General features: G+C 50.2%; 5 protein-coding genes and 1 pseudogene across 5 annotated transcripts; 3 read left to right on the forward strand and 3 right to left on the reverse strand.

The window, feature by feature from the left end:
• Nucleotides 1-33439: 33439 nt before the first annotated feature.
• On the reverse strand, nt 33440-219545 carry LOC147119311 (uncharacterized). Its single transcript, XM_085984070.1, has 7 exons — nt 219492-219545; nt 217920-218536; nt 184101-184415; nt 98698-98808; nt 76518-77059; nt 47794-47798; nt 33440-33679 (listed from the first exon to the last, which is right to left on the reverse strand). Exons 1-7 carry the CDS (start codon nt 219543-219545, stop codon nt 33560-33562), a joined length of 1764 nt encoding a protein of 587 aa, XP_085840196.1. The 3' UTR covers nt 33440-33559.
• On the reverse strand, nt 35343-37189 carry LOC147119312 (uncharacterized). The gene is made up of 2 exons (XM_085983639.1): nt 37163-37189; nt 35343-36395 (listed from the first exon to the last, which is right to left on the reverse strand). The coding sequence occupies exons 1-2, from the start codon at nt 37187-37189 to the stop codon at nt 35343-35345; spliced, it is 1080 nt and encodes a 359-aa protein (XP_085839765.1).
• Nucleotides 103626-106562, forward strand: LOC147119313 (uncharacterized). The gene has a single exon (XM_085984953.1). It carries the CDS (start codon nt 105776-105778, stop codon nt 106553-106555), a length of 780 nt encoding a protein of 259 aa, XP_085841079.1. The 5' UTR covers nt 103626-105775; the 3' UTR covers nt 106556-106562.
• Nucleotides 166730-176851, forward strand: LOC147119314 (uncharacterized; annotated as a pseudogene).
• On the reverse strand, nt 189021-193483 carry LOC147119315 (uncharacterized). The gene is made up of 2 exons (XM_085984962.1): nt 193394-193483; nt 189021-189478 (listed from the first exon to the last, which is right to left on the reverse strand). Exon 2 carries the CDS (start codon nt 189368-189370, stop codon nt 189059-189061), a length of 312 nt encoding a protein of 103 aa, XP_085841088.1. The 5' UTR covers nt 189371-189478; nt 193394-193483; the 3' UTR covers nt 189021-189058.
• On the forward strand, nt 193225-196699 carry LOC147119316 (uncharacterized). Its single transcript, XM_085984940.1, has 2 exons — nt 193225-193304; nt 194793-196699. The coding sequence occupies exon 2, from the start codon at nt 194901-194903 to the stop codon at nt 196200-196202; it is 1302 nt and encodes a 433-aa protein (XP_085841066.1). The 5' UTR covers nt 193225-193304; nt 194793-194900; the 3' UTR covers nt 196203-196699.
• Nucleotides 219546-288358: the final 68813 nt, after the last annotated feature.

The raw sequence follows: 288358 nt of genomic DNA on the forward strand, positions 1-288358 counted from the left end.
TCAAATGCCTTTTGGAAGTCTAAATACACTACGTCCACTGGTTCCCCTTTATCCACCCTGTATGTTACTTCTTCAAAAAACTCAAGCAAATTTGTCAAACATGACTTCCCCTTCATGAAACCATGCTGAGTTTGTCCTATTAAATTATGTTTATCCAAATGTCCCGTTACTGTCTCCTTAATAATGGACTCTAACATTTTACCAACCACAGATGTTAGGCTAACAGGTCTATAGTTTCCAGCCTTCTGCCTACTACCCTTTTTAAATAAGGGTGTTACATCAGCAGTTTTCAGTCTGCTGGGACCTTTGCTGAGTCCAGGGAGTTTTGGAAGATTATTACCAATGCATCCACAATCCCTAGCGCCACTTCCCTCAAGACCCTAGGATGTAAGCCATCAGGTCCAGGCAATTTATCCGCCTTGAGTCCCATTATTTTACCGAGTACCACTTCCTTAGTGATTTTGATCATGTTTATCTCCTCCCCCCCTATAGCCCCCTGCTTGTCCAGTGTTGGGATATTCTTGGTGTCCTCTACTGTAAAGACTGATACAAAATATTCATTCAGTGTTTTTGCCATCTCCATATTTCCCACCATTAATTTCCCGGTCTCATCCTCTAAGGGACCAACATTTACTTTAGCCACCCTTTTTCTTTTTATATAACTATAAAAACTCTTACTATCTGTTTTTATATTTTTTGCTAATTTACTTTCATAATCTATCTTCCCTTTCTTAATCAATCTTTTTGTTATTTTTTGCTGTCTTTTAAAGTTTTCCCAATCCTCTATCCTACCACTAGATTTGGCTACCTTATATGCCCTTGTTTTTAGTCAAATACTATCCTTAATTTCTTTACTTAGCCACGGATAGCTGTCTTTTCTTTTACACCCTTTTTTTCTCAGTGGAATATACTTTTTATGGAAGTTGTAAAATAACTCCTTAAATGTACACTACTGATCATGTATCGTCTTACCCTTTAATCTATTTTCCCAATCCACTTTACTCAATTCCGCTCTCATACCTTCACAGTCTCCTTTATTCAAGCTTAGCACGCTTGTTTGAGATACAACCTCCTCACCCTCTAATTGAATATGGAATTCAACCATGTTATGGTCATTCATTCCAAGGGGATCCTTTACTAGGACATTTTTAATTAATCCTGTCTCGTTACACAGGACCAGATCTAAGGTTGCTTGCCCTCTGGTCGGTTCAGTTACATACTGCTCAAGAAACCCATCCATAATACACTCAATGAACTCGTCCTCAAGGTAGCCCTGCCCAATTTGATTTGTCCAAATAATATGATAGTTAAAATCCCCCATAATTATAGATGTTCCCTTATTACAAGCCTCAACTATTTCCTGATTGATACTCCGTCCAACCGAGTTGTGACTGTTCGGAGGCCTATAGACTACACCCACTAAGGTTTTTTTCCCCTTATCATTCCTTATCTCCATGTACAGTCCCAGGGTTAGAATCCCCATGCACAGTCCCAGGGTTAGACTCCACGTGTACAGTCCCAGTGTTAGAATCCCCATGTACAGTCCCAGGGTTAGAATCCCCATGTACAGTCCCAGGGTTAGAATCCCCATGTACAGTCCCAGGGTTAGACTCCCCATATACAGTTGTAGAGTTAGAATCCCCATGTACGGTCCCAGGGTTGGAATCCCCATGTACAGTCCCAGTGTTAGAATCCCCATGTACAGTCCCAGGGTTAGGATCCCCATGTACAGTCCCAGGGTTAGAATCCCCATGTACAGTCCCAGGGTTTAAAATCCCCATGTACAGTCCCAGGGTCAGAATCCCCATGTACAGTCCCAGGGTCAGAATCCCCATGTACGGTCCCAGGGTTGGAATCCCCATGTACAGTCCCATTGTTGTAATCCCCATGTACAGTCCCAGGGTTAGAAGCCCCGTGTACAGTCCCAGGGTTAGAATCCACGTGTACAGTCCCAGGGTTAGAATCCCCATGTACAGTCCCAGGGTTAGAATCCCCATGTACAGTCCCAGGGTTAGAATCCCCATGTACATTCCTAGGGTTAGAATCCCCATGTACAGTCCCAGGGTTAGAATCCCTATGTACATCCCAGGGTTGGAATCCCCATGTACAGTCCCAAGGTTAGAATCCCCATGTACAGTCCCAGGGTTAGAATCCCCATGTACATGCCAGGGTTGGAATACCCATGTACAGTCCCAGGGTTAGAATCCCCATGTACAGTCCCAGGGTTAGAATCCCCATGTACAGTCCCAGGGTTAGAATCCCCATGTACAGTCCCAGGGTTAGAATCCACATGTACAGTCCCAGGGTTAGATTCCCCATGTACAGTCCCAGGGTTAGAATCCCCATGTACAGTCCCAGGGTTAGAATACCCATGTACCGTCTCAGGGTTAGAATCCCCATGTACAGTCCCAGGGTTAGAATCCCCATGTACAGTCCCAGGATTAGAATCCCCATGTACAGTCCCAGGGTTAGAATCCCCATGTACAGTCCCTCTTTTAGAATGACCATATACAGCCCGGGTTGGAATCCCCATTTACAGTCCCAGGGTTAGGATCCCCATGTACAGTCCCAGGGTTAGAATCCCCATTTACAGTCCCAGGGTTGGAATCCCCATGTACAGTCCCAGGGTTTGAATCCCCATGTACAGTCCCTGGGTTAGAATCCCCATGTACAGTCTCACCGTTAGAATCCCCATGTACAGTCCCAGGGTTGGAATCCCCATATACAGTCCCAGGCTTAGAATTCCCATCTACAGGCCCAGGGTTAGAATCGCCATTTACAGTCCCTGGGTTAGAATCCCCATGTACAGTCCCTGGGTTAGAATCCCCATGTACAGCCCCAGGCTTAGAATTCCCATGTACAGGCCCAGGGTTAGAATCCCCATTTACAGTCCCTGGGTTAGAATCCCCATGTACAGTCCCTGGGTTAGAATCCCAAGTACAGTTCCAGGGTTAGAATCCCCATGTGCAGTCCCAGGGTTAGAATCCCCATGTACAGTCCCAGGGTTAGAATCCCCATGTACAGTCCCAAGTTTTGAATCCCCATGTAAAGTTCCAGGGTTAGAATCCCCATGTTCAGTCCCAGGGTTAGAATCCCCGTGTACAGTCCCAGGGTTAGAATCCCCATGTACAGTCCCAGGGTTAGAATCCCCATGTACAGTCCCAGCGTTGGAATCCCCATGTACAGTTCCAGGGTTAGAATCCTCATGTACAGTCCCAGGGTTAGAATCCCCATGTACACTCCCAGGGTTAGAATCCCCATGTACAGTCCCAGGGTTAGAATCCCCATGTACAGTCCCAGTTTTAGAATCCCCATGTACAGTCCCAGAGTTGGAATCCCCATGTACAGTCCCAGTGTTAGAATCCCCATGTACAGTCCCAGTTTTAGAATCCCCGTGTACAGTCTCAGGGGTAGAATCTCCATGTGCAGTCTCATGGTTCGAATCCCCATGTACAGTCCCAGGGTTAGATTTCCCATGTACAGTCCCAGTGTTAGAATCCCCATGTGCAGTCCCAGGGTAAGAAACCCCATGTACAGTCCCAGGTTTGGAATCCCCATGCACAGTCCCAGGGTTAGAATCACCATGTACAGTCCCAGGGTTAGAATCCCCATGTACAGTCCCAGGGTTGGAATCCCCATGTACAGTCCCAGGGTTAGAATCCCCATGTACAGTCCCAGGGTTAGAATCCCCATGTACAGTCCCAGGGTTAGAATTTCCTTGTACAGTCCCAGGGTTAGAATCCCCATGTACAGTCCCAGGGTTAGAATCCCCATGTACAGTCCCAGGGTTAGAATTTCCTTGTACAGTCCCAGGGTTAGAATTTCCTTGTACAGTCCCCGGGTTAGAATCCCCATGTACAGTTGTAGAGTTTGAATCCCCATGTACGATCCCAGGGTTGGAATCCCCATGTACAGTCCCAGTGTTAGAATCCCCATGTACAGTCCCAGGGTTAGAATCCCCATGTACAGTCCCAGGGTTAGAATCCCCATGTACAGTCCCAGGGTTAAAATCCCCATGTACAGTCCCAGGGTCAGAATCCCCATGTACAGTCCCAGGGTCAGAATCCCCATGTACGGTCCCAGGGTTGGAATCCCCATGTACAGTCCCATTGTTGTAATCCCCATGTACAGTCCCAGGGTTAGAAGCCCCGTGTACAGTCCCAGGGTTAGAATCCACGTGTACAGTCCCAGGGTTAGAATCCCCATGTACAGTCCCAGGGTTAGAATCCCCATGTACAGTCCCAGGGTTAGAATCCCCATGTACATTCCCAGGGTTAGAATCCCCATGTACAGTCCCAGGGTTAGAATCCCCATGTACATCCCAGGGTTGGAATCCCCATGTACAGTCCCAGGGTTAGAATCCCCATGTACAGTCCCAGGGTTAGAATCCCCATGTACATCCCAGGGTTGGAATACCCATGTACAGTCCCAGGGTTAGAATCCCCATGTGCAGTCCCAGGGTTAGAATCCCCATGTACAGTCCCAGGGTTAGATTCCCCATGTACAGTCCCAGGTTTAGAATCCCCATGTACAGTCCCAGGGTTAGAATACCCATGTACCGTCTCAGGGTTAGAATCCCCATGTACAGTCCCAGGGTTAGAATCCCCATGTACTGTCCCAGGATTAGAATCCCCATGTACAGTCCCAGGGTTAGAATCCCCATGTACAGTCACTGTTTTAGAATGCCCATATACAGTCCGGGGTTGGAATCCCCATTTACAGTCCCAGGGTTAGAATCCCCATGTACAGTCCCAGGGTTAGAATCCCCATTTACAGTCCCAGGGTTGGAATCCCCATGTACAGTCCCAGGGTTAGAATCCCCATGTACAGTCCCTGGGTTAGAATCCCCATGTACAGTCTTACGGTTAGAATCCCCATGTACAGTCCCAGGGTTGGAATCCTCATATACAGTCCCAGGCTTAGAATTCCCATGTACAGGCCCAGGGTTAGAATCGCCATTTACAGTCCCTGGGTTAGAATCCCCATGTACAGTCCCTGGTTTAGAATCCCCATGTACAGCCCCAGGCTTAGAATTCCCATGTACAGGCCCAGGGTTAGAATCCCCATTTACAGTCCCTGGGTTAGAATCCCCATGTACGGTCCCTGGGTTAGAATCCCCATGTACAGTTCCAGGGTTAGAATCCCCATGTGCAGTCCCAGGGTTAGAATCCCCATGCACAGTCCCAGGGTTAGAATCCCCATGTACAGTCCCAAGTTTAGAATCCCCATGTAAAGTTCCAGGGTTAGAATCCCCATGTACAGCCCCAGGGTTAGAATCCCCATGTACAGTCCCAGGGTTAGAATCCCCATGTACAGTCCCAGTGTTGGAATCCCCATGTACAGTCCCAGGGTTAGAATCCCCATGTACAGTCCCAGGGTTGGAATCCCCATGTGCAGTCCCAGTGTTAGAATCCCCATGTACAGTTCCAGGGTTAGAATCCTCATGTACAGTCCCAGGGTTAGAATCCCCATGTACACTCCCAGGGTTAGAATCCCCATGTACAGTCCCAGGGTTAGAATCCCCATGTACAGTCCCAGGGTTAGAATCCCCATGTACAGTCCCAGAGTTGGAATCCCCATGTACAGTCCCAGTGTTAGAATCCCCATGTACAGTCTCAGGTTTAGAAACCCCATGTACAGTCCCAGGGTTAGAATCCCCATGTACAGTCCCAGTTTTAGAATCCCCATGTACAGTCCCAGAGTTGGAATCCCCATGTACAGTCCCAGTGTTAGAATCCCCATGTACAGTCCCAGTTTTAGAATCCCCGTGTACAGTCTCAGGGGTAGAATCTCCATGTGCAGTCTCACGGTTCGAATCCCCATGTACAGTCCCAGGGTTAGATTTCCCATGTACAGTCCCAGGGTTAGTATCCCCATGTGCAGTCCCAGGGTTAGAAACCCCATGTACAGTCCCAGGTTTGGAATCCCCATGCACAGTCCCAGGGTTAGAATCCCCATGTACAGTCCCAGGGTTAGAATCCCCATGTACAGTCCCAGGGTTGGAATCCCCATGTACAGTCCCAGGGTTAGAATCCCCATGTACAGTCCCAGGGTTAGAATCCCCATGTACAGTCCCAGGGTTAGAATTTCCTTGTACAGTCCCAGGGTTAGAATCCCCATGTACAGTCCCAGGGTTAGAATCCCCATGTACAGACCCAGGGTTAGAATTTCCTTGTACAGTCCCAGGGTTAGAATTTCCTTGTACAGTCCCAGGGTTAGAATCCCCATGTAGAGTCCCAGCGTTAGAATCTCCATGTCCAGTCCCAGGGTTAGAATCCCCATGTACAGTCCCAGGGTTAGAATCCCCATGTACAGTCCCAGGGTTGGAATCCCCATGTACAGTCCCAGGGTTAGAATCCCCATGTACATTCCCAGGGTTAGAATCCCCAAGTACAGTCCCAGGGTTAGAATCCCCGTGTAGAGTCCCAGCGTTAGAATCTCCATGTCCAGTCCCAGGGTTAGAATCCCCATGTACAGTCCCAGGGTTAGAATCCCCATGTACAGTCCCAGGGTTGGAATCCCCATGTACAGTCCCAGGGTTAGAATCCCCATGTACATTCCCAGGGTTAGAATCCCCAAGTACAGTCCCAGGGTTAGAATCCCCGTGTAGAGTCCCAGCGTTAGAATCTCCATGTCCAGTCCCAGGGTTAGAATCCCCATGTACAGTCCCAGGGTTAGAATCCCCATGTACAGTCCCAGGGTTGGAATCCCCATGTACAGTCCCAGGGTTAGAATCCCCATGTACATTCCCAGGGTTAGAATCCCCAAGTACAGTCCCAGGGTTAGAATCCCCGTGTAGAGTCCCAGCGTTAGAATCTCCATGTCCAGTCCCAGGGTTAGAATCCCCATGTACAGTCCCAGGGTTAGAATCCCCATGTACAGTCCCAGGGTTGGAATCCCCATGTACAGTCCCAGGGCTGGAATCCCCATGTACAGTCCCAGGGTTAGAATCCCCGTGTGCAGTCCCAGGGCTAGAATCCCCATGTACAGTCCCAGGGTTAGAATCTCCATGTACAGTCCCAGGGTTGGAATCCCCATTTACAGTCCCAGGGTTAGAATCCCCCTGTCCAGTCCCAGGGTTAGAATCCCCATATACAGTCCCAGGGTACGAATCCACATGTACAATCCCAGGATTGGAATCCCCATATACAATCCCAGTGTTGGAATCCATGCATTGGCAATGAGCTTGGGCCCCAGCACATGCTCACCGTAAAACCCAGGTAAAGGGCAGGCCCACTATGTCCTCTCTGTATCCGGTTTGCTGCTCCCTTTGTGCCCAGCACTGCCTGCACCCTCGGCGCACGGATGTGGAATTTCAGCCTCAGTGTTACAAGTTTCATCAGTTACAAGCTGAAGAGAGGAATAATTCAAACTGACCCAGAGCTGTGTGATTGGTTCAGTCTGTATATCACTGATGGGCCTTTTTAAATTTGAGTGGTCAGGTATTCAAATTCCCGTAAACTCTAATCCCGGATATAAAAGAGGGGAGAGCTGTGTTTAAATCAAAGTCTCCTTGGAGATTCTCTGAGTGAAGGAACTGGTCAGCTTGAAATTCGAATCAGAAAAATCAGTGAGAAATTTCCAATTTGTAGTTTTTGACCAATATCGACTCCAATGGGAATGGGGAATTCTAGAATAAGGCAGGAAAAGTTCAGGATTTGAAATTTATTTACAATGAATTCGAGGGACTCTTACATTTGGGATCTTTCTTTATTTTGTCCACTCGAGCAGTTATTTATAACATAATTCCTCCTGTGAATATAGAGCTGGATTATTGGGTCATGATCTGCATCCTTGTTTGTATTTTGTTAAATCCATTTCCTGAGTGGATTTAAATTTAAAACCAGGCCTGCAGGCGTGATGCTCTATTCACATGTCAAAGGTGAGAGAGATGCTGTGGGGGACACACTTAGTCCTGTAGCTGAAAGTGATTAACAGATTGGGTTTTGTGTTCAATGATCCCAGGTGTCTTAGCGATACCTTCCCTGGATAGCAAGGCTAGGAGAGGCACTCTGGAAGGTTTGGGAAGCTGGGAATTGTCCATGAGAGTAACCGAAGGTATGAGAACTAAAATAATCTAGAGTTAGAAAAGAGAAAAGGCCCAAAAATGGAGCAGTCAGTAACAGGACATCAAATAGTCTCCTCTTATCTTGGAGACATCAAATACTCGTCACACTGTGTATTTGAAGCAAAGCTGATTTATTCAACAGATATCCAGAATGTTAATAATCCTGTAACTGGGCTGGAGTTTAACATCAGCAGAAACAAACCCCAAGTATCACAATGATCATGGTTCAGTCCTGGATGTGATTAACAGCAGCAATGACAGCAGAATCCAACCCCTGCAGTCATTTGTGAACTCGCTGGTGTCTCAGCAGGTTGGCTGAACAAGTGAATCCCTTCCCACACACGGAGCAGGTGAATTGTCTCTCTCCAGTGTGAACTCACTTTGTTTCAGCAGGCTGGCCGACTGAGTGAATCCCTTTCCAGACACAGGGCAGGTGAATGGCTTCTCCCCAGTGTGAACAACTTGGTGCATCAGTAAGTTGGATGACTGAGTAAATCCTTTCCCACACACTGAGCATGTGAACGGCCTCTTCCCAGTGTGAGTGCATTGATGGGTCACCAGTTGCTTTGTGCTGTTAAAGCTCTTCCCACAGTCACATCATTCAAAAGGTCTATCATCGGTGTGAACTTGCTGGTGTGTCAACAGAGTGGATGAGTGAGTGAAACTCTTCTCACACACGGAGCAGGTGAATGGCCTCTCCCCAGTGTGAACTCGCTGGTGTGTCAGAAGGTTGAATGATTTAGTAAATCCCTTCCCACACATGGAGCAGGTGAACGGTTTCTCCCCAGTGTGACTGCGCCGATGAGTTTCCAGCTGGGATGGGGAAATGAATCCCTTCCCACAATTCCCACATTTCCATGGTTTCTCCGTGGTGCGGGTGTCCTTGTGTCTCTCCAGGTTGGACGATCAGTTGAAGCCTCGTCCACACACAGAACACGTGTACGGTTTCTCCCCGCTATGAATGGTGTGATGTTTTTTCAGGCTGTGGAACTGGTTAAAGCTCTTTCCATAGTCAGTGCACTGGAACACTCTCACACGGGTGTGTGTGTCTCGGTGCTTTTCCAGTCACACTAAGCTTTGAAATTTTTTCCCACAGGCAGGGCAGACAAACATTTCTCCTTCCACATTCAAAGGCCAATGATATTCAGGTCCTGTTGAATTGAGTGTCTCTGTCAGATCTTGATGTGATGTTTGGTTGGTTTGAGTTTCCCGTCTGTAAAACGTGCCCTTCTAATACCCTGTAAAAGGAGTTTACAAAAGTTATCACTGTAAGTACAGGCTAGAAATTCAGAACAGACATTTCTCTTTTCTATGGAACATTTTTTTCCTCTCTTGATCCCGCAAAGCTGTAAATCCCCGTCCCACACACTCTCCCTCCTCCCTGTGCTGAAATCCAAACCCATCGCACCATCTGCAACATTTCTTTCCTCCACTCCCAGTTTTCCCCCTCCCTCTACTCTGGTTGGGTTCAGTTCTACACCCGCTGTGTGCAGAGTGAGAATAAAATCAATGAGTCAATGATTGTCTATCCTGGTCACTGGGACCCTGAAGCCCCACCCACTGTCTGTCCTGTACAAAGATGGCCATGCATGCGGCCTGCTGCAGGTGGAACCGGTCTGTCTTTCCTCTACCAAGATGGCAACGCGTAACCTGGGCCTATCACTGAGAAAAAGCCTCACAGCTGCTGTCCGGCAGAACACCGACTGGGCTGCTGGATCACATTGAGCCAGAGGCCGTTCTCTAACTTTATAAACCCTGCAGCATGGCCTACCCGCAGTTCATTAATCTCCCGACCCCGCTCCCGCTGACCTGCAGCTCCGCCCGGTGACCGCACAGAGCCTGTCCCACGCCTGCGCACTGGGATCCTGACATCCTTCCCAGAAAACCTTAAAGAGAAAGCTGGATTGTCCCCGTCACTCATTCTTAAAGTGACAGCACCCTGTGTCTGGGCGGCTGCTGTTAAAGGCACAGACACAGCTTCACCCTTCTCTATGATAAATAAAAACAGAAAATACTCAGCAGGTCAGGCAGCATCTGTGCAGAGAGAATCAGCGTTAATAGATAAATCTTGCCTAACCAACTTCGTAGATTTATTTTGGAAGAGGTGACATCCCAAATTAAATGGGGCGTATCCCAAATTAAATGGTGTCCTGTACCTGGACATCCAAAAGGGCTGTGCTGAAGTATTGCATGATAGACTTCTTTACAAACAAAGGTCAGTAGGTTTCAAGGTGAACATAAGAACATAAGAAATAAGAGCAGGAATAGGCCATACGGCCCCTCGAGCCTGCTCTGCCATTCAATAAGATCAAACTTGGAAACATTACACTCGGTCCCTTCATTTAGGTCATTAATATAGATTGTAAATAGCTGAGGCCCCAACACTGATCCTTGCGGCACCCCACTAGTTATAGCCTGCCAACCTGAAAAAGATCCATTTATCCCTACTGTCTGTTTTCTGTCCATTAACCAATCCTCTATCCATGCTACTATATTACCCCCAACCCCATGATCCCTAATCTTGTGTAATAATCTTTTATGTGGCACCTTACCGAATGCCTTTTGGAAATCCAAATATACTACATCCACTGGTTCCCCTGTATCTACTCTGCTAGTTACATCCTCAAAAAACTCGAATAAATTTGTCAAACACGATTTCCCTCTCATAAAACCATGTTGACCCTGCCTAATCATGTTATGATTTTCTAGTTGCCCTGATACCACTTCCTTAACAATGGATTCCAGCATTTTCCCGTCAACTGATGTCAGGCTAACTGGCCTGTTGTTGCGTCTGTGTGTTAATAGAGACACTGAAGGCAGGAGTTGGTTTCACAGGTGTTTACTGAACAAAGTCTGGAGGTGAACTAACTGATACAACACAATATACAGGCTTATATAGCCCGAGTGGTCATTACTGGCATTACAGTACACAGGGGGTTCTTAAAGGCACATACACTACAGTTCCTCCCCTTTTAGTCAACCAGTACATAATATTTTAAGTAATCATTAATTACATGTTACAAGAACAATAATCTACACATTGCTGCAGTTAATCAATTATAAGTCAGTCTCTCTGGAGGCTTCCTGACTCGGTCCGGATAACGCCTCGGTGGTGTAGTAGTTTCTGGTGGTGTAGTAGGTTCTTTTGGCAAGGCTGATTCGGCTTGAATGCCAGTGTCGGGTTCATCTGGTTCCAGTATCACCGGATCGGAGGTAGATACTATGGGTATCTCTACTTCATCATTAGGTGTATAGAGTTGTGGTTTAGGTTGTCCCTTTTCGGATGACTCTATGATTTGGTCAGCATGGCGCCTTATTATGCTTTCTCCAATGTCCATGGTATACATCAGTGGTCCTAGTCGTGTGCAGATAGTTCCAGGCTGCCATTTCTCGGTACGGTAGTCCCGGGCCAAAACTTGTTGACCTATCTGGAAGGTTCTAGTTGGCCTTTCATTCATGCCTTGAAATTGCCGGTTCTCCATGTCCCTTCTGATGTTTGGCTTGATCAAATCCAGCCGGCATCTTAGGCTTCTATTGAAGAACATCATGGCGGGAGTTTGGTTTGTAACCATATGTGTTGCATTCCTGTATGCAAACAAGAAGTTATCCACCTTACGCTGAAGTTTTATGTCTTCATTACCCATGGCCTTTATGGCCTTCTTGAAGGTCTGGACAAACCTTTCAGCCAATCCATTGGTGGCGGGATGGTGTGGGGCGGACGTGTAGTGCTTAACCCCATTGTTTTTTAAGAACTTCCTGAATTCTTCGGACACAAATTGCGGTCCATTATCAGAACAGATCTGTTCAGGCAGCCCATCCCTGGCAAATATGGTCCTTAATACTGTGATGGTTTTTTCCGTGGTGGTGGAGGACATCTTTATTACCTCCGGCCACTTGGAGTGTGCATCAACCGCGATTAAGAACATTGAGTCTATAAATGGACTAGCAAAGTCGATGTGTACCCTTTGCCATGGAGATGAGGGCCACTCCCATGGATGTAGAGGGGCTTGTGGTGGAGCGTTTTGGACCATCTGGCATCCTAGGCAGCTCTTCGTCATTTCTTCGATGTCTCCATCGATACCTGGCCACCATACAAACGCCCTGGCTAGGTTCTTCATTTTCACTCCACCCAGATGCCCCTCGTGAAGCTCCTTTAGAACTTTATCCTGGAGTTTGGGTGGAATCACCACTCTGGATCCACACATCAAGGTTCCTCGACACACTGACAGCTGTTCTCTTCTTTGCGAGAATGCTGGCAACAGTGGTTCACCATGTGCTGGCCATCCCTTCACTGTTAAATCATAGACTCGTGAGAGAGTCGGGTCATTTCTCGTTTCCCTTTCAATGGCAGAATTTGTCACTGGTAGACATTCGACTATGGTAGAGTGGAACATCTCCACTGGGTCTACTGTAGGTGCCTCTTCTACCGTTGGCAACGGTAGGCGCGATAAATTGTCAGCATTCCCATGTTGTTTTGATCCTTTGTATTCTATGTTATATTGGTGTGCCCCGAGAAAAAGGGACCACCTCTGTAGCCTTTGCGCTGTCATAATGGGAACACCCTTTTTAGGGTTGAATATGGAGATGAGGGGTTGATGGTCAGCCAACAAGGTAAATTTTTGTCCGTGTAGGTAATGGTTGAATTTCTTCACTCCCCATACCAGGCTGAGTGCTTCCCTGTCGATTTGGGCATAGTTACGCTCAGCTGAGTTCAATGAGCGTGACGCAAAAGCTATCGGTCGTTCCGAGCCATCAGGGAATCTATGCGATAATACCGTTCCTACACCGTAAGGGGATGCATCGCACGCCAGTCTGTTTGGCAGTGATGGGTTGTAATGAGCCAAAACTTCCTTGGACGTGATTAAATCTTTGCATTTATGGAAGGCACGTTTACAGTCTTCACTCCATTTCCAAATTACTCCTGTTTGTAGCAGTTCATTAAGAGGGTGCAGAAGAGTTGATAAGTTCGGTAAAAATTTATGATAGTAATTTATTAATCCCAGGAACGACCTTAATTGTGAAACATTTTCAGGTGCTGGGGCTTTTATGACTGCTTCAACTTTTTCAGGTGACTTATGCAACCCTTCCTTATTAATTATGTGGCCACAATATGATATTTGATTCTGGAAAAATTCACACTTGGGGCGATTTGCTCGTAGGGCTCGTTCTCTCAGCCTAGTGAGCACCTGCTACAAATTGGCAAGGTGCTCGTTGTCGTTTTCTCCTGTTACAAGGATGTCGTCTAGGTAGCATTGAGTCCCCGGAATCCCTTGGAGGACTTGCTCCATAGCTCTTTGCCAGATAGCTGGAGCTGATGCTACTCCGAAAACCAGTCGATTGTACTGGTACAGGCCTTTGTGTGTATTTATCGTGAGATATTTTTAGAGGCCTCTTCAACCTCCATCTGTAGATATGCCTGTGCCAAGTCAATTTTGGTGAAACGTTTCCCTCCAGATAGTGAGGCGAAAATATCTTCTATCCTCGGAAGAGGATACTGTACCATGTGAAGGACCAGGTTTACAGTCACCTTGAAGTCTCCACAGATGCGAATTTTTCTCTGTTCTTCAGATTTATCATTATTCAACGTTTTCTTCATGACCGGGATGATGGGTGTTGCCCACTCGCTCCAATCTATCTTGAATAATACGCCTGCCTTTTCCAAATTCTCCAGCTCTGCCTCGACTGCTGGACGAATTGCGTATGGCACCGGCCTTGCCTTAAAAAACTTGGGAATTGCCGCATCTTCCATTTTTATTGAGGCGGTGATGCCTTTCAAGCTTCCTAGTTTCTCTTGAAACACTTCCTTGGCGTTGGCCAAGATGTCTTTTAATCGTTCAGGTATGACGTCATCGTCATTTTTTTCCTTACTGGTCACCGTCAGTGCCTGAATGGAGTGCCAGTCTAAACGTATCTTCCTGATCCATTCACGTCCCAACAGCGGTGGACCACCATCTTGTAGAACGTATAAATACAATTTCTGTATTTCCTTGCCGTTGTATACAACAGGCACCCTTATTTTTCCTTTGGGGTATACTTTCTGCCCCGTATATGTTTTTAAGATAATGGATGTGTCTTTTAAAGGTATATGCGGAAATAGCCGCTCGTAATCCCGTCGATTTATGACAGTCAGAGCTGATCCTGTATCTAGTTCCATTTTAACTGGGGACCCTGCTATCGTGAGGGTAACCCAAATGGTCTGGTAATCTTCTTTGGCAATTACATTATGTAATTTGAGACAGCTTAGTCTCTTGTTTTCGGAATCGCTATCGCTCTTCTGGTCTTCGGAGCTGCTGTCCGTCATCATTTGTACCTTTCTGTACTTTTCTTTATTGATTTTTTTTTCCTGTCCGTGGATTTTTTTTGTCCAGATCGGCATACCCGTGCAATGTGTCCAATCTTTCCGCATTGCCTGCATGCTTTGTCCTTGAACCAGCAGTCCCTCTGGTCATGGGTGGATCTGCCGCAGCGATAACATCTCTCGAAACCCTGTGTCATTTCATGGGTGCTGAAGTCCTGTGTCTTTTGCTGTATTTCTGCAGCTCCTCTTGCGGCTGCTTCGTATGATACAGCCATACTGAAAGCCTTGTCCAGTGTCAAATCTTTCTCAGAAAGCAGCCTTTTCTGTGTTCCTTCACTTAGGAGACCGCAGACGAATTTGTCTCGAAGATAATCTGCCAGTCCTGCCCCGAATTGGCAGTGCTTTGATAGCTTTCTTAATTCGGTGAGGTAATCAGCATTACTTTCATTCTTGTGTTGATTCCTCTTGAAGAATTTGAATCGTTCCGCTATCAGCAGCGGTGTTGGGTTTAAGTGCTCCTGTAGGGTATCAACAATTTCCTTAAAATTCTTGTCCTTTGGTTTGGCTGGAGTGATTAAGTTTCATAAGAGCCCGTATGTCTTTGCGCCCATTAGATTTAGAAGTACTGACGCCTATTTATCATTTTCTATTCCATTTGCGGTGCAATATACCTCCACTCTTTCCATATATGTGGTCCAATCCTCTATATCGTTATCAAAAGCATCAATATTGCCAGCCTTAGGCATCCTGGGAAAAAAATGGCGCTTCCCGCGCTTTTCTTTCTTCCTGCAGAAAAGATATGGTGCTTCCCGCGATTTCCCGCCGCTGCTGCCGATGACAACGCTGTTTTCCGCGTTTTTTTTAAATTTTATTTTTTTTATTTACAGGTGGAGACTCGTTCCCGCCGGACTCTCTCTGCTAGGTCCGAACGCCGACCTGCTTGCAGCGCCAGCCGTCTCCCGAGTGCTCCCCCCCCATCTGTTTCTGCTTGCCTCCATCTTCACTGCTTGGCCTCGCTGCAGAGCCAGCCGATGGAGCCCCAGCCCGCCACCCAGGAAGGATTATTGCAGTACCTGCCACCAGCTCGGCTAGCTGGTGAAACTACAGCTTTTTTTTTTCTTGCTTTTCTTCGACTTTGGACGTCTGAGGAATTGATGTCCTTGGGGCGCTGCCGAATTGCAGGTAAGTCTGTTTCCACTTCGTCACCACTGTTGTGTCCGTGTGTTAATAGAGACACTGAAGGCAGGAGTTGGTTTCACAGGTGTTTACTGAACAAAGTCTGGAGGTGAACTAACTGATACAACACAATATACAGGCTTATATAGCCCGAGTGGCCATTACCGGCATTACAGTACACAGGGGGCTCTTAAAGGCACATACACTACACCTGCAGTTCCCTGTTTTTCCTCTCCCTCCTTTCTTGAATAGCGGTGTTACATTTGTGACCTTCCAATCCACTGGGACCATTCTAGAATCTAGGGAATTTTGGAAGATCAAAACCAATGCATCCACTATCTCTTCAGCCACCTCTTTTACAACCCTAGGATGTAGGCCATCAGGTCCAGGGGATTTGTTGGCTTTTAGTCCCATTAGTTTCTCTAGTACTTGTTCTCTACTTATATTAATTATGTTAAGTTCCTCACCCTCAATAGACCCTTGGTTCCCACCATTTTTGGTATGCTTTTTGTGTCTTCTACTGTGAAGACAGATACAAAATATTTGTTTAGCATTTCTGCCATTTCCTTGCATATTGATTAATTACTGTCGAGGTGAAGCTAGGTTGCAAAGGGAGGATACTGAGTGGGTTACCCCAGGGGTCTGTGCTGGGAATCCCTCCTGGTCTTGGTCTACAAAGGTGACCTGGAATCACAATCATAATATAAAACAGTTACATTTGGAGATGACACCAAGCTAGGAAAGAATGTGAATTCAGACAAGGCAACTAGGAAATTCCCATGTCATCACATCATTGCCAGTCACTCTCACAGCTTGCTGTTTGAAATCCTCATAACCTCGGGTTTAGTTTCCAGCCACTTTACAAGGCTGCTTATGTTGTGTCAGCGAACATGAAGGGCTGTATTTATTTAATATTTGATGTTAACATGATCATTGAACTGCTTAATGCACCTGTTCCCATTTAAAAAAAGCAAGTGTGACTTTATCTACAAAATATGGTGGCATCAATTATTAAATTATCTGCATTGCTTTGTGGAGGAAGGATCCCTTCCTGTCATTGTATGTCCCAAAAGAGCAGAGAAGTTATGCTAAAACTGTATAAAACACTAATTAGGACACAGCTAGAATACGGAGTACAGTTCTGATCACCGTATTACACGAAGATGTGATTGCACGAGAGAGGGTACAGAGGAGATTCACGAGGATGTTGCCAGGACTGGAGAATTTTAGCTATGAGGAAAGATTGGATAGGCTGGGTTCTTTTCTTTGGAAGAGAGGAGGCTGAGGGGAGATTTCATTGCAGTGCATAAAATTAGAGGGTGATGGAGGTCTGGAACTCACTGCCTGAAAGGCTGGTAGAGACAGAAACCCTCATCACATTTAAAAAGTATTTCGATATGCACTTGCAGTGCTGTAACCTACAAGGCTACGGACCAAGAGCTGGACAGTGGGATTAGGCTGGGTAGCTCTTTTATGGCTGGCACAGACACGATGGGCTGAATGGCCTCCTTCTGTGCCGTAAATTTCTAGGGTTACTATGATTCTATTAACGTTTCATGTCAATGAACATTCGTCAGAACTGGAAAAAGTTAGAGATGTAACAGGTTTTATGAAATTAGAGGCAGGGAAAGGGGAGGAAAGAACAAAACGGAAGGTCTGAGATAGGATGGAAGACGGGAGAGATTAAATGACAAAAGAGATGTTGGTGCAAGGCAAAAGGAGATGGTAAAGGACAAGTAAAGAAACAAAAGATGGGTCGAGAGGACGTGTAAATGGGAATATCGGAATCATCAGCAACAATTACCATCCGAAAAAATGGGGGCAGAGGTTATGATCTGAAATCGTTGAGGTGTTGTTCCTCGAGCTTACGTTGAGCTTCATTGGAACAGTGTAGGAGGCAGAGGACGGAGAGTTCACCATTATAGTGGGGCGGAGAGCTAACCCTTCTCTATGTTGTGTGTTTTTTTTGGTAAAGGTAGAGTGCCTCTGCTTGCCTGTGGGATTGAGGTCATTTTTTAAAGAGACAGTGTGTGGGAAGCGATTCACTCAGTCATGCCCCAATGTTTGCACATTGATAGACATAAGAACATAAGAAGTAGGAGCAGGAGTAGGCCATACGGCCCCTCGGGCCTGCTCCGCCATTCAATAGGATCATGGCTGGTTCACACTGGTGATAGACCTGTGAGAAGAGCTTCCAAAGCAAAAACAATCTGCAGACACACCAACGCACTCACACAGGGGAGAGGCCGTTCACCTGCTCCGTGTATGGGAAATAAATTACTCATTCATCCAACCTGCTGACACACCAGCGAGTTCACATGTGACAGCAGGGGTTAGAAGCTGCTGTTATTGCTGCTCTTAATCAAATCTTGGACTGAACCATGTTCATTCTGGCAGTTGAGGTATGTTTCTGCTGATAATAATAACCACTATAACTGGGCTGCAGCTTAATATTCTGGGTATATATCAAATTAATCAAAGGGTGAAGATGCAGGTAAAAATTCTGCTGACCTCCAAATGAGTTTATTTTTACTTTTTCCAAACACTTCACGTTTGAAAGGGTTTTCTTCAAATACTGACAATGACCACAATGCAGCTACTATCAGACTCACCGATAAGTGGAAAGTTTCTCCTTCTCCACGGTTTCGAACCCTGGCATAATTTTAAAGACCTCTAACAGGTCTCCTCTTAGTCTTCTCTTTACCAGAGTAAAGAGCCTCAGCTTGCTCAATCTTGCTTGCTAGTTGCATCCTCTCTGGTGACACCTTTGTAAATCTATTCTGCACTTTCTTCAGTGCTTCAATATCCTGTTATATGGAGACCAGAACGGCCCACAGTACTTCAAGTGTGGTCTAACCAAGGTTCTATATAAATCTAACATTACCTCCCTGCATTGTTATTGTATTCCTCTAGAAATGAACCACAGTATTTTCTTTCCACGCTTTATGGCCTTATCAACTTGCGTTACTACTTTTAGCAATTTATGTGTGTGTATTTCCAGATTTCTTTGCTACTTCACTCCATTTAAATTCTTACCTTCTTAGGAATAGGTGGCCTCCTTATTCCTCCCACCAAAATGAACCACCTCACATTTCACTATATTGAATTTAATTTCTCATTTATCTGCACAGTCTGCAAGCCTGTTTATGTATTCCTGTATTTCTGCGCAGTCAAAATTATTAGCTTTTTATCACCCAATTTGGCGTCATCTTCAAATTGCGACAATATACCTCCAATTTCTGAGTGCAGTTTATGGTAAACAAATATTTACAATTGGGGCTTTCCACAGTGGGGCGTTTACCCAGAATCCCCAGCGCGGCAGAATGTGGCCCATCAATGACTACAGGAGCTCAGTGCGCAGGCGCAAGACTGGCTGTACTCTGAGCATGCGCAGTGCCTGTGGTAGCGATGGTCGAATGCTTAATGGACGGTTCCGGGAGAGACGGTAGGAGATTGTGGGCTCGGGGAGGAATTGGAGCCACGGCTGGGCTGGAAAGCTTCACAAACACCCGGTGTAGGCCTCAGGTCCCAAATAAAAGCCCACAGGCCCCGTGTTTACCCCGCGGTGACAGGCTCGGCCGCCCGGGTCAGCAGGGTCACTGGCCGCCATCTTGGGCAGGGCGGGATAACGGCGCATGCGTGGCCATCTTGGTACAGGAACAGAGAGTGGGCGGGGCTTCGGGGTCCCAGTGACCAGCAGAGACAATCATTGACTCATTGATTTTATTCTCACTCTGCACACAGCGGGTGGAGAACTGAACCCAACCAGAGTAGAGGGAGGGGGGAAACTGGGAATGGAGGAAGGAAATGTTGGAGATGGTGCGATGGGTTTGGATTTCAGCACAGGGAGGAGGGAGAGTGTGTGGGACTGGGATTTACAGCTTTGGGGTTAAAATGTGTTATTTTGGTCATATTTCTAGATTTGCCATTTTCTGCCCACAGGGCAATCACAGTGCACTGACCGACACCTTCGCTTGTCAGAATAGGGCAGGTGGAACCGAGCCAGAGGCAGCTCTGGGACTTCATCTTCTGAGCATTGGGTTGGGAAAGAAGAATTCCATTGTTTATTGGGCCCTGGGGAGCACTGCCCTCCCCCCCCACAATTTTAATATTTTGATGCATCTGTCTATTTATATACTAGGAATCTTTTAATTGCTTTCACAGCAAAATGCATTGATTATTAAACCTTCACAGAAGGCAACTGTGGCAACAATTGAATAAAACTCAGAGAGTTGTCGGGATCTGGAACGCTCTATCTGGAAAGGTCATGAGCTGATTCCATCAATGATTTTAAAAGGGAGTTGGGCGGGTACTTGAGGATGAGGATCTTACAGGATTACGGACAACAAGCAGGGATGTGGGACTAAGCATGAGTGCTCATTCTAAGAGCCAGCACAGGCCCAATGGGCCAAATGGCCTCCTTGGTGCTGCACTTTTCCATGATTCTATGAAAACTAACAGAACCAAACAAAGAAATGATCTTCCTTGGTTGTCAATCATTTCACTAAATTTCAACAGAGTACTCTATACACCAACAACAATTTACATTTATATAGAGCTTTTAAAACATCTCACAGCACTTTACAGTAGCACAGTCAGACAATAATCGAAACACATACTTTGTTTGTGGTCCAGTGCACTGACACAAAGTTCCTTCACAACTGTAACAATTTTATTGCGGTTGCTGTGAAGGCTGTGCTCGCTCTGCTCGTACACCTGGTCTCCAAAGGAGGCAAAACAGGACAAATGCTGCCGAGCTCAGCTCTTTTTGATCAGAAAATATCAACTGTTTCGCCTCGCCAGGAAATGCACAGAAGAGACAGCAGTGCTGATTGGCTGCCCAGGAAAGTCCCATTTAGATTAAACTCCTTCACCCAGAGAGTGCTGAGAATGTGGAACTTGCTGCCACAGGGAGTAGTTGAGGCGAAGAGCATGGATGTATTTAAGAGGAAGCTGGATAAACACATGGGAGAAAGGAATAGAAGGAGATGCTGATAGGGTGAGATGAAGAGAGATGGGAGGACGCTCGTGTGGAGCATAAACACTGCATGGACCAGTTGGGCCGAATGGCCTGTTTCTGTGTTCTACAATCTGGGTAATTCTATGTAATAAGAGAGGAAAGAATGTTCCATAGAAACTGGAATTATCCGTTCTGCATTTTAATCCTGAACTTACAGTGATGTCTTTTGTAAACTGCTTTTACAGGGAATATCATCAGCCTTTGAATATGGAAAGAGAAATGTTTGCCTGTTCTGTCTGTGGGAAAAGATTTCAAACATCAGTGTGACTGGAAAAGCACCGAGACACCCACACCCGAGTGAGAGTGTTCCAGTGCACTGACTGTGGAATGAGCTTTAACCTGTTACACAGCCTGAAAAAACATCGCTCCATTCACAGCAGGGAGAAACCGTACACGTGTGCCGTGTGTGGACGAGGCTTCAACTGATTGTCCAACCTGGAGAGACACAAGGACATCTGCACCACAGAGAAACCCTGGAAATGTGGGGACAGTGAGAAGGGATTCAATTACCCATCCCAGCTGGAAATTCATCGACGCAGTCACACCGGGGAGAGGCCGTTCACTTGCTCCATGTGTGGGAAGGGATTCACTCTGTCATCCCACCTGCTGGCACATCAGCGAGTTCACACTGGGGAGAGGCCTTTCACCTGCTATGTGTGTGGGAAGGGATTCACTCAGTCATCCGACCTTTTGACACACCAGCGAGTTCACACCGGGGAGAGGCCGTTCACCTGCTCCGTGTGTGGGAAGGGATTCACTCAGTCATCTGACCTTTTGACACACCAGCAAGTTCACACCAGGGAGAGGCCGTTCACCTGCTCCGTGTGTGGGAAGGGATTCACTCAGTCATCCGACCTTTTGACACACCAGCGAGTTCACACCGGAGAGAGGCCGTTCACCTGCTCCGTGTGTGGGAAGGGATTCACTCAGTCATCTGACCTTTTGACAGACCAGCAAGTTCACACCAGGGAGAGGCCGTTCACCTGCTCCGTGTGTGGGAAGGGATTCACTCAGTCATCCAACCTGCTGAGACACCAGCGAGTTCACACCAGGGAGAGGCCGTTCACCTGCTCCGTGTGTGGGAATGGATTCACTCAGTCATCCCACCTGCTGACACATCAGAGAGTTCACACTGAGGAGAGGCCTTTCACCTGCTCCGTGTGTGGGAAGGGATTCACTCAGTCATCCGACCTTTTGACACACCAGCGAGTTCACACTGGGAGAAGATGTTCACCTGTTTCGTGTGTGGGAAAAGATTCACTCAGTCATCCGACCTTTTGACACACCAGTGAGTTCACACCGGGGAGAGGCCGTTCACTTGCTCAGTGTGTGGGAAGGGATTCACTCAGTCATGCCACCTGCGGACACACCAGCGAGTTCACACTGGGGAGCGGCCATTCACCTGCTCCGTGTGTGGGAAGGGATTCACTCAGCACTCCAGCCTGCGGACACACCAGCGAGTACACACTGGGGAGAGGCCGTTCATCTGCTCCATGTGCGGGAAGGGACTCACTCAGTCATCCAACCTGCTGGCACACCAGCAAGTTCACATATGACTACAGGGGTTGGATTCTGCTGTTATTGCTGCTGTTAATATAAGAACATAAGAAACAGGAGCAGGAGTGGGCCAATCAGCTCCTCGAGCCTGCTTTGCCATTCAATAAGATCATGGCTGATCCAATCTAGGCCTCAACACCACTTTCCCGCTCTCTCCCCACACCCCTTGACTCCCTTGTAGTTCAAATATCTGTCAATCTCTGCCTTAAATATATTCACTGACTCCGCCTCCACAGCTCTCGGGTAGAGAAATCCACAGATTCACGACCCTTTGAGAGAATAAATTCCCCCTCATCTCCGTCTTAAATGGGTGACCCCTTATTCTGAAACTATGCCCCCTAGTTCTTGATACCCTCACCAGGGGAAACATCCTCTCAGCATCCACCCTGTCAATCCCCCTCAGAATCTTATATGTTTCAATAAGATCACCTCTCATTCTGCTAATCTCCAATGAGTATAGGCCCAACCTGCTCAACCTTTCATAATACATCAACCCCTTCATCCCAGGAATCACCCTAGTGAACCTTCTCTGCACTGCCTCCAGGTGCGGTCTCACCAGCGCCCTGTAAAGTTGCATCAAAACTTCTCTACATTTATACTCCATTCCCTTTGCAATAAAGGCCAACATTCCATGAGCCTTCCTAATTACTTGCTGTCCCTGCATGCTCACTTTGTGTCTCATGTACTCGGACCCCCCGATCTCTGTACCGCAGCATTTTGTAGTCTCACTCCATTTAAATAATCATTTGCTTTTTCATTTTTCCTTCCAAATTGGATAACCTCACATTTTTCCACATTATACTCCATCTGCCAAATGTTTGCCCACTCATTTAACCTCTCTATACCCCTTTGCAGACTCCTTGTGTCCTCCTCACAACTTGCTAACCCACCTATCTTTGTATCATCAGCAAATTTGGCTACATTACACTCAGTCCCTTCATCCAAGTCATTAATATAGATTGTAAATAGTTGAGGCCCCAGCACTGATCCCTGTGGCACCCCACTAGTTACTGATTGCCAACCGGAAAATGACCCATTTATCCCGACTCTCTGCTTTCTGTTAGTTAGCCAATCCCCTATCCATGCCACTATATTACCCCCAACCCCATGCGTTCTTAACTTGTGCAGTAACCTTTTATGTGGCACCTTATCGATTGCCTTCTGGAAATCCAAATACACGACATCTACTGATTCCCCTTTATCCACCCTGTTTGTTACATCCTCAAAGAACTCTAGCAAATTTGTCAAACACGATTTCCCTTTCATAAAACCATGTTGACTCTGTTTAATTGCATTATGATTTTCTAAATGTCCTGCTATTACCTCCTTAATAATGGATTCCAGCATTTTCCCAATGACAGATGTTAGGTTAACTGGCCTATAGTTTCCTGCTTTCTGTCTCCCTCCTTTCTTGAATAGTGGCGTTACATTTGCGGTTTTCCAATCCGCTGGGATCTCTCCAGATTCTAGGGAATTTTGTTAGACTACAACCAACGCATCCACTATCTCTGCAACCACTTCTTTTAAGACCCTAGGATGCAGGCCATCAGGTCCAGGGGACTTGTCGGCCTTTAGTCCCATTAGTTTGCCTGGTACTTTTTCTCTAGTGATAGAGATTGTTTTAAGTTCCTCCCTCCCTGTGGCTCCTTGATTATCTATTATTATTGGGATGCTTTTCGTGTCTTCCACCATGAAGACCGATCCAAAATAATTGTTTAGAGTCTCTGCCTTTTCTCTATTTCCTATTATTAATTCCCCAGGCTCACCCTCCAAGGGACCAACATTTACTTTAGCTACTCTCTTCCTTTTTATATACCTGTAGAAGCTTACTGTCTGTTTTTATATTATTTACTCCTTTATAATTTTTTTAGTCATCCTTTGCTGGTTTCTAAAAATGTCCCAATCCTCTGGCCCACCACTAATCTTCGCAACATTGTATGCCTTTTCTTTCAATTTGATACCATCCTTAACTTTCTTAGTGATGCATCCTTCTTGTAGAGCCTTTCTTTCTCACTGGAATATAACTTTTGCCGAGATTTATGAAATATCTCCTTAAATGTCTGCCACTGCTGATCGACTGTATTACCCTTTAATCTATTTTCCCAGTCCACTTTAGCCAACTCTGTCCTCATACCCTTGCAATTGCCTTTATTTAAGTTCAGGACACTAGTTTCAGACCCAAGTTTCTCACTCTCAAACTGAATTTGAAATTCTACATCCAGGCCTGAACCATGTTCATTCTGACAGTTGGGGTTTGTTTCTGCTGATCTTAATAACCTCAATAACTGGGCTGGAGTTTAATATTCTGGATAGATGTCAAATAAATCAGCTTTGTGTTAAACACATTGTTGTAGATTTTTCTCTTTCCCACCTGAGTGTTTAGCATCACCTGGCTGGAGCTCAGAAAGGACAATCTGGGGGAGGATCGTACGGCGGGAACAGAACTTCAGCCTGGACACAGTCCTTCAGGGCCACACTGAGAGGGGCAAACGGCACTTTGGTCTCTATTGTCTTCTCAGGTGAATTTCTCGCGTGTGCTCAGGATGAATTTCTGCAACAATATGTTCTAGAACCAACAAGGGGGCAGGCCATATTAGATTTAGTAATGTACCAGATTTAGTGAACAGCCTCACGGTGAGTGAACATTTATCTAACAGTGATCATAACGTGATCGAGTTCCACATTATGTTTGAAAGGGAGAAACGCAAAACAGCTACTAAGATTCTAGTGTTAGTTCAGGGCAACATCAACAGGATGAGACAGAGACTGTCCACAGTAAACTGGGGAAATCTGTTAATGGGTAAAACAACAGATGATCAGAGGGAGATGTTCAAAAAATAATTTACGGTGATACAGAAGCAGCTTCTACCCCCGAGGGGCAAGAGCTCTACTTACCAAAAAACCCCAGCCATGGACGACTAAAGAGAGAAGGGACAACATCAAACTAAAAGAACAAGTACATAGAAATACAATAAATAGCACAAATCATGGTGATTGGGAGAAATACAAAGAACAACAAAGGGTGACAAAACAGACAGTAAGAGCTACAAAAAGGGAGTATGAAAAGAAACTTGTAAGGATTATCAAAATCAACACAATTTTTATTACAATTATATTAGGAAAAAGAGGGTCAGGAGCAATGTGGGCCCCTTGAAAACTGATAATGGTGACATTGTAAATGATAATAAAAAGGTGGACATGTTGAATAATTATTTTGTGTCAGTATTGACAGAGAGGAAGAGGATAGCAGGCCGGACATCCCAAGGAAACTAATATTGAATCAGGGACAGGGACTCACCAAAATAATAATAATGAAGAAAATAATGGCACTAAAGAGTAACAAATCCCCAGGACCAGATGGTTTCCAAGCCAGGATTTTAAAGGAAGTAGGTGAGAACATTGCAAATGCCCAAACTATAATCTTCCAAAGTTCTCTCGATTTGGTAACCATTTCATCAGATTTGAAAATTGCGCATGTCACTCCGCTATTTCAGAATGGTGAGAGAGGGAAACCAGGGAATTAGAGACCAGTTAGCCTAACATCTGTTGTCGGGAAATTACTAGAGTCTATAATTAAGGACAGGGTGACTGAACACCTTGAAAATTTTCAGTTGATTAGAGAGAGCCAGCATGGATTTGTGAAAGGTCGGTCATGTCTGCTGAACCTGATTGAATATTTTGAAGAGGTGATTGAAGTAGACAGGGGAATGTCTATGGATGTTATTTATATGGATTTCCAGAAGGCATTTAATAAAGTCCCTTATAAGAGTCTGTTAGCTAAAGTTGAAGCCCATGGAATTGGCTGAGTAGCGGGAGACAGAGAGTGGGGATAATGGGCAGGGACTCTAATTGGCCGGATGTGACTAACGCTGTCCAGCAAGGATCTGTGTTGGGGCCTCAACTATTCACCGTATTTATTAATGACTTAGATGATGGGATAGAAAGCCACATATGCAAGTTGCCGATGACACAAAGATAGGTGGAATTGTAAGCAGTGTAGATGGAAGCATAAAATTAGAGAGATATTAATACATTAAGTGAATGGGCAAAACTGTGGCAAATGGATTTCAATGTAGGCAAATGTGAGGTCATCCACTTTGGACCTAAAAAGGATAAAACAGAGTACTTTCTAAATGGTGAAAAGCTAGAAACAGTGGAGGTCCAACGAGACTTGGGGATCCAGGTACATAGATCATTAAAATGTCATGAACAGGTACAGCAAATAATCAAAAAGGCTAATGGAATGCTGGCCTTTATATCTCGAGGACTAGAATACAAGTGGGTAGAAGTTACACTACAGCTATACAAAGCCCTGGTTAGACCACACCTGGGGTACTGAGAGCAGTTCTGGGCACCACACCTTGGGAAGGATATGTTGGCCTTGGGAGGAGTGCAGCGTAGGTTTACCAGAATGATACCCGGACTACAGGGGTTAAATTACAAGGAGAGATTAAACACATTAGGGTTGTATTTCCTGGAATTTAGAAGGTTAAGAGGTGATTTGATTGAAGTTTTCAAGATATTAAGGGGAACTGACAGAGAGAATCTATTTCTGCTGGCTGGGGAGTCTAGGACTAGGGGGCAGAATGTAAAAATTAGAGCCAGACCTTTCAGGAGTGAAGTTAGGAAATACTTCTACTGTGGGAGACTACGGTCTCCTGCGTAAAGAAATAGGCAACACAGCGAGCTAAAAGAAATAGGTCTTTACTCCAACTCTCACAATACAGCGCTGAATTCGTGAAGCCCGCGAGCCTGTGATGACTCATGGATTGGTCACCTGCTGGAACCTGATTGGTTTTCCTTCTCTCAGCAGCAGGCAAGTCTGAACATGCCATATTCCTCTCAGCTTGCAACTGTCTTGCGGGGGGAGGGGAATACAGCAGTTAAAAGGGGATTATACAGGTTTATCTACATACACACAGTGTTTCCCCAATGTGGCAACGCCACATACGCCCCCCCAGAATCCTCGTTAACTGTAAAAATCAGTCTCTGCGGAGGTTTGACCAAGCGGCTGTAGCGGCTGTAGTAGCCATCTGGCGTGTGAGGAGGGCTGTCTGGGAGGTCGGCCGGTTGGTTCGTCGGCTGGTCTGGCGGCTGGTCTGCCGGTGGGCTGGCTGGACGAGCTGCCGGTGAAGGTGGGGCGGCGGCCGGGAAGTAAGGTTCTGGCGTGTCTTGGTCCTCTTGTGGGGCCGCCGCCAATGCGGGAGGTCTGCCCCGCCGTGGGGGGAAGAGCCGGCCGAAACGGGAAGCTGAGGTCCAGGTGCGCCGGTTTGAGGCGGCCTACTGAAATAAGGTCCGGCTTCCCGCCGACATCGATAAGAAAAGCTTTGTCCCCCGTCTCCAATACTGGGAAGGGGCCGGTGTATGGTGCCTGCAGCGGGCCTCTGTGTGCGTCCCGGCGCACGAAGACGAACTCCGCATGTCGTAAGTCTCGAGGCACGTAGGACGGCTGCGGGCCGTGTTGCGAAGTGGGCACTGGACGGAATTGCTGGGCCACGTCCTGGTGCAGGGAAAGCTGTCTGGCAGCCGACCACGGCTCCGTTGTCAGGGGGAGGAAGTCGCCTGGTACTCTGAGCGGTTGGCCGTAGACCATCTCGGCCGCAGAGGCGCGGAGGTCCTCTTTGGGCGCGGTACGCAATCCCAGGAGAACCCAGGGTAGTTTGTCGATCCAGCTGGTGTCGACCAGGCTGGCGCGGAGAGAGGCTTTCAAAGAACGATGATAGCACTCGCAGAGCCCATTGGCCTGCGGGTGGTAGGCTGTTGTCCTGTGCAACTTGGTGCCGAGGCCGGCGGTGATGGCATTCCACAAGTGGGAGGTGAACTGGGGGCCTCTGTCCGAGGATATGTCGGTCGGCACGCCGAACCGGGCCACCCATGTCGAGATGAATGCTCGCGCGACATCGTTCATGGTGGTGGAGGCGAGGGGAACCACCTCGGGCCATCTGGTGGTGCGGTCGACGATGGTGAGCAGGTGTGTAAAACCGTGCGACGGCGGCAAGGGGCCTACCAGATCGACGTGGACGTGGTCGAAACACCTCTCGGGCACCGGGAAACACTCCAATGGTGCCTTGGTGTGCTGCTGGACCTTAGCGCGCTGACACACCACGCATGTGTTGGTCCAGTCTCTCACATCCTTGTGGAGTCCAGGCCAGACGAACTTGGCGGACATAAGTTTCTGAGACGCACGCATCCCTGGATGTGAGAGGCCATGGATGATGTAGAAAACTCGCTTGCGCCAGGCGGATGGGACGACCGGCCTAGGCGAGAGGACTGAGATGTCGCACAGGAGAGTTGTGCCGGCTGTGTGGAAGTGGATGTCGGCCAGGGTGAGGCTGGTAGTTGACGTCCTGAGGGCCTGGATCTCCGCATCACCGGCCTGGTCTCTTGCCATGCTGGCGTAGTCGACGCCCAGGTGCACTGCGTGGAGCGAGGGTCGAGAGGCAGTCAGCCACCAAATTGTCCTTGCCAGCGACGTGGCGGATGTCCGTGGTGAACTCCGAGATGAAGTTGAGTTGGCGCGCGGACCAGGGTTCGGTTACTTTGGCCATGGCGAAAGTGAGCGGCTTGTGGTCCACGAATGCGGTGAACGGCCGGCCTTCCAGGAGGAAATGGAAGTGCCGGATTGCCAGGAACAGGGCCAGGAGCTCTCTGTCGAACGTGCTGTAGGCCTGCTCGTTCTTGCGCAGCTGTCGGCTGAAAAATGCCAGTGGCTGCCACGCGCCTTCGACCCACTGTTGCTGGACGGCGCCGACGGCATAATCCGAGGCGTCCGTGGTGAGGGCGATCTTGGCGCCCGGGATGGGGTGGGCCAGTAGTGTGGCGTTGGCCAAGGCGCTTTTGGTCTGGTGGAAGGCTGTCGCCATCTCGCTGGACCAGGTGAGTTGCTCTTTGCCCATTTTGCCCCTGGTGGCTTCATAGAGGGGGCTCATGAGTGCAGCGGCCTTGGGCATGAACCAGTGATAGAAATAGACCATCCCCAAAAATTCCTGCAGCGCCTTGACCGAGGTGGGCTGGGGAAAGTCCGCCACCGCCTGCACCTTGGAAGGTAGGGGAATGGCTCCCCTTGGCGAGATTCTGTGGCCGAGAAAGTCAATTTGGGCTGCTCCGAACTGGCATTTGGCCGGGTTGATGATTAGCCCGTGTTGGCTGAGGCGCTGGAAAAGGGAGCGCAAATGCGTGATGTGCTCGGCCTTGCTGGTGCTGGCCACGAGGATATCGTCCAGATAGACGAACAGGAAGCTCAGGTCCCGTAGGACGGAGTCCATGAGCCGTTGGAAGGCCTGTGCGGCGTTCTTAAGCCTGAAGGGCATGCGCAGGAACTCGAACAGTCTGAAGGGGGTGATGACCGCCGTCTTCTGGACGTCTGCGTGGTGGACGGGGACCTGATGGTAGCCGCGAATCAGGTCAACCTTGGAAAAGACGAACTTTCCTGCTAGGTGTGCCGAGAAGTCTTGGATGTGCAGAATGGGGTATCTATCGGGCGTGGTGGTGTCATTGAGCCATCTGTAGTCGCCGCAGGGGCGCCAGCCACCACCCGGCTTGGGCACAATGTGGAGGGGGGACGACCAAGGGCTGTTCGAGCGGCGGATGATGCCCAGTTTTTCCATCGCGGCGAATTCTTCCTTGGCACCGCCATCTTGGCTGGGTCCAGGCGTCTGGCTCGACCGAATACTGGTGGTCCCGTAGTGGCGATGTGGTGCTCGACGCTATGCTTGGCTGCCGCGGCTGAGAAGGTCGGTTGTGTGAGCCTCGGGAAATCTGCAAGTAGGCGGGCGTAGTCGTCATGCGCTGGGGCGGAGCAGGACCCGACGAGGGCCGGGCTGTTGCTCTGCTGGCAGGCCAGTGAAGCAAAAGTTGCTGCGTCGATCAGGCGCCTGTTGCGGACGTCGACCAGGAGTCCGTGGGCGCAAAGAAAATCGGCGCCCAGCAAGGGATGTGCCGAGGCTGTCACGAAATCCCACGTAAATCGCTGGCCGTTGAAACAAACCTCGGCCCGTCGCTTTCCAAAAGTAGCGATGGCTGCGCCATTTCCGCCACGAGGGGTGGGCCACTGCGGCCTGCCTGGATGTCAAGCTGGGAGGCAGGAATTATGCTGCATTGGGCTCCGGTGTCGCAAAGGAATTTGCGCCCTGAAAGAGAGTCGGTTATGTACAGCAGTTTACCTGCGGTGCCGATGGCCATCGTGGCGGCGGGGGTGCGGTTGAGCAGGCCTAGGCAGCGGCGCTGGTGCGTTGGGCTGGGCGGCCATCTTGGTTTGATCGAAAGAGCAGGGTGCTCTGCAGCGTTGGGCCTTGTGGCCGAAACGCGCGTGGTAGTAGCATAATTCTGCGGCCTAGCGTGGCGGCGCGCGCTCGGTGGTGTCGGGGAGCCTCGCGGCTGCACAGCCGAGTTGGGCGACGGTGAAGACTTTGTCCGCGGCGGCTGCCAGTTGTACGCAGTCCGTGATCGGGGACCCCGCGAGGGCAGTCTGTACCTGCTGAGGAAGCAGGCTGAGAAAAAGGGCCCGAAACAAGAAGCACTGTGGTTCAGAGCCCAGGAACGCAAGCATCTGGCTCATCAACTGGGTCGGGGTAGAATCGCCGAGGCCTGGTAGTGAGAGAAGCCTGCGGGCCCTCTCCTCCCTGGACAGGCCGTAAGCCTGCAGCAAGCGGCCCTTAATGGTTGAGTACTTGCCGGTCTGTGGTGGGTTCCCCAGCAGGTCGAGAACTTCGGCGGCGGTAGAGCTTGCTAGCGCTGAGACTACGTGGAGGTACCTTTCTTCATCGTCTTGAACCCTGCGAAGGGTGAATTGGGCCTCCGAGTGCGTGAACCAAGCTGGTGCTTGGTGTTCCCAGAAGGTGGGGAGCTTCAAGGATGCGGCGCCGGCCGACATCAGGCTGCTGCTGGTTGCCATTGGGTCGTTGCTGGCCTCTGTAGGGCTGCGTGAGTCAGGGGCTTCAGCCGCCAACATTCGGGGTCACCAATGTGGGAGACTACGGTCTCCCGCGTAAAGAAATAGGCAACACAGCGAGCTAAAAGAAATAGGTCTTTACTCCAACTCTCACAATACAGCACTGAATTCGTGAAGCCCGTGAGCCTGTGATGACTCACGGATTGGTCGCCTGCTGGAACCTGATTGGTTTTCCTTCTCTCAGCAGCAGGCAAGTCTGAACATGCCTTATTCCTCTCAGCTTGCAACTGTCTTGCGGGGGGAGGGGAATACAGCAGTTAAAAGGGGATTATACAGGTTTATCTACATACACACAGTGTTTCCCCAACTACACACAAAATGTGTTAGAAGTTTGGAACTCTCTTCCACAAACGGCAGTTGATGCTCGATCAATTGTTCATTTTAAATCTGGGATTGATAGATTTGTGTTAACCAAAGGTATTAAGGACTATGGGGTAAAGGCGGGTATATGGAGTAAGATCTCATTGAATGGTGGGCAGGCTCGAGGGGCTGAATGGCCTACTCCTGTTCCTATGTTGCCAAGCTCTGGAATTTCATTCCTAAACCTTGCTGCCTCTCTACCATTCTTTCCGATACTCCTTAAAACCTACCTCTTTGACCAAGATTTTGGTTACCTGCCCTAATATCTCTTTATATGACTCGCTGTCAAATTTTGTTTGAAAATGTTCCTGTGAAGCAACATGGGCTGTTTACTGCGTTAAAGGCACTATATAAATGCAAGTTATTGTCTGTGACCACTTACACTTTGAGACAAAATCGAGGTACCATTTACACTGAGACACCAAATCCTGTGACCACTTACACTTTGAGACCAAATCGAGGTACCATTTACACTGTGACACCAAATCCAGGGACCATTTACACTGAGACACCAAATCCTGTGACCACTTACACTTTGAGACCAAATCGAGGTACCATTTACACTGAGACACCAAATCCAGGGACCATTTACACTGAGACACCAAATCCTGTGACCATTTACACTGACACCAAATCGAGGTACCATTTACACTGTGACACCAAATCCAGGGACCATTTACACTGTGGCACCAAATCCAGGGACCACTTACACTGAGGTTATAAATGGAATCAGAGAGCCTCAGTGTGGAGAATGGTCATGGTGGTGAAACCAGCTTTAGTGAGGGTGAAAGGCGGGTAATGGATGAAGATATGATGGTGGAATCAGATGGCGACTGGTGGGGCCTGGTGACAGGTTATTGTCAGAAGCCCTTTTCAGGCAGGCTGATGACTGGATGTAATCTGCACAATACCTGGATCCGCCTGTTCTTGTCCAAAATCACAAAGTCTAATGTCCGTGATGTCTATTTCTGTGAGAATTGTAGAGATGTGAAAGAAGAGAGGAAATCAGGCTCGGGCCAGAAAGAAGGTTCCTTGAATGAACAATTCATGAGGCTGTTTTGTGACTCGTCTGCATGAGGTTCAAAAACATGAAATGGAAAAGGACGCATCTAGTGACACTGGCGTTGTTAATAGTGGTTTCTAACCTTAATCACTATTTCCTAATCCTAATATCCTATCGACTACCCCCAAGCACTGACCCCAATCCTGACCACTAACCCCAATCCTAACCAATAACCACGAGCCCCAACCACTAACCCCAATCCTAACCAATAACCACTAACCCCAATCCTCACCAATAACCACTAACCCCAATCCTCACCAATAACCACTAACCCCAATCCTCACCAATAACCACTAACCCCAACCACTAGCTCCAATCCTAACCAATAACCACTAGCCCCAACCTCTAACCCCTAAACCTACACCTTAACCCCAGCCCCTGACCAAGGATTATTGACAGGGATCAGTGGAGGAGCTAAAGACCTGATAAAGGAAGTATTTGAAACAATTATCTCGATTAAAGAAATAGTGCAAGGTATGTTAGTAACAAGAGATTAAATCAAAGAGACCATCAAAATCAGCAATGACAATTACAAAGATCAGAACATTTCTAAGGTTGTCACATGCAGTATGTGTGGAGTTTTTTTTTAAATCGGATCCAAGAGATGTTAAATGATACAGAAAATAACAGATTTCAATCAAATCTTATGCAAGGTAGTTCTGTAATGGGTTGGTTCAAAGGAATTTCAGATGAGTGTAAAGTGAGACACTGCAGTTCAGTCTATGACACCCACAAGCCGTGTACACAAATGGAACAAGTTTGGGGTTTGATGTGGTAGAAGGTGAACTAGATGAGAACTGAAATCATCCAGAGTAAGAAAAGGCCCAAAAATGGAACAGTTAATAACAGATCAATGAGTCTCCTCTTATCATGGAGAAATCAAATATTAGACACACTGTGTTCGAAACAAAGCTGATTTATTTAATATTTGTTCAGAATATTAATCTCAAGCCCAGTTATTCTAGTTATTAACATCAGCAGAAACAAAGCCCAATTGCCAGAGTGAACATGGTTCAGTCCTGGATGTGATTAACAGCAGCAATAACAGCAGAATCCAACCTCTGCAGTCACTGGTGAACTCGCTGGTGTCTCAGCAGAGTGCATGACTGAGTGAATCCCTTCCCACACACGGAGCAGGTGAATGGCCTCTCCCCAGTGTGAACTTGCTGGTGATTAAGCAAGTTAGACTTCCAAGTGAAAACCTTCCCACAATAAGAGGTGAAAGATCGCTCCTCTGTGCACTCGCTGGTGTCTCAGCAGAGTGCATGACTGAGTGAATCCCTTCCTACACACAGAGCAGGTGAATGCTCTATCCCCAGTGTGAACTCGCTGGTGTATCTGGAGATGGTATAACTGTGTGAATCCCTTCCCACATTCAATTCACGTGAACAGCCTCTTGCCAGTATGAACTCTCTGGTGTATCTGGAGCTTGGATAACTCTGCGAATCCCTTCCCACACACGGAGCAGGAGAACAGTTTCTCCCCAGTGTGAACTCGCTGGTGTCTATTTGGCTGGATGACTGAGTGAATCCCTTCCCACATTCAATACACGTGAACGGCCTCTCCCCAGTGTGAACTCACTGGTGTATATGGAGCTTGGATAACTCTGCGAATCCCTTCCCACACACGGAGCAGGTGAACGGCCTCTCCCCGGTGTGAGTGCGCCGATGAGTTTCCAGCTTGGATGGATAATTGAATCTCTTCCCACAGTCCCCACATTTCCACGGTTTCTCCGTGGTGCGGGTGTCCTTGTGTCTCTCCAGGTTGGACGATCGGTTGAAGCCTCGTCCACACACAGAACACTTGTATGGTTTCTCCCCGCTGTGAATGGTGCGATGTTTTTTCAGGTTGTGTAACTAGTTAAAGCTTTTTCCACAGTCAGTGCTCTGGAGCACTCTCACTCGGGCATGTGTGTGTCTCGGTGCTTTTCCAGTCACACTGATGTTTGAAATCTTTTCCCACAGACAGAACAGACAAACATTCCTCCTTCCACATTCAAAGGCCGATGATATTCAGGTCCTGATGAATGGAGTGACTGTCAGATCTTGATGTGATGTTTGGTTTGAGTTTCCCATCTGAAAATCCTCCCCTTCTAATACCCTGTAAAAGGAGTTTACAAAAGCCATCACTGTAAGTATAGGATAGAAATTCAGAACAGACTATTCTAGTTTCTATGGAACATTCTTTCCTCTCTTGTTCCCCCAAAGTTGTAAATCCCCGTCCCACACACTCTCCCTCCTCCCTGTGCTGAAATCCAAACCCATCGCACCATCTCCAACATTTCTTTCCTACACTCCCAGTTTTCCCCCTCTCTCTACTCTGGTTGGGTTCAGTTCTCCACCCGTTGTGTGCAGAGTGAGAATAAAATCAATGAGTCAATGATTGTCTCTCCTGGTCACTGGGAAACTAAAGCCCCACCTACTCTCTGTTCCTGTACCAAGATGGCCGCACATGCGCCGTGCTGGAGGTGGAACTGGTCCGTCTTCGCTCCACCATGATGGTGGCGCGTAAATGATGAGGGGTTTTGATCGAGCAAGTAGGGAGAAACTGTTCACTCTGGCAAGTGGGTCGGTAACCAAAGGTCACAGATTTAAAATAGTTGCTAAAAGAACTAGAGGGAAATGAGGAGAATTGTTTTCACACAGAGGGTTGTTAAGATCTGGAACGCACCATCTGAAAGGGTGCAGGAATCAGGTTCCACAGGAACTTTCAAACGGTAATTGGACATGTACTTGAAGAGGACTAGTTTGCAGAGTTCTGGGGATAAAGCTGGGGTTTGGGACTAAATTGGACAGCTCTTTCAAAGAGCCGGCACAGACACGATGGGCCGAATCACCACCTTCTGTGCTGTTAGATTCTATGATCAGTGTGAAGACGCTGGTGTGTCTTAAGGTTCTTCGAGCTTTTAAAGCTCTTCCCACAGTCAGAACATTTAAAGGGTCTCTCGTCAGTGTGAACAAGCTGGTGTGACAGGAGGGTGGATGACTCTGTGAACCCCTTCCCACACACGGAGCAGGTGAACGGCCTCTCACCAGTGTGGAGGAGCTGGTGTCTCTTCAGCTCCCCGGAGCTTTTAAAGCTTTTCCCACAGTCAGAACATTTAAAGGGTCTCTCGTCAGTGTGAACTCGCTGATGTGCGAGCAGGTTGGAGGGCTGAACGAATCCCTTCCCACACACAGAGCAGGTGAGCAGTCTCTCCCCAGTGTGTAGGTTTTGGTGTCTCTTCAGCTCCCCGGAGCTTTTAAAGCTCTTTCCACAGTCAGAACATTTAAAGGGGTTCTCTCCAGTGTGAACAAGCTGATGTGCCAGCAGGTGGGATGATTTAGTGAATCCCTTCCCACATACGGAGCAGATGAACGGCCTCTCCCCAGTGTGTAGGTGTTGGTGTCTCTTCAGCTCCCGGGAGCTTTTAAAACTCTTCCCACAGTCAGAACATTTAAAGGGTCTCTCGTCAGTGTGAGCTCGCTGGTGATGCTTCAGATACTGGGGGCTTTTAAAGCTCTTCCCACAGTCAGAACACTGAAATAGTCTCTCCCCAGTGTGAACAAGCTGGTGTCCCTTCAGTTCCCCAGGGCGTTTAAAGCTCTTCCCACAGTCAGGACACTGAAATGGTCTCTCATCAGTGTGAACTCGCTGGTGTTGCTTCAGATCTCCGACATTTTTAAAGCTCTTCCCACAGTCAGAACACTGAAATGGTCTCTCATCAGTGTGAGCTCGCTGGTGTCGCTTCAGTTCCCTGGCGCTTTTAAAGCTCTTCCCACAGTTAGGACACTGAAATGGTCTCTCATCAGTGTGAACAAGCTGGTGTTCCTTCAGATCCCTGGCGCTTTTAAAGCTCTTCCCACAGTCAGAACACTGAAATGGTCTCTCATCAGTGTGAACAAGCTGGTGTTCCTTCAGATCCTGGGGGCTTTTAAAGCTCTTCCCACAGTTAGGACACTGAAATGGTCTCTCGTCAGTGTGAACAAGCTGGTGTACCTTCAGCTCCTGGGGGCTTTTAAAGCTCTTCCCACAGTCAGAACACTGAAATGGTCTCTCATCAGTGTGAACTCGCTGGTGTGTTTGCAGGTGGGATGAACGAACAAATCCCTTTCCACACACGGAGCAGGTGAATGGACTGTCCCTGGTGCGACTGCGCCATTGAACTTCTATTGCAGACGGGGAACTGAATCCCTTCCCACCGTCCCCACCTTTACCCGGTTTCTCCCCGGTGTGACGGTGCACGTGTCTCGCCAGGTCAGGCGATCGGCTGAATCCGCGTCCACACACCGAACACGTGTGCGGTTTGTCATCGCTGCGATCGCTGCTTTCTCCTTCCATGTGCAAAGGCCGATGATATTCAGGTCCTGATGAATCGAGCAACTCTGTCAGATCTTGATGTGATGTTTGGTCAGAGCTTCCCGCCTGTAACTGCTCCACTTCTATAACCCTGTAAATTGAGATCAGAAAAGGATCAGAGACAAACTGTTGTTTAATTTTCCCCTTTCCGAACCTAGGGGCAGTGAAGCTGATTTTCAGGCCCCAGCTGCTGCGCAGGTTGGTTGAAAGGAGCAGCAGCAATGGAGGTTGTAATACCCACAAGCCCCGGTGCTCCAGAAAGCGCTCTGTTGACTCTGAGTCCCGCACATGTGCTCATGGCCCCCACGCTCTCCCTCCTGCTCCACAATCACCCGTCCCGATCGGTCCGCAACGCACATGCTCAGCGCACAGAACCCCGCGGTTGGAACATCGGGCGCGCATGCGGAGCCGCAACATCTGTTACGTGTGCGTGGCTCAGGTGGGGGCGAGTCGGTGTTTCACCTCAGCCGCCAGGGAGGTGCGCATGCGCAGGACGACCCAACATTCTTCCTGTCAGCAATCACTCCCTCGTTTCTGTAATAAAAACAGAAAATGCTGGAAATACTCAGCAGGTCAGGCAGCATCTGTGGAGAGAGAAACAGAGTTAACGTTTCAGGTCGATGACGCTTCGTCATAAACATAGAAACATAGTAGGAGCAGGAGTGGCCATTCGGCCCCTCGAGCCTGCTCCGCCATTCAATGTGATCATGGCTGATCATCCAAAATCAGTACCATGTCCCTGCTTTCTCTCCATATCCCTTGATCCCTTTAGCCTTAAGACATATATCTAATTCCTTCTTGAATATATTTAATGAATTGGCCTCTACTGTCTTCTGTGGTAGGACCAGAGCGACGGACCTGGGTGAGGATTGAGGAGTGTGGTGGCAGTTAAAAGCGGCGGCAGCGAGGCGAGGCCCGACCAGAGTGACGGACCTGGGTGAGGATTGAGGGGCGCGGCGGCAGTGAGGCGAGGCCCGACCAATTCAGCAACGGGGGAGAGAGGTGAAAAGTAATCAAAGTGTGACGTCACCAGGAAGCAGGTAAGTGATTGGTTGGTGAGTATTTCTCTTTTTTTAAACTTTAACTCTACTAAGGTCTCTCTGGTGTAGCGGGGACTGTTGGTAAACCATTTAACTGTAGTGTAATTACAGGAAACTTTGTGCTATCCGGCACCGACGGGACCGAGCTGCTGCCGTTCCCTCAAAACTGCCGGACACTCCAGAGCTAATGTTGAAACATATGGAGATTTTCATCTCCGTATGAATCAACAAACCCTGTCGGCAAGCGTCTCTGTAGTGTCTCTAGCTGAAGCTGTTGCTTAGCTGCAGAGCTTGACTGTTCAAAAAAAAGCAAACAAAAGAAACGAAAAGAATAAAAAACGGCTCCTGATTTTTGCCGGTGCTTCGAGCTTGCCAGACAGTTCGCCTCCGGATAACACAAAGTTTTTTGTAGTGGGATTGATTGATTTAATTTAAATTCAATTAATTAAAGGGTAAGTCATGGCAGGACAGCCCGGCCACGTGGTGTGCTCCTCCTGCGATATGTGGGAACTCAGGGACACTTCCTGTGTCCCTGACAACTACATGTGCAGGAAGTGCATCCAGCTGCAGCTACTGACAGACCGCATTGCGGCACTGGAGCTGTGTTTGGGTGCATACTGGAGCGTTCGCGATGCTCGGGACGTCGTGAATAGCACGTTTACGGAGTTGGACACACCACAGGTAGAGGTTGGACAGGAAGAAAGGGAATGGGTGACCAACAGGCAGAGTACTAGGCGCAGGCAGGTAGTGCAGGGGTCCCCTGTGGACATCCCCCTCTCAAACAGATACACCACTTTGAGTGCTGTTGGGGGGTGGCTTATCAGAGGAAAGCAGCAGCAGCCAACTTCCTGGCACCAGGGGTGGCTCTGCTGCACAGGACGGGAGGAAAAAGAGCGGGAGAGCTATAGTAATAGGGGATTCTATTGTAAGGGGAATAGATAGGCGATTCTGCAGCCGCAAACGAAACTCCAGGATGGTGTGTTGCCTCCCTGGTGCAAGGGTCAAGGATGTCTCAGAGCTGCTGCAGAACATCTTGGAAGGGGAGGGTGAACAGCCAGTTGTCGTGGTGTATATAGGCACCAACGATATAGGTAAAAAGCGGGATGAGGTCCTAAAAGCAGAATATAGGGAGTTAGGAGGTAAATTAAAAAATAGGACCTCAAAGGTAGTAATCTCAGGATTGCTACCAGTTGCCACGTGCTAGTCAGAGTAGAAATAGAAGAATATTTCAGCTGAATATGTGGCTAGAGGAATGGTGCAACGGGGAGGGATTCAAGTTCCTGGGACATTGGAACCGGTTCTGGGGGAGGTGGGACCAGTTCAAACCGGACAGTTTGCACCTGGGCAGGGCTGGAACCAATGTCCTAGGGGGAGTGTTTGCTAGTGCTCTGGGGGAGGGTTTAAACTAAAATGGCAGGGGCTTGGGAACCTGAGCAGGGAGACAGAGGAAAGGGAAACAAGGATAAAAGCAAAAGATAGGAAGGAGAAAAACAAATGTGGCAGTCAGAGAAATCAACGGTCTAAATCAAATGTGGCCACAGTAAATAATAATTCAAATAGGTCTAAGAGCGTTAAAAAAACAAGCCTGAAGGCTTTGTGTCTTAATGCAAGGAGCATTCGTAATAAGGTGGATGAATTGGCTGCGCAAATAGAGGTAAACGAATATGATTTGGTTGGGATTACAGAAACATGGCTCAAGGATGGCCAAGACTGGGAACTCAACATCCAGGGGTATTTGATATTCAGGAAAGATAGGCAAAAAGGAAAGGGAGGTGGGGTAGCATTACTGGTTAAAGAAGGGATTAACACAATTGTAAGGAAGGATATTAGCTCTGATGACGTGGAATCTGTATGGGTAGAATTGAGAAATACTAAGGGGCAGAAAACGTTAGTGGGAGTGGTATACAGACCTCCAAACATAAGGCGGAGGTTGGGGATGGCATTAAAAGGGAAATTAAAGAAGCGTGCAATAAGGGCACAGCAGTCATCATGGGTGACTTTAATCTACATATAGATTGGGCTAACCAAATTAGTGACAATACTGTGGAGGAGGAATTCCTGGAGTGTACACGGGATGGTTTCCTGGACCAATATGTCGAGGAACCAACCAGAGATCAGGCCATCTTAGACTGGGTATTATGTAACGAGAAAGGATTAATTAGCAATCTTGTTGTACGAGGCCCCTTGGGTCGGAGTGATCATAATATGATCGAATTCTTCATTAAGATGGAGAATGAAGTAGTTAACTCAGAGACTAGGGTCCTAAATTTAAATAAAGGAAACTACGATGGTCTGAGGAGCGAGTTGGGTAGGTTTGATTGGGGAATGTTACTCAAAGGGTTGATGGTGGATAGGCAATGGCAAACATTCAAAGACCGAATGGATGAACTACAGAATTTGTTCATCCCAGTTTGGCATAAAAATAAAACAAAAAAGGTGACTCAACCGTGGCTAACAAGGGAAATTAGGCATAGCATAATATCCAAGGAGAGGACATATAAATTGGCCAGAAAAAGCAATAATCCTGAGGATTGGGAGCAGTTTAGGATTCAACAAAGGAGGACAAAGGGATTAATTAAGAAGGGGAAAATAGAATATGAGAGTAAGCTTGCAGGGAACATAAAAACTGACTGTAAAAGCTTTTATTATAGATATGTGAAGAGAAAAAGATTGGTGAAGTCAAGTGTAGGTCCCTTGCAGTCAGAATCAGGGGAATTTATAATGGGGAACAAAGAAATGGCAGACCAACTAAATACATATTTTGGTTCTGTCTTCACAAAGGACACAAATAACCACCCAGAGATGCCGGGGAACATAGGGTCTGATGAAAGGGTGGAATTGAAAGAAATCAGTATTTGTAGGGAAATGGTGTTAGGAAAATTGATGGGACTGAAGGCCGATAAATCCCCAGGGCCTGATAATCTACATCCTAGGGTACTTAAGAAAGTGGCCCTAGAAATAGTAGATGCATTGCTGGTCATCTTCCAGAACTCGATAGACTCTGGAACAGTACCCATGGATTGGAGGGTAGCTAATGTTACTCCACTATTCAAAAAAGGTGGTAGAGAAAAAGCGGGGAATTATAGACCGGTAAGCCTGACATCGGTAGTGGGGAAAATGCTAGAGTCCATTATAAAAGATGTAATAGCAGAGCACTTGGTAAGCAGTGACGGGATCGGACAAAGTCAACATGGATTTACAAAAGCTAAATCGTGCTTGACTAACCTACTGGAATTTTTCGAGGATGTAACTGGTAAAATGGATAAGAGAGAACCAGTAGATGTGGTATATTTGGACTTTCAGAAGGCTTTCGATAAGGTCCCGCATAAGAGATTAGCGTGCAAAATTAAGGCACATGGGATTGGGGGCAAGGTATTGACTTGGATAGAGAACTGGTTGGCGGATAGAAAGCAAAGAGTTGGAATAAACGGGTCATTTTCCGAGTGGCAGACAGTGACTAGTGGGGTACCACAAGGATCGGTCCTAGGACCCCAGCTGTTCACAATATATATTAATGATCTGGACGAGGGAATTGGATGTAATATCTCCAAATTTGTAGACGACACAAAGCTGGGTCGGAGGGTATGCTGTGAGGAGGATGTCGTGAAACTCCAGTACGATTTGGACAGGTTGGGTGATTGGGCAAAAGCATGGCAGATGCAATATAACGTGGATAAATGTGAGGTTATCCACTTAGGTGGCAAAAACAGGAAGGCAGATTATTATCTGAATGGCAATAGATTGGGAGAAGGGGAAGTGCAGAGAGGCCTGGGTGTCTTTGCGCACCAGTCGCTGATGGTAAGCATGCAGATGCAGCAGGCGGTTAAGGCGGCAAATGGTATGTTGGCCTTCGTAGCGAGAGGGTTTGAGTACAGGAACAAGGATGTCTTGCTGCAGTTGTACAAGACCTTGGTGAGACCACACCTTGAGTATTGTGTGCAGTTTTGGTCGTCTTATCTGAGGAAGGATGTTCTTGCCATGGAAGGAGTTCAGCGAAGAGTCACCAGGCTGATACCTGGGATGGCAGGAATGACGTATGAGAGATTGGGACGATTGGGCTTGTACTCGCTGGAGTTTAGAAGAATGAGAGGGGATCTTATTGAAACTTATCAAATTCTGACAGGACTGGACAGACTAGATGCAGGAAGGATGTTCCCGATGGTCGGGGTGTCCAGAACCAGGGGTCACAGTCTAAGGATAAGGGGTAGGCCATTTAGGACAGAGATGAGGAGGAATTTCTTCACCCAGAGAGTGGTGAACCTGTGGAATTCTCTACCACAGAAGGCAGTAGAGGCCAATTCACTAAATATATATAAGGAGTTGGATATATTTCTTAAGGCTAAAGGGATCAAGGAGTATGGGGAGAAAGCAGGGACAGGGTACTGAATTTGGATGATCAGCCATGATCGCATTGAATGGTGGAGCAGGCTCGAGGGGCCGAATGGCCGACTCCTGCTCCTATCTTCTATGTTTCTATGTTTCAAGCGAACCGAGGATGTTACAATGTCCAGATATGAAACCTGGACCCATGAATGGACTAGTATTATTTACCAAGGGAGAACAATTATATGGTAACGGGAGACACGAAATTGTACCGGTGCTAATGAACTTAACCATGTTACAATGGCCAGGATATTGTGAAAGGTTTACTAAAACTAGAGAATTGTAAGCATATATGATGAAGAATGTAATTAACCAAGCTGCTGATGCGACAGGGGCTACTAATTTTAGGGGACATGCTGCATTCCACCAAAGGATTAAGAGGAGCTTAGGAACCGATATACTCACGGGAATAAACACAAGGACATCATTCATTAATGGCCTAGATATACAAGGAGTCCAAAGCAGTGTGGAACGACTACAAAGGGTAATACAACAGATTTTAGAGAAGGAAACTGGTTTGGTTCGACAAGGATCAGAGTTAGGAGGACACACGATAAGAAAATTACTCGAGGGAATCAAAGTTATAGAGGACCATGCCAGCATTATCAACAAACTAAACCATAGAGATGAGGAACAGGCAAAAGACGGGGTAGGGAGAGGCTTGTGTCATGCCTATGGCCAATGGATCACCGGACAGTTAAAACATAATCTGGCACAGATACAGCGAGGCGAGGTGCCAGACTGGATTAACAGCACACAGCTCTATGGCCTGAGCCAGAATCCAGGCCCTCTGAGTGCTTGTACCCTCAAAGGGATGACCAGAGTATATCCAGTGATACAAAAATGTAAAGCAGAAGTGACAGCAATGATAGGCATGGTACTCCTGATACCAGTGGTGGGACTAGACATGACTCCATACCCACAGTACCAGGTAACAAACATAGGCATAGTGAGGGGTGAGACATACCTCTAATACTATCCAATTGATACCTATGCCATCAGGAAGAATGGTACTATGAGAGGTGTCTCCCTAAACAGATGCCACGGGAAAGGCACGCTTACGATATGCCCACATCCGGTAGGAGAAGGCCCTAAGGATGAGTGCGACTATAATAAGACAGAGGGGTGTGCGTTGGAATTATCACATGTTGATCACCATCACACCCGCTCAGGATATAGAGGCGAAGGGGAGTATTGTATAACCACCACAGAGACGGAGTACCAATATAGTAACCTTATATGTGCAATCACAATGCCTAACTTTTGCTTTACGCCAAAGATCCCTGTGACAATTGGTGTATGTACATTCAAGGGAGGAGATAAAACTAAATGTGCCAGATAGTCTAAAGGACAAGTTGGTTAATTATGAAGATCCGGTAGGGGCCCCAATACCCCGCCTGCAAGAGGCTCTGCAAGAAATGAAAGAGGATTTAAGTAAGATGGTGAAACAATACATAGTGTTGCAAAGGAATCTTGGGGAATTAGAAAGGGACATAGAGGTAGAGCTACAGGAAGTCCCGTGGTATGAGAAGCTGTGGGATTGGGGAGTGAATGTCAACATACACCCATGGATCTGCATCATTTCTCATATTAGTGATAGTACAGTTAGTCATGGCTATAGGATGGGGAATAGCAGCATGCACCGCTTGTAAAAAGAAACGGACCAAACAAAGAGTTAAAGCGAGTCGGAAAACACAAGTTTGCTCTAAACATGATGGGTATGCAGGGCCACCCGAACCAGCGCCTGATCACCGCATGGGGCAGGAGGCACAGCGATGCTTATACATGTGGTTTAACTTGGGCAAGGGTCAAGTACCAAAAGGGGGGATTGCAGTGGGGAAAGAGTTAAACTGACATCACTGGCAGTTTCACTGAATGGTGTATTAAAGACAATAATCTAATGGGCCTTTTTCTAAGTTGATAACATAGTCGGATGTGGAAACCATAAGAGGCCTAAGATGATGTAAGTTCTGTTCTGGCAGGAAAGTAAAACAATGAAAGAGGCCGAGAGAGGCAGGAAAGGAGGACAATGAGTCAGAAGTACAATGTTGATGAGACCCATCTGGCATAAACAAAGGTCAGAGGTGCAACAGCAGCTTGTGGGATAACGGACATATACTTTTCAGATAATAAAGGCGGTGCTTTAATGTAACGCAGCACAGGCAACCAATCAGTGAAGATGCATGCGGGCCAAGGTCCAATCGGGTGGCAGGAATGAATTTTGACATGTGTATTGTAATGTATAAAAATGTAGTGTTTGCTGTACCAATTTGGAAAGGTCTGGCTAAGACAGAGCAGACTGTTTCCCCACCGTTGCAATAAAGACAACTTGACTATCGATCTAAAACATTGTGTCAAGTGTTGGTTTAAAATACTCCACAACAGTGCAGTCACGGACAAATTATTCTAAAGAGCTTTTAAAAGCTACAAGATACGGGACTGAAGACGTTCCTCAAACGGAGGGGGGACAATTCCCAGGGACATGATGGTTTCCATCCGAGGATTCTGAGGGAAGCCAGGGGAAGGAATAATGGAGGGTCCCCGAGTATAAATTGGCTGGCGCCTTTCCCTACATTACAACAGTGACAGCAATTCAAAATCAATGAATTGGCCACGAAGCCCTTTGGGCATCCTGGGGTCGTGAAGGGCGGTGAATAAATGCACCCTCGCCTCTGAGTCAGAGGTTGTGGGTTCAAGTCCCACTCCAGAGACTTGAGAGCAAAAATCCAGGCTGACGCTCCAGTGCAGTGCTGAGGGAGTGCTGCACTGTCGGAGGTGCCGTCTTTCAGATCAGACGTTAAACCAAGGCCTCGTCTGCTCTCTCGGGTGGACGTAAATGATCCCAGGGTACTATTTTGAAGAAGATTAGGGGAATTATCCCCCGTGTCCTGGCCAATATCTATCCCTCAATCAACACCACTAAAAAAAAGATTATCTAGTCATCATCACATTGCATAGAAACATAGAAAAATAGGAGGAGTAGGCCATTCGGCCCTTCGAGCCTGCTCCACCATTCAATGCGATCATGGCTGATCCTCCATCTCAATACCATATTCCCGCTTTCTCCCCATAGCCCTTGATGCCTTTTGTGTCTAGAAATCTATCTATCTCCTTCTGTGGTAGAGAATTCCACAGGTTCACCACCCTCTGAGTGAAGAAATTTCTTCTCATCTCAATCCTAAATGTCCTAAATATCCTGAGACTGTGACCCCTCGTTCTAGAACCCCCAGCCAGGGGAAACATCCTCCAGTCTGTCTGCCCTGTCAGAATTTTATACGTTTCAATGAGATCCCCTCTCATTCTTCTAAACTCTAGTGAATGCAGACCTAGTCGACCCAATCTCTCCTCATACAACAGTCCTGCCATCCCAGGAATCAGTCTGGTGGACCTTCGCTGCACTCCCTCTATGGCAAGTACATCCTTTCTTAGATAAGGAGACCAAAACTGCACACAGTACTCCAGGTGTGGTCTCACCAAGGCCCAGTATAACTGCAGTAAGACATCCTTGCTCCTGTACTCAAATCCTCTTGCAATGAAGGCCAACATGTCATTTGCCTTCCTAACTGCTTGCTGCACCTGCATGTTTGCTTTCAGTGACTGGTGTACAAGTACACCCAGGTCCCTTTGTACATCAACATTTCCCAATCTATCACCATTTAAATAATACAGGAAACTTTGTGCTATCCGGCACCAACAGGACCGAGCTGTTGCCGTCCCATCAAAACTGCCGGACAAACCAGCGCTAATGTTGAAACATACGGAGATTTTGAGCTCCGTATCTGGCAACAAACCCTGTTGCTTAGCAACAGCTTCTAAACAGTCGGCCGTACCTTGCAAGCGTCTCTGTAGCTTACATAAGAACATAAGAAAATAGGAGCAGGAGTAGGCCAATCGGCCCCTCGAGCCTGCTCCGCCATTCAATAAGATCATGGCTGATCTGATCCTAACCGCCAATCTACTATCACAGAACCATCTCCTGAATCTAACAGAATTAGACACACAAAATAGCAGCAGGATCAGGCTACACGGCCCCTGGGCCCGCTCCGCTACCCACAGGGCCATGTCCGATCCGAACCTGGACTCATGTCCAAATTCCTGCCCGCTCCCCGTAACCCTTAATTCCCTTTACTTCTAGGAAACTGTCTATTTCTGTTTTAAATTTATGTAATGATGTAGCTTCTACAGCTTTTTGGGGCAGCATATTCCATGGACCTACCACCCTCTGAGACCACCCTCTGAGTGAAGTAGTTCCTCCTCATCTCAGTTTTGAAAGAGCAGCCCCTTATTCTAAGACTATGCCCCCTAGTTCTAGTTTCACCCATCATCGGGAACATCCTCCCCGCATCCACCCGATCCAACCCCTTCACAATCTTATATGTTTCAATAAGATCGCCTCTCATTCTTCTGAACTCCAATGAGTAGAGAAGCAACAGCTTCAGCGAGACCTTGCAGAGCCTGACTGGTGGAAAAAAAAGCAACGAAAAGAAAAAAAACCTAACGAAACGGCTCCTGATTTTTGCCGGTGGCTCGAGCATTCCGGACAGTTAACCTCCGGATAAACCAGAGTTTCCTGTACTCTGCCTTTCCGTTTTTTCTACCGAAGTGGATAACTTCACATTTATCCACGTTATACTGCATCTGTCATGTATTTGCCCACTCACTCAACTTGTCTAAATTGCCTTGAAGCCTCTTTGCTTCCTCCTCACAACTCACAATCCCACCTAGTTCCATGTCATCAGCAAACTTGGAAATACCCCAGTCTGTCAAATTAGGTAACCACACCTCCCCCCCCGACCCTGAACACGGGGGCCCCACAAGGATGTGTGCTGAGCCCCCTCCTCTACTCCCTCGTCACCCACGACTGTGTGGCGGTTCATGGTTCCAAAACCATCATCAAGTTTGCGGATGACACCACGGTAGTAGGCCAGATCACCAACAACAATGAGTCAGCCTACAGGGAGGAGGTCCAGCATCTCGTGAAGTGGTGCGCCGATAACAACCTGGCCCTTAACATCAAGAAAACCAAAGAAATCACTGTGGACTTCAGGAAGTCTAAAGGCGGAAGTCACACCCCCATCCACATCAATGGGGCTGTGGTGGAAAGGGTGGACAGCTTTAAGTTCCTCGGAGTCCACATCACGAAAGACCTCTCCTGGTCCCTCAATACCTCCTCTCTGGTGAAGAAGGCCCAGCAGCGCCTATATTTCCTAAGGAGGCTGAAGGGATGTAACCTGTCACCCCTGATCCTCTCTAACTTTTACCGCTGCACAATAGAGAGCATCCTAAAAAACTGTATCACAGTATGGTATGGCAGCTGTAGCTACTATGACCAGAAAGCCCTGCAGCGGGTAGTCAAAACTGCCCAACGCATTACCGGCACCCGGCTACCGACCATAGAGCACATATACCAGAAACACTGTTTATGGAGGTCACGGTCCATCATCAAAGACCCTACCCACCCCAGCCACAGTCTGTTCACCCTCCTGCCATCTGGGAGACGCTACAGATGCATTCGCACCCGTACGACCAGATTTAGGAACAGCTTCTTTCCCAGGGCTGTCATCCTACTGAACTCCACAAATAAACTCTAAAGCCTGCACATCTGCCAATGCACTTTATTATGGTTATGTTTATGTTAATGTATTACAAGCCAAACGTATGTTGAATGTTTAAATGTCTTAATCTAAATGTACACTCTCAGGAGCCGCAAGCCTACATTTCATTGTACTGCACTTGTGCACTAACAATGACAATAAAAGTTGATTTGATTTGGTTCCCTCATCCAAATCGTTGATATATATTGTGAATAGCTGGGGCCCAAGTACTGATCCCTGCGGTACCCCACTAGTCACCGCCTGCCACCCAGAAAAAGACCCATTTATTCCTACTCTCTGTTTTCTGTCTGTTAACCAATTTTTAATCCATGCCAGTATATTACCCCCAATCCCATGAGCTTTAATTTTGCACACTAACCTCTGATGTGGGACTTTAATCAAAGGCCTTCTGAAAATCCAAATACACCACATCCACTGGTTCTCCCTTATCTATTCTACCAGTTACATCCTCAAAAAAATCCAGTAGGTTTGTCAAACACAATTTCCCTTTCATAAATCCATGCTGACTTTGTCTAATCCCGTTGATATTTTCTAAGTGTCCTGTTATCACATCCTTTATAATCGAGTCTAGCATTTTCCGTACAACTGATGTTAGGCGAATAGCGGGGTTACATTTGCCACCCTCCAATCTGCAGGAACTGTTCCATAATCTATAGAATTTTGGAACTGCTGTTTGTGGGAGCTTGCTGAGCGCAACTTGGCTGCTGGATTTCCTACATTACAGCAGTGACTCCACTTCATTGGCTGTAAAGCGTTTTGGGGCGTGCGATGGTGGTGAAAGGCGCTATATCAATGCAAGTCTCTCTTTTCTTTAAGTTCTTTGTTTCTCTTTTTCACTCCATTTTGACCCAGACTGTCTAGCAATGGAGGGGTTATCATAGAATCACAGAAATTTAGGACACAGAAGGAGGCCATTTGGCCCATCGTGCCAGAGCTGGCCGAAAAACAGCTTTCCAGCCTAATCTCACTTTCCAGCTCTTGGTCCGTAGCCCTGCAGGTGACAGCACTTCATGTGCATATCCAAGTACTTTTCAACTGAGATGAGGGTTTCTGCCTCCACCACCCTTTCAGGCAGAAAGTTCCAGGCCCCCACCGCCCTCTGAGTGAAAAAAGTTCTCCTCACCTCCCCTGTAATCGTTCTACCAATTATTTTAAATCGATGGACCCTGGTTATTGACCTCGCTGCTAAGGAAAATAGGTCCCTCCTATTCATTCTATCCAGGCCCCTCATAATTTTATACACCTCAATCAAGTCTCCCTCAGTCTCCTCTGTTCCAAAGAGCAGTTAGTAACAGAGATTGGAGAACTTGGGGCTTTTTTTGCACTGAAGCAGCGAAGGATGAGGGCCAGCCTGATGGAGGTCCTCAAGACCATGAGGGTTATTCATCAAAGGCAAATGACAGATTCCTCTCTGGGCACCTCAAATTCTGCATGCGCCGCTCTTGTTGGGGTTTAGAACGCGCATGCTCGGGGGCAGAGTCCCAGGACCAGCTGCTAGTGGGCATGCTCAGGGGTAGCAGAGTCCCAGGACCAGCTGCTAGTGGGCATGCTCGGGGGCAGAGTCCCAGGACCAGCTGCTAGTGCGCATGCTCGGGGCAGCAGCATCCCAGGACCAGCTGCTAGTGCGCATGCTCAGGGGCAGCAGCATCCCAGGACCAGCTGCTAGTGCGCATGCTCAGGGGCAGCATCCCAGGACCAGCTGCTAGTGGGCATGCTCAGGGGTAGCAGAGTCCCAGGACCAGCTGCTAGTGGGCATGCTCAGGGGCAGAGTCCCAGGACCAGCTGCTAGTGGGCATGCTCAGGGGCAGAGCCCCAGGACCAGCTGCTAGTGCGCATGCTCACGGGAAGCAGAGTCCCAGAACTAGCTGCTAGTGGGCATGCTCACGGGACAGACTTCCAGGACCAGCTGCCAGTGGGCATGCTCAGGGGCAGAGTCCCAGAACCAGCTGCTAGTGCGCATGCTCCGGGACAGAGTCCCAGGACCAGCTGCCAGTGGGCATGCTCAGGGGCAGAGTCCCAGAACCAGCTGCTAGTGCGCATGCTCCGGGACAGAATCCCAGGACCAGCTGCTAGTGGGCATGCTCAGGGGAAGCAGAGTCCCAGGACCAGCTGCTAGTGGGCATGCTCAGGGGCAGACTCCAAGAACCAGCTGCTAGTGGGCATGCTCAGGGGCAGAGTTGCAGGACCAGCTGCTAGTGGGCATACTCAGGGGTCGCAGAGTCACAGAACCAGCTGCTAGTGCGCATGCTCAGGGGCAGAGTCCCAGGACCAGCTGCTAGTGGGCATGCTCAGGGGATGCAGAGTCCCAGAACCAGCTGCTAGTGCGCATGCTGAGGGGAAGCAGAGTCCCAGGACCAGCTGCTAGTGCGCATGCTCAGGCGTCGCGGAGTCCCAGAACCAGCTGCTGGTGGGCATGCTCAGGAGCAGCAGAGTCCCAGGACCAGCTGCTAGTGGGCATGTTCAGGGGAAGCAGAGTCCCAGAACCAGCTGCTAGTGGGCATGCTCAGGGGCAGATTCCCAGGACCAGCTGCTAGTGGGCATGCTCAGGGGAAGCAGAGTCCCAGGACCAGCTGCTAGTGGGCATGCTCAGGGGAAGCAGAGTCCCAGGACCAGCTGCTAGTGGGCATGCTCAGGGGATGCAGAGTCCCAGAACCAGCTGCTAGGGTGCATGTTCAGGGGAAGCAGAGTCCCAGAACCAGCCGCTAATGGGCATGCTTAGGGGCAGAGTCCCAGGACCAGCTGCTAGTGGGCATGCTCGGGGGCAGAGTCCCAGAACCAGCTGCTAGTGGGCATGCTCAGGGGCAGAGTCCCAGGACCAGCTGCTAGTGCGCATGCTCAGGGGCAGAGTCCCAGGACCAGCTGCTAGTTCGCATGCTCAGGGGCAGAGTCCCAGAACCAGCTGCTAGTGGGCATGCTCAGGGGCAGAGTCGCAGGACCAGCGGCTAGTGCGCATGCTCAGGGGAAGCAGACTCCCAGAACCAGCTGCTAGTGCGCATGCTCAGGGGAAGCAGAGTCCCAGGCCCAGCTGCTAGTGGGCATGCTAGGGGGCAGAGTCCCAGGACCAGCTGCTGGTGGGCATGCTCAGGGACAGAGTCTCAGGACCAGCTGCTAGTGGGCATGTTCAGCGGCCCAGAATCCTAGGACCAGCTGCTAGTGCGCATGCTCAGGGGCAGAGTCCCAGGACCAGCTACTCTTGGGCATGTTCAGGGGAAGCAGAGTCCCAGAACCAGCTGCTAATGGGCATGCTCAGGGGCAGATTCCCAGGACCAGCTGCTAGTGGGCATGCTCAGGGGAAGCAGAGTCCCAGAACCAGCTGCTAATGGGCATGCTCAGGGGCAGAGTCCCAGGACCAGCTGCTAGTGGGCATGTTCAGGGGAAGCAGAGTCCCAGGACCAGCTGCTAGTGCGCATGCTCAGGGGCAGATTCCCAGGACCAGCTGCTAGTGCGCATGCTCAGGGGCAGAGTCCCAGGACCAGCTGCTAGTGGGCATGCTCAGGAGTAGCACAGTCCCAGGACCAGCTGCTAGTGGGCATGCTCAGGAGTAGCACAGTCCCAGGACCAGCTGCTAGTGGGCATGCTCAGGAGTAGCACAGTCCCAGGACCAGCTGCTAGTGGGCATGCTCAGGGGCTGCAGAGTCCCAGGACCAGCTGCTAGTGGGCATGCTCAGGGGCAGAGTCCCAGGACCAGCTGCTAGTGGGCATGTTCAGGGGCAGCAGAGTCCCAGGACAAGCCGCTAATGGGCATGCTTAGGGGCAGAGTCCCAGGACCAGCTGCTAGTGGGCATGCTCAGGGGCAGAGTCCCAGGACCAGCTGCTAGTGGGCATGCTCAGGGGCAGAGTCCCAGGACCAGCTGCTAGTGGGCATGCTCAGGGGCAGAGTCCCAGGACCAGCTGCTAGTGGGCATGTTCAGGGGCAGCAGAGTCCCAGGACAAGCCGCTAATGGGCATGCTTAGGGGCAGAGTCCCAGGACCAGCTGCTAGTGGGCATGCTCAGGGGCAGAGTCCCAGGACCAGCTGCTAGTGGGCATGCTCAGGGGCAGAGTCCCAGGACCAGCTGCTAGTGGGCATGTTCAGGGGCAGCAGAGTCCCAGGACAAGCCGCTAATGGGCATGCTTAGGGGCAGAGTCCCAGGACCAGCTGCTAGTGGGCATGCTCAGGGGCAGAGTCCCAGGACCAGCTGCTAGTGGGCACGCTCAGGGGCAGAGCCCCAGGACCAGCTGCTAGTGGGCATGCTCATGGGACAGAGTCCCAGGACCAGCTGCTAGTGGGCATGCTCAGGGACAGAGTCCCAGGACCAGCTGCTAGTGGGCATGTTCAGCGGCCCAGAGTCCTAGGACCAGCTGCTAGTGCGCATGCTCAGGGGCAGAGTCCCAGGACCAGCTACTAATGGGCATGTTCAGGGGCCCAGAGTCCTAGGACCAGCTGCTAGTGGGCATGCTCAGGGGCAGAGTCCCAGGACGAGCTGCTAGTGGGCATGCTCAGGGGAAGCAGAGTCCCAGAACCAGCTGCTAATGGGCATGCTCAGGGGCAGATTCCCAGGACCAGCTGCTAGTGGGCATGCTCAGGGGCAGAGTCCCAGGACCAGCTGCTAGTGGGCATGCTCAGGGGCAGAGTCGCAGGACCAGCTGCTAGTGGGCATGCTCAGGAGTGGCAGAGACCCAGAACCAGCTGCTAGTGCGCATACTCAGGGGTCGCAGAGTCACAGAACCAGCTGCTAGTGCGCATGCTCAGGGGCAGAGTCCCAGGACCAGCTGCTAGTGGGCATGCTCAGGGGCAGAGTCGCAGGACCAGCGGCTAGTGCGCATGCTCAGGGGAAGCTGAGACCCAGAACCAGCTGCTAGTGGGCATGCTAGGGGGCAGAGTACCAGGACCAGCTGCAAGTGGGCATGCTCAGGAGTAGCACAGTCCCAGGACCAGCTGCTAGTGGGCATCCTCAGGGGCTGCAGAGTCCCAGAACCAGCTGCTAGTGGGCATGCTCAGGGGCAGAGTCCCAGGGCCAGCTGCTAGTGGGCATGCTCAGGGGCCCTGAGTCCCAGGACCAGCTGCTAGTGCGCATGCTCAGGGGCAGAGTCCCAGAACCAGCTGTTAGTGGGCATGCTCAGGGGCAGAGTCCCAGGACCAGCTGCTAGTGGGCATGCTCAGGGACAGAGTCCCAGGACCAGCTGCTAGTGGGCATGTTCAGCGGCCCAGTGTCCTAGGACCAGCTGCTAGTGCGCATGCTCAGGGGCAGAGTCCCAGGACCAGCTACTAGTGGGCATGTTCAGGGGAAGCAGAGTCCCAGAACCAGCTGCTAATGGGCATGCTCAGGGGTAGCAGAGTCCCAGGACCAGCTGCTAGTGGGCATGCTCAGGGGCAGAGTCCCAGGACCAGCTGCTAGTGGGCATGCTCAGGGGCAGAGCCCCAGGACCAGCTGCTAGTGCGCATGCTCACGGGAAGCAGAGTCCCAGAACCAGCTGCTAGTGGGCATGCTCGTGGGACAGAGTCCCAGGGCCAGCTACCAGTGGGCATGCTCAGGGGCAGAGTCCCAGAACCAGCTGCTAGTGCGCATGCTCCGGGACAGAGTCCCAGGACCAGCTGCTAGTGCGCATGTTCAGGGGATGCAGAGTCCCAGGACCAGCTGCAAGTGCGCATGTTCAGGGGATGCAGAGTCCCAGGACCAGCTGTTAGTTCGCATGCTCAGGGGCAGAGTCCCAGAACCAGCTGCTAGTGGGCATGCTCAGGGGCAGAGTCGCAGGACCAGCGGCTAGTGGGCATGCTCAGGGGAAGCAGAGTCCCAGAACCAGCTGCTAGTGGGCATGCTAGCGGGCAGAGTCCCAGGACCAGCTGCTAGTGCGCATGCTCAGGGGAAGCAGAGTCCCAGAACCAGCTGCTAGTGGGCATGCTCAGGGGCAGAGTCCCAGGACCAGCTGCTAGTGGGCATGCTCAGGGGCAGAGCCCCAGGGCCAGCTGCTAGTGCGCATGCTCACGGGACAGAGTCCCAGGACCAGCTGCCAGTGGGCATGCTCAGGGGCAGAGTCCCAGAACCAGATGCTAGTGCGCATGCTCCGGGACAGAGTCCCAGGACCAGCTGCCAGTTGGCATGCTCAGGGACAGAGTCCCAGGACCAGCTGCTAGTGGGCATGTTCAGCGGCCCAGAATCCTAGGACCAGCTGCTAGTGCGCATGCTCAGGGGCAGATTCCCAGGACCAGCTGCTAGTGGGCATGCTCAGGAGTAGCACAGTCCCAGGACCAGCTGCTAGGGGGCATGGTCAGGGGCTGCAGAGTCCCAGAACCAGCTGCTAGTGGGCATGCTCAGGGGCAGAGTCCCAGGACCAGCTGCTAGTGGGCATGCTCAGGGGCAGAGTCCCAGGACCAGCTGCTAGGGTGCATGTTCAGGGGAAGCAGAGTCCCAGAACCAGCTGCTAGTGCGCCTGCTCAGGGGCAGCAGAGTCCCAGGACAAGCCGCTAATGGGCATGCTTAGGGGCAGAGTCCCAGGACCAGCTGCTAGTGGGCATGCTCAGGGGCAGAGTCCCAGGACCAGCTGCTAGTGGGCACGCTCAGGGGCAGAGCCCCAGGACCAGCTGCTAGTGGGCATGCTCAGGGGTCGCAGAGTCCCAGGACCAGCTGCCAGTGCGCATGCTCAGGGGCAGAGTCCCAGGACCAGCTGCTAGTGGGCATGCTCAGGGACAGAGTCCCAGGACCAGCTGCTAGTGGGCATGTTCAGCGGCCCAGAATCCTAGGACCAGCTGCTAGTGGGCATGCTCAGGGGCAGAGTCCCAGCACCAGCTACTAATGGGCATGTTCAGGGGAAGCAGAGTCCCAGAACCAGCTGCTAATGGGCATGCTCAGGGGCAGATTCCCAGGACCAGCTGCTAGTGGGCATGCTCAGGGGCAGAGTCCCAGGACCAGCTGCTAGTGGGCATGCTCAGGAGTAGCACAGTCCCAGGACCAGCTGCTAGTGGGCATGCTCAGGGGCAGAGTCGCAGGACCAGCTGCTAGTGGGCATGCTCAGGAGTGGCAGAGACCCAGAACCAGCTGCTAGTGCGCATACTCAGGGGTCGCAGAGTCACAGAAGCAGCTGCTAGTGCGCATGCTCAGGGGCAGAGTCCCAGGACCAGCTGTTAGTTCACATGCTCAGGGGCAGAGTCCCAGAACCAGCTGCTAGTGGGCATGCTCAGGGGCAGAGTCGCAGGACCAGCGGCTAGTGCGCATGCTCAGGGGAAGCTGAGACCCAGAACCAGCAGCTAGTGGGCATGCTAGGGGGCAGAGTCCCAGGACCAGCTGCAAGTGCGCATGCTCAGGCGTCGCGGTGTCCCAGAACCAGCTGCTGGTGGGCATGCTCAGGAGCAGCAGAGTCCCAGGACCAGCTGCTAGTGGGCATGTTCAGGGGAAGCAGAGTCCCAGAACCAGCTGCTAGTGGGCATGCTCAGGGGCAGATTCCCAGGACCAGCTGCTAGTGGGCATCCTCAGGGGCTGCAGAGTCCCAGAACCAGCTGCTAGTGGGCATGCTCAGGGGCGGCAGAGTCCCAGGACCAGCCGCTAGTGGGCATGCTCAGGGGCAGAGTCCCAGGGCCAGCTGCTAGTGGGCATGCTCAGGGGCCCTGAGTCCCAGGACCAGCTGCTAGTGCGCATGCTCAGGTGCAGAGTCCCAGAACCAGCTGTTAGTGGGCATGCTCAGGGGCAGAGTCCCAGGACCAGCTGCTAGTGGGCATGCTCAGGGACAGAGTCCCAGGACCAGCTGCTAGTGGGCATGTTCAGCGGCCCAGTGTCCTAGGACCAGCTGCTAGTGCGCATGCTCAGGGGCAGAGTCCCAGGACCAGCTGCTAGTGGGCATGCTCAGGGGCAGAGTCCCAGGACCAGCTGCTAGTGGGCATGTTCAGGGGCCCAGAGTCCTAGGACCAGCATCTAGTGGGCATGCTCAGGGGCAGAGTCCCAGGACCAGCTGCTGGTGGGCATGTTCAGGGGAAGCAGAGTCCCAGAACCAGCTGCTAATGGGCATGCTCAGGGGCAGATTCCCAGGACCAGCTGCTAGTGGGCATGCTCAGGGGCAGAGTCCCAGGACCAGCTGCTAGTGGGCATGCTCAGGGGCAGCAGAGTCCCAGGACCAGCCGCTAATGGGCATGCTCAGGGGCAGAGCCCCAGGACCAGCTGCTAGTGGGCATGCTCTGGGCCCAGAGTCCCAGGACCAGCTGCTAGTGGGCATGCTCAGGGGTAGCAGAGTCCCAGGACCAGCTGCTAGTGGGCATGCTCAGGGGCAGAGTCCCAGGACCAGATGCTAGTGGGCATGCTCAGGGGCAGAGCCCCAGGACCAGCTGCGAGTGCGCATGCTCACGGGAAGCAGAGTCCCAGAACCAGCTGCTAGTGGGCATGCTCGCGGGACAGAGTCCCAGGACCAGCTGCTAGTGCGCATGCTCAGGGGCCGAGTCCCAGAACCAGCTGCTAGTGCGCATGCTCCGGGACAGAGTCCCAGGGCCAGCTACCAGTGGGCATGCTCAGGGGAAGCAGAGTCCCAGAACCAGCTGCTAGTGGGCATGCTCAGGGGAAGCACAGTCCCAGGACCAGCTGCTAGTGGGCATGCTCAGGAGTAGCAGAGTCCCAGAACCAGCTGCTAGGGTGCATGCTCAGGGGAAGCAGAGTCCCAGGACCAGCTGCTAGTGGGCATGCTCAGGGGAAGCAGAGTCCCAGGACCAGCTGCTACTGCGCATGCTCAGGGGAAGCACAGTCCCAGGACCAGCTGCTAGTGGGCATGCTCAGGAGTAGCAGAGTCCCAGAACCAGCTGCTAGGGTGCATGCTCAGGGGCAGCAGAGTCCCAGAACCAGCTGCTAGGGTGCATGTTCAGGGGAAGCAGAGTCCCAGGACCAGCTGCTAGGGTGCATGTTCAGGGGAAGCAGAGTCCCAGGACCAGCTGCTAGGGTGCATGTTCAGGGGAAGCAGAGTCCCAGAACCAGCAGCTAGTGCACATGCTCAGGGGCAGCAGAATCCCAGGACCAGCCGCTAATGGGCATGCTTAGGGGCAGAGACCCAGGACCAGCTGATGGTGGGCATGCTCAGGGGCAGAGTCTCAGGACCAGCTGCTAGTGCGCATGCTCAGGGGCAGAGTCCCAGGACCAGCTGCTAGTGCGCATGCTCGGGGGAAGCAGAGTCCCAGGACCAGCTGCTAGTGGGCATTTTCAGGGGCAGAGTCCCAGGACCAGCTGCTAGTGCGCATGCTCGGGGGCAGAGTCCCAGGACCAGCTGCTAGTGCGCATGCTCAGGGACAGAGTCCCAGGACCAGCTGCCAGTGGGCATGCTCAGGGGCAGAGTCCCAGGACCAGCTGCTAGTGCGCATGCTCAGGGACAGAGTCCCAGGACCAGCTGCTAGTGCGCATGCTCAGGGGAAGCAGAGTCCCAGGACCAGCTGCTAGTGGGCATGCTCAGGGGCAGATTCCCAGAACCAGCTGCTAGTGGGCATGCTCAGGGGAAGCAGAGTCCCAGGACCAGCTGCTAGTGGGCATGCTCAGGGGCAGAGTCCCAGGACCAGATGCTTGTGTGCATGCTCAGGGGAAGCAGAGTCCCAGAACCAGCTGCTAGTGGGCATGCTCACGGGTAGCTGAGTGCCAGGACCAGCTGCTAGTGGGCATGCTCAGGGGCAGATTCCCAGGACCAGCTGCTAGTGGGCATGCTCAGGGGAAGCAGAGTCCCAGGACCAGCTGCTAGTGGGCATGCTCAGGGGCAGAGTCCCAGGACCAGATGCTTGTGTGCATGCTCAGGGGAAGCAGAGTCCCAGAACCAGCTGCTAGTGGGCATGCTCACGGGTAGCTGAGTGCCAGGACCAGCTGCTAGTGGGCATGCTCAGGGGCAGAGTCCCAGGACCAGCTGCTAGTGGGCATGCTCAGGGGAAGCAGAGTCCCAGAACCAGCTGCTAGTGGGCATGCTCAGGGGAAGCAGAGTCCTAGGACCAGCTGCTAGTGGGCATGCTCAGGGGGCAGCAGAGTCCCAGAACCAGCTGCTAGTGGGCATGCTCAGGGGCAGCAGAATCCCAGGACCAGCCTCTAATGGGCATGCTTAGGGGCAGAGTCCCAGGACCAGCTGATGGTGGGCATGCTCAGGGGCAGAGCCACAGGACCAGCTGCTAGTGGGCATGCTCAGGGGTCGCAGAGTCTCAGGACCAGCTGCTAGTGCGCATGCTCAGGGGCAGAGTCCCAGGACCAGCTGCTAGTGCGCATGCTCAGGGGCAGAGTCCCAGGACCAGCTGCTGGTGCGCATGCTCAGGGGAAGCAGGGTCCCAGGACCAGCTGCTAGTGGGCATGCTCAGGGGCAGCAGAATCCCAGGACCAGCCGCTAATGGGCATGCTTAGGGGCAGAGTCCCAGGACCAGCTGATGGTGGGCATGCTCAGGGGCAGAGTCTCAGGACCAGCTGCTAGTGGGCATGCTCAGGGGCAGAGTCCCAGAACCAGCTGCTACTGGGCATGCTCAGGGGCAGAGTCCCAGGACCAGCTGCTAGTTCGCATGCTCAGGGGCAGAGTCCCAGAACCAGCTGCTACTGGGCATGCTCAGGGGCAGATTCCCAGAACCAGCTGCTCGTGGGCATGCTCAGGGGGCAGCAGAGTCCCAGAACCAGCTGCTAGTGGGCATGCTCAGGGGCAGAGTCCCAGGACCAGCCGCTAATGGGCATGCTTAGGGGCAGAGTCCCAGGACCAGCTGATGGTGGGCATGCTCAGGGGCAGAGCCACAGGACCAGCTGCTAGTGCGCATGCTCAGGGGTCGCAGAGTCTCAGGACCAGCTGCCAGTGCGCATGCTCAGGGGCAGAGTCCCAGGACCAGCTGCTAGTGTGCATGCTCAGGGACAGAGTCCCAGGACCAGCTGCTAGTGCGCATGCTCAGAGGCAGAGTCCCAGAACCAGCTGCTAGTGGGCATGCTCAGGGGCAGAGTCCCAGGACCAGCTGCTAGTGGGCATGCTCAGGGACAGAGTCCCAGGACCAGCTGCTAGTGGGCATGTTCAGGGGAAGCAGAGTCCCAGAACCAGCTGCTAATGGGCATGCTCAGGGGCAGATTCCCAGGACCAGCTGCTAGTGGGCATGCTCAGGGGCAGAGTCCCAGGACCAGCTGCTAGTGGGCATGTTCAGGGGCCCAGAGTCCTAGGACCAGCATCTAGTGGGCATGCTCAGGGGCAGAGTCCCAGGACCAGCTGCTAGTGGGCATGTTCAGGGGAAGCAGAGTCCCAGAACCAGCTGCTAATGGGCATGCTCAGGGGCAGATTCCCAGGACCAGCTGCTAGTGGGCATGCTCAGGGGCAGAGCCCCAGGACCAGCTGCTAGTGGGCATGCTGAGGAGTAGCAGAGTCCCAGAACCAGCTGCTAGTGGGCATGCTCAGGGGCAGCAGAGTCCCAGGACCAGCCGCTAATGGGCATGCTCAGGGGCAGAGCCCCAGGACCAGCTGCTAGTGGGCATGCTCTGGGCCCAGAGTCCCAGGACCAGCTGCTAGTGGGCATGCTCAGGGGTAGCAGAGTCCCAGGACCAGCTGCTAGTGCGCATGCTCACGGGAAGCAGAGTCCCAGAACCAGCTGCTAGTGGGCATGCTCGCGGGACAGAGTCCCAGGACCAGCTGCCAGTGGGCATGCTCAATGGCAGAGTCCCAGGACCAGCTGCTAGTGCGCATGCTCAGGGGCCGAGTCCCAGAACCAGCTGCTAGTGCGCATGCTCAGGGGTCGCAGAGTCCCAGAACCAGCTGCTAGTGCGCATGCTCAGGGGCAGAGTCCCAGGACCAGCTGCTAGTGCGCATGTTCAGGGGAAGCAGAGTCTCAGAATCAGCTTCTAGTGCGCATGCTCAGAAGCAGCAGAGTCCCAGAACCAGCTGCTAGTGCGCATGCTCAGGGGCAGAGTCCCAGAACCAGCTACTAGTGGGCATGCTCAGTGGCAGAGTCCCAGGACCAGCTGCTAGTGGGCATGCTCAGGGGCAGAGTCCCAGAACCAGCTGCTAGTGGGCATGCTCAGGGGAAGCAGAGTCCCAGAACCAGCTGCTAGTGGGCATGCTAGGGGGCAGAGTCCCAGGACCAGCTGCTAGTGGGCATGCTCAGGGGCAGAGTCCCAGGACCAGCTGCTAGTTCGCATGCTCAGGGGCAGAGTCACAGAACCAGCTGCTAGTGCTCATACTCAGGGGTCGCAGAGTCCCAGGACCAGCTGCTAGTTCGCATGCTCAGAGGCAGAGTCCCAGGACCAGCTGCCAGTGGGCATGCTCAGGGGCAGAGTCCCAGAACCAGCTGCTAGTGGGCATGCTCAGGGGAAGCAGAGTCCCAGAACCAGCTGCTAGTGGGCATGTTCAGGGGAAGCAGAGTCCCAGAACCAGCTGCTAGGGTGCATGTTCAGGGGAAGCAGAGTCCCAGAACCAGCTGCTAGTGCACATGCTCAGGGGCAGCAGAATCCCAGGACCAGCCGCTAATGGGCATGCTTAGGGGCAGAGACCCAGGACCAGCTGATGGTGGGCATGCTCAGGGGCAGAGTCTCAGGACCAGCTGCTAGTGCGCATGCTCAGGGGCAGAGTCCCAGGACCAGCTGCTAGTGCGCATGCTCGGGGGAAGCAGAGTCCCAGGACCAGCTGCTAGTGGGCATGTTCAGGGGCAGAGTCCCAGGACCAGCTGCTAGTGCGCATGCTCGGGGGCAGAGTCCCAGGACCAGCTGCTAGTGCGCATGTTCAGGGACAGAGTCCCAGGACCAGCTGCTAGTGCGCATGCTCAGGGGAAGCAGAGTCCCAGGACCAGATGCTAGTGGGCATGTTCAGGGGCAGAGTCCCAGGACCAGCTGCTAGTTCGCATGCTCAGGGGCAGAGTCCCAGAACCAGCTGCTACTGGGCATGCTCAGGGGCAGATTCCCAGAACCAGCTGCTAGTGCGCATGCTCAGGGGAAGCAGAGTCCCAGGACCAGCTGCTAGTGGGCATGCTCAGGGGCAGAGGCCCAGGACCAGATGCTTGTGTGCATGCTCAGGGGAAGCAGAGTCCCAGAACCAGCTGCTAGTGGGCATGCTCACGGGTAGCTGAGTGCCAGGACCAGCTGCTAGTGGGCATGCTCAGGGGCAGAGTCCCAGGACCAGCTGCTAGTGGGCATGCTCAGGTGTAGCAGAGTCCCAGGACCAGCTGCTAGTGCGCATGCTCAGGGGGCAGCAGAGTCCCAGGACCAGCTGCTAGTGGGCATGCTCAGGGGCAGCAGAGTCTCAGGACCAGCTGCTAGTGGGCATGCTCAGGGGATGCAGAGTCCCAGAACCAGCTGCTAGTGGGCATGCTCAGGGGAAGCAGAGTCCCAGGACCAGCTGCTAGTGGGCATGCTCAGGGGATGCAGAGTCCCAGAACCAGCTGCTAGTGGGCATGCTCAGGGGATGCAGAGTCCCAGAACCAGCTGCTAGGGTGCATGTTCAGGGGAAGCAGAGTCCCAGAACCAGCTGCTAGTGCACATGCTCAGGGGCAGCAGAATCCCAGGACCAGCCGCTAATGGCCATGCTTAGGGGCAGAGTCCCAGGACCAGCTGATGGTGGGCATGCTCAGGGGCAGAGCCACAGGACCAGCTGCTAGTGCGCATGCTCAGGGGTCGCAGAGTCTCAGGACCAGCTGGTAGTGGGCATGCTCAGGGGAAGCAGAGTCTCAGGACCAGCTGCTAGTGGGCATGCTCAGGGGAAGCAGAGTCTCAGGACCAGCTGCTAGTGGGCATGCTCAGGGGAAGCAGAGTCTCAGGACCAGCTGCTAGTGGGCATGCTCAGGGGCAGAGTCCCAGGACCAGCTGCTAGTGCGCATGCTCAGGGACAGAGTCCCAGGACCAGCTGCCAGTGCGCATGCTCAGGGGCAGAGTCCCAGGACCAGCTGCTAGTGCGCATGCTCAGGGACAGAGTCCCAGGACCAGCTGCTAGTGCACATGCTCAGGGACAGAGTCCCAGGACCAGCTGCCAGTGCGCATGCTCAGGGGCAGAGTCCCAGGACCAGCTGCTAGTGCGCATGCTCAGGGACAGAGTCCCAGGACCAGCTGCTAGTGCGCATGCTCAGGGGAAGCAGGGTCCCAGGACCAGCTGCTAGTGGGCATGTTCAGGGGCAGAGTCCCAGGACCAGCTGCTAGTGGGCATGTTCAGGGGCAGAGTCCCAGGACCAGCTGCTAGTTCGCATGCTCAGGGGCAGAGTCCCAGAACCAGCTGCTACTGGGCATGCTCAGGGGCAGATTCCCAGAACCAGATGCTTGTGTGCATGCTCAGGGGCAGAGTCCCAGGACCAGCTGCTAGTGCGCATGCTCAGGGGCAGCAGAGTCCCAGGACCAGCTGCTAGTGGGCATGCTCAGGGGGAGCAGAGTCCCAGAACCAGCCGCTAGTGGGCATGCTCAGGGGAAGCAGGGTCCCAGGACCAGCTGCTGGTGCGCATGCTCAGGGGAAGCAGAGTCCCAGGACCAGCTGCTAGTGCGCATGCTCAGGGGGCAGCAGAGTCCCAGGACCAGCTGCTTGGGTGCATGTTCAGGGGAAGCAGAGTCCCAGAACCAGCTACTACTGCGCATGCTCAGGGGGCAGCAGAGTCCCAGGACCAGCTGCTTGGGTGCATGTTCAGGGGAAGCAGAGTCCCAGAACCAGCTGCTAGTGCACATGCTCAGGGGCAGCAGAATCCCAGGACCAGCCGCTAATGGGCATGCTTAGGGGCAGAGACCCAGGACCAGCTGCTAGTGGGCATGCTCAGGGGTCGCAGAGTCTCAGGACCAGCTGCTAGTGCGCATGCTCAGGGGCAGAGTCCCAGAACCAGCTGCTAGTGCGCATGCTCAGGGGCAGAGTCCCAGGACCAGCTGCTAGTGCGCATGCTCAGGGACAGAGTCCCAGGACCAGCTGCTAGTGCGCATGCTCAGAGGCAGAGTCCCAGAACCAGCTGCTAGTGGGCATGTTTAGGGGAAGCAGAGTCCCAGAACCAGCTGCTAGTGGGCATGTTCAGGCGAAGCAGAGTCCCAGAACCAGCTGCTAGTGGGCATGCTCAGGGGCAGAGTCGCAGGACCAGCGGCTAGTGCGCATGCTCAGGGGAAGCTGAGACCCAGAACCAGCTGCTAGTGGGCATGCTAGGGGGCAGAGTCCCAGGACCAGCTGCAAGTGCGCATGCTCAGGCGTCGCGGGGTCCCAGAACCAGCTGCTGGTGGGCATGTTCAGGGGAAGCAGAGTCCCAGGACCAGCTGCTAGTGGGCATGTTCAGGGGAAGCAGAGTCCCAGAACCAGCTGCTAGTGGGCATGCTCAGGGGCAGATTCCCAGGACCAGCTGCTAGTGGGCATGCTCAGGGGCAGAGCCCCAGGACCAGCTGCTAGTGCGCATGCTCACGGGAAGCAGAGTCCCAGAACCAGCTGCTAGTGGGCATGCTCAGGGACAGAGTCCCAGGACCAGCTGCCAGTGGGCATGCTCAGGGGCCGAGTCCCAGTACCAGCTGCTAGTGCGCATGCTCCGGGACAGAGTCCCAGGACCAGCTACCAGTGGGCATGCTCAGGGGCAGAGTCCCAGAACCAGCTGCTAGTGCGCATGCTCAGGGATCGCAGAGTCACAGAACCAGCTGCTAGTGGGCATGCTCGGGGGCAGAGTCCCAGGACCAGCTGCTAGTTCGCATGCTCAGGGGCAGAGTCCCAGAACCAGCTGCTAGTGGGCATGCTCAGGGGCAGAGTCGCAGGACCAGCGGCTAGTGGGCATGCTCAGGGGAAGCAGAGTCCCAGAACCAGCTGCTAGTGGGCATGCTAGGGGGCAGAGTCCCAGGACCAGCTGCTAGTGCGCATGCTCAGGGGCAGAGTCCCAGGACCAGCTGCTAGTGGGCATGCTCAGGAGCAGCAGAGTCCCAGAACCAGCTGCTAGTGGGCAAGCTAGGGGGCAGAGTCCCAGGACCAGCTGCTAGTGGGCATGCTCAGGGGCAGAGCCACAGGACCAGCTGCTAGTGGGCATGCTCAGGGGCACAGTCCCAGAACCAGCTGCTAGTGGGCATGCTCAGGGGCAGAGTCCCAGGACCAGCTGCTAGTTCGCATGCTCAGGGGCAGAGTCCCAGAACCAGCTGCTAGTGGGCATGCTCAGGGGCAGAGTCGCAGGACCAGCGGCTAGTGGGCATGCTCAGGGGAAGCAGAGTCCCAGAACCAGCTGCTAGTGGGCATGCTAGCGGGCAGAGTCCCAGGACCAGCTGCTAGTGCGCATGCTCAGGGGAAGCAGAGTCCCAGAACCAGCTGCTAGTGGGCATGCTCAGGGGCAGAGTCCCAGGACCAGCTGCTAGTGGGCATGCTCAGGGGCAGAGCCCCAGGACCAGCTGCTAGTGCGCATGCTCACGGGACAGAGTCCCAGGACCAGCTGCCGGTGGGCATGCTCAGGGGCAGAGTCCCAGAACCAGCTGCTAGTGGGCATGCTCAGGGGCACAGTCCCAGGACCAGCTGCTAGCGGGCATGCTCAGGGGCAGAGTCCCAGGGCCAGCTGCTAGGGTGCATGTTCAGGGGAAGCAGAGTCCCAGAACCAGCTGCTAGTGCGCCTGCTCAGGGGCAGCAGAGTCCCAGGACAAGCCGCTAATGGGCATGCTTAGGGGCAGAGTCCCAGGACCAGCTGCTAGTGGGCATGCTCAGGGGCAGACCCAGGACCAGCTGCTAGTGGGCACGCTCAGGGGCAGAGTCCCAGGACCAGCTGCTAGTGCGCATGCTCAGGGGTCGCAGAGTCCCAGGACCAGCTGCCAGTGCGCATGCTCAGGGGCAGAGTCCCAGGACCAGCTGCTAGTGGGCAGGTTCAGCGGCCCAGAGTCCTAGGACCAGCTGCTAGTGCGCATGCTCAGGGGCAGAGTCCCAGGACCAGCTACTAATGGGCATGTTCAGGGGAAGCAGAGTCCCAGAACCAGCTGCTAATGGGCATGCTCAGGGGCAGATTCCCAGGACCAGCTGCTAGTGGGCATGCTCAGGGGCAGAGTCCCAGGACCAGCTGCTAGTGGGCATGTTCAGGGGCCCAGAGTCCTAGGACCAGCTGCTAGTGGGCATGCTCAGGGGCAGAGTCCCAGGACCAGCTGCTAGTGGGCATGCTCAGGGGAAGCAGAGTCCCAGAACCAGCTGCTAATGGGCATGCTCAGGGGCAGATTCCCAGGACCAGCTGCTAGTGGGCATGCTCAGGGGCAGAGTCCCAGGACCAGCTGCTAGTGGGCATGCTCAGGGGCAGACTCCCAGAACCAGCTGCTAGAGGGCATGCTCAGGGGCAGAGTCGCAGGACCAGCTGCTAGTGGGCATGCTCAGGAGTGGCAGAGACCCAGAACCAGCTGCTAGTGCGCATACTCAGGGGTTGCAGAGTCACAGAACCAGCTGCTAGTGCGCATGCTCAGGGGCAGAGTCCCAGGACCAGCTGTTAGTTCACATGCTCAGGGGCAGAGTCCCAGAACCAGCTGCTAGTGGGCATGCTCAGGGGCAGAGTCGCAGGACCAGCGGCTAGTGGGCATGCTCAGGGGAAGCAGAGTCCCAGAACCAGCTGCTAGTGGGCATGCTAGGGGGCAGAGTCCCAGGACCAGCTGCTAGTGCGCATGCTCAGGGGCAGAGTCCCAGGACCAGCTGCTAGTGGGCATGCTCAGGAGCAGCAGAGTCCCAGAACCAGCTGCTAGTGGGCAAGCTAGGGGGCAGAGTCCCAGGACCAGCTGCTAGTGGGCATGCTCAGGGGCAGAGCCCCAGGACCAGCTGCTAGTGCGCATGCTCACGGGACAGAGTCCCAGGACCAGCTGCCGGTGGGCATGCTCAGGGGCAGAGTCCCAGAACCAGCTGCTAGTGGGCATGCTCAGGGGCACAGTCCCAGGACCAGCTGCTAGCGGGCATGCTCAGGGGCAGAGTCCCAGGACCAGCTGCTAGGGTGCATGTTCAGGGGAAGCAGAGTCCCAGAACCAGCTGCTAGTGCGCCTGCTCAGGGGCAGCAGAGTCCCAGGACAAGCCGCTAATGGGCATGCTTAGGGGCAGAGTCCCAGGACCAGCTGCTAGTGGGCATGCTCAGGGGCAGACCCAGGACCAGCTCCTAGTGGGCACGCTCAGGGGCAGAGTCCCAGGACCAGCTGCTAGTGCGCATGCTCAGGGGTCGCAGAGTCCCAGGACCAGCTGCCAGTGCGCATGCTCAGGGGCAGAGTCCCAGGACCAGCTGCTAGTGGGCATGTTCAGCGGCCCAGAGTCCTAGGACCAGCTGCTAGTGCGCATGCTCAGGGGCAGAGTCCCAGGACCAGCTACTAATGGGCATGTTCAGGGGAAGCAGAGTCCCAGAACCAGCTGCTAATGGGCATGCTCAGGGGCAGATTCCCAGGACCAGCTGCTAGTGGGCATGCTCAGGGGCAGAGTCCCAGGACCAGCTGCTAGTGGGCATGTTCAGGGGCCCAGAGTCCTAGGACCAGCTGCTAGTGGGCATGCTCAGGGGCAGAGTCCCAGGACCAGCTGCTAGTGGGCATGCTCAGGGGAAGCAGAGTCCCAGAACCAGCTGCTAATGGGCATGCTCAGGGGCAGATTCCCAGGACCAGCTGCTAGTGGGCATGCTCAGGGGCAGAGTCCCAGGACCAGCTGCTAGTGGGCATGCTCAGGGGCAGACTCCCAGAACCAGCTGCTAGAGGGCATGCTCAGGGGCAGAGTCGCAGGACCAGCTGCTAGTGGGCATGCTCAGGAGTGGCAGAGACCCAGAACCAGCTGCTAGTGCGCATACTCAGGGGTTGCAGAGTCACAGAACCAGCTGCTAGTGCGCATGCTCAGGGGCAGAGTCCCAGGACCAGCTGTTAGTTCACATGCTCAGGGGCAGAGTCCCAGAACCAGCTGCTAGTGGGCATGCTCAGGGGCAGAGTCGCAGGACCAGCGGCTAGTGCGCATGCTCAGGGGAAGCTGAGACCCAGAACCAGCTGCTAGTGGGCATGCTAGGGGGCAGAGTCCCAGGACCAGCTGCAAGTGCGCATGCTCAGGCGTCGCGGTGTCCCAGAACCAGCTGCTGGTGGGCATGTTCAGGGGAAGCAGAGTCCCAGGACCAGCTGCTAGTGGGCATGTTCAGGGGAAGCAGAGTCCCAGAACCAGCTGCTAGTGGGCATGCTCAGGGGCAGATTCCCAGGACCAGCTGCTAGTGGGCATGCTCAGGGGCAGAGCCCCAGGACCAGCTGCTAGTGCGCATGCTCACGGGAAGCAGAGTCCCAGAACCAGCTGCTAGTGGGCATGCTCGCGGGACAGAGTCCCAGGACCAGCTGCCAGTGGGCATGCTCAGGGGCCGAGTCCCAGAACCAGCTGCTAGTGCGCATGCTCCGGGACAGAGTCCCAGGGCCAGCTACCAGTGGGCATGCTCGCGGGACAGAGTCCCAGGACCAGCTGCCAGTGGGCATGCTCAGGGGCAGAGTCCCAGAACCAGCTGCTAGTGCGCATGCTCAGGGGTCGCAGAGTCACAGAACCAGCTGCTAGTGGGCATGCTCGGGGGCAGAGTCCCAGGACCAGCTGCTAGTTCGCATGCTCAGGGGCAGAGTCCCAGAACCAGCTGCTAGTGGGCATGCTCAGGGGCAGAGTCGCAGGACCAGCGGCTAGTGGGCATGCTCAGGGGAAGCAGAGTCCCAGAACCAGCTGCTAGTGGGCATGCTAGGGGGCAGAGTCCCAGGACCAGCTGCTAGTGCGCATGCTCAGGGGCAGAGTCCCAGGACCAGCTGCTAGTGGGCATGCTCAGGAGCAGCAGAGTCCCAGAACCAGCTGCTAGTGGGCATGCTCAGGGGCACAGTCCCAGAACCAGCTGCTAGTGGGCATGCTCAGGGGCAGAGTCCCAGGACCAGCTGCTAGTGGGCATGCTCAGGGGCAGAGTCCCAGAACCAGCTGCTAGTGGGCATGCTCAGGGGCAGAGTCGCAGGACCAGCGGCTAGTGGGCATGCTCAGGGGAAGCAGAGTCCCAGAGCCAGCTGCTAGTGGGCATGCTAGCGGGCAGAGTCCCAGGACCAGCTGCTAGTGCGCATGCTCGGGGAAGCAGAGTCCCCGAACCAGCTGCTAGTGGGCATGCTCAGGGGCAGAGTCCCAGGACCAGCTGCTAGTGGGCATGCTCAGGGGCAGAGCCCCAGGACCAGCTACTAGTGCGCATGCTCAGGGGCCCAGAGTCCCAGAACCAGCTGCTAGTGGGCATGCTTAGGGGTCGCAGAGTCCCAGAACCAGCTGCTAGTGGGCATGTTCAGGGGAAGCAGAGTCCCAGAGCCAGCTGCTAGTGGGCATGCTCAGGGGCAGCAGAATCCCAGGACCAGCCGCTAATGGGCATGCTTAGGGGCAGAGTCCCAGGACCAGCTGATGGTGGGCATGCTCAGGGGCAGAGCCACAGGACCAGCTGCTAGTGGGCATGCTCAGGAGCAGCAGAGTCCCAGAACCAGCTGCTAGTGGGCATGCTCAGGGGCCCAGAGTCCTAGGACCAGCTGCTAGTGGGCATGCTCAGGGGAAGCAGAGTCCCAGGACCAGCTGCTAGGGTGCATGTTCAGGGGAAGCAGAGTCCCAGAACCAGCTGCTAGTGCACATGCTCAGGGGCAGCAGAATCCCAGGACCAGCCGCTAATGGGCATGCTTAGGGGCAGAGTCCCAGGACCAGCTGATGGTGGGCATGCTCAGGGGCAGAGCCACAGGACCAGCTGCTAGTGCGCATGCTCAGGGGTCGCAGAGTCTCAGGACCAGCTGCTAGTGCGCATGCTCAGGGGCAGAGTCCCAGGACCAGCTGCTAGTGGGCATGCTCAGGGGAAGCAGAGTCCCAGGACCAGCTTCTAGTGGGCATGCTCAGGGGCAGAGTCCCAGGACCAGCTGCTAGTGCGCATGCTCAGGGACAGAGTCCCAGGACCAGCTGCTTGTGCGCATGCTCAGGGACAGAGTCCCAGGACCAGCTGCTAGTGCGCATGCTCAGGGACAGAGTCCCAGGACCAGCTGCTAGTGCGCATGCTCAGGGGAAGCAGAGTCCCAGGACCAGCTTCTAGTGGGCATGCTCAGGGCAGAGTCCCAGGACCAGCTGCTAGTGCGCATGCTCAGGGGCAGAGTCCCAGGACCAGCTGCTAGTGCGCATGCTCAGGGGAAGCAGAGTCCCAGGACCAGCTGCTAGTGGGCATGTTCAGGGGTAGAGTCCCAGGACCAGCTGCTAGTTCGCATGCTCAGGGGCAGAGTCCCAGAACCAGCTGCTACTGGGCATGCTCAGGGGCAGATTCCCAGAACCAGCTGCTAGTGCGCATGCTCAGGGGAAGCAGAGTCCCAGGACCAGCTGCTAGTGGGCATGCTCAGGGGCAGAGTCCCAGGACCAGATGCTTGTGGGCATGCTCAGGGGAAGCAGAGTCCCAGGACCAGCTGCTATTGGGCATGCTCAGGGGCAGAGTCCCAGGACCAGCTGCTAGTGCGCATGCTCAGGGGAAGCAGAGTCTCAGGACCAGCTGCTAGTGGGCATGCTCAGGGGAAGCAGGGTCCCAGGACCAGCTGATGGTGGGCATGCTCAGGGGCAGAGCCACAGGACCAGCTGCTAGTGCGCATGCTCAGGGGGCAGCAGAGTCCCAGAACCAGCTGCTAGTGGGCATGCTCAGGGGAAGCAGGGTCCCAGGACCAGCTGCTAGTGGGCATGCTCAGGGGAAGCAGGGTCCCAGGACCAGCTGCTAGTGGGCATGCTCAGGAGTAGCAGAGTCCCAGGACCAGCTGCTAGTGGGCATGCTCAGGGGATGCAGAGTCCCAGAATCAGCTGCTAGTGGGCATGCTCAGGGGAAGCAGAGTCCCAGGACCAGCTGCTAGTGGGCATGCTCAGGGGAAGCAGAGTCCCAGAACCAGCTGCTAGTGGGCATGCTCAGGGGAAGCAGAGTCCCAGGACCAGCTGCTTGGGTGCATGTTCAGGGGAAGCAGAGTCCCAGAACCAGCTGCTAGTGCACATGCTCAGGGGCAGCAGAATCCCAGGACCAGCCGCTAATGGGCATGCTTAGGGGCAGAGTCCCAGGACCAGCTGATGGTGGGCATGCTCAGGGGCAGAGCCACAGGACCAGCTGCTAGTGCGCATGCTCAGGGACAGAGTCCCAGGACCAGCTGCTAGTGCGCATGCTCAGGGACAGAGTCCCAGGACCAGCTGCTAGTGCGCATGCTCAGGGACAGAGTCCCAGGACCAGCTGCTAGTGCGCATGCTCAGGGACAGAGTCCCAGGACCAGCTGCTAGTGGGCATGCTCAGGGGCAGAGTCCCAGGACCAGCTGCTAGTGGGCATGTTCAGGGGAAGCAGAGTCCCAGGACCAGCTTCTTGTGCGCATGCTCAGGGGCCCAGAGTCCTAGGACCAGCTGCTAGTGCGCATGCTCAGGGGCAGAGTCCCAGAACCAGCTGCTAGTGGGCATGCTCAGGGGCAGAGTCCCAGAACCAGCTGCTAGTGGGCATGCTCAGGGGAAGAGTCGCAGGACCAGCTGCTAGTGGGCATGTTCAGGGGAAGCAGAGTCCCAGAACCAGCTGCTAGTGGGCATGCTCAGGAGCAGCAGATTCTCAGAACCAGCTGCTAGTGGGCATGCTCAGGAGCAGCAGAGTCCCAGGACCAGCTGCTGGTGGGCATGCTCAGGAGCAGCAGACTCCCAGAACCAGCTGCTACTGGGCATGCTCAGGGGCAGATTCCCAGAACCAGCTGCTAGTGCGCATGCTCAGGGGAAGCAGAGTCCCAGGACCAGCTGCTAGTGGGCATGCTCAGGGGCAGAGTCCCAGGACCAGATGCTTGTGGGCATGCTCAGGGGAAGCAGAGTCCCAGGACCAGCTGCTATTGGGCATGCTCAGGGGCAGAGTCCCAGGACCAGCTGCTAGTGCGCATGCTCAGGGGAAGCAGAGTCTCAGGACCAGCTGCTAGTGGGCATGCTCAGGGGAAGCAGGGTCCCAGGACCAGCTGATGGTGGGCATGCTCAGGGGCAGAGCCACAGGACCAGCTGCTAGTGCGCATGCTCAGGGGGCAGCAGAGTCCCAGAACCAGCTGCTAGTGGGCATGCTCAGGGGAAGCAGGGTCCCAGGACCAGCTGCTAGTGGGCATGCTCAGGGGAAGCAGGGTCCCAGGACCAGCTGCTAGTGGGCATGCTCAGGAGTAGCAGAGTCCCAGGACCAGCTGCTAGTGGGCATGCTCAGGGGATGCAGAGTCCCAGAATCAGCTGCTAGTGGGCATGCTCAGGGGAAGCAGAGTCCCAGGACCAGCTGCTAGTGGGCATGCTCAGGGGAAGCAGAGTCCCAGAACCAGCTGCTAGTGGGCATGCTCAGGGGAAGCAGAGTCCCAGGACCAGCTGCTTGGGTGCATGTTCAGGGGAAGCAGAGTCCCAGAACCAGCTGCTAGTGCACATGCTCAGGGGCAGCAGAATCCCAGGACCAGCCGCTAATGGGCATGCTTAGGGGCAGAGTCCCAGGACCAGCTGATGGTGGGCATGCTCAGGGGCAGAGCCACAGGACCAGCTGCTAGTGCGCATGCTCAGGGACAGAGTCCCAGGACCAGCTGCTAGTGCGCATGCTCAGGGACAGAGTCCCAGGACCAGCTGCTAGTGCGCATGCTCAGGGACAGAGTCCCAGGACCAGCTGCTAGTGGGCATGCTCAGGGGCAGAGTCCCAGGACCAGCTGCTAGTGGGCATGTTCAGGGGAAGCAGAGTCCCAGGACCAGCTTCTTGTGCGCATGCTCAGGGGCCCAGAGTCCTAGGACCAGCTGCTAGTGCGCATGCTCAGGGGCAGAGTCCCAGAACCAGCTGCTAGTGGGCATGCTCAGGGGCAGAGTCCCAGAACCAGCTGCTAGTGGGCATGCTCAGGGGCAGAGTCGCAGGACCAGCTGCTAGTGGGCATGTTCAGGGGAAGCAGAGTCCCAGAACCAGCTGCTAGTGGGCATGCTCAGGAGCAGCAGATTCTCAGAACCAGCTGCTAGTGGGCATGCTCAGGAGCAGCAGAGTCCCAGGACCAGCTGCTGGTGGGCATGCTCAGGAGCAGCAGACTCCCAGAACCAGCTGCTAGTGGGCATGCTCAGGGGCCCAGAGTCCCAGAACCAGCTGCTAGTGCGCATGCTCAGGGGCAGAGTCCCAGGACCAGCTGCTAGTGGGCATGCTCAGGGGCAGGGTCCCAGGACCAGCTGCTAGTGCGCATGCTCAGGGATAAAGTCCCAGAACCAGCTACTAGTGGGCATGCTCAGGGACAGCAGAGTCCCAGGACCAGCTGCTAGTGCGCATGCTCAGGGGCAGCAGAGTCCCAGGACCAGCTGCTAGTGGGCATGCTCAGGGGCAGCAGAGTCCCAGGACCAGCTGCTAGTGGGCATGCTCAGGGGTCGAGTCCCAGGACCAGCTGCTAGTGGGCATGCTCAGGGGTAGAGTTCCAGGACCAGCTGCTAGTGCGCATGCTCAGGGGCAGAGTGCCAGGACCAGCTGCTTGTGCGCATGCTCAGAGGGAAGCAGAGTCCCAGGACCAGCTGCTAGTGCGCATGCTCAGGGGCCCAGGGCCAGCTGCTGGTGCGCATGCTCCGGTCAGAGTCCCCGGACCAGCTGCTAGTGCGCATGCGCAGGGCGAAACACTGGGTAACGGTCGGAATTACCGGCGGAAAGCGAGTTTTCTCAGCTAGACGGACGAGCGGAGAGTGACGGGGAAATAAATGACGGTAAACACTAACCTGGGAGTCCGAGGGTCCCAGGAAGCGAACGGTGCGGATTCAGCCTAGTGGTGCGAGTCAGACTTCCTCAGCGACACGTGACCGGGGCCTGCGGCCTCAGTGACGTCACCGCCCACATGGACACGTGACCATGGTCCACAGCCTGATTGACGGGAGATTCCGACCAATAGGGAGCGAGCAGGGCAGGGCTGGAGGAGCGAGCCATCCGCGGGTCCTCCAAGCAATCGGGGAGCCCGAGGGGCGGGACTAGCGCCGGCTGATTGACTGATCCGCAGGGCAGCGAGTTTCTCCAGTCTCTTGTTCAGGGCCCGGGGCCAGGGGAGGCTGTGGGCCTTTATTCCCCTTACTGGACACAAGGCTCTTTGTCTCACAACACACTGGCTCAGGTTTTAATAGAGACTTTTTAAATTCATCAATAAAAGCAGATAAACCTCGTGCTTCTGTGGAACAAACTTTCTAATATTTGGGAGTAAAAGGACAAGTTTTTTTCCCTCTGGGGAATTTGTTATTAGTTTCAGGAAACAACAACAACCACTTGTATTTATAAAGCGCCTTTAATGTAGTAAAACGTCCCAAGGCTCTTCGCAGGATCGTTATAAAACAAAAATTTGACACCGAGCCACATAAGGAGATATTTGGGCCGACGACCAAAAGCTTGGTCAAAGAGGTAGGTTTTAAGGAGCATCTTAAAGAGGGAGAGAGAGGTAGAGAGACGGAGAGGTTTAGGGAAGGAATTCCAGAGCTTAGGGCCAAGGCAACTGAAGGCACGGCCGCCAATGGTGGAGCGATTAAAATCAGGGATGCTCAAGAGGCCGGAATTAGAGGAGCGCAGATATCTCGGGGGGTTGTAAGGGCTGGAAGAGGCCACGGAGGGATTTGAAAACAAGGATGAGATTTTAAGGATGAGACACTTGAGGAAAAGCAGGGAGTGGGGGAGGGTCGCTAATTCTGTTCTGTGACAGTTACTGGGACAGACTGTATCTCCCCTCTCCTCCACACACGGATTTGTGGTAGTTAAAGGGACAGAGATTCTCCTTGTTCTGCGAGATTGTAATTAAAGGGACACTACTCTGAGATGGCTGCGAACTTTTAGTGCCGCTAGCCTTTCTAAAACATCTTCCTGTCTTTGAGGATCTGTGTGTACTCGCTGGTAACTCAGCAGGTTGGATGAACTCTGAAACCTCTTTACACAGTCAGAACATTTAAAGGGTCTCTCATCGGTTCTGGGGCAGGAGAGATCTGGTTAACAGTGATCACAATATCATTAGGTTTAAAGTAGTTATGGAAAGGGACAAAGAAAAATCAACGGTGAAAATACCCAGCTGGAAGAGAGCCAATTTCAGTGATGTGAGAAGGGATCGAGCACAGGTGGACTGGAAACAAAGATTGTCCAGGAAAACAGTGACTGACCAATGGCAGGCCTTCAAGGCTGAGATAGTTCAGGTACAAACCAAGCATATTCCCATAAGGAGGAAAGATGGGGCATCCAAAGCTGGAGCTCCCTGGATGAGAAAGGATATCGAGGTTAGAATAAAACAGAGAAAGGAGGTTTACAACAAATGTCAGGTACAGAATACAGTCAAAAACCAGGAGAATACAGAGAGTGCGGGGGAAATGAAACAGGATATAAGGGCAAAGAGATAATATGAGAAAAGATTAGCAGGTAACATAAAAGAGAACCCAAAAATCTTCTATAAACATATGAAAAGTAAAAGGATAGTTAAAGGAATGGTGGGGCTGATTAGGGACCAAATAGGAACTCATCATACGGAGGCAGAGGGCGTGGTTGAGGTACTGAATGAGTACTTAGCATCTGTCTTCACAAAAGAAGAGGATGAAGTTAATGTCACAGTAGAGGAGGGGGGAGTAGAGAAATTGGATAAAAATGGATAGAAAGGAGGTGCTAAATAGGTTGTCATCACTCAAAGTTAACAAGTAACCCGGTCCAGATGGGATGCATCCTAGATTGCTGAGGGAAGCTACGGTGGAGATAGCAGAAGTTCTGACCACAATCTTTCAATCTCCCTCAGATATATGGGAGTGGTGCCAGAGGACTGGAGGATTACAAATGTTACACCCTGTTTAAAAAAGGGGAGAGATAAACCTGGTAACTACAGGCCAATCAGTCTAATGTCAGTGTGGGTGAACGACTAGAGACTATTGTCAAGGACAAAATTAATTCTCACTTGGAGAAGCATGGGTTAATAAGGGGCAGCCAGTATGGATTTGTTAAAGGTAAATCGTATCTGACTAACCTGATTGAGTTCTTTGATGAAGTAACAGAGGGTTGATGAAGGTAGTGCAGTAGATGTTGTATATATGGACTTTCTAAAGGCATTTGATAAAGTACCACACAAGAGACTTACTCGGAAAATAGAAGCACAGGGAATTAAAGGGCTGATGGTAATTTGGGTATATAATTGGCTAAGGGAGAGGAGGCAGTGAGCAGTGCTGAGGGATGTTTTTCTGACTGGAGGGAAGTATGCAGTGGGTTCCCCAGGGGTCGGGATTAGGACCATTGCTTTTCTTGTTATATATAACTGACCTGGACTTGGGTACAGGTGTACAAGTTTGAAGTTTACGGATGATACAAAACTTGGCAACATAGTAAATAGTGAGCATAGTAGTAGCAGACTTCAGGAGGACAGAGACAGACTGTGAAATGAGCAGACACAAGGCAGATGAAATTAAATGAGGATAAGTGTGAAGTGATGCACTTTGGGAGAAACAACAGGGAGAGGCCGTATAATCTAAATGGGACTATTTTGAGGGGGTGCAAGAGCAGAGGGACCTGGGGGTCCATATTCACAAATCTTTGAAAGTGCCACGGCAAGTTGGTGAGGCAGTTCAGAAAGCGTATGGGATACTTGGCTTTGTAAATAGGGCCATTGAATACAAAAACAAGGAAGTTACACTAAACCTTTACAAATCACTAGTTAGGAACATAGGGCAGGAGGAGGCCATTCAGCCCCTCGAGCCTGTTCCACCATTCAATGAGATCATGGCAGTTCTGCGACCTAACTCCATACACCTGCCTTTGGCCCAAATCCCTTAATACCTTTGGGTAACAAAAACCTATCAATCTCAGATTTAAAATTAACAATTGATCTCGCATCAATTGCCGTTTGCGGAAGAGAGTTCCAAACTTCTACCACCCTTTGTGTGTAGAAGTGTTTCCTAATTTCACTCCTGAAAGGTCTGGCTCTAATTTTTAGACTATGTCCCCAGTCCTAGAATCCCCAACCAGCGGAAATAGTTTCTCTCTATCTACCCTATCTGTTCCCCTTAATATCCTGAAAACCTCGATCAGATCACACCTTAACCTTCTAAATTCCAGGGAATACAACCCTAATTTATATAATCTCTCCCTGTAACTTAACCCTTGAAGTCCGGGTATCATTCTGGTAAACCTACGCTGCACTCCCTCCAAGGCCAATATATCCTTCCTAAGGTGTGGTGCCCAGAGCTGCTCACAGTGCTCCAGGTGTGGTCTAACCAGGGTTTTGTACAGCTGCAGGGTTTTGGCCTCAGCTGGAGTCTTGTGTACAATTCTGGGCACCACACTTTAGGAAGGATGTCAAGACCTTGGAGAGGGTACAGAGGAGGTTGACCAGGATGGTACCATGGATGAGGGACTTCAGTTATGTGGAGAGATTGGAGAAGCTGGGATTGTTCCCCTTAGAGCAGAGAAGGTTAAGAGGAGACATAATAGAGGTGTTCAAAATGATGAGGGGTTTTGATCGAGCAAGTAGGGAGAAACTGTTCAATCTGGCAAGTGGGTCGGTAACCAAAGGTCACAGATTTAAAATAGTTGCAAAAAGAACTAGAGGGAAATGAGGAGAATTGTTTTCACACAGAGGGTTGTTAAGATCTGGAACGCACCATCTGAAAGGATGCAGGAATCAGGTTCCACAGGAACTTTCAAACGGTAATTGGACATGTACTTGAAGAGGACTAATTTGCAGAGTTCTGGGGATAAAGCTGGGGTTTGGGACTAAATTGGACAGCTCTTTCAAAGAGCCGGCACAGACACGATGGGCCGAATCACCTCCTTCTGTGCTGTTAGATTCGATGATCAGTGTGAACACGCTGGTGTCCCTTAAGGCTCTTCAAACTTTTAAAGCTGTTCCCACAGTCAGAACATTTAAAGAGTCTCTCATCAGTGTGAACAAGCTGGTGATGCTTCAGTTCCCTGGCGCTTTTAAAGCTCTTCCCACAGTCAGAACATTTAAATGGTCTCTCATCAGTGTGAACAAACTGGTGTCGCACCAGATCCCCGAGGCTTTTAAAGCTCTTCTCACAGTCAGAACAGTTAAACGGTCTCTCAACAGTGTGAACTCGCTGGTGTACCAGCAGGGTGGATGACTGAGTGAATTCCTTCCCACACACGGAGCAGGTGAATGGTCTCTCTCCAGTGTGAACTCGCTGATGTGCCAGCAGGTTGGATGAATCAGTGAATCTCTTCCCACACACGGAGCAGGTGAACGGCCTCTCCCCAGTGTGTAGGTGTTGGTGTCTCTTCAGCTCCCGGGAGCTTTTAAATCTCTTCCCACAGTCAGAACATTTAAAGGGTCTCTCGTCAGTGTGAACTCGCTGGTGTGTCTGCAGGGTGGATGATTCAGTGAATCCCTTCCCACATTCAGAGCAGATGAACGGCCTCTCCCCAGTGTGAACTCGCTGGTGTTGCTTGAGCTCCCGGGGGCTTTTAAAACTCTTCCCACACTCAGAACATTTAAAGGGTCTCTCGTTAGTGTGAACAAGCTGGTGCCCCTTCAGCTCTCCAGAGCTTTTAAAGCTCTTACCACAGTCAGGGCAGTTAAACGGCCTCTCATCAGTGTGAACAAGCTGGTGCTGCTTCAGATCCCCGGAGCTTTTAAAGCTCTTCCCACAGTTAGGACAGTTAAATGGCCTCTCATCAGTGTGAACAAGCTGGTGCCCCTTCAGATCCCCGGAGCTTTTAAAGCTCTTACCACAGTTAGGACACTGAAATGGTCTCTCATCAGTGTGAGCTCGCTGGTGTTCCTTCAGTTCCTGGGGGCTTTTAAAGCTCTTCCCACAGTTAGGACACTGAAATGGTCTCTCATCAGTGTGAGCTCGCTGGTGTTCCTTCAGATACTGGGGGCCTTTAAAGCTCTTCCCACAGTTAGGACACTGAAATGGTCTCTCATCAGTGTGAACTCGCTGGTGTCCCTTCAGATGCCCGGGGCTTTTAAAGCTCTTCCCACAGTTAGGACACTGAAATGGTTTCTCATCGGTGTGAACAAGCTGGTGTCGCTTCAGCTTCCCGAGGCTTTTAAAGCTCTTCCCACAGTTAGGACACTGAAACGGTCTCTCCCCAGTGTGAACTTGCTGGTGTTGCTTCAGATGCCCGGGGCTTTTAAAGCTGGTACACCAGCGAGTTCACACACTGCGCGATGCTGAGAGGCTCGTGGATAGCACGTTTAGCGAGTTGTTCACGCCTCAGGGTAGGGCAGCACAGTGGGTGACCATCAGGCGGAGCAACAAAGGCAGGCAGGTAGTGCAGGGAATCCCTGCGGACATCCCCCTTTCAAACAAGTATACCGCTTTGGATGCTGTTGAGGGGGATGACTCACCAGGGGAAGGCAGCAGCAGCCAACTTCCTGGCACTGGGGGTGCTCCTGCTGCCCAGGAAGGGGGGAAAAAGAGTGGGAGAGCAATAGTGGTAGGGGATTCTATAGTAAGGGGAACAGATAGGCGTTTCTGTGGCCGTAGACGTGAATCCAGGATGGTTTGTTGCCTCCCTGGTGCCAGGGTCAAGGATGTCACTGAACGGCTGCAGGGCATTCTGGAGGGGGAGGGTGAACAGCCAGTGGTCGTGGTCCACATTGGTACCAACGACATAGGTAAAAAGAGGGATGAGGTCCTGCATCAAGAATTTAGGGAGCTAGGTAACAGATTAAAGAGCAGGACCTCAAAGGTTGTAATCTCTGGATTACTCCCAGTGCCACGTGCTAGTAAGTATAGGAATGGGAGGATAGAGCAGATGAATGCGTGGCTAAAGAGTTGGTGTAGGGGGGAGGGTTTTACTTTCCTGGATCACTGGGCCTGCTTCTGGGAAAGGTGGGACTTGTACAAGTCGGACGGGTTGCACCTGAACCAGAGCGGGACAAATATCCTTGCGGGGAGGTTTGCTAGCACTGTTGGGGGGGGCTTAAACTAACTTGGCAGGGGGATGGGATACAGAGGGGAGCTGAAATAGGGGGGGATGTGCTGCCAATTATAGAGAAAAAAACAAGTCAGCTTGGTAGACAGGGCAAATATATAAGGGCAAGGCTGGATGGCATCTATTTTAATGCAAGGAGTCTTGCAAATAAGGTGGATGAACTGAAGGTGTTGATAAACACATGGGAGTATGATATTGTTGCTATCACGGAGACATGGTTGAGGGAGGGGCAAGACTGGCAGCTCAATATTCCGGGGTACAGAATCTTCAGGCGAGACAGAGGGGGAGGTATAAGAGGAGGGGGTGTCGCAATATTAATTAAGGAGTCAATTACTGCAGTAAGGAGGGATGATATATTAGCAGGGTCCTCTAATGAGGCCATATGGGTGGAGCTTAAAAACAAAAAGGGGGCAAGCACTTTGCTGGGAGTGTACTATAGGCCTCCAAACAGTCAGGGGGAGATAGAGGAACAGATATGTAGGCAAATCTCAGAGAAATGTGCAAATAATAGGGTAATAATAATGGGGGATTTCAACTTCCCCAATATTAACTGGGATAGTCAGAGTGTGAAAGGCTCAGAGGGTGTAGAATTCTTAAAGTGCATCCAGGAGAGCTTTTTGAGCCAGCATGTAGAAAGTCCTACAAGAAAGGGAGCGGTACTGGACCTAATTCTAGGGAATGTGGCCGGCCAAGTGGAAAAAGTGCTAGTAGGTGAGCACTTTGGTGATAGTGACCATAATATGGTAAGATTTAAGGTGGTCATGGAAAAGGACAGGGATGGGCCGGAAATAAAGGTTCTAAATTGGGGGAAGGCCGATTTTAATAGGATAAGGCAGGATCTGGCCAAAATGGACTGGGATCAGCTACTTGTAGGAAAATCCTCATCGGAGCAATGGGAGGCTTTCAGAAGGGAGATTGAGATCATACAATGGCAACATGTTCCCGTAAAGGTCAAGAGTGGTTCCAAAAACCACAGGGAACCGTGGATGTCAGGGGATATACGAGAATGGATTAGGAAAAAAAGGAGGGCTTTTGGTAGATACAAAAGGCTAAAGACGGAGGAAGCCCTAGAGGAGTACAAAAAGTGCAGGGGGATACTTAAAAAAGAAATTAGGAGATCAAGGAGGGGCCATGAAATAACACTGGCGAGCAAAATAAAGGAAAATCCGAAGATGTTTTATAAGTATATTAAGGGTAAGAGGATAACTAGGGAAAAAATAGGGCCCATTAGGGACAAAAGTGGCAATCTGTGTGTGGAGCCGGAAGATGTAGGAGGGGTTCTAAATGAATTTTTTGCATCTGTTTTCACTATGGAGAAGGACGATGTAGACATAGAAATAGGGCGGGGGGACTGTGATATGCTCGAACATATTAACATCGAGAGGGAGGAGGTATTGGCGGTTTTAGCTGGCCTAAAAATGGATAAATCCCCAGGCCTGGATGAAATGTATCCCAGGCTGCTGTGTGAGGCAAAGGAGGAGATTGCGGGGGCTCTAACACATATATTCAGGACCTCTCTGGCCACAGGGGATGTGCCAGAGGACTGGAGAACCGCTAATGTAGTACCATTATTCAAGAAGGGTAGTAGGGAAAAACCGGGGAACTACAGGCCAGTGAGCCTAACATCAGTGGTAGGAAAATTATTGGAAAAAATCCTGAGGGACAAAATTTGTCTCCACTTGGAGAGGCAAGGATTAATCAGGGATAGTCAACATGGCTTTGTCAAGGGAAGATCATGTCTGACTAATTTGATTGAATTTTTTGAGGGGGTGACTAGGTGTGTGGATGAGGGTAACGCAGTGGATGTGGTATACATGGATTTCAGTAAGGACTTCGATAAAGTCCTGCACAGGAGACTGGTCAAGAAGGTAAGAGCCCATGGAATCCAGGGTGCCTTGGCACATTGGATACAAAACTGGCTTAGTGGCAGAAGGCAGAGGGTGATGGTCGAAGGTTGTTTTTGTGACTGGAAGCCTGTGGCCAGTGGGGTACCACAGGGATCGGTGCTGGGTCCTTTGCTGTTTGTGGTCTACATTAATGACTTGGATATGAATGTAAAGGGTATGATCAGTAAGTTCGTGGATGATACAAAAATTGGTAGGGTGGTAAATAGCGAGGAGGGTAGCCTCAGTCTGCAGGATGATATAGATGGGTTGGTCAGATGGGCAGAACAGTGGCAAATGGAATTTAACCCGGAAAAGTGCGAGGTGATGCACTTTGGGGGGACTAACAAGGCAAGGGAATACACAATGAATGGAAAGACCCTAGGCAAGACGGAGGGTCAGAGGGATCTGGGTGTGCAAGTACACAGATCCCTGAAGGCGGCGGAACAGGTGGATAAGGTGGTAAAAAAGGCATATGGGATACTTGCCTTCATTAGCTGAGGCATTGAATATAAGAGCAAGGAGGTTATGATGGAGCTGTATAAAACACTGGTTAGGCCACAGCTGGAATACTGTGTGCAGTTCTGGTCGCCACACTACAGGAAGGATGTGATCGCATTAGAGAGGATGCAGAGGAGGTTCACCAGGATGTTACCAGGGCTGGAGCGCTTCAGCTATGAAGAGAGACTGGGCAGATTGGGTTTGTTTTCCTTGGAGCAGAGGAGGCTGAGGGGGGACATGATTGAGGTGTACAAAATTATGAGGGGCATAGATAGGATGGATGCTGAGGAGCTTTTTCCCTTAGTAGAGGGGTCAACAACTAGGGGGCATAGATTCAAGGTAAAGGGCGGGAGGTTTAGAGGGGATTTGAGAAAGAACTTTTTCACCCAGAGGGTGGTTGGAGTCTGGAACTCACTGCCTGAAAGGGTTGTGGAGGCAGAAACCCTCACAACATTTAAGAAGCATTTGGATGAGCACTTGAAATGCCATAGCATACAAGGCTACGGGCCAAATGCTGGAATATGGGATTAGATTAGACAGGGCTTGATGGCCGGCGCGGACACGATGGGCCGAAGGGCCTCTATCCGTGCTGTATTACTCTATGACTCTATGAACTCGCTGGTGCGTTTGCAGGTGGGATGAACAAACAAATCCCTTTCCACACACGGAGCAGGTGAACGGACTGTCCCTGGTGCGACTGCGCTGTTAAACTTCCAATGCAGATGGGGAACTGAATCCCTTCCCGCTGTCCCCAACTTTACCCAGTTTCTCCCCGGTGTGACGGTGCATGTGTCTCGCCAGGTCAGGCGATCGGCTGAATCCGCGTCCACACACCGAACACGTGTGCGGTTTGTCATCGCTGCGATCGCTGCTTTCTCCTTCAATGTGCAAAGGCCGATGATATTCAGGTCCGGATGAATCGAGCAACTCTGTCAGATCTTGACGTGATGCTTGGTCTGAGCTTCCCGCCTGTAACTGCTCCACTTCTATAACCCTGTAAATTGAGATCAGAAAAGGATCAGAGGCAAACTGTTGTTTAATTTTCCTCTTTCCGAACCAAGGGACAGTGAAGCTGATTTTCAGGCTCCAGCTGCTGCACAGGTTGGTTGAAAGGATCAGCAGTAATGGCGGCTGTAATACCCACAAGCCCCAGCGCTCCAGAAAGCGCTCTGTTGACTCTGAGTCCTGCGCATGTGCTCATGGCCACCGCGCTCTCCCTCCTGCTCCACAATCGGTCTGCACGCACATGCTCAGCGCACAAAACCCCGCGGTTGGAACACCGGGTGCGCATGCGGAGCCGCAACATCTGGTACATATGCGCGGCTCAGGTGGGGGCGAGTCAGTGTTTCACCTCAGCCGCCAGGGAGGTGTGCATGCGCAGGACGACCCAACATTCTTCCTGTCAGCAATCACTCACTCGTTTCTTTAATAAAAACAGAAAATGCTGGAAATACTCAGCAGGTCAGGCAGCATCTGTGGAGAGAGAAACAGAGTTAACGTTTCAGGTCAATGACCTTTCGTCAGAACTGCTTGTTCTTTACTGTCAGCCAGTGACTTAGTTGGTAGCACTCTCACCTCTGAGTCAGAAAGTTGTGGGTTCAAGTTCCACTCCAGAAACTTGAACATAGAAATCTAGGCTGACACTCCAGTGCAGTGCTGAGGGAGTGCTGCATTGTCGGAGGTGCCGTCTTTCGGATGAGACGTTAAACTGAGGCCCTGTCTGCTCTCTCAGGTGGATGTAAAAGATGCCATGACACTATTTCGAGAAAGATAGGCTTGCATTTATACAGTGCTTTCATGACCAGCAGACGTCTTGAAGTGCTTTACAACCAACGAGGTACTTTTGGAGTGTAGTCACTGTTATAATGTGGGAAAGAGCAGGGGAGTTATCCCCATTGTCCTAGCCAATGTGTATCGCTCAATTAACATAACAAAAAGATCGATTATCTGGTCATTATCACATTGCTGTTTGTGGGAGCTTGCTGTGCGATTATTGACTTCCGCGTTTCCTACATTACAACAGTGACTACACTTCAAAAGTACTTCATTGACTGTAAAGCGCTTTGGGATCTCCGGTGGTGGTGAAAGGCGCTATATAAATGCAAATCTTTCTTTCTTCACTGGCCTCACCAGCGACCTCTTCTGGCTGTTGGTTGATTGACAGACGAGAGTCCGCGCATGCGTACGCGGGACGGCGTCCCCTCCCGGTCAGCAAGGGTAATAACTGCGCATGCCCAGAGGAGACCAACCCCACTCCCCCACTCGGAGCTGCGCCTGCGCATTCGGATCCTGTCGGACGGAGTCGGCGCGGGGCATTCCGGGAAAGGCCTTGGTGTCGGTTACACAGTCGCGATCGGTGACGGAAAGTGAGTTTTCTCCGCTCCGATTGGGTGGAGAATCGCGCGGAGTGGGGGGAAGGATGGTTCGGGAGAGAATAAAGAGAAATAGAAAAACCTCAGAGTCCGCGAGGCTCCGGATCGAGCGGCGTCAGTTGGACGGGAGATGTGATCTCCTCGGGGACACGTGACCCGGGCCCACGGCCTGATTGACGGGAGCTTCCGACCAATCGGGAGCGAGCGGGGCGGGTCTGGAGGAGCGAGCCGGCGGCGGGTCCTCCAAGCAATCGGGGAGCCCGAGGGGCGGGACTAGCGCCGGCTGATTGTCTGATCCGCAGGGCAGCGAGTTTCTCCAGTCTCTTGTTCAGGGCCCGGGGCCAGGGGAGGCTGTGGGCCTTTATTCCCCTTATTGGACACAAGGCTCTTTGTCTCACAACACACTGGCTCAGGTTTTAATAGAGACTTTTTAAATTCATCAATAAAAGCAGATAAACCCCGTGCTTCTGCGGAACAAACTTTCTAATATTTTATAGAATCATAGAATGGTTACAGCACAGAAGGAGGCCATTCGGCCCGTCGAGCCCGTGCCGGTTCTCTGCAAGATCACTTCAGCTAGTCCCACTCCCCGCCCTTTCCCTGTAACCCTGCACATTTCTTTACTTCAGACACTTATCCAATTCCCTTTGGAAAGCCGTGATTGAATCTGCCTCCACCACTCTTTCAGGCAGTGCATTCCAGATCCTAACCACTCGCTGCGTAAAAAAGTTTTTCCTCATGTTGCCTTTGGTTCTTCTGCCAATCCCCTTAAATCTGTGTCCTCTGGTTCTCGACCCTTCCGCCAATGGGAACAGTTTCTCTCTATCTACTCTGTCTAGACCCCTCATGATTTTGAACACCTCCATCAAATCTCCTCCCAACCTTCTCTGCTCTAAGGAGAACAACCCCAGCTTCTCCAGTCTATCCACGTAACTGAAGTCCCTCATCCCTTATCACTGGAACCATTCTTGTCAATCTTTTCTGCACCATCTCTAAGGCCTTCACATCTTTCATAAAGTGCGGTGCCCAGAATTGGACACAATACTCCAGTTGAGGCCGAACCAGTGTTTTATAAAGGTTCATCATAACTTCCTTGCTTTTGGACTCTATGCCTCGATTTATAAAGCCCAGGATCCCGTATGCTTTTTTAACCGCTTTCTCAACCTGCCTTGCCACCTTCAACGATTTGTGCACACATACCCCCAGGTCTCTCTGTTCATGCACCCACTTTAGAATTGTACCCTTTAGTTTATATTGCCTCTCCTCGTTCTTCCTACCAAAATGTACCACTTCGCACTTTTCTGCGTTAAATTTTATCTGCCACGTGTCCGCCCATTCCACCAGCCTGTCTATGTCCTCTTGAAGTCTATCACTATCCTCCTCACTGTTCACTATACTTCCAAGTTTTGTGTCATCTGCAAATTTTGAAATTGTGTCCTGTACACCCAAGTCTAAGTCATCATTAATATATATCAAGTAAAGCAGTGGTCCTAGTACCGACACCTGGGGAACACCACTGTGTACCTTCCTCCAGTCCGAAACACAACCGTTCACCGCTACTCTCTGTTTTCTGTCACTTAGCCAATTTCGTATCCATGCTGCCACTGTCCCTTTTATTCCATGGGCTTCAACTTTGCTGGCAAGCCTATTATGTGGCACTTTGTCAAACGCCTTTTGGAAATCCATGTATACCACATTAAGCGCATTGCCCTCATCAACCCTCTCTGTTACCTCATCAAAAAACTCAATCAGAATCAGAGCGGTTTCTGGGGCGCGGGGAATTGTGGGTGCTGCGGCCGCCATTAGTCAGAGGCTGTCGGGAAGAGTTTTATTGCAGGCTGACGGAAGTCGGTTCTTGGCCGCCTGTGTAGGTCTTTTTGTTGCTTCAGTTTGAGCTGGAGTGGAGATGGAGGAGAAGCTGCTGGGTTTAACACCCAGTACTTCTGAGCCCAGGAGGACCCAACAATTTCCAACGTGAGACTGTCAAGGGAGGTGGATTCTGGGGGAGATTAGGTTGCTAAGCAGACACTGTTCACACAGTGTAAAAGAGTATTGTTTCAGGAACAGTTATTTCTGTAAAGGCTTTTAATCCGTTTTACATGCAGATTTTAAAAATGAATTCTTGGGATATGGGCATCACTAGCAAGGCCAGCATATATTGCCAATCCCCAGTGTCCCATTGAGAAGGTGATGGTGGGCCTTCTTCTTGAACCGCTGCAGTCCGTGTGGTGAAGGTACTCCCACAATGCCAGGTGTTACCAGATTTTGACTCAGCAACGAACGGTGATATTTGTCCAAGTCAGGATGGTGAGTGACTTGGAGGGGAACTTGGTGGTGATTGTGTTCCCATATACCTGCTTCCCTTGTCCTTCTACGAGCTGGAGGTTGCAGGTTTGGGAGTTTTTGTCAAAGTTGTTCTCGAGCTGCAGATGTATAAAGTCTCTCTCCTTTGACCACTCCCACTCCCACCTCTCTCTCTCTCTCCTCCCATAGAGGCCAGAGTCGTGTGTAGGCCCAGACCAGGTGGCAGGTTCCCTTCCCTGAAGGACATCAGTGAACCAGTTGGGATTTTACGACAATCCGGCAGCTTTCATGCTCACTTTTTTCTGGTGCCGACCCCACAAATGACCAGATTCATTGAGCTCAATTTCACAGCTTGCCTTTGTGTTTTTGTGTGTTCTCTCTCACGCTCCCTTTTTCCTGTTTTAAATTAATTTTACACGTATTAGAAGGGGAGGATTTGAATACGGGAATCTCAAACAAAACATCACATCAAGATCTGACAGAGTCACTTGATTCATTGGGACCTGAATATCATCAGATTTGAGCATGGAAGCAAAAAGCACCGTTCACAGCGGGGAGAAACCGTACACGTGTTCTCAATGTGGACGAGGCTTCAGTCGATCATCTGGCCTGTCGAGACACAAGCGCAGTCACACTGGGGAGAAACCGTGTAAATGTGGAGACTGTGGGAAAGGATTCAGTTACCCGTTTGAGCTGGAAATTCATTGACGCCATCACACCGGGGAGACACTGTTCACCTGCCCCGAGTGTGGGAAGGGATGCACTCATTCCTCTGCCCTGCTGAAACACCGGCGAGTTCACACTGACAAGAGACCTTTTAAATGCCCGGACTGTGCGAAGTGCTATAAAAGTTCCAGGGAACTGACGTGTCATCAACGTGTTCACACTGACGAGAGACCGTTCAGGTGCTCTCGCTGTAGGACTGGGTTCAGGCGAACATCTGACCTCACTGTACACCAGCGCACCCGTACTGGGGAGAGGGCGTTCACCTGCTCCGTGTGTGGGAAGGGATTCACTCAGTCATCCCAGCTTACTAAACACCAGCTTGTTCACACTGATGAGAGACCTTTTAAATGTTCTGACTGTGAGAAGTGCTTTAAAAGCCAAAAGGATCTGCTGACACACCAGCGAGTTCACACTGGGGAGAGGCCGTTCACCTGCTCCATGTGTGGGAAAGGATTCGCCCATTCATCCCAACTACTGAAACACCAGCATGTTCACACTGGGGAGAGGCCGTTCACCTGCTCTGTGTGTGGGAAGAGATTCACTGATTCATCCAACCTGCTGAGACACCAGCGAGTTCACATGTGACTGCAGAGGTTGGATTCTGCTGTTATTGCTGCTGTTAATCACATCCAGGACTGAACCGTGTTCATTCTGACAGTTGGGTTTTGTTTCTGCTGATGTTAATAACCCCTATAACTGGGCTGGAATTTAATATTCTGGATAATATTCTGGAGACATTAAACTGAGGCCCCGTCTGCACTCTCAGGTGGATGTAAAATATCCCATGGCACTATTTCGAAGAAGAGCAGGGGAGTTATCCCCGGTGTCCTGATCAATATTTATCCTTCAATCAACATAACAAAAAAAATAAGATTACCTGGTCATTATCATGTTGCTGTTTGTGGGAGCTTGTTGTATGCAAATTGGCTGCCACATTACAACAGTGACTCTACTTCAAAAGTACTTCATTGCCTGTAAGTGCTTTGGGATGTCCTGAGGTCGTGAAAGGCGCTATAGAAATGCAAGTCTTTCTTTTATAAATGTCAAATAATCAGCTTTGTTTTAAACACATTGTTGTAGATTTTCTTCTTTCCCACCTGAGTGTTTAGCATCACCTGGCTGGAGCTCAGAAAGGACAATCTGGGGGAGGATCGTACGGCGGGAACAGAACTTCAGCCTGGACACAGTCCTTCAGGGCCACACTGAGAGGGGCAAACGGCACTTTGGTCTTTCTCGTCTCTCTTCACTGACAGCAAAGTCCCCATGTGAGTTCATCTTGAGGCGTGTAAGAAATGTGTCCCAGCCGCTCCCTTCCATGGTTCAGAGCTCCTAGGCATGGAACAGAAGGCTCCTTTACAAGAGTCAGGAAGAACAACGGTGAACGCTGGAAACGTGCTGTCAAATCAGAGATTGGTGTAAAACTGCGATCTGCTCCTGACTGAAAGTGACACGGCAGGTTTAAGTTTCTAGTCTAAAAATCACAGGTAATTATTCCACGAAGATTTAACATGATTGTGTGACAGTCCTGAGTCTACCATTTTAAGGCAGGCATTAACCCATTTCATATAAACCCATTTAAAATAAATTGGTTAAAGCCTACATTAAAATAGCAGACGGAGGAGTTCACAGGAGCCTGTTAACTGCTGGTACAATTATACAACAGACATTTGATCTCCAGATAAAGAAGGACCTGCAGCGTGTTTCCAGGAATTCCCTGTTTTATTGATGTGTGTGTTAGACACCAGGATAACTAAAAATACACGACCCGGAACATCCACGGGGATGCGATCCCGACAGTTACTCTGGGATCACTCCCGCTGTGGAACTCCACCACTGACCCTGCTGAAGGTTGTAGGCTCAGGGAGTGGGGCCTCCAGGAGTGGACGGTAAGAAAGCTGGGTTTTATTAGAAGATCAGATTTAATATGAAATAGAGTCATAAAAGTAAAGTCTTCCTAGTTTTATGTACATACATGTTTAATATGAGTATACTTTGTATTAAAGACCCGTGTCTAGTGAACTATTAGCTTGTAATCACCTCAGACAGAACAGGCTCTAATTATTCCTTTTAAGCTGAAACAGACCTCGTGTGGACAGAACCAGCAGAGCTGAGAACTCTGCCTGTGTGGACTGAGCCGAACCGTGAAGGCCATTTGTTTCTTGAAATGTCCCAGTAAAAGCAAACTCTGACATTGTTCTGACTCGCAGATTCCTCGTAGCTCCAATGAACAGGAAGCGGTTACTCGATGAACCCTAAACAGCCATCCAATGGAATGCTTTCTTTGATGAATGTCTTTCAGCTCAATGGTTTGATTGGCCGAGGTAACCAGGGTCACATGGGCTGTACCTGATTGGGCTTTAAATACAGGAACAGTTTGCAGCTCAGGTCAGAGAGCACCCCGGGAAGAAGAAAGCTGACGGCTACAGCCAAGGTGGAACATCCTTCGGGCTGTCCCTGGAGAGGGAGCACGCGGTGTCCGCCGGGACGCTGGACGCCTTCCGTGACCGGTGGGCACCGGAGGGACTGGAGTCAATTGTCAACATCAGCAACAGTATTCGGATCTGATTTAATTATAATTTGGAGTTGATTGTTTGTGCCCCTTTAAAAAGGGGGCCCTCTCGGTAATGTGACATCGATTGATGACAATGTCATGCTAATTGGCCATTTAAAAGAGTCGAACATCCTTTCGTGCCTCTCAGGCTTGGCAATGATCAAAGTCTGAGTTCATGGACACAGCTTGTTAGATTATGAGTCTTACTATATAACTATAATGTAAATATTACAATAAATATTCCTTTGTAGAATCTCCCATGTAAATATTTTGCACTGATTTAGCATAGGAGTTGTATCACTGTAGAATCTACATGTTAAAATAATAAAGCCTGTGCTCAGGGGGATTAAGGTGTGTGGAGTGTTTCATTGGAGATCTCGAACTCAACTAGGAATAGCGTAAAGGCTCATGAGGATTGTAAACAACTTCAGTCTGACATACACTGGAGATTGGTGTCAGTGACTGTAGGGTTGGTTTATATCAGACAGGAGGTGATTGGTGTCAGTGACTGTGGGGTCAGTTTAGGTCAGACAGGAGGAGATTGGTGTCAGTGACTGTGCGGTTGGTTTATATCAGACAGGAGGAGATTGGTGTCAGTGACTGTGGGGTTGGTATATCAGACAGGAGGAGATTGGTGTCAGTGACTGTGGGTTGGTGTTTATCAGACAGGAGGAGATTGGTGTCAGTGACTGTGGGGCTGGATTATATCAGACAAGAGGAGATTGGTGTCAGTGACTGTGGGGTTGGTTTTTATCAGACAGGAGGAGATTGGTGTCAGTGACTGTGAGGTTGGTTTATATCAGACAGGAGGAGATTGGTGTCACTGACTGGGGCTGGTTTATATCAGACAGGAGGAGATTGTTGTCAGTGACTGTGGGGTCGGTTTATATCAGACAGGAGGAGATTGGTGTCAGTGACTGTGGGGTTGGTTTTTATCAGACAGGAGGAGATTGGTGTCAGTGACTGTGGGGTTGGTTTATATCAGACAGGAGGAGATTGGTGTCAGTGACTGTGGGGTCGGTTTATATCAGACAGGAGGAGATTGGTGTCAGTGACTGTGGGGCTGGTTTATATCAGACAGGAGGAGATTGGTGTCAGTGACTGGGGCCGGTTTATATCAGACAGGAGGAGATTGGTGTCAGTGACTGGGGCTGGTTTATATCAGACAGGAGGAGATTGGTATCAGTGACTGTGGGGCTGGTTTATATCAGAGAGGAGGAGATTGGTGTCTGTAACTGTGGGGCTGGTTTATATCAGACAGGAGGAGATTGGTGTTAGTGACTGTGGGGTTGGTTTATATCAGACAGGAGGAGATTGGTGTCAGTGACTGTGGGGTTAAGAACATAAGAAATAGGAGCAGGAGTGGGCCATTGGGCCCCACAAGCCTTCAATAAGATCATGGCTGATCATCGACCTCAACTCGTGCTTGACTAATCTGGAATTTTTTGAGGATGTGTATTTGGTCTTTCAGAAAGCTTTCGATAAGGTCCCGCATAAGAGATTAGCATGTAAAGTTAAGGCACATGGGATTGGGGGCAAGGTACTGACTTGGATAGAGAACTGGTTAGCAGACAGGAAGCAAAGAGTTGGAACAAACGGGTCTTTTTCCGAGTTGCAGGCAGTGATTAGTGGGGTACCACAGGGATTGGTCCTAGGACCCCAGCTCGTCACAATATATATTAATGATCTAGACGAGGGAACTAGATGTAATATCTCCAAGTTTGCAGACGGCACAAAGCTGGGTGGGCGTGTGTGCTGTGAGGAGAATGCCGAGAAACTCCAGTATGATTTGGACAGGTTGGGTGATTGGGCAGATGCAGTATAATGTGGATAAATGCGAGGTTATCCACTTTGGTGGCAAAAACAGGAAGGCAGATTATTATCTGAACTGCAATAGATTGGGAGAAGGGAAAGTGCAATGAGACCTGGGTGTCCTTGTGCATCAGTCGCTGAAGGTAAACATGCAGGTGCAGCAGGCGGTTAAGGCGGCAAATTGTATGTTGGCCTTCCTAGCGAGGATTCGAGTACAGGAACAAGGATGTCTTGCTGCAGTTGTACAGGGCCTTGGTGAGACCACACCTTGAGTATTGTGTGCAGTTTTGGTCGCCTTATCTGAGGAAGGATGTTCTTGCCATGGAGGGAGTGCAGCGAAGATTCACCAGACTGATACCAGGGATGGCAGGAATGAAGTATGAGGAGAGATTGGGTCGATTGGGCTTATTCTCGCTGGAGTTTATAAGAATGAGAGGGGATCTCATTGAAACTTATAAAATTCTAACAGGACTAGACAGACTAGATGCAGGAAGGATGTTCCCGATGGCCGGGGAGTCCAGAACCAGGGGTCACAGTCTAAAGATAAGGGGTAAGCCATTTAGGACAGAGATGAGGAGGAATTTCTTCACCCAGAGAGTGGTGAACCTGTGGAATTCTCTACCACAGAAGCCAATTCATTAAATATATTCAAGAAGGAGTTAGATATATTGCTTAAGGCTAAAGGGATCAAGGGATATGGGGAGAAGGCAGGGACAGGGCACTGAGTTTGGATGATCAGCCATGATCTCATTGAATGGTGGAGCAGGCTCGAGGAGCCGAATGGCCTACTCCTGCTCCTATCTTCTATGTTTCTATGTTTCTAACTCCACTTTCCCGCCCAATCTCCATATCCCTTGATTCCCCATGAGTCCAACAATCTATCTATCTCAGCCTTGAATATACTCAAAGACTCAGCATTCACAGCCCTCTGGGGCAGAGAATTCCAAAGATTCATAACCCTCTGAGTGAAGAAATTCCTCCACATCTCAGTCTTAAATGGCCTACCCTTTATACTGAGACTATGACTCCTAGTTCTAGACAGTCCAGCCAGGGGAAACAACCTCTCAGCATCTACCCTGTCAATCCCCCTCAGAATCTTGTATGTTTCAATGAGATCACCTCTCATTCTTCTAAACTCCAGCGAGTATATCACACAGGAGATTAGTGTCAATGCAGTGAAGTCTCTTGCCGGGTTTAGCCCTGTGAAAATTTTGCTGGATAATCAGGAATGTGGGTACTGGGGATCTCCTGTGTAAATAATTGCAGAATCACAGAGGGATCTTTACTCGGAATGTAACCCGGGCTGTACCTGCCCTGGGAGTGTTTGATGGGACAGTGTAGAGGGAGCTTTACTCTGTATTTAAACCGTGCTGTACCTACCCCGGGAGTGTTTGATGGGTCAGTGTAGAGGGAGCTTTACTCTCTATCTAACCCGTGCTGTACCTGCCCCGGGAGTGTTTGATGGGACAGTGTAGAGGGAGCTTTACTCTGTATCTAACCCGTGTTGTACCTGCTCTGGGGGTGTTTGATGGGACAGTGAAGAGGGAGCTTTACTCTGTACCTAACCCGTGGTGTACCTGCCCTGGGAGTGTTTGATGGGACAGTGTAGAGGGAGCTTTACTCTGGATCTAACCTGTGTTGTACCTGCCCTGGGGGTGTTTGATGGGACAGTGAAGAGGGAGCTTTACTCTGTATCTAACCCGTGCTGTACCTGCCCTGGGAGTGTTTGAATCTGCAAGTTAATAAGACAAGGCATCAGCTAGAATCTTACACCCTAAGTCTCTCTGCTCCTCCACTCCTTTCAAAGTTTTACCATTTCATGTACATTTCCTATGTTTTTCTTCCTCCTAAATCTATCACCTCACACATCTCCAGTCTGAAGAACATCCATTAACCACTACTCTCTGTTTTCTGCCCTTTACCCAACTTCCTATCCACGCTGCCCCACTGCCTTTAATACCGTGAACCTTAGTTTGATCAACAAGCCTCCCGTTCGGCACCTTATCAAACACCTTTTGACAATCCATCTCCACAACACCCACTGCATTTCCTCCCTCACTGCACCGAGTGCAGCCCCAGGCCCGATTATAAAAACAGTGAACATTATCCACCCGCCTGTTCCCTCAGCAAAGGAGCCCCGCGCCAAACTCCGGGACAGACAGGAAGTCAGGGAGCGTCTGTAAATGGAGGAGAAATGGAGACTGGTCAGGGAGCGTCTGGAAATGAAAGAAAAATGGTGACTGGTCAGGGAGCGTCTGTAAATGGAGGAGAAATGGAGACTGGTCAGGGAGCATCTGTAAATGGAGGAGAAATCGTGACTGGTCAGGGAGCGTCTGTAAATGGAGGAGAAATGGTGACAGATCAGGGAGCATCTGTAAATGGAGCAGAAATGGTGACTGGTCAGGGAGTGTCTGTAAATGGAGGAGAAATGGTGACTGGTCAGGGAGTGTCTGTAAATGGAGGAGAAATGGTGACTGGTCAGGGAGCATCTGTAAATGGAGGCGAAATGGTGACTGGTCAGTGGCCTTTATTCCCCTTATTGGACACAAGGCTCTTTGTCTCACAACACACTGGCTCAGATTTTAACAATCGGTTTACAGGGAATAGTGAATTGAAAATTGCAAAACTGAGATTGTTAGAATTACACAGGATTACACTGGATATACAGCACAGAAACAGGCCATTCGGCCCAACCAGTCCATGCCGGCTTTTATGCTCCACACGAGCCTCGTACCATCTTTCCTCATCTAAATCTATCAGCATAACCTTCTAATCCCTTCTCCCTCATCTGCTTGTCCAGCCTCCCCTTAAATGCATCGATACTGTTCGCTTCAACCACTCCCTGTGGCAGCGAGTTCCATATTCTCACCACTCTGGGTAAAGAAGTTTCTTCTGAATTCCCTATTGGATTTCTTGGTGACTGTCTTATATTGATGGCCTCTAGTTATGCTCTTCCCCACAAGTGGAAACATTCTCTCTGTATCCACTCTACCTTCCATTCCACTAGGACCTTTCCAGAATCTAGTGAATTTTGGAAGATCACGACCAATGCATCCACTATCTCTGCAGCCACCTCTTTTAGAACCCTCGGATGTAGGCCGTCAGGTCCAGGGGATTTGTCGGCTTTTAGTCCCATTACTTTCTCAAGTACTTTTTCGTGACTGATATTAATTACTTTAAGTTTCTCACTCTCATTAGCCCCTTGGTTCCCCACTATTTTTGGTATCTCAATTTTCTACAGTGTAGCTCACGAGTGGTCGGGACCTCTCGCCCTGACCGAGGTGGACAAGAAGCCTGCGCAGCCCCTCCGTGTCAAGTATGACAACGTCGACAGAGATGTGCTGGGTAAAGTGCTGAGCCCGGCCCAGGTACTGACTGCAGCTGAGAGCTGAACACACAGGAACCGCTCCAGTGCCTGGAGCCAGCAACAAGAGGCAACAAAAGCAAGGAAGGCACAGAGTACAAAAGCAGAGAAGTTATGATGAACCTTCATAAAACACTGGTTCAGCCTCAGCTGGAGTATTGTGTCCAATTCTGGGCCCTGCACTTTAAGAAGGATGTGAAAGCCTCAGAGATGGTGCAGAAAAGATTTCCAAGAATGGTTCCAGGGATGAGGGATTTCAGTTACGTGGATAGACTGGAGAAGCTGGGGTTGTTCTCCTTTGAGCAGAGAAGGTTGGGAGGAGATCTGATAGAAGTGTTCAAAATCATGAGGGGTCCAGACAGAGTAGATAGAGAGAAACTGTTCCCATTGGCGGAACGGTCAAGAACCAGAGGATATATTCTAGGGATGTTGGGCTGAACGAGAACACTGACGTTGGTGCGCCTATCTTGCCAATGGATTTGCAGGATCTTGCGGAGGCAGCGTTGGTGGTACCTCTCCAGTGCTTTGAGGTGCCGGTTGTACATGGTCCATGTCTCTGAGGCATACAGGAGGGCGGGTGTTACTACTGCTCTGTAGATCATGAGCTTGGTGCCGGGTCTGAGGTCCTGGTCTTCAAACACTCTCTTCCTCAGGCGACCAAGGGCTGCACTGGCACACTGAAGGCGGTGTTGGACTTCGTCATCGACGTCTGCCCTTGTTGACAGTAGGCTCCTGAGGTATGGAAAGTGGTCCACGTTGTCCAAGGCCTTGTCATGGATTTTGATAATCGGGGGGCAGTACTGTGTGGTGGGGGCAGATTGGTAGAGGACTTTTGTCTTACGGATGTTTAGTGTAAGGCCCATGCTCTCATGCGCTTCGGTGAAGGTGTTAACGATGGTTTGGAGTTCGACCTATGAATGAGCGCACGCGCAAAATCTACAGAGAGATCAGATACACAAATCTTTAAAAGTTGGAGGATAAGTTTATAAAGTGGTTTAAAAATGTTAGCCGAGGTTTTTTATAAATGGGGCGTAGAAAACAAAACCATCGGTTCGGCTGCACTTAGAATAAGTTTTGGGAATCTTACACTGGGAAGGATGTCGGGGCCACAGAGAGGCTGCAGAATAAATTCACTGAGGTTATACCACGGATGAGAGGCTTTAGTTATCAGAGAATCATAGAATGATACAGCACAAAAGGCGGCCATTCGGCCCATCATGCTTGTGCCAGCTCTTTGGGAGAGCTATCCAATTAGTCCCACTCCCTTGCTCTTTCCCCATATCCCGGTAAATGTTTTCCCTTGAAATATTTATCCAATTCCATTTTGAAAGTTACTCTTGAATCTGCTTCCTGCACCCTTTCAGGCAGTGCATTTCAGATCATAATAACTCGCTGGGTAAAGAAATGTTTCCTCATGATGACCTGTCTGCAGTGAAGCGCCTGTTTGAGTTTCTAACTGAGGCAAACTTCTCTTTCCCAGGAGGAGAGACGAGAGAAACTGGGGCACTTCTCATTAGAACAAAGCAGGGTGAGAGGAGATGTGAGCGAGGTGTTTAAACTTGATCAACGACACCGACCAAACTATCAGAGACACTCCCTGTCCTTCAGGACCTGTGTCCAGGGGAGAAGCTGATGGGTTTATCAGATCATCCTTGGGTTAAACGTTGTGCTCGTGGAGCTGAGCCCCTAGTGTCAGCATCAAACACTCTCCAGTCGGGTACAGCACGGGTTCATCATCATCGGCGACCACTCGAATTCGAGTATGGTATGTCCTTCATCAGTCATCTACTTGTGGGTCTTCAGGTGGCTGTGGAGGCCAATCCGAGATCCACAGACTCTACTACAGTGTGGGCATGTAAGACTATTGGTAGTGACTGGAGCATGGGTCTTTTTAATTTTTTGTCTCTACTTACGGCGCTGGCGTTTATCCTCAGCGGCACGCTGGAGATTCTTTTCATGTAGTGCGGCACCGTTGTGGATGCATTTTCTCCAATTGTCTCTGTCCAGTGCGATTTCCTCCCAGTTATTAATATCGATATGGAACTTTTTAAGGATTACTTTGATGTTATCTTTGTAACGCTTCTTTTGACCACCAGGAGACCTCTGACCTTCCTTCAACTGGGAGTACAGAACCTGTTTTGGGAGACGTGAGTCTGACATGCGAATGACATGTCCAATCCATCGGAGTTGATGCTGCATGATGAGCATAGTGATGCTGTAGATATTGGCCTCTTCAAGTATACTCCAGTTGGTACGCTTGTCCTCCCAGCTGACCCTCAAGATTTTGCGTAGAGAGCGTTGGTGGTATTGCTCTAAGGCTTTGAGATGTCTACTGTACATAGTCCAGGTTTCAGCTCCATATAAACGGGTGGGAAGGATGATGGCTTTGTATACAAGAATTTTAGTTTGGACTTGGAGGTCATGATTTTCAAAGACTCTCCTCCTCAGTTTAGAAAAGGCTGCACTTGCACAACTCAGGCGGTGATGGATTTCAGAATCAATGTCAGCTTTGGAGGATAAATGGCTGCCAAGATATGGAAAGGTGTTGACATTTTCAAGGGTGTTATTATCAATCTTTATAGAGGGAGGAGTTGCAAGCTGATTAGGTGATGGCTGGTGGAGCACCTGGGTTTTCTTCATATTCATGGTGAGGCCCAGAAGTTTGTAGGCTCTGGAAAAAGCATTCAAGGTGTTTTGTAGATCATGCTCGGAAAGAGCTGTGATGGCGTTATCATCTGCATACTGTAACTCCATAATGGTAGTGATGGAGACTTTGCTCTTGGCCTTAAGCCTGTTGAGATTGAAAAGTCGGCCATCAGTACAGTAAAGGATTTGAATTCCGGTGGGCAGATCATTGCCGATGAGATGGAGGATAACTGAGATGAACACTGCAAAAAGGGTTGGAGCAATGATGCAGCCCTGTTTTACTCCTGTCTCAACTGTAAAGGGCTCTGAAATAGAACCGCTGCTGCTGAGAACTGCTGCGGACGTGTTGTCATGTAGCAGCCTCAGAACTAAGATGAATTTATTAGGGCAACCAAGCTTAGACAAGATATGCCATAAAGTCTGACGGTGGACGGTGTCAAAAGCTTAGACACGGGTTAGATACAGAGTAAACCCATCAACCGCTCCCCGACACAGATACCGAGGGACAGGGAGTGTCCGGGACAATGACATTTCTCACTCAATAAGGTATAAATTGATCCTGTACCTCTCCCCATTAATCCTGGGCTCCACACGGGGCGAATCCTGCTCCTGTTTCCCTTCCTGTAACAGCACTGAGCTAAACCCAGCCCATAATGAGCAGGGCTCAGGGAGGCTGGTTGCTAGGCACTGCAGTGATGTCATAAAGCAGGGCCATTCAGCCCAGCTGGTCGTCTCCTTGTCCCTTTAAAGGTGGAGAGCCGGGACACCCTGTCTCCAAACACATCCCACCTGTTCATACTGAGAATCCCCAGGCAAGGCCCAAGGCCCAGAGTGTGGAACACAACCAAGGGGGAAAGAGGAGGAGAGAAGGGGAGGTAAATCAAGGAGTCGGGACTGAGGGACACCAAGCTTCAGTTTTAGAGCCTGTAGACTTCAGGAGGGGAAGACTGAGTTCAGTAGTTTTAGGATCCAGGGAGAGAACAAGGAGCAGATGGGGAGACTGGTGTGGATTCCAGCACAGTGAGGATGTCGGGGGAGGGAGATTGTGTCGGGCCGTGTACTAGGGGTGTAGGAGGGACAAGAGAGGAAAGGTCAGAGGAGCAATTACTGCAGCAGTGCCCATAAATAGTGAGAGAGAGAGAAGGTGGGGGTTCAAGTGGACCAGGGACAGTCTGTTAAACTCTCTGTTTGCTGTGACCAGTTTTCCTTCAGTTAAAAATGGCCTCCTGTAGCCCAGTGACACAAACAGCCCATTAAACTCCACCAATGGCCTTTGGTCTGGTGAGGTCTCCCTTTGTGAAACATCGGCTGTTGTTAAAGCTTTTCATTCTGACACGCTCACACTGAGAAATGAGCTGCAGAACTGCCGACATCGTCAGCTTTAAGGAGATGTTTCCCTTTGGAGATCGGATTGTCCATTGAGTCTGATTAAACTGATGTTAAAGTAACAAGGCTGCTTTGCCCCGTGACAATAACAGATTATCAGAATATTTCCCATAGGTTAAAATCCAATATTACAGGGACTCACTGCCCTGGAGGGTTGAAGTGGACCCTGTGATATAATAGAATTTTCTGTCCTGTCAGACTTGGACATCTTGTAGATCCATCTTTTAACAAGTTGTGGGATCTCAGTTCTCAGATAGATTCCACTCAGTTTGTAACAAGTCCTCAATCAGCTCGTCTTATTGTCGAGACATGAAGGACTCGACACACTGCGTGTGTGTGAAACAAAGCTCATTTATTTGACATTGATACAGATTAAACTCCAGCCCAGTTATAGGCGTTACTAACATCAGCTGAAACAAACCCCAACTGTCAGAATGAACATGGTTCAGTCCTGGATGTGATTAACAGCAGAATCCAACCCCCGCAGTCACATGTGCACACGTTGGTGTGTCCGCAGGTTGGATGAATGAGTGAATCCCTTCCCACACACGGAGCAGGGGACCGGCCTCTCCCCAGTGTGAGTGCGTTGGTGTGTCAGCAGATCTTTTGTGCTTTTAAAGCTCTTCTCACAGTCAGAACATTTAAAAGGTCTCTTATCAGTGTGAACAAGCTGGTGTCTCAACAGGTTGGATGAATGAGAAAATCCTTTCCCACACACGGAGCAGGTGAACGGCCTCTTCCCAGTGTGAACTCGCTGGTGTGTCAGCAGGTTGGATGAACGAGTGAATCCCTCTCCACATAGAGCAAGTGAATGGCCTCTCCCCAGTGTGAGTGCGTTGGTGTGTCAGCAGATCCTTTGTGCTTTTAAAGCTCTTCTCACAGTCAGAACATTTATAAGGTTTCTTATCAGTGTGAACTCGTTGGTGTGTCAGCAGGTTGGATGAATGAGCAAAACTTTGCCCACACACAGAGCAGATGAACGGCCTCTCCCCAGTGTGAATTCACTGGTGTGTCAGCAGGTTGGATGAATCAATGAATCCCTTACCACACACGAAGCAGGTGAATGGCCTCTCCCCGGTGTGAAGGCGTCGATGAGTTTCCAGCTCACGGGTAATTGAATTTCTACCCACAGTCCCCACATTTCCACAGTTTCTCCATGGTGCAGGTGTCCTTGTGTCTCTCCAGGTTGGACGATCAGTTGAAGCCTCCACACAGAACACGTGTACGGTTTCTCCCCGCTGTGAATGGTGTGATGTTTTTTCAGGCTGTGTAACTGGTTAAAGCTCTTTCCACAGTCAGTGCACTGGAACACTCTCACTCGGGTGTGTGTGTCTCGGTGCTTTTCCAGTCACACTGATGTTTGAAATCTTTTCCCACAGAAAGAACAGACAAACATTTCTCCTTCCACATTCAAAGGCCGTGATAGTCAGGTCCTGATGAATCGAGTGACTCTGTCAGATCTTGACGTGATGTTTGGTTTGAGTTTCCAGTCTGCAAATCCTCCCCTTCCAATACCCTGTAAAAAGTAGTTTACAAAAGTCATCATTCTATGTAGGATAGAAATTAACAGACAATTCTAGTTTCTATGGAACATTCTTTCCTCTCTTGTTCCCCCAAAGCTGTAAATCCCCGTCCCACACACTCTCCCTCCTCCCTGTGCTGAAATCCAAACCCATCGCACCATCTCCAACATTTTTCCTTTCGGTCGACTTTTCTCCCTTCCCTGAAGGTACTGACTCTGGCTGGGTTCAGTTCTACACTCACTGGTTCCCCTCCCTCTCCTCCCCTGAAGGTACTGACTCTGGCTGGGTTCAGTTCTACACTCACTGGTTCCTCTCCCTCTCCTCCCCTGAAGGTACTGACTCTGGCTGGGTTCAGTTCTACACTCACTGGTTCCTCTCCCTCTCCACCCCTGAAGGTGCTGACTCTGGCTGGGTTCAGTTCTACACTCACTGGTTCCCCTCTCTCTCCTCCCCTGAAGGTGCTGACTCTGGCTGGGTTCAGTTCTACACTCACTGGTTCCCCTCCCTCTCCTCCCTGAAGGTGCTGACTCTGGCTGGGTTCAGTTCTACACTCACTGGTTCCCCTCCCTCTCCTCCCCTGAAGGTGCTGACTCTGGCTGGGTTGAGTTCTACACTCATTGGTTCCCTTCCCTCTCCTCCCCTGAAGGTGCTGATTCTGGCTCTAACCCTCTAATCCTTCCTTATAAGCTTTTCTTCTGTAATATCTCACAATTTTGGTGAGGGGCACTCCTTGACCTGTCACCATTTCTCCTTCATTTACAGACGCTCCCTGACCAGTCACCATTTCTCCTCCATTTACAGACGCTCCCTGACCAATCATCATTTCTCCTTCATTTACAGACGCTCCCTGACCAGTCTCCATTTCTCCTTCATTTACAGATACTCCCTGACCAGTCCCCATTTCTCCTTCATTTACAGACACTCCCTGACCAGTCTCCATTTCTCCTCCATTTGCAGACGCTCCCTGACCAGTCACCATTTCTCATAGAGTTATACAGCACAGAAAGAGGCCCCTGAGGCCCATCGTGTCCGCGCCGGCCATCAAGCCCTGTCTATTCTAATCCCATTTTCCAGCACTTGGTCCATAGCCTTGTATGTTATGGCATTTCAAGTGCTCATCTAAATGCTTCTTGAATGTTGTGAGGGTTCCTGCCTCTACCACCCTTTCAGGCAGTGAGTTCCAGATTCCAACCACCCTCTGGGTGATAAAGTTTTTCCTCAAATCCCCCTCTAAACCTCCTGCTCCTTACCTTGAAACTATGCCCCCTGGTTATTGACCCCTCTACTAAGGGGAAAAGTTCCTTTCTATCTATGCCCCTCATAATTTTGTACACCTCAATCAGGTCCCCCCTCAGCCTTCTCTGCTCCAAGGAAAACAACCCCAGCCTGTCCAGTCTCTCTTCATAGCTGAAGCGCTCCAGCCCAGGTAACATCCTGGTGAATCTTCTCTGCACCCTCTCCAAAGCAATCACATCCTTCCTACAGTGTGGCGACCAGAACTGCACACAGTATTCCAGCTGTGGCCTAACTAGGGTTTTGTACAGCTCCATCACAACCTCCCTGCTCTTATATTCTATGCCTCGGCTAATGAAGGCAAGTATCCCATATGCCTTTTAACCAGCTTATCTAACTGACCTGCTGCCTTCAGGAATCTATGTACATGCACACCAAGGTCCCTCTGATCCTCTGTCCTTCCTAGGGTCCTACCATTCATTGTGTATTCCCTTGCCTTGTTAGTCCTCCCAAAATGCATCACCTCACACTTTTCAGGGTTAAATTCCATTTGCCACTGTTCTGCCCATCTAACCAACCCGTCCATATAGTCCTGTAGTCTGAGGCTTCCCTCCTTGCTGTTTACCACTCCACCAATTTTCATGTCATCTGCGAACTTACTGATCATACCTCCTACATTCATATCTAAGTCATTAATGTACACTACAAAGAGCAAAGGACCCAGAACCGATCCCTGCAGTACACCACTGGACACAGGCTTCCAGTCACAAAAACAACCTTCGACCATCACCCTCTGCCTCCTGCCACTAAGCCAATTTCGGATCCAATGTGCCAAATTGCCCTGGATCCCATGGGCTCTTGCCTTCTTGACCAGTCTCCCATGCGAGACTTTGTCCAAAGCCTTACTGAAGTCCATGTAGACTACATCAACTGCACTACCCTCATCCACACTTTTAATTATAATCAAGGCCACTGATTACAGCTTCTATGCAAATCTGCACATGCTCATAGAATTTGAGCCCTATAATATTAACACTCCTATAATGGTGTATAATAAAATCACCATTTAACATGTTTCAATCACAGTAATCATTGACCCCCACACCAGATTGTATTCACCCTGAGCAACGCCATGAGAGATACACTAGTTACCTGAAGATTACCCTCGATTGCATTGGGAAAATAATTTGACTTGCGAGAAGATTAAGATCCCTGTATAAACCTTCATATAAACCCAGATATATTTCACATATCCTGGACTATAGCAGTTGAAATACACGAGCATTCAGTCACCTGTTTGCCAATGCAATACTTTTCAGTTGAATTTGCTGCCTGTCTGTGAGAAGGTCATTGGCGGCAGCTTGGTAAAAGGAGCCCGAGGGCAGTTTCTGATTAGACCTTTCATTGGGTCTGATATAAATGTTGTGATCGTTTCTATAGCAACGAAGCCTGTGTGTGGACCTTGTGGGCAGACTGTGTTTCACTCAATGTAACTTCAGGTGCTGCTTCTGTCAGGAGATTTCTGTTTCTCTCTGCCCTGCTTGAGCAGTCTGAGGGAAGGGCCGATCAAGTAGATCGGAATAGCAAAGATTTCACTATTTTACCATGAGCACTGGGCAGAGCCTGTCCACAGTGCGCTCCGACACTCACACTGCTTTCTTGGTGTAATAATTTAACCCGCTCCCTGAGCTCGGGGTGTGAGCGGCCCGCGTCCCCCCGGGGTTGATGAACCCGCTCCCTGAGCTCGGGGGGTGAGCGGCCCGTGTCCCCCCAGGGGTTCATGAACCCGCTCCCTGAGCTCGGGGTGTGAGCGGCCTGCGTCCCCCCGGGGTTCATGAACCCGCTCCCTGAGCTCGGGGTGTGAGTGGCCCTCGTCCCCCCGGGGTTCATGACCCCGCTCCCTGAGTTCGGGGTGTGAGCGGCCCGCGTCCCCCCGGGGTTCACGAACCCGCTCCCTGAGCTCGGGGTGTGAGCGGCCCGCGTCCCCCCGGGGTTCATGAACCTGCTCCCTGAGCTCGGGGTGTGAGCGGCCCGCGTCCCCCCGGGGTTCATGAACCCGCTCCCTGAGCTCGGGATGTGAGCGGCCCGCGTCCCCCCGGGGTTCATGAACCCGCTCCCTGAGCTCTCTCACCTGATGTGTCAGCGGCTGCTGCCAAAGTCCGCGCATGCTCAGCTCACACTGCCCGGGTGATTGACGGGAGCTCGGGCCAATAGGAAGAGTGGGATAGGGCTGGAGGACCGAGCGGGCGGCGGGTCCTCCAACCAATCGGAGTGTGAGAGGGGCGGGGCTTGACCTTTAAACCTGAACAACAGAAGGTGAGCTGAGCATGCGCGGCCCTTGGCGGCAGCAGCCGCTGACACATCAGGTGAGAGGTGAGGGAGCGGGTTGATGAACCCCGGGGGGACGCGGGCCGCTCACACCCCGAGCTCAGGGAGCGGGTTCATGAACCCCGGGGGGACGCGGGCCGCTCACACCCCGAGCTCAGGGAGCGGGTTCATGAACCCCGGGGGGACGCGGGCCGCTCACACCCCGAGCTCAGGGAGCGGGTTCATGAACCCCGGGCGGACGCGGGCCGCTCACACCCGGAGCTCAGGGAGCGGGTTCATGAACCCCGGGGGGACGCGGGCCGCTCACACCCCGAGCTCAGGAAGCGGGTTCATGAACCCCGGGGGGACGCGGGCCGCTCACACCCCGAGCTCAGGGAGCGGGTTCATGAACCCCGGGGGGACGCGGGCCGCTCACACCCCGAGCTCAGGGAGCGGGTTCATGAACCCCGGGGGGACCCGGGCCGCTCACACCCCGAGCTCAGGGAGCGGATTCATGAACCCCGGGGGGACCCGGGCTGCTCACACCCCGAGCTCAGGGAGCGGGCTCATGAACCCCAGGGGAGGCTGCGAGATTCTCAGCAGCTCAGCTCTGCTCGGTGCTGTGTGAACGGGCTGCTCCACAGCCCGGCTGCACACGGGGAATGCCAGTGCGGAGGGCCCAGTGCAGAAGGCCCAGGGTGGAAGACCCAGAGGAGACTGTCCTAGGCGGGAGGCCCAGCACGGAGGACCCCAGGCGGGGGTCCCAGGGCGAAGCGGCTGGTTGCCAGAAGCGGCGTCGGATGATGCTGTGGGTGAGCATGCTGCACGGTTTCTGAAGTTGAAGAATCGTCTCGGGCCCGAATGAGTTCCAGCGGCCCCGCCTGTGCTCCATTTGGTGGCAGCTGTGAGGCTTTTTTTTGGTGTCGGGATCGTGTTTGTGCGCCGCCATTTTGGTGGAGGAAAGACAGACTGTTGCTATCTATAGTATGGTGCTTGAACAGCCATAAGATGGGAAAAGAGAACGGGATAAAAGGAAAATAAAAGACAAAACAAGGTATATCGGCAAGGAATAGCGAATGTCTTGATGGCTGGGTCCTGTGAGTGATAACAGCAAGAAGAAGGGAATTTGAGTACTCGTTTTCATCTTTTACGGGATTTGAGAAAGTGGTCGGCTTCTTTTCTGTGGAAAGGTTGAAGACTGTGGATAAGTATTATGACATTATATGGTTGGATGACATCAAGTGAAGACGAGGAGTTATTAGAGTGCCAATAGGACTGGCGTTGAACTGGTATTACTTGTTTTTGAAGAAGTTTCGGGTTCTGGTTAAAAGTAGTTTACTTGAAGTCTTAAGTGATTTTTTGATATGGTTGTGGGATTTTCTATATTGTGGTGTTATTTAGTGTTAAAGCCTTCCTTAATCGAACGAATGAACGCTCTAGTGAACGCACGCATGCGGATACAAATATATGCACGCACGCACGCATACACAATGGAACTTGCGTTCGACCGAATGAAGGGCCCGCTCCCCAGGATGGGGGTCACTCAGTGAGCGTGAGGCCTGCCGGACGGATGAACGAACGCACGCACGCATGCACACAGGTAGACAAATGATACGCACGCATACACAATGGAACTTGCGTTCGGCTGAATGAAGGGCCCTCGCTCCCCAGATGAAAGTCAGCTTGGTGAGCGTGAAGCCTGCCGGACAGATGAACGAACACATAAGCATGCACGCAGATAGAAACGGCACACATGTACACAGTCATGCACATGGAACTTACGCTTGAGCGAACGAATGGAGGAATGAATGACTGAATGAACAATGCCAGTTGGACTGGCGTGTACGGATTCTTGGTTTATTAAATAGTTGCAGTTTGTACTGTAAACATTTTTTAAAAATGAACCCCGGGGTGACACGGGCTGCACACACCCCGAGTGCGGCCCCAGGCCCCATTATTAAAACACTCAACATTATCCACTTTACAAACACCCGGGGTGGGCCTCAGGCCCCGAACAAGAACGTCCGAGCCGGGCGTTTACCCTGAGCGGGGCGGCAGCTGCGGGACTTTCTCCCAGTGACAGGCCCGGGGTAACGGCCACCATCTTGAGAGGCTCGGGGCAGCAGGGCGCATGCGTGGCCCCCTTGGCCAGGAACCAGGAGGAGAGAATCTTGTCAATTTCTATCCTGGACTCACAGTGATGGCTTTTGTAAACTCCTTTTACAGGCTGTGAGAAGGGCAGCATTTACACACCGCAAACTCAAACCAAACATCACATCAAGATCTGACAAAGTCACTCCATTCAGCAGAACCCGAATATCATCGGCCTGTGAATGTGGAAGGAGAAATGATTGTCTGTGGGAAAAGATTTCAAACATCAGTGTGACTGGAAAAGCACTGAGATACACATACCCGAGTGAGAGTGTTCCAGTGCACTGACTGTGGAAAGAGCTTTAACCAGTTACACAGCCTAAAAAAACATCACACCATTCCCAGCGGGGAGAAACCGTACACGTGTTCTGTATGTGGGCGAGGCTTCAACTGATCGTCCAACCTGGAGAGACACAAGGACACTCGCAGCATGGAGAAACCGTGGAAATGTGGGGACTGTGGGAAGCAATTCAATTACCCATCTGAGCTGGAAACTCATCAACGCAGTCATACCGGGGAGAGGCCGTTCACCTGCTCCGTGTGGGAGAAGGGATTCACTCTGTTGTCCAGCCTCCATTTACACCAACGAGTTCACACTGATGAGAGACCTTTTAAATGCTCTGACTGTGGGAACTGCTTTAAACTCTCTGCAGATTTTATTAAACCTCAGCTTGTTCACACCGACGAGAGACCATTCAGTTGTACTCACTGCGAGAAGCGCTTCAGGCAGTCAACTCACCTCATTCAACACCAGCGAGTTCACACTGGGGAGAGGCCGTTCACCTGCTCCGTGTGTGGGAAGGGATTCACTAAATCATCGCACCTGCTGACACACCAACTTGTTCACCTTGATAGAACTTTTAAATGTGCTGACTGTGAGAAGAGCTTTAAAAGCGCAAAGGATCTGCTGACACACCAACAGGTTCACACTGGGGAGAGGCCATTCACCTGCTCAGTGTGTGGGAAACGATTCACTCTATCATCCAGTCTCAAGGCCCACCAACGCAGTCACAGCAGAGAGAGGCTGTTCACCTCTGTGTGTGGGAAGGGATTCACTACTTCATCCAACCTGCTGAGACACCAGCGAGTTCACACTAGGGAGAATCCATTCACCTGCTCCGTGTGTGGGAAGGGATTCACTCGATCATCTTACCTAGTGAGACACCTGCACATCAAATCAAATCAAATCAACTTTTATTGTCATTGTTAGTGCACAAGTGCAGTACAACAAAATGTAGGCTTGCGGCTCCCGAGAGTGTACATTTAGATTAAGACATTTAAACATTCAACATACATTTGGCTTGTAATCCAGAAGAGACTCAGACGGAGGGTGAAAATGCTCAGTCTCGGGAGAGACAAAGCCGCTGCGTCCATGCACGCCGCCATTTTTAGCATAGTTAAGTTCATAAGTGACTGTAGGGGTAGGATTCTGCTGTTAATCACATCCTGTTTGTTTCTACCAATGTTATTAACCCCTATAACTGGGCTGTGTTATGTTCGTTATTTCTCCAAGATAAGGGACTAATTGATGTCCATTTTAGGTCCTTTTCTCCTTTTGAACTCTGTGGTAAACCACTGTTTGTATTCCACCGTGTACATGCCTGTACATGTCTCGGCTGACTCCTCCCACGAGTCCAGGTATAAAGGTGACTGCTCCACAGTCCCTCTGTATTCTGGACCGGTCGACCACTCGAGGCACACCTTCATTCTCTTGTTAATAAAAGCCTGTTAATTACTCGCTTAATCTCAGTCTTTTGAGTTATTGATAGCGCATCAATTTTATTAACAAGATTTTTATAATGGAGAAGATCCTCACACCAGCATGCCTGGACTTAGATCATCGGGAGGCAGACTCATCCACCAAGTTTACTCACTGGCTTAGGTGTTTTGAAAAATTTCTGATCGCCTCCGCTGAAACGGTCAAATCGGACGAGGACAAACTGGATGTCCTGACCTCCAAAGTGAACCACCGAGTGTACTCGGTCATCCAGGACGCGACCTCGTACGCGGATGCTATCAAATTCCTCAAGGACCAGTACACGCGCCCAGTGAATGAGGTGTACGCTAGGCACCTCCTGGGGAGTCGTAAACAACAACCTGGGGAATCGACCGAGGAATACCTTCAGGCACTGTCTGTGCTTGGCCGGGCCTGTGGTTGTAAGGATGTAAAGGCCGCCGTGTACACAGAGGAACTTATCCGGGACGCTTTTGTAGCGGGCCACAGGTCCAATTACACCCGACAGCGACTGTTGGAGCAAAGTGACCTCGATCTCAACAAGGCCTCTGAACTCGCACTATCATTGGACGCAGCCTACCGGGGCATGGACGCCTACTCCTCTGCACTGTGGACGCCGCGGGGAACGATAGCCTGGGACATGGTAGGACCGTCTCATAGCGCCATGCCACCCCAGCCACATCCCAGCAACGGCCCAACTACCGCAGCAGTGTCCCAAGGCCAGACAGCAGTGCCCCAAGGCCAGAAATGCTACTTCTGTGGCCAGGCCAAACACCCCAGAGCGCGCTGCCCGGCGAAAAATGCGATCTGCTCGGGCTGCGGGAAGAAAGGACACTACGCCGGCGTCTGCAGGGCCAAAGCCACCCCGAACCCCAGCAGCGCCGCGTGCGGGCCGCCATCTTGGGCCTCCCCAGCCATGTGCGAACCACCGGAACAGCAGCCATTTTGGATGCCTCCAGCCACATGGGGATCATGGACGCCGCCATCTTGGACGACAGCCGGGACGCAGCAGGCCCCCAACACCGCCTCATCTGATACCCACAGCGACACACCGACCCCTACGCTGGCCTCCGTTACGCTGGACCAAGCGAGACCGCACCAGCTGGCCCGGTCCACAATGGACATTAAGGTAAATGGTCACGAAACAATCTGCCTTTTTGACTGTGGGAGCACGGAGAGCTTCATCCACCCCAACACGGTGCGGCGTTGCTCTCTCCCAGTCCTGCCTGCGCACCAGCGGATTTCTATGGCCTCTGAGTCCCAGTCGGCGGACATTGGCGGCTACTGCGTGGTGACACTCGTAGTAGACGGGACTGTGTACGATAATTTTAAACTTCTGGTCCTGCCCCACCTCTGCGCTGCCGTTCTACTGGGGTTAGATGTTCAGTGCCACCTTAAAAGTGTTACGATGGCGTACGGTGGACCCCTCCCCCCACTCACAGTCCGCAGCCAGCAGCTTCCAAATTGCCCGCCGCGCACTAGGTGCAACCTCTCCACACTCAGAGTCACCCCCCCCCACTGTTTGCTAACCTCACCCCCGACTGTAAGCCCATCGCCACAAAGAGCAGGCGATACAGTGCCGGGGACAGGGTTTTCATTAAAACCGAAGTGGAGCGGCTCCTGAAGGAGGGGATTATTGAGGGCAGCACCAGCCCCTGGCGAGCCCAGGTTGTGGTCGTTAAGACCGGCGAGAAGCAGCGCCTGGTCATCGACTACAGCCAGACAATAAATTGCTACACCCTGCTGGACGCTTACTCACTCCCCCGTATAGCTGATACGGTCAACCAGATCACGCAGTACCGTGTCTTCTCGACCATTGACCTGAAATCAGCGTACCACCAGCTCCCTATCTGCCCTGAGGACGGCCAGCATACTGCCTTTGAGGCAAACGGCCGCCTCTATCACTTCCTTAGGGTTCCCTTTGGCGTCACCAACGGGGTCTCCGTCTTCCAAAGGGAGATGGACCGGATGGTCGATCAAAATGCGTTGCAGGCCACCTTCCCATATCTGGACAATGTGACCATCTGCGGCCATGACTTGCAGGACCATGACGCAAACCTCAAAAAATTCCCCTGCACCGCCAAACTCCTCAACCTGACGTATAACAAGGAGAAGTGCATATTCCGCACAACCCGCCTCGCCATCCTTGTCTGTGTTGTGGAACACGGAGTCATCGGTCCCGACCCCGACCGGATGCGTCCCCTTATGGAACTCCCACTGCCTCAAGGCCCTGAAGAGGTGCCTAGGGTTTTTCTCTTATTACGCCCAGTGGGTCCCCTACTATGCGGACAAGGCCCGTCCGCTGATCAATCCACCTCTTTTCCCGTGACGGCAGAGGCCCGCTTAGCCTTCCACCGTATCAAGGAAGACATTGCCAAAGCCACCATGCACGCAGTGGACGAATCCATCCTCTTCCAGGTGGAAAGCGACGTGTCCGACTTTGCCCTGGCCGCTACCCTCAATCAGGCGGGGAGACCCGTGGCCTTCTTTTCACGAACCCTCCAGGGCCTGGAGACCAGACACTCCGCCGTTGAGAAGGAGGCCCAGGCTATTGTGGAGGCTGTGCGTCATTGGAGGCACTACCTGGCCGGAAAATGATTTACCCTGCTCACTGACCAGCGTTCAGTTGCGTTTATGTTTAACAACAAGCAGAGGGGCAAAATCAAAAACGACAAGATCTTGAGGTGGAGAATCGAACTTTCCACCTACAATTACGAGATCTTGTACCGGCCTGGGAAGCTCAATGAACCCCCGGATGCTCTATCGCGTGGCACCTGCGCCAGCACGCAGATCGATAGACTGCGGGCCCTCCACAATGACCTCTGCCACCCGGGGGTCACCAGGTTCTTCCACTTCATCAAGGCCCGCAACCTGCCTTACTCCATTGAGGAGGTCAGGACCTTGACCAGGAACTGCCAAGTCTGCGCTGAGTGCAAACCGCACTTTTATAGACCAGACAGGGCTCACCTGATAAAAGCCACTTGCCCCTTCGAGCGCCTGAGCGTTGATTTTAAAGGGCCTCTCCCCTCCTCCGACCGCAATGTGTACTTCCTCAACATTATTGATGAGTACTCCCGTTTCCCGTTCGCCATCCCCTGCCCAGACATGACCAGTGCCACGGTCATTAAATGTCTGAACGACCTCTTCACCCTGTTTGATTTCCCCAGCTATATCCATAGCGACCGGGGCTCATCGTTTATGAGCGACGAACTCCGTCAGTACCTGCTCGCTAGGGGTATTGCCACAAGCAGGACCACCAGTTACAACCCCCGGGGGAACGGACAGGTGGAAAGAGAGAATGCGACAGTTTGGAAGGCCGCCCTGCTAGCCTTAAAGTCGAGGGGCCTTCCGACCTCCCGCTGGCAGGATGTGCTCCCCGATGCGCTCCACTCTATTCGGTCACTGCACTGCCACTAACGCCACCCCTCATGAGAAAATGTTTGTCTTCCCAAGGAAGTCCACATCGGGGACATCGCTACCGCCATGGCTGACGTCCCCAGGGCCGGTCCTACTGAGAAGACACGTGAGGACCCATAAAACGGACCCCCTGGTTGAAAGGGTCGACCTCCTCCACGCCAACCCCCAGTATGCTTACATTGCGTACCCGGACGGGCGGGAGGACACAGTCTCCATACGAGACCTCGCACCCTCGGGGGCCGCAGTAACCCACTACCCACTACCACCCCCCCCCACGACCCAATATCCAGCCCCAGCAGACGGCGGGCCTGGGTCCTGCGACCCGCTCGACACCTACGAGGACTACACACCAGTGCCCCAGCCTACGCGGGACTCGACGCCGGAAGCTTCATTACCCCTGCCGTCGCCACGTCGATCACAGCGGCAGACAAGACCTCCGGAGAGACTCCAATACACTAACTTTTAATACACTTCACCCCGCCGGACTCATTTTTAAACAAGGGGTGAATGTGGTAAACCACTGTTTGCATTCCACTGTGTACATGCTTGTACATGTCTCGGCTGACTCCTCCCACGAGTCCAGGTATAAAGGTGACTGCTCCACAGTCCCTCTGTATTCTGGACCGGTCGACCACTCGAGGCACACCTTCATTCTCTTGTTAATAAAAGCCTGTTAATTACTCGCTTAATCTCAGTCTTTTGAGTTATTGATAGCGCATCAAACTCTAGATTAGTTCAGTTCTCATACCTTCGGTTACTCTCATGGACAAGTCCCAGCTCCCCATACATTCCAGAGTGCCTCTCCTAGCCTTGGTATCCAGGGAAGGTATCGGTAACACGCCCAGGATCACTAAACACAAAACCCAGTCTGTTAATCACTTTCAGCGACTGGACTTAGTGTGTGTCCCACAGCATCTCTCTCACCTTTGATGTGTGAATAGAGCATCACGCCTCAGAACCTGGTTTTAAATTTATTCAGCAAATCTATTTAACAGAAGCTTGCAGGGTGATGAGGCAGTGTTGAGGTGCTGCTGTATCAGCCTGTGGCTCAGTTGGTAGCACTCTCGCCTCTGAGTCAGAAAGTTGTGGGTTCAAGTCCCACCCCAGAGACTTGAGCACAAGAACCTAGGCTGACACTCCTGTGCAGTACTGAGGGAGTGCGGCACTGTCGGAAGTGCCATCTTTCAGATGAAACATTAAACCGAGGCCCCGTCTGCTCTCAGGTGGAAAAGATCCCATGGCACTATTGAGAAGAAGAGCATGTGAGTGATGTCTGGTGTCCTGGCCAATATTTATCACTAAAATAAAACAGATTATCTGGTCATTATCACATTGCTGTTTGTGGGAGCTTGCTGTGCACAAATTGGCTGCCACGCTTTCTACATTACAACAGTGACTATGCTTCAAAAGTACTTCATTGGCTGTAAAGTGTTTTGGGACGTCCTGAGGTCATGAAAGAGGCTGTATCAATGCAAGTCTCACCTTTACTCTGCATTGTGCCTGTAATGAAAATAACTGAAGATTTGTCCCAGTGTAACCTTTGCTGTCATGAAATGTGTGTGTCTTTGAATGAGCCTCAAGTCCTTGCTCATGTCGGCTGCAATTGTGTAGAAAGGGGGTGTGTAAAGAGATGGTCTGTGTAAGGAGATGTGAAAGAAGGAAACGGTGTGTGTGTGTGATAGTGACACAGCCTTGTGGTCACAGTCAGAACAATGACAGATATCCTTGTGGTTATGGTTTGGGCAGGGCCAGGTCAATAATGTAGTAAACAAGTTAAATATAAATATCACCAGTGTAGTCGCAGCTTGTTAGAACAGACCTGGGGAGAAGAGAGCTCTGAATCCACTGTATTATCCCTGTTCTCCGAATCAGGTAACTATACTCTGTCTGTATCTTTGCAGTGCTGTTAATAGTCAGTGAAAGACAATCTGTTGTTGTGAGCTTGATTATCTGGTGTCTGAAACCACAAGACTCAAATTTTAGAGTCAACAAGATGAACACCAAACACATCATGGCCCAATACTCCAGCTCTATATTCACATGAGAAAGTCTGTTATCACACTCATCGAGTAGGCAGAATAAAGAAAGATCCCAACTCAAAGAGCCTCTAAAATCATTTGTAAATACCTTTTCAAATCCTGACATATCAATTGTCAGTGTATGTTCCATTGAAGTCAATGGCTGATGAGAGAGGGGCTGGAGAGTAGGGGTGAAAGAGGAGTTGGGGTGAGGGGTTGGAGAGTTGGGGTGAGGTAATTGGAGAGTAGGGGTGAAAGAGGAGTTGGGGTGAGGGGTTGGAGAGTAGGGGTGAAAGAGGAGTTGGGGTGAGGGGTTGGAGAGTAGGGGTGAAAGAGGAGTTGGGGTGAGGGGGTTGGAGAGTAGGTGTGAAAGAGGAGTTGGGGTGAGGGGGTTGGAGAGTAGGGGTGAAAGGAGTTGGGGTGAAAGAGGAGTTGGGGTGAGGGGGTTGGACAGTAGGGGTGAAAGAGGAGTTGGGGTGAGGGGGTTGGAGAGTGGGGGTGAAAGAGGAGTTGGGGTGAGGGGTTGGAGAGTAGGGGTGAAAGAGGAGTTGGGGTGAGGGGTTGGAGAGTAGTGGTGAAAGAGGAGTTGGGGTGAGGGGTTGGAGAGTAGGGGTGAAAGAGGAGTTGAGGTGAGGGGTTGGAGAGTAGGGGTGAAAGAGGAGTTGGGGTGTGAGGGGTTGGAGAGGAGGGGTTGGAGAGTAGGGGTGAAAGAGGAGTTGGGGTGAGGGGGTTGGAGAGTAGGGGTGAAAGAGGAGTTGGGGTGAGGGGGTTGGAGAGTAGGGGTGAAAGAGGAGTTGGGGTGAGGGGGTTGGAGAGTAGGGGTGAAAGAGGAGTTGGGGTGAGGGGTTGGAGAGTGGGGGTGAAAGAGGAGTTGGGGTGAGGGGTTGGAGAGTTGGGGTGAGGGGGCTGGAGAGTAGGGGTGAAAGAGGAGTCGGGGTGAGGGGTTGGAGAGTAGGGGTGAAAGAGGAGTTGGGGTGAGGGGGTTGGAGAGTTGGGGTGAAAGAGGAGTTGGGGTGAGGGGTTGGAGAGTTGGGGTGAGGGGGCTGGAGAGTAGGGGTGAAAGAGGAGTCGGGGTGTGGGGTTGGAGAGTAGGGGTGAAAGAGGAGTTGGGGTGAGGGGTTGGAGAGTTGGGGTGAGGGGGTTGGAGAGTAGGGGTGAAAGAGGAGTTGGGGTGAGGGGTTGGAGAGTAGGCGTGAAAGAGGAGTTGGGGTGAGGGGGTTGGAGAGTAGGGGTGAAAGAGGAGTTGTGGTGAGGGGGTTGGAGAGTAGGGGTGAAAGAGGAGTTGGGGTGAGGGGGTTGGAGAGTAGGGGTGAAAGAGGAGTTGGGGTGAGGGGTTGGAGAGTTGGGGTGCGGGGGTTGGAGAGTAGGGGTGAAAGAGGAGTTGGGGTGAGGGGTTGGAGAATTGGGGTGAGGGGGTTGGAGAGTAGGGGTGAAAGAGGAGTTGGGGTGAGGGGTTGGAGAGTAGGGGTGAAAGAGGAGTTGGGGTGAGGGGTTGGAGAGTAGGGGTGAAAGAGGAGTTGGGGTGAGGGGTTGGAGCGTAGGGGTGAAAGGAGTTGGGGTGAGGGGTTGGAGAGTAGGGGTGAAAGAGGAGATGGGGTGAGAGGTAGGTAGGTTTTAAGGAATGTCTTAAAGGAGGAACGAGAGGGGGAGAGATTTAGGGAGGGAATTCCAGAGCTTGGGGCCTCGACAGCTGAAGGCACGGCCACCAATGGTGGAGCGATTAAAATCGGGGATGCGCAAGAGGCCAGAATTGGAGGAGGGCAGAGATCTCAGAGGTTGTAGGGCTGGAGGAGTTTAGAGATAAGGAGAGGGGAGGCCATGGAGGATTCCTCTGGTGCTGGAATCAAGCACAAGAGGCCAGAATCTTAAAATTAGAGCTCGGCCATTCAGGGGTAAAATCAGGCAGCACGTTTTCACACACAGGGTAGTAGAAACGTGGAACTCTCTCCCCCAAAAGGCTGTGGATGCTCGGGGTCAATTGGAGCTTTCAAGACTGAGATGATCGATTTTTGTGAGGTAATTGTTCCAAGGAATGTGGAATAAAGGCGGGTAAATGGAGTTAAGATACAGATCAGCCCTGATCTAATTGAATGGTGGAGCAGGCTCGAGGGGCTGAATGGCCTCCTCCTGTTCCTAATGTTCCTGTGACACCCTCAGAAATGCCCCAGAGCAGTGAAATCCCACTGGGCCCCAGTACATGCTCAATGGAAAGCCCGGGTCAAGGACAAACCCAGCGCGCACACTCTGAACCCAGTTTGCTGCTCCCTCTGTGCCCAGCACTGCCTGCACCCCCGGCACACGGCAGTGGAATTTCAGCCTCAGTGTTACAAGTTTCAAGACCTGAGCAGTGGAGCGGACCTGGGTGTGGAGCGAGCAACGAGGCGAGGCGGAGCATAAAAGCAGCGGCGAGATGAGGCTTACCAATTCAGCAGCAGGAGAGAGAGAGAGGTAAAAAGTAATTAAAGTGTGATGTCACCAGAATGCAGGTAAGTGATTGGTTGGTGAGTCTCTCTTTTTAAACTTAAACTCTGTGGTTTATAGTTACTAAGGTCCCTCTGGTGTAGCGGGGGCTGTTGGTAAACTATTTAACTGTAGTGTAATTAGTGGGATTGATTGATTTAATTTAAATTCAATTAATTAAACGGTGAGTCGTGGCAGGACAGCCCGGCCATGTGGTATGCTCCTCCTGCGATATGTGGGAACTCAGGGACACTTCCTTTGTCCCTGACAACTACGTCTGCAGGAAGTGCATCCAGCTGCAGCTACTGACAGACCGCATTGCAGCACTGGAGCTGCCATTGGATGCAGACTGGAGCATTCACGATGCTTGGGACGTCGTGAATAGCACATTTACGGAGTTGGACACACCGCAGGTAGAGGTTGGACAGGCAGAAAGGGAATGGGTGACCAACAGGCAGAGTACTAGGCGCAGGCAGGTAGTGCAGGGGTCCCCTGTGGACATCCCCCCAGATACACCACTTTGAGTGCTGTTGGGGATGGCTTATCAGAGGAAAGCAGCAGTAGCCAACTTCCTGGCACCAGGGGTGGCTCTGCTGCATAGGACGGGAGGAAAAAGAGGGGTAGAGCTATACTAATAGGGGATTCTATTGTAAGGGGAATAGATAGGCATTTCTGCGTCCGCAAACGAGACTCCAGGATGGTGTGTTGCCTCCCTGGTGCAAGGTTCAGGAATGTCTCAGAGTGGCTGCAGAACATCTTGGAAGGGGAGGGTGAACAGCCAGTTGTCGTGGTGCATATAGACACCAACGATATAGGTAAAAAGCGGGATGAGGTCCTAAAAGCGGAATATAGAGAGTTAGGATGTACTGTGAATTAAAAAATAGGACCTCAGATAGTAATCTCAGGATTGCTACCAGTGCCACATGCTAGTCAGAGTAGAAATAGAAGGATATTTCAGATGAATACGTGGCGAGAGGAATGGTGCAACGGGGTGGGATTCAAGTTCCTGGGACATCGGAACCGGTTCTGGGGGAGGTGGGACCAGTTCAAACCGGATGGTTTGCACCTGGGCAGGGCTGGAACCGATGTCCTAGGGGGAGTGTTTGCTAGTGCTCTGGGGGAGGGTTTAAACTAAAATGGCAGGGGGTTGGGAACCTGAGCAGGGAGACAGAGGAAAGGGAAACAAGGATAAAAGCAAAAGATAGGAAGGAGAAAAACAAAAGTGGCAGTCAGAGAAATCAACGGTTTAAATCAAACGTGGCCACAGTAAATAATAATTCTAATAGGTCTAAGAGCGTTAAAAAAACAAGCCTGAAGGCTTTGTGTCTTAATGCGAGGAGCATTCGCAATAAGGTGGATGAATTGGCTGCGTAAATAGAGGTAAACAAATATGATTTGGTTGGGATTACGGAAACGTGGCTCAAGGATGGCCAAGGCTGGGAACTCAACATCTAGGGGTATTCGATATTCAGGAAAGATAGGCAAAAAGGAAAGGGAGGTGGGGTAGCATTACTGGTTAAAGAAGGGATTAACACAATTGTAAGGAAGGATATTGGCTCTGATGATGTGGAATCTGTATGGGTAGAATTGAGAAATACTAAGGGGCAGAAAATGTTAGTGGGAGTGGTATATAGACCTCCAAACAGTAAGGTGGAGGTTGGGGATGGTGTTGTGTATGTACCTTTAAGGGAATAACTGGTCTTAGACTGTAGTACTGGCAGTGACCACCTCAGTATAAAAGGCCCTAGCAGGCTTCTGTAGTTTCAGTTTCAAGCTGCCTCTTGTTCAGTAAAGTACCTGTTAAACTGTTCTCCCAAAGTCCGTGTATTATTGAGGCGCGGACTTTACAGTGGCGACAAGTAAGTTCGAACTCACCTGCAGTGTGGCATCATCTCACGGGGATCTCGCCTGAAAGGAAGGTCCTGGAAGGTCGTAGTCTGAGCAACGGGCGTCGACCGAGGGCAACCGCCCAATGAATCCATCGGTGTTTGGAGAATTGCGGGAGAGACTGTGGTTCCAGCGAATCGTGCTGGTAGCAGGTAGCGCGCTGACCCTTCCGGACTGCAGCGGTCTCAAGCTCGATCGAGCGGCTCTACAAAACGGGCCGCGCAGCGTCGCCGGGAAAAGAAAATGAGAGAGAGGGTGGAGCGCACAGGGCGCGTTCGGTGCTCGAGAACAGGACAGCGGAGAGAAACTAAATGGGGGGGAAGGAAAGCGAGATGCGCCGAAGCTGCAGGTCACCGCCATTACCCCGTAGAACGCTAGGAGCAGCGTGGCAGTAAGGGGAAGAAGCAAAAGCGCGGGAGGCGCCATTTTATCCCATTGGGGAAGAAGCAAAAGCACGGGAGGCACCATTTAAAATCGCCCAAGATGCCGAAAAGTGGCAGTATCACTGCTTTCGACAACGAGGTAGAAGACTGGACCACGTATGTAGAAAGAATTGAAGTGTACTGCAAGGCAAATGAGGTGGCTGATGGAAAGAGGGCGTCGGTATTATCAAATCTGATGGGTGCGAGTACGTACGGCCTATTGCGGAATTTAATTACCCCAGCTAAACCAATGGAGAAAAGTTTTGGGGAGATTGTTCATATCTTACAGGAACACCTAAGCCCTACACCACTGCTGATAGCAGAAAGATTCACGTTCCATAAAAGAAACCAGCACAAAGATGAAAGCAATGCTGACTATCTTACGGAACTACGCAAGTTATCGAAGCACTGCCAGTTCGGAGCAGGACTGGCAGACACCTTACGGGATAAGTTTGTCTGCGGGCTCCAGAGTGAAGGAACCCAGAAACGACTACTTTCAAAAAAGGACCTGACGCTAGAACAGGCTTTCAGCGTGGCAGTTTCCTACGAAGCAGCAGCACGGGGAGCTGCGGAAATACAACAGAAACCACAAGAACACAGCACTAACGAAATGGCGTATGGAGCCGAAAAGTGCTATCGCTGCGGCTGAACAATCCATGAGCAGAAGGACTGCTGGTTTAAAGACAAAATATGCAGGCAATGCGGGAAAATGGGACATATAGCAAGAGTCTGCAGGTCGGGAAAGAAGACCAACATGACAAGAACTACTAAGGAACAGTACAGGAAAGTAAAGAAACTGACAGATAGTAGTTCCGAAGATCAGGAGAGTGGTAAGGGCTCCGGGAGCAGGCGACTAAGTTGTTTAAAATTACACAACGTGATCGCAAAAGAAGATCACCGAACCATTTGGGTCACCCTCATGATAGCAGGGTCCCCAGTGAAGATGGAATTGGACACAGGATCAGCCCTAACTGTCATGAATCGACGAGACTATGAGCGGCTATTCTCACACATACCCTTAAAGGACACGTCCATTGTATTGAAGACATACACGGGGCAAAAGGTCTACCCCAGAGGAAAAATACGGGTGCCAGTTGAATATAACGGAAAGGAAACACAGAAACTATACATGTATATACTACGAGATGGAGGACCACCATTATTGGGACGTGAATGGATCCGAAGACTACAATTGGATTGGCATTCCATTCTGGCACTAACTGTGACTGACAAAAAAGATGATGACGTTGCACCTGGACGTCTGTCACAAATTCTATCTGACGCGGAAGAGGTGTTCCAACAAGGACTTGGGACTCTAAAAGGAGTAAAGGCAACCATAAAGATTGAGGATAACGCAACGCCAAAATTTTTCAAGGCCAGACCGGTACCATACGCGATACGCCCAGCTGTGGAAGCTGAACTGGAGAGTCTGGAGCATTCGAGGGTGAACATAAGAACATAAGAAATAGGAGCAGGAGTAGGCCAATCGGCCCCTCGAGCCTGCTCTGCCATTCAATAAGATCATGGCTGATCTGATCCTAACCGCCAATCCACTATCCCAGAACCATCTCCTGAATCTAACAGAATTAGACACATGAAATAGGAGCAGGATCAGGCTACACGGCCCCTGGGCCCGCTCCGCTACCCACAGGGACATGACCGATCCGAACCTAGACTCATGTCCAATTTCCTGCCCGCTCCCCGTAACCTTTAATTCCCTTTACTTCTAGGAAACTGTCTATTTCTGTTTTAAATTTATGTAATGATGTAGCTTCTACAGCTTTTTGGGGCAGCATATTCCATGGACCTACCACCCTCTGAGTGAAGTAGTTCCTCCTCATCTCAGTTTTGAAAGAGCAGCCCCTTATTCTAAGACTATGCCCCCTAGTTCTAGTTTCACCCATCATCGGGAACATCCTCCCCGCATCCACCCAATCCAACCCCTTCACAATCTTATATGTTTCAATAAGATCGCCTCTCATTCTTCTGAACTCCAATGAGTAGAGTCCCAATCTACTCAACCTCTCCTCATATGTCCATCCCCTCATCCCCGGGATTAACCGAGTGAACCTTCTTTGTACTGACTCGAGAGCAAGTATGTCTTTTCTTAAGTATGGACACCAAAACTGTACGCAGTATTCCAGGTGCGGTCTCACCAATACCTTGTACAACTGAAGCAATACCTCCCTATTTTTTATATTCTATCCCCCTAGCAATGAAAGCCAACATTCCATTGGCCTTCTTAATCACTTGCTGCACCTGCATACTAACCTTTTGAGTTTTGTGCACCAGGACCCCCAGATCCCTTTGTACTTCAGTACTTTCCAGTTTCTTGCCATTAAGATAATAACTTGCTCTACTATTTTTCCTGCCAAAGTGCATAACCTCACACTTTCCAGTATTGTATTCCATCTGCCAAATCTCTGCCCACTTACTTAGCCTGTCTATGTCCCCTTGCAGGTTTTTTATGTCCTCCTCACTCACTACTTTCCCTCCCATCTTAGTATCATCTGTAAACTTTGATATGTTACACTCGGTCCCCTCCTCCAAATTGTTAATATAGATTGTAAAGAGTTGGGGACCCAGCACTGACCCCTGCGGAACACCACTAGTTACTGATTGCCAGTCTGAGAATGAACCATTTATCCCAACTCTCTGCCTTCTGTTAGATAGCCAATCCTCTATCCATGCCAGAATATTACCCCCAATCCCGTGATTTTTTATCTTAAGCAATAATCTTTTGTGTGGCACCTTGTCAAATGCCTTTTGGAATTCTAAATACACTACATCCACTGGTTCCCCTTTATCCACCCTATATGTTACTTCCTCAAAGAACTCCAGCAAATTTGTCAAACATGACTTCCCCTTCATAAAACCATGCTGACTTTGTCCTATTAAATTATGATTATCCAAATGTCCTGTTACTGTCTCCTTAATAATGGACTCCAAAATTTTACCTACCACAGATGTTAGGCTAACCGGTCTATAGTTTCCAGCCTTCTGTCTACTGCCCTTTTTAAATAAGGGTGTTACATTTGCAGTTTTCCAGTCTGCCGGGACCTTTGCCGAGTCCAGGGAGTTTTGGAAAATTATTACCAATGCATCCACAATCCCTACCGCCACTTCCCTCAAGACCCTAGGATGTAAGCCATCAGGTCCAGGTGATTTATCCGCCTTGAGTCCCATTATTTTACCGAGTACCACTTCCTTAGTGATTTTGATCGTGCTTAGCTCCTCCCCCCCTTTAGCCCCCTGTTTAAGGTGGACTGGAGCGAGTGGGCCACACCCATCATTCCTGTAATGAAGAAAGCATTGAGCAGCACACCTGGGGAGCCAAGGAAGGTTCGCATCTGTGGGGACTTCAAGGTGACTGTGAACCCAGTCCTGCACACAGTACAGTATCCGCTTCCGCGGATAGAAAATATTTTCGCCTCACTATCTGGAGGGAAACGTTTTACAAAGATTGACCTCGCTCAAGCGTATCTACAAATGGAGGTGGAAGAAGCATCTAGGAAATACCTCACGATAAACACTCACAAAGGCCTTTACCAGTACAATCGACTGGTATTTGGGGTAGCATCGGCCCCGGCTATGTGGCAGAGGGCAATGGAACAAGTCCTGCAAGGGATCCCGGGGACCCAGTGTTATTTGGACGACATCCTGGTTACGGGCGAAAATGACAATGAACACCTTGCCAACCTGGAACAGGTGTTCACGAGATTGTAGGGATATGGGCTACGAGCCAACCATCCCAAATGCGAGTTCTTCAGGAGACAAATCTCGTATTGTAGCCACATGATTGATGAGGAAGGGTTGCATAAGTCGCCGGACAAAATTGAGGCTGTAGTCAAGGCTCCAGCACCAGAGAATGTGTCGCAACTGAGGTCGTTCCTCGGGTTGTTGAACTACTACCATAAGTTCTTGCCGAATTTATCTACAATTCTGCACCCACTGAACGCCCTCCTTCAAACTGGTGTAACATGGAAATGGAGTGATGAGTGTAAGCGTGCCTTTCAGGAATGTAAATGCCAAATCACTTCAAAAGAAGTATTGGCCCACTACAACCCAACACTACCGATTCGGTTGGCATGTGATGCGTCACCTTACGGCATTGGAGCGGTGCTGTCACACAAATTCCGTGACGGTTCAGAGAGGCCAATAGCCTTTGCATCGCGCTCGCTAACCTCAGCCGAGGTAACTATGCCCAGATTGACAGGGAGGCCCTCAGCCTGGTGTGGGGGGTGAAGAAGTTCAATCACTATCTGCACGGGCAGAAATTCACCCTACTGACTGATCATCAACCCCTGGTCTCAATTTTTAACCCAAAGAAGGGCGTTCCGGTGATGACGGCGCAACGGCTGCAAAGATGGTCACTTTTTCTAGGGGCACATCTGTATGACATAGAGTACAAAGGTACGAAACAACATGGAAACGCTGATGGGCTGTCTCGCCTACCGTTGCCTACAGCGGAAGAAGCATCTGCAGTGGACCCTGTGGAGATATTCCACGCGATCATAGTTGAATGTTTGCCTGTTACAAACGCAAGTATTGAGAAGGAAACCTGAAATGACCCGACACTCTCTCGGGTCTATGATTTGACGGTGAAGGGATGGCCAGCATATGGCGACTCACTGTTGCCAGCATTCTCGCCAAGGAGGGAACAGCTGTCAGTGTGTCGGGGAACCTTGATGTGTGGATCCCGAGTGGTAATTCCACCCAAGTTGAGAGACAGAGTGCTCAATGAGCTTCATGAAGGTCATCTGGGAGGGGTAAAAATGAAGAGCCTAGCCAGGGCGTTTGTGTGGTGGCCGGGAATCGATAAAGAAATCAAGGATATGACCAAGAGATGCACAGGATGCCAGAAGGTCCAAAACGCTCCACCACAGGCCCCGCTACATCCATGGGAGTGGCCCTCATCTCCATGGCAACGGGTACACATTGATTTCGCTGGTCCATTTATGGACTCAATGTTTCTAATCGCTGTGGACGCCCATTTGAAATGGCCAGAGGTCATTAAAATGTCCTCCACCACCACGGAGAAAACTATTGCAGTCCTAAGGACCATCTTCACCAGGAATGGGTTACCAGAACAGATCTGTTCCGACAATGGCCCACAGTTTGTGTCTGAGGATTTCTGGAGGATCCTGAAGAATAATGGGGTGAAACATTACACATCTGCCCCATATCATCCAGCCACAAATGGATTGGCTGAGAGGTTTGTTCAGACCTTTAAAAAGGCCATAAAGGCAATGTATAATGACGACATACCACTGCAACACAAGGTGGATAACTTCCTGTTTGCTTACCGGAATGTGACACATGCAGTAACCAACCAAACTCCAGCCGTACTGTTTTTCAACCGGAGACTAAGATGTCGCTTGGATTTGTTCAAACCAAACATAAGACGAGATGTTGAGGATAAGCAGATCAATTTCAATTTCAATTTCAATTTTATTGGTCACATAACTAAATACAAGAAGTGTAATCTAGTCAGTGAAATGCTTTTTTCTTGACGAGCCGAGAGCACCAAGCAGCAAGAACACTTCGCTGCCTGGTACGCACGGAGCTCGCAAGGACGGCAGCCATCTTCATCGGCGTCATCACAAAAAAACACATACCGACATATACACGCATACATACTTTAAATATAAATAAAGCAGACATAAAATAAATAAAAGACATAAAAAGACAGCACATAAAATGAACAAGCAATAATGTAAAAGAAGTAATTTCTACAGTAATTACATTGATATTTCTACCCAGGCTTCTAGAATAATCTCTGGTTACAGGGTGGCCGCACTGGGAGAGCATCGTGAGGAACTCACAACTTATAATTAAATCAATTAAATTAATTAATTAATTAATTATTAAAATTAAATAAATAAAGTGCCCCCTCAGTCTTTCTCGATGTTTCCATCTTGGTCTCTCTCGATGTTTCCTCTGTCTTTCTCGATGTTTCCTCTCAGTTTTTCACGATGTTTCCCCTCGGTTTCTTCCACACACCTGGCCTGCACATTACCCTGGCTGTCCAACTTGGCGTCCTGGTAACCGGGTTCCGCTCCAGCTCTCATCCTTCAAACTGTCACTCCAGCTCTCGACCATCAACCTGTCACTCCAGCTCTCGACCTTCAAACTGTCACTCCAGCTCTCGACCATCAACCTGTCACTCCAGCTCTCGACCTTCAAACTGTCACTCCAGCTCTCGACCTTCAAACTGTCACTCCAGCTCTCGACCTTCAAACTGTCTCTCCAGCTCTCGAGCTTCAAACTGTCACTCCAGCTCTCGACCTTCAAACTGTCTCTCCGGCTTTCGACCTTCAAACTGTCTCTCCAGCTCTCGACCTTCAAACTGTCCTCTCCAGCTCTCGACCTTCAAACTGTCTCTCCGGCTCTCGACCTTCAAACTGTCTCTCCAGCTCTCGACCTTCAAACTGTCTCTCCGGCTCTCGACCTTCAAACTGTCTCTCCGGCTCTCGACCTTCAAACTGTCTCTCCAGCTCTCGACCTTCAAACTGCCTCTCCAGCTCTCGCTCCTTCAAACTGTCTCTCCAGCTCTCGACCTTCAAACTGTCACTCCAGCTCTCGCTCCTTCAAACTGTCTCTCCAGCTCTCGCTCCTTCAAACTGTCTCTCCAGCTCTCGACCTTCAAACTGTCTCTCCAGCTCTCGACCTTCAAACTGTCTCTCCAGCTCTCGCTCCTTCAAACTGTCTCTCCAGCTCTCGACCTTCAAACTGTCTCTCCAGCTCTCGACCTTCAAACTGTCACTCCAGCTCTCGACCTTCAAACTGTCTCTCCAGCTCTCGACCTTCAAACTGTGACTCCAGCTCTCGACCTTCAAACTGTCTCTCCAGCTCTCGACCTTCAAACTGTCTCTCCAGCTCTCGACCTTCAAACTGTCTCTCCAGCTCTCGACCTTCAAACTGTCTCTCCAGCTCTCGCTCCTTCAAACTGTCTCTCCAGCTCTCACTCCTTCAAACTGTCTCTCCAGCTCTCGCTCCTTCAAACCGTCTCTCCAGCTCTCGACCTTCAAACTGTCTCTCCAGCTGTCGACCTTCAAACTGTCTCTCCAGCTCTCGCTCCTTCAAACTGTCTCTCCAGCTCTCAACCTTCAAACTGTCTCTCCAGCTCTCGACCTTCAAACTGTCTCTCCAGCTCTCGACCTTCAAACTGTCTCTCCAGCTCTCGACCTTCAAACTGTCTCTCCAGCTCTCGCTCCTTCAAACTGTCTCTCCAGCTCTCGCTCCTTCAAACTGTCTCTCCAGCTCTCGACCTTCAAACTGTCTCTCCAGCTCTCGAACTTCAAACTGTCACTCCAGCTCTCGACCTTCAAACTGTCCTCTCTCCAGCTCTCAACCTTCAAACTGTCTCTCCAGCTCTCGACCTTCAAACTGTCTCTCCAGCTCTCGACCTTCAAACTGTCTCTCCAGCTCTCGACCTTCAAACTGTCTCTCCAGCTCTCGACCTTCAAACTGTCTCTCCGGCTCTCGACCTTCAAACTGTCTCTCCAGCTCTCGACCTTCAAACTGTCTCTCCAGCTCTCGACCTTCAAACTGTCTCTCCAGCTCTCGACCTTCAAACTGTCTCTCCAGCTCTCGACCTTCAAACTGTCACTCCAGCTCTCGACCTTCAAACTGTCACTCCAGCTCTCGACCTTCAAACTGTCACTCCAGCTCTCGACCTTCAAACTGTCTCTCCAGCTCTCGACCTTCAAACTGTCTCTCCGGCTCTCGACCTTCAAACTGTCTCTCCGGCTCTCGACCTTCAAACTGTCTCTCCGGCTCTCGACCTTCAAACTGTCTCTCCAGCTCTCGCTCCTTCAAACTGTCTCTCCAGCTCTCGACCTTCAAACTGTCACTCCAGCTCTCGCTCCTTCAAACTGTCTCTCCAGCTCTCGCTCCTTCAAACTGTCTCTCCAGCTCTCAACCTTCAAACTGTCTCTCCAGCTCTCGACCTTCAAACTGTCTCTCCAGCTCTCGACCTTCAAACGGTCTCTCCAGCTCTCGACCTTCAAACTGTCTCTCCAGCTCTCGCTCCTTCAAACTGTCTCTCCAGCTCTAGCTCCTTCAAACTGTCTCTCCAGCTCTCGACCTTCAAACTGTCTCTCCAGCTCTCGACCTTCAAACTGTCACTCCAGCTCTCGACCTTCAAACTGTCACTCCAGCTCTCGACCTTCAAACTGTCACTCCAGCTCTCGACCTTCAAACTGTCTCTCCAGCTCTCGACCTTCAAACTGTCACTCCAGCTCTCGACCTTCAAACTGTCACTCCAGCTCTCGAACTTCAAACTGTCTCTCCAGCTCTCGACCTTCAAACTGTCTCTCCGGCTCTCGACCTTCAAACTGTCTCTCCGGCTCTCGACCTTCAAACTGTCTCTCCAGCTCTCGACCTTCAAACTGCCTCTCCAGCTCTCGCTCCTTCAAACTGTCTCTCCAGCTCTCGACCTTCAAACTTTCACTCCAGCTCTCGCTCCTTCAAACTGTCTCTCCAGCTCTCGCTCCTTCAAACTGTCTCTCCAGCTCTCGACCTTCAAACTGTCTCTCCAGCTCTCGACCTTCAAACTGTCTCTCCAGCTCTCGCTCCTTCAAACCTTCTCTCCAGCTCTCAACCTTCAAACTGTCTCTCCAGCTCTCGACCTTCAAACTGTCTCTCCAGCTCTCGCTCCTTCAAACTGTCTCTCCAGCTCTTCCTCCTTCAAACTGTCTCTCCAGCTCTCGACCTTCAAACTGTCTCTCCAGCTCTCGACCTTCAAACTGTCACTCCAGCTCTCGACCTTCAAACTGTCTCTCCAGCTCTCGACCTTCAAACTGTGACTCCAGCTCTCGACCTTCAAACTGTCTCTCCAGCTCTCGACCTTCAAACTGTCTCTCAAGCTCTCGACCTTCAAACTGTCTCTCCAGCTCTCGCTCCTTCAAACTGTCTCTCCAGCTCTCGCTCCTTCAAACTGTCTCTCCAGCTCTCGCTCCTTCAAACTGTCTCTCCAGCTCTCGACCTTCAAACTGTCTCTCCCGCTGTCGAACATCAAACTGTCTCTCCAGCTCTCGCTCCTTCAAACTGTCTCTCCAGCTCTCAACCTTCAAACTGTCTCTCCAGCTCTCGACCTTCAAACTGTCTCTCCAGCTCTCGACCTTCAAACTGTCTCTCCAGCTCTCGACCTTCAAACTGTCTCTCCAGCTCTCGCTCCTTCAAACTGTCTCTCCAGCTCTCGCTCCTTCAAGCTGTCTCTCCAGCTCTCGACCTTCAAACTGTCTCTCCAGCTCTCGAACTTCAAACTGTCACTCCAGCTCTCGACCTTCAAACTGTCCTCTCTCCAGCTCTCAACCTTCAAACTGTCTCTCCAGCTCTCGACCTTCAAACTCTCTCTCCAGCTCCCGACCTTCAAACTGTCTCTCCAGCTCTCGACCTTCAAACTGTCACTCCAGCTCTCGACCTTCAAAATGTCACTCCAGCTCTCGACCTTCAAACTGTCACTCCAGCTCTCGACCTTCAAACTGTCTCTCCAGCTCTCGACCTTCAAACTGTCTCTCCGGCTCTCGACCTTCAAACTGTCTCTCCAGCTCTCGACCTTCAAACTGTCTCTCCAGCTCTCGACCTTCAAACTGTCTCTCCAGCTCTCGCTCCTTCAAAGTGTCTCTCCAGCTCTCGACCTTCAAACTGTCACTCCAGCTCTCGCTCCTTCAAACTGTCTCTCCAGCTCTCGCTCCTTCAAACTGTCTCTCCAGCTCTCAACCTTCAAACTGTCTCTCCAGCTCTCGACCTTCAAACTGTCTCTCCAGCTCTCGACCTTCAAACTGTCACTCCAGCTCTCGACCTTCAAACTGTCACTCCAGCTCTCGACCTTCAAACTGTCACTCCAGCTCTCGCTCCTTCAAACTGTCTCTCCAGCTCTCGCTCCTTCAAACTGTCTCTCCAGCTCTCAACCTTCAAACTGTCTCTCCAGCTCTCGACCTTCAAACTGTCTCTCCAGCTCTCGACCTTCAAACGGTCTCTCCAGCTCTCGACCTTCAAACTGTCTCTCCAGCTCTCGCTCCTTCAAACTGTCTCTCCAGCTCTAGCTCCTTCAAACTGTCTCTCCAGCTCTCGACCTTCAAACTGTCTCTCCAGCTCTCGACCTTCAAACTGTCACTCCAGCTCTCGACCTTCAAACTGTCACTCCAGCTCTCGACCTTCAAACTGTCACTCCAGCTCTCGACCTTCAAACTGTCTCTCCAGCTCTCGACCTTCAAACTGTCACTCCAGCTCTCGACCTTCAAACTGTCACTCCAGCTCTCGACCTTCAAACTGTCTCTCCAGCTCTCGACCTTCAAACTGTCTCTCCGGCTCTCGACCTTCAAACTGTCTCTCCGGCTCTCGACCTTCAAACTGTCTCTCCAGCTCTCGACCTTCAAACTGCCTCTCCAGCTCTCGCTCCTTCAAACTGTCTCTCCAGCTCTCGACCTTCAAACTTTCACTCCAGCTCTCGCTCCTTCAAACTGTCTCTCCAGCTCTCGCTCCTTCAAACTGTCTCTCCAGCTCTCGACCTTCAAACTGTCTCTCCAGCTCTCGACCTTCAAACTGTCTCTCCAGCTCTCGCTCCTTCAAACTTTCTCTCCAGCTCTCAACCTTCAAACTGTCTCTCCAGCTCTCGACCTTCAAACTGTCTCTCCAGCTCTCGCTCCTTCAAACTGTCTCTCCAGCTCTTCCTCCTTCAAACTGTCTCTCCAGCTCTCGACCTTCAAACTGTCTCTCCAGCTCTCGACCTTCAAACTGTCACTCCAGCTCTCGACCTTCAAACTGTCTCTCCAGCTCTCGACCTTCAAACTGTGACTCCAGCTCTCGACCTTCAAACTGTCTCTCCAGCTCTCGACCTTCAAACTGTCTCTCAAGCTCTCGACCTTCAAACTGTCTCTCCAGCTCTCGCTCCTTCAAACTGTCTCTCCAGCTCTCGCTCCTTCAAACTGTCTCTCCAGCTCTCGCTCCTTCAAACTGTCTCTCCAGCTCTCGACCTTCAAACTGTCTCTCCCGCTGTCGAACATCAAACTGTCTCTCCAGCTCTCGCTCCTTCAAACTGTCTCTCCAGCTCTCAACCTTCAAACTGTCTCTCCAGCTCTCGACCTTCAAACTGTCTCTCCAGCTCTCGACCTTCAAACTGTCTCTCCAGCTCTCGACCTTCAAACTGTCTCTCCAGCTCTCGCTCCTTCAAACTGTCTCTCCAGCTCTCGCTCCTTCAAGCTGTCTCTCCAGCTCTCGACCTTCAAACTGTCTCTCCAGCTCTCGAACTTCAAACTGTCACTCCAGCTCTCGACCTTCAAACTGTCCTCTCTCCAGCTCTCAACCTTCAAACTGTCTCTCCAGCTCTCGACCTTCAAACTCTCTCTCCAGCTCCCGACCTTCAAACTGTCTCTCCAGCTCTCGACCTTCAAACTGTCACTCCAGCTCTCGACCTTCAAAATGTCACTCCAGCTCTCGACCTTCAAACTGTCACTCCAGCTCTCGACCTTCAAACTGTCTCTCCAGCTCTCGACCTTCAAACTGTCTCTCCGGCTCTCGACCTTCAAACTGTCTCTCCAGCTCCCGACCTTCAAACTGTCTCTCCAGCTCTCGACCTTCAAACTGTCTCTCCAGCTCTCGCTCCTTCAAAGTGTCTCTCCAGCTCTCGACCTTCAAACTGTCTCTCCAGCTCTCGCTCCTTCAAACTGTCTCTCCAGCTCTCGCTCCTTCAAACTGTCTCTCCAGCTCTCGACCTTCAAACTGTCTCTCCAGCTCTCGACCTTCAAACTGTCACTCCAGCTCTCGACCTTCAAACTGTCACTCCAGCTCTCGACCTTCAAACTGTCACTCCAGCTCTCGACCTTCAAACTGTCTCTCCAGCTCTCGACCTTCAAACTGTCTCTCCAGCTCTCGACCTTCAAACTGTCTCTCCGGCTCTCGACCTTCAAACTGTCTCTCCAGCTCTCGACCTTCAAACTGTCTCTCCAGCTCTCGCTCCTTCAAACTGTCTCTCCAGCTCTCGCTCCTTCAAACTGTCTCTCCAGCTCTCGACCTTCAAACTGTCACTCCAGCTCTCGCTCCTTCAAACTGTCTCTCCAGCTCTCGCTCCTTCAAACAGTCTCTCCAGCTCTCGACCTTCAAACTGTCTCTCCAGCTCTCGACCTTCAAACTGTCTCTCCAGCTCTCGCTCCTTCAAACTGTCTCTCCAGCTCTCAAACTTCAAACTGTCTCTCCAGCTCTCGACCTTCAAACTGTCTCTCCAGCTCTCGACCTTCAAACTGTCTCTCCAGCTCTCGACCTTCAAACTGTCTCTCCAGCTCTCGCTCCTTCAAACTGTCTCTCCAGCTCTCGCTCCTTCAAACTGTCTCTCCAGCTCTCGACCTTCAAACTGTCTCTCCAGCTCTCGACCTTCAAACTGTCACTCCAGCTCTCGACCTTCAAACTGTCTCTCCAGCTCTCGACCTTCAAACTGTCACTCCAGCTCTCGACCTTCAAACTGTCTCTCCAGCTCTCGACCTTCAAACTGTCTCTCCAGCTCTCGACCTACAAACTGTCCCTCCAGCTCTCGACCTTCAAACTGTCTCTCCAGCTCTCGACCTTCAAACTGTCTCTCCAGCTCTCGCTCCTTCAAACTGTCTCTCCAGCTCTTGCTCCTTCAAACTGTCTCTCCAGCTCTCGCTCCTTCAAACTGTCTCTCCAGCTCTCGACCTTCAAACTGTCTCTCCAGCTCTCGACCTTCAAACTGTCTCTCCAGCTCTCGCTCCTTCAAACTGTCTCTCCAGCTCTCAACCTTCAAACAGTCTCTCCAGCTCTCGACCTTCAAACTGTCTCTCCAGCTCTCGACCTTCAAACTGTCTCTCCAGCTCTCGACCTTCAAACTGTCTCTCCAGCTCTCGCTCCTTCAAACTGTCTCTCCAGCTCTCGCTCCTTCAAACTGTCTCTCCAGCTCTCGACCTTCAAACTGTCTCTCCAGCTCTCGACCTTCAAACTGTCACTCCAGCTCTCGACCTTCAAACTGTCCTCTCTCCAGCTCTCAACCTTCAAACTGTCTCTCCAGCTCTCGACCTTCAAACTGTCTCTCCAGCTCTCGACCTTCAAACTGTCTCTCCAGCTCTCGACCTTCAAACTGTCACTCCAGCTCTCGACCTTCAAACTGTCACTCCAGCTCTCGACCTTCAAACTGTCACTCCAGCTCTCGACCTTCAAACTGTCTCTCCAGCTCTCGACCTTCAAACTGTCTCTCCGGCTCTCGACCTTCAAACTGTCTCTCCAGCTCTCGACCTTCAAACTGTCTCTCCAGCTCTCGACCTTCAAACTGTCTCTCCAGCTCTCGCTCCTTCAAACTGTCTCTCCATCTCTCGACCTTCAAACTGTCACTCCAGCTCTCGCTCCTTCAAACTGTCTCTCCAGCTCTCGCTCCTTCAAACTGTCTCTCCAGCTCTCAACCTTCAAACTGTCTCTCCAGCTCTCGACCTTCAAACTGTCTCTCCAGCTCTCGACCTTCAAACTGTCTCTCCAGCTCTCGACCTTCAAACTGTCTCTCCAGCTCTCGCTCCTTCAAACTGTCTCTCCAGCTCTCGCTCCTTCAAACTGTCTCTCCAGCTCTCGACCTTCAAACTGTCTCTCCAGCTCTCGACCTTCAAACTGTCACTCCAGCTCTCGACCTTCAAACTGTCACTCCAGCTCTCGACCTTCAAACTGTCTCTCCAGCTCTCGACCTTCAAACTGTCTCTCCAGCTCTCGACCTTCAAACTGTCTCTCCGGCTCTCGACCTTCAAACTGTCTCTCCGGCTCTCGACCTTCAAACTGTCTCTCCAGCTCTCGACCTTCAAACTGTCTCTCCAGCTCTCGCTCCTTCAAACTGTCTCTCCAGCTCTCGCTCCTTCAAACTGTCTCTCCAGCTCTCGCTCCTTCAAACTGTCTCTCCAGCTCTCGACCTTCAAACTGTCTCTCCAGCTCTCGACCTTCAAACTGTCACTCCAGCTCTCGACCTTCAAACTGTCTCTCCAGCTCTCGCTCCTTCAAACTGTCTCTCCAGCTCTCGCTCCTTCAAACTGTCTCTCCAGCTCTCGCTCCTTCAAACTGTCTCTCCAGCTCTCGACCTTCAAACTGTCTCTCCAGCTCTCGACCTTCAAACTGTCACTCCAGCTCTCGACCTTCAAACTGTCCTCTCCAGCTCTCAACCTTCAAACTGTCACTCCAGCTCTCAACCTTCAAACTGTCACTCCAGCTCTCGACCTTCAAACTGTCTCTCCGGCTCTCGACCTTCAAACTGTCTCTCCGGCTCTCGACCTTCAAACTGCCTCTCCGGCTCTCGACCTTCAAACTGTCACTCCGGCTCTCGACCTTCAAACTGTCACTCTGGCTCTCGACCTTCAAACTGTCCTCTCCTGCTCTCGACCTTCAAACTGTCTCTCCAGCTCTCGACCTTCAAACTGTCTCTCCAGCTCTCGACCTTCAAACTGTCCCTCCAGCTCTCGACCTTCAAACTGTCTCTCCAGCTCTCGCTCCTTCAAACTGTCTCTCCAGCTCTCGACCTTCAAACTGTCACTCCAGCTCTCGCTCCTTCAAACTGTCTCTCCAGCTCTCGCTCCTTCAAACTGTCTCTCCAGCTCTCGACCTTCAAACTGTCTCTCCAGCTCTCGACCTTCAAACTGTCTCTCCAGCTCTCGCTCCTTCAAACTGTCTCTCCAGCTCTCGCTCCTTCAAACTGTCTCTCCAGCTCTCGACCTTCAAACTGTCTCTCCAGCTCTCGACCTTCAAACTGTCTCTCCAGCTCTCGACCTTCAAACTGTCTCTCCAGCTCTCGACCTTCAAACTGTCTCTCCAGCTCTCGCTCCTTCAAACTGTCTCTCCAGCTCTCGACCTTCAAACTGTCTCTCCAGCTCTCGACCTTCAAACTGTCACTCCAGCTCTCGACCTTCAAACTGTCTCTCCAGCTCTCGACATTCAAACTGTCACTTATGCTCTCGACCTTCAAACTGTCTCTCCAGCTCTCGACCTTCAAACTGTCTCTCCGGCTCTCGACCTACAAACTGTCTCTCCAGCTCTCGACCTTCAAACTGTCTCTCCAGCTCTCGACCTTCAAACTGTCTCCCCAGCTCTCGCTCCTTCAAACTGTCTCTCCAGCTCTCGCTCCTTCAAACTGTCTCTCCAGCTCTCGCTACTTCAAACTGTCTCTCCAGCTCTCGACCTTCAAACTGTCTCTCCAGCTCTCGACCTTCAAACTGTCTCTCCAGCTCTCGCTCCTTCAAACTGTCTCTCCAGCTCTCAACCTTCAAACTGTCTCTCCAGCTCTCGACCTTCAAACTGTCTCTCCAGCTCTCGACCTTCAAACTGTCTCTCCAGCTCTCGACCTTCAAACTGTCTCTCCAGCTCTCGCTCCTTCAAACTGTCTCTCCAGCTCTCGCTCCTTCAAACTGTCTCTCCAGCTCTCGACCTTCAAACTGTCTCTCCAGCTCTCGACCTTCAAACTGTCACTCCAGCTCTCGACCTTCAAACTGTCCTCTCTCCAGCTCTCGACCTTCAAACTGTCTCTCCAGCTCTCGACCTTCAAACTGTCTCTCCAGCTCTCGACCTTCAAACTGTCTCTCCAGCTCTCGACCTTCAAACTGTCACTCCAGCTCTCGACCTTCAAACTGTCACTCCAGCTCTCGACCTTCAAACTGTCACTCCAGCTCTCGACCTTCAAACTGTCTCTCCAGCTCTCGACCTTCAAACTGTCTCTCCGGCTCTCGACCTTCAAACTGTCTCTCCAACTCTCGACCTTCAAACTGTCTCTCCAGCTCTCGACCTTCAAACTGTCTCTCCAGCTCTCGCTCCTCCAAACTGTCTCTACAGCTCTCGACCTTCAAACTGTCACTCCAGCTCTCGCTCCTTCAAACTGTCTCTCCAGCTCTCGCTCCTTCAAACTGTCTCTCCAGCTCTCGACCTTCAAACTGTCACTCCAGCTCTCGCTCCTTCAAACTGTCTCTCCAGCTCTCGCTCCTTCAAACTGTCTCTCCAGCTCTCGACCTTCAAACTGTCTCTCCAGCTCTCGACCTTCAAACTGTCTCTCCAGCTCTCGCTCCTTCAAACTGTCTCTCCAGCTCTCGCTCCTTCAAACTGTCTCTCCAGCTCTCGACCTTCAAACTGTCTCTCCAGCTCTCGACCTTCAAACTGTCTCTCCAGCTCTCGACCTTCAAACTGTCTCTCCAGCTCTCGACCTTCAAACTGTCTCTCCAGCTCTCGCTCCTTCAAACTGTCTCTCCATCTCTCGACCTTCAAACTGTCACTCCAGCTCTCGCTCCTTCAAACTGTCTCTCCAGCTCTCGCTCCTTCAAACTGTCTCTCCAGCTCTCAACCTTCAAACTGTCTCTCCAGCTCTCGACCTTCAAACTGTCTCTCCAGCTCTCGACCTTCAAACTGTCTCTCCAGCTCTCGACCTTCAAACTGTCTCTCCAGCTCTCGCTCCTTCAAACTGTCTCTCCAGCTCTCGCTCCTTCAAACTGTCTCTCCAGCTCTCGACCTTCAAACTGTCTCTCCAGCTCTCGACCTTCAAACTGTCACTCCAGCTCTCGACCTTCAAACTGTCACTCCAGCTCTCGACCTTCAAACTGTCTCTCCAGCTCTCGCTCCTTCAAACTGTCTCTCCAGCTCTCGCTCCTTCAAACTGTCTCTCCAGCTCTCGCTCCTTCAAACTGTCTCTCCAGCTCTCGACCTTCAAACTGTCTCTCCAGCTCTCGACCTTCAAACTGTCACTCCAGCTCTCGACCTTCAAACTGTCACTCCAGCTCTCGACCTTCAAACTGTCTCTCCAGCTCTCGACCTTCAAACTGTCTCTCCAGCTCTCGACCTTCAAACTGTCTCTCCGGCTCTCGACCTTCAAACTGTCTCTCCAGCTCTCGACCTTCAAACTGTCTCTCCAGCTCTCGACCTTCAAACTGTCTCTCCAGCTCTCGCTCCTTCAAACTGTCTCTCCAGCTCTCGCTCCTTCAAACTGTCTCTCCAGCTCTCGCTCCTTCAAACTGTCTCTCCAGCTCTCGACCTTCAAACTGTCTCTCCAGCTCTCGACCTTCAAACTGTCACTCCAGCTCTCGACCTTCAAACTGTCTCTCCAGCTCTCGCTCCTTCAAACTGTCTCTCCAGCTCTCGCTCCTTCAAACTGTCTCTCCAGCTCTCGCTCCTTCAAACTGTCTCTCCAGCTCTCGCTCCTTCAAACTGTCTCTCCAGCTCTCGACCTTCAAACTGTCTCTCCAGCTCTCGCTCCTTCAAACTGTCTCTCCAGCTCTCGACCTTCAAACTGTCACTCCAGCTCTCGACCTTCAAACTGTCCTCTCTCCAGCTCTCAACCTTCAAACTGTCACTCCAGCTCTCGACCTTCAAACTGTCACTCCAGCTCTCGACCTTCAAACTGTCTCTCCGGCTCTCGACCTTCAAACTGTCTCTCCGGCTCTCGACCTTCAAACTGCCTCTCCGGCTCTCGACCTTCAAACTGTCACTCCGGCTCTCGACCTTCAAACTGTCACTCTGGCTCTCGACCTTCAAACTGTCCTCTCCGGCTCTCGACCTTCAAACTGTCCTCTCCAGCTCTCGACCTTCAAACTGTCTCTCCAGCTCTCGACCTTCAAACTGTCTCTCCAGCTCTCGACCTTCAAACTGTCCCTCCAGCTCTCGACCTTCAAACTGTCTCTCCAGCTCTCGCTCCTTCAAACTGTCTCTCCAGCTCTCGACCTTCAAACTGTCACTCCAGCTCTCGCTCCTTCAAACTGTCTCTCCAGCTCTCGCTCCTTCAAACTGTCTCTCCAGCTCTCGACCTTCAAACTGTCTCTCCAGCTCTCGACCTTCAAACTGTCTCTCCAGCTCTCGCTCCTTCAAACTGTCTCTCCAGCTCTCGCTCCTTCAAACTGTCTCTCCAGCTCTCGACCTTCAAACTGTCTCTCCAGCTCTCGACCTTCAAACTGTCTCTCCAGCTCTCGACCTTCAAACTGTCTCTCCAGCTCTCGACCTTCAAACTGTCTCTCCAGCTCTCGCTCCTTCAAACTGTCTCTCCAGCTCTCGACCTTCAAACTGTCTCTCCAGCTCTCGACCTTCAAACTGTCACTCCAGCTCTCGACCTTCAAACTGTCTCTCCAGCTCTCGACATTCAAAATGTCACTTATGCTCTCGACCTTCAAACTGTCTCTCCAGCTCTCGACCTTCAAACTGTCTCTCCGGCTCTCGACCTACAAACTGTCTCTCCAGCTCTCGACCTTCAAACTGTCTCTCCAGCTCTCGACCTTCAAACTGTCTCTCCAGCTCTCGCTCCTTCAAACTGTCTCTCCAGCTCTCGCTCCTTCAAACTGTCTCTCCAGCTCTCGCTCCTTCAAACTGTCTCTCCAGCTCTCGCTCCTTCAAACTGTCTCTCCAGCTCTCGACCTTCAAACTGTCTCTCCAGCTCTCGACCTTCAAACTGTCTCTCCAGCTCTCGCTCCTTCAAACTGTCTCTCCAGCTCTCAACCTTCAAACTGTCTCTCCAGCTCTCGACCTTCAAACTGTCTCTCCAGCTCTCGACCTTCAAACTGTCTCTCCAGCTCTCGACCTTCAAACTGTCTCTCCAGCTCTCGCTCCTTCAAACTGTCTCTCCAGCTCTCGCTCCTTCAAACTGTCTCTCCAGCTCTCGACCTTCAAACTGTCTCTCCAGCTCTCGACCTTCAAACTGTCACTCCAGCTCTCGACCTTCAAACTGTCCTCTCTCCAGCTCTCAACCTTCAAACTGTCTCTCCAGCTCTCGACCTTCAAACTGTCTCTCCAGCTCTCGACCTTCAAACTGTCTCTCCAGCTCTCGGCCTTCAAACTGTCACTCCAGCTCTCGACCTTCAAACTGTCACTCCAGCTCTCGACCTTCAAACTGTCACTCCAGCTCTCGACCTTCAAACTGTCTCTCCAGCTCTCGACCTTCAAACTGTCTCTCCGGCTCTCGACCTTCAAACTGTCTCTCCAGCTCTCGACCTTCAAACTGTCTCTCCAGCTCTCGACCTTCAAACTGTCTCTCCAGCTCTCGCTCCTCCAAACTGTCTCTACAGCTCTCGACCTTCAAACTGTCACTCCAGCTCTCGCTCCTTCAAACTGTCTCTCCAGCTCTCGCTCCTTCAAACTGTCTCTCCAGCTCTCGACCTTCAAACTGTCACTCCAGCTCTCGCTCCTTCAAACTGTCTCTCCAGCTCTCGCTCCTTCAAACTGTCTCTCCAGCTCTCGACCTTCAAACTGTCTCTCCAGCTCTCGACCTTCAAACTGTCTCTCCAGCTCTCGCTCCTTCAAACTGTCTCTCCAGCTCTCGCTCCTTCAAACTGTCTCTCCAGCTCTCGACCTTCAAACTGTCTCTCCAGCTCTCGACCTTCAAACTGTCTCTCCAGCTCTCGACCTTCAAACTGTCTCTCCAGCTCTCGACCTTCAAACTGTCACTCCAGCTCTCGACCTTCAAACTGTCCTCTCTCCAGCTCTCGACCTTCAAACTGTCTCTCCAGCTCTCGACCTTCAAACTGTCTCTCCGGCTCTCGACCTTCAAACTGCCTCTCCGGCTCTCGACCTTCAAACTGTCACTCCGGCTCTCGACCTTCAAACTGTCACTCTGGCTCTCGACCTTCAAACTGTCCTCTCCGGCTCTCGACCTTCAAACTGTCCTCTCCAGCTCTCGACCTTCAAACTGTCTCTCCAGCTCTCGACCTTCAAACTGTCTCTCCAGCTCTCGACCTTCAAACTGTCCCTCCAGCTCTCGACCTTCAAACTGTCTCTCCAGCTCTCGCTCCTTCAAACTGTCTCTCCAGCTCTCGACCTTCAAACTGTCACTCCAGCTCTCGCTCCTTCAAACTGTCTCTCCAGCTCTCGCTCCTTCAAACTGTCTCTCCAGCTCTCGACCTTCAAACTGTCTCTCCAGCTCTCGACCTTCAAACTGTCTCTCCAGCTCTCGCTCCTTCAAACTGTCTCTCCAGCTCTCGCTCCTTCAAACTGTCTCTCCAGCTCTCGACCTTCAAACTGTCTCTCCAGCTCTCGACCTTCAAACTGTCTCTCCAGCTCTCGACCTTCAAACTGTCTCTCCAGCTCTCGACCTTCAAACTGTCTCTCCAGCTCTCGCTCCTTCAAACTGTCTCTCCAGCTCTCGACCTTCAAACTGTCTCTCCAGCTCTCGACCTTCAAACTGTCACTCCAGCTCTCGACCTTCAAACTGTCTCTCCAGCTCTCGACATTCAAACTGTCACTTATGCTCTCGACCTTCAAACTGTCTCTCCAGCTCTCGACCTTCAAACTGTCTCTCCGGCTCTCGACCTACAAACTGTCTCTCCAGCTCTCGACCTTCAAACTGTCTCTCCAGCTCTCGACCTTCAAACTGTCTCTCCAGCTCTCGCTCCTTCAAACTGTCTCTCCAGCTCTCGCTCCTTCAAACTGTCTCTCCAGCTCTCGCTCCTTCAAACTGTCTCTCCAGCTCTCGACCTTCAAACTGTCTCTCCAGCTCTCGACCTTCAAACTGTCTCTCCAGCTCTCGCTCCTTCAAACTGTCTCTCCAGCTCTCAACCTTCAAACTGTCTCTCCAGCTCTCGACCTTCAAACTGTCTCTCCAGCTCTCGACCTTCAAACTGTCTCTCCAGCTCTCGACCTTCAAACTGTCTCTCCAGCTCTCGCTCCTTCAAACTGTCTCTCCAGCTCTCGCTCCTTCAAACTGTCTCTCCAGCTCTCGACCTTCAAACTGTCTCTCCAGCTCTCGACCTTCAAACTGTCACTCCAGCTCTCGACCTTCAAACTGTCCTCTCTCCAGCTCTCAACCTTCAAACTGTCTCTCCAGCTCTCGACCTTCAAACTGTCTCTCCAGCTCTCGACCTTCAAACTGTCTCTCCAGCTCTCGACCTTCAAACTGTCACTCCAGCTCTCGACCTTCAAACTGTCACTCCAGCTCTCGACCTTCAAACTGTCACTCCAGCTCTCGACCTTCAAACTGTCTCTCCAGCTCTCGACCTTCAAACTGTCTCTCCGGCTCTCGACCTTCAAACTGTCTCTCCAACTCTCGACCTTCAAACTGTCTCTCCAGCTCTCGACCTTCAAACTGTCTCTCCAGCTCTCGCTCCTCCAAACTGTCTCTACAGCTCTCGACCTTCAAACTGTCACTCCAGCTCTCGCTCCTTCAAACTGTCTCTCCAGCTCTCGCTCCTTCAAACTGTCTCTCCAGCTCTCGACCTTCAAACTGTCACTCCAGCTCTCGCTCCTTCAAACTGTCTCTCCAGCTCTCGCTCCTTCAAACTGTCTCTCCAGCTCTCGACCTTCAAACTGTCTCTCCAGCTCTCGACCTTCAAACTGTCTCTCCAGCTCTCGCTCCTTCAAACTGTCTCTCCAGCTCTCGCTCCTTCAAACTGTCTCTCCAGCTCTCGACCTTCAAACTGTCTCTCCAGCTCTCGACCTTCAAACTGTCTCTCCAGCTCTCGACCTTCAAACTGTCTCTCCAGCTCTCGACCTTCAAACTGTCTCTCCAGCTCTCGCTCCTTCAAACTGTCTCTCCAGCTCTCGACCTTCAAACTGTCTCTCCAGCTCTCGACCTTCAAACTGTCACTCCAGCTCTCGAACTTCAAACTGTCTCTCCAGCTCTCGACATTCAAACTGTCACTCCAGCTCTCGACCTTCAAACTGTCCTCTCTCCAGCTCTCAACCTTCAAACTGTCTCTCCAGCTCTCGACCTTCAAACTGTCTCTCCAGCTCTCGACCTTCAAACTGTCTCTCCAGCTCTCGACCTTCAAACTGTCACTCCAGCTCTCGACCTTCAAACTGTCACTCCAGCTCTCGACCTTCAAACTGTCACTCCAGCTCTCGACCTTCAAACTGTCTCTCCAGCTCTCGACCTTCAAACTGTCTCTCCGGCTCTCGACCTTCAAACTGTCTCTCCAACTCTCGACCTTCAAACTGTCTCTCCAGCTCTCGACCTTCAAACTGTCTCTCCAGCTCTCGCTCCTTCAAACTGTCTCTACAGCTCTCGACCTTCAAACTGTCACTCCAGCTCTCGCTCCTTCAAACTGTCTCTCCAGCTCTCGACCTTCAAACTGTCTCTCCAGCTCTCGACCTTCAAACTGTCTCTCCAGCTCTCGCTCCTTCAAACTGTCTCTCCAGCTCTCGCTCCTTCAAACTGTCTCTCCAGCTCTCGACCTTCAAACTGTCTCTCCAGCTCTCGACCTTCAAACTGTCTCTCCAGCTCTCGACCTTCAAACTGTCTCTCCAGCTCTCGACCTTCAAACTGTCTCTCCAGCTCTCGCTCCTTCAAACTGTCTCTCCAGCTCTCGACCTTCAAACTGTCTCTCCAGCTCTTGACCTTCAAACTGTCACTCCAGCTCTCGACCTTCAAACTGTCTCTCCAGCTCTCGACATTCAAACTGTCACTTATGCTCTCGACCTTCAAACTGTCTCTCCAGCTCTCGACCTTCAAACTGTCTCTCCGGCTCTCGACCTACAAACTGTCTCTACAGCTCTCGACCTTCAAACTGTCTCTCCAGCTCTCGACCTTCAAACTGTCTCTCCAGCTCTCGCTCCTTCAAACTGTCTCTCCAGCTCTCGCTCCTTCAAACTGTCTCTCCAGCTCTCGCTCCTTCAAACTGTCTCTCCAGCTCTCGACCTTCAAACTGTCTCTCCAGCTCTCGACCTTCAAACTGTCTCTCCAGCTCTCGCTCCTTCAAACTGTCTCTCCAGCTCTCAACCTTCAAACTGTCTCTCCAGCTCTCGACCTTCAAACTGTCTCTCCAGCTCTCGACCTTCAAACTGTCTCTCCAGCTCTCGACCTTCAAACTGTCTCTCCAGCTCTCGACCTTCAAACTGTCACTCCAGCTCTCAACCTTCAAACTGTCTCTCCAGCTCTCGACCTTCAAACTGTCTCTCCAGCTCTCGACCTTCAAACTGTCTCTCCAGCTCTCGACCTTCAAACTGTCTCTCCAGCTCTCGACCTTCAAACTGTCACTCCAGCTCTCGACCTTCAAACTGTCACTCCAGCTCTCGACCTTCAAACTGTCACTCCAGCTCTCGACCTTCAAACTGTCTCTCCAGCTCTCGACCTTCAAACTGTCTCTCCGGCTCTCGACCTTCAAACTGTCTCTCCAACTCTCGACCTTCAAACTGTCTCTCCAGCTCTCGACCTTCAAACTGTCTCTCCAGCTCTCGCTCCTTCAAACTGTCTCTACAGCTCTCGACCTTCAAACTGTCACTCCAGCTCTCGCTCCTTCAAACTGTCTCTCCAGCTCTCGCTCCTTCAAACTGTCTCTCCAGCTCTCGATCTTCAAACTGTCTCTCCAGCTCTCGACCTTCAAACTGTCTCTCCAGCTCTCGCTCCTTCAAACTGTCTCTCCAGCTCTCAACCTTCAAACTGTCTCTCCAGCTCTCGACCTTCAAACTGTCTCTCCAGCTCTCGACCTTCAAACTGTCTCTCCAGCTCTCGACCTTCAAACTGTCTCTCCAGCTCTCGCTCCTTCAAACTGTCTCTCCAGCTCTCGCTCCTTCAAACTGTCTCTCCAGCTCTCGACCTTCAAACTGTCTCTCCAGCTCTCGACCTTCAAACTGTCACTCCAGCTCTCGACCTTCAAACTGTCACTCCAGCTCTCGACCTTCAAACTGTCACTCCAGCTCTCGACCTTCAAACTGTCTCTCCAGCTCTCGACCTTCAAACTGTCTCTCCGGCTCTCGACCTTCAAACTGTCTCTCCAGATCTCGACCTTCAAACTGTCTCTGCAGCTCTCGACCTTCATACTGTCTCTCCAGCTCTCGCTCCTTCAAACTGTCTCTCCAGCTCTCGCTCCTTCAAACTGTCTCTCCAGCTCTCGCTCCTTCAAACTGTCTCTCCAGCTCTCGACCTTCAAACTGTCTCTCCAGCTCTCGACCTTCAAACTGTCTCTCCAGCTCTCGCTCCTTCAAACTGTCTCTCCAGCTCTCAACCTTCAAACTGTCTCTCCAGCTCTCGACCTTCAAACTGTCTCTCCAGCTCTCGACCTTCAAACTGTCTCTCCAGCTCTCGACCTTCAAACTGTCTCTCCAGCTCTCGCTCCTTCAAACTGTCTCTCCAGCTCTCGCTCCTTCAAACTGTCTCTCCAGCTCTCGACCTTCAAACTGTCACTCCAGCTCTCGAACTTCAAACTGTCCTCTCTCCAGCTCTCAACCTTCAAACTGTCTCTCCAGCTCTCGACCTTCAAACTGTCTCTCCAGCTCTCGACCTTCAAACTGTCTCTCCAGCTCTCGACCTTCAAACTGTCACTCCAGCTCTCGACCTTCAAACTGTCACTCCAGCTCTCGACCTTCAAACTGTCACTCCAGCTCTCGACCTTCAAACTGTCTCTCCAGCTCTCGACCTTCAAACTGTCTCTCCGGCTCTCGACCTTCAAACTGTCTCTCCAGCTCTCGACCTTCAAACTGCCTCTCCAGCTCTCGAACTTCAAACTGTCTCTCCAGCTCTCGCTCCTTCAAACTGTCTCTCCAGCTCTCGACCTTCAAACTGTCACTCCAGCTCTCGCTCCTTCAAACTGTCTCTCCAGCTCTCGCTCCTTCAAACTGTCTCTCCAGCTCTCAACCTTCAAACTGTCTCTCCAGCTCTCGACCTTCAAACTGTCTCTCCAGCTCTCGACCTTCAAACTGTCTCTCCAGCTCTCGACCTTCAAACTGTCTCTCCAGCTCTCGCTCCTTCAAACTGTCTCTCCAGCTCTCGCTCCTTCAAACTGTCTCTCCAGCTCTCGACCTTCAAACTGTCTCTCCAGCTCTCGACCTTCAAACTGTCACTCCAGCTCTCGACCTTCAAACTGTCACTCCAGCTCTCGACCTTCAAACTGTCACTCCAGCTCTCGACCTTCAAACTGTCTCTCCAGCTCTCGACCTTCAAACTGTCTCTCCGGCTCTCGACCTTCAAACTGTCTCTCCGGCTCTCGACCTTCAAACTGTCTCTCCGGCTCTCGACCTTCAAACTGTCTCTCCGGCTCTCGACCTTCAAACTGTCTCTCCAGCTCTCGCTCCTTCAAACTGTCTCTCCAGCTCTCGCTCCTTCAAACTGTCTCTCCAGTTCTCGACCTTCAAACTGTCTCTCCAGCTCTCGACCTTCAAACTGTCTCTCCAGCTCTCGCTCCTTCAAACTGTCTCTCCAGCTCTCAACCTTCAAACTGTCTCTCCAGCTCTCGACCTTCAAACTGTCTCTCCAGCTCTCGACCTTCAAACTGTCTCTCCAGCTCTCGACCTTCAAACTGTCTCTCCAGCTCTCGCTCCTTCAAACTGTCTCTCCAGCTCTCGCTCCTTCAAACTGTCTCTCCAGCTCTCGACCTTCAAACTGTCTCTCCAGCTCTCGTCCTTCAAACTGTCACTCCAGCTCTCGACCTTCAAACTGTCCTCTCTCCAGCTCTCAACCTTCAAACTGTCACTCCAGCTCTCAACCTTCAAACTGTCACTCCAGCTCTCGACCTTCAAACTGTCTCTCCGGCTCTCGAATTTCAAGCTGTCTCTCCGGCTCTCGACCTTCAAACTGTCTCTCCGGCTCTCGACCTTCAAACTGTCACTCCGGCTCTCGACCTTCAAACTGTCACTCTGGCTCTCGACCTTCAAACTGTCCTCTCCAGCTCTCGACCTTCAAACTGTCCTCTCCAGCTCTCGACCTTCAAACTGTCTCTCCAGCTCTCGACCTTCAAAATGTCTCTCCAGCTCTCGACCTTCAAACTGTCCCTCCAGCTCTCGACCTTCAAACTGTCTCTCCAGCTCTAGCTCCTTCAAACTGTCTCTCCAGCCCTCAACCTTCAAACTGTCACTCCAGCTCTCGCTCCTTCAAACTGTCTCTCCAGCTCTCGACCTTCAAACTGTCTCTCCAGCTCTCGACCTTCAAACTGTCTCTCCAGCTCTCGCTCCTTCAAACTGTCTCTCCAGCTCTCAACCTTCAAACTGTCTCTCCAGCTCTCGACCTTCAAACTCTCTCTCCAGCTCTCGACCTTCAAACTGTCTCTCCAGCTCTCGACCTTCAAACTGTCTCTCCAGCTCTCGCTCCTTCAAACTGTCTCTCCAGCTCTCGCTCCTTCAAACTGTCTCTCCAGCTCTCGACCTTCAAGCTGTCTCTCCAGCTCTCGACCTTCAAACTGTCACTCCAGCTCTCGACCTTCAAACTGTCTCTCCAGCTCTCGACGTTCAAACTGTCACTCCAGCTCTCGACCTTCAAACTGTCTCTCCAGCTCTCGACCTTCAAACTGTCTCTCCGGCTCTCGACCTACAAACTGTCTCTCCAGCTCTCGACCTTCAAACTGTCTCTCCAGCTCTCGACCTTCAAACTGTCTCTCCAGCTCTCGCTCCTTCAAACTGTCTCTCCAGCTCTCGCTCCTTCAAACTGTCTCTCCAGCTCTCGAACCTTCAAACTGTCTCTCCAGCTCTCGACCTTCAAACTGTCTCTCCAGCTCTCGACCTTCAAACTGTCTCTCCAGCTCTCGCTCCTTCAAACTGTCTCTCCAGCTCTCGACCTTCAAACTGTCTCTCCAGCTCTCGACCTTCAAACTGTCTCTCCAGCTCTCGACCTTCAAACTGTCTCTCCAGCTCTCGACCTTCAAACTGTCTCTCCAGCTCTCGCTCCTTCAAACTGTATCTCCAGCTCTCGCTCCTTCAAACTGTCTCTCCAGCTCTCGACCTTCAAACTGTCTCTCCAGCTCTCGACCTTCAAACTGTCACTCCAGCTCTCGACCTTCAAACTGTCCTCTCTCCAGCTCTCAACCTTCAACCTGTCTCTCCAGCTCTCGACCTTCAAACTGTCTCTCCAGCTCTCGACCTTCAAACTGTCTCTCCAGCTCTCGACCTTCAAACTGTCACTCCAGCTCTCGACCTTCAAACTGTCACTCCAGCTCTCGACCTTCAAACTGTCACTCCAGCTCTCGACCTTCAAACTGTCTCTCCAGCTCTCGACCTTCAAACTGTCTCTCCGGCTCTCGACCTTCAAACTGTCTCTCCAGCTCTCGACCTTCAAACTGTCTCTCCAGCTCTCGACCTTCAAACTGTCTCTCCAGCTCTCGCTCCTTCAAACTGTCTCTCCAGCTCTCGCTCCTTCAAACTGTCTCTCCAGCTCTCGCTCCTTCAAACTGTCTCTCCAGCTATCGACCTTCAAACTGTCTCTCCAGCTCTCGACCTTCAAACTGTCTCTCCAGCTCTCGACCTTCAAACTGTCACTCCAGCTCTCGACCTTCAAACTGTCACTCCAGCTCTCAACCTTCAAACTGTCACTCCAGTTCTCGACCTTCAAACTGTCTCTCCAGCTCTCGACCTTCAAACTGTCTCTCTGGCTCTCGACCTTCAAACTGTCTCTCCAGCTCTCGACCTTCAAACTGTCTCTCCAGCTCTCGACCTTCAAACTGTCTCTCCAGCTCTCGCTCTTTCAAACTGTCTCTCCAGCTCTCGACCTTCAAACTTTCACTCCAGCTCTCGCTCCTTCAAACTGTCTCTCCAGCTCTCGCTCCTTCAAACTGTCTCTCCAGCTCTCGACCTTCAAACTGTCTCTCCAGCTCTCGACCTTCAAACTGTCTCTCCAGCTCTCGACCTTCAAACTGTCACTCCAGCTCTCGACCTTCAAACTGTCACTCCAGCTCTCGTCCTTCAAACTGTCACTCCAGCTCTCGACCTTCAAACTGTCTCTCCAGCTCTCGACCTTCAAACTGTCTCTCCGGCTCTCGACCTTCAAACTGTCTCTCCAGCTCTCGACCTTCAAACTGCCTCTCCAGCTCTCGAACTTCAAACTGTCTCTCCAGCTCTCGCTCCTTCAAACTGTCTCTCCAGCTCTCGACCTTCAAACTGTCACTCCAGCTCTCGCTCCTTCAAACTGTCTCTCCAGCTCTCGCTCCTTCAAACTGTCTCTCCAGCTCTCAACCTTCAAACTGTCTCTCCAGCTCTCGACCTTCAAACTGTCTCTCCAGCTCTCGACCTTCAAACTGTCTCTCCAGCTCTCGACCTTCAAACTGTCTCTCCAGCTCTCGCTCCTTCAAACTGTCTCTCCAGCTCTTGCTCCTTCAAACTGTCTCTCCAGCTCTCGACCTTCAAACTGTCTCTCCAGCTCTCGACCTTCAAACTGTCACTCCAGCTCTCGACCTTCAAACTGTCACTCCAGCTCTCGACCTTCAAACTGTCACTCCAGCTCTCGACCTTCAAACTGTCTCTCCAGCTCTCGACCTTCAAACTGTCTCTCTGGCTCTCGACCTTCAAACTGTCTCTTCGGCTCTCGACCTTCAAACTGTCTCTCCGGCTCTCGACCTTCAAACTGTCTCTCCAGCTCTCGCTCCTTCAAACTGTCTCTCCAGCTCTCGCTCCTTCAAACTGTCTCTCCAGCTCTCGCTCCTTCAAACTGTCTCTCCGGCTCTCGACCTTCAAACTGTCTCTCCGGCTCTCGCTCCTTCAAACTGTCTCTCCGGCTCTCGACCTTCAAACTGTCTCTCCAGGTCTCGCTCCTTCAAACTGTCTCTCCAGCTCTCGCTCCTTCAAACTGTCTCTCCAGCTCTCGCTCCTTCAAACTGTCTCTCCAGTTCTCGACCTTCAAACTGTCTCTCCAGCTCTCGACCTTCAAACTGTCTCTCCAGCTCTCGCTCCTTCAAACTGTCTCTCCAGCTCTCAAACTTCAAACTGACTCTCCAGCTCTCCACCTTCAAACTGTCTCTCCAGCTCTCGACCTTCAAACTGTCACTCCAGCTCTCGACCTTCAAACTGTCACTCCAGCTCTCGACCTTCAAACTGTCACTCCAGCTCTCGACCTTCAAACTGTCTCTCCAGCTCTCGACCTTCAAACTGTCTCTCCGGCTCTCGACCTTCAAAGTGTCTCTCCGGCTCTCGACCTTCAAACTGTCTCTCCGGCTCTCGACCTTCAAACTGTCTCTCCAGCTCTCGCTCCTTCAAACTGTCTCTCCAGCTCTCGCTCCTTCAAACTGTCTCTCCAGCTCTCGCTCCTTCAAACTGTCTCTCCAGTTCTCGACCTTCAAACTGTCTCTCCAGCTCTCGACCTTCAAACTGTCTCTCCAGCTCTCGCTCCTTCAAACTGTCTCTCCAGCTCTCAACCTTCAAACTGTCTCTCCAGCTCTCGACCTTCAAACTGTCTCTCCAGCTCTCGACCTTCAAACTGTCTCTCCAGCTCTCGACCTTCAAACTGTCTCTCCAGCTCTCGCTCCTTCAAACTGTCTCTCCAGCTCTCGCTCCTTCAAACTGTCTCTCCAGCTCTCGACCTTCAAACTGTCTCTCCAGCTCTCGACCTTCAAACTGTCACTCGAGCTCTCGACCTTCAAACTGTCCTCTCTCCAGCTCTCAACCTTCAAACTGTCACTCCAGCTCTCAACATTCAAACTGTCACTCCAGCTCTCGACCTTAAAACTGTCTCTCCGGCTCTCGAATTCCAAACTGTCTCTCCGGCTCTCGACCTTCAAACTGTCTCTCCGGCTCTCGACCTTCAAACTGTCACTCCGGCTCTCGACCTTCAAACTGTCACTCTGGCTCTCGACCTTCAAACTGTCCTCTCCAGCTCTCGACCTTCAAATTGTCCTCTCCAGCTCTCGACCTTCAAACTGTCTCTCCAGCTCTCGACCTTCAAAATGTCTATCCAGCTCTCGACCTTCAAACTGTCCCTCCAGCTCTCGACCTTCAAACTGTCTCTCCAGCTCTCGCTCCTTCAAACTGTCTCTCCAGCCCTCAACCTTCAAACTGTCACTCCAGCTCTCGCTCCTTCAAACTGTCTCTCCAGCTCTCGCTCCTTGAAACTGTCTCTCCAGCTCTCGACCTTCAAACTGTCTCTCCAGCTCTCGACCTTCAAACTGTCTCTCCCGCTCTCGCTCCTTCAAACTGTCTCTCCAGCTCTCAACCTTCAAACTGTCTCTCCAGCTCTCGACCTTCAAGCTGTCTCTCCAGCTCTCGACCTTCAAACTGTCACTCCAGCTCTCGACCTTCAAACTGTCTCTCCAGCTCTCGCTCCTTCAAACTGTCTCTCCAGCTCTCGCTCCTTCAAACTGTCTCTCCAGCTCTCGACCTTCAAACTGTCTCTCCAGCTCTCGACCTTCAAACTGTCACTCCAGCTCTCGACCTTCAAACTGTCTCTCCAGCTCTCGACCTTCAAACTGTCACTCCAGCTCTCGACCTTCAAACTGTCTCTCCAGCTCTCGACCTTCAAACTGTCTCTCCGGCTCTCGACCTACAAACTGTCTCTCCAGCTCTCGACCTTCAAACTGTCTCTCCAGCTCTCGACCTTCAAACTGTCTCTCCAGCTCTCGCTCCTTCAAACTGTCTCTCCAGCTCTCGCTCCTTCAAACTGTCTCTCCAGCTCTCGCTCCTTCAAACTGTCTCTCCAGCTCTCGACCTTCAAACTGTCTCTCCAGCTCTCGACCTTCAAACTGTCTCTCCAGCTCTCGCTCCTTCAAACTGTCTCTCCAGCTCTCAACCTTCAAACTGTCTCTCCAGCTCTCGACCTTCAAACTGTCTCTCCAGCTCTCGACCTTCAAACTGTCTCTCCAGCTCTCGACCTTCAAACTGTCTCTCCAGCTCTCGCTCCTTCAAACTGTATCTCCAGCTCTCGCTCCTTCAAACTGTCTCTCCAGCTCTCGACCTTCAAACTGTCTCTCCAGCTCTCGACCTTCAAACTGTCACTCCAGCTCTCGACCTTCAAACTGTCCTCTCTCCAGCTCTCAACCTTCAAACTGTCTCTCCAGCTCTCGACCTTCAAACTGTCTCTCCAGCTCTCGACCTTCAAACTGTCTCTCTAGCTCTCGACCTTCAAACTGTCTCTCCGGCTCTCGACCTTCAAACTGTCTCTCCAGCTCTCGACCTTCAAACTGTCTCTCCAGCTCTCGACCTTCAAACTGTCTCTCCAGCTCTCGCTCCTTCAAACTGTCTCTCCAGCTCTCGCTCCTTCAAACTGTCTCTCCAGCTCTCGCTCCTTCAAACTGTCTCTCCAGCTATCGACATTCAAACTGTCTCTCCAGCTCTCGACCTTCAAACTGTCTCTCCAGCTCTCGACCTTCAAACTGTCACTCCAGCTCTCGACCTTCAAACTGTCACTCCAGCTCTCGACCTTCAAACTGTCACTCCAGTTCTCGACCTTCAAACTGTCTCTCCAGCTCTCGACCTTCAAACTGTCTCTCTGGCTCTCGACCTTCAAACTGTCTCTCCAGCTCTCGACCTTCAAACTGTCTCTCCAGCTCTCGACCTTCAAACTGTCTCTCCAGCTCTCGCTCCTTCAAACTGTCTCTCCAGCTCTCGACCTTCAAACTGTCACTCCAGCTCTCGCTCCTTCAAACTGTCTCTCCAGCTCTCGCTCCTTCAAACAGTCTCTCCAGCTCTCGATCTTCAAACTGTCTCTCCAGCTCTCGACCTTCAAACTGTCTCTCCAGCTCTCGCTCCTTCAAACTGTCTCTCCAGCTCTCAACCTTCAAACTGTCTCTCCAGCTCTCGACCTTCAAACTGCCTCTCCAGCTCTCGACCTTCAAACTGTCTCTCCAGCTCTCGACCTTCAAACTGTCTCTCCAGCTCTCGCTCCTTCAAACTGTCTCTCCAGCTCTCGCTCCTTCAAACTGTCTCTCCAGCTCTCGACCTTCAAACTGTCTCTCCAGCTCTCGACCTTCAAACTGTCTCTCCAGCTCTCGACCTTCAAACTGTCTCTCCAGCTCTCGACCTACAAACTGTCTCTCCAGCTCTCGACCTTCAAACTGTCTCTCCAGCTCTCGACCTTCAAACTGTCTCTCCAGCTCTCGCTCCTTCAAACTGTCTCTCCAGCTCTCGCTCCTTCAAACTGTCTCCCCAGCTCTCGCTCCTTCAAACTGTCTCTCCAGCTCTCGACCTTCAAACTGTCTCTCCAGCTCTCGACCTTCAAACTGTCTCTCCAGCTCTCGCTCCTTCAAACTGTCTCTCCAGCTCTCAACCTTCAAACAGTCTCTCCAGCTCTCGACCTTCAAACTGTCTCTCCAGCTCTCGACCTTCAAACTGTCTCTCCAGCTCTCGACCTTCAAACTGTCTCTCCAGCTCTCGCTCCTTCAAACTGTCTCTCCAGCTCTCGCTCCTTCAAACTGTCTCTCCAGCTCTCGACCTTCAATCTGTCTCTCCAGCTCTCGACCTTCAAACTGTCACTCCAGCTCTCGACCTTCAAACTGTCCTCTCTCCAGCTCTCAACCTTCAAACTGTCTCTCCAGCTCTCGACCTTCAAACTGTCTCTCCAGCTCTCGACCTTCAAACTGTCTCTCCAGCTCTCGACCTTCAAACTGTCACTCCAGCTCTCGACCTTCAAACTGTCACTCCAGCTCTCGACCTTCAAACTGTCACTGCAGCTCTCGACCTTCAAACTGTCTCTCCAGCTCTCGACCTTCAAACTGTCTCTCCGGCTCTCGACCTTCAAACTGTCTCTCCAGCTCTCGACCTTCAAACTGTCTCTCCAGCTCTCGACCTTCAAACTGTCTCTCCAGCTCTCGCTCCTTCAAACTGTCTCTCCATCTCTCGACCTTCAAACTGTCACTCCAGCTCTCGCTCCTTCAAACTGTCTCTCCAGCTCTCGCTCCTTCAAACTGTCTCTCCAGCTCTCAACCTTCAAACTGTCTCTCCAGCTCTCGACCTTCAAACTGTCTCTCCAGCTCTCGACCTTCAAACTGTCTCTCCAGCTCTCGACCTTCAAACTGTCTCTCCAGCTCTCGACCTTCAAACTGTCTCTCCAGCTCTCGACCTTCAAACTCTCTCTCCAGCTCTCGCTCCTTCAAACTGTCTCTCCAGCTCTCGCTCCTTCAAGCTGTCTCTCCAGCTCTCGACCTTCAAACTGTCTCTCCAGCTCTCGACCTTCAAACTGTCACTCCAGCTCTCGACCTTCAAACTGTCACTCCAGCTCTCGACCTTCAAACTGTCACTCCAGCTCTCGACCTTCAAACTGTCTCTCCAGCTCTCGACCTTCAAACTGTCTCTCCGGCTCTCGACCTTCAAACTGTCTCTCCAGCTCTCGACCTTCAAACTGTCTCTCCAGCTCTCGACCTTCAAACTGTCTCTCCAGCTCTCGCTCCTTCAAACTGTCTCTCCAGCTCTCGCTCCTTCAAACTGTCTCTCCAGCTCTCGCTCCTTCAAACTGTCTCTCCAGCTCTCGACCTTCAAACTGTCTCTCCAGCTCTCGACCTTCAAACTGTCTCTCCAGCTCTCGCTCCTTCAAACTGTCTCTCCAGCTCTCAACCTTCAAACTGTCTCTCCAGCTCTCGACCTTCAAACTGTCTCTCCAGCTCTCGACCTCCAAACTGTCTCTCCAGCTCTCGACCTTCAAACTGTCTCTCCAGCTCTCGCTCCTTCAAACTGTCTCTCCAGCTCTCGCTCCTTCAAACTGTCTCTCCAGCTCTCGACCTTCAAACTGTCTCTCCAGCTCTCGACCTTAAACTGTCACTCCAGCTCTCGACCTTCAAATTGTCCTCTCTCCAGCTCTCAACCTTCAAACTGTCACTCCAGCTCTCAACCTTCAAACTGTCACTCCAGCTCTCGACCTTCAAACTGTCTCTCCAGCTCTCGACCTTCAAACTGTCTCTCCGGCTCTCGACCTTCAAACTGTCTCTCCAGCTCTCGCTCCTTCAAACTGTCTCTCCAGCTCTCGCTCCTTCAAACTGTCTCTCCAGCTCTCGACCTTCAAACTGTCTCTCCAGCTCTCGACCTTAAACTGTCACTCCAGCTCTCGATCTTCAAACTGTCCTCTCTCCAGCTCTCAACCTTCAAACTGTCACTCCAGCTCTCGCTCCTTCAAACTGTCTCTCCAGCTCTCGCTCCTTCAAACTGTCTCTCCAGCTCTCGACCTTCAAACTGTCTCTCCGGCTCTCGACCTTCAAACTGTCTCTCCGGCTCTCGACCTTCAAACTGTCTCTCCGGCTCTCGACCTTCAAACTGTCACTCCGGCTCTCGACCTTCAAACTGTCACTCTGGCTCTCGACCTTCAAACTGTCCTCTCCGGCTCTCGACCTTCAAACTGTCCTCTCCAGCTCTCGAACTTCAAACTGTCTCTCCAGCTCTCGACCTTCAAACTGTCTCTCCAGCTCTCGACCTTCAAACTGTCCCTCGAGCTCTCGACCTTCAAACTTTCTCTCCAGCTCTCGCTCCTTCAAACTGTCTCTCCAGCTCTCGACCTTCAAACTGTCACTCCAGCTCTCGCTCCTTCAAACTGTCTCTCCAGCTCTCGCTCCTTCAAACTGTCTCTCCAGCTCTCGACCTTCAAACTGTCTCTCCAGCTCTCGACCTTCAAACTGTCTCTCCAGCTCTCGCTCCTTCAAACTGTCTCTCCGGCTCTCGACCTTCAAACTGTCTCTCCAGCTCTCTACCTTCAAACTGTCTCTCCAGCTCTCGACCTTCAAACTGTCTCTCCAGCTCTCGCTCCTTCAAACTGTCTCTCCAGCTCTCAACCTTCAAACTGTCTCTCCAGCTCTCGACCTTCAAACTGTCTCTCCAGCTCTCGACCTTCAAACTGTCACTCCAGCTCTCGACCTTCAAACTGTCACTCCAGCTCTCGACCTTCAAACTGTCACTCCAGCTCTCGACCTTCAAACTGTCTCTCCAGCTCTCGACCTTCAAACTGTCTCTCCAGCTCTCGCTCCTTCAAACTGTCTCTCCAGCTCTCGCTCCTTCAAACTGTCTCTCCAGCTCTCGACCTTCAAACTGTCTCTCCAGCTCTCGACCTTCAAACTGTCTCTCCAGCTCTCGACCTTCAAACTGTCACTCCAGCTCTCGACCTTCAAACTGTCCTCTCTCCAGCTCTCAACCTTCAAACTGTCACTCCAGCTCTCAACCTTCAAACTGTCACTCCAGCTCTCGACCTTCAAACTGTCTCTCCGGCTCTCGAATTTCAAACTGTCTCTCCGGCTCTCGACCTTCAAACTGTCTCTCCGGCTCTCGACCTTCAAACTGTCTCTCCAGCTCTCGCTCCTTCAAACTGTCTCTCCAGCTCTCGACCTTCAAACTGTCTCTCCAGCTCTCGACCTTCAAACTGTCACTCCAGCTCTCGACCTTCAAACTGTCTCTCCAGCTCTCGACCTTCAAACTGTCACTCCAGCTCTCGACCTTCAAACTGTCTCTCCAGCTCTCGACCTTCAAACTGTCTCTCCGGCTCTCGACCTAAAAACTGTCTCTCCAGCTCTCGACCTTCAAACTGTCTCTCCAGCTCTCGACCTTCAAACTGTCTCTCCAGCTCTCGCTCCTTCAAACTGTCTCTCCAGCTCTCGCTCCTTCAAACTGTCTCTCCAGCTCTCGCTCCTTCAAACTGTCTCTCCAGCTCTCGACCTTCAAACTGTCTCTCCAGCTCTCGACCTTCAAACTGTCTCTCCAGCTCTCGCTCCTTCAAACTGTCTCTCCAGCTCTCAACCTTCAAACTGTCTCTCCAGCTCTCGACCTTCAAACTGTCTCTCCAGCTCTCGACCTTCAAACTGTCTCTCCAGCTCTCGACCTTCAAACTGTCTCTCCAGCTCTCGCTCCTTCAAACTGTATCTCCAGCTCTCGCTCCTTCAAACTGTCTCTCCAGCTCTCGACCTTCAAACTGTCTCTCCAGCTCTCGACCTTCAAACTGTCACTCCAGCTCTCGACCTTCAAACTGTCCTCTCTCCAGCTCTCAACCTTCAAACTGTCTCTCCAGCTCTCGACCTTCAAACTGTCTCTCCAGCTCTCGACCTTCAAACTGTCTCTCCAGCTCTCGACCTTCAAACTGTCTCTCCAGCTCTCGACCTTCAAACTGTCACTCCAGCTCTCGACCTTCAAACTGTCACTCCAGCTCTCGACCTTCAAACTGTCACTCCAGCTCTCGACCTTCAAACTGTCTCTCCAGCTCTCGACCTTCAAACTGTCTCTCCGGCTCTCGACCTTCAAACTGTCTCTCCAGCTCTCGACCTTCAAACTGTCTCTCCAGCTCTCGACCTTCAAACTGTCTCTCCAGCTCTCGCTCCTTCAAACTGTCTCTCCAGCTCTCGCTCCTTCAAACTGTCTCTCCAGCTCTCGCTCCTTCAAACTGTCTCTCCAGCTCTCGACCTTCAAACTGTCTCTCCAGCTCTCGACCTTCAAACTGTCACTCCAGCTCTCGACCTTCAAACTGTCACTCCAGCTCTCGACCTTCAAACTGTCACTCCAGTTCTCGACCTTCAAACTGTCTCTCCAGCTCTCGACCTTCAAACTGTCTCTCTGGCTCTCGACCTTCAAACTGTCTCTCCAGCTCTCGACCTTCAAACTGTCTCTCCAGCTCTCGACCTTCAAACTGTCTCTCCAGCTCTCGCTCCTTCAAACTGTCTCTCCAGCTCTCGACCTTCAAACTGTCACTCCAGCTCTCGCTCCTTCAAACTGTCTCTCCAGCTCTCGCTCCTTCAAACAGTCTCTCCAGCTCTCGACCTTCAAACTGTCTCTCCAGCTCTCGACCTTCAAACTGTCTCTCCAGCTCTCGCTCCTTCAAACTGTCTCTCCAGCTCTCCACCTTCAAACTGTCTCTCCAGCTCTTGACCTTCAAACTGTCTCTCCAGCTCTCGACCTTCAAACTGTCTCTCCAGCTCTCGACCTTCAAACTGTCTCTCCAGCTCTCGCTCCTTCAAACTGTCTCTCCAGCTCTCGCTCCTTCAAACTGTCTCTCCAGCTCTCGACCTTCAAACTGTCTCTCCAGCTCTCGACCTTCAAACTGTCTCTCCAGCTCTCGACCTTCAAACTGTCTCTCCAGCTCTCGACCTACAAACTGTCTCTCCAGCTCTCGACCTTCAAACTGTCTCTCCAGCTCTCGACCTTCAAACTGTCTCTCCAGCTCTCGCTCCTTCAAACTGTCTCTCCAGCTCTCGCTCCTTCAAACTGTCTCCCCAGCTCTCGCTCCTTCAAACTGTCTCTCCAGCTCTCGACCTTCAAACTGTCTCTCCAGCTCTCGACCTTCAAACTGTCTCTCCAGCTCTCGCTCCTTCAAACTGTCTCTCCAGCTCTCAACCTTCAAACAGTCTCTCCAGCTCTCGACCTTCAAACTGTCTCTCCAGCTCTCGACCTTCAAACTGTCTCTCCAGCTCTCGACCTTCAAACTGTCTCTCCAGCTCTCGCTCCTTCAAACTGTCTCTCCAGCTCTCGCTCCTTCAAACTGTCTCTCCAGCTCTCGACCTTCAAACTGTCTCTCCAGCTCTCGACCTTCAAACTGTCACTCCAGCTCTCGACCTTCAAACTGTCCTCTCTCCAGCTCTCAACCTTCAAACTGTCTCTCCAGCTCTCGACCTTCAAACTGTCTCTCCAGCTCTCGACCTTCAAACTGTCTCTCCAGCTCTCGACCTTCAAACTGTCACTCCAGCTCTCGACCTTCAAACTGTCACTCCAGCTCTCGACCTTCAAACTGTCACTCCAGCTCTCGACCTTCAAACTGTCTCTCCAGCTCTCGACCTTCAAACTGTCTCTCCGGCTCTCGACCTTCAAACTGTCTCTCCAGCTCTCGACCTTCAAACTGTCTCTCCAGCTCTCGACCTTCAAACTGTCTCTCCAGCTCTCGCTCCTTCAAACTGTCTCTCCATCTCTCGACCTTCAAACTGTCACTCCAGCTCTCGCTCCTTCAAACTGTCTCTCCAGCTCTCGCTCCTTCAAACTGTCTCTCCAGCTCTCAACCTTCAAACTGTCTCTCCAGCTCTCGACCTTCAAACTGTCTCTCCAGCTCTCGACCTTCAAACTGTCTCTCCAGCTCTCGACCTTCAAACTCTCTCTCCAGCTCTCGCTCCTTCAAACTGTCTCTCCAGCTCTCGCTCCTTCAAGCTGTCTCTCCAGCTCTCGACCTTCAAACTGTCTCTCCAGCTCTCGACCTTCAAACTGTCACTCCAGCTCTCGACCTTCAAACTGTCACTCCAGCTCTCGACCTTCAAACTGTCACTCCAGCTCTCGACCTTCAAACTGTCTCTCCAGCTCTCGACCTTCAAACTGTCTCTCCGGCTCTCGACCTTCAAACTGTCTCTCCAGCTCTCGACCTTCAAACTGTCTCTCCAGCTCTCGACCTTCAAACTGTCTCTCCAGCTCTCGCTCCTTCAAACTGTCTCTCCAGCTCTCGCTCCTTCAAACTGTCTCTCCAGCTCTCGCTCCTTCAAACTGTCTCTCCAGCTCTCGACCTTCAAACTGTCTCTCCAGCTCTCGACCTTCAAACTGTCTCTCCAGCTCTCGCTCCTTCAAACTGTCTCTCCAGCTCTCAACCTTCAAACTGTCTCTCCAGCTCTCGACCTTCAAACTGTCTCTCCAGCTCTCGACCTTCAAACTGTCTCTCCAGCTCTCGACCTTCAAACTGTCTCTCCAGCTCTCGCTCCTTCAAACTGTCTCTCCAGCTCTCGCTCCTTCAAACTGTCTCTCCAGCTCTCGACCTTCAAACTGTCTCTCCAGCTCTCGACCTTAAACTGTCACTCCAGCTCTCGACCTTCAAACTGTCCTCTCTCCAGCTCTCAACCTTCAAACTGTCACTCCAGCTCTCAACCTTCAAACTGTCACTCCAGCTCTCGACCTTCAAACTGTCTCTCCGGCTCTCGACCTTCAAACTGTCTCTCCGGCTCTCGACCTTCAAACTGTCTCTCCGGCTCTCGACCTTCAAACTGTCACTCCGGCTCTCGACCTTCAAACTGTCACTCTGGCTCTCGACCTTCAAACTGTCCTCTCCGGCTCTCGACCTTCAAACTGTCCTCTCCAGCTCTCGACCTTCAAACTGTCTCTCCAGCTCTCAACCTTCAAACTGTCTCTCCAGCTCTCGACCTTCAAACTGTCTCTCCAGCTCTCGACCTTCAAACTGTCTCTCCAGCTCTCGACCTTCAAACTGTCTCTCCAGCTCTCGCTCCTTCAAACTGTCTCTCCAGCTCTCGCTCCTTCAAAATGTCTCTCCAGCTCTCGACCTTCAAACTGTCTCTCCAGCTCTCGACCTTCAAACTGTCACTCCAGCTCTCGACCTTCAAACTGTCCTCTCTCCAGCTCTCAACCTTCAAACTGTCACTCCAGCTCTCAACCTTCAAACTGTCACTCCAGCTCTCGACCTTCAAACTGTCTCTCCGGCTCTCGACCTTCAAACTGTCTCTCCGGCTCTCGACCTTCAAACTGTCTCTCCGGCTCTCGACCTTCAAACTGTCACTCTGGCTCTCGACCTTCAAACTGTCACTCTGGCTCTCGACCTTCAAACTGTCCTCTCCGGCTCTCGACCTTCAAACTGTCCTCTCCAGCTCTCGACCTTCAAACTGTCTCTCCAGCTCTCGACCTTCAAACTGTCTCTCCAGCTCTCGACCTTCAAACTGTCGCTCGAGCTCTCGACCTTCAAACTTTCTCTCCAGCTCTCGCTCCTTCAAACTGTCTCTCCAGCTCTCGACCTTCAAACTGTCACTCCAGGTCTCGCTCCTTCAAACTGTCTCTCCAGCTCTCGCTCCTTCAAACTGTCTCTCCAGCTCTCGACCTTCAAACTGTCTCTCCAGCTCTCGACCTTCAAACTGTCTCTCCAGCTCTCGCTCCTTCAAACTGTCTCTCCAGCTCTCGCTCCTTCAAACTGTCTCTCCAGCTCTCGACCTTCAAGCTGTCTCTCCAGCTCTCGACCTTCAAACTGTCTCTCCAGCTCTCGACCTTCAAACTGTCTCTCCAGCTCTCGCTCCTTCAAACTGTCTCTCCAGCTCTCGCTCCTTCAAACTGTCTCTCCAGCTCTCGACCTTCAAACTGTCTCTCCAGCTCTCGACCTTCAAACTGTCACTCCAGCTCTCGACCTTCAAACTGTCTCTCCAGCTCTCGACCTTAAAACTGTCACTCCAGCTCTCGACCTTCAAACTGTCTCTCCAGCTCTCGACCTTCAAACTGTCTCTCCGGCTCTCGACCTACAAACTGTCTCTCCAGCTCTCGACCTTCAAACTGTCTCTCCAGCTCTCGACCTTCAAACTGTCTCTCCAGCTCTCGCTCCTTCAAACTGTCTCTCCAGCTCTCGCTCCTTCAAACTGTCTCTCCAGCTCTCGCTCCTTCAAACTGTCTCTCCAGCTCTCGACCTTCAAACTGTCTCTCCAGCTCTCGACCTTCAAACTGTCTCTCCAGCTCTCGCTCCTTCAAACTGTCTCTCCAGCTCTCAACCTTCAAACTGTCTCTCCAGCTCTCGACCTTCAAACTGTCTCTCCAGCTCTCGACCTTCAAACTGTCTCTCCAGCTCTCGACCTTCAAACTGTCTCTCCAGGTCTCGCTCCTTCAAACTGTCTCTCCAGCTCTCGCTCCTTCAAACTGTCTCTCCAGCTCTCGACCTTCAAACTGTCTCTCCAGCTCTCGACCTTCAAACTGTCACTCCAGCTCTCGACCTTCAAACTGTCCTCTCTCCAGCTCTCAACCTTCAAACTGTCTCTCCAGCTCTCGACCTTCAAACTGTCTCTCCAGCTCTCGACCTTCAAACTGTCACTCCAGCTCTCGACCTTCAAACTGTCTCTCCAGCTCTCGACCTTCAAACTGTCACTCCAGCTCTCGACCTTCAAACTGTCTCTCCAGCTCTCGACCTTCAAACTGTCTCTCCGGCTCTCGACCTACAAACTGTCTCTCCAGCTCTCGACCTTCAAACTGTCTCTCCAGCTCTCGACCTTCAAACTGTCTCTCCAGCTCTCGCTCCTTCAAACTGTCTCTCCAGCTCTCGCTCCTTCAAACTGTCTCTCCAGCTCTCGCTCCTTCAAACTGTCTCTCCAGCTCTCGACCTTCAAACTGTCTCTCCAGCTCTCGACCTTCAAACTGTCTCTCCAGCTCTCGCTCCTTCAAACTGTCTCTCCAGCTCTCAACCTTCAAACTGTCTCTCCAGCTCTCGACCTTCAAACTGTCTCTCCAGCTCTCGACCTTCAAACTGTCTCTCCAGCTCTCGACCTTCAAACTGTCTCTCCAGCTCTCGCTCCTTCAAACTGTCTCTCCAGCTCTCGCTCCTTCAAACTGTCTCTCCAGCTCTCGACCTTCAAACTGTCTCTCCAGCTCTCGACCTTCAAACTGTCTCTCCAGCTCTCGCTCCTTCAAACTGTCTCTCCAGCTCTCAACCTTCAAACTGTCTCTCCAGCTCTCGACCTTCAAACTGTCACTCCAGCTCTCGACCTTCAAACTGTCACTCCAGCTCTCGACCTTCAAACTGTCTCTCCAGCTCTCGCCCTTCAAACTGCCTCTCCGGCTCTCGACCTTCAAACTGTCTCTCCAGCTCTCGACCTTCAAACTGTCTCTCCAGCTCTCGACCTTCAAACTGTCTCTCCAGCTCTCGCTCCTTCAAACTGTCTCTCCAGCTCTCGACCTTCAAACTGTCACTCCAGCTCTCGCTCCTTCAAACTGTCTCTCCAGCTCTCGCTCCTTCAAACTGTCTCTCCAGCTCTGGATCTTCAAACTGTCTCTCCAGCTCTCGACCTTCAAACTGTCTCTCCAGCTCTCGCTCCTTCAAACTGTCTCTCCAGCTCTCAACCTTCAAACTGTCTCTCCAGCTCTCGACCTTCAAACTGTCTCTCCAGCTCTCGACCTTCAAACTGTCTCTCCAGCTCTCGACCTTCAAACTGTCTCTCCAGCTCTCGCTCCTTCAAACTGTCTCTCCAGCTCTCGCTCCTTCAAACTGTCTCTCCAGCTCTCGACCTTCAAACTGTCTCTCCAGCTCTCGACCTTCAAACTGTCACTCCAGCTCTCGACCTTCAAACTGTCACTCCAGCTCTCGACCTTCAAACTGTCACTCCAGCTCTCGACCTTCAAACTGTCTCTCCAGCTCTCGACCTTCAAACGGTCTCTCCGGCTCTCGACCTTCAAACTGTCTCTCCAGCTCTCGACCTTCAAACTGTCTCTGCAGCTCTCGACCTTCATACTGTCTCTCCAGCTCTCGCTCCTTCAAACTGTCTCTCCAGCTCTCGCTCCTTCAAACTGTCTCTCCAGCTCTCGCTCCTTCAAACTGTCTCTCCAGCTCTCGACCTTCAAACTGTCTCTCCAGCTCTCGACCTTCAAACTGTCTCTCCAGCTCTCGCTCCTTCAAACTGTCTCTCCAGCTCTCGACCTTCTAACTGTCTCTCCAGCTCCCGACCTTCAAACTGTCTCTCCAGCTCTCGACCTTCAAACTGTCTCTCCAGCTCTCGAACTTCAAACTGTCTCTCCAGCTCTCGCTCCTTCAAACTGTCTCTCCAGCTCTCGCTCCTTCAAACTGTCTCTCCAGCTCTCGACCTTCAAACTGTCTCTCCAGCTCTCGACCTTCAAACTGTCACTCCAGCTCTCGAACTTCAAACTGTCCTCTCTCCAGCTCTCAACCTTCAAACTGTCTCTCCAGCTCTCGACCTTCAAACTGTCTCTCCAGCTCTCGACCTTCAAACTGTCTCTCCAGCTCTCGACCTTCAAACTGTCACTCAAGCTCTCGACCTTCAAACTGTCACTCCAGCTCTCGACCTTCAAACTGTCACTCCAGCTCTCGACCTTCAAACTGTCTCTCCGGCTCTCGACCTTCAAACTGTCTCTCCAGCTCTCGACCTTCAAACTGTCTCTCCAGCTCTCGACCTTCAAACTGTCTCTCCAGCTCTCGCTCCTTCAAACTGTCTCTCCAGCTCTCGACCTTCAAACTGTCACTCCAGCTCTCAACCTTCAAACTGTCTCTCCAGCTCTCGACCTTCAAACTGTCTCTCCAGCTCTCGACCTTCAAACTGTCTCTCCAGCTCTCGACCTTCAAACTGTCTCTCCAGCTCTCGCTCCTTCAAACTGTCTCTCCAGCTCTCGCTCCTTCAAACTGTCTCTCCAGCTCTCGACCTTCAAACTGTCTCTCCAGCTCTCGACCTTCAAACTGTCACTCCAGCTCTCGACCTTCAAACTGTCACTCCAGCTCTCGACCTTCAAACTGTCACTCCAGCTCTCGACCTTCAAACTGTCTCTCCAGCTCTCGACCTTCAAACTGTCTCTCCGGCTCTCGACCTTCAAACTGTCTCTCCAGCTCTCGACCTTCAAACTGTCTCTCCAGCTCTCGACCTTCAAACTGTCTCTCCAGCTCTCGCTCCTTCAAACTGTCTCTCCAGCTCTCGCTCCTTCAAACTGTCTCTCCAGCTCTCGCTCCTTCAAACTGTCTCTCCAGCTCTCGACCTTCAAACTGTCTCTCCAGCTCTCGACCTTCAAACTGTCTCTCCAGCTCTCGCTCCTTCAAACTGTCTCTCCAGCTCTCAACCTTCAAACTGTCTCTCCAGCTCTCGACCTTCAAACTGTCTCTCCAGCTCTCGACCTTCAAACTGTCTCTCCAGCTCTCGACCTTCAAACTGTCTCTCCAGCTCTCGCTCCTTCAAACTGTCTCTCCAGCTCTCGCTCCTTCAAACTGTCTCTCCAGCTCTCGACCTTCAAACTGTCTCTCCAGCTCTCGACCTTCAAACTGTCACTCCAGCTCTCGACCTTCAAACTGTCCTCTCTCCAGCTCTCAACCTTCAAACTGTCACTCCAGCTCTCAACCTTCAAACTGTCACTCCAGCTCTCGACCTTCAAACTGTCTCTCCGGCTCTCGACCTTCAAACTGTCTCTCCGGCTCTCGACCTTCAAACTGTCACTCCGGCTCTCGACCTTCAAACTGTCACTCTGGCTCTCGACCTTCAAACTGTCCTCTCCAGCTCTCGACCTTCAAACTGTCCTCTCCAGCTCTCGACCTTCAAACTGTCTCTCCAGCTCTCGACCTTCAAACTGTCTCTCCAGCTCTCGACCTTCAAACTGTCCCTCCAGCTCTCGACCTTCAAACTGTCTCTCCAGCTCTCGCTCCTTCAAACTGTCTCTCCAGCCCTCAACCTTCAAACTGTCACTCCAGCTCTCGCTCCTTCAAACTGTCTCTCCAGCTCTCGCTCCTTCAAACTGTCTCTCCAGCTCTCGACCTTCAAACTGTCTCTCCAGCTCTCGACCTTCAAACTGTCTCTCCAGCTCTCGCTCCTTCAAACTGTCTCTCCAGCTCTCAACCTTCAAACTGTCTCTCCAGCTCTCGACCTTCAAACTGTCTCTCCAGCTCTCGACCTTCAAACTGTCTCTCCAGCTCTCGACCTTCAAACTGTCTCTCCAGCTCTTGCTCCTTCAAACTGTCTCTCCAGCTCTCGCTCCTTCAAACTGTCTCTCCAGCTCTCGACCTTCAAGCTGTCTCTCCAGCTCTCGACCTTCAAACTGTCACTCCAGCTCTCGACCTTCAAACTGTCTCTCCAGCTCTCGACCTTCAAACTGTCACTCCAGCTCTCGACCTTCAAACTGTCTCTCCAGCTCTCGACCTTCAAACTGTCTCTCCGGCTCTCGACCTACAAACTGTCTCTCCAGCTCTCGACCTTCAAACTGTCTCTCCAGCTCTCGACCTTCAAACTGTCTCTCCAGCTCTCGCTCCTTCAAACTGTCTCTCCAGCTCTCGCTCCTTCAAACTGTCTCTCCAGCTCTCGCTCCTTCAAACTGTCTCTCCAGCTCTCGACCTTCAAACTGTCTCTCCAGCTCTCGACCTTCAAACTGTCTCTCCAGCTCTCGCTCCTTCAAACTGTCTCTCCAGCTCTCAACCTTCAAACTGTCTCTCCAGCTCTCGACCTTCAAACTCTCTCTCCAGCTCTCGACCTTCAAACTGTCTCTCCAGCTCTCGACCTTCAAACTGTCTCTCCAGCTCTCGCTCCTTCAAACTGTCTCTCCAGCTCTCGCTCCTTCAAACTGTCTCTCCAGCTCTCGACCTTCAAACTGTCTCTCCAGCTCTCGACCTTCAAACTGTCACTCCAGCTCTCGACCTTCAAACTGTCCTCTCTCCAGCTCTCAACCTTCAAACTGTCTCTCCAGCTCTCGACCTTCAAACTGTCTCTCCAGCTCTCGACCTTCAAACTGTCTCTCCAGCTCTCGACCTTCAAACTGTCACTCCAGCTCTCGACCTTCAAACTGTCACTCCAGCTCTCGACCTTCAAACTGTCACTCCAGCTCTCGACCTTCAAACTGTCTCTCCAGCTCTCGACCTTCAAACTGTCTCTCCGGCTCTCGACCTTCAAACTGTCTCTCCGGCTCTCGACCTTCAAACTGTCTCTCCAGCTCTCGACCTTCAAACTGTCTCTCCAGCTCTCGCTCCTTCAAACTGTCTCTCCAGCTCTCGACCTTCAAACTGTCACTCCAGCTCTCGCTCCTTCAAACTGTCTCTCCAGCTCTCGCTCCTTCAAACTGTCTCTCCAGCTCTCGATCTTCAAACTGTCTCTCCAGCTCTCGACCTTCAAACTGTCTCTCCAGCTGTCGCTCCTTCAAACTGTCTCTCCAGCTCTCAACCTTCAAACTGTCTCTCCAGCTCTCGACCTTCAAACTGTCTCTCCAGCTCTCGACCTTCAAACTGTCTCTCCAGCTCTCGACCTTCAAACTGTCTCTCCAGCTCTCGCTCCTTCAAACTGTCTCTCCAGCTCTCGCTCCTTCAAACTGTCTCTCCAGCTCTCGACCTTCAAACTGTCTCTCCAGCTCTCGACCTTCAAACTGTCACTCCAGCTCTCGACCTTCAAACTGTCTCTCCAGCTCTCGCTCCTTCAAACTGTCTCTCCAGCTCTCGACCTTCAAACTGTCTCTCCAGCTCTCGCTCCTTCAAACTGTCTCTCCAGCTCTCGATCTTCAAACTGTCTCTCCAGCTCTCGACCTTCAAACTGTCTCTCCAGCTGTCGCTCCTTCAAACTGTCTCTCCAGCTCTCAACCTTCAAACTGTCTCTCCAGCTCTCGACCTTCAAACTGTCTCTCCAGCTCTCGACCTTCAAACTGTCTCTCCAGCTCTCGACCTTCAAACTGTCTCTCCAGCTCTCGCTCCTTCAAACTGTCTCTCCAGCTCTCGCTCCTTCAAACTGTCTCTCCAGCTCTCGACCTTCAAACTGTCTCTCCGGCTCTCGACGTTCAAACTGTCACTCCGGCTCTCGACCTTCAAACTGTCACTCTGGCTCTCGACCTTCAAACTGTCCTCTCCAGCTCTCGACCTTCAAACTGTCTCTCCAGCTCTCGACCTTCAAACTGTCCCTCCAGCTCTCGACCTTCAAACTGTCTCTCCAGCTCTCGACCTTCAAACTGTCTCTCCAGCTCTCGACCTTCAAACTGTCTCTCCAGCTCTCGACCTTCAAACTGTCTCTCCAGCTCTCGACCTTCAAACTGTCTCTCCAGCTCTCGACCTTCAAACTATTTCGCTCTCTTGATCTTCCGTTTCTGAGAAGGTCACAGAAAGCCCAGCGCAGTCAATTTCATCAATTGATTAATTTACTTTTTAACTTTAACCAGAAAGAAACCCGGCGGGGAGGAGATGACACTTTCCACAATACTTAGTTCAAAGGGGGAAACTTCTTTGTTGGTTCCAGCACATAAATGAGAAGTCAACCAGGAGCTTTAAGATAGGGCAACCAGTCTTGGCCTGCGACTACCGAGCAGAAAAATGGCAGCCAGACACGATATGCACACAGCAGGGACCACTAATGTACACAGTGGACATTGGAGAGAGCATCATGAGACGCCATGCTGACCAGATGCTAGAGTCACAGGAACAAGCCAAACCTGTACCACAAGCATGTGCACCTGGTAATGAGCCCGAAGTACAGATTGCGTCTACCTCAGAAGCAGGGGTATTGGAAGCTGACGAACCAACCAATGACAATGAGCCAGAATTCACTCCACCGCCAGAACAGGATACTTGAGAAAGGCGCTATCCAGTCTGGATCAGGAAGCCTCCTCAAAGACTGAACTTATAAATGACTATTTCAGTTGATGTATATATTACAGAGGAAATTGTAATTGTAATTAGTTATTATTTAGTTGTTAAATGAATGTTATGTACTGTTTATCTAAAAGGGGAGGAATTGTTGTGTATGTACCTTTAAGGGAATAACTGGTCTTAGACTGCAGTACCGGCAGTGACCACCCCTGTATAAAAGGCCCTAGCAGGCTTCTGTAGTTTCAGTTTCAAGCTGCCTCTTGTTCAGTAAAGTACCTGTTAAACTGTTCTCCCGAAGTCCGTGTATTATTGAGGCGTGGACTTTACAGATGGCATTAAAAGGGAAATTAAAGAAGCGTGCAATAAGGGCACAGCAGTCATCATGGGTGACTTTAATCTACATATAGATTGGGCTAACCAAATTAGTAACAATACTCTGGAGGAGGAATTCCTGGCGTGTTTACTGGATGGTTTTCTGGACCAATATGTCGAGGAACCAATCCAAGATCAGGCCATCTTAGACTGGGTATTACGCAACAAGAGTGGATTAATTAGCAATCTTGTTGTACGAGGCCCCTTGGGTCGGAGCGATCATATGATCGAATTCTTCATTAACATGGAGAATGAAGTAGTTGACTCAGAGACTAGGGTCCTAAATTTAAATAAAGGAAACTACGATGGTCTGAGGCACGAGTTGGGTAGGATTGATTGGGGAATGTCACTCAAATCATTGACAGTGGATAGGCAATGGCAAACATTCAAAGACCGATTGGATGAACTACAGAATTTCTTCATCCCAGTTTGGCATAAAAATAAAACAAAAAAGGTGACTCAACCGTGGCTAACAAGGGAAATTAGGGATAGCATAAGATCCAAGGAGAGGACATATAAATTGGCCAGAAAAAGCAATAATCCTTAGGATTGGGAGCAGTTTAGGATTCAACAAAGGAGGACAAAGGGATTAATTAAGAAGGGGAAAATAGAATATGAGAGTACGTTTGCAGGGAACATAAAAACTGAATAAAAGCTTTTATAGATATGTGAAGAGAAAAAGATTGGTGAAGTCAAGCGTAGGTCCCTTGCAGTCAGAATCAGGGGAATTTATATTGGGGAACAAAGAAATGGCAGACCAACTAAATACATATTTGGTTCTGTCTTCACAAAGGAGGACACAAATAACCTCCCAGAGATGCCAGGGAACATAAGGTCTGATGAAAGGGTGGAACTGAAAGAAATCAGTATTTGTAGGGAAATGGGGTTAGGAAAATTGATGGGACTGAAGGCCAATAAATCCCCAGGGCCTGATAATCTACATCCTAGGGTACTTAAGGAAGTGGCCCTAGAAGTAGTGGATGCATTGCTGATCATCTTCCAACATTCAATGGAACAGTACCCATGGATTGGAGGGTAGCTAATGTTACCCCACTATTCAAAAAAGGTGGTAGAGAGAAAGCGGGGAATTACAGACCGGTAAGCCTGACATCGGTAGTGGGGAAAATACTAGAGTCCATTATAAAAGATGTAATAGCAGAGCACTTGGAAAACAGTGACAGGATCGGACAAAGTCAACATGGATTCACAAAAGGTACATCATGCTTGACTAATCTACTGGAATTTTTTGACGATGTAACTGGTAAAATAGATAAGGGAGAGCCAGTGGATGTGGTGTATCTAGTCTTTCAGAAAGCCTTCGATAAGGTCCCGCATAAGAGATTAGCGTGTAAAGTTAAGGCACATGGGATTGGGGGCAAGGTACTGACTTGGATAGAGAACTGGTTGGCAGACAGGAAGCAAAGAGTTGGAATAAACGGGTCTTTTTCCGAGTGGCAGGCAGTGACTAGTGGGGTACCACTGGGATCGGTCCTAGGACCCCAGCTATTCACAATGTATATTAATGATCTAGACAAGGCAACTAGATGTAATATCTCCAAATTTGCAGATGACACAAAGCTGGGTGGGCGTGTGTGCTGTGAGGAGGATGTCGAGAATCTCCAGGATGATTTGGACATGTTGGGTGATTGGGCAGAAACATGGCAGATGCAATATAACGTGGATAAATGTGAGGTGGCAAAAACAGGAAGGCAGATTATTATCTAAATGGCAATAGATTGGGAGAAGGGGAAGTGCAACGAGACCTGGGCGTCCTTGTGCACCAGTCGCTGAAGTTAAGCATGCAGGTGCAGCAGATGGTTGAGAAGGCAAATGGTATGTTGGCCTTCGTAGCGAGAGGGTTTGAGTACAAGAACAAGGATGTCTTGCTGCAGTTGTACAGGGCCTTGGTGAGACCACATCTTGAGGATTGTGTGCAGTTTTGGTCGCCTTATCTGAGGAAGGATGTTCTTGCCATGGAAGGAGTTCAGCGAAGATTCACCAGGCTGATACCTGGGATGGCAGGAATGACGTATGAGGAGAGATTGGGTAGATTGGACTTGTACTCGCTGGAGTTTAGAAGAATGAGAGGTGATCTCATTGAAACTTATAAAATTCTGACAGGACTGGACAGACTAGATGCAGGAAGGATGTTCCCGATGGTCGGGAAGTCCAGAACCAGGGGACACAGTCTAAGGATAAAGGGTAGGCCATTTAGGACAGAAATGAGGAGGAATTTCTTCACCCAGAGAGTGGTGAACCTGTGGAACTCTCTACCACAGAAGGCGGTGGAGGCCAGTTCATTAAATATATTCAAGAAGGAGTTGGATGTATTTCTTAAGGATAAAGGGATCAAGGGATATGGGGAGAAGGCAGGGACAGGGTACTGAATTTGGATGATCAGCCATGATCGCATTGAATGGCGGAGCAGGCTCGAGGAGCTGAATGGCCTACTCCTGCTACTATCTTCTATGTTTCTATGTTACAGCTGGAGAGAGGAATCATTCAATCTGTCACCGAGCTGTGTGATTGGTTCAGTCGCGACTAATATTGACTGTCAGAAATGCCCAAGAAGCAGTTTTTGACTAATATCGGCTCCCACAGGGATGAGGAATTCACAGAGTTACAGAGAGTCTGCAGCACAGAAACAGGCCATTCGGCCCAACTGGTCCATGCCGGTGTTTCTGCTCCACACGAGCCTCCTCCTGCTCCTCTTCATCCAAACCTATCAGCAGATCCTTCTATTCCTTTCTCCCTCGTGTACTTATCGAGCTTCCCCTGAAATGTATCCATGCTATTCACCTCAACCACTCCATGTGGTAGTGAGTCCCAGATTCTCACCACTCTCTGGGTAAAGAATTCCACATTGGATTTACTGGTGACTGTCTGATATTTATGGCCCCTAGTTTTGGATTCCCCCACAGAAGGAAACATCTTCTCTACGTTCACCCTATCAAACCTCTTCACAGTTTTAAAGACCTCTATCAGGTCGAGAAAAAAGAGCCCCGGCCTGTCCAGTCTTTCCTGATAAGTACATCCTTTCAGTTCTGGTATCAACCCTGTGAATCTTTTTTGCACCGACTCCAGTGCCTTTATATCCTCTTTATAATATGGAGACCAGAACTGTGCAGAGTTCTCCAAGTGTGGTCTAATCAAGGTTCGATACAAGTTTAACAGAACTTCTCTACTTTCAATTCTATCCCTCTAGAAATGAAGCCCAGTGCTTGGTTTGCTATTTTTAATGGCCTTATTAACCTGCTCATCGGAAAACCCCGGGTAAGGTACACCCAGCGAGCCCACTCTGAACCCGGTTTGCTGCTCCCTCTGCTCCCCCGGTGCACGGCAGTGGAATTTCAAAAGATGGAAGGAATCTGTCAGCATTTGAAAGGCTTTTAGAAAGAATTCAAGGTGTTATCAGAGAGTTGGAAACTTTCTCTATTCTCGGGGAGTTCGATATCAGCCTTTCTCCTGTGAATATAGAGCTGCCTTATAGGGCGGTGATCATCTTTGAAAGAGCTGCCAATTAATCCCACTCCCCGGCTCTTTCCCCATAGCCCTGCAAACTTTTCCTTTAAGTAGATCCAATTCCCTTTTGAAAGTTGCTATTGAATCTGCGTCCACCCCATTCAGACAGTGCATTCCAGATCACTGTAAGAAGTCACACAACACCAGGTTATAGTTCAACAGTTTTATTTGAAATCACAAGGTTTCGGAGCGCTGCTCCTTCGTCAGGTGAAGTCCAGATCACAACAACTCACTGAGTGAAAAATGGCTCATCTCCCCTCTGGCTTTTTGTCCATTATTTGATGAGACGTGTTTACTTGTTAAATATATTTTCTGAGTGGAATTAAATTTAAAACCAGGTTCTGAGGCGTGATTCTCTATTCACACATCGAAGGTGAGAGAGATGCTGTGGGTCACACGCCAAGTCCAGTCGCTGAAAATGATTAACAGACTGGGTTTTGTGTTTAGTGATCCTGGGCGTGTTACCGATACCTTCCCTGGATACCAAGGCTGGGAGAGGCACTCTGGAAGGTATGGGGAGCTGGGACTTGTCCATGAGAGTAACCGAAGGTATGAGAACTGAAATAATCTAGAGTTAGAAAGGAGAAAAGGCCCAAAAATGGAGCAGTCAGTAACAGGACATCAATTAGTCTCTTATCTTGGAGAAATCAAATACTCGACACAATGTGTGTTTGAAACAAAGGTGATTTATTTGACAGATCAAAATATTAAACTCCAACCCAGTTATGGGGGTTATTAACATCAGCAGAAACAAACCCCAACTATCAGAATGAACATGGTTCAGTCCTGGATGTGATTAACAGCAGAATTCAACCCCTGCAGTCACTTGTGAACTCGATGTCTCTCCAGGTTGGATGATCAGTTGAAGCCTCGTCCACACACAGAACACGTGTACGGTTTCTCTCCACTGTGACCGGTGCAATGTTTTTTCAGGCTGTGTAACTGGTTAAAGCTCTTTCCACAGTCAATGCACTGAAACACTCTCACTGGGGGGCACGGTGGCATAGTGGTTAGCACTGTTGCCTCACAGCGCCAGGGACCCGGGTTCAAATCTGGCCTTGGGCAACAGTCTGTGTGGAGTTTGCACATTCTTCCTGTGTCTGCGTGGGTTTCCTCCGGGTGCTCCGGTTTCCTCCCACAGTCCAAAGATGTGCGGGTTAGGTTGATTTGGCTATGGTAAATTGACCCTTAGTGTTAGGGGATTAAATACGTGGGGTTACAGGGATAGGGTGGGATATGTGTCGGTGCAGGCTCGATGGGCCGAAATGGCCTCTATCTGCACTGTGGGGATTCTGTGATTCTGTGATTCTGTGGGGTGTGTGTGTCTCGGTGCTTTTCCAGCCACACTGATGTTTGAAATCTTTTCTCTCAGACATAACAGACAAACATTTCTCCTTCCACATTCAAAGGCTGAGGATATTCAGGTCCTGATGAATCGAGTGACTGTCAGATCTTGACGTGATATTTGGTTTGAGTTTCATAAGAACATAAGAAATAGGAGCAAGAATAGGCCATGCGGCCCCTCGAGCCTGCTCCACCATTCAATAAGATCATGGCTGATCTTCTACCTCATCTCCACTTTCCTGCACTATCCCCATATCCCTTGATTCCCTTAATATCCAAAAATCTATCGATCTCTGTGTTGAATAGACTCAATGACTGAGCCTCCACAGCCCTCTGGGGTAGAGAATTCCAAAGATTCACCACCCTCTGAGTGAAGAAATTTCTTCTCAACTCAGTCCTAAATGGCTGAGCCCTTATTCTGAGACTGTGACCCCTTGTTCTAGATTCCCCAACCAGGGGAAACATCCTCCCTGCATCTACCCTGTCAATCCCTGTGAGAGTTTTGTGTGTTTCAATAAGATCACCTCTCATTCTTCTAAACTCTAGAGAATATAGACCTAGCCTACTCAATCTTTTCTCATATGACAATATCCCCATCCCAGGAACCAGTCCTGGTGTACCTTCTTTGCACTCCCTCTATGGCAAGTATATCCTTCCTTAGGTAAGGAGACCAAAACTGTCCACAATTCTCCAAGTGTGGTCTCATATAATTGCAGTAAGACGTCTTTACTCTTATACTCCTGTAATAAAGGCTAACGTTTCCAGTTTGCACATTTTCCCTGTAAAAGGAGTTTACAAAAGTCAGCCCTGTAAGTACAGGATAGAAATTCAGAACATTCTTCCCTGTCCTGTTCCCCAGAACTGTGAATTCTCATCTCACTCACTCTACCTCCCTCTGCGCTGAAATCCAAACTCATTGCACCGTCTCCAATGTTCTTTTCCTTCTGGCTCGGCTTTCTCCCTCCCCTGAAGGTACTGACTCTGGCTGGGTTCAGTTCTACACTCACTGGTTCCTCTCTCCTCCCCTGAAGGTGCTGACTCTGGCTGGGTTCAGTTTTACACTCACTGGTTCCCCTCTCTCCCTCCCCTGAAGGTGCTGACTCTGGCTGGGTTCAGTTCTACGCTCACTGGTTCCCCTCTCTCCTCCTCTGAAGGTGCTGACTTTCACTGGGTTCAGTTCTACACTCATTGGTTCCCCTCCCACTCCTCCCCTGAAGGTGCTGACTCTGGCTGGGTTCAGTTCAACACTCACTGGTTCCCCTCCCTCTCCTCCCCTGAAGGTACTGACTCTAGCTGGGTTCAGTTCTACACTCACTGGTTCCCCTCCCTCTCCTCCCCTGAAGGTGCTGACTCTGGCTGGGTTCAGTTCAACACTCACTGGTTCCCCTCCCTCTCCTCCCCTGAAGGTGCTGACTCTCCCTGGGTTCAGTTCTACACTCACTGGTTCACAAGGGAGGAGAGTTCCCAGTGAGTGTAGAAGTCAACCCAGCCAGAGTCAGCACCTTCAGGGGAGGGAGAGAGAGGGGGACCAGTGAGTGCAGAACTGAACCCAGCCAGAGTCAGCACCTTCAGGAGATGGGGAGAAGTTGACTGAAAGGAAAAATGTTGGAGATGGTGCGATGGGTTTGGATTTCAGCACAGGGAGGAGGGAGAGTGTGTGGGATGGCGATTTACAGCTTTAGGGGAACAAGAGAGGAAAGAATGTTCCATAGAAACTAGAATTGTCTGTTCTGAATTTTTAACCTATACTTAGAGCGATGACTTTAGCACACTCCTTTTACAGGGTATTAGAAGGGGAGGATTTGCAGATGGGAAACTCAAACCAATCATCAGGTCAAAATCTGACAGAGTCACTCGATTCATCTGCACCTGAATATCATCGGCCTTTGAATGTGGAAGGACAAATATTTGCCAGTTCTGTCTGTGGGAAAAGATTTCAAACATCAGTGTGACTGGAGCACCGCGACACACACACCCCAGTGAGAGTGTTCCAGTGCACTGACTGTGGAACGAGCTTTAACCAGTTACACAGCCTGAAAAAACATTGCACCGTTCACAGCGGGGAGAAACCGTACACGTGTTCTGTGTGTGGATGAGGCTTCAACTGATCATCCAACCTGGAGAGACACAAGGACACCCGCACCACGGAGAAACCGTGGAAATGTGGGGACTGTGGGAAGGGATTCAATTACCCGTCCCAGCTGGAAACTCATCGATGCAGTCACACTGGGGAGAGGCCGTTCACCTGCTCCGTATGTGAGAAGGGCTTCACGAATTCATCTCACCTGCTGAGACACCAGCGAGTTCACACTGATGAGAAACCTTTTAGCTGCTCCCACTGTGTGAACTGTTTTAAAAGCTCTGAGGAATTGATTCAACACCATCGAGTTCGCACTGACGATAAGCTATTCAGTTGCTCTCACTGGGAAGAGATTCAAGCTGTCATTCAACCTCATTGTACACCAGCGCACTCACACTGGGGAGAGGCCGTTCACCTGCTCTTTGTGTGGGAAGGGATTCACCAAATCATCAAACCTGCTGACACACCAGCGAGTTCACACTGGGGAGAGGCCATTCACCTGCTCCGTGTGTGGGAAGGGATTCAGTCAGTCATCCCACTTGCTGACACACCAGCGAGTTCACATGTGACTGCAGGGGTTGGATTCTGCTGTTCTTGCTGCTGTTAATCACATCCAGGACTGAACCATATTTATTCTGACAGTTGGGGTTTGTTTCTGCTGATGTTAATAACCCTATAACTGGGCTGGAGTTTAATATTCTGGATATATAACTGATTGTGTTCTCCGGGCTGCAGTGTCCCTTTAAGAACCACTGTCTGTGATCTTTCCCCTTAATTCAGGGACTCTCATCAGAAATTTGTTTACAGTAAAATTAGACATTTTACTTCAACCCTTTAATAATCTTTGGTACAATTCAGTGTTTGAAAAGTTCTGCTGATTAACATCTCCAATTAGAAAGTGCTGATTAATCCTTGCTGACAATTCTTACTGACTTGCACATTACACACAGTGGCACCTCCATTATCCACCAGAAAGAAGGGGAATGGGAATTGGTGGAGAATCGAGAGTCCCCAAATGTTGCCCCTCCCGTCTGGTACAGCAATCCCCTTGGCACGGGAATGGAGACAAGTCCAATCCAAGTGACAGGCTGAGTATCATCAGCCCTTTGAATGTGGAAGGAGGAATGTTTGTCTGTTCTGTCTGTGGGAAAATATTTCAAACATCAGTGTGACTGGAAAAGCACCGAGACACACCCAAGTGAGAGTGTTCCAGTGCACTGACTGTGGAAAGAGCTTTAAACAGTTACACAGCCTGAAAAAACATTGCACCGTTCACAGCGGGGAGAAACCGTACACGTGTTGTGTGTGTGGACGAGGCTTCAACTGATCATCCAACCTGGAGAGACACAAGGACACCCGCACCATGGAGAAACCGTGTATATGTTGGGTCTGCGGGAAGGGATTCAATTACCCGTATGAGCTGGAAATTCATCGACGCATTCACACCGGGGAGATCCCGTTTACCTGCTTTGTGTGGGGGAAGGGGTTCAATGGTTCATCCCACCTGCTGACACACCAGCGAGTTCACAAGTGACTGCAGGGGTTGGATTCTGCTGTTATTGCTGCTGTTAATCACATCCAGGACTGAACCACGTTCATTCTGACAGTTGGGGTTTGTTTCAGCTGATGTTAGTAACCCCTATAACTGGGCTGGAGTTTAATCTGTATCAGTGTCAAATAAATGACCTTTGTTTCGCACACACGCAGTGTGTTGAGTCCTTGATATCTCGACAATATGATGAGCTGATTGAGGACTTGTTACAAACTGAGTGGAATCCATCTGAGAACTGAGATCCCACAACTTGTTAAAAGATGGATCTACAAGATGTCCAAGTCTGACAGGACAGAAAATTCTATTATATTGTAGGTATTCGTGTTGACCTCTGAGGATGAATGCCTACTAAATAATTAAGTTTGACTTTATGGAGGTCACGGACAATCATCAAAGACCCTACCCACCCCAGCCACAGTCTGTTCGCCCTCCTGCCATCTGGGAGACGCTACAGATGCATTCGCACCCGTACGACCAGATTTAGGAACAGCTTCTTTCCCAGGGCTGTCATCCTACTGAACTCCACAAATAAACTCTAAAGCCTGCACATCTGCCAATGCACTTTATTATGGTTATGTTTATGTTAATGTATTACAAGCCAAATGTATGTTGAATGTTTAAATGTCTTAATCTAAATGTACACTCTCGGGAGCTGCAAGCCTACATTTCGTTGTACTGCACTTGTGCACTAACAATGACAATAAAGTTGATTATTATTATTATTATTATTACATGAACAATAAATAAGTTGTTTAATTACTTGAACAGATGAAATACAACAGGTAAGCTGGCTGGATGCAGGAACACCGCGATGTAGGTCTTTCCCCGACAGGGACGCCACGAGGACTGAGTCCGCAGTCCTCGGGAGAGCGTGATGACGTCATCACGCTCAGTCGCGTTTTCCCGCGCTTCGGGTGTCACGTGACCGCGTAATGACGTTAGCGCATTGGTCCGCTCTTGGGGCGGTCACGTGACCCGTGCCAATACGTCGACGCGTTCACCCGGTGCGGAGGCTGGCCATTAAGGCCGAAGTCGCGGGAGCGGGAGCTGGAGGCCGGGCTGAGTCGGGCCGGCAGCCGCCGCGCGTACGTCACGTCAAGCGTGACGTGACGTCAGCGCGCTAGGGCACGTCTTAAAGGGGCAACGGCCCCAACAGGTAAGTTAAAGTGAATTATGTACATAGTTAGTAAGGGACAACCGGTAGTACCGCCACAATATCACAGGGTCCACTTCAACCATCCAGGGCAGTGAGCCCCTGTAACATTGGATTTTAACCTATGTGAAATATTCTGGTAATCCGTTACTGTCACGGGGCAAAGCTGCCTTGTTACTTTAACATCAATTTATTCAGACTCAATGGACAATCCGATCTCCAAAGGGAAACATCTCCTTAAAGCTGACAGTGTCGGCAGTTCTGCAGCTCATTTCTCAGTGTGAGCGTGTCAGAATGAAAAGCTTTAACAACAGCCGATGTTTCACAAAGGGAGACCTCACCAGACCAAAGGCCATTGGTGGAGTTTAATGGGCTGTTTGTGTCACTGGGCTACAGGAGGCCATTTTTAACCGAAGGAAAACTGGTCACAGCAAACAGAGAGTTTAACAGACTGTCCCTGGCCCACTCGAACCCCCATCTTCTCTCTCTCACTATTTATGGGCACTGCTGCAGTAATTGCTCCTCTGACCTCTCCTCTCTTGTCCCTCCTACACCCCTAATACACGGCCCGACACAATCTCCTTCCCCCTACATCCTCACTGTGCTGGAATCCACACCAGTCTCCCCATCTGCTCTTTGTTCTCTCCCTGGATCCTAAAACTACTGAACTCAGTCTTCCCCTCCTGAAGTCTACAGGCTCTAAAACTGAAGCTTGGTGTCCCTCAGTCCCGACTCCTTGATTTACCTCCCCTTCTCTCCTCCTCTTTGCCCCTTGGTTGTGTTCCACACTCTGGGCCTTGGGCCTTGCCTGGGGATTCTCAGTATGAACAGGTGGGATGTGTTTGGAGACAGGGTGTCCCGGCTCCCCACCTTTAAAGGGACAAGGAGACGACCAGCTGGGCTGAATGGCCCTGCTTTATGACATCACTGCAGTGCCTAGCAACCAACCTCCCTGAGCCCTGCTCATTATGGGCTGGGTTTAGCTCAGTGCTGTTACAGGAAGGGAAAGAGAAGCAGGATTTGCCCCGTGTGGAGCCCAGGATTAATGGGGAGAGGTACAGGATCAATTTATACCTTATTGAGTGAGAAATGTCATTGTCCTGGACACTCCCTGTCCCTCGGTATCTGTGTCGGGGAGCAGCTGATGGGTTTACTCTGTATCTAACCCATGCTGTACCTGACTGGAGAGTGTTTGATGCTGACACTCGGGGCTCAGCTCCACGAGCACAACATTTAACCCAAAGATGATCTGATAAACCCATCAGCTTCTCCCCTGGACACAGGTCCTGAGGGACAGGGAGTGTCTCTGATATTTTGGTCGGCGTCGTTGATCAAGTTTAAACACCTTGCTCACATCTCCTCTCACCCTGCTTTGTTCTAATGAGAAGTGCCCCAGTTTCTCTCGTCTCTCCTCCTGGGAAAGAGAAGTTCGCCTCAGTTAGAAACTCAAACAGGCACTTCACTGCAGACAGGTCATCATGAGGAAACATTTCTTTACCCAGCGAGTTATTATGATCTGAAATGCACTGCCTGAAAGGGTGGAGGAAGCAGATTCAAGAGTAACTTTCAAAATGGAATTGGATAAATATTTCAAGGGAAAACATTTACCGGGATATGGGGAAAGAGCAAGGGAGTGGGACTAATTGGATAGCTCTCCCAAAGAGCTGGCACAAGCATGATGGGCCAAATGGCCGCCTTTTGTGCTGTATCATTCTATGATTCTCTGATAACTAAAGCCTCACATCTGTGGTATAACCTCAGTTAATTTATTCTGCAGCCTCTCTGTGGCCCCGACATCCTTCCCAATGTAAGATTCCCAAAACTTATTCTAAGTGCAGCCGAACCGATGGTTTTGTTTTCTACGCCCCATTTATAAAAAAACCTCAGGTAACATTTTTAAACCACTTTATAAACTTATCCTCCAACTTTTTAAAGATTTGTGTATCTGATCTCTGTAGATTTTGCGCCTGCGCTCACTCGGAGGTCGAACTCCAAACCATCGTTAACACCTTCACCGAAGCGCATGAGAGCATGGGCCTTACACTAAACATCCGTAAGACAAAAGTCCTCTACCAATTTGCCCCCGCCACACAGTACTGCCCCCCGATTATCAAAATCCATGACAAGGCCTTGGACAATGTGGACCACTTTCCATACCTCAGGAGCCTACTGTCAACAAGGGCAGACGTCGATGATGAAGTCCAACACCACCTTCAGTGTGCCAGTGCAGCCTTTGGTCACCTGAGGAAGAGAGTGTTTGAAGACCAGGACCTCAAACCCGGCACCAAGCTCATGGTCTACAGAGCAGTAGTAATACCCACCCTCCTGTATGCCTCAGAGACATGGACCATGTACAACCGGCACCTCAAAGCACTGGAGAGGTACCACCAACGCTGCCTCCGCAACATCCTGCAAATCCATTGGCAAGATAGGCGCACCAATGCCAGTGTTCTCATTCAGGCCAAAATCCCTAGAATATATACTCTGGTTCTTGACCGTTCCGCCAATGGGAACAGTTTCTCTCTATCTACGCTGTCTTGACCCCTCATGATTTTGAACACTTCTATCAGATCTCCTCCCAACCTTCTCTGCTCAAAGGAGAACAACCCCAGCTTCTCCAGTCTATCCACGTAACTGAAATCCCTCATCCCTGGAACCATTCTTGTAAATCTTTTCTGCACCCTCTCTGAGGCTTTCACATCCTTCCTAAAGTGCGGGGCCCAGAATTGGACACAATACTCCAGCTGAGGCTGAACCAATGTTTTATGAAGGTTCATCATAACTTCTCTGCTTTTGGACTCTGTGCCTTCCTTGCTTTTGTTGCCTCTTGTTGCTGGCTCCAGGCACTGGAGCGGTTCCTGTGTGTTCAGCTCTCAGCTGCAGTCAGTACCTGGGCCGGGCTCAGCACTTTGCCCAGCACATCTCTGTCCACGTTGTCATACTTGACACGGAGGGGCTGCTCAGGCTGCTCGTCCACCTCGGTCAGGGCGAGAGGTCCCGACCACTCGTGAGCTACACTGTAGAAAGTTGAGAAACCAAAAGTTGTGGGGAACCAAGGGGCTAATGAGAGTGAGAAACTTAAAGTATTTAATATCAGTCACGAAAAAGTACTTGAGAAAGTAATGGGACTAAAAGCTGATAAATCCCCTGGACCTGACGGCCTACATCCGAGGGTTCTAAAAGAGGTGGCTGCAGAGATAGTGGATGCATTGGTCGTGATCTTTCAAAATTCACTAGATTCTGGAAAGGTCCTAGTGGAATGGAAGGTAGAGTGGATACAGAGAGAATGATTCCACTTGTGGGGAAGAGCATAACTAGAGGCCATCAATATAAGACAGTCACCAAGAAATCCAATAGGGAATTCAGAAGAAACTTCTTTACCCAGAGAGTGGTGAGAATGTGGAACTCGCTACCACAGGGAGTGGTTGAAGCCAATAGTATCGATGCATTTAAGGGGAGGCTGGACAAGCAGATGAGGGAGAAGGGAATAGAGGGTTATGCTGATAGATTTAGATGAGGAAAGACGGGAGGAGGCTCATGTGGAGCATAAAAGCCGGCATGGACTGGTTGGGCCGAATGGCCTGTTTCTGTGCCGTATATCCTGTGTAATCCTGTGTAATTCTAACAATCTCAGTTTTGCAATTTTCAATTCACTATTCCCTTTAAACCGATTGTTAAAATCTGAGCCAGTGTGTTGTGAGACAAAGAGCCTTGTGTCCAATAAGGGGAATAAAGGCCACTGACCAGTCACCATTTCTCCTCCATTTACAGATGCTCCCTGACCAGTCTCCATTTCTCCTCCATTTACAGACGCTCCCTGACCAGTCTCCATTTCTCCTCCATTTACAGACACTCTCTGACCAGTCTCCATTTCTCCTCCATTTACAGATGCTCCCTGACCAGTCACCATTTCTCCTCCACTTACAGACACTCCCTAACCAGTCTCCATTTTTCCTCCATTTACAGACGCTCCCTGACTTCCTGTCTGTCCCGGAGTTTGGTGCGGGGCTCCTTTGCTGAGGGCGCAGGTGGGTGGATAATGTTCACTGTTTTTATAATCGGGCCTGGGGCTGCACTCGGTGCAGTGAGGGAGGAAATGCAGTGGGTGTTGTGGAGATGGATTGTCAAAAGGTGTTGATAAGGTGATGGACGGGAGGCTTGTTGATCAAATTAAGGCCCACGGTATTAAAGGGAGTGGGGCAGCGTTGATAGGAAGTTGGGTAAAGGGCAGAAAACAGAGAGTAGCGGTTAATGGATGTTCTTCAGACTGGAGATGTGTGAGGTGATAGATTTAGGAGGAAGAAAAACATAGGAAATGTACATGAAATGGTAAAACTTTGAAAGGAGTGGAGGAGCAGAGAGATTTAGGGTGTAAGATTCTAGCTAATGCCTCGTCTTATTAACTTGCAGGTTCAAACACTCCCGGGGCAGGTACAGCACGGGTTAGATAGAGAGTAAAGCTCCCTCTACACTGTCCCATCAAACACCCCCAGAGCAGGTACAACACGGGTTAGATCCAGAGTAAATCTCCCTCTACACTGCCCCATCAAACACTCCCAGGGCAGGTACAGCACGGGTTACAGTCCGAGTAAAGATCCCTCTGTGATTCTGCAATTATTTACACAGGAGATCCCCAGTACCCACATCCCTGATTATCCAGCAGAATTTTCACAGGGATAAACCCTGCAAGAGACTTCACTGCATTGACACTAATCTCCTGTGTGATATACTCGCTGGAGTTTAGAAGAATGAGAACTGATCTCATTGAAACATACAAGATTCTGATGGGGATTGACAGGGTAGATGCTGAAAGGTTGTTTCCCCTGGCTGGACTGTCTAGAACTAGGAGTCATAGTCTCAGTATAAAGGGTAGGCCATTTAAGACTGAGATGTGGAGGAATTTCTTCACTCAGAGGGTTATGAATCTTTGGAATTCTCTGCCCCAGAGGGCTGTGAATGCTGAGTCTTTGAGTATATTCAAGGCTGAGATAGATAGATTGTTGGACTCTAGGGGAATCAAGGGATATGGAGATTGGGTGGGAAAGTGGAGTTAGAAACATAGAAACATAGAAGACAGGAGCAGGAGTAGGCTGAAGAAATTCCTCCTCATCTCTGTCCTAAATGGCTTACCCCTTATCTTTAGACTGTGACCCCTGATTCTGGACTCCCCCGCCATCGGGAACATCCTTCCTACATCTAGTCTGTCTAGTCCTGTTAGAATTTTATAAGTTTCAATGAGATCCCCTCTCATTCTTATAAACTCCAGCGAGCATAAGCCCAATCGACCCAATCTCTCCTCATACTTCATTCCTGCCATCCCTGGTATCAGCGTGGTGAATCTTCGCTGCACTCCCTCCATGGCAAGAACATCCTTCCTCAGATAAAGCGACCAAAACTGCACACAATACTCAAGGTGTGGTCTCACCAAGGCCCTGTACAACTGCAGCAAGACATCCTTGTTCCTGTACTCAAACCCTCTCACTACGAAGGCCAACATACCATTTGCCTTCTTAACCGCCTGCTGCAACTGCATGTTTACCTTCAGCGACTGGTGCACAAGGACACCCAGGTCTCATTGCACTTCCCCTAATCCCAATCTATTGCAGTTCAGATAATAATCTGCCTTCCTGTTTTTGCCACCAAAGTGGATAACCTCGCATTTATCCACATTATACTGCATCTGCCATGCATCTGCCCAATCACCCAACCTGTCCAAATCATCCTGGAGTTTCTCGGCATCCTCCTCACAGCACACACGCCCACCCAGCTTTGTGTCGCCTGCAAACTTGGAGATATTACATCTAGTTCCCTCGTCTAGATCATTAATATATATTGTGATTAGCTGGGGTCCTAGGACCAATCCCTGCGGTACACCACTAGTCACTGCATGCCACTCGGAAAAAGACCCGTTTATTCCAACTCTTTGCTTCCTGTCTGCCAACCAGTTCTCTATCCAAGTCAGTACCTTGCCCCCAATCCCATGTGCCTTAACTTTACACGCTGATCTCTTATGTGGGACCTTATCGAAAGCTTTCTGAAAGTCCAAATACACCACATCCACTGGTTCTCCCTTATCTAGTCTACCAGTTACATCCTCAAAAAATTCCAGATTAGTCAAGCACGAGTTGAGGTCGATGATCAGCCATGATCTTATTGAAGGCTTGAGGGGCCCAATGGCCCACTCCTGCTCCTATTTCTTATGTTCTTAACCCCACAGTCACTGACACCAATCTCCTCCTGTCTGATATAAACCAACCCCACAGACACTGACACCAATCTCCTCCTGTCTGATATAAACCAGCCCCACAGTCAGACACCAATCTCCTCCTGTCTGATATAGACCAGCCCCACAGTCACTGACACCAATCACCTCCTGTCTGATATAAACCAGCCCCAGTCACTGACACCAATCTCCTCCTGTCTGACATAAACCAACCCCACAGTCACTGACACCAATCTCCTCCTGTCTGATATAAACCAACCCCACAGTCACTGACACCAATCTCCTCCTGTCTGATATAAACCAGCCCCAGTCACTGACATCAATCTCCTCCTGTCTGATATAAACCAACCCCACAGTCACCGACACCAATCTCCTCCTGCCTGATATAAACCAGCCCCAGTCACTGACACCAATCTCCCCGTCTGATATAAACCAGCCCGTCACTGACACCAATCTCCTCCTGCCTGATATAAACCAGCCCCAGTCACTGACACCAATCTCCCCGTCTGATATAAACCAGCCCCAGTCACTGACAGCAATCTCCTCCTGTCTGATATAAACCAACCCCCCAGTCACTGACACCAATCTCCTCCTGTCTGATATAAACCAACCCCACAGTCACTGACACCAACCTCCTCCTGTCTGATGTAAACCAACCCCACAGTCACTGACACCAACCTCCTCCTGTCTGATATAAACCAACCCCACAGTCACTGACACCAATCTCCTCCTGTCTGATAAAAATCAACCCCACAGTCACTGACACCAATCTCCTCCTGTCTGATATAAACCAACCCCACAGTCACTGACACCAATCTCCTCCTGTCTGATATAAACCAACCCCAGTCACTGACACCAATCTCCTCCTGTCTGATATAAACCAACCCCACAGTCACTGACACCAATCTCCTCCTGTCTGATAAAAATCAACCCCACAGTCACTGACACCAATCTCCTCCTGTCTGATATAAACCAACCCCACAGTCACTGACACCAATCTCCTCCTGTCTGATATAAACCAGCCCCACAGTCACTGACACCAATCTCCTCCTGTCTGATATAAACCAGCCCATCACTGACACCAATCTCCTCCTGTCTGATATAAACCAGCCCCACAGTCACTGACACCAATCTCCTCCTGTCTGATATAAACCAGCCCCACAGTCACTGACACTAATCTCCTCCTGTCTGATATAAACCAACGCCACAGTCATTGACACCAATCTCCTCCTGTCTGATATAAACCAGCCCCACAGTCACTGACACCAATCTCCTCCGGTCTGATATAAACCAGCCCCACAGTCACTGACACCAATCTCCCCCTGTCTGATATAAACCAACCCCACAGTCACTGACACCAATCTCCTCCTGTCTGATATAAACCAACCCCACAGTCACCGACACCAATCTCCCCGTCTGATATAAACCAGCCCGTCACTGACACCAATCTCCTCCTGTCTGGTATAAACCAGCCCCACAGTCACTGACACCAATCTCCTCCTGTCTGATAAACACCAACCCACAGTCACTGACACCAATCTCCTCCTGTCTGATATAAACCAACCCCACAGTCACTGACACCAATCTCCTCCTGTCTGATAGAAACCAACCCCAGTCACTGACACCAATCTCCAGTGTATGTCAGACTGAAGTTGTTTACAATCCTCATGAGCTTTTACACTATTCATAGTTGAGTTCGAGATCTCCAATGAAACACTCCACACACCTTAATCCCCCTGAGCACAGGATTTATTTTTAATATGAAGATTCTACAGTAATACAACTCCTATACTAAATGAGTGCAAAATATTTACATGGGAGATTCTACAAAGGAATATTTATTGTAATATTTACAATATTATAGTTATATAGTAAGACTCATAATCTAACAAGCTGTATCCATGAACTCAGACTTTGATCATTGCCAAGCCTGGGAGGCACGAAAGGATGTTCAACTCTTTTAAAATGCCTATTAGAATGACATTGTCATCAATCAATGTCACATTACCGAGAGGGCCCCCTTTTTAAAGGGGCACAATCAACTCCAAATTATAATTAAATCAGATCCGAATACTGTTGTTGATGTTGACAATTGACTCCAGTCCCTCCGGTGCCCACCGGTCACGGAAGGCCTCCAGCGTCCCGGCGGACAACGTGTACTCCCTCTCCAGGGACAGCCCGAAGGATGTTCCACCTTGGCTGTAGCCGTCAGCTTTCTTCTTCCCGGGGTGCTCTCTGACCTGAGCTGCAAACTCTTCCTGTATTTAAAGCCCAATCAGGTACAGCCCAGGTGACCCTGGTTTCCTCGGCCAATCAAACCATTGAGCTGAAAGACATTTATCAAACAAAGCATTCCATTGGATGGCTATTTAGGGTTCATCGAGTAATCGCTTCCTGTTCATTGGAGCTACGAGGAATCTGCGAGTCAGAACAATGTCAAAGTTTGCTTTTACTGGGGCATTTCAAGAAACAAGTGGCCTTCACGGTTCGGCTCAGTCCACACAGGCAGAGTTCTCAGCTCTGCTGGTTCTGTTCACACGAGGTCTGTTTCAGCTTAAAAGGGATAATTAGAGCTTGTTCTGTCTGAGGTGATTACAAGCTAATAGTTCACTAGACACGGGTCTTTAATAAAAAGTTTACTCATATTAAACATACATGTACATAAAACTAGGAAGACTTTACTTTTATGACTCTATTTCATATTAAATCCGATCTTCTAATAAAACCCAGCTTTCTTACCGTCCACTCCTGGAGGCCCCACTCCCTGAGCCTACAACCTTCAGCAGGGTCAGTGATGGAGTTCCACAGCAGGAATGATCCCAGAGTAACTGTTGGGATCGCACCCCCGTGGATGTTTCGGTCATGTATTTTTAGTTATCCTGGTGTCTAACGCGCACACATCAATAAAACAGGGAATTCCTGGAAACACGCTGCAGGTCCTTCGTTATCTGGAGATCAAATGTCTGTTGTATAATTGTACCAGCAGTTAACAGGCTCCTGTGAACTCCTCCGTCTGCTATTTTAATGTAGGCTTTAACCAATTTATTTTAAACGGGTTTATATTAAATGGGTTAATGCCTGCCTTAAAATAGTAGACTCAGGACTGTCACACAATCATGCTAAATCTTCGTGGAATAATTACCTGTGATTTTTAGACTAGAAACTTAAACCTGCCGTGTCACTTTCAGTCAACAGCAGATCGCAGTTTTACACCAATCTCTGATTTGACAGCACGTTTCCAGCGTTCACCGTTGTTTTTCCTGACTCTTGTAAAGGGGCCTTCTGTTCCGTGCCTAGGAGCTCTGAACCATGGAAGAGAGCGGCTGGGACACATTTCTTACACGCCTCAAGATTAACTCACATGGGGACTTTGCTGTCAGTGAAGAGAGACGAGAAAGACCAAAGTGACGTTTGCTCCTCTCAGTGTGGCCCTGAAGGACTGTGTCCAGGCTGAAGTTCTGTTCCCGCCGTACGATCCTCCCCCAGATTGTCCTTTCTGAGCTCCAGCCAGGTGATGCTAAACACTCAGGTGGGAAAGAAGAAAATCTACAACAATGTGTTTTAAACAAAGCTGATTATTTGACATTTATAAAATAAAGACTTGCATTTCTATAGCGCCTTTCACGACCTCAGGACATCCCAAAGCACTTACAGGCAATGAAGTACTTTTGAAGTGGAGTCACTGTTGTAATGTGGCAGCCAATTTGCATATAACAAGCTCCCACAAACAGCAACATGATAATGACCAGGTAATCTTATTTTTTTTGTTATGTTGATTGAAGGATAAATATTGGCCAGGACACCGAGGATAACTCCCCTGCTCTTCTTCGAAATAGTGCCATGGGATATTTTACATCCACCTGAGAGTGCAGACGGGGCCTCAGTTTAACGTCTCCAGAATATTATCCAGAATATTAAATTCCAGCGCAGTTATAGGGGTTATTAACATCAGCAGAAACAAACCCCAACTGTCAGAATGAACACGGTTCAGTCCTGGATGTGATTAACAGCAGCAATAACAGCAGAATCCAACCTCGGCAGTCACATGTGAACTCGCTGGTGTCTCAGCAGGTTGGATGAATCAGTGAATCTCTTCCCACACACAGAGCAAGTGAACAGCCTCTCCCCAGTGTGAACATGCTGGTGTTTCAGTAGTTGGGATGAATGGGCGAATCTTTTCCCACACAAGGAGCAGGTGAACGGCCTCTCCCCAGTGTGAACTTGCTGGTGTGTCAGCAGATCCTTTTTGCTTTTAAAGCACTTCTCGCAGTCAGAACATTTAAAAGGTCTCTCATCAGTGTGAACAAGCTGGTGTTTAGTAAGCTGGGATGACTGAGTGAATCCCTTCCCACACACGGAGCAGGTGAACGGCCTCTCCCCAGTGTGGGTGTGCTGGTGTACAGTGAGGTCAGATGATCGCCTGAACCCAGTCCCACAGTGAGAGCACCTGAATGGTCTCTCGTCAGGTGAACACGTTGATGACACGTCAGTTCCCTGGAACTTTTATAGCACTTCGCACAGTCCGGGCATTTAAAAGGTCTCTTGTCAGTGTCAACTCGCCGGTGTTTCAGCAGGGCAGAGGAATGAATGTGGTAAACCACTGTCGTTCACTGTGTTCACTATTGTTGTTGTTGTTGTTGTTGTTGTCATTCACTGTTGTTTCACTGTTATACCTGACTATGCCTCAGCTGACTCCGCCCTTGGCTACCTGGTATAAGGACGGCTGTACGGCAGCTCTCTGCCATTCGGTCGTCCACTAGAGGCATAGTCCTGATCTGTTTGTAGTTGCATTCAGTAGTTAATAAAAGCCTGTTGTTCTGAACTCTACTCAGCCTTTTATTAGAATCGATAGCGCATCAATTTTATTAACTACTGACAAAAAAAAAATTAACGATGCTGCAGATACTTAAGATCAAGTGCCCGGAACTCGACCCGCAAGAACCGGACTCGCCTGCTAAGTTCTCACACTGGTTGAACTGTTTTGAGTCTTTTCTGGCTGCATCCGGCGAGACCGTCGCCACCGATGCCGACAAGCTCAGGGTGCTGAATTCAAAAGTAAACCACCGAGCTTTTGCCCTTATCCGGGATGCTACGAGCTACCAGGGGGCTATCGACATTTTAAAGGAACAATATGCACGCCCGGTCAACTATGTTTACGCAAGACATCTCCTGGGGTCCCGCAAACAACAGCCCGGGGAACCCACAGAAGCATACATACGGGCGCTGAAGGAACTCGGCCGAGCCTGCAAACGCAAGCAAGTATCAGCCACGGAACATACGGAGGAGCTCATCTGGGACACCCTCGTTGCGGGCCTCAGGTCCACTCACACACGGCAGCGACTGCTGGAAAGTAGCGAGCTCGACCTGAAGAAGGCGATTTCACTCACCCTTTCATTGGACGTAGCCCATCGGAACATGGAGGCCTACTCCCCGGACCGCGCGGCCGCCTCGTGGATGTCGCGGCCGCTGCCATCTTGGGACGTGGCGCCGCCCCGGGCCCCGGCCCCAACTGCTGCAGCGATGTCCCGCCCGAGCCAGAAATGTTATTTCTGTGGCCAAACCAAACACCCCAGGGCGCGCTGCCCGGCGAAAAACGCTGTCTGCTCTGCCTGCGGTAAGAAGGGACACTACGCTGGCGTCTGCAGAAGTCAGAAGACCCCTACCTTCAGCAGCGCCACTTGCGATTCGTGGGAGCGGCCATCTTGCCTTCCTCCAGCCTCGTGGGGATCGGGATCGTCATGGGCGCCGCCATTTTGTCCTTCTTCTCCGACGCCGCCATTTTGCCAACGGGCCCCCGACTCACCCACCGCTTCACCGGGGTTTTACAGCGACGCTCCCGACTCCACAGCAGCCTCCATTACGCTGGATCAATCCAGACCCCATCAGCTAGCCAGGTCCACGATGGACATCCAGGTAAATGGCCGCGCCACAACTTGCCTTTTTGATTCCGGGAGCACGGAGAGCTTCATACACCCTGATACGGTACGGCATTATTCCCTCTCGGTCCTGCCAGCGCGCCATTGGATCTCCATGGCCTCAAAATCTCACTCAGCAGACGTCGGCGGCTACTGCGTAGTGACCCTTTCGGTGAGGGGCTCCGTTTATAAAAATGTAAAGCTCTTCGTCCTGCCACATCTCTGTGCTGCCGTTCTGCTGGGGTTGGACTTTCATTGTCACTTTAAGAGTGTCACCTTGACATACGGTGGACCTTTTCCCCCACTCACTGTCTGCAACCAGCAGTTTTTAAATTGCCCACCGCGCCCCACCTGTAGTCTCTCCACCCTCAAAATCACCCCCCCCCCTGTTCGCTAACCTCACCCGCGACTGCAAGCCTATCGCCACAAAGAGCAGGCGATACAGCACCGGGGACAGATCCTTTATAAGATCTGAGGTGACGCGGCTCCTGAAGGAGGGGATTATTGAGGGTAGTACCAGCCCCTGGCGAGCTCAGGTGGTAGTCGTTAAGACCGGCAACAAGCAGCGCCTGGTCATCGACTACAGCCAGACAATCAACAAGTACACCCAGTTGGACGCATACCCTCTCCCCCGCATAGCCGACATGGTTAATAAGATAGCGCAATATCGCGTTTTCTCGACCATTGACCTCAAGGCAGCATACCACCAAATCCCTATCCGCCCTGAGGACCGCCAGTACACAGCTTTCGAGGCAAACGGCCGTCTTTTTCACTTCCTCAGGGTTCCTTTCGGCGTCACCAACGGTGTCTCCGTCTTCCAGAGGGAGATGGACCGGATGGTCGACGAGAATGCGTTACAGGCCACGTTTCCCTACCTGGACAACGTGACCATCTGCGGCCATGACCTGCAGGACCATGACGCCAACCTTGATAAGTTCCTTCGCACGGCCCAACTCCTAAACCTCACGTACAACAAGGAAAAGTGCATATTCCGCACAACCCGCCTAGCTATCCTTGGCTGCGTGGTGGAGCACGGAGTCATCGGTCCTGACCCTGACCGGATGCGCCCCCTGATGGAACTTCCCCTGCCCCACTGTCTCAAGGCCCTCAAAAGGTGCCTGGGCTTCTTTTCCTATTACGCCCAGTGGGTCCCTCATTATGCGGACAAAGCCCGTCCACTTATCAAGTCCACTTCCTTTCCCCTGACGGCGGAGGCCCGCTCAGCCTTTCACCGTATAAAGGATGACATTGCCAAGGCCACCATGCACTCGGTGGATGAGTCCATCCCCTTCCAGGTGGAGAGCAATGCATCCGACTTTGCCCTGGCCGCTACCCTTAACCAGGCGGGAAGACCCGTGGCCTTCTTTTCACGAACCCTCCAGGGCTCCGAACTCAGACACTCCTCTGTGGAAAAGGAGGCCCAGGCCATTGTGGAGGCGGTGCGCCACTGGCGGCACTACCTGGCTGGAAAACGATTTACCCTGCTTACTGACCAGCGTTCAGTCGCTTTCATGTTTAATAATAAGCAGAGGGGCAAAATCAAAAATGACAAGATTTTGAGGTGGAGAATTGAACTTTCCACCTACAATTACGACATCTTGTACCGGCCCGGGAAACTCAACGAACCCTCAGATGCTCTATCACGAGGCACATGCGCCAACGCGCAGATCGGTAGACTACGGGGCCTCCACAATGACCTCTGCCACCCGGGGGTCACCAGGTTCTTCCACTTCATCAAGGCCCGCAACCTGCCTTACTCCATCGAGGAGGTCAGGACCATGACCAGGAGCTGCCCAGTCTGTGCAGAGTGCAAGCCGCGCTTCTATATGCCTGACAGAGCAAACCTGATCAAGGCCACCCGCCCCTTTGAGCGCCTGAGTGTCGACTTTAAAGGGCCCCTCCCCTCCTCTGACCATAATGTGTACTTCCTCAACATAGTTGATGAGTACTCCCGTTTCCCTTTCGCCATCCCCTGCCCGGACATGACCACCGCTACGGTCATTAAATGCCTGCACAACCTCTTTGCTTTGTTCGGTTTTCCCAGCTATATTCATAGCGGCCGGGGCTCGTCCTTCATGAGCGACGAACTCCGTCAGTACCTGCTCATGAGAGGTATTGCCTCAAGCCGGACCACCAGCTACAACCCCCGGGGGAACGGACAGGTTGAAAGAGAGAACGCGACGGTCTGGAAGGCGGCCCTCCTAGCCTTAAAATCTAGGGGCCTTCTGACCTCCCGTTGGCAGGATGTCCTATCTGATGCGCTCCACTCCATCCGGTCACTGCTGTGTACTGCCACCAACGCCACCCACCATGAGCGAATGTTCGTTTTTCCCCGGAGGTCCACATCCGGTACCTCACTACCACACTGGCTGACGTCCCCAGGGCCCGTCCTGCTGAGGAAGCATGTAAGGTCCCACAAAACGGCTCCCCTGGTAGAGAAGGTTCACCTCCTCCATGCCAACCCCCAGTACGCCTACGTGGCATACTCGGACGGGCGGGAGGATACAGTCTCCATTAGAGATCTGGCACCCTCGGGGTCCACTGACCCGTCACCATTGCCCTCCACCACGACCCCCTTCGACACGGCCCAAAATTCAGTAGACCCAATTCTCACCCCTGTCCATTCCACCCCAGTAGACGGCATGCCGCGACCCCAGGATCCGCCGGAGTCCACTCGCCCACCCAACACCAAAGGGGACGATACGCCGGTGCTCGATCCCGTTCAAGACGCGTCGTTGGAAGCTGTACCATCTCAACCGTCGCCACGAAGATCTCGACGGCAAACGAGGCCGCCCGACAGACTCACCTACTCGAACTTTTGATACACTTCACCCCGCCGGACTTAATTTTAAACGAGGGGTGAATGTGGTAAACCACTGTCGTTCACTATTGTTGTTGTTGTTGTTGTCGTTCACTCTTGTTTCACTGTTATACCTGACTATGCCTCAGCTGACTCCGCCCTTGGCTACCTGGTATAAGGACGGCTGTACGGCAGCTCTCTGCCATTCGGTCGTCCACTAGAGGCATAGTCCTGATCTGTTTGTAGTTGCATTCAGTAGTTAATAAAAGCCTGTTGTTCTGAACTCTACGCAGCCTTTTATTAGAATCGATAGCGCATCAAAGGTCTCTTGTCAGTGTGAACTTGCCGGTGTTTCAGCAGGGCAGAGGAATGAGTGCATCCCTTCCCACACTCGGGGCAGGTGAACAGTGTCTCCCCGGTGTGACTGCGTCGATGAATTTCCAGCTCAAACGGGTAACTGAATCCTTTCCCACAGTCTCCACATTTACACGGTTTCTCCCCAGTGTGACTGCGCTTGTGTCTCGACAGGCCAGATGATCGACTGAAGCCTCGTCCACATTGAGAACACGTGTACAGTTTCTCCCCGCTGTGAACGGTGCTTTTTGCTTCCATGCTCAAATCTGATGATATTTAGGTCCCAATGAATCAAGTGACTCTGTCAGATCTTGATGTGATGTTTTGTTTGAGTTTCCCGTCTTCAAATCCTCCCCTTCTAATGCCCTGTAAAATGAATTTAAAACAGGAAAAAGGGAGCGTGAGAGAGAACACACAAAAACACAAAGGCAGGTTGTGAAATTGAGCTCAATGAATCTGGTCATTTGTGGGGTCGGCACCAGAAAAAAGTGACTATGAAAGCTGCCAGATTGTCGTAAAATCCCAACTGGTTCACTGATGTTCTTCAGGGAAGGGAACCTGCCACCTGGTCTGGGCCTACACACGACTCTGGCCTCTATGGGAGGAGAGAGAGAGAGAGGTGGGAGTGGGAGGGGTCAAAGGAGAGAGACTTTATACATCTGCAGCTCGACAACAACTTTGACAAAAACTCCCAAAACCGCAACCTCCAGCTCGTAGAAGGACAAGGGAAGCAGGTACATGGGAACACAATCACCACCAAGTTCCCCTCGAAGTCACTCACCATCCTGACTTGGACAAATATCACCGTTCGTTGCTGAGTCAAAATCTGGTAACACCTGGCATTGTGGGAGTATCTTCACCACACGGACTGCAGCGGTTCAAGAAGAAGGCCCACCATCACCTTCTCAATGGGACACTGGGGATTGGCAATATATGCTGGCCTTGCTAGCGATGCCCATATCCCAAGAATTAATTTTTTAAATCTGTATGTAAAATGGATTAAAAGCCTTTACAGAAATAATTGTTCCTGAAACAATACTCTTTTACACTGTGCGAACAGTGTCTGCTTAGCAATCTAATCTCCCCCAGAATCCACCTCCCTTGACAGTCTCACATTGGAAATTGTTGGGTCCTCCTGGGCTCAAAAGTACTGGGTGTTAAACCCAGCAGCTTCTCCTCCATCTCCACTCCAGCTCAAAGTGAAGCAACAAAAAGACCTACACGGGCGGCCAGGAACCGACTTCCGTCAGCCTGCAATAAAACTCTTCCCGACAGCCTCTGACTAATGGCGGCCGCAGCACCCACAATTCCCCGCGCCCCAGAAACCGCTCTGATTCTGATTGAGTTTTTTGATGAGGTAACAGTGAGGGATAGAGTCATAGAGTTATATAGCACAGAAAGAGGCCCTTTGGCCCATCGCGTCCGCGCCGGCCATCAAGCCCTGTCTGATCTAATCCCATTTTCCAGCATTTGGTCCATAGCCTTGTATGCCATGGCATTTCAAGTGCTCATCCAAATGCTTCTTGAATGTTGTGAGGGTTCCTGCCTCTACCACCCTTTCAGGCAGTGAGTTCCAGATTCCAACCACCCTCTGGGTGAAAAAGTTCTTCCTCAAATCCCCTCTAAACCTCCTGCCCCTTACCTTGAATCTATGCCCCCTTGTTATTGACCCCTCTACTAAGGGAAAAAGTTCCTTTCTATCTACCCTATCTATGCCCCTCATAATTTTGTACACCTCAATCAGGTCCCCCCTCAGCCTTCTCTGCTCCAAGGAAAACAACCCCAGCCTGTCCAGTCTCTCTTCATAGCTGAAACGCTCCAGCCCAGGTAACATCCTGGTGAACCTCCTCTGCACCCTCTCCAAAGCAATCACATCCTTCCTATAGTGTGGCGACCAGAACTGCACACAGTATTCCAGCTGTGGCCTAACCAGCGTTTTGTACAGCTCCATCATAACCTCCCTGCTCTTATATTCTATGCCTCGGCTAATGAAGGCAAGTATCCCATATGCCTTTTTAACCACCTTATCCACCTGTTCTGCTACCTTCAGGGATCTATGTACATGCACACCAAGGTCCCTCTGATCCTTTGTCTTTCCTAGGGTCTTACCATTCATTGTGTAGTCCCTTGCCTTATTAGTCCTCCCAAAATGCATCACCTCACACTTTTCAGGGTTAAATTCCATTTGCCACTGTTCCGCTCATCTGACCAACCCATCTATATCGTCCTGCAGACTGAGGCTACCCTCCTCGCTATTTACCACCCCACCAATTTTCGTGTCATTTGCAAACTTACTGGTCATACCTTTTACATTCACATCCAAATCATTAATGTAGACCACAAACAGCAAGGGACCCAGCACCGATCCCTGCGGTACCCCACTGGACACAGGCTTCCAGTCACAAAAGCAACCTTCGACCATCACCCTCTGCCTTCTGCCACTAAGCCAGTTTTGGATCCAATGTGCCAAGGCACCCTGGATCCCATGGGCTCTTACCTTCTTGACCAGTCTCCTATGCGGGACTTTATCGAAAGCCTTACTGAAATCCATGTATACCACATCCACTGCACTACCCTCATCCATTGATGAGGGCAATGCGCTTAATGTGGTGTACATGGATTTCCAAAAGGCGTTTGACAAAGTGCCACATAATAGGCTTGCCAGCAAAGTTGAAGCCCATGGAATAAAAGGGACAGTGGCAGCATGGATACGAAATTGGCTAAGTGACAGAAAACAGAGAATAGTGGTGAATGGTTGTGTTTCGGACTGGAGGAAGGTACACAGTGGTATTCCCCAGGGGTCGGTACTAGGACCACTGCTTTACTTGATATATATTAATGACTTAGACTTGGGTGTACAGGACACAATTTCAAAATTTGCAGATGACACAAAACTTGGAAGTATAGTGAACAGTGAGGAGGATAGTGATCGACTTCAGGAAGACATAGACAGGCTGGTGGAATGGGCGGACACGTGGCAGATAAAATTTAACGCAGAAAAGTGTGAAGTGGTACATTTTGGTAGGAAGAACGAGGCGAGGTAATATAAACTAAAGGGTACAATTCTAAAGTGGGTGCATGAACAGAGAGACCTGGGGGTATGTGTGCACAAATCGTTGAAGGTGGCAGGGCAGGTTGAGAAAGCGGTTAAAAAAGCATACGGGATCCTGGGCTTTATAAATAGAGGCATAGAGTCCAAAAGCAAGGAAGTTATGATGAACCTTTATAAAACACTGGTTCGGCCTCTGCTGGAGTATTGTGTCCAATTCTGGGCACCACACTTTATGAAGGCTGTGAAGGCCTTAGAGATGGTGCAGAAAAGATTGACAAGAATGGTTCCAGTAATAAGGGATGAGGGACTTCAGTTACGTGGATAGACTGGAGAAGCTGGGGTGGTTCTCCTTAGAGCAGAGAAGGTTGAGAGGAGATTTGATGGAGGTGTTCAAAATCATGAGGGGTCTAGACAGAGTAGAGAGAAACTGTTCCCATTGGCGGAAGGGTCAAGAACCAGAGGACACAGATTTAAGGAGATTGGCATAAGAACCAAAGGCGACATGAGGAAAAACTTTTTTACGCAGCGAGTGGTTAGGATCTGGAATGCACTGCCTGAAAGGGTGGTGGAGGCAGATTCAATCATGGCTTTCAAAAGGGAATTGGATAAGTACCTGAAGTAAAGAAATGTGCAGGGTTACGGGGAAAGGGCAGGGAGTGGGACTCGCTGAAGTGATCTTGCAGAGAGCTGGCATGGCTCGACGGGCCGAATGGCCTCCTTCTGTGCTGTAACCATTCTATAAAATATTAGAAAGTTTGTTCCACAGAAGCACGGGGTTTATCTGCTTTCATTGATTAATTTAAAAAGTCTCTATTAAAACCTGAGGCAGTGTGTTGTGAGACAAAGAGCCTTGTGTCCAATAAGGGGAATAAAGGCCCACAGCCTCCCCTGGCCCCGGGCCCTGAACAAGGGACTGGAGAAACTCGCTGCTTTGCGGATCAGACAATCAGCCGGCGCTAGTCCCGCCCCTCGGGCTCCCCGATTGGTTGGAGGACCCGCCGCCGTCTCGCTCCTCCAGCCCCGCCCCACTCGCTCCCTATTGGAAGCTCCCGTCAATCAGGCCGCGGGTCCGGGTCACGTGTCCCTGAGGAGATTACGTACTCCGTCCAACATGATGCCACTCGGTTCGCGGACTCTCAGGTTTTTCTATTTCACTTTATTCTCTCCCGATCCACCCCTCCCCCCCACCCCGCGCGATTCGCTACCCAATCGGAGCGGAGAAAACTCACTACGCGTCACTGATCGCGACTCTGGAACCGACACCAAGGCCTTTCCCCGGAATGCCCCGCGCCAATCCGTCCGACAGGTTCCGAATGCGCAGGCGCAGCTCCGAGTGGGGGAGGGGGTTAGTCTCCTCTGGGCATGCGCGGTTATTACCCTTGGTGACCGGGAGGGGTGGCTGTGCCGGACTCAGCCCAAACCGCCGTCCCGCGAACGCATGCGCGGACTCTCGGCTGTCAATCAACCAACAGCCAGAAGAGGTCGCTTGTGAGGTCAGTGAAGAAAGAAAGATTTGCATTTCTATAGCGCCTTTCACCACCACCGGACATCCGAAAGCGCTTTACAGTCAATGAAATGTAGTCACTGTTGTAATGTAGGAAACGCGGAAGTCAATAATCGCACAGCAAGCTCCCACAAACAGCAATGTGATAATGACCAGATAATCGATCTTTTTGTTATGTTAATTGAGGGATACACATTGACTAGGACACCGGGGATAATTCCCCTGCTCTTTCCCACATTATAACAGTGACTACACTCCAAAAGTACTTCATTGGTTGTAAAGCACTTCAAGACGTCTGCTGGTCATGAAAGCACTGTATAAATGCAAGCCTATCTTTCTCGAAATAGTGTCATGGGATCTTTTACATCCACCTGAGAGAGCAGACAGGGCCTCAGTTTAATGTCTCATCCGAAAGACGGCACCTCCGACAATGCAGCACTCCCTCAGCACTGCACTGGAGTGTCAGCCTAGATTTCTATGCTCAAGTTTCTGGAGTGGGACTTGAACCCACAACTCTTCTGACTCAGAGGCAAGAGTGCTACCAATTGAGTCACAGCTGACACTAAAGAACAAGCAGCTCTGACGAAAGGTCATTGACCTGAAACGTTAACTCTGTTTCTCTCTCCACAAATGCTGCCTGACCTGCTGAGTATTTCCAGCATTTTCTGTTTTTATTAAAGAAATGAGGGAGTGATTGCTGACAGGAAGAATGTTGGGTAGTCCTGCGCATGCGCACCTCCCTGGCGGCTGAGGTGGAACACCGACTCGCCCCCACCTGAGCCGCGCATATGTACCAGATGTTGGGGCTCCGCATGCGCACCCGGTGTTCCAACTGCGGGGTTTTGTGCGCTGAGCATGCGCGTTGCGGACCGATTGGGACGGGCGATTGTGGAGCAGGAGGGAGAGCGCGGGGGCCATGAGCACATGCGCGGGACTCAGAGTCAACAGATCACTTTCTGCAGCGCCGGGGGCTTGTGGGTATTACAGCCGCCATTACTGCTGATCCTTTCAACCAACCTGTGCAGCAACTGGAGCCTTAAAATCAGCTTCACTGCCCCTGGGTTCGGAAAGAGGAAAATTAAACAACAGTTTGCCTCTGATCCTTTTCTGATCTCAATTTACAGGGTTATAGAAGTGAACAGTTACAGGCGGGAAGCTCAGACCAAACATCACGACAAGATCTGACAGAGTCACTCGATTCATCAGGACCTGAATATCATCGGCCTTTGCACATGGAAGGAGAAAGCAGCGATCGCAGCGATGACAAACCGCACACGTGTTCGGTGTGTGGACGCGGATTCAGCCGATCGCCTGACCTGGCGAGACACGTGCACCGTCACACCGGGGAGAAACCTGGTAAAGGTGGGGACGGCGGGAAGGGATTCAGTTCCCCGTCTGCAATAGAAGTTCAACGGCGCAGTCACACCAGGGACAGTCCGTTCACCTGCTCCGTGTGTGGAAAGGGATTTGTTCGTTCATTCCACCTGCAAACACACCAGAGAGTTCACACTGGGGAGAGGCCATTTCAGTGTTCTGACTGTGGGAAGAGCTTTAAAAGCCCTGGGGAACTGAAGAAACACCAGCGAGCTCACACTGGGGAGAGACCATTTCAGTGTCCTGACTGTGGGAAGAGCTTTAAAAGCCCCGGGGAACTGAAGCAACACCAGCTTGTTCACACTGGGGAGAGACCATTTCAGTGTCCTAACTGTGGGAAGAGCTTTAAAAGTGCCAGGGATCTGGTGCGACACCAGCTTGTTCACACTGATGAGAGACCATTTCAGTGTTCTGACTGTGGGAAGAGCTTTAAAAGCCCCGGGGATCTGAAGCATCACCAGCGAGTTCACACTGACGAGAGACCCTTTAAATGTTCTGACTGTGGGAAGAGTTTTAAAAGCTCCCGGGAGCTGAAGAGACACCAACACCTACACACTGGGGAGATGCCGTTCACCTGCTCCGTGTGTGGGAAAGGATTCGCTGATTCATCCAACCTGCTGGCACATCAGCGAGTTCACACTGGAGAGAGACCATTCACCTGCTCCGTGTGTGGGAAAGGATTCGCTGATTCATCCAACCTGCTGGCACATCAGCGAGTTCACACTGATGAGAGACCATTTCACTGTCCTGACTGTGGGAAGAGCTTTAAAAGCTCCGGGGAGCTGAAGAGACATTGGCTCCTCCACACTGGGGAGAGACCGTTCACCTGCTCCGTGTGTGGGAAAGGATTCGCTGAATCATCGAACCTCCTGTCACACCAGCTTGTTCACACTGACGAGAGACCCTTTAAATGTTCTGACTGTGGGAAGAGATTTAAAAGCTCCGGGGATCTGATGAGACACCGGCTCCTCCACACTGGAGAGAGACCATTCACCTGCTCTGTGTGTGGGAAGGGATTCACTCATTCATCCACCCTCCTGTCACACCAGCTTGTTCACACTGACGAGAGACCCTTTAAATGTTTTGACTGTGGAAAGAGCTTTAAAAGCTCGAAGAGCCTAAAGGGACACCAGCGAGTTCACACTGATCAAAGCATCTAACAGCACAGAAGGAGGTGATTTGGCCCATCGTGTCTGTGCCGGCTCTTTGAAAGAGCTGTCCAATTTAGTCCCAAACCCCAGCTTTATCCCCAGAACTCTGCAAACTAGTCCTCTTCAAGTACATGTCCAATTACCGTTTGAAAGTTCCTGTGGAACCTGATTCCAGCATCCTTTCAGATGGTGCGTTCCAGATCTTAACAACCCTCTGTGTGAAAACAATTCTCCTCATTCCCCTCTAGTCCTTTTAGCAACTATTTTAAATCTGTGACCTTTGATTACCGACCCACTTGCCAGAGTGAACAGTTTCTCCCTACTTGCTCGATCAAAACCCCTCATCATTTTGAACACCTCTATTAGGTCTCCTCTTAACCTTCTCTGCTCTAAGGGGAACAATCCCCGCTTCTCCAATCTCTCCACATAACTGAAGTCCCTCATCCCTGGTACCATCCTGGTCAACCTCCTCTGTACCCTCTCCAAGGCCTTGACATCCTTCCTAAAGTGTGGTGCCCAGAACTGTACACAAGACTCCAGCTGAGGCCAAAACCCTGCAGCTGTACAAAACCCTGGTTAGACCACACCTGGAGTACTGTGAGCAGTTCTAGGCATCACACCTTAGGAAGGATATATTGGCCTTGGAGGGAGTGCAGCGTAGGTTTACCAGAATGATACCCGGACTTCAAGGGTTAAGTTACGAGGAGAGATTACACAAATTAGGGTTGTATTCCCTGGAATTTAGAAGGTTAAGGTGTGATCTGATCGAAGTTTTCAGGATATTAAGGGGAACAGATAGGGTAGATAGAGAGAAACTATTTCCGCTGGTTGGGGATTCTAGGACTGGGGACATAGTCTAAAAATTAGAGCCAGACCTTTCAGGAGTGAAATTAGGAAACACTTCTACACACAAAGGGTGGTAGAAGTTTGGAACTCTCTTCCGCAAACGGCAATTGATGCGAGATCAATTGTTAATTTTAAATCTGAGATTGATAGGTTTTTGTTACCCAAAGGTATTAAGGGATATGGGCCAAAGGCGGGTGTATGGAGTTAGATCACAGATCAGCCATGATCTCATTGAATGGCGGAACAGGCTCGAGGGGCTGAATGGCCTCCTCCTGTCCTATGTTCCTAACTAGTGATTTGTAAAGGTTTAGTGTAACTTCCTTGTTTTTGTATTCAATGGCCCTACTTCCAAAGCCAGGTATCCCATACGCTTTCTGAACTGCCTCACCAACTTGCCGTGGCACTTTCAAAGATTTGTGAATATGGACCCCCAGGTCCCTCTGCTCTTGCACCCCCTCAAAATAGTTCCATTTAGATTATACGGCCTCTCCCTGTTGTTTCTCCGAAAGTGCATCACTTCACACTTATCCTCATTTAATTTCATCTGCCTTGTGTCTGCTCATTTCACAGTCTGTCTCTGTCCTCCTGAAGTCTGCTACTACTATGCTCACTATTTACTACGTTGCCAAGTTTTGTATCATCCGTAAACTTTGAAATTTTACACCTATACCCAAGTCCAGGTCAGTTATATATAACAAGAAAAACAATGGTCCTAATCCCGACCCCTGGGGGAACCCACTGCATACTTCCCTCCAGTCAGAAAAACATCCCTCAGCACTGCTCACTGTCTCCTCTCCCTTAGCCAATTATATACCCAAATTACCATCAGCCCTTTAATTCCCTGTGCTTCTATTTTCCGAGTAAGTCTCTTGTGTGGTACTTTATCAAATGCCTTTAGAAAGTCCATGTATACAACATCTGCTGCACTACCTTCATCAACCCTCTGTTACTTCATCAAAGAACTCAATCAGTTTAGTCAGACACGATTTACCTTTAACAAATCCATACTGGCTGCCCCTTATTAACCCATGCTTCTCCAAGTGAGAATTAATTTTGTCCTTGACAATAGTCTCTAGTCATTCACCCACCACTGACATTAGACTGATTGGCCTGTAGTTACCAGGTTTATCTCTCCCCTTTTTTAAACAGGGTGTAACATTTGCAATCCTCCAGTCCTCTGGCACCACTCCCATATATCTGAGGGAGATTGAAAGATTGTGGTCGGAGCTTCTGCTATCTCCACCGTAGTTTCCCTCAGCAATCTAGGATGCATCCCATCTGGACCGGGTGACTTGTTAACTTTGAGTGGTGACAACCTATTGAGCACCTCATTTCTGTCCATTTTTATCCAATTTCTCTACTCCCCCCTCCTCTACTGCGGCATTAACTTCATCTTCTTTTGTGGAGTCAGATGCTAAGTACTCATTCAGTACCTCAGCCATACCCTCTGCCTCCGTATGATGAGCTCCTATTTGGTCCTTAATCGGCCCCACCATTCCTTTAACTATTCTTTTACTTTTCATGTTTATAGATTTTTGGGTTCTCTTTTATGTTACCTGCTAATCTTTTCTCATATTGTCTCTTTGCCCTTCTTATATCCTGTTTCAATTTCCCCCGCACTCTCTGTATTCTGCCTGGTTTTTGACTGCATTCTGTACCTGATATTTGTCATAAACCTCCTTTTTCTGTTTTATTCTAACCTCGATATCCTTTGTCATCGGGAGCTCGAGCTTTGGACGCTCCATCTTTCCTCCTTATGGGAATATGCTTGGTTTGTACCCGAACTATCTCAGCCTTGAAGGCCTGCCATTGGTCATTCACTGTTTTCCTGGACAATCTTTGTTTCCAGTCCACCTGTGCTCGATCCCTTCTCAAATCACAGAAATTGGCTCTCTTCCAGTTGGGTATTTTCACCGTTGATTTTATTTTGTCCCTTTCCATAACTACTTTAAACCTAATGATATTGTGATCACTGTTAACCAGATCCCTCCTGCCCCAGAACCGATGAGAGACCCTGTAGTGTATGTGCCTTTAAGAGCCCCATGTGTACTGTAATGCCGGTAATGGGCACTCGGGCTATATAAGCCTGTATATTGTGTTGTATCAGTTAGTTCCCCGCCAGACTTTGTTCAGTAAACACCTGTGAAACCAACTCCTGTCTTCAGTGTCTCTGTCAACACACAGACACAACAGTGGCGACAAATTGGAAACGGACTTACCTGCAATTCAGCAGCACCTCAAGGACATCGATTCCTCTGGCGTCCAAAGTTGAAGAAAAATCAAGAAAAAGAAAAAGCTTTGGTTTCAGCAGCTAGTCAAGCTGGTGGCAGGTACTGCAATAATCCTTCCTGGGCGTCGGGCTGGGGCTCCAGCGGCTGGCTCTACAGCTAGGCCAAGCAGCAAAAGCGGAGGCAAGCAGTAACAGACGGGGGGGGGAGCACTCGGGAGACGGCCGGCGCTGCAAGCAGGTCGGCGTTCAGACCTAGAGAGAGTCAGCGGGAACGAGTCTCCAACTGTAAATAAATAAATAAAAAGAACGAAAACCGCGGGAAACAGCGTTGTCATCGGCAGCAGCGGCGCGGGAAGCGCCATATCTTTTCTGCAGAAAAGAAAGAAAAGCGCGGGAAGCGCCATTTTTTTTCTAGGATGCCTAAGTCTGGCAATATTGATGCTTTTGATAACGAGATAGAGGATTGGACCACATATGTGGAAAGAGTGGAGGTATATTGCACCGCAAATGGAATAGAAGATGAAAAAAAAGCTTCAGTTCTGCTAAATCTAATGGGCGCAAAGACATACGGGCTGTTACAAAATTTAATCACTCCAGCCAAACCAAAGGACAAGAATTTTAAAGAAATTGTTGATACCCTACAGGAGCACTTAAACCCAACACCGCTGCTGATAGCGGAACGATTCAAATTCTTAAAGAGAAATCAACACAAGAATGAAAGTAACGCTGATTACCTCACCGAATTAAGAAAGCTATCAAAACACTGCCAATTCGGGGCAGGACTAGCAGATTATCTTCAAGACAAATTCGTCTGTGGTCTCCTAAGTGAAGGAACACAGAAAAGGCTGCTTTCTGAAAAAGATTTAACACTGGACAAGGCTTTCAGTATGGCTGCATCATACGAAGCAGCCGCAAGAGGAGCTGCAGAGATACAACAAAAGACAGGACTTCGGCACCCATGAAATGACACAGGGTTTCGAGAGATATCGCTGCGGCAGATCCACCCATGACCAGAGGGACTGCTGGTTCAAAGACAAAGCATGCAGGCAATGCGGAAAGATTGGACACATTGCATGGGTATGCCGATCTGGACAAAAAAAATTCACAGACAGGAAAAAAAAAATCAATAAAGAAAAGTACAGAAAGGTACAAATGATGACGGACAGTAGCTCCGAAGACCAGAAGAGCGATAGCGACTCCGAAAACAAGAGACTAAGCTGTCTCAAATTAAATAATGTAATTGCCAAAGATGATTACCAGACCATTTGGGTTACCCTCACGATAGCAGGGTCCCCAGTTAAAATGGAGCTAGATACAGGATCAGCTCTGACCGTCATAAATCGACGGGATTACGAGCGGCTATTTCCGCATATACCTTTAAAAGACACATCCATTATCTTGAAAACATATACGGGGCAGAAAGTATACCCCAAAGGAAAAATAAGGATGCCTGTTGTATACAACGGCAAGGAAATACAAAAGTTGTATTTATACATTCTACAGAGGTGGTCCCTTTTTCTAGGGGCACACCAATATAACATAGAATACAAAGGATCAAAACAGCATGGGAATGCTAACGGGTTATCGTGCCTACCGTTGCCAACGGTAGAAGAAGCACCTACCGTAGACCCAGTGGAGATTTTCCACTCTACCATAGTCGAATGTCTACCAGTAACAAATTCTGCCATTGAAAGGGAAACTAGAAATGACCCGACTCTCTCACGAGTCTACGATTTAACAGTGAAGGGATGGCCAGCACATGGCGAACCACTGTTGCCAGAATTCTCGCAAAGAAGAGAACAGCTGTCAGTGTGCCGAGGAACCTTGATGTGTGGATCCAGAGTGGTGATTCCACCCAAACTCCAGGATAAAGTTCTAAAGGAGCTTCATGAGGGGCATCTGGGTGGAGTGAAAATGAAGAACCTAGCCAGGGCGTTTGTATGGTGGCCAGGTATCGATGGAGACATCGAAGAAATGACCAAGAGCTGCCTAGGATGCCAGAAGGTCCAAAACGCTCCACCACAAGCCCCTCTACATCCATGGGAGTGGCCCTCATCTCCCTGGCAAAGGGTACACATCGACTTTGCTGGTCCATTTATGGACTCAATGTTCTTAATCGCGGTTGATGCACACTCCAAGTAGCCGGAGGTAATAAAGATGTCCTCCACCACCACGGAAAAAACCATCACAGTATTAAGGACCATATTTGCCAGGAATGGGCTGCCGGAACAGATCTGTTCTGATAATGGACCGCAATTTGTGTCCGAAGAATTCAGGAAGTTCTTAAAAAACAATGGGGTTAAGCACTACACGTCTGCCCCATACCATCCCGCCACCAATGGATTGGCTGAAAGGTTTGTCCAGACCTTCAAGAAGGCCATAAAGGCCATGGGTAATGAAGACATAAAACTTCAGCACAAGGTGGATAACTTCTTGTTCGCATACAGGAATGGAACACATATGGTTACAAAGCAAACTCCCGCCATGATGTTCTTCAATAGAAGCCTAAGATGCCGGCTGGATTTGGTCAAGCCAAACATCAGAAGGGACGTGGAGAACCGGCAATTTCAAGGCACGAATGAAAGGCCAACTAGAACCTTCCAGATAGGTCAACAAGTTTTGGCCCGGGACTACCGTACCGAGAAATGGCAGCCTGGAACTATCTGCACACTACTAGGACCGCTGATGTATACCGTGGACATCGGAGAAAGCATAATAAGGCACCTTGCTGACCAAATCATAGAGTCATCCGAAAAGGGACAACCTACACCACAACTCTATACGCCTAACGATGAAGTAGAGATACCCATATCTACCTCCGATCCGGTGACACTGGAACCCGATGAACCCGACACTGGCATTCAAGCCGAATCAGCATTGCCAAAAGAACCTACTACACCACCAGAAACTACTACACCACCGAGGCGTTATCCGGACCGAGTCAGGAAGCCTCCAGAGAGACTGACTTATAATTAATTAACTGCAGCAATGTGTAGATTATTTTTCTTGTAACATGTAATTAATAATTACTTAAAATATTATGTACTGGTTGGCTAAAAGGGGAGGAATTGTAGTGTATGTGCCTTTAAGAGCCCCATGTGTACTGTAATGCCAGTAATGGCCACTCGGGCTATATAAGCCTGTATATTGTGTTGTATCAGTTAGTTCCCCTCCAGACTTTGTTTAGTAAACACCTGTGAAACCAACTCCTGTCTTCAGTGTCTCTGTCAACACACGGACACAACAGACCCTTTAAATGTTCTGACTGTGCAATGAGGTTTCAGAGTTCATCCAACCTGCTGAGTCACCAGCGAGTTCACACAGATCTTCAAAGAAAGGAAGATGTTTTAGAAAGGCTGGCGACACTAAAAGTTCGCAGCCATCTCAGAGTAGTGTCCGTTTAATTACAATCTCACGGAACAAGGAGAATCACTGTCCCTTTAACTACCACAAATCCCTGTGTGGAGGAGAGGGGGAGATACAGTCTGTCCCAGTAACTGTCGCACAACAGAATTAGCAACCCTGTCCCATAAGGGCTTGACCCTCCCCCACTCCCTGCTTTTCCTTAAGTGTCTTATCCTTAAAATTCTCATCCTTGTTTTCAAATCCCTCCATCGCCTCGCCGCTCCCTATCTCTGTAATCTCTTCTAGTTCCACAACCCCCCCCCCCCACCCCCCCGAGATATCTGCGCTCCTCTAGTTCCGGCCTCTTGAGCATCCCCGATTTTAATCGCTCCAGCATTGGTGGCCGTGCCTTCAGTTGCCTGGGCCCTTAGCTCTGGAATTCCTTCCCTAAACCTCTCCATCTCTCTACCTCTCCTTCTTTAAGATGCTCCTTAGAACCTACCTCTTTCACCAAGCTTTTGGTCATCTGCCCGAATATCTCCTTATGTGGCTCGGTGTCAATTTTTGTTTTATAACGATCCTGTGAAGAGCCTTGGGACGTTTTACTACATTAAAGGCGCTTTATAAATACAAGTGGTTGTTGTTGTTTCCTGAAACTAATAATAAATTCCCCAGAGGGAAAGAAACTTGTACTTTTACTCCCAAATATTAAAAAGTTTGTTCTACAGAAGCACGGGGTTTATCTGCTTTTATTGATGAATTTAAAAAGTCTCTATTAAAACCTGAGCCAGTGTGTTGTGAGACAAAGAGCCTTGTGTCCAATAAGGGGAATAAAGGCCCACAGCCTCCCCTGGCCCCGGGCCCTGAACAAGGGACTGGAGAAACTCGCTGCCCTGCGGATCAGACAATCAGCCGGCGGCAGTCCCTCCCCTCGGGCTCCCCGATTGGTTCGAGGACCCTCCAGCCCCACCCCGCTCGCTCCCTATTGGTCAGAAGCTCCCGTCACTCAGGCCGTGGGCCCGGGTCATGTGTCCCTCACCGACTTTACAAAGAAAGCCTCGCGGGGTCGCCGGGCGGCGCTGCAGGTCGGCGGGAGCGGGGTCAGGAGATTAATAAACTGTGGGTAGGCCGCGCCGCAGGGTTTATAAAGTTGGAGAACGGCCTCAGGCCCGAATGAGATCCAGCTGCTGAATGTGTTCCGCCGGACGGCAACGGTGAGGCTTTTTCTCGGTGACAGGCCCGGGTTACGCGCCGCCATCTTGGCGGAGGAAAGACGGACCGGTTCCCCCTGCAGCACGGCGCATGTGCGGCCATCTTCTCTCCTGAGGCGGCCTCTGGGACCGAGGATGACGCGCTTCCGCTAACAATGGGTTGTCAGGTGACTGATGAGCGCGGCACCAGGAAACCCAGACAGAGAAACCACAACTGGATCGACACAGCAGAGCCGCCAATCCAGAGCCGGCTTGTATCAGGGCGGGCGCTGGATGCGGAAGTCGGTCCCTGGCCACCTGTGGAGGTCTTTTTGTTGCTTCAGTTTGAGCTGGAGTGGAGATGGAGGAGAAGCTGCTGGGTTTAACCCCCAGTACTTCTGAGCCCAGGAGGACCGAACAATTTCCAATGTGGGATTGTCAAGGGAGGTGGATTCTGGGGGAGATTAGTTTGTTAAACAGACACTGTCCCTACAATGTAAAAGAGTATTGTTTTAGGAACAAGCATTTCTGTAGAGGCTTTTAATCTATTTTACATATGCAGATTTTTTAATTCATTCTGGAGATGTGGGTGTAGCTGGATGGCCCAGCATTTATTGCCCATCCCTAGTTGCCCTTGAGAAGGTGGTGGTGAGCCACCTTCTTTAAACACTGCAGTCTGTGTGGTGAAGGTGCTCCCACAGTGCTGTTAGGGACGGAGTTCTAGGATTGTGACCCAGTGACAATGAAGGAATGACGATATATGTCTAAGTCAGGATGGTGTGTGACTTGCAGATGATGGTGTTCCCATGGAGCTGCTACTCTTTTCCTTCTAGGCGGTAGAAGTCGTGGGACAGGTAGGGTGGCAGGTTCCCTTCCATAAGAACACAAGAATTAGGAGCAGGAGTAGGCCATATGGCCCCTCGAGCCTGCTCCGCCATTCAATAAGGTCATGGCTGATCTTCGACCTCAGCTTGACTTTCCTGCCCAATCCCCATATCCCTGAGGGACATTAGTGAACCAGTTGGGATTTTACGACAATCCGGCAGCTTTGATCGTTACTTTTTTTCTAGTACCGGCCCCACAAATTCCCAGATTCATTGAGCTCAATTTCACAACCTGTCTTTGTGTTTTTGTGGGTTCTCTCATGCTCCCTTTTTCTTGTTTTATATTCATTTTACAGGGTATTAGAAGGGCAGGATTTGTAGACAGGATATTTAACTCAAACATCACATCAAGATCTGACAGAGTCACTCTATTCATCGGGACCTGAATATCATCAAACATAACATGGAAGCAAAAAGCACCATTCATAGCGGGGAGAAACCGTACACGTGTTCTGTGTGTGGACGAGGATCCAGTCGATCCTCTGGCCTGGCGAAACACAAGTGCAGTCACACCGGGGAGCAACCCTGGAAATGTGGGGACTGTGGGAAAGGATTTGATTACCCGTATCAGCTGGAAACTCATCGACGCAGTCACACCGGGGAGAGACTGTTCACCTGCTCAGTGTGTGGGAATGGATTCACTTAGTCAAGTGACCTGCTGACACACCAGCAAATTCACACTGGGGAGAGGCCTTCACCTGCTCTGTGTGTGGGAAGGGACTCACTCAGTCATCCCAGCTACTGAGACACCAACTTGTTCACACAAACATGAGACCTTTTAAATGTTCTGACTGTGAGAATAGCTTTAAAAGCAAAAGGAATCTGCTGACTCACCAGCGAATTCATTCTGGGGAGAGGCCCTTCACCTGCTCTGAGTGTGGAAAAGGATTCACAAATTCAACCACCTTTCTGACACACCAGCGAGTTCACACTGGGGAGAGGCAGTTCACCTACTCCGTGTGTGGGAAGGGATTCACAAATTCAACCACCCTTCTGACACACCAGTGAGTTCACACTGGGGAGAGGTCGTTCACCTGCTCCGTATATGGGAAGGGATTCACGAATTCATCCCACCTACTGACACACCAGCAAGTTCACACCAGGGAGAGGCTGTTCAACTGCTCAGTGTGTGGGAAGGGATTCACTCAGAACTCCAGCCTGCTGGCACACCAGCGAGTTCACACCGGGAAGAGGCTGTTCACCTGCTCAGTGTGTGGTAAGGGATTCACTCAGAGCTCCAACCTGCTGAGAACCAGCGCACTCACACTGGGGAGAGGCCATTCACCTGTTCCGAGTGTGGGAAGGGATTCACTCGGTCATACAACCTGCTGAGACACCAGCAAGTTCACAAGTGACTGCAGGGGTTGGATTCTGCTGTTATTGCTGCTGTTAATCACACCCAGGACTGAACCCTGTTCATTCTGACAGTTGGGTTCACTCCTGCTGTTGAACTCCACCACTGACCCTGCTGAAGGTTGTAGGCTCAGGGAGTGGGGCCGCCAGGAGTGGACGGTAAGAAAGCTGGGTTTCGGTATCCTGACAGATATATGGCGAGGAACCAGAGGAATCCTTACTGAGGAAATGACTGGGGTTTCACCGGCCAGCGTAGGCCTAGGGGTGAATGATGCCTGACTCCCTGAGCTATCTTACATTGAACCCAGTTGAGATCAAGATGAATTCAGTTTACAGAAGAATAGAGAGAAATATCACCCACAGTTTATGGAGACAAAAGCAGCCATTAGAGAAGCTCAGAGATCTTTGGAAAAGAAGATGGTGCTCAATTGTGGTAATAATGGCAAAATCTTTCCCAGCTCCGTCAGGAGGCAGAATCCCATTAAAGATGGTTTTGGGCAGGGGTGGGCAGTGATTTGGGCTGGAGGGCCACTTAACAAGTTGTGGTGAGCTGTTGAGGGCCGCACACCAATGTTGCCCCTAAGGTGCACGGCTGCACGGTGGCGCAGCAATGGCGAGGCCCCGCGCAGGCCGCTCACCGGCTCCTGCCGCTGGGAGAGAAACCGCGCAGCACATTTAAAGGGCCCGCGCACGTTGGTGAGAGCAAAGTGTTCAATTGGTGAATCGGAAACCGGTCGACTCATAGTGTTGAGCATCGCACCACTTCTACCCTCCCAATAATTTATCAACATAAATTCAAATAGTCCTCAGATACTATCTTAAATACACAATGTGGTGTAAGATAGTAAAATCTGCCGCTACTAAATGAATGAAATGAGTGATCGATCGATCGATCGATTATATGTTGGACTGAAAGTCCACGTGGCTGGTTGGCCGAGTGGCTCAAGTCTTTTGAAGCACAAGTATCTCTTTGTGGACACTGTTTCTGCTTCAAAAAACTGAAGGACATCAGAAGTCATTAACGGAGACAGGCACAGCATGCCAGCTCAACAAATGACACCAAAGATTGGTGAGATGTGGGTTTTTGCCCATTCTCCCTCACACTGCAAATCCTTAATCTCCACTGGACTGTCGGGAAGAAAGAGGGGGGTCAACAGAAAGTGAGCGTGTCCCCACAAGGAAGTCCATTTGGAGGGTGAGATCCCACGGGTCACAGTAGAATGGCAGGGTCAGAGCAAGCTGCCCACCTGTTCCCTCAGCTGAGAACGCTTTGGTTGTGTGCAGGGACCTAAAGAGAAAAAAACACACAACAAAAAGTAAAAGGCAAAAGAAAACTTCAAAGGATTTGCTTAAAGTAAGAAAATACTATATTTGTAAAATAATTGCAGGTAGTTCTTTGGCTAAACTCTTACTTAGTCAAACAATCATATTCCAATAAGTGATATTGCAGCTTGCTGTTGATGATAATTAGAGATGTACTTTGTAGATAAATAGTGTACGAGGTTAAAAAGCAGAAAGCTTCCCATTTGGGGATTCCTGTTGCTGCAGAACTGCTCAGGCTGTTTCCATAGTTACTTTATTGTCCTTTTGGCCATTTTTAGTAGTTGTCCTTCTAGTTCAGATATGCTGGGGGTAATTTGAACCTCCCCCACCTGACGGGATTGAATTTCCTGCCCGTTTTACACCTTCCCCAATTTTGCTCTCCAATGATTTCAGTCGAAAGTGAAATCTGGCGGGGTGTAAAACAAGCGGCTGATCTGATCGCATTAGTTTCCTGCCGGGTGCGTGAGGTTAAAATCACCCCCTGCTGTTTCCAAACACAACCCAAGCAAATTTCTCCTGACAATAGTTTGGTTCTGATCCTTAATAATGTTCCAGCTACTCTTATCACCACAATTGCTTTAATTCTGACATTTGGCCTGTGATCTGATAGCAAAGCAGTGATCTCTTCACATGCAGTGAACAAATGGGAACAAACTGGAGATCCATTGTGCAGGAAGAAACCCAGACACGCGACGACCTTTTCTCTCATTTGAAGATGTGCATTGCTGAAGAGGATAAGACAGCTTGTAATGTGAAGGACAATCTAGTGTCAGGCAGTGTGCTTGGAGATGTCCAAATATTTATCATCATCCAGTCTGGTCCTCCGCATTGAAAACTCTTGGGGCAGCACGGTGGCATAGTGGTTAGCACTGTTGCCTCACAGCACCAGGGACCCAGGTTCAAATCCGGCCTTGGGTGACTGTCTGTGTGGAGTTTGCACATTCTCCCCGTGTTTGCGTGGGTTTCCTCCGGGTGCTCCGGTTTCCTCCCACAGTCCAAAGATGTGCGGGTTAGGTTGATTGGCTGTGATAAATTGACCCTTAGTGTTAGGGGGATTAAATACGTGGGGTTACGGGGATCGGGTGGGATATGTGTCGGTGCAGGCTCGATGGGCCGAAATGGCCTCTATCTGCATTGTGGGGTTTCTGTGATTCTGTGATTCTGTGATCTCGGATTTGTGAAACATTGAGGTTGATTTTATTGGAAATATCAAATTCAGCTCTGATTTGCAAACCTTTATTATCGCAATGCTCTTGCCATTGAGATGCGTCAGTCAGCTGAATAAGGTAGATTTGCTATTTTCAATAAATTCAGTTTCATATTTCCAAATATGATTGGCTTCCCAAGTCCATTAAACACCACAGAGCAGATCATTCAGTCAGGCTCATTTTCAAAGAAAGGCTCAATTGCAACTGGCACATGGGCAAGAATGGAATGTCGATCCTTCTCTTGCAGCTGATCGGGGATCTTGAATGTGTTTGACATTGCTGAGATTGCTGAGCTTAGACTTCTTGGGGCTGATTTTCATTCTGGGTGGACATCGGGCGAGCGGTGCGATGGTGCTGCCTGTCCAATGTCCTCGGCGAGAGGACCCAGCCATTTTGATGGCCGGGCCTCATCTGTCCAACTGCTAAACCAGGGCTGTCAGGGAGCTTGCAGATTGGAGGGCGGGGGGTGGGTGAAACTGGAAATCTGGCGGCTCCTCCATGGAACAGAGCCAGACACATTGATGCAGCAAACGGCAGATTCCATTTGCCCGCCTCTGTTTGTGGTTGTGACTCCCCTGCTGCCTCGGAGACAATGACCCACCTCCTGATGTTACGTGGGGTGGGTCGCGTCCTGCAAACCTGCTTGAGTTTTTTGAAGAAATTTAACCCTTTTAGCACCGATATCATTCTGGTGAATCTGCGCCGCGACCCCTCTCCAAGGCCAATATCTTTCCTGAGGTGCGGTGCCCAGATCCGAACACAATACTCCAGATGGGTTCTAACCAGGGCTCTGCACAGCTCCCACCTGCTGAGATACCAGCGAGTTCACACTGGGGAGAGGCTGTTCTTCTGCTCCATGTGTGGGAAGAGATTCACTCAGTAATCCACCCTGCTGAGACACCAGCGAGTTCGCACTGGGGAGAGGCCGTTCACCTGCTCTGTGTGTGGGAAGGGATTCACTCGTTGATCCCACCTGCTGAGACACCAGCGAGTTTACAAGTGACTGCAGGGGTTCGATTCTGCTGTTATTTCTGCTGCTAATCACATCCAGGACTGAACCATGTTCATTCTGACAGTTGGGGTTTGTTCTGCTGATGTTAGTAACCCCTCTAATTGGGCTGGAGTTTAATATTCTGGAAATAAGTCAAATAAATCTGCTTTGTTTCAAACACACTTTGTATCGAGTCCTTGGCGTCTCTAAGATAAGAGGAGACTAATCGATGTCCTGTTACCGACTGTTCCATTTTGGGCCTTTTCTCCTTTGTTAAAGAAAGACTTGTATTCATACAGCACCTTTCACAACTTCAGGACATCCCAAAGCACTTTACAGCCAATGAAGTACTTTTGAAGAGCAGTCACTGTTGTAATGTAGGAAATGCAGCAGGCAATTTGTGCACAGCAAGGTCCCACAGACAGCAATGTGATAATGACCGGATGATCTGTTTTAGTGATGTTGGTTCAGGGAGAAATGTTGGCCAGGACTCCAGGGAGAACTCCCCTGCTCTTCGAAATAACATCATGGGATCTTTTATGTCCACTTGAGAGGGCAGATGGGGCCTCGCTTGAACATCTCGTCCGAAGACAGCAACGCTTTCAGTGCAGCGCTCCCTCAGTACTGCATTGGAATGTCGGCCCAGATTGTGTTCTCAAGTCTCTGGAGGTGGATTTGATCCCACAACCTCCTGACTCAGAGACGAGAGAGAGAGAGAGAGAGAGAGAGTGCTCCCACTGAGACACAGAGAGAGAGAGAGAGAGAGAGAGTGCTCCCACTGAGACAGAGAGAGAGAGAGAGAGAGAGAGAGAGAGAGTGCTCCCACTGAGACACAGAGAGAGAGAGAGAGAGAGAGAGAGAGAGTGCTCCCACTGAGACACAGAGAGAGAGAGAGAGAGAGAGAGAGAGAGAGAGTGCTCCCACTGAGACACAGAGAGAGAGAGAGAGCGAGAGAGAGAGAGTGCTCCCACTGAGACACAGAGAGAGAGAGAGAGAGAGAGAGAGAGTGCTCCCACTGAGACACAGAGAGAGAGAGAGAGAGAGAGAGAGTGCTCCCACTGAGACAGAGAGAGAGAGAGAGAGAGAGACTCACATACTCCTCAACTCTTGGGTCTAGTGTGGTGGACTATACAATCACTGACCTGGACCCCTGCGATATCAACTCATTCACTGTCAGGCAGCAATCCCCCCTCTCAGACCATAACCAAATAAATATGTACCTTAAACTTTCTGCCCAAACTACAGACACAAAAAAGGAACCCAGTAAGCTCCATAAAATAAACCAGACATACAGATGGGCCCCAGACAGTGGAGAAAAATTCATCACAGCACTAAAGTCACCTGATCTCACAAGTAAAATATCAAAATTTAAAGAAAACCCATACGAGATCACCAGAGATGGTGTAAACATGGCCATAGAGGATATAAATATGATCTTCCATGAGGCAGCTGTAAAAGCCGACCTTGTGAAACAGAAGAGGAAGCGTCACAAAAGACAAAATAAAAATAAGAAATGGTTTGACCACGAATGCAAAAATGCCAGAAAAGACCTGAGAAAAATATCAAACCAAAAGCATCACCAACCAAACAATCCGGACCTACGTACTAGATACAATGAAACCCTCAAAAGATATAAACACACCATTAGGAACAAAACACAAAACTATACCCACAAAATACTCGAAGAAATTGAAAACTCCACCAATCCAAAACAATTCTGGGAAATGTGGAATAACCTGAGTACAACACAATTGCAAGCATTACCAATCCAAGATGGAGACATCTGGAGAACACATTTTGAAAACCTCTACAAAGACATCCCAATAAACGAAACAAACCCAAGTCAACATCAGGTCACAGAAAAACTCCACACATTAGAAGCAACAATTAAAGACAACCAAAACCCTCTAGACTCCCCAATCACATGGAAAGAACTGGCCACAAAAACAAAATCTCTCCACCTAAAGAAAGCCTGTGGCCCAGACAACATCAAAAATGAAATGCTCAAGTTCAGCAATATGGAGATGCAGGGTGCGATACTCAAACTATTCAACATCATATTACGCTCAGGCTGTTTTCCCGATATCTGGTGCCAAGGACTAATCTCCCCCATATATAAAAGTGGAAACAAATCAGACCCAAATAACTACCGCGGCATCTGTGTCAACAGTTGTCTAGGGAAGTTATTCTGCAGTATTCTAAATAGTAGATTACTTGATTTTCTTAACAAACATAATATCCTCAGAAAAAACCAAATAGGCTTTCTTCCAAAACACCGCACAGCCGACCATATCTATACCCTTCACACCCTCATTGGAAAACATATACACCAAACAAAAAATGGGAAAATATTCGCCTGTTTCATCGACTTCAAGAAAGCCTTTGACTCTATATGGCACGAAGGGCTCTATTATAAACTTCTTCAGTGTGGAATAGGGGGCAAAGTCTATGACCTTATTAAATCAATGTATCTGAAAAACAAATGCGGGGTCAAAATTGGAGACAAACGCACCGATTTCTTCACCCAGAGAAGAGGCGTCCGGCAGGGCTGCAATTTGAGCCCGACCCTGTTCAACATATACATAAATGAATTAGCAGACATGCTGGAGCAAAGCGAGTCACCAGGTCTCCGTCTCCTGGATGGAGAAGTGAAATCCCTGTTCTATGCGGACGACCTGGTTCTGCTGTCTCCCACAGAACAGGGATTACAGCAACAACTAGACCTACTCGACAAATACTGCCAAAATTGGGCTCTAACAGTAAATCTAAAGAAAACCAACATCATGATTTTTCAAAAAAGGCCCAGATGTCAGGAAAACAAATACCAGTTTACCCTCAGTGATACCACTATAGGACACACTATGAGCTACACCTACCTTGGTCTAACTATTACAGCATCAGGGAGCTTCAGCATAGCAGTGAATGCACTAAAAGAAAAAGCCTGAAGAGCCCTATATGCAATAAAAAGAAAATTCTACAACATCCAAATCCCAATCAAAATCTGGCTCAAAATATTTGACAGCATAATCCTGCCCATTGCACTGTATGGTAGTGAAGTATGGGGCCCGCTAAATCACCAAAGCTACACTAAATGGGAAAAACACACAATAGAAGCCCTACATGCAGAATTCTGCCGAAGCATCCTTCGCACCCAAAGAAAAACGCCAACAAATGCATGCAGAGCCGAACTAGGCAGATACCCACTGATAATAAACATCCAAAAACGAGCACTAAACTTCCTAAATCACCTCAAATCTAGCTCCCCAGACACCCTTCATTTCAAAGCCTTTCAGACCCAAGAGCTAAACCCGGAAAAGAGTCCCCTGAGTCAGCTGCTACTGAAACTAAGTACTCAGCCGGACCCTGACCAGCCCCAGACCAACACAGCCGTCCAAACACCAATCCGAGTGAACCAAATCATTAAAAAATGCAAAGAAACCTACCTGGAACATTGGAACAAAATAACCGAAAGCCAAAGCAGATTAGAATGTTACCGGGCCCTAAAAAGAGAATATAAACTGGCAGACTACCTCACGACCATCAGAGACACAAAACAGAGACAGACCCTCACCAGGTACAGACTAAGCGACCACCAACTGGAAATTGAAAAAGGCAGATACAAGAAATCCTGGCAGCCTAGAGAGAATAGAATATGCGATCAATGTCTGGCCGGCGAGGTTGAAACAGAGATGCATTTCCTCCTAAAATGCGAAAAATTCAACACATCAAGAAACATATTATTCAACAAGCTAAGCCAAACAACCCCAGATTTCAAGGAATTGGATGACCTGTCAAAATTGAGATTAGTCCTAGGAGAAGGAGACAGACCATACCTAGGGGCCAAATATGTAACAACATGTCACAACCTGAGGACTGTTTAAAATTAAGACTGTTTAAAATTAATATTGAACGTACCAAATGAAGTACAAAGACTGTTTAAAATTAATATTGTTTAAAAGTAATATTGTATGTACCCAACAAATGTCAAATCGATTGACACCTACAGAATGTTGGAAAACTGTACCTTTTTGCTATGTAAGCTTTGGCAATATGGTTCTCTGTAAACTTTCATGCCAATAAAGCATTTGAACTGAACTGAACTGAACTGAGTGCTCCCACTGAGACACAGAGAGAGAGAGAGAGAGAGAGTGCTCCCACTGAGACACAGAGAGAGAGAGAGAGAGAGTGCTCCCACTGAGACAGAGAGAGAGAGAGAGAGAGAGTGCTCCCACTGAGACACAGAGAGAGAGAGAGAGAGAGTGCTCCCACTGAGACACAGAGAGAGAGAGAGAGAGAGAGAGAGAGAGTGCTCCCACTGAGACACAGAGAGAGAGAGAGAGAGAGAGAGTGCTCCCACTGAGACACAGAGAGAGAGAGAGAGAGAGAGAGTGCTCCCACTGAGACACAGAGAGAGAGAGAGAGTGCTCCCATTGAGACAGAGAGAGAGAGAGAGAGAGAGAGAGAGAGTGCTCCCACTGAGACACAGAGAGAGAGAGAGAGAGAGAGAGAGAGTGCTCCCACTGAGACACAGAGAGAGAGAGAGAGAGAGAGAGAGTGCTCCCACTGAGACACAGAGAGAGAGAGAGAGAGAGAGAGAGTGCTCCCATTGAGACAGAGAGAGAGAGAGAGAGAGAGCTCCCACTGAGACACAGAGAGAGAGAGAGAGAGTGCTCCCACTGAGACACAGAGAGAGAGAGAGAGAGAGAGAGAGTGCTCCCACTGAGACACAGAGAGAGAGAGAGAGAGAGAGAGTGCTCCCACTGAGACACAGAGAGAGAGAGAGAGAGAGAGAGAGTGCTCCCACTGAGACACAGAGAGAGAGAGAGAGAGAGAGAGAGAGTGCTCCCACTGAGACACAGAGAGAGAGAGAGAGAGAGAGTGCTCCCACTGAGACACAGAGAGAGACAGAGCGACCACCAACTGGAAATTGAAAAAGGCAGATACAAGAAATCCTGGCAGCCTAGAGAGAATAGAATATGCGATCAATGTCTGGCCGGCGAGGTTGAAACAGAGATGCATTTCCTCCTAAAATGCGAAAAATTCAACACATCAAGAAACATATTATTCAACAAGCTAAGCCAAACAACCCCAGATTTCAAGGAATTGGATGACCTGTCAAAATTGAGATTAGTCCTGGGAGAAGGAGACAGACCATACCTTGGGGCCAAATATGTAACAACATGTCACAACCTGAGGACTGTTTAAAAGTAAGACTGTTTAAAATTAATATTGAACGTACCAAATGAAGTAGAAAGACTGTTTAAAATTAATATTGTTTAAAAGTAATATTGTATGTACCCAACAAATGTCAAATCGATTGACACCTACAGAATGTTGGAAAACTGTACCTTTTTGCTATGTAAGCTTTGGCAATATGGTTCTCTGTAAACTTTCATGCCAATAAAGCATTTGAATTGGAATTGGAATTGGAGAGAGAGAGAGAGAGAGTGCTCCCACTGAGACACAGAGAGAGAGAGAGAGAGAGAGAGTGCTCCCACTGAGACAGAGAGAGAGAGAGAGAGAGTGCTCCCTCTGAGACAGAGAGAGAGAGAGAGAGAGTGCTCCCTCTGAGACAGAGAGAGAGAGAGAGAGAGAGTGCTCCCACTGAGACAGAGAGAGAGAGAGAGTGCTCCCTCTGAGACACAGAGAGAGAGAGAGCGAGAGAGTGCTCCCACTGAGACACAGAGAGAGAGTGCTCCCGAGACAGAGAGAGAGAGAGAGAGTGCTCCCACTGAGACACAGAGAGCGAGAGAGAGAGTGCTCCCACTGAGCCACGACTAACACCCGATCATTACTCTAGATTATTTCAGTGCTCAAACGGTCAGTTACTCTCATGGACAAGTCCCAGCTCCCCATATTATCCAGGGTCCCTCCCCTAGCCTTGGTATCCAGGGGAGGTATCGGTAACATGCCCCTGTACCTGCCCTGGGAGTGTTTGATGGGACAGTGTAGATCAGGGGTTCTCTGAGGCCCCTCCTGTGTTATAACAATTCCCCGGACTCCCTGTAACACAACACAAGTGTTCATTGGCTGTAAACTCTTTGGGACATCCTGAGATCACAGAAGCCTCTCTATAAATGCAAGTCTTTCCATTTCAAATCACTGTACTTTATTTTTTGAAATAAATAGTTATTTGGCGATTAAGTGCGGTAATAGTATGTTTTAAACACCCTCCTCCTTGATTCTCCAATACAAGAGGCCCAATGACCACACAAGCTGCCTTGTGGCCGCCTTCCTTCCAGCCCACGTGATCTGCTCACCTGAGCAAAGCCCAGCTCCCAGGCGGAGGCGGGGAGTGCACTGATTGGCCCTTTATCACCCCGCCCACCCCCGCAGCCACCAATCGGAGAGTGAGCCTGGTGCAGTGGGTGGGGCTGGCTTTTGATTGACAGTTTGAGCTCCCGCTCGCGGCGCTTTGAATTTCGCCCCAACAATGGACGGCGGTTGGAGGCGGGACTTGGGCCAAGCAGATTGGCTGCTGGCCTTTGATTGACGGTTGACGGGACCAACCCCCGGGGCCGCGGGCTGTCTTGCTCAGTGGCGCCGCCTGGTGTGAGGGCGAGCGGCGGCTGGAGCTGCGGGTCCCGCAAACTGCGCCTGCGCACTGCTCCTGTTCCAGTGGGAGAAGGTGTTCAATGGGCTGGGCTCCTGGGATTGGGAATGGCCCCACCCTCCAATAAACCCCAGCCTGGATTTGTAGGGGGGAAGGGGGGAGATGGGGGCAACAGGCTGGATGGAGATGATGGGAATCTGGATCAACCCAATTGGCAGTGAGCGAGGGGTGGCTTCCGCAGTCTTGGCCCCATCGCGCCCCACATCGCTTCCCCCGCGGCTGCTCAATGGGAACTGAGCCGGCGCCCGGTGTGAGGGCTGCTTGTGGGAGAAAGAATGAAAGAGGGAGAGAGTTTCTGGGCCCACCCCTTGAAACCTTCTCACAGACCCTGGTTGAGACCCTCTGATCGACAAGAGGCGCTGCAGCAACTCGCCAAGGCTTCTTTGACAGCACCTCCCAAACCCACCACCTCCACCACCTAGAGGGACAAGGGCAGCAGGCGCAGGGGAACACCACCACCTCCAAGTCACACACCATCCCGACATGGAAATGTATCACCGATCATTCATCGTCGCTGGGTTAAAATCCTGGAACTCCCTCCCTAACAGCTCTGGGAGAACCTTCACCACATGGACTGCAGCTGTTCAAGAAGGTGGCTCACCACGACCCTCTCAAGGGCAATTAGGGATGGCCAATAAATGCTGGGCCATCCAGCGATGCCCACATCCCATGAATGCATTAAAAAAAATCCTACCAGTCGTTAAATATAGGAATACCATATCTTCTCCAACTTTGACTAGTTTATCCTATCTGATATAAACCAACCCCACAGTCACTGACACCAATCTCCTGTCTGATATCAACCAATCCCACAATCACTGACACCAATCTCCTCCTGCCTGATATAAACCAATCCCACAGTCACTGACACCAATCTCCTCCTGCCTGATATAAACCAATCCCACAGTCACTGACACCAATCTCCTCCTGGCTGATATAAACCAATCCCACTGGCCCAGAAAGATTAAACTCAGCCCATTACTTGGATTGGACTTGTCTCCATTCCCGTGCCGAGGGGATTGCTGTACCAGACGGGAGGGGCAACATTTGGGGACTCTCGATTCTCCACCAATTCCCATTCCCCTTCTTTCTGGTGGATAATGGAGGTGCCACTGTGTGTAATGTGCAAGTCAGTAAGAATTGTCAGTGAGGATTAATCAGCACTTTCTAATTGGAGATGTTAATCAGTGGAACTTTTCAGACAATAAATTGTAGATTTTGTACCAAAGGTCAATTTAGGGTTAAAGTAAAATTCATAATTTTATTGTCAAATAATTTCTTATGAAAGTCCTGAATTAAGGGGAATGATCACAATGATTCTTAAAGGGACACTCCAGCCCCAACAAGTCAATCAGCTATATATCCAGAATATTAAACTCCAGCCAGTTATAGGGTTATTATCATCAGCAGAAACAAACTACAACTGTCAGAATGAACATGGTTCAGTCCTGGCTGTAATTAACAGCAGCAATAACATCAGAATCCAACCCCTGCAGTTACTTGTGAACTCGCTGGTGTCTCAGCAGGTTGGATGACTGAGTGAATCCCTTCCCACACACGGAGCAGGTAAACGGTCTCTCCCCAGTGTGAGCTCGCTGGTGTGTCCGAAGGCCGGATGACTGAGTGAATCCCTTCCCACACACAGAGCAGGTGAACAGGCCCTCCCCAGTGTGAACTCGTTGGTGTTTCAGCAGGCTGGATGAACAAGTGAATCCCTCTCCACACACGGAGCAGGTGAATGGCCTCTCCCCAGTGTGAAGTCGCTGGTGTGTCAGCAGGTTGGATGATTTAATGAATCCTTTTCCACACATGGAGCAGGTGAACGGTCTCTCCCCAGTGTGAGTGCGCTGGTGTACAATGAGATTGGATGAATACCTGAACCTCTTCCCACAGTGCGAGCAACTGAATGGTTTATCATCAGTGTGAACTCGCTGGTGTTGAATCAGTTCCTCAGAGCTTTTAAAGCAGTTTGCACAGTCGGAGCATTTAAAAGGTCTCTCGTCAGTGTGAACTCGCTGGTGTCTCAGAAGGTGGGCTGAATTAGTGAATCCCTTCCCACACACGGAGCAGGTGAACGACCTCTCCCCGGTGTGAACTCGCTGGTGAGTCAGCAGGTTGGATGACTGAGTGAATCCCTTCCCACACATGGAGCAGGTGAATGGCCTCTCCCCAGTGTGACTGTAGCGATGAGTTTCCAGCTGGGATGGGAAAATGAATCCCTTCCCACACATAGAGCAGGTAAACGGCCTCTCCACGGTGTGACTGCATTGATGAGTTTCCAGCTCAAGCAGGTAATTGAATCCCTTCCCACAGTTCACACATTTCCACGGTTTCTCCGTAGTGTGGGTGTCCTTGCGTCTCTCCAGGTTGGATGATCGGTTGAAGCCTCGTCCACACACAGAACACGTGTGCAGTTTCTCCTCGCTGTGAATGGTGCAATGTTTTTTCAGGCAGTGAAACTGGTAAAAGCTCTGATGTGCCTCAATGAATCCGAGACTCAACGTTAATGGAGCAAAGCAAGGCTTTTATTAACTCAGAAAGTAATACACAGTGGAGAAGTGTCTCTCATCCAGAGATCTGCTGTACTGCCTGTGAGACACCCTGAGGCCTGCTTAAGTAGGGGCCAGGTATGGACGGAGCCCTACACACAATACAATACAGGTAAGGAAATGAAACTGAAACTAAACTCCCCTGCTTGTCACAGTCACAGGCACAATCAAACACAGAGAATACAGAGTGCCTGATGAATGGCATATTTCATCACAAGCTCTTTCCACAGTCAGTGCACTGGAACACTCTTACTCGGGTGTGTGGGGCTTGGTGCTTTTCCAGTCACACTGATGTTGAGGTGATGTTTGGTTTGAATTTCCTGTCTGTAAACCCAACCTTTCTAATGCCCTGTAAAAGGAGTTTACAAAAGACATCACTGTAAGTAGAGGATAGAAATTCAGAACAGACAATTCTAGTTTCTATGGAACATTCTTTCCTCTCTTTTTCCCCAAAGCTGTAAATCCCCATCCCACACACTCTCCCTCCTCCCTGTGCTGAAATCCAAACCCATCGCACCATCTCCAACATTTTTCCTTTCAATCGACTTTTCTTCCTCCCCCTGAAGGTATTGACTCTGATGGGTTCAGTCCTACACTCATGAGTGACTGGAAGCCAGCACCCTGCGGGGCCCAGACTCTGTCATAAAATAATGGCTTCAGAAGAGAAATTGAAGAAACTATTGAAAAGAAGGTGTGGTGGTGAAATGTTGGGTGGGTGCTCAGCATCTCACACATTGTGTAAAATTAACATTCCACATGTCTGAACCTTTAATTTCGTCCCGGATTTGGGCATCTCTTGAGCTGCCACTTCTTGTCCCATTATACCGAGTTGGTGCAACAGGCGAGCCAGGGATCAGGGGAATATTGGACAGGAAGCACACAGCATGGACATTATACTGCAGGTGGGATATGTGAGAGCGTTACAGTGAGGGCTTCGGGCACTTTATTAAACACACACAGCAGAAGCACATTAATCTGATGGGACACACGAGCAGCCAGCGGTGTGGAGCCTCCTGAGAGTCTGGCCCTTTTCCAACCAGTATTTACAGGAGCTGGGACACAGAAAGAGTCTCATTAAAATCACTGATATATTGTTCACACAAATCAACCCCCAAAAAATGCTGAATGGTTTCTCCCAGACGCTCCCTGACCAGTCACCATTTCTCCTCCATTTACAGATGCTCCCTGACCAGTCACCATTGCTCCTCCATTTACAGATGTTCCCTGACCAGTCACAGTTTCTCCTCCATTTACAGACGCTCCCTGACAAGTCACCATTTCTCCTCCATTTACAGACACTCCCTGACAAGTCTCCATTTCTCCTCCATTTACAGATGCTCCCTGACAAGTTTCCATTCCTCCTCCATTTACAGACGCTCCCTGACCAGTCTCCAGTTCTCTTCTCTTACAGACGCTCCCTGACCAGTCTCCATTTCTCCTCCATTTACAGACGCTCCCTGATCAGTCACTATTTCGCCTTCATTTACAGACACGCCCTGACAAGACTCCATGTCTCTTCACTTACAGACGCTCCCTGACCAGTCTCCATTTCTCCTCCATTTACAGACGCTCCCTGACCAGTCTCCATTTCTTCTCCATTTACAGACGCTCCCTGATGAGTCACTATTTCGCCTTCATTTACAGACACTCCCTGACCAGTCTCCATTTCTCCTCCATTTACAGATGCTCCCTGACAAGTCTCCATTTCTCCTCCATTTACAGATGCTCCCTGACCAGTCTCCAGTTCTCTTCACTTACAGATGCTCCCTGACCAGTCTCCATTTCTCCTCCATTTACAGATGCTCCCTGATCAGTCAATATTTCGCCTTCATTTACAGACACTCCCTGACAAGACTCCATTTCTCTTCACTTACAGACGCTCCCTGACCAGTCACCACTTCTCCTCCATTTACAGACCCTTCCTGACCAGTCTCCATTTCTCCTCCATTTACAGATGCTCTCTGACAAGTCTCCATTTCACCTCCATTTCCAGACACTCCCTGACCAGTCTCCATTTCTCCTCCATTTGCAGACGCTCCCTGACCAGTCTCCATTTCTCTTCACTTACAAACGCTCACTGATCAGTCTCCATTTCTCCTCCATTTACAGACGCTCCCTGACCAGTCTCCATTTCTCCTCCATTTACAGATGCTTCCTGACCTGTCACCATTTCTTCTCCATTTACAGACGCTCCCTGACGAGTCACTATTTTGCCTTCATTTACAGACACTCCCTGACCAGTCTCCATTTCTCCTCCATTTACAAATGCTACCTGACCAGTCTCCATTTCTCCTCCATTTACAGACGCTCCCTGACCAGTCTCCTTTTCTCATCACTTACAGACGCTCCCTGACCAGTCTCCATTTCTCCTCCATTTACAGACGCTCCCTGACCAGTCTCCATTTCTCCTCCATTTACAGACCCTCCCTGACCAGTCATCATTTATCCTCCATTTGCAGACACTCCCTGACCAGTCTCCATTTCTCCTCCATTTACGGACGCTCCCTGACCAGTCACCATTTCTTCTCCATTTACAGACGCTCCCTGACCAGTCTCCATTTCTCCTCCATTTGCAGACGCTCCCTGACCAGTCTCCATTTCTCTTCACTTACAAACGCTCACTGATCAGTCTCCATTTCTCCTCCATTTACAGACGCTCCCTGACCAGTCTCCATTTCTCCTCCATTTACAGATGCTCCCTGACCTGTCACCATTTCTTCTCCATTTACAGACGCTCCCTGACGAGTCACTATTTTGCCTTCATTTACAGACACTCCCTGACCAGTCTCCATTTCTCCTCCATTTAAAAATGCTACCTGACCAGTCTCCATTTCTCCTCCATTTACAGACGCTCCCTGACCAGTCTCCATTTCTCTTCACTTACAGACGCTCCCTGACCAGTCTCCATTTCTCCTCCACTTACAGATGCTCCCTGACCAGTCTCCATTTCTCCTCCATTTACAGACGCTCCCTGACCAGTCTCCATTTCTCTTCACTTAAAGATGCTCCCTGACCAGTCTCCATTTCTCCTCCATTTACAGACCCTCCCGGACCAGTCTCCATTTCTCCTCCATTTACAGACCCTCCCTGACCAGTCATCATTTCCACTCCATTTGCAGACACTCCCTGACCAGTCTCCATTTCTCCTCCATTTACAGACCCTCCCGGACCAGTCTCCATTTCTCCTCCATTTACAGACCCTCCCTGACCAGTCATCATTTCCCCTCCATTTGCAGACACTCCCTGACCAGTCTCCATTTCTCCTCCATTTACAGACGCTCCCTGACCAGTCACCATTTCTCCTCCATTTACAGACGCTCCCTGACCAGTCTCCATTTCTCTTCACTTACAGATGCTCCCTGACCAGTCTCCATTTCTCCTCCATTTACAGACCCTCCCGGACCAGTCTCCATTTCTCCTCCATTTACAGAACCTCCCTGACCAGTCACCATTTCCCCTCCATTTTCAGACACTCCCTGACCAGTCTCCATTTCTCCTCCATTTTCAGACGCTCCCTGACCAGTCACCATTTCTCCTCCATTTACAGACGCTCCCTGAACAGTCGCCATTTCTCCTCCATTTACAGATGCTCCCTGAGCAGCCACCATTTCTCCTTCATTTACACACGCTCCCTGACCAGTCACCATTTCTCCTCCATTTACAGATGCTCCCTGACAAGTCTCCAATTCTCCTCCATTTACAGACGCTCCCTGACCAGTCTCCAGTTCTCTTCTCTTACAGACGCTCCCTGACCAGTCTCCATTTCTCCTCCGTTTACAGACGCTCCCTGATCAGTCACTATTTCGCCTTCATTTACAGACACTCCCTGACAAGACTTCATGTCTGTTCACTTACAGACGCTCCCTGACCAGTCACCATTTCTCCTCCATTTACAGACACTCCCTATCCAGTCTCCATTTCTCCTCCATTTAAAAATGCTACCTGACCAGTCTCCATTTCTCCTCCATTTACAGACGCTCCCTGACCAGTCTCCATTTCTCTTCACTTACAGACGCTCCCTGACCAGTCTCCATTTCTCCTCCACTTACAGATGCTCCCTGACCAGTCTCCATTTCTCCTCCATTTACAGACGCTCCCTGACCAGTCTCCATTTCTCTTCACTTAAAGATGCTCCCTGACCAGTCTCCATTTCTCCTCCATTTACAGACCCTCCCGGACCAGTCTCCATTTCTCCTCCATTTACAGACCCTCCCTGACCAGTCATCATTTCCACTCCATTTGCAGACACTCCCTGACCAGTCTCCATTTCTCCTCCATTTACAGACCCTCCCGGACCAGTCTCCATTTCTCCTCCATTTACAGACCCTCCCTGACCAGTCATCATTTCCCCTCCATTTGCAGACACTCCCTGACCAGTCTCCATTTCTCCTCCATTTACAGACGCTCCCTGACCAGTCACCATTTCTCCTCCATTTACAGACGCTCCCTGACCAGTCTCCATTTCTCTTCACTTACAGATGCTCCCTGACCAGTCTCCATTTCTCCTCCATTTACAGACCCTCCCGGACCAGTCTCCATTTCTCCTCCATTTACAGAACCTCCCTGACCAGTCACCATTTCCCCTCCATTTTCAGACACTCCCTGACCAGTCTCCATTTCTCCTCCATTTTCAGACGCTCCCTGACCAGTCACCATTTCTCCTCCATTTACAGACGCTCCCTGAACAGTCGCCATTTCTCCTCCATTTACAGATGCTCCCTGAGCAGCCACCATTTCTCCTTCATTTACACACGCTCCCTGACCAGTCACCATTTCTCCTCCATTTACAGATGCTCCCTGACAAGTCTCCAATTCTCCTCCATTTACAGACGCTCCCTGACCAGTCTCCAGTTCTCTTCTCTTACAGACGCTCCCTGACCAGTCTCCATTTCTCCTCCGTTTACAGACGCTCCCTGATCAGTCACTATTTCGCCTTCATTTACAGACACTCCCTGACAAGACTTCATGTCTGTTCACTTACAGACGCTCCCTGACCAGTCACCATTTCTCCTCCATTTACAGACACTCCCTATCCAGTCTCCATTTCTCCTCCATTTCAAGGCACTCCCTGACCAGTCACCATTTCTCCTCCATTTACAGACGCTCCCTGACCAGATTCCATTTCTCTTCACTTACAGACGCTCCCTGACCAGTCTCCATTTCTCCTCCATTTACAGACGCTCCCTGACCAGTCTCCATTACTCCTCCATTTGCAGATGCTCCCCGACCAGTCTCCATTTCTCCTCCATTTACAGATGCTCCCTGACCTGTCACCATTTCTTCTCCATTTACAGACGCTCCCTGATGAGTCACTATTTTGCCTTCATTTACAGACACTCCCTGTCCAGTCTCCATTTCTCCTCCATTTACAAATGCTCCCTGACCAGTCTCCATTTCTCCTCCATTTACAGACGCTCCCTGACCAGTCTCCATTTCTCTTCACTTACAGACGCTCCCTGACCAGTCTCCATTTCTCCTCCATTTACAGACACTCCCTGAATAGTCTCTATTTCTCCTCCATTTACAGACCCTCCCTGACCAGTCTCCATTTCTCCTCCATTTGCAGGCACTCCCTGACCAGTCTCCATTTCTCCTCCATTTACAGATGCTCCCTGACCAGTCTCCATTTCTCCTCCATTTACAGACGCCCCCTGACCAGTCAGCATTTCTCCTCCATTTACAGATGCTCCCTGACCAGTCGCCATTTCTCCTCCATTTACAGAGGCTCCCTGAGCAGTCACCATTTCTCCTCCTTTTACAAACGCTCCCTGACCAGCCACCATTTCTCCTTCATTTACAGACGCTCCCTGACCAGTCACCATTTCTCCTCCATTTACAGACGCTCCCTGACCAGTCTCCATTTCTCTTCACTTACAGATGCTCCCTGACGAGTCACCATTTCTCCTCCATTTACAGACCCTCCCTGACCAGTCTCCATTTCTCCTCCATTTACAGACACTCCCTGACCAGTCTCCATTTCTCCTCCATTTACAGACGCTCCCTGACCAGTCTCCATTTCTCTTCACTTACAGTGCTCCCTGACCAGTCTCCAGTTCTCTTCACTTAGAGACGCTCCCTGACCAGTCTCCATTTCTCCTCCATTTACAGACGCTCCCTGACCAGTCATCATTTCTGCTCCATTTGCAGACACTCCCTGACCAGTCTCCATTTCTCCTCCATTTACAGATGCTCCCTGACAAGTCTCCATTTCTCCTTCATTTTCAGACGCTCCCTGACCAGTCCCCAGTTCTCTTCACTTACACCCGCTCCCTGACCAATCTCCATTTCTCCTCCATTTACAGACACTCCCTATCCAGTCTCGATTTCTCCTCCATTTCAAGGCACCCCCTGACCAGTCTCCATTTCTCCTCCATTTACAGACGCTCCCTGACCAGATTCCATTTCTCTTCACTTACAGACGCTCCCTGACCAGTCTTCATTTCTCCTCCATTTACAGACACTCCCTGACCAGTCATCATTTCTCCTCAATTTGCAGACACTCCCTGACCAGTCTCCATTTCTCCGCCATTTACAGACACTCCCTGACCAGTCACCATTTCTCCTCCATTTACAGACGCTCCCTGAACAGTCGCCATTTCTCCTCCATTTACAGATGCTCCCTGAGCAGTCACCATTTCTCCTCCATTTACAAACGCTCCCTGACCAGCCACCATTTCTCCTTCATTTACACACGCTCCCTGACCAGTCACCATTTCTCCTCCATTTACAGATGCTCACTGACAAGTCTCCAATTCTCCTCCATTTACAGACGCTCCCTGACCAGTCTCCAGTTCTCTTCCATTTACAGACGCTCCCTGACCAGTCTCCAGTTCTCTTCTCTTACAGACGCTCCCTGACCAGTCTCCATTTCTCCTCCGTTTACAGACGCTCCCTGATCAGTCACTATTTCGCCTTCATTTAAAGACACTCCCTGACAAGACTTCATGTCTCTTCACTTACAGACGCTCCCTGACCAGTCACCATTTCTCCTCCATTTACAGACACTCCCTATCCAGTCTCCATTTCTCCTCCATTTCAAGGCACTCCCTGACCAGTCACCATTTCTCCTCCATTTACAGACGCTCCCTGACCAGATTCCATTTCTCTTCACTTACAGACGCTCCCTGACCAGTCTCCATTTCTCCTCCATTTACAGACGCTCCCTGACCAGTCTCCATTACTCCTCCATTTGCAGATGCTCCCCGACCAGCCTCCATTTCTCCTCCATTTACAGATGCTCCCTGACCTGTCACCATTTCTTCTCCATTTACAGACGCTCCCTGATGAGTCACTATTTTGCCTTCATTTACAGACACTCCCTGTCCAGTCTCCATTTCTCCTCCATTTACAAATGCTCCCTGACCAGTCTCCATTTCTCCTCCATTTACAGACGCTCCCTGACCAGTCTCCATTTCTCTTCACTTACAGACGCTCCCTGACCAGTCTCCATTTCTCCTCCATTTACAGACACTCCCTGACCAGTCTCTATTTCTCCTCCATTTACAGACCCTCCCTGACCAGTCTCCATTTCTCCTCCATTTGCAGGCACTCCCTGACCAGTCTCCATTTCTCCTCCATTTACAGATGCTCCCTGACCAGTCTCCATTTCTCCTCCATTTACAGACGCCCCCTGACCAGTCAGCATTTCTCCTCCACTTACAGATGCTCCCTGACCAGTCGCCATTTCTCCTCCATTTACAGAGGCTCCCTGAGCAGTCACCATTTCTCCTCCTTTTACAAACGCTCCCTGACCAGCCACCATTTCTCCTTCATTTACAGACGCTCCCTGACCAGTCACCATTTCTCCTCCATTTACAGATGCTCCCTGACCAGTCTCCATTTCTCTTCACTTACAGATGCTCCCTGACGAGTCACCATTTCTCCTCCATTTACAGACCCTCCCTGACCAGTCTCCATTTCTCCTCCATTTACAGACACTCCCTGACCAGTCTCCATTTCTCCTCCATTTACAGACGCTCCCTGACCAGTCTCCATTTCTCTTCACTTACAGTGCTCCCTGACCAGTCTCCAGTTCTCTTCACTTAGAGACGCTCCCTGACCAGTCTCCATTTCTCCTCCATTTACAGACGCTCCCTGACCAGTCATCATTTCTGCTCCATTTGCAGACACTCCCTGACCAGTCTCCATTTCTCCTCCATTTACAGATGCTCCCTGACCTGTCACCATTTCTTCTCCATTTACAGATGCTCCCTGATGAGTCACTATTTCGCCTTCATTTACAGACAATCCCTGACCAGTCTCCATATCTCCTCCATTTACAGATGCTCCCTGACAAGTCTCCATTTCTCTTTCATTTTCAGACGCTCCCTGACCAGTCCCCAGTTCTCTTCACTTACACCCGCTCCTTGACCAATCTCCATTTCTCCTCCATTTACAGACACTCCCTATCCAGTCTCGATTTCTCCTCCATTTCAAGACACCCCCTGACCAGTCTCCATCACTCCTCCATTTACAGACGCTCCCTGAGCAGATTCCATTTCTCTTCACTTACAGACGCTCCCTGACCAGTCTCCATTTCTCCTCCATTTACAGACACTCCCTGAGCAGTCATCATTTCTCCTCAATTAGCAGACACTCCCTGACAAGTCTCCATTTCTCCTCCATTTACAGACGCTCCCTGACCAGTCACCATTTCTGCACCATTTACAGACGCTCCCTGAGCAGTCGCCATTTCTCCTCCATCTACAGATGCTCCCTGAGCAGTCACCATTTCTACTCCATTTACAAACGCTCCCTGACCAGCCACCATTTCTCCTTTATTTACAGATGCGCCCTGACCAGTCACCATTTCTCCTCCATTTGCAGAAACTCCCTGACCAGTCTCCATTTCTCTTCACTTACAGATGCTCCCTGACCAGTCACCATTTCTCCTCCATTTACAGACCCTCCCTGACCATTCTCCATTTCTCCTCCATTTACAGACACTCCCTGTCCAGTCTCCATTTCTGCTCCATTTCCAGACACTCCCTGACCAGTCTCCATTTCTCCTCCATTTACAGATGCTCCCTGACCAGTCCCCATTTCTCTTCACTTACAGACACTCCCTGACCAGTCTCCATTTCTCCTCCATTTACAGACCCTCCCTGACCAGTCATAATTTCTGCTCCATTTGCAGACACTCCCTGACCAGTCTCCATTTCTCCTCCATTTACAGATGCTCCCTGACAAGTCTCCATTTCTCCTTCATTTCCAGACGCTCCCTGACCAGTCCCCAGTACTCTTCACTTACAGACGCTCCCTGACGAATCTCCATTTCTCCTCCATTTACAGACACTCCCTATCCAGTCTCCATTTCTCCTCCATTTCAAGACACTCCCTGACCAGTCAACATTTCTCCTCCATTTACAGACGCTCCCTGACCAGATTCCTTTTCTCTTCACTTACAGACGCTCCCTGACGAAACACCATTTCTCCTCCATTTACAGACACTCCCTATCCAGTCTCCATTTCTCCTCCATTTCCAGACACTCCCTGGCCAGTCTCCATTTCTCCTCCATTTACAGATGCTCCCTGACCAGTCTCCATTTCTCTTCACTTACAGACGCTCCCTGACCAGCCTCCAGTTCTCTTCACTTACAGACACTCCCTGACCAGTCTCCATTTCTCCTCCATTTACAGACCCTCCCTGACCAGTCATAATTTCTGCTCCATTTGCAGACACTCCCTGACCAGTCTCCATTTCTCCTACATTTACAGATGCTCCCTGACAAGTCTCCATTTCTCCTTCATTTCCAGACGCTCCCTGACCAGTCCCCAGTACTCTTCACTTACAGACGCTCCCTGACGAATCTCCATTTCTCCTCCATTTACAGACACTCCCTATCCAGTCTCCATTTCTCCTCCATTTCAAGACACTCCCTGACCAGTCAACATTTTTCCTCCATTTACAGACGCTCCCTGACCAGATTCCTTTTCTCTTCACTTACAGACGCTCCCTGACGTATCTCCATTTCTCCTCCATTTACAGACACTCCCTATCCAGTCTCCATTTCTCCTCCATTTCCAGACACTCCCTGACCTGTCTCCATTTCTCCTCCATTTACAGACGCTCCCTGACCAGTCTCCATTTCTCTTCACGTACAGAGCTCCCTGACCAATCTCCAGTTCTCTTCACTTACAGACGCTCCCTGACCAGTCTCCATTTCTCCTCCATTTACAGACGCTCCCTGACCAGTCATCATTACTGCTCCATTTGCAGACACTCCCTGACCAGTCTCCATTTCTCCTCCATTTACAGATGCTCCCTGACCTGTCAACATTCCTTCTCCATTTACAGATGCTCCCTGATGAGTCACTATTTCGCCTTCATTTACAGACACTCCCTGACCAGTGTCCATTTCTCCTCCATTTACAAATGCCCCCTGACAAGTCTCCATTTCTCCTTCATTTTCAGACGCTCCCTGACCAGTCTCCATTTCTCTTCACTTACAAACGCTCACTGATCAGTCTCCATTTCTCCTCCATTTACAGACGCTCCCTGACCAGTCTCCATTTCTCCTCCATTTACAGATGCTCCCTGACCTGTCACCATTTCTTCTCCATTTACAGACGCTCCCTGACGAGTCACTATTTTGCCTTCATTTACAGACACTCCCTGACCAGTCTCCATTTCTCCTCCATTTAAAAATGCTACCTGACCAGTCTCCATTTCTCCTCCATTTACAGACGCTCCCTGACCAGTCTCCATTTCTCTTCACTTACAGACGATCCCTGACCAGTCTCCATTTCTCCTCCACTTACAGATGCTCCCTGACCAGTCTCCATTTCTCCTCCATTTATATACGCTCCCTGACCAGTCTCCATTTCTCTTCACTTAAAGATGCTCCCTGACCAGTCTCCATTTCTCCTCCATTTACAGACCCTCCCGGACCAGTCTCCATTTCTCCTCCATTTACAGACCCTCCCTGACCAGTCATCATTTCCACTCCATTTGCAGACACTCCCTGACCAGTCTCCATTTCTCCTCCATTTACAGACCCTCCCGGACCAGTCTCCATTTCTCCTCCATTTACAGACCCTCCCTGACCAGTCATCATTTCCCCTCCATTTGCAGACACTCCCTGACCAATCTCCATTTCTCCTCCATTTACAGACGCTCCCTGACCAGTCTCCATTTCTCTTCACTTACAGACGCTCCCTGACCAGTCTCCATTTCTCCTCCATTTACGGACGCTCCCTGATCAGTCTCCATTTCTCCTCCATTTACAGACCCCCCTGACCAGTCATCATTTCCCCTCCATTTGCAGACACTCCCTGACCAGTCTCCATTTCTCCGCCATTTACAGACACTCCCTGACCAGTCACCATTTCTCCTCCATTTACAGACGCTCCCTGAACAGTCGCCATTTCTCCTCCATTTACAGATGCTCCCTGAGCAGCCATCATTTCTCCTTCATTTACACACGCTCCCTGACCAGTCACCATTTCTCCTCCATTTACAGATGCTCCCTGACAAGTCTCCAGTTCTCTTCTCTTACAGACGCTCCCTGACCAGTCTCCATTTCTCCTCCGTTTACAGACGCTCCCTGATCAGTCACTATTTCGCCTTCATTTAAAGACACTCCCTGACAAGACTTCATGTCTCTTCACTTACAGACGCTCCCTGACCAGTCACCATTTCTCCTCCATTTACAGACACTCCCTATCCAGTCTCCATTTCTCCTCCATTTCAAGGCACTCCCTGACCAGTCACCATTTCTCCTCCATTTACAGACGCTCCCTGACCAGATTCCATTTCTCTTCACTTACAGACGCTCCCTGACCAGTCTCCATTTCTCCTCCATTTACAGACGCTCCCTGACCAGTCTCCATTACTCCTCCATTTGCAGATGCTCCCCGACCAGTCTCCATTTCTCCTCCATTTACAGATGCTCCCTGACCTGTCACCATTTCTTCTCCATTTACAGACGCTCCCTGATGAGTCACTATTTTGCCTTCATTTACAGACACTCCCTGTCCAGTCTCCATTTCTCCTCCATTTACAAATGCTCCCTGACCAGTCTCCATTTCTCCTCCAGTTACAGACGCTCCCTGACCAGTCACCATTTCTCTTCACTTACAGACGCTCCCTGACCAGTCTCCATTTCTCCTCCATTTACAGACACTCCCTGACCAGTCTCTATTTCTCCTCCATTTACAGACCCTCCCTGACCAGTCTCCATTTCTCCTCCATTTGCAGGCACTCCCTGACCAGTCTCCATTTCTCCTCCATTTACAGATGCTCCCTGACCAGTCTCCATTTCTCCTCCATTTACAGACGCCCCCTGACCAGTCAGCATTTCTCCTCCATTTACAGATGCTCCCTGACCAGTCGCCATTTCTCCTCCATTTACAGAGGCTCCCTGAGCAGTCACCATTTCTCCTCCTTTTACAAACGCTCCCTGACCAGCCACGATTTCTCCTTCATTTACAGACGCTCCCTGACCAGTCACCATTTCTCCTCCATTTACAGACGCTCCCTGACCAGTCTCCATTTCTCTTCACTTACAGATGCTCCCTGACGAGTCACCATTTCTCCTCCATTTACAGACCCTCCCTGACCAGTCTCCATTACTCCTCCATTTGCAGATGCTCCCCGACCAGTCTCCATTTCTCCTCCATTTACAGACGCTCCCTGACCAGTCTCCATTACTCCTCCATTTGCAGATGCTCCCCGACCAGTCTCCATTTCTCCTCCATTTACAGATGCTCCCTGACCTGTCACCATTTCCTCTCCATTTACAGACGCTCCCTGATGAGTCACTATTTTGACTTCATTTACAGACACTCCCTGTCCAGTCTCCATTTCTCCTCCATTTACAAATGCTCCCTGACCAGTCTCCATTTCTCTTCACTTACAGACGCTCCCTGACCAGTCTCCATTTCTCCTCCATTTCAAGACACTCCCTGACCATTCAACATTTCTCCTCCATTTACAGACGCTCCCTGACCAGATTCCTTTTCTCTTCACTTACAGACGCTCCCTGACGAATCTCCATTTCTCCTCCATTTACAGACACTCCCTATCCAGTCTCCATTTCTCCTCCATTTCCAGACACTCCCTGACCTGTCTCCATTTCTCCTCCATTTACAGACGCTCCCTGACCAGTCTCCATTTCTCTTCACGTACAGAGCTCCCTGACCAATCTCCAGTTCTCTTCACTTACAGACGCTCCCTGACCAGTCTCCATTTCTCCTCCATTTGCAGACACTCCCTGACCAGTCTCCATTTCTCCTCCATTTACAGACCCTCCCTGTCCAGTCTCCATTTCTCCTCCATTTACAAATGCTCCCTGACCAGTCTCCAGTTCTCCTCCATTTACAGACGCTCCCTGACCAGTCTCCATTTCTCTTCACTTACAGACGCTCCCTGACCAGTCTCCATTTCTCCTCCATTTACAGAAACTCCCTGACCAGTCTCTATTTCTCCTCCATTTACAGACCCTCCCTGACCAGTCTCCATTTCTCCTCCATTTGCAGGCACTCCCTGACCAGTCTCCATTTCTCCTCCATTTACAGATGCTCCCTGACCAGTCTCCATTTCTCCTCCATTTACAGACGCTCCCTGACCAGTCTCCATTTCTCTTCACTTACAGATGCTCCCTGACGAGTCACCATTTCTCCTCCATTTACAGACCCTCCCTGACCAGTCTCCATTTCTCCTCCATTTACAGACACTCCCTGACCAGTCTCCATTTCTCCTTCATTTTCAGACGCTCCCTGACCAGTCCCCAGTTCTCTTCACTTACACCCGCTCCCTGACCAATCTCCATTTCTCCTCCATTTACAGACACTCCCTATCCAGTCTCGATTTCTCCTCCATTTCAAGACACCCCCTGACCAGTCTCCATTTCTCCTCCATTTACAGACGCTCCCTGACCAGATTCCATTTCTCTTCACTTACAGACGCTCCCTGACCAGTCTCCATTTCTCCTCCATTTGCAGACACTCCCTGACCAGTCTCCATTTCTCCTCCATTTACAAATGCTCCCTGACCAGTCTCCATTTCTCCTCCATTTACAGACGCTCCCTGACCAGATTCCATTTCTCTTCACTTACAGACGCTCCCTGACCAGTCTCCATTTCTCCTCCGTTTACAGACGCTCCCTGATCAGTCACTATTTCGCCTTCATTTAAAGACACTCCCTGACAAGACTTCATGTCTCTTCACTTACAGACGCTCCCTGACCAGTCACCATTTCTCCTCCATTTACAGACACTCCCTATCCAGTCTCCATTTCTCCTCCATTTCAAGGCACTCCCTGACCAGTCACCATTTCTCCTCCATTTACAGACGCTCCCTGACCAGATTCCATTTCTCTTCACTTCCAGACGCTCCCTGACCAGTCTCCAGTTCTCCTCCATTTACAGACGCTCCCTGACCAGTCTCCATTACTCCTCCATTTGCAGATGCTCCCCGACCAGTCTCCATTTCTCCTCCATTTACAGATGCTCCCTGACCTGTCACCATTTCTTCTCCATTTACAGACGCTCCCTGATGAGTCACAATTTTGCCTTCATTTACAGACACTCCCTGTCCAGTCTCCATTTCTCCTCCATTTACAAATGCTCCCTGACCAGTCTCCATTTCTCCTCCATTTACAGACGCTCCCTGACCAGTCTCCATTTCTCTTCACTTACAGACGCTCCCTGACCAGTCTCCATTTCTCCTCCATTTACAGACACTCCCTGACCAGTCTCTATTTCTCCTCCATTTACAGACCCTCCCTGACCAGTCTCCATTTCTCCTCCATTTGCAGGCACTCCCTGACCAGTCTCCATTTCTCCTCCATTTACAGATGCTCCCTGACCAGTCTCCATTTCTCCTCCATTTACAGACGCTCCCTGACCAGTCTCCATTTCTCTTCACTTACAGATGCTCCCTGACCAGTCTCCATTTCTCCTCCATTTACAGACCCTCCCGGACCAGTCTCCATTTCTCCTCCATTTACAGTCCCTCCCTGACCAGTCATCATTTCCCCTCCATTTGCAGACACTCCCTGACCAGTCTCCATTGCTCCTCCATTTACAGACGCCCCCTGACCAGTCACCATTTCTCCTCCATTTACAGATGCTCCCTGACCAGTCGCCATTTCTCCTCCATTTACAGAGGCTCCCTGAGCTGTCACCATTTCTCCTCCTTTTACAAAAGCTCCCTGACCAGCCACCATTTCTCCTTCATTTACAGACGCTCCCTGACCAGTCACCATTTCTCCTCCATTTACAGACGCTCCCTGACCAGTCTCCATTTCTCTTCACTTACAGATGCTCCCTGACGAGTCACCATTTCTCCTCCATTTACAGACCGTCCCTGACCATTCTCCATTTCTCCTCCATTTACAGACACTCCCTGACCAGTCTCCATTTCTCCTCCATTTACAGACGCTCCCTGACCAGTCTCCATTTCTCTTCACTTACAGTGCTCCCTGACCAGTCTCCAATTCTCTTCACTTAGAGACGCTCCCTGACCAGTCTCCATTTCTCCTCCATTTACAGACGCTCCCTGACCAGTCATCATTTCTGCTCCATTTGCAGACACTCCCTGACCAGTCTCCATTTCTCCTCCATTTACAGATGCTCCCTGACCTGTCACCATTTCTTCTCCATTTACAGATGCTCCCTGATGAGTCACTATTTCACCTTCATTTACAGACAATCCCTGTCCAGTCTCCATTTCTCCTCCATTTCCAGACACTCCCTGACCAGTCTCCATTTCTCCTCCATTTACAGATGCTCCCTGACCAGTCCCCATTTCTCTTCACTTACAGACGCTCCCTGACCAGCCTCCAGTTCTCTTCACTTACAGACACTCCCTGACCAGTCTCCATTTCTCCTCCATTTACAGACCCTCCCTGACCAGTCATAATTTCTGCTCCATTTGCAGACACTCCCTGACCAGTCTCCATTTCTCCTCCATTTACAGATGCTCCCTGACAAGTCTCCATTTCTCCTTCATTTCCAGACGCTCCCTGACCAGTCCCCAGTACTCTTCACTTACAGACGCTCCCTGACGAATCTCCATTTCTCCTCCATTTACAGACACTCCCTATCCAGTCTCCATTTCTCCTCCATTTCAAGACACTCCCTGACCAGTCAACATTTCTCCTCCATTTACAGACGCTCCCTGACCAGATTCCTTTTCTCTTCACTTACAGACGCTCCCTGACGAATCTCCATTTCTCCTCCATTTACAGACACTCCCTATCCAGTCTCCATTTCTCCTCCATTTCCAGACACTCCCTGGCCAGTCTCAATTTCTCCTCCATTTACAGATGCTCCCTGACCAGTCTCCATTTCTCTTCACTTACAGACGCTCCCTGACCAGCCTCCAGTTCTCTTCACTTACAGACACTCCCTGACCAGTCTCCATTTCTCCTCCATTTACAGACGCTCCCTGACCAGTCATAATTTCTGCTCCATTTGCATACACTCCCTGACCAGTCTCCATTTCTCCTCCATTTACAGATGCTCCCTGACAAGTCTCCATTTCTCCTTCATTTCCAGACGCTCCCTGACCAGTCCCCAGTACTCTTCACTTACAGACGCTCCCTGACGAATCTCCATTTCTCCTCCATTTACAGACACTCCCTATCCAGTCTCCATTTCTCCTCCATTTCAAGACACTCCCTGACCAGTCAACATTTCTCCTCCATTTACAGACGCTCCCTGACCAGATTCCTTTTCTCTTCACTTACAGACGCTCCCTGACGAATCTCCATTTCTCCTCCATTTACAGACACTCCCTATCCAGTCTCCATTTCTCCTCCATTTCCAGACACTCCCTGACCTGTCTCCATTTCTCCTCCATTTACAGACGCTCCCTGACCAGTCTCCATTTCTCTTCACGTACAGAGCTCCCTGACCAATCTCCAGTTCTCTTCACTTACAGATGCTCCCTGACCAGTCTCCATTTCTCCTCCATTTACAGACGCTCCCTGACCAGTCTTCATTACTGCTCCATTTGCAGACACTCCCTGACCAGTCTCCATTTCTCCTCCATTTACAGATGCTCCCTGACCTGTCAACATTCCTTCTCCATTTACAGACGCTCCCTGATGAGTCACTATTTCGCCTTCATTTACAGACACTCCCTGACCAGTCTCCATTTCTCCTCCATTTACAAATGCCCCCTGACAAGTCTCCATTTCTACTTCATTTTCAGACGCTCCCTGACCATTCCCCAGTTCTCTTCACTTACACACGCTCCCTGACCAATCTCCATTTCTCCTCCATTTACAGATGCTCCCTGACCAGTCTCCATTTCTCCTCCATTTACAGACACTCCCTGACAAGTCTCCATTTCTCCTCCATTTACAGACGCTCCCTGACCAGTCTCCATTTCTCCTCCATTTACAGATGCTCCCTGACCAGTCTCCATTTCTCCTCCATTTACAGACCCTTCCTGACCAGTCACCATTTCTCCTCCATTTACAGACGCTCCCTGACCAGTCACCATTTCTCCTTCATTTACAGACGCTCCCTGACCAGTCTCCAATTCTCTTCACTTACAGATGCTCCCTGACCAGTCACCATTTCACCTCCATTTACAGACCCTCCCTGACCAGTCTCCATTTCTCCTCCATTTACAGATGCTCCCTGATGAGTCACTATTTTGCCTTCATTTACAGACACTCCCTGACCAGTCTCCATTTCTCCTCCATTTACAAATGCTCCCTGACAAGTCTCCATTTCTCCTCCATTTTCAGACGCTCCCTGACCAATCTCCATTTCTCTTCACTTACAGACGCTCCCTGACCAGTCTCCATTTCTCCTCCATTTACAGACGCTCCCTGATCAGTCTCCATTTCTCCTCCATTTACAGACCCCCCCTGACCAGTCATCATTTCCCCTCCATTTGCAGACACTCCCTGACCAGTCTCCATTTCTCCGCCATTTACAGACACTCCCTGACCAGTCACCATTTCTCCTCCATTTACAGACGCTCCCTGAACAGTCGCCATTTCTCCTCCATTTACAGATGCTCCCTGAGCAGTCACCATTTCTCCTCCATTTACAAACGCTCCCTGACCAGCCACCATTTCTCCTTCATTTACACACGCTCCCTGACCAGTCACCATTTCTCCTCCATTTACAGATGCTCCCTGACAAGTCTCCAATTCTCCTCCATTTACAGACGCTCCCTGACCAGTCTCCAGTTCTCTTCTCTTACAGACGCTCCCTGACCAGTCTCCATTTCTCCTCCGTTTACAGACGCTCCCTGATCAGTCACAATTTCGCCTTCATTTACAGACACTCCCTGACAAGACTTCATGTCTCTTCACTTACAGACGCTCCCTGACCAGTCACCATTTCTCCTCCATTTACAGACACTCCCTATCCAGTCTCCATTTCTCCTCCATTTCAAGGCACTCCCTGACCAGTCACCATTTCTCCTCCATTTACAGACGCTCCCTGACCAGATTCCATTTCTCTTCACTTACAGACGCTCCCTGACCAGTCTCCATTTCTCCTCCATTTACAGACGCTCCCTGACCAGTCTCCATTACTCCTCCATTTGCAGATGCTCCCCGACCAGTCTCCATTTCTCCTCCATTTACAGATGCTCCCTGACCTGTCAACATTTCTTCTCCATTTACAGACGCTCCCTGATGAGTCACTATTTTGCCTTCATTTACAGACACTCCCTGTCCAGTCTCCATTTCTCCTCCATTTACAAATGCTCCCTGACCAGTCTCCATTTCTCCTCCATTTACAGACGCTCCCTGACCAGTCTCCATTTCTCTTCACTTAAAGACGCTCCCTGACCAGTCTCCATTTCTCCTCCATTTACAGACGCTCCCTGACCAGTCTCTATTTCTCCTCCATTTACAGTCCCTCCCTGACCAGTCTCCATTTCTCCTCCATTTACAGATGCTCCCTGACCAGTCTCCATTTCTCCTCCATTTACAGACGCTCCCTGACCAGTCTCCATTTCTCTTCACTTACAGATGCTCCCTGACCAGTCTCCATTTCTCCTCCATTTACAGACCCTCCCGGACCAGTCTCCATTTCTCCTCCATTTACAGACCCTCCCTGACCAGTCATCATTTCCCCTCCATTTGCAGACACTCCCTGACCAGTCTCCATTTCTCCTCCATTTACAGACGCCCCTGACAAGTCACCATTTCTCCTCCATTTACAGATGCTCCCTGACCAGTCGCCATTTCTCCTCCATTTACAGATGCTCCCTGAGCAGTCACCATTTCTCCTCCTTTTACAAACGCTCCCTGACCAGCCACCATTTCTCCTTCATTTACAGACGCTCCCTGACCAGCCACCATTTCTCCTCCATTTACAGATGCTCCCTGACCAGTTTCCATTTCTCTTCACTTACAGATGCTCCCTGACGAGTCACCATTTCTCCTCCATTTACAGACCCTCCCTGACCAGTCTTCATTTCTCCTCCATTTACAGACACTCCCTGACCAGTCTCCATTTCTCCTCCATTTACAGACGCTCCCTGACCAGTCTCCATTTCTCTTCACTTACAGTGCTCCCTGACCAGTCTCCAGTCTCTTCACTTACAGACGCTCCCTGACCAGTCTCCATTTCTCCTCCATTTACAGACGCTCCCTGACCAGTCATCATTTCTGCTCCATTTGCAGACACTCCCTGACCAGTCTCCATTTCTCCTACATTTACAGATGCTCCCTGACAAGTCTCCATTTCTCCTCCATTTACAGACGCTCCCTGACCAGTCACCATTTCTCCTCCATTTACAGACCCTCCCTGACCAGTCTCCATTTCTCCTCCATTTACAGACACTCCCTGTCCAGTCTCCATTTCTCCTCCATTTCCAGACACTCCCTGACCAGTCTCCATTTCTCCTCCATTTACAGACGCTCCCTGACCATTCCCCATTTCTCTTCACTTACAGACGCCCCCTGACCAGTCTCCAGTTCTCTTCACTTACAGACGCTCCGTGACCAGTCATCATATCTGCTCCATTTGCAGACACTCCCTGACCAGTCTCCATTTCTCCTCCATTTGCAGATGCTCCCTGAACTGTCACCATTTCTTCTCCATTTACAGACGCTCCCTGATGGGTCACTATTTCGCCTTCATTTACAGACACTCCCTGACCAGTCTCCATTTCTCCTCCATTTACAGATGCTCCCTGACAAGTCTCCATTTCTCCTTCATTTTCAGACGCTCCCTGACCAGTCCCCAGTTCTCTTCACTTACACACGTTCCCTGACCAATCTCCATTTCTCCTCCATTTACAGACACTCCCTATCCAGTCTCCATTTCTCCTCCATTTCAAGACACTCCCTGACCAGTCTCCATTTCTCCTCCACTTACAGACGCTCCCTGACCAGACTCCATTTCTCTTCACTTAAAGACGCTCCCTGACCAGTCTCCATTTCTCCTCCATTTACTGACCCTCCCTGACCAGTCTCCATTTCTCCTCCATTTGCAGACACTCCCTGACCAGTCTCCATTTCTCCTCCATTTACAGATGCTCCCTGAGCTGTTACCATTTCTCCTCCATTTACAGACGCTCCCTGACAAGTCTCCATTTCTCCCCCATTTACAGATGCTTCCTGACCAGTCTCCATTTCTCCTCCATTTACAGACCCTTCCTGACCAGTCTCCATTTCTCCTCCATTTACAGACGTTCCCTGACCAGTCACCATTTCTCCTTCATTTACAGACGCTCCCTGACCAGTCTCCAATTCTCTTCACTTACAGATGCTCCCTGTCCAGTCTCCATTTCTCCTCCATTTCCAGACACTCCCTGACCAGTCTCCATTTCTCCTCCATTTACAGACGCTCCCTGACCATTCCCCATTTCTCTTCACTTACAGACGCCCCCTGACCAGTCTCCAGTTCTCTTCACTTACAGACGCTCCGTGACCAGTCATCATATCTGCTCCATTTGCAGACACTCCCTGACCAGTCTCCATTTCTCCTCCATTTGCAGATGCTCCCTGAACTGTCACCATTTCTTCTCCATTTACAGACGCTCCCTGATGGGTCACTATTTCGCCTTCATTTACAGACACTCCCTGACCAGTCTCCATTTCTCCTCCATTTACAGATGCTCCCTGACAAGTCTCCATTTCTCCTTCATTTTCAGACGCTCCCTGACCAGTCCCCAGTTCACTTCACTTACACACGTTCCCTGACCAATCTCCATTTCTCCTCCATTTACAGACACTCCCTATCCAGTCTCCATTTCTCCTCCATTTCAAGACACTCCCTGACCAGTCTCCATTTCTCCTCCACTTACAGACGCTCCCTGACCAGACTCCATTTCTCTTCACTTAAAGACGCTCCCTGACCAGTCTCCATTTCTCCTCCATTTACTGACCCTCCCTGACCAGTCTCCATTTCTCCTCCATTTGCAGACACTCCCTGACCAGTCTCCATTTCTCCTCCATTTACAGATGCTCCCTGAGCTGTTACCATTTCTCCTCCATTTACAGACGCTCCCTGACAAGTCTGCATTTCTCCTCCATTTACAGACGCTCCCTGACCAGTCTCCATTTCTCCTCCATTTACAGACGCTCCCTGACCAGTCTCCATTTCTCCCCCATTTACAGATGCTTCCTGACCAGTCTCCATTTCTCCTCCATTTACAGACCCTTCCTGACCAGTCTCCATTTCTCCTCCATTTACAGACGTTCCCTGACCAGTCACCATTTCTCCTTCATTTACAGACGCTCCCTGACCAGTCTCCAATTCTCTTCACTTACAGATGCTCCCTGACCAGTCACCATTTCTCCTCCATTTACAGACCCTCCCTGACCAGTCTCCATTTCTCCTCCATTTACAGACGTTCCCTGACCAGTCACCATTTCTCCTTCATTTACAGACGCTCCCTGACCAGTCTCCAATTCTCTTCACTTACAGACGCTCCCTGACCAGTCACCATTTCTCCTCCATTTACAGACACTCCCTATCCAGTCTCCACTACTCCTCCATTTCAAGGCACTCCCTGACCAGTCACCATTTCTCTTCCATTTACAGATGCACCCTGACCAGTCTCCATTTCTCCTCCATTTACAGATGCTCCCTGACCAGTCTCCATTACTCCTCCATTTGCAGATGCTCCCCGACCAGTCTCCATTTCTCCTCCATTTACAGATGCTCCCTGACCTGTCACCATTTCTTCTCCATTTACAGACGCTCCCTGATGAGTCACTATTTTGCCTTCATTTACAGACACTCCCTGTCCAGTCTCCATTTCTCCTCCATTTACAAATGCTCCCTGACCAGTCTCCATTTCTCCTCCATTTACAGACGCTCCCTGACCAGTCTCCATTACTCTTCACTTACAGACGCTCCCTGACCAGTCTCCATTTCTCCTCCATTTACAGACGCTCCCTGACCAGTCTCTATTTCTCCTCCATTTACAGTCCCTCCCTGACCAGTCTCCATTTCTCCTCCATTTGCAGACACTCCCTGACCAGTCTCCATTTCTCCTCCATTTACAGATGCTCCCTGACCAGTCTCCATTTCTCCTCCATTTACAGACGCTCCCTGACCAGTCTCCATTTCTCTTCACTTACAGATGCTCCCTGACCAGTCTCCATTTCTCCTCCATTTACAGACCCTCCCGGACCAGTCTCCATTTCTCCTCCATTTACAGACCCTCCCTGACCAGTCATCATTTCTCCTCCATTTACAGACCCTCCCTGACCAGTCATCATTTCCCCTCCATTTGCAGACACTCCCTGACCAGTCTCCATTTCTCCTCCATTTACAGACGCCCCCTGACCAGTCACCATTTCTCCTCCATTTGCAGACACTCCCTGACCAGTCTCCATTTCTCCTCCATTTACAGACGCCCCCTGACCAGTCACCATTTCTCCTCCATTTACAGATGCTCCCTGACCAGTCGCCATTTCTCCTCCATTTACAGATGCTCCCTGAGCAGTCACCATTTCTCCTCCTTTTACAAACGCTCCCTGACCAGCCACCATTTCTCCTTCATTTACAGACGCTCCCTGACCAGCCACCATTTCTCCTCCATTTACAGATGCTCCCTGACCAGTCTCCATTTCTCTTCACTTACAGATGCTCCCTGACGAGTCACCATTTCTCCTCCATTTACAGACCCTCCCTGACCAGTCATCATTTCCCCTCCATTTGCAGACACTCCCTGACCAGTCTCCATTTCTCCTCCATTTACAGACGCCCCCTGACCAGTCACCATTTCTCCTCCATTTACAGATGCTCCCTGACCAGTCACCATTTCTCCTCCTTTTACAAACGCTCCCTGACCAGCCACCATTTCTCCTTCATTTACAGACGCTCCCTGACCAGCCACCATTTCTCCTCCATTTACAGATGCTCCCTGACCAGTCTCCATTTCTCTTCACTTACAGATGCTCCCTGACGAGTCACCATTTCTCCTCCATTTACAGACCCTCCCTGACCAGTCTTCATTTCTCCTCCATTTACAGACACTCCCTGACCAGTCTCCATTCCTCCTCCATTTACAGACGCTCCCTGACCAGTCTCCATTTCTCTTCACTTACAGTGCTCCCTGACCAGTCTCCAGTTCTCTTCACTTACAGACGCTCCCTGACCAGTCTCCATTTCTCCTCCATTTACAGACGCTCCCTGACCAGTTATCATTTCTGCTCCATTTGCAGACACCCCCTGACCAGTCTCCATTTCTCCTACATTTACAGATGCTCCCTGACAAGTCTCCATTTCTCCTCCATTTACAGACGCTCCCTGACCAGTCACCATTTCTCCTCCATTTACAGACGCTCCCTGACCAGTCTCCATTTCTCTTCACTTACAGATGCTCCCTGACCAGTCACCATTTCTCCTCCATTTACAGACCCTCCCTGACCAGTCTCCATTTCTCCTCCATTTACAGACACTCCCTGTCCAGTCTCCATTTCTCCTCCATTTCCAGACACTCCCTGACCAGTCTCCATTTCTCCTCCATTTACAGACGCTCCCTGACCAGTCCCCATTTCTCTTCACTTAAAGACGCTCCCTGACCAGTCTCCATTTCTCCTCCATTTACTGACCCTCCCTGACCAGTCTCCATTTCTCCTCCATTTGCAGACACTCCCTGACCAGTCTCCATTTCTCCTCCATTTACAGATGCTCCCTGAGCTGTTACCATTTCTCCTCCATTTACAGACGCTCCCTGACAAGTCTGCATTTCTCCTCCATTTACAGACGCTCCCTGACCAGTCTCCATTTCTCCTCCATTTACAGACGCTCCCTGACCAGTCTCCATTTCTCCCCCATTTACAGATGCTTCCTGACCAGTCTCCATTTCTCCTCCATTTACAGACCCTTCCTGACCAGTCTCCATTTCTCCTCCATTTACAGACGTTCCCTGACCAGTCACCATTTCTCCTTCATTTACAGACGCTCCCTGACCAGTCTCCAATTCTCTTCACTTACAGACGCTCCCTGACCAGTCACCATTTCTCCTCCATTTACAGACACTCCCTATCCAGTCTCCACTACTCCTCCATTTCAAGGCACTCCCTGACCAGTCACCATTTCTCCTCCATTTACAGATGCACCCTGACCAGTCTCCATTTCTCCTCCATTTACAGATGCTCCCTGACCAGTCTCCATTACTCCTCCATTTGCAGATGCTCCCCGACCAGTCTCCATTTCTCCTCCATTTACAGATGCTCCCTGACCTGTCACCATTTCTTCTCCATTTACAGACGCTCCCTGATGAGTCACTATTTTGCCTTCATTTACAGACACTCCCTGTCCAGTCTCCATTTCTCCTCCATTTACAAATGCTCCCTGACCAGTCTCCATTTCTCCTCCATTTACAGACGCTCCCTGACCAGTCTCCATTTCTCTTCACTTACAGACGCTCCCTGACCAGTCTCCATTTCTCCTCCATTTACAGACGCTCCCTGACCAGTCTCTATTTCTCCTCCATTTACAGTCCCTCCCTGACCAGTCTCCATTTCTCCTCCATTTGCAGACACTCCCTGACCAGTCTCCATTTCTCCTCCATTTACAGATGCTCCCTGACCAGTCTCCATTTCTCCTCCATTTACAGACGCTCCCTGACCAGTCTCCATTTCTCTTCACTTACAGATGCTCCCTGACCAGTCTCCATTTCTCCTCCATTTACAGACCCTCCCGGACCAGTCTCCATTTCTCCTCCATTTACAGACCCTCCCTGACCAGTCATCATTTCCCCTCCATTTGCAGACACTCCCTGACCAGTCTCCATTTCTCCTCCATTTACAGACGCCCCCTGACCAGTCACCATTTCTCCTCCATTTACAGATGCTCCCTGACCAGTCGCCATTTCTCCTCCATTTACAGATGCTCCCTGAGCAGTCACCATTTCTCCTCCTTTTACAAACGCTCCCTGACCAGCCACCATTTCTCCTTCATTTACAGACGCTCCCTGACCAGCCACCATTTCTCCTCCATTTACAGATGCTCCCTGACCAGTCTCCATTTCTCTTCACTTACAGATGCTCCCTGACGAGTTACCATTTCTCCTCCATTTACAGACCCTCCCTGACGAGTCATCATTTCCCCTCCATTTGCAGACACTCCCTGACCAGTCTCCATTTCTCCTCCATTTACAGACGCCCCCTGACCAGTCACCATTTCTCCTCCATTTACAGATGCTCCCTGACCAGTCGCCATTTCTCCTCCATTTACAGATGCTCCCTGAGCAGTCACCATTTCTCCTCCTTTTACAAACGCTCCCTGACCAGCCACCATTTCTCCTTCATTTACAGACGCTCCCTGACCAGCCACCATTTCTCCTCCATTTACAGATGCTCCCTGACCAGTCTCCATTTCTCTTCACTTACAGATGCTCCCTGACGAGTCACCATTTCTCCTCCATTTACAGACCCTCCCTGACCAGTCTTCATTTCTCCTCCATTTACAGACACTCCCTGACCAGTCTCCATTTCTCCTCCATTTACAGACGCTCCCTGACCAGTCTCCATTTCTCTTCACTTACAGTGCTCCCTGACCAGTCTCCAGTTCTCTTCACTTACAGACGCTCCCTGACCAGTCTCCATTTCTCCTCCATTTACAGACGCTCTCTGACCAGTCATCATTTCTGCTCCATTTGCAGACACTCCCTGACCAGTCTCCATTTCTCCTACATTTACAGATGCTCCCTGACAAGTCTCCATTTCTCCTCCATTTACAGACGCTCCCTGACCAGTCACCATTTCTCCTCCATTTACAGACGCTCCCTGACCAGTCTCCATTTCTCTTCACTTACAGATGCTCCCTGACCAGTCACCATTTCTCCTCCATTTACAGACCCTCCCTGACCAGTCTCCATTTCTCCTCCATTTACAGACACTCCCTGTCCAGTCTCCATTTCTCCTCCATTTCCAGACACTCCCTGACCAGTCTCCATTTCTCCTCCATTTACAGACGCTCCCTGACCAGTCCCCATTTCTCTTCACTTACAGACGCCCCCTGACCAGTCTCCAGTTCTCTTCACTTACAGACGCTCCGTGACCAGTCATCATATCTGCTCCATTTGCAGACACTCCCTGACCAGTCTCCATTTCTCCTCCATTTGCAGATGCTCCCTGAACTGTCACCATTTCTTCTCCATTTACAGACGCTCCCTGATGGGTCACTATTTCGCCTTCATTTACAGACACTCCCTGACCAGTCTCCATTTCTCCTCCATTTACAGATGCTCCCTGACAAGTCCCCAGTTCTCTTCACTTACACACGTTCCCTGACCAATCTCCATTTCTCCTCCATTTACAGACACTCCCTATCCAGTCTCCATTTCTCCTCCATTTCAAGACAGTCCCTGACCAGTCTCCATTTCTCCTCCACTTACAGACGCTCCCTGACCAGACTCCATTTCTCTTCACTTAAAGACGCTCCCTGACCAGTCTCCATTTCTCCTCCATTTACTGACCCTCCCTGACCAGTCTCCATTTCTCCTCCATTTGCAGACACTCCCTGACCAGTCTCCATTTCTCCTCCATTTACAGATGCTCCCTGAGCTGTTACCATTTCTCCTCCATTTACAGACGCTCCCTGACAAGTCTGCATTTCTCCTCCATTTACAGACGCTCCCTGACCAGTCTCCATTTCTGCTCCATTTACAGACGCTCCCTGACCAGTCTCCATTTCTCCCCCATTTACAGATGCTTCCTGACCAGTCTCCATTTCTCCTCCATTTACAGACCCTTCCTGACCAGTCTCCATTTCTCCTCCATTTACAGACGTTCCCTGACCAGTCACCATTTCTCCTTCATTTACAGACGCTCCCTGACCAGTCTCCAATTCTCTTCACTTACAGATGCTCCCTGACCAGTCACCATTTCTCCTCCATTTACAGACCCTCCCTGACCAGTCTCCATTTCTCCTCCATTTACAGATGCTCCCTGATGAGTCACTATTTTGCCTTCATTTACAGACACTCCCTTACCAGTCTCCATTTCTCCTCCATTTACAAATGCTCCCTGACCAGTCTCCATTTCTCTTCACTTACAGACGCTCCCTGACCAGTCTCCATTTCTCCTCCATTTACAGACGCTCCCTGATCAGTCTCCATTTCTCCTCCATTTACAGACGCCCCCTGACCAGTCATCATTTCCCCTCCATTTGCAGACACTCCCTGACCAGTCTGCATTTCTCCGCCATTTTCAGACACTCCCTGACCAGTCACCATTTCTCCTCCATTTACAGACGCTCCCTGAACAGTCGCCGTTTCTCCTTGATTTACAGATGCTCCCTGAGCAGTCACCATTTCTCCTCCATTTACAGATGCTCCCTGACCAGTCACCATTTCTCCTCCATTTACAGACCCTCCCTGACCAGTCTCCATTTCTCCTCCATTTACAGACACTCCCTGTCCAGTCTCCATTTCTCCTCCATTTCCAGACACTCCCTGACCAGTCTCCATTTCTCCTCCATTTACAGACGCTCCCTGACCAGTCCCCATTTCTCTTCACTTACAGATTCCCCCTGACCAGTCTCCAGTTCTCTTCACTTACAGACGCTCCGTGACCAGTCATCATATCTGCTCCATTTGCAGACACTCCCTGACCAGTCTCCATTTCTCCTCCATTTACAGATGCTCCCTGAACTGTCACCATTTCTTCTCCATTTACAGACGCTCCCTGATGGGTCACTATTTCGCGTTCATTTACAGACACTCCCTGACCAGTCTCCATTTCTCCTCCATTTACTGATGCTCCTTGACAAGTCTTCATTTCTCCTTCATTTTCAGACGCTCCCTGACCAGTCCCCAGTTCTCTTCACTTACACACGTTCCCTGACCAATCTCCATTTCTCCTCCATTTACAGACACTCCCTATCCAGTCTCCATTTCTCCTCCATTTCAAGACACTCCCTGACCAGTCTCCATTTCTCCTCCATTTACAGACGCTCCCTGACCAGATTCCATTTCTCTTCACTTAAAGACGCTCCCTGACCAGTCTCCATTTCTCCTCCATTTACTGACCCTCCCTGACCAGTCTCCATTTCTCCTCCATTTGCAGACACTCCCTGACCAGTCTCCATTTCTCCTCCATTTACAGATGCTTCCTGAGCTGTCACCATTTCTCCTCCATTTACAGACGCTCCCTGACAAGTCTCCATTTCTCCTCCATTTACAGACGCTCCCTGACCAGTCTCCATTTCTCCTCCATTTACAGACGCTCCCTGACAAGTCTCCATTTCTCCTCCATTTGCATACGCTCCCTGACCAGTCTCCAATTCTCTTCACTTACAAATGCTCACTGATCAGTCTCCATTTCACCTCCATTTACAGACGCTCCCTGACCAGTCTCCATTTCTCCTCCATTTACAGATGCTCCCTGACCTGTCCCCATTTCTTCTCCATTTACAGATGCTCCCTGATGAGTCACTATTTTGCCTTCATTTACCGACCCTCCCTGACCAGTCTCCATTTCTCTTCACTTACAGATGCTCCCTGACGAGTCACCATTTCTCCTCCATTTACAGACACTCCGTGACCAGTCTCCATTTCTCCTCCATTTACAGACACTCCCTGACCAGTCTGCATTTCTCCTCCATTTACAGACGCTCCCTGACCAGTCTCCATTTCTCTTCACTTACAGAGCTCCCTGACCAGTCTCCAGTTCTCCTCACTTACAGATGCTCCCTGACAAGTCTCCATTTCTCCTCCATTTACAGACGCTCCCTGACCAGTCATCATTTCTGCTCCATTTGCAGACACTCCCTGACCAGTCTCCATTTCTCCTCCATTTACAGATGCTCCCTGACCTGTCAACATTTCTTCTCCATTTACAGATGCTCCCTGATGAGTCACTATTTCGCCTTCATTTACAGACACCCCCTGACCAGTATCCATTTCTCCTCCATTTACAGATGCTCCCTGACAAGTCTCCATTTCTCCTTCATTTTCAGACGCTCCCTGACCAGTCCCCAGTTCTCTTCACTTACACACGCTCCCTGACCAAACTCCATTTCTCCTCCATTTACAGACACTCCCTATCCAGTCTCCATTTCTCCTCCATTTCAAGACACCCCCTGACCAGTCTCCATTTCTCCACCATTTACAGACGCTCCCTGACCAGATTCCAATTCTCTTCACTTACAGACGCTCCCTGACCAGTCTCCATTTCTCCTCCATTTACAGACCCTCCCTGACCAGTCATCATTTCTCCTCAATTTGCAGACACTCCCTGACCAGTCTCCATTTCTCCTCCATTTGCAGACGCTCCCTGACCAGTCACCATTTCTCCACCATTTACAGACCCTCCCTGACCAGTCTCCATTTCTCCTTCATTTACAGACGCGCCCTGACCAGTCACCATTTCTCCTCCATTTACAGATGCTCCCTGACCAGTCTCCATTTCTCTTCACTTACAGATGCTCCCTGACCAGTCCCCATTTCTCTTCACATGCAGATGCTCCCTGACCAGCCTCCAGTTCTCTTCACTTACAGACACTCCCTGACCAGTCTCCATTTCTCCTCCATTTACAGACCCTCCCTGACGAATCATAATTTCTGCTCCATTTGCCAACACTCCCTGACCAGTCTCCATTTCTCCTCCATTTACAGAAGCTCCCTGACAAGTCTCCATTTCTCCTTCATTTTCAGACGCTCCCTGGCCAGTCCCCAGTACTCTTCACTTACAGACGCTCCCTGACGAATCTCCATTTGTACTCCATTTACAGACACTCCCTATCCAGTCTCCATTTCTCCTCCATTTCAAGACACTCCCTGACCAGTCACCATTTCTCCTCCATTTACAGATGCACCCTGACCAGTCTCCATTTCTCCTCCATTTACAGATGCTCCCTGACCAGTCTCCATTACTCCTCCATTTGCAGATGCTCCCCGACCAGTCTCCATTTCTCCTCCATTTACAGATGCTCCCTGACCTGTCACCATTTCTTCTCCATTTACAGACGCTCCCTGATGAGTCACTATTTTGCCTTCATTTACAGACACTCCCTGTCCAGTCTCCATTTCTCCTCCATTTACAAATGCTCCCTGACCAGTCTCCATTTCTCCTCCATTTACAGACGCTCCCTGACCAGTCTCCATTTCTCTTCACTTACAGACGCTCCCTGACCAGTCTCCATTTCTCCTCCATTTACAGACGCTCCCTGACCAATCTCTATTTCTCCTCCATTTACAGTCCCTCCCTGACCAGTCTCCATTTCTCCTCCATTTGCAGACACTCCCTGACCAGTCTCCATTTCTCCTCCATTTACAGATGCTCCCTGACCAGTCTCCATTTCTCCTCCATTTACAGACGCTCCCTGACCAGTCTCCATTTCTCTTCACTTACAGATGCTCCCTGACCAGTCTCCATTTCTCCTCCATTTACAGACCCTCCCGGACCAGTCTCCATTTCTCCTCCATTTACAGACCCTCCCTGATCAGTCATCATTTCCCCTCCATTTGCAGACACTCCCTGACCAGTCTCCATTTCTCCTCCATTTACAGACGCCCCCTGACCAGTCACCATTTCTCCTCCATTTACAGATGCTCCCTGACCAGTCGCCATTTCTCCTCCATTTACAGATGCTCCCTGAGCAGTCACCATTTCTCCTCCTTTTACAAACGCTCCCTGACCAGCCACCATTTCTCCTTCATTTACAGACGCTCCCTGACCAGCCACCATTTCTCCTCCATTTACAGATGCTCCCTGACCAGTCTCCATTTCTCTTCACTTACAGATGCTCCCTGACGAGTCACCATTTCTCCTCCATTTACAGACCCTCCCTGACCAGTCTTCATTTCTCCTCCATTTACAGGCACTCCCTGACCAGTCTCCATTTCTCCTCCATTTACAGACGCTCCCTGACCAGTCTCCATTTCTCTTCACTTACAGTGCTCCCTGACCAGTCTCCAGTTCTCTTCACTTACAGACGCTCCCTGACCAGTCTCCATTTCTCCTCCATTTACAGACGCTCCCTGACCAGTCATCATTTCTGCTCCATTTGCAGACACTCCCTGACCAGTCTCCATTTCTCCTACATTTACAGATGCTCCCTGACAAGTCTCCATTTCTCCTCCATTTACAGACGCTCCCTGACCAGTCACCATTTCTCCTCCATTTACAGACGCTCCCTGACCAGTCTCCATTTCTCTTCACTTACAGATGCTCCCTGACCAGTCACCATTTCTCCTCCATTTACAGACCCTCCCTGACCAGTCTCCATTTCTCCTCCATTTACAGACACTCCCTGTCCAGTCTCCATTTCTCCTCCATTTCCAGACACTCCCTGACCAGTCTCCATTTCTCCTCCATTTACAGACGCTCCCTGACCAGTCCCCATTTCTCTTCACTTACAGACGCCCCCTGACCAGTCTCCAGTTCTCTTCACTTACAGACGCTCCCTGACCAGTCACCATTTCTCCACCATTTACAGACCCTCCCTGACCAGTCTCCATTTCTCCTTCATTTACAGACGCGCCCTGACCAGTCACCATTTCTCCTCCATTTACAGATGCTCCCTGACCAGTCTCCATTTCTCTTCACTTACAGATGCTCCCTGACCAGTCCCCATTTCTCTTCACATGCAGATGCTCCCTGACCAGCCTCCAGTTCTCTTCACTTACAGACACTCCCTGACCAGTCTCCATTTCTCCTCCATTTACAGACCCTCCCTGACGAATCATAATTTCTGCTCCATTTGCCAACACTCCCTGACCAGTCTCCATTTCTCCTCCATTTACAGAAGCTCCCTGACAAGTCTCCATTTCTCCTTCATTTTCAGACGCTCCCTGGCCAGTCCCCAGTACTCTTCACTTACAGACGCTCCCTGACGAATCTCCATTTGTACTCCATTTACAGACACTCCCTATCCAGTCTCCATTTCTCCTCCATTTCAAGACACTCCCTGACCAGTCACCATTTCTCCTCCATTTACAGATGCACCCTGACCAGTCTCCATTTCTCCTCCATTTACAGATGCTCCCTGACCAGTCTCCATTACTCCTCCATTTGCAGATGCTCCCCGACCAGTCTCCATTTCTCCTCCATTTACAGATGCTCCCTGACCTGTCACCATTTCTTCTCCATTTACAGACGCTCCCTGATGAGTCACTATTTTGCCTTCATTTACAGACACTCCCTGTCCAGTCTCCATTTCTCCTCCATTTACAAATGCTCCCTGACCAGTCTCCATTTCTCCTCCATTTACAGACGCTCCCTGACCAGTCTCCATTTCTCTTCACTTACAGACGCTCCCTGACCAGTCTCCATTTCTCCTCCATTTACAGACGCTCCCTGACCAATCTCTATTTCTCCTCCATTTACAGTCCCTCCCTGACCAGTCTCCATTTCTCCTCCATTTGCAGACACTCCCTGACCAGTCTCCATTTCTCCTCCATTTACAGATGCTCCCTGACCAGTCTCCATTTCTCCTCCATTTACAGACGCTCCCTGACCAGTCTCCATTTCTCTTCACTTACAGATGCTCCCTGACCAGTCTCCATTTCTCCTCCATTTACAGACCCTCCCGGACCAGTCTCCATTTCTCCTCCATTTACAGACCCTCCCTGATCAGTCATCATTTCCCCTCCATTTGCAGACACTCCCTGACCAGTCTCCATTTCTCCTCCATTTACAGACGCCCCCTGACCAGTCACCATTTCTCCTCCATTTACAGATGCTCCCTGACCAGTCGCCATTTCTCCTCCATTTACAGATGCTCCCTGAGCAGTCACCATTTCTCCTCCTTTTACAAACGCTCCCTGACCAGCCACCATTTCTCCTTCATTTACAGACGCTCCCTGACCAGCCACCATTTCTCCTCCATTTACAGATGCTCCCTGACCAGTCTCCATTTCTCTTCACTTACAGATGCTCCCTGACGAGTCACCATTTCTCCTCCATTTACAGACCCTCCCTGACCAGTCTTCATTTCTCCTCCATTTACAGGCACTCCCTGACCAGTCTCCATTTCTCCTCCATTTACAGACGCTCCCTGACCAGTCTCCATTTCTCTTCACTTACAGTGCTCCCTGACCAGTCTCCAGTTCTCTTCACTTACAGACGCTCCCTGACCAGTCTCCATTTCTCCTCCATTTACAGACGCTCCCTGACCAGTCATCATTTCTGCTCCATTTGCAGACACTCCCTGACCAGTCTCCATTTCTCCTACATTTACAGATGCTCCCTGACAAGTCTCCATTTCTCCTCCATTTACAGACGCTCCCTGACCAGTCACCATTTCTCCTCCATTTACAGACGCTCCCTGACCAGTCTCCATTTCTCTTCACTTACAGATGCTCCCTGACCAGTCACCATTTCTCCTCCATTTACAGACCCTCCCTGACCAGTCTCCATTTCTCCTCCATTTACAGACACTCCCTGTCCAGTCTCCATTTCTCCTCCATTTCCAGACACTCCCTGACCAGTCTCCATTTCTCCTCCATTTACAGACGCTCCCTGACCAGTCCCCATTTCTCTTCACTTACAGACGCCCCCTGACCAGTCTCCAGTTCTCTTCACTTACAGACGCTCCGTGACCAGTCATCATATCTGCTCCATTTGCAGACACTCCCTGACCAGTCTCCATTTCTCCTCCATTTGCAGATGCTCCCTGAACTGTCACCATTTCTTCTCCATTTACAGACGCTCCCTGATGGGTCACTATTTCGCCTTCATTTACAGACACTCCCTGACCAGTCTCCATTTCTCCTCCATTTACAGATGCTCCCTGACAAGTCTCCATTTCTCCTTCATTTTCAGACGCTCCCTGACCAGTCCCCAGTTCTCTTCACTTACACACGTTCCCTGACCAATCTCCATTTCTCCTCCATTTACAGACACTCCCTATCCAGTCTCCATTTCTCCTCCATTTCAAGACACTCCCTGACCAGTCTCCATTTCTCCTCCACTTACAGACGCTCCCTGACCAGTCTCCATTTCTCTTCACTTAAAGACGCTCCCTGACCAGTCTCCATTTCTCCTCCATTTACTGACCCTCCCTGACCAGTCTCCATTTCTCCTCCATTTGCAGACACTCCCTGACCAGTCTCCATTTCTCCTCCATTTACAGATGCTCCCTGAGCTGTTACCATTTCTCCTCCATTTACAGACGCTCCCTGACAAGTCTGCATTTCTCCTCCATTTACAGACGCTCCCTGACCAGTCTCCATTTCTCCTCCATTTACAGACGCTCCCTGACCAGTCTCCATTTCTCCCCCATTTACAGATGCTTCCTGACCAGTCTCCATTTCTCCTCCATTTACAGACCCTTCCTGACCAGTCTCCATTTCTCCTCCATTTACAGACGTTCCCTGACCAGTCACCATTTCTCCTTCATTTACAGACGCTCCCTGACCAGTCTCCAATTCTCTTCACTTACAGATGCTCCCTGACCAGTCACCATTTCTCCTCCATTTACAGACCCTCCCTGACCAGTCTCCATTTCTCCTCCATTTACAGATGCTCCCTGATGAGTCACTATTTTGCCTTCATTTACAGACACTCCCTTACCAGTCTCCATTTCTCCTCCATTTACAAATGCTCCCTGACAAGTCTCCATTTCTCCTCCATTTTCAGATGCTCCCTGACCAGTCATCATTTCCCCTCCATTTGCAGACACTCCCTGACCAGTCTGCATTTCTCCGCCATTTACAGACACTCCCTGACCAGTCACCATTTCTCCTCCATTTACAGACGCTCCCTGAACAGTCGCCGTTTCTCCTTGATTTACAGATGCTCCCTGAGCAGTCACCATTTCTCCTCCATTTACAGATGCTCCCTGACCAGTCACCATTTCTCCTCCATTTACAGACCCTCCCTGACCAGTCTCCATTTCTCCTCCATTTACAGACACTCCCTGTCCAGTCTCCATTTCTCCTCCATTTCCAGACACTCCCTGACCAGTCTCCATTTCTCCTCCATTTACAGACGCTCCCTGACCAGTCCCCATTTCTCTTCACTTACAGATTCCCCCTGACCAGTCTCCAGTTCTCTTCACTTACAGACGCTCCGTGACCAGTCATCATATCTGCTCCATTTGCAGACACTCCCTGACCAGTCTCCATTTCTCCTCCATTTACAGATGCTCCCTGAACTGTCACCATTTCTTCTCCATTTACAGACGCTCCCTGATGGGTCACTATTTCGCGTTCATTTACAGACACTCCCTGACCAGTCTCCATTTCTCCTCCATTTACTGATGCTCCTTGACAAGTCTCCATTTCTCCTTCATTTTCAGACGCTCCCTGACCAGTCCCCAGTTCTCTTCACTTACACACATTCCCTGACCAATCTCCATTTCTCCTCCATTTACAGACACTCCCTATCCAGTCTCCATTTCTCCTCCATTTCAAGACACTCCCTGACCAGTCTCCATTCCTCCTCCATTTACAGACGCTCCCTGACCAGATTCCATTTCTCTTCACTTAAAGACGCTCCCTGACCAGTCTCCATTTCTCCTCCATTTACTGACCCTCCCTGACCAGTCTCCATTTCTCCTCCATTTGCAGACACTCCCTGACCAGTCTCCATTTCTCCTCCATTTACAGATGCTTCCTGAGCTGTCACCATTTCTCCTCCATTTACAGACGCTCCCTGACAAGTCTCCATTTCTCCTCCATTTACAGACGCTCCCTGACCAGTCTCCATTTCTCCTCCATTTACAGACGCTCCCTGACAAGTCTCCATTTCTCCTCCATTTGCATACGCTCCCTGACCAGTCTCCAATTCTCTTCACTTACAAATGCTCACTGATCAGTCTCCATTTCACCTCCATTTACAGACGCTCCCTGACCAGTCTCCATTTCTCCTCCATTTACAGATGCTCCCTGACCTGTCCCCATTTCTTCTCCATTTACAGATGCTCCCTGATGAGTCACTATTTTGCCTTCATTTACCGACCCTCCCTGACCAGTCTCCATTTCTCTTCACTTACAGATGCTCTCTGACGAGTCACCATTTCTCCTCCATTTACAGACACCCCGTGACCAGTCTCCATTTCTCCTCCATTTACAGACACTCCCTGACCAGTCTGCATTTCTCCTCCATTTACAGACGCTCCCTGACCAGTCTCCATTTCTCTTCACTTACAGAGCTCCCTGACCAGTCTCCAGTTCTCCTCACTTACAGATGCTCCCTGACAAGTCTCCATTTCTCCTCCATTTACAGACGCTCCCTGACCAGTCATCATTTCTGCTCCATTTGCAGACACTCCCTGACCAGTCTCCATTTCTCCTCCATTTACAGATGCTCCCTGACCTGTCAACATTTCTTCTCCATTTACAGACGCTCCCTGATGAGTCACTATTTCGCCTTCATTTACAGACACCCCCTGACCAGTCTCCATTTCTCCTCCATTTACAGATGCTCCCTGACAAGTCTCCATTTCTCCTTCATTTTCAGACGCTCCCTGACCAGTCCCCAGTTCTCTTCACTTACACACGCTCCCTGACCAAACTCCATTTCTCCTCCATTTACAGACACTCCCTATCCAGTCTCCATTTCTCCTCCATTTCAAGACACCCCCTGACCAGTCTCCATTTCTCCACCATTTACAGACGCTCCCTGACCAGATTCCATTTCTCTTCACTTACAGACGCTCCCTGACCAGTCTCCATTTCTCCTCCATTTACAGACCCTCCCTGACCAGTCATCATTTCTCCTCAATTTGCAGACACTCCCTGACCAGTCTCCATTTCTCCTCCATTTGCAGACGCTCCCTGACCAGTCACCATTTCTCCACCATTTACAGACCCTCCCTGACCAGTCTCCATTTCTCCTTCATTTACAGACGCGCCCTGACCAGTCACCATTTCTCCTCCATTTACAGATGCTCCCTGACCAGTCTCCATTTCTCTTCACTTACAGATGCTCCCTGACCAGTCCCCATTTCTCTTCACATGCAGATGCTCCCTGACCAGCCTCCAGTTCTCTTCACTTACAGACACTCCCTGACCAGTCTCCATTTCTCCTCCATTTACAGACCCTCCCTGACGAATCATAATTTCTGCTCCATTTGCCGACACTCCCTGACCAGTCTCCATTTCTCCTCCATTTACAGATGCTCCCTGACAAGTCTCCATTTCTCCTTCATTTTCAGACGCTCCCTGGCCAGTCCCCAGTACTCTTCACTTACAGACGCTCCCTGACGAATCTCCATTTGTACTCCATTTACAGACACTCCCTATCCAGTCTCCATTTCTCCTCCATTTCAAGACACTCCCTGACCAGTCAACATTTCTCCTCCATTTACAGACGCTCCCTGACCAGATTCCATTTCTCTTCACTTACAGATGCTCCCTGACCAGTCTCCATTTCTCCTCCATTTACAGACGCTCCCTGACCAGTGTCCATTACTCCTCCATTTACAGACGCTCCCTGAACAGTCTCCATTTCTCCTCCATTTACAGATGCTCCCTGACCAGTCACCATTTCTTCTCCATTTACTGACGCTCCCTGATGAGTCACTATTTTGCCTTCATTTACAGACACTCCCTGACCAGTCTCCATTTCTCCTCCATTTACAAATGCTCCATGACCAGTCTCCATTTCTCCTCCATTTACAGACGCTCCCTGACCAGTCAGCATTTCGCTTCACTTACAGATGCTCCCTGACCAGTCTCCATTTCTCCTCCATTTACAGACCCTCCCGGACCAGTCTCCATTTCTCCTCCATTTACAGACCCTCCCTGACCAGTCATCATTTCCCCTCCATTTGCAGACACTCCCTGACCAGTCTCCATTTCTCCTCCATTTACAGACGCCCCCTGACCAGTCACCATTTCTCCTCCATTTACAGATGCTCCCTGACCAGTCGCCATTTCTCCTCCATTTACAGACGCTCCCTGATGAGTCACTATTTCGCCTTCATTTACAGATACTCCCTGACCAGTCTCCATTTCTCCTCCATTTACAGATGCTTCCTGAGCTGTCACCATTTCTCCTCCATTTACAGACGCTCCCTGACAAGTCTCCATTTCTCCTCCATTTACAGACGCTCCCTGACCAGTCTCCATTTCTCCTCCATTTACAGACGCTCCTTGACAAGTCTCCATTTCTCCTCCATTTGCATACGCTCCCTGACCAGTCTCCAATTCTCTTCACTTACAAATGCTCACTGATCAGTCTCCATTTCACCTCCATTTACAGACGCTCCCTGACCAGTCTCCATTTCTCCTCCATTTACAGATGCTCCCTGACCTGTCCCCATTTCTTCTCCATTTACAGATGCTCCCTGATGAGTCACTATTTTGCCTTCATTTACCGACCCTCCCTGACCAGTCTCCATTTCTCTTCACTTACAGATGCTCCCTGACGAGTCACCATTTCTCCTCCATTTACAGACACTCCATGACCAGTCTCCATTTCTCCTCCATTTACAGACACTCCCTGACCAGTCTGCATTTCTCCTCCATTTACAGACGCTCCCTGACCAGTCTCCATTTCTCTTCACTTGCAGAGCTCCCTGACCAGTCTCCAGTTCTCCTCACTTACAGATGCTCCCTGACAAGTCTCCATTTCTCCTCCATTTACAGACGCTCCCTGACCAGTCATCATTTCTGCTCCATTTGCAGACACTCCCTGACCAGTCTCCATTTCTCCTCCATTTACAGATGCTCCCTGACCTGTCAACATTTCTTCTCCATTTACAGACGCTCCCTGATGAGTCACTATTTCGCCTTCATTTACAGACACCCCCTGACCAGTCTCCATTTCTCCTCCATTTACAGATGCTCCCTGATGTGTCCATTTCTCCTTCATTTTCAGACGCTCCCTGACCAGTCCCCAGTTCTCTTCACTTACACACGCTCCCTGACCAAACTCCATTTCTCCTCCATTTACAGACACTCCCTATCCAGTCTCCATTTCTCCTCCATTTCAAGACACCCCCTGACCAGTCTCCATTTCTCCACCATTTACAGACGCTCCCTGACCAGATTCCATTTCTCTTCACTTACAGACGCTCCCTGACCAGTCTCCATTTCTCCTCCATTTACAGACCCTCCCTGACCAGTCATCATTTCTCCTCAATTTGCAGACACTCCCTGACCAGTCTCCATTTCTCCTCCATTTGCAGACGCTCCCTGACCAGTCACCATTTCTCCACCATTTACAGACCCTCCCTGACCAGTCTCCATTTCTCCTTCATTTACAGACGCGCCCTGACCAGTCGCCATTTCTCCTCCATTTACAGATGCTCCCTGACCAGTCTCCATTTCTCTTCACTTACAGACGCTCCCTGACCAGTCCCCAGTTCTCTTCACTTACACACGTTCCCTGACCAATCTCCATTTCTCCTCCATTTACAGACACTCCCTATCCAGTCTCCATTTCTCCTCCATTTCAAGACACTCCCTGACCAGTCTCCATTTCTCCTCCATTTACAGACGCTCCCTGACCAGATTCCATTCCTCTTCACTTACAGACGCTCCCTGACCAGTCTCCATTTCTCCTCCATTTACTGACCCTCCCTGACCAGTCTCCATTTCTCCTCCATTTGCAGACACTCCCTGACCAATCTCCATTTCTCCTCCATTTACAGATGCTCCCTGAGCTGTCACCATTTCTCCTCCATTTACAGACGCTCCCTGACAAGTCTCCATTTCTCCTCCATTTACAGACGCTCCCTGACCAGTCTCCATTTCTCCTCCATTTACAGACGCTCCCTGACAGTCTCCATTTCTCCTCCATTTACAGACGCTCCCTGACCAGTCTCCATTTCTCCTCCATTTACAGACTTTTCCTGACCAGTCTCCATTTCTCCTCCATTTACAGACACTCCCTGACCAGTCTCCATTTCTCCTCCATTTACAGACGCCCCCTGACCAGTCACCATTTCTCCTCCATTTACAGATGCTCCCTGAGCAGTCGCCATTTCTCCTCCATTTACAGATGCTCCCTGAGCAGTCACCATTTCTCCTCCATTTACAAACGCTCCCTGACCAGCCACCATTTCTCCTTCATTTACAGACGCTCCCTGACCAGTCAACATTTCTCCTGAATTTACAGACGCTCCCTGACCAGTCTCCATTTCTCTTCACTTACAGATGCTCCCTGACCAGTCTCCATTTCTCCTCCATTTACAGACGCTCCCTGACCAGTCTCCATTTCTCTTCACTGACAGAGCTCCCTGACCAGTCTCCAGCTCTCTTCACTTACAGACGCTCCCTGACCAGTCTCCATTTCTCCTCCATTTACAGACGCTCCCTGACCAGTCATCATTTCTGCTCCATTTGCAGACACTCCCTGACCAGTCTCCATTTCTCCTCCATTTACAGATGCTCCCTGACCTGTCACCATTTCTTCTCCATTTACAGACGCTCCCTGATGGGTCACTATTTCGCCTTCATTTACAGACACTCCCTGACCAGTCTCCATTTCTCCTCCATTTACAAATGCTCCCTGACAAGTCTCCATTTCTCCTTCACTTTCAGACGCTCCCTGACCAGTCCCCAGTTCTCTTCACTTACACACGCTCCCTGACCAATCTCCATTTCTCCTCCATTTACAGACACTCCCTATCCAGTCTCCATTTCTCCTCCATTACAAGACACTCCCCAACCAGTCTCCATTTCTCCTCCATTTACAGATGCTCCCTGACCAGATTCCATTTCTCTTCACTTACAGACGCTCCCGGACCAGTCTCCAATTCTCCACCATTTACAGACGCTCCCTGACCAGTCACCATTTCTCCTCCATTTACAGACGCTCCCTGAACAGTCGCCGCTTCTTCTCGATTTACAGATGCTCCCTGAGCAGTCACCATTTCTCCTCCATATACAAACGCTCCCTGACCAGTATCCATTTCTCCTCCATTTACAGACGCTCCCTGACCAGTCTCCATTTCTCTTCACTTACAGACGCTCCCTGACCAGTCTCCATTTCTCCTCCATTTACAGACGCCCCGTGACCAGTCACCATTTCTCCTCCATTTACTGATGTTCCCTGAGCAGTCACCATTTCTCCTCCATTTACAAACGCTCCCTGACCAGCCACCATTTCTCCTTCATTTACAGACGCTCCCTGACCAGTCACCATTTCTCCTGAATTTACAGACGCTCCCTGACCAGTCTCCATTTCTCTTCACTTACAGATGCTCCCTGACGAGTCACCATTTCTCCTCCATTTACAGACACTCCCTGACCACTCTCCATTTCTCCTCCATTTAAAGACACTCCCTGTCCAGTCTCCATTTCTCCTCCATTTACAGACGCTCCCTGAACAGTCGCCGTTTCTTCTCGATTTACAGATGCTCCCTGAGCAGTCACCATTTCTCCTCCATATACAAACGCTCTCTGACCATTATCCATTTCTCCTCCATTTACAGACGCTCCCTGACCAGTCTCCATTTCTCTTCACTTACAGACGCTCCCTGATAAGTCTCCATTTCTCCTCCTTTTACAGACGCTCCCTGAATAGTCTCCATTCGCCTCCATTTACAGACCCTCCCTGACCAGTCTCCATTTCTCCTCCATTTGCAGACACTCCCTGACCAGTCTCCATTTCTCCTCCATTTACAGATGCTCCCTGACCAGTCTCCATTTCTCCTACATTTACAGACGCTCCCTGACCAGTCTCCATTTCTCTTCACTTGCAGATGCTCCCTGACCAGTCTCCATTTCTCCTCCATTTACAGACCCTCCCGGACCAGTCTCCATTTCTCCTCCATTTACAGACGCCCCCTGACCAGTCACCATTTCTCCTCCATTTACAGATGCTCCCTGACCAGTCGCCATTTCCCCTCCATTTACAGATGCTCCCTGAGCAGTCACCATTTCTCCTCCATTTACAAACGCTCCCTGACCAGCCACCATTTCTCCTTCATTTACAGACGCTCCCTGACCAGTCACCATTTCTCCTCCATTTACAGACGCTCTCTGACCAGTCTCCATTTCTCTTCACTTACAGATGCTCCCTGACCAGTCTCCATTTCTCCTCCATTTACAGACTCTCCCTGTCCAGTCTCCATTTCTCCTCCATTTCCAGACACTCCCTGACCAGTCTCCATTTCTCCTCCATTTACAGACTCTCCCTGTCCAGTCTCCATTTCTCCTCCATTTCCAGACACTCCCTGACCAGTCTCCATTTCTCCTCCATTTACAGACGCTCCCTGACCAGTCTCCATTTCTCTTCACTTACAGAGCTCCCTGACCAGTCTCCAGTTCTCTTCACTTACAGACGCTCCCTGACCAGTCTCCATTTCTCCTCCATTTACAGACGCTCCCTGAGCAGTCATCATTTCTGCTCCATTTGCAGACACTCCCTGACCAGTCTCCATTTCTCCTCCATTTACAGATGCTCCCTGACCTGTCACCATTTCTTCTCCATTTACAGACGCTCCCTGTTGAGTCACTATTTCGCCTTCATTTACAGACACTCCCTGACCAGTCTCCATTTCCCCTCCATTTACAAATGCTCCCTGACAAGTCTCCATTTCTCCTTCATTTTCAGATGCTCCCTGACCAGTCCCCAGTTCTCTTCACTTACACACGCTCCCTGGCCAATCACCATTTCTCCTCCATTTACAGACACTCCCTATCCAGTCTCCATTTCTCCTCCATTTCAAGACACTCCCCAACCAGTCTCCATTTCTCCTCCATTTACAGCCGCTCCCTGACCAGATTCCATTTCTGTTCACTTACAGATGCTCCCTGACCAGTCTCCATTTCTCCTCCATTTACAGACCCTCCCTGACGAGTCATCATTTCTCCTCAATCTGCAGACACTCCCTGACCAGTCTCCATTTCTCCTCCATTTACAGACGCTCCCTGACCTGTCACCATTTCTCCTCCATTTACAGACGCTCCCTGACAAGTTTCCATTTCTCCTCCATTTACAGACGCTCCCTGACCAGTCTCCATTTCTCCTCCATTTACAGGTGCTCCCTGACCAGTCTCCATTTCTCCTCCATTTACAGACCCTTCCTGACCAGTCTCCATTTCTCCTCCTTTTACAGATGCTCCCTGACCAGTCACCATTTCTCCTTCATTTACAGACGCTCCCTGACCAGTCTCCAATTCTCTTCACGAACAGATGCTCCCTGACCAGTCACCATTTCTCCTCCATTTACAGCCCCTCCCTGACCAGGCTCCATTTCTCCTCCATTTACAGATGCTCCCTGACGAGTCACTATTTTGCCTTCATTTACAGGCACTCCCTGACCAGTCTCCATTACTCCTCCATTTACAAATGCTCCCTGACCAGTCTCCATTTCTCCTCCATTTACAGACGCTCCCTGACCAGTCTCCATTCCTCTTCACTTACAGACGCTCCCTGACCAGTCTCCATTTCTCCTCTATTTACAGACGCTCCCTGATCAGTCTCCATTTCTCCTCCATTTACAGACCCCTCCTGACCAGTCATCATTTCCCCTCTATTTGCAGACACTCCCTGTCCAGTCTCCATTTCTCCGCCATTTACAGACGCTCCCTGACCAGTCACCATTTCTCCTCCATTTACAGACGCTCCCTGAACAGTCGCCGTTTCTCCTCGATTTACAGATGCTCCCTGAGCAGTCAATATTTCTCCTCCACTTACAAACGCTCCCTGACCAGCCACCATTTCTCCTTCATTTACAGACGCTCCCTGACCAGTCACCATTTCTCCTCCATTTACAGACGCTCCCTGACCAGTCTCCATTTCTCTTCACTTACAGATGCTCCCTGACCAGTCACCATTTCTCATCCATTTACAGACCCTCCCTGACCAGTCTCCATTTCTCCTCCATTTACAGACACTCCCTGTCCAGTTTCCATTTCTTCTCCATTTCCAGACACTCCGTGACCAGTCTCCATTTCTCCTCCATTTACAGACGCTCCCTGACCAGCCCCCATTTCTCTTCACTTACAGACGCCCCCTGACCAGTCTCCAGTTCTCTTCACTTACAGACGCTCCGTGACCAGTCATCATATCTGCTCCATTTGCAGACACGCCCTGACCAGTCTCCATTTCTCCTCCATTTACAGATGCTCCCTGATCTGTCACCATTTCTTCTCCATTTACAGACGCTCCCTGATGGGTCACTATTTCGCCTTCATTTACAGACACTCCCTGACCAGTCTCCATTTCTCCTCCATTTACAGATGCTCCCTGAGAAGTCTCCATTTCTCCTCCATTTACAGACTTTTCCTGACCAGTCTCCATTTCTCCTCCATTTGCAGACACTCCCTGACCAGTCTCCATTTCTCCTCCATTTACAGATGCTCCCTGAGCTGTCACCATTTCTCCTCCATTTACAGACGCTCGCTGACAAGTCTCCATTTCTCCTCCACTTACAGACGCTCCCTGACCAGTCTCCATTTCTCCTCCATTTACAGACGCTCCCTGACAGTCTCCATTTCTCCTCCATTTACAGACGCTCCCTGACCAGGCTCCATTTCTCCTCCATTTACAGACTTTTCCTGACCAGTCTCCATTTCTCCTCCATTTACATACACTCCCTGACCAGTCTCCATTTCTCCTCCATTTACAGACGCCCCCTGACCAGTCACCATTTCTCCTCCATTTACAGATGCTCCCTGAGCAGTCGCCATTTCTCCTCCATTTACAGATGCTCCCTGAGCAGTCACCATTTCTCCTCCATTTACAAACGCTCCCTGACCAGCCACCATTTCTCCTTCATTTACAGACGCTCCCTGACCAGTCACCATTTCTCCTGAATTTACAGACGCTCCCTGACCAGTCTCCATTTCTCTTCACTTACAGATGCTCCCTGACCAGTCTCCATTTCTCCTCCATTTACAGACGCTCCCTGACCAGTCATCATTTCTGCTCCATTCGCAGACACTCCCTGACCAGTCTCCATTTCTCCTCCATTTACAGATGCTCCCTGACCTGTCACCATTTCTTCTCCATTTACAGACGCTCCCTGATGGGTCACTATTTCGCCTTCATTTACAGACACTCCCTGACCAGTCTCCATTTCTCCTCCATTTACAAATGCTCCCTGACAAGTCTCCATTTCTCCTTCATTTTCAGACGCTCCCTGACCAGTCCCCAGTTCTCTTCACTTACACACGCTCCCTGACCAATCTCCATTTCTCCTCCATTTACAGACACTCCCTATCCAGTCTCCATTTCTCCTCCATTACAAGACACTCCCCAACCAGTCTCCATTTCTCCTCCATTTACAGACGCTCCCTGACCAGATTCCATTTCTCTTCACTTACAGACGCTCCCGGACCAGTCTCCAATTCTCCACCATTTACAGACGCTCCCTGACCAGTCACCATTTCTCCTCCATTTACAGACGCTCCCTGAACAGTCGCCGCTTCTTCTCGATTTACAGATGCTCCCTGAGCAGTCACCATTTCTCCTCCATATACAAACGCTCCCTGACCAGTATCCATTTCTCCTCCATTTACAGACGCTCCCTGACCAGTCTCCATTTCTCTTCACTTACAGACGCTCCCTGACCAGTCTCCATTTCTCCTCCATTTACAGACGCCCCGTGACCAGTCACCATTTCTCCTCCATTTACTGATGTTCCCTGAGCAGTCACCATTTCTCCTCCATTTACAAACGCTCCCTGACCAGCCACCATTTCTCCTTCATTTACAGACGCTCCCTGACCAGTCACCATTTCTCCTGAATTTACAGACGCTCCCTGACCAGTCTCCATTTCTCTTCACTTACAGATGCTCGCTGACGAGTCACCATTTCTCCTCCATTTACAGACACTCCCTGACCACTCTCCATTTCTCCTCCATTTAAAGACACTCCCTGTCCAGTCTCCATTTCTCCTCCATTTACAGACGCTCCCTGAACAGTCGCCGTTTCTTCTCGATTTACAGATGCTCCCTGAGCAGTCACCATTTCTCCTCCATATACAAACGCTCCCTGACCATTATCCATTTCTCCTCCATTTACAGACGCTCCCTGACCAGTCTCCATTTCTCTTCACTTACAGACGCTCCCTGACCAGTCTCCATTTCTCCTCCATTTACAGACGCTCCCTGAATAGTCTCCATTCGCCTCCATTTACAGACCCTCCCTGACCAGTCTCCATTTCTCCTCCATTTGCAGACACTCCCTGACCAGTCTCCATTTCTCCTCCATTTACAGATGCTCCCTGACCAGTCTCCATTTCTCCTACATTTACAGACGCTCCCTGACCAGTCTCCATTTCTCTTCACTTACAGACGCTCCCTGACCAGTCTCCATTTCTCCTCCATTTACAGACTCTCCCTGACCAGTCTCCATTTTGCCTCCATTTACAGCCCCTCCCTGACCAGTCTCCATTTCACCTCCATTTGCAGACACTCCTTGACCAGTCTCCATTTCTCCTCCATTTACAGATGCTCCCTGACCAGTCTCCATTACTCCTCCATTTACAGACGCTCCCTGACCAGTCTCCATTTCTCTTCACTTGCAGATGCTCCCTGACCAGTCTCCATTTCTCCTCCATTTACAGACCCTCCCGGACCAGTCTCCATTTCTCCTCCATTTACAGACGCCCCCTGACCAGTCACCATTTCTCCTCCATTTACAGATGCTCCCTGACCAGTCGCCATTTCCCCTCCATTTACAGATGCTCCCTGAGCAGTCACCATTTCTCCTCCATTTACAAATGCTCCCTGACCAGCCACCATTTCTCCTTCATTTACAGACGCTCCCTGACCAGTCACCATTTCTCCTCCATTTACAGACGCTCCCTGACCAGTCTCCATTTCTCTTCACTTACAGATGCTCCCTGACGAGTCTCCATTTCTCCTCCATTTACAGACACTCCCTGACCAGTCTCCATTTCTCCTCCATTTACAGACTCTCCCTGTCCAGTCTCCATTTCTCCTCCATTTCCAGAAACTCCCTGACCAGTCTCCATTTCTCCTCCATTTACAGACGCTCCCTGACCAGTCTCCATTTCTCTTCACTTACAGAGCTCCCTGACCAGTCTCCAGTTCTCTTCACTTACAGACGCTCCCTGACCAGTCTCCATTTCTCCTCCATTTACAGACGCTCCCTGACCAGTCATCATTTCTGCTCCATTTGCAGACACTCCCTGACCAGTCTCCATTTCTCCTCCATTTACAGATGCTCCCTGACCTGTCACCATTTCTTCTCCATTTACAGACGCTCCCTGTTGAGTCACTATTTCTCCTTCATTTACAGACGCTCCCTGACCAGTCTCCAATTCTCTTCACGAACAGATGCTCCCTGACCAGTCACCATTTCTCCTCCATTTACAGACCCTCCCTGACCAGGCTCCATTTCTCCTCCATTTACAGATGCTCCCTGACGAGTCACTATTTTGCCTTCATTTACAGGGACTCCCTGACCAGTCTCCATTTCTCCTCCATTTACAAATGCTCCCTGACCAGTCTCCATTTCTCCTCCATTTACAGACGCTCCCTGACCAGTCCCCATTCCTCTTCACTTACAGATGCTCCCTGACCAGTCTCCATTACTCCTCTATTTACAGACGCTCCCTGATCAGTCTCCATTTCTCCTCCATTTACAGACCCCCCCTGACCAGTCATCATTTCCCCTCTATTTGCAGACACTCCCTGTCCAGTCTCCATTTCTCCGCCACTTACAGACGCTCCCTGACCAGTCACCATTTCTCCTCCATTTACAGACGCTCCCTGAACAGTCGCCGTTTCTCCTCGATTTACAGATGCTCCCTGAGCAGTCAATATTTCTCCTCCACTTACAAACGCTCCCTGACCAGCCACCATTTCTCCTTCATTTACAGACGCTCCCTGACCAGTCACCATTTCTCCTCCATTTACAGACGCTCCCTGACCAGTCTCCATTTCTCTTCACTTACAGATGCTCCCTGACCAGTCACCATTTCTCATCCATTTACAGACCCTCCCTGACCAGTCTCCATTTCTCCTCCATTTACAGACACTCCCTGTCCAGTCTCCATTTTTTCTCCATTTCCAGACACTCCCTGACCAGTCTACATTTCTCCTCCATTTACAGACGCTCCCTGACCAGCCCCCATTTCTCTTCACTTACAGACGCCCCCTGACCAGTCTCCAGTTCTCTTCACTTACAGACGCTCCGTGACCAGCCTTCATATCTGCTCCATTTGCAGACACGCCCTGACCAGTCTCCATTTCTCCTCCATTTACAGATGCTCCCTGATCTGTCACCATTTCTTCTCCATTTACAGACGCTCCCTGATGGGTCACTATTTCGCCTTCATTTACAGACACTCCCTGACCAGTCTCCATTTCTCCTCCATTTACAGATGCTCCCTGAGAAGTCTCCATTTCTCCTCCATTTACAGACTTTTCCTGACCAGTCTCCATTTCTCCTCCATTTGCAGACACTCCCTGACCAGTCTCCATTTCTCCTCCATTTACAGATGCTCCCTGAGCTGTCACCATTTCTCCTCCATTTACAGACGCTCCCTGACAAGTCTCCATTTCTCCTCCATTTACAGACGCTCCCTGACCAGTCTCCATTTCTCCTCCATTTACAGACGCTCCCTGACAGTCTCCATTTCTCCTCCATTTACAGACGCTCCCTGACCAGTCTCCATTTCTCCTCCATTTACAGACTTTTCCTGACCAGTCTCCATTTCTCCTCCATTTACAGACACTCCCTGACCAGTCTCCATTTCTCCTCCATTTACAGACGCCCCCTGACCAGTCACCATTTCTCCTCCATTTACAGATGCTCCCTGAGCAGTCGCCATTTCTCCTCCATTTACAGATGCTCCCTGAGCAGTCACCATTTCTCCTCCATTTACAAACGCTCCCTGACCAGCCACCATTTCTCCTTCATTTACAGACGCTCCCTGACCAGTCACCATTTCTCCTGAATTTACAGACGCTCCCTGACCAGTCTCCATTTCAACTTCACTTACAGATGCTCCCTGACCAGTCTCCATTTCTCCTCCATTTACAGACGCTCCCTGACCAGTCTCCATTTCTCTTCACTGACAGAGCTCCCTGACCAGTCTCCAGCTCTCTTCACTTACAGACGCTCCCTGACCAGTCTCCATTTCTCCTCCATTTACAGACGCTCCCTGACCAGTCATCATTTCTGCTCCATTTGCAGACACTCCCTGACCAGTCTCCATTTCTCCTCCATTTACAGATGCTCCCTGACCTGTCACCATTTCTTCTCCATTTACAGACGCTCCCTGATGGGTCACTATTTCGCCTTCATTTACAGACACTCCCTGACCAGTCTCCATTTCTCCTCCATTTACAAATGCTCTCTGACAAGTCTCCATTTCTCCTTCATTTTCAGACGCTCCCTGACCAGTCCCCAGTTCTCTTCACTTACACACGCTCCCTGACCAATCTCCATTTCTCCTCCATTTACAGACACTCCCTATCCAGTCTCCATTTCTCCTCCATTAGAAGACACTCCCCAACCAGTCTCCATTTCTCCTCCATTTACAGACGCTCCCTGACCAGATTCCATTTCTCTTCACTTACAGACGCTCCCGGACCAGTCTCCAATTCTCCACCATTTACAGACGCTCCCTGACCAGTCACCATTTCTCCTCCATTTACAGACGCTCCCTGAACAGTCGCCGCTTCTTCTCAATTTACAGATGCTCCCTGAGCAGTCACCATTTCTCCTCCATATACAAACGCTCCCTGACCAGTATCCATTTCTCCTCCATTTACAGACGCTCCCTGACCAGTCTCCATTTCTCTTCACTTACAGACGCTCCCTGACCAGTCTCCATTTCAACTCCATTTACAGACGCCCCATGACCAGTCACCATTTCTCCTCCATTTACTGATGTTCCCTGAGCAGTCACCATTTCTCCTCCATTTACAAACGCTCCCTGACCAGCCACCATTTCTCCTTCATTTACAGACGCTCCCTGACCAGTCACCATTTCTCCTGAATTTACAGACGCTCCCTGACCAGTCTCCATTTCTCTTCACTTACAGATGCTCCCTGACGAGTCACCATTTCTCCTCCATTTACAGACACTCCCTGACCACTCTCCATTTCTCCTCCATTTAAAGACACTCCCTGTCCAGTCTCCATTTCTCCTCCATTTACAGACGCTCCCTGAACAGTCGCCGTTTCTTCTCGATTTACAGATGCTCCCTGAGCAGTCACCATTTCTCCTCCATATACAAACGCTCCCTGACCATTATCCATTTCTCCTCCATTTACAGACGCTCCCTGACCAGTCTCCATTTCTCTTCACTTACAGACGCTCCCTGACCAGTCTCCATTTCTCCTCCATTTACAGACGCTCCCTGAATAGTCTCCATTCGCCTCCATTTACAGACCCTCCCTGACCAGTCTCCATTTCTCCTCCATTTGCAGACACTCCCTGACCAGTCTCCACTTCTCCTCCATTTACAGATGCTCCCTGACCAGTCTCCATTTCTCCTACATTTACAGACGCTCCCTGACCAGTCTCCATTTCTCTTCACTTACAGACGCTCCCTGACCAGTCTCCATTTCTCCTCCATTTACAGACTCTCCCTGACCAGTCTCCATTTTGCCTCCATTTACAGCCCCTCCCTGACCAGTCTCCATTGCTCCTCCATTTGCAGACACTCCCTGACCAGTCTCCATTTCTCCTCCATTTACAGATGCTCCCTGACCAGTCTCCATTTCTCCTCCATTTACAGACGCTCCCTGACCAGTCTCCATTTCTCTTCACTTGCAGATGCTCCCTGACCAGTCTCCATTTCTCCTCCATTTACAGACCCTCCCGGACCAGTCTCCATTTCTCCTCCATTTACAGACGCCCCCTGACCAGTCACCATTTCTCCTCCATTTACAGATGCTCCCTGACCAGTCGCCATTTCCCCTCCATTTACAGATGCTCCCTGAGCAGTCACCATTTCTCCTCCATTTACAAACGCTCCCTGACCAGCCACCATTTCTCCTTCATTTACAGACGCTCCCTGACCAGTCACCATTTCTCCTCCATTTACAGACGCTCCCTGACCAGTCTCCATTTCTCTTCACTTACAGATGCTCCCTGACGAGTCTCCATTTCTCCTCCATTTACAGACACTCCCTGACCAGTCTCCATTTCTCCTCCATTTACAGACTCTCCCTGTCCAGTCTCCATTTCTCCTCCATTTCCAGACACTCCCTGACCAGTCTCCATTACTCCTCCATTTACAGACGCTCCCTGACCAGTCTCCATTTCTCTTCACTTACAGAGCTCCCTGACCAGTCTCCAGTTCTCTTCACTTACAGACGCTCCCTGACCAGTCTCCATTTCTCCTCCATTTACAGACGCTCCCTGACCTGTCACCATTTCTTCTCCATTTACAGACGCTCCCTGTTGAGTCACTATTTCGCCTTCATTTACAGACACTCCCTGACCAGTCTCCATTTCTCCTCCATTTACAAATGCTCCCTGACAAGTCTCCATTTCTCCTTCATTTTCAGACGCTCCCTGACCAGTCCCCAGTTCTCTTCACTTACACACGCTCCCTGACCAATCACCATTTCTCCTCCATTTACAGACACTCCCTATCCAGTCTCCATTTCTCCTCCATTTCAAGACACTCCCCAACCAGTCTCCATTTCTCCTCCATTTACAGACGCTCCCTGACCAGATTCCATTTCTGTTCACTAACAGATGCTCCCTGACCAGTCTCCATTTCTCCTCCATTTACAGACCCTCCCTGACGAGTCATCATTTCTCCTCAATCTGCAGACACTCCCTGACCAGTCTCCATTTCTCCTCCATTTACAGACGCTCCCTGACCTGTCACCATTTCTCCTCCATTTACAGACGCTCCCTGACAAGTCTCCATTTCTCCTCCATTTACAGACGCTCCCTGACCAGTCTCCATTTCTCCTCCATTTACAGGTGCTCCCTGACCAGTCTCCATTTCTCCTCCATTTACAGACCCTTCCTGACCAGTCTCCATTTCTCCTCCTTTTACAGATGCTCCCTGACCAGTCACCATTTCTCCTTCATTTACAGACGCTCCCTGACCAGTCTCCAATTCTCTTCACGTACAGATGCTCCCTGACCAGTCACCATTTCTCCTCCATTTACAGACCCTCCCTGACCAGGCTCCATTTCTCCTCCATTTACAGATGCTCCCTGACGAGTCACTATTTTGCCTTCATTTACAGGCACTCCCTGACCAGTCTCCATTTCTCCTCCATTTACAAATGCTCCCTGACCAGTCTCCATTTCTCCTCCATTTACAGACGCTCCCTGACCAGTCTCCATTTCTCTTCACTTACAGACGCTCCCTGACCAGTCTCCATTTCCCCTCTATTTGCAGACACTCCCTGTCCAGTCTCCATTTCTCCTCCATTTACAGACGCTCCCTGACCAGTCACCATTTCTCCTCCATTTACAGACGCTCCCTGAACAGTCGCCGTTTCTCCTCGATTTACAGATGCTCCCTGAGCAGTCAATATTTCTCCTCCACTTACAAACGCTCCCTGACCAGCCACCATTTCTCCTTCATTTACAGACGCTCCCTGACCAGTCACCATTTCTCCTCCATTTACAGACGCTCCCTGACCAGTCTCCATTTCTCTTCACTTGCAGATGCTCCCTGACCAGTCACCATTTCTCATCCATTTACAGACCCTCCCTGACCAGTCTCACTTTCTCCTCCATTTACAGATGCTCCCTGACCTGTCACCATTTCTTCTCCATTTACAGACGCTCCCTGATGGGTCACTATTTCGCCTTCATTTACAGACACTCCCTGACCAGTCTCCATTTCTCCTCCATTTACAGATGCTCCCTGACAAGTCTCCATTTCTCCTTCATTTTCAGACGCTCCCTGACCAGTCCCCAGTTCTCTTCACTTACTCACGTTCCCTGACCAATCTCCATTTCTCCTCCATTTACAGACACTGCCTATCCAGTCTCCATTTCTCCTCCATTTCAAGACACTCCCTGACCAGTCTCCATTTCTCCTCCATTTACAGACGCTCCCTGACCAGATTCCATTTCTCTTCACTTACAGACGCTCCCTGACCAGTCTCCATTTCTCCTCCATTTACTGACCCTCCCTGACCAGTCTCCATTTCTCCTCCATTTGCAGACACTCCCTGACCAGTCTCCATTTCTCCTCCATTTACAGATGCTCCCTGAGCTGTCACCATTTCTCCTCCATTTACAGACGCTCCCTGACAAGTCTTCATTTCTCCTCCATTTACAGACGCTCCCTGACCAGTCTCCATTTCTCCTCCATTTACAGACGCTCCCTGACAAGTCTCCATTTCTCCTCCATTTACAGACGCTCCCTGACCAGTCTCCATTTCTCCTCCATTTACAGACTTTTCCTGACCAGTCTCCATTTCTCCTCCATTGACAGACGCTCCCTGACCAGTCTCCATTTCTCTTCACTTACAAACGCACACTGATCAGTCTCCATTTCACCTCCATTTGCAGACGCTCCCTGACCAGTCTCCATTTCTCCTCCATTTACAGATGCTCCCTGACCTGTCCCCATTTCTTCTCCATTTACAGATGCTCCCTGATGAGTCACTATTTTGCCTTCATTTACCGACACTCCCTGACCAGTCTCCATTTCTCCTCCATTTGCAGACACTCCCTGACCAGTCTCCATTTCTCCTCCATTTACAGATGCTCCCTGACCAGTCTCCATTTCTCCTACATTTACAGACGCTCCCTGACCAGTCTCCATTTCTCTTCACTTACAGACGCTCCCTGACCAGTCTCCATTTCTCCTCCATTTACAGACCCTCCCGGACCAGTCTCCATTTCTCCTCCATTTACAGACGCCCCCTGACCAGTCACCATTTCTCCTCCATTTACAGATGCTCCCTGACCAGTCGCCATTTCCCCTCCATTTACAGATGCTCCCTGAGCAGTCACCATTTCTCCTCCATTTACAAACGCTCCCTGACCAGCCACCATTTCTCCTTCATTTACAGACGCTCCCTGACCAGTCACCATTTCTCCTCCATTTACAGACGCTCCCTGACCAGTCTCCATTTCTCTTCACTTACAGATGCTCCCTGACGAGTCACCATTTCTCCTCCATTTACAGACACTCCCTGACCAGTCTCCATTTCTCCTCCATTTACAGACTCTCCCTGTCCAGCCTCCATTTCTCCTCCATTTCCAGACACTCCCTGACCAGTCTCCATTTCTCCTCCATTTACAGACGCTCCCTGACCAGTCTCCATTTCAACTTCACTGACAGATGCTCCCTGACCAGTCTCCATTTCTCCTCCATTTACAGACGCTCCCTGACCAGTCTCCATTTCTCTTCACTGACAGAGCTCCCTGACCAGTCTCCAGCTCTCTTCACTTACAGACGCTCCCTGACCAGTCTCCATTTCTCCTCCATTTACAGACGCTCCCTGACCAGTCATCATTTCTGCTCCATTTGCAGACACTCCCTGACCAGTCTCCATTTCTCCTCCATTTACAGATGCTCCCTGACCTGTCACCATTTCTTCTCCATTTACAGACGCTCCCTGATGGGTCACTATTTCGCCTTCATTTACAGACACTCCCTGACCAGTCTCCATTTCTCCTCCATTTACAAATGCTCCCTGACAAGTCTCCATTTCTCCTTCATTTTCAGACGCTCCCTGACCAGTCCCCAGTTCTCTTCACTTACACACGCTCCCTGACCAATCTCCATTTCTCCTCCATTTACAGACACTCCCTATCCAGTCTCCATTTCTCCTCCATTAGAAGACACTCCCCAACCAGTCTCCATTTCTCCTCCATTTCCAGACGCTCCCTGACCAGATTCCATTTCTCTTCACTTACAGACGCTCCCGGACCAGTCTCCAATTCTCCACCATTTACAGACGCTCCCTGACCAGTCACCATTTCTCCTCCATTTACAGACGCTCCCTGAACAGTCTCCATTTCTCTTCACTTACAGACGCTCCCTGACCAGCCACCATTTCTCCTTCATTTACAGACGCTCCCTGACCAGTCACCATTTCTCCTGAATTTACAGACGCTCCCTGACCAGTCTCCATTTCTCTTCACTTACAGATGCTCCCTGACGAGTCACCATTTCTCCTCCATTTACAGACACTCCCTGACCACTCTCCATTTCTCCTCCATTTAAAGACACTCCCTGTCCAGTCTCCATTTCTCCTCCATTTACAGACGCTCCCTGAACAGTCGCCGTTTCTTCTCGATTTACAGATGCTCCCTGAGCAGTCACCATTTCTCCTCCATATACAAACGCTCCCTGACCATTATCCATTTCTCCTCCATTTACAGACGCTCCCTGACCAGTCTCCATTTCTCTTCACTTACAGACGCTCCCTGACCAGTCTCTATTTCTCCTCCATTTACAGACGCTCCCTGAATAGTCTCCATTCGCCTCCATTTACAGACCCTCCCTGACCAGTCTCCATTTCTCCTCCATTTGCAGACACTCCCTGACCAGTCTCCACTTCTCCTCCATTTACAGATGCTCCCTGACCAGTCTCCATTTCTCCTACATTTACAGACGCTCCCTGACCAGTCTCCATTTCTCTTCACTTACAGACGCTCCCTGACCAGTCTCCATTTCTCCTCCATTTACAGACTCTCCCTGACCAGTCTCCATTTTGCCTCCATTTACAGCCCCTCCCTGACCAGTCTCCATTTCTCCTCCATTTGCAGACACTCCCTGACCAGTCTCCATTTCTCCTCCATTTACAGATGCTCCCTGACCAGTCTCCATTTCTCCTCAATTTACAGACGCTCCCTGACCAGTCTCCATTTCTCTTCACTTGCAGATGCTCCCTGACCAGTCTCCATTTCTCCTCCATTTACAGACCCTCCCGGACCAGTCTCCATTTCTCCTCCATTTACAGACACCCCCTGACCAGTCACCATTTCTCCTCCATTTACAGATGCTCCCTGACCAGTCGCCATTTCCCCTCCATTTACAGATGCTCCCTGAGCAGTCACCATTTCTCCTCCATTTACAAACGCTCCCTGACCAGCCACCATTTCTCCTTCATTTACAGACGCTCCCTGACCAGTCACCATTTCTCCTCCATTTACAGACGCTCCCTGACCAGTCTCCATTTCTCTTCACTTACAGATGCTCCCTGACGAGTCTCCATTTCTCCTCCATTTACAGACACTCCCTGACCAGTCTCCATTTCTCCTCCATTTACAGACTCTCCCTGTCCAGTCTCCATTTCTCCTCCATTTCCAGACACTCCCTGACCAGTCTCCATTTCTCCTCCATTTACAGACGCTCCCTGACCAGTCTCCATTTCTCTTCACTTACAGAGCTCCCTGACCAGTCTCCAGTTCTCTTCACTTACAGACGCTCCCTGACCAGTCTCCATTTCTCCTCCATTTACAGACGCTCCCTGACCTGTCACCATTTCTTCTCCATTTACAGACGCTCCCTGTTGAGTCACTATTTCGCCTTCATTTACAGACACTCCCTGACCAGTCTCCATTTCTCCTCCATTTACAAATGCTCCCTGACAAGTCTCCATTTCTCCTTCATTTTCAGACGCTCCCTGACCAGTCCCCAGTTCTCTTCACTTACACACGCTCCCTGACCAATCACCATTTCTCCTCCATTTACAGACACTCCCTATCCAGTCTCCATTTCTCCTCCATTTCAAGACACTCCCCAACCAGTCTCCATTTCTCCTCCATTTACAGACGCTCCCTGACCAGATTCCATTTCTGTTCACTAACAGATGCTCCCTGACCAGTCTCCATTTCTCCTCCATTTACAGACCCTCCCTGACGAGTCATCATTTCTCCTCAATCTGCAGACACTCCCTGACCAGTCTCCATTTCTCCTCCATTTACAGACGCTCCCTGACCTGTCACCATTTCTCCTCCATTTACAGACGCTCCCTGACAAGTCTCCATTTCTCCTCCATTTACAGACGCTCCCTGACCAGTCTCCATTTCTCCTCCATTTACAGGTGCTCCCTGACCAGTCTCCATTTCTCCTCCATTTACAGACCCTTCCTGACCAGTCTCCATTTCTCCTCCTTTTACAGATGCTCCCTGACCAGTCACCATTTCTCCTTCATTTACAGACGCTCCCTGACGAGTCTCCAATTCTCTTCACGTACAGATGCTCCCTGACCAGTCACCATTTCTCCTCCATTTACAGACCCTCCCTGACCAGGCTCCATTTCTCCTCCATTTACAGATGCTCCCTGACGAGTCACTATTTTGCCTTCATTTACAGGCACTCCCTGACCAGTCTCCATTTCTCCTCCATTTACAAATGCTCCCTGACCAGTCTCCATTTCTCCTCCATTTACAGACGCTCCCTGACCAGTCTCCATTTCTCTTCACTTACAGACGCTCCCTGACCAGTCTCCATTTCCCCTCTATTTGCAGACACTCCCTGTCCAGTCTCCATTTCTCCTCCATTTACAGACGCTCCCTGACCAGTCACCATTTCTCCTCCATTTACAGACGCTCCCTGAACAGTCGCCGTTTCTCCTCGATTTACAGATGCTCCCTGAGCAGTCAATATTTCTCCTCCACTTACAAACGCTCCCTGACCAGCCACCATTTCTCCTTCATTTACAGACGCTCCCTGACCAGTCACCATTTCTCCTCCATTTACAGACGCTCCCTGACCAGTCTCCATTTCTCTTCACTTGCAGATGCTCCCTGACCAGTCACCATTTCTCATCCATTTACAGACCCTCCCTGACCAGTCTCCATTTCTCCTCCATTTACAGACACTCCCTGTCCAGTCTCCATTTCTTCTCCATTTCCAGACACTCCCTGACCAGTCTCCATTTCTCCTCCATTTACAGACGCTCCCTGACCAGCCCCCATTTCTCTTCACTTACAGACGCCCCCTGACCAGTCTCCAGTTCTCTTCACTTACAGACGCTCCGTGACCAGTCATCATATCTGCTCCATTTGCAGACACTCCCAGACCAGTCTCCCTTTCTCCTCCATTTACAGATGTTCCCTGACCTGTCACCATTTCTTCTCCATTTACAGACGCTCCCTGATGGGTCACTATTTCGCCTTCATTTACAGACACTCCCTGACCAGTCTCCATTTCTCCTCCATTTACAGATGCTCCCTGACAAGTCTCCATTTCTCCTTCATTTTCAGACGCTCCCTGACCAGTCCCCAGTTCTCTTCACTTACTCACGTTCCCTGACCAATCTCCATTTCTCCTCCATTTACAGACACTGCCTATCCAGTCTCCATTTCTCCTCCATTTCAAGACACTCCCTGACCAGTCTCCATTTCTCCTCCATTTACAGACGCTCCCTGACCAGATTCCATTTCTCTTCACTTACAGACGCTCCCTGACCAGTCTCCATTTCTCCTCCATTTACTGACCCTCCCTGACCAGTCTCCATTTCTCCTCCATTTGCAGACACTCCCTGACCAGTCTCCATTTCTCCTCCATTTACAGATGCTCCCTGAGCTGTCACCATTTCTCCTCCATTTACAGACGCTCCCTGACAAGTCTCCATTTCTCCTCCATTTACAGACGCTCCCTGACCAGTCTCCATTTCTCCTCCATTTACAGACGCTCCCTGACAAGTCTCCATTTCTCCTCCATTTACAGACGCTCCCTGACCAGTCTCCATTTCTCCTCCATTTACAGACTTTTCCTGACCAGTCTCCATTTCTCCTCCATTGACAGACGCTCCCTGACCAGTCTCCATTTCTCTTCACTTACAAACGCACACTGATCAGTCTCCATTTCACCTCCATTTGCAGACGCTCCCTGACCAGTCTCCATTTCTCCTCCATTTACAGATGCTCCCTGACCTGTCCCCATTTCTTCTCCATTTACAGATGCTCCCTGATGAGTCACTATTTTGCCTTCATTTACCGACACTCCCTGACCAGTCTCCATTTCTCCTCCATTTGCAGACACTCCCTGACCAGTCTCCATTTCTCCTCCATTTACAGATGCTCCCTGACCAGTCTCCATTTCTCCTACATTTACAGACGCTCCCTGACCAGTCTCCATTTCTCTTCACTTACAGACGCTCCCTGACCAGTCTCCATTTCTCCTCCATTTACAGACCCTCCCGGACCAGTCTCCATTTCTCCTCCATTTACAGACGCCCCCTGACCAGTCACCATTTCTCCTCCATTTACAGATGCTCCCTGACCAGTCGCCATTTCCCCTCCATTTACAGATGCTCCCTGAGCAGTCACCATTTCTCCTCCATTTACAAACGCTCCCTGACCAGCCACCATTTCTCCTTCATTTACAGACGCTCCCTGACCAGTCACCATTTCTCCTCCATTTACAGACGCTCCCTGACCAGTCTCCATTTCTCTTCACTTACAGATGCTCCCTGACGAGTCACCATTTCTCCTCCATTTACAGACACTCCCTGACCAGTCTCCATTTCTCCTCCATTTACAGACTCTCCCTGTCCAGCCTCCATTTCTCCTCCATTTCCAGACACTCCCTGACCAGTCTCCATTTCTCCTCCATTTACAGACGCTCCCTGACCAGTCTCCATTTCTCTTCACTTACAGAGCTCCCTGACCAGTCTCCAGTTCTCTTCACTTACAGACGCTCCCTGACCAGTCTCCATTTCTCCTCCATTTACAGACGCTCCCTGACCAGTCATCATTTCTGCTCCATTTGCAGACACTCCCTGACCAGTCTCCATTTCTCCTCCATTTACAGATGCTCCCTGACCTGTCACCATTTCATCTCCATTTACAGACGCTCCCTGTTGAGTCACTATTTCGCCTTCATTTACAGACACTCCCTGACCAGTCTCCATTTCTCCTCCATTTACAAATGCTCCCTGACAAGTCTCCATTTCTCCTCCATTTACAGACGCTCCCTGACAAGTCTCCATTTCTCCTCCATTTACAGACGCTCCCTGACCAGTCTCCATTTCTCCTCCATTTACAGACTTTTCCTGACCAGTCTCCGTTTCTCCTCCATTTACAGACGCTCCCTGACCAGATTCCATTTCTCTTCACTTACAGACGCTCCCTGACCAGTCTCCATTTCTCCTCCATTTACTGACCCTCCCTGACCAGTCTCCATTTCTCCTCCATTTGCAGACACTCCCTGACCGGTCTCCATTTCTCCTCCATTTACAGATGCTCCCTGAGTTGTCACCATTTCTCCTCCATTTACAGACGCTCCCTGACAAGTCTCCATTTCTCCTCCATTTACAGACGCTCCCTGACCAGTCTCCATTTCTCCTCCATTTACAGACGCTCCCTGACAAGTCTCCATTTCTCCTCCATTTACAGACGCTCCCTGACCAGTATCCATTTCTCCTCCATTTACAGACTTTTCCTGACCAGTCTCCATTTCTCCTCCATTGACAGACGCTCCCTGACCAGTCACCATTTCTCCTCCATTTACAGACCCTCCCTGACCAGGCTCCATTTCTCCTCCATTTACAGATGCTCCCTGACGAGTCACTATTTTGCCTTCATTTACAGGCACTCCCTGACCAGTCTCCATTTCTCCTCCATTTACAAATGCTCCCTGACCAGTCTCCATTTCTCCTCCATTTACAGACGCTCCCTGACCAGTCTCCATTTCTCTTCACTTACAGACGCTCCCTGACCAGTCTCCATTTCTCCTCCATTTACAGACGCTACCTGATCAGTCTCCATTTCTCCTCGATTTACAGACCCCCCCTGACCAGTCATCATTTCCCCTCTATTTGCAGACACTCCCTGTCCAGTCTCCATTTCTCCACCATTTACAAACGCTCCCTGACCAGTCACCATTTCTCCTCCATTTACAGACGCTCCCTGAATAGTCGCCGTTTCTCCTCGATTTACAGATGCTCCCTGAGCAGTCAATATTTCTCCTCCACTTACAAACGCTCCCTGACCAGCCACCATTTCTCCTTCATTTGCAGACGCTCCCTGACCAGTCACCATTTCTCCTCCATTTACAGACGCTCCCTGACCAGTCCCCATTTCTCTTCACTTACAGATGCTCCCTGACCAGTCACCATTTCTCCTCCATTTACAGACCCTCCCTGACCAGTCTCCATTTCTCCTCCATTTACAGACACTCCCTGTCCAGTCTCCATTTCTCCTCCATTTACAGACACCCCTGACGAGTCATCATTTCCCCTCTATTTGCAGACACTCCCTGTCCAGTCTCCATTTCTCCGCCATTTACAGACGCTCCCTGACCAGTCACCATTTCTCCTCCATTTACAGACGCTCCCTGAATAGTCGCAGTTTCTCCTCGATTTACAGATGCTCCCTGAGCAGTCAATATTTCTCCTCCACTTACAAACGCTCCCTGACCAGCCACCATTTCTCCTTCATTTAAAGACGCTCCCTGACCAGTCACCATTTCTCCTCCATTTACAGACGCTCCCTGACCAGTCTCCATTTCTCTTCACTTACAGATGCTCCCTGACCAGTCACCATTTCTCCTCCATTTACAGACCCTCCCTGACCAGTCTCCATTTCTCCTCCATTTACAGACACTCCCTGTCCAGTCTCCATTTCTTCTCCATTTCCAGACACTCCCTGACCAGTCACCATTTCTCCTCCATTTACAGACGCTCCCTGACCAGTCCCCATTTCTCTTCACTTACAGACGCCCCCTGACCAGTCTCCAGTTCTCTTCACTTACAGACGCTCCGTGACCAGTCATCATATCTGCTCCATTTGCAGACACTCCCTGACCAGTCTCCATTTCTCCTCCATTTACAGATGCTCCCTGATCTGTCACCATTTCTTCTCCATTTAAAGACGCTCCCTGATGGGTCACTATTTCGCCTTCATTTACAGACACTCCCTGACCAGTCTCCATTTCTCCTCCATTTACAGATGCTCCCTGAGAAGTCTCCATTTCTCCTTCATTTTCAGACGCTCCCTGACCAGTCCCCAGTTCTCTTCACTTACACACGTTCCCTGACCAATCTCCATTTCTCCTCCATTTACAGACACTCCCTATCCAGTCTCCATTTCTCCTCCATTTCAAGACACTCCCTGACCAGTCTCCGTTTCTCCTCCATTTACAGACGCTCCCTGACCAGATTCCATTTCTCTTCACTTACAGACGCTCCCTGACCAGTCTCCATTTCTCCTCCATTTACTGACCCTCCCTGACCAGTCTCCATTTCTCCTCCATTTGCAGACACTCCCTGACCAGTCTCCATTTCTCCTCCATTTACAGATGCTCCCTGAGTTGTCACCATTTCTCCTCCATTTACAGACGCTCCCTGACAAGTCTCCATTTCTCCTCCATTTACAGACGCTCCCTGACCAGTCTCCATTTCTCCTCCATTTACAGACGCTCCCTGACAAGTCTCCATTTCTCCTCCATTTACAGACGCTCCCTGACCAGTATCCATTTCTCCTCCATTTACAGACTTTTCCTGACCAGTCTCCATTTCTCCTCCATTGACAGACGCTCCCTGACCAGTCTCCATTTCTCTTCACTTACAAACGCACACTGATCAGTCTCCATTTCACCTCCATTTGCAGACGCTCCCTGACCAGTCTCCATTTCTCCTCCATTTACAGATGCTCCCTGACCTGTCCCCATTTCTTCTCCATTTACAGATGCTCCCTGATGAGTCACTATTTTGCCTTCATTTACCGACACTCCCTGACCAGTCTCCATTTCTCCTCCATATGCAAATGCTCCCTGACCAGTCTCCATTTCTCCTCCATTTACAGACGCTGCCTGACCAGTGTCCATTTCTCTTCACTTACAGATGCTCCCTGACCAGTCTCCATTTCTTCTCCATTTACAGACGCTCCCTGACCAGTCTCCATTTCTCCTCCATTTACAGACCCTCCCTGACCAGTCATCATTTCTCCTCCATTTGCAGACACTCCCTGACCAGTCTCCATTTCTCCTCCATTTGCAGACAATCCCTGACCAGACTCCATTTCTCCTCCATTTACAAATGCTCCCTGACCAGTCTCCATTTCTCCTCAATTTACAGACTCTCCCTGACCAGTCTCCATTTCTCTTCACTTACAGATGCTGCCTGACCAGTCTCCATTTCTCCTCCATTTACAGACCCTCCCGGACCAGTCCATTTCTCCTCCATTTACAGACCCTCCCTGACCAGTCATCATTTCCCCTCCATTTACAGACACTCCCTGACCAGTCTCCATTTCTCCTCCATTTACAGACGCTCCCTGACCAGTCACCATTTCTCCTCCATTTACAGACGCTCCCTGACCAGTCACCATTTCTCCTCCATTTACTGACCCTCCCTGACCAGTCTCCATTTCTGCTCCATTTGTAGACACTCCCTGACCAGTCTCCATTTCTCCTCCATTTACAGATGCTCCCTGAGTTGTCACCATTTCTCCTCCATTTACAGACGCTCCCTGACAAGTCTCCATTTCTCCTCCATTTACAGACGCTCCCTGACCAGTCTCCATTTCTCCTCCATTTACAGACGCTCCCTGACAAGTCTCCATTTCTCCTCCATTTACAGACGCTCCCTGACCAGTCTCCATTTCTCCTCCATTTACAGACTTTTCCTGACCAGTCTCCCTTTCTCCTCCATTTACGGACACTCCCTGACCAGTCTCCATTTCTCCTCCATTTGCAGACGCTCCCTGACCAGTCTCCATTTCTCCTCCATTTACAGACGCTCCCTGACAAGTCTCCATTTCTCCTCCATTTACAGACGCTCCCTGACCAGTCTCCATTTCTCCTCCATTTACAGACTTTTCCTGACCAGTCTCCCTTTCTCCTCCATTTACGGACACTCCCTGACCAGTCTCCATTTCTCCTCCATTTGCAGACACTCCCTGACCAGTCTCCATTTCTCCTCCATTTACAAATGCTCCCTGACCAGTCTCCATTTCTCCTCCATTTACAGACTCTCCCTGACCGGTCTCCATTTCTCTTCACTTACAGATGCTGCCTGACCAGTCTCCATTTCTCCTCCATTTACAGACCCTCCCGGACCAGTCCATTTCTCCTCCATTTACAGACCCTCCCTGACCAGTCATCATTTCCCCTCCATTTACAGACACTCCCTGACCAGTCTCCATTTCTCCTCCATTTACAGACGCTCCCTGAACAGTCACCATTTCTCCTCCATTTACAGACGCTCCCTGACCAGTCACCATTTCTCCTCCATTTACAGACACTCCCTGACCAGTCTCCATTTCTCCTCCATTTACAGACGCTCCCTGACCAGTCCCCATTTCTCTTCACTTACAGACGCCCCCTGACCAGTCGCCGGTTCTCTTCACTTACAGACGCTCCGTGACCAGTCTCCATTTCTCCTCCATTTACAGACCCTTCCTGACCAGTCTCCATTTCTCCTCCATTTACAGACGCTCCCTGACCAGTCTCCATTTCACCTCCATTTCCAGACACTCTCTGACCAGTCTCCATTTCTCCTCCATTTGCAGACGCTCCCTGACCAGTCTCCATTTCTCTTCACTTACAAACACTCACTGATCAGTCTCCATTTCACCTCCATATACAGACGCTCCCTGACCAGTCTCCATTTCTCCTCCATTTACAGATGCTCCCTGACTTGTCCCCATTTCGTCTCCATTTACAGATGCTCCCTGATGAGTCACTATTTTGCCTTCATTTACCGACACTCCCTGACCAGTCTCCATTTCTCCTCCATTTACAAATGCTCCCTGACCAGTCTCCATTTCTCCTCCATTTACAAATGCTCCCTGACCAGTCTCCATTTCTCCTCCATTTACAGACGCTGCCTGACCAGTCTCCATTTCTCTTCACTTACAGATGCTCCCTGACCAGTCTCCATTTCTTCTCCATTTACAGACGCTCCCTGACCAGTCTCCATTTCTCCTCCATTTACAGACTCTCCCTGACCAGTCATCATTTCTCCTCCATTTGCAGACACTCCCTGACCAGTCTCCATTTCTCCTCCATTTGCAGACACTCCCTGACCAGTCTCCATTTCTCCTCCATTTACAGACGCTCCCTGACCAGTCTCCATTTCTCTTCACTTACAAATGCTGCCTGACCAGTCTCCATTTCTCCTCCATTTACAGACCCTCCCGGACCAGTCTCCATTTCTCCTCCATTTACAGACCCTCCCTGACCAGTCATCATTTCCCCTCCATTTACAGACACTCCCTGACCAGTCTCCATTTCCCCTCCATTTACAGACGCTCCCTGACCAGTCACCATTTCTCCTCCATTTACAGACGCTCCCTGACCAGTCGCCATTTCTCCTCCATTTACAGATGCTCCCTGAGCATGTCACCATTGCTCCTCCATTTACAAATGCTCCCTGACCAGCCACCATTACTCCTTCATTTACAGACGCTCCCTGACCAGTCACCATTTCTCCTCCATTTACAGACGCTCCCTGACCAGTCTCCATTTCTATTCACTTACAGATGCTCCCTGACCAGTCACCATTTCACCTCCATTTACAGACCCTCCCTGACCAGTCTCCATTTCTCCTCCATTTACAGACACTCCCTGTCCAGTCTCTATTTCTCCTCCATTTACAGATGCTCCCTGACCGGTCTCCATTTCTCGTCCATTTACAAATGCTCCCTGACCAGTCTCCATTTCTCCTCCATTTACAGACCCTCCCTGACCAGTCTCCATTTCTCCTCCATTTAAAGACACTCCCTGTCCAGTCTCTATTTCTCCTCCATTTGCAGACACTCCCTGACCAGTCTCCATTTCTCCTCCATTTACAAATGCTCCCTGACCAGTCTCCATTACTCCTCCATTTACAGACTCTCCCTGACCAGTCTCCATTTCTCTTCACTTACAGATGCTGCCTGACCAGTCTCCATTTCTCCTCCATTTACAGACCCTCCCGGACCAGTCCATTTCTCCTCCATTTACAGACCCTCCCTGACCAGTCATCATTTCCCCTCCATTTACAGACACTCCCTGACCAGTCTCCATTTCTCCTCCATTTACAGACGCTCCCTGACCAGTCACCATTTCTCCTCCATTTACAGACACTCCCTGACCAGTCACCATTTCTCCTCCATTTACAGACACTCCCTGACCAGTCTCCATTTCTCCTCCATTTACAGACGCTCCCTGACCAGTCCCCATTTCTCTTCACTTACAGACGCCCCCTGACCAGTCGCCGGTTCTCTTCACTTACAGACGCTCCGTGACCAGTCTCCATTTCTCCTCCATTTACAGACCCTTCCTGACCAGTCTCCATTTCTCCTCCATTTACAGACGCTCCCTGACCAGTCTCCATTGCACCTCCATTTCCAGACACTCTCTGACCAGTCTCCATTTCTCCTCCATTTACAGACGCTCCCTGACCAGTCACCATTTCTCCTCCATTTACAGACACTCCCTGACCAGTCACCATTTCTCCTCCATTTACAGACGCTCCATGACCAGTCTCCATTTCTCCTCCATTTACAGATGCTCCCTGACCTGTCCCCATTTCGTCTCCATTTACAGATGCTCCCTGATGAGTCACTATTTTGCCTTCATTTACCGACACTCCCTGACCAGTCTCCATTTCTCCTCCATTTACAAATGCTCCCTGACCAGTCTCCATTTCTCCTCCATTTACAGACGCTGCCTGACCAGTCTCCATTTCTCTTCACTTACAGATGCTCCCTGACCAGTCTCCATTTCTTCTCCATTTACAGACGCTCCCTGACCAGTCTCCATTTCTCCTCCATTTACAGACCCTCCCTGACCAGTCATCATTTCTCCTCCATTTGCAGACACTCCCTGACCAGTCTCCATTTCTCCTCCATTTGCAGACACTCCCTGACCAGTCTCCATTTCTCCTCCATTTACAAATGCTCCCTGACCAGTCTCCATTTCTCCTCCATTTACAGACGCTCCCTGACCAGTCTCCATTTCTCTTCACTTACAAATGCTGCCTGACCAGTCTCCATTTCTCCTCCATTTACAGACCCTCCCGGACCAGTCTCCATTTCTCCTCCATTTACAGACCCTCCCTGACCAGTCATCATTTCCCCTCCATTTACAGACACTCCCTGACCAGTCTCCATTTCTCCTCCATTTACAGACGCTCCCTGACCAGTCACCATTTCTCCTCCATTTACAGACGCTCCCTGACCAGTCGCCATTTCTCCTCCATTTACAGATGCTCCCTGAGCATGTCAACATTTCTCCTCCATTTACAAATGCTCCCTGACCAGCCACCATTACTCCTTCATTTACAGACGCTCCCTGACCAGTCACCATTTCTCCTCCATTTACAGACGCTCCCTGACCAGTCTCCATTTCTCTTCACTTACAGATGCTCACTGACCAGTCACCATTTCACCTCCATTTACAGACCCTCCCTGACCAGTCTCCATTTCTCCTCCATTTACAGACACTCCCTGTCCAGTCTCTATTTCTCCTCCATTTACAGACGCTCCCTGACCAGTCTCCATTTCTCCTCCATTTTCAGATTCTCCCTGACCAGTCATCATTTCTCCTCCATTTGCAGACACTCCCTGACCAGTCTCCATTTCTCCTCCATTTGCAGACACTCCCTGACCAGTCTCCATTTCTCCTCCCTTTACCAATACTCCCTGACCAGTCTCAATTTCTCCTCCATTTACAGACGCTCCCTGACGAGTCTCCATTTCTCTTCACTTACAGATGCTGCCTGACTAGTGTCCATTTCTCCTCCATTTACAGACCCTCCCGGACCAGTCTCCATTTCTCCTCCATTTACAGACCCTCCCTGGCCAGTCATCAGTTCCCCTCCATTTACAGACTCTCCCTGACCAGTCTCCATTTCTCCTCCATTTACAGACGCTCCCTGCCCAGTCACCATTTCTCCTCCATTTACAGACGCTCCCTGACCAGTCTCCATTACTCCTCCATTTACAGACGCTCCCTGACCAGTCTCCATTTCTCTTCACTTACAGATGCTGCCTGACCAGTCTCCATTTCTCCTCCATTTACAGACCCTCCCGGACCAGTCCATTTCTCCTCCATTTACAGACCCTCCCTGACCAGTCATCATTTCCCCTCCATTTACAGACACTCCCTGACCAGTCTCCATTTCTCCTCCATTTACAGTCGCTCCCTGAACAGTCACCATTTCTCCTCCATTTACAGACGCTCCCTGACCAGTCGCCATTTCTCCTCCATTTACAGATGCTCCCTGAGCATGTCACCATTTCTCCTCCATTTACAGACCCTCCCTGACCAGTCTCCATTTCTCCTCCATTTACAGACACTCCCTGTCCAGTCTCTATTTCTCCTCCATTTACAGACGCTCCCTGACCAGTCTCCATTTCTCTTCACTTACAGATGCTCCCTGACCAGTCACCATTTCACCTCCATTTACAGACCCTCCCTGACCAGTCTCCATTTCTCCTCCATTTACAGACACTCCCTGTCCAGTCTCTATTTCTCCTCCATTTACAGACGCTCCCTGACCAGTCTCCATTTCTCGTCCATTTACAAATGCTCCCTGACCAGTCTCCATTTCTCCTCCATTTACAGACCCTCCCTGACCAGTCTCCATTTCTCCTCCATTTACAGACACTCCCTGTCCAGTCTCTATTTCTCCTCCATTTGCAGACACTCCCTGACCAGTCTCCATTTCTCCTCCATTTACAAATGCTCCCTGACCAGTCTCCATTACTCCTCCATTTACAGACTCTCCCTGACCAGTCTCCATTTCTCTTCACTTACAGATGCTGCCTGACCAGTCTCCATTTCTCCTCCATTTACAGACCCTCCCGGACCAGTCCATTTCTCCTCCATTTACAGACCCTCCCTGACCAGTCATCATTTCCCCTCCATTTACAGACACTCCCTGACCAGTCTCCATTTCTCCTCCATTTACAGACGCTCCCTGACCAGTCACCATTTCTCCTCCATTTACAGACACTCCCTGACCAGTCACCATTTCTCCTCCATTTACAGACACTCCCTGACCAGTCTCCATTTCTCCTCCATTTACAGACGCTCCCTGACCAGTCCCCATTTCTCTTCACTTACAGACGCCCCCTGACCAGTCGCCGGTTCTCTTCACTTACAGACGCTCCGTGACCAGTCTCCATTTCTCCTCCATTTACAGACCCTTCCTGACCAGTCTCCATTTCTCCTCCATTTACAGACGCTCCCTGACCAGTCTCCATTGCACCTCCATTTCCAGACACTCTCTGACCAGTCTCCATTTCTCCTCCATTTACAGACGCTCCCTGACCAGTCACCATTTCTCCTCCATTTACAGACACTCCCTGACCAGTCACCATTTCTCCTCCATTTACAGACGCTCCATGACCAGTCTCCATTTCTCCTCCATTTACAGATGCTCCCTGACCTGTCCCCATTTCGTCTCCATTTACAGATGCTCCCTGATGAGTCACTATTTTGCCTTCATTTACCGACACTCCCTGACCAGTCTCCATTTCTCCTCCATTTACAAATGCTCCCTGACCAGTCTCCATTTCTCCTCCATTTAC

Source organism: Somniosus microcephalus, chromosome 4 (assembly GCF_052327205.1).
Source record: "Somniosus microcephalus isolate GS21.2 chromosome 4, FLI_Smic_1.0, whole genome shotgun sequence".
In the NCBI taxonomy this organism is placed as follows: domain Eukaryota; kingdom Metazoa; phylum Chordata; class Chondrichthyes; order Squaliformes; family Somniosidae; genus Somniosus; species Somniosus microcephalus.

Bases quoted from the DNA above. Each gene is read 5' to 3' on its own strand.
- LOC147119311 (XM_085984070.1), bottom strand. From the start codon at position 219,545: ATGGGACAAGAAGTGGCAGCTCAAGAGATGCCCAAATCCGGGACGAAA. The intron at 184,416-217,919 runs GCCATTCACCTG...CACTGGGGAGAG, and splicing joins CGACTTCACACTGGGGAGAG to GCCGTTCACCTGCTCCGTGT. The intron at 77,060-98,697 runs GCCGGTCCCCTG...CACTGGGGAGAG, and splicing joins CGCACTCACACTGGGGAGAG to GCCGTTCATCTGCTCTGAAT.
- LOC147119315 (XM_085984962.1), bottom strand. From the start codon at position 189,370: ATGGAAGCAAAAAGCACCGTTCACAGCGGGGAGAAACTGTACACGTGT.
- LOC147119313 (XM_085984953.1), top strand. From the start codon at position 105,776: ATGGAGAAACCGTGGAAATGTGGGGACTGTGGGAAGCAATTCAATTAC.
- LOC147119316 (XM_085984940.1), top strand. From the start codon at position 194,901: ATGGAAGGAGAAAGCAGCGATCGCAGCGATGACAAACCGCACACGTGT.
- LOC147119312 (XM_085983639.1), bottom strand. From the start codon at position 37,189: ATGTGCGTTGCGGACCGATCGGGACGG. The intron at 36,396-37,162 runs GTGATTGTGGAG...AAAAGCCCCCAG, and splicing joins TTGCGGACCGATCGGGACGG to GATCTGAAGGAACACCAGCT.